At 38.9% G+C, this 287410-nt stretch overlaps 2 protein-coding genes, 1 long non-coding RNA gene and 1 pseudogene across 6 annotated transcripts; 2 read left to right on the top strand and 2 right to left on the bottom strand.

The window, feature by feature from the left end:
* Window positions 1–59930: 59930 nt before the first annotated feature.
* LOC135971331 (uncharacterized) lies at window positions 59931–125929 on the bottom strand. 2 transcript variants are annotated; one of them, XR_010587504.2, is made up of 3 exons: window positions 124135–125929; window positions 90160–90278; window positions 59931–60027 (listed from the first exon to the last, which is right to left on the bottom strand). It is a non-coding gene; the product is annotated as an uncharacterized lncRNA (long non-coding RNA). The 2 variants fall into 2 exon arrangements; XR_010587505.2 differs by lacking the exon at window positions 59931–60027 and adding an exon at window positions 76760–77375.
* On the top strand, window positions 62545–122816 carry ERAP2 (endoplasmic reticulum aminopeptidase 2). 2 transcript variants are annotated; one of them, XM_045394860.3, is made up of 19 exons: window positions 62545–63126; window positions 66174–66858; window positions 70417–70555; window positions 74461–74595; window positions 76945–77065; window positions 79980–80134; window positions 82917–83030; window positions 83983–84114; window positions 84346–84477; window positions 87774–87842; window positions 89128–89303; window positions 92204–92283; window positions 93304–93487; window positions 99203–99359; window positions 99823–100007; window positions 102592–102753; window positions 103273–103413; window positions 105674–105755; window positions 121321–122816. In XM_045394860.3, exons 2-19 carry the CDS (start codon window positions 66326–66328, stop codon window positions 121321–121323), a joined length of 2700 nt encoding a protein of 899 aa, XP_045250795.2. In that variant the 5' UTR covers window positions 62545–63126; window positions 66174–66325; the 3' UTR covers window positions 121324–122816. The 2 variants fall into 2 exon arrangements, with proteins under 2 accessions (XP_045250795.2, XP_005557486.3); XM_005557429.5 differs by lacking the exon at window positions 121321–122816 and adding an exon at window positions 107446–109817.
* Window positions 125930–126163: 234 nt separating the features above from the next.
* Window positions 126164–226442, top strand: LNPEP (leucyl and cystinyl aminopeptidase). 2 transcript variants are annotated; one of them, XM_005557431.5, is made up of 18 exons: window positions 126164–126254; window positions 173334–174174; window positions 179822–179960; window positions 181287–181418; window positions 188739–188859; window positions 189542–189696; window positions 192114–192227; window positions 193702–193833; window positions 199080–199211; window positions 201746–201906; window positions 202110–202198; window positions 208903–209086; window positions 210208–210364; window positions 217527–217711; window positions 219512–219673; window positions 221611–221751; window positions 222422–222503; window positions 223095–226442. In XM_005557431.5, the coding sequence occupies exons 1-18, from the start codon at window positions 126236–126238 to the stop codon at window positions 223224–223226; spliced, it is 3078 nt and encodes a 1025-aa protein (XP_005557488.2). In that variant the 5' UTR covers window positions 126164–126235; the 3' UTR covers window positions 223227–226442. The 2 variants fall into 2 exon arrangements, with proteins under 2 accessions (XP_005557488.2, XP_065402578.1); XM_065546506.2 differs by lacking the exon at window positions 126164–126254 and adding an exon at window positions 146241–146348.
* A 23341-nt stretch (window positions 226443–249783) lies between these two features.
* Window positions 249784–254496, bottom strand: LOC102116038 (protein SET-like; annotated as a pseudogene).
* Window positions 254497–287410: the final 32914 nt, after the last annotated feature.

Consider the following 287410-nt stretch of genomic DNA (forward strand, 5'->3'; position numbering starts at 1 on the left):
TCCTGTTTTTGTAAGCAGTAATTTATTAATAGATGCAATAAGTAAATTGAAGCAAAAAAATACATCAGAACAACTTAGGAAACTTGCTTAACAACAACAACAAAAAAAGATTCCTGAGCCACACACTGAAAAATTCTGATACTGTAAATCTTGAGAGGTAAATAGACACATATATGTATGTGTGGATAGACGGACGGATGGATGGATGGATGGATGGATGGATACATGGAAAGATAGAGATCGAGATATAGCATAAACTTCAGGGCAAGTATAAGCTACTTTTGGGAATTTGGGGGAAGAAAAATTATTTTATCACTGTTGTACTAGGAGCAAAGCAGATTTTCCACACGTTAGCCAGAAATGTGGGAGAATCACTAAACCTCAAAGGGCCAGCATTCAAAACTGGGTAGCATCAGTATCAGTTCTGGATCCTAGAAGAACTATTGGAAATGATGCATATAGAAGAGGGAAGAAAGGTAGACAGAGTCTGGACTCAGCTGCAGTTAGTTGACAACTATCTGAATCATTCCCTTGCATTCTTTCTTAACAAATTATAAATGTGAAAATTGCACACTTGGAAATTAAAATATGTGTAGGTACTGGAGGGAAAACACTGAGAGAGGAGTTAGGGGCTGGATAGGCAGATAGAGAGGGAGGGTCTCGGGAGAAGGGACAGAAAGGAACAATGTTCAGAGGAACAACTGCAGGGCAGCACCTACTCCGCCTCTGCAGCTAACAGGAAGAAATGTGGTTAAGACCTTGCCCTTATGCCAGGATGTTGCTCAGCAGGGACTGTCTCAACTTAGGCACAGGTGCAATAAATCAACCTAAATGTCCTAAATTTGACGGAGCTCACTATGATGCCATTAACATAATATTAGCATTGTGGTTTTAGGCACCCCCCACCATGGGTTTCACTTAGGCATTCAGGGATGATAACCAGTTGGAGTCATTTTGGTCAACCTTAGGCACGCATAGATGTAGTACCCCAGGAGGGAATTTTATCCCTCCCATCTGGGCAAAACCCACAGAAGACTTCCTGGCTTCTGCCACATAAAAGACACAGAACACAGACATCTTACTGGCAACCTGCTTTCAGGACTCCTCTCTTCACTGAGAGCTTTCCTTTTCCTTAATAAATTTTACTCTGCCCTACTCACCCTCCGTGTCTGTGTGCCTAATTTTTTTGTAGTTGTGAGATAAGACCCCAGACCTCACCAAACTCCAGAGTCAAAGGCAGACTGCTACAGCACCAGAGTGGCCATTCTGCTTGTGAGTTTTGGACTATAAATTCTCAGTTGGCAAAAGAAAGGAACTGTATAGTAAGGAATTAATAAGTGTTCATTGTTTAGAGAGTACAGACTCTAAGCGGAAAGGAGGATTACATCAACTAGGACACTTTTGAAAGGTAAAGTGAATGGTAACCTAAAGACTTGGGGTTGGATGAGCGGATAACCAGCATAAATCAAGTCTCCCCATGGGCAAAGCCAGGGGGCACAGAAAACCATTCCTGCTAGGCAATCCCAGGGCACAGAGCAGGATATGGGTGAGAGAAGGGTGAGGAGTGGACCTGTAGGGGCCAGTGGAAGACCTCCAGCCTCAGCTTGTTGAACCACAGCAGGTGTTTCCTATGGGTCTAATTAACCAAGCATCAGTTAGCAACTGTGATCACCTAATTCACCTGCTCATCAAAAGCAACATATAATGCCAACCTCATTTCGTGTTTTGTATCCATGCAATTACAAAGAAGGAAAAGAAAAATAACACAATCAAAAAGGTCAGTGACATTTAAAAACTGATTTCTATGTTGTGTCAGGGTTCAAAGGCAGAGCACAGAATCACTCAAGCTATTTAATCAGAAAAGGATTTACTGCAGGCTATTACATAACTTACATAATCATTGGGAAGCCTTAAAAAATATACTAGACTGAGCTTCCAGAAACATATCCCAAAACTGCAATGCAGACCTTGGCTACCAGTGAAACTGTTTCTCTTGCCATGATCCAGAAGCCATCTGCTAAACTGAGCAGGCTCTGCCACAATTGCTGGCTCCAGAACCATACCATGTGTACCACAATCTGTCCCCACAAAATGAATACCTCAAGCGCTGCCTCTCTCCCTACCGGACTCAATTCCAAATTCAAGTCTCCCACCTAAAGCACATCCAGAATCTAGGAGCAAGGAGTCTGGAAAATAAAGTATTTGCTTTCCAGGCTCTGCAGTGGTGCAAGAAATTCTGAAAAGCGTTTGGAAGAGATGCTGAGTGAGCCAATCCCAGTATCTGCAATAAATGTTAAACTGTACTGAGGCTGAACAAATAAAAAAGAAATAAAGCAATTATGAGGAGGCCTCGAGTAATGTTGATTGTAATTTTGAATAAAAAATAACAATTGGGCTACCAATTGTAGATTTAGATTATGAAAGACACAGGGCACTTGGGAGTGAGATGAATATTTAACATTGTGACATAAGCATATTGCCAAAAATCAAGTTATCATTTGGTATATTTGGAATGTCTCCAGGGGCCTTTTTTCCCCCTTTTGCCTGCTCAACACGCCTCCCTTTCCTCCTGTAAGTGAATAATCACACTGCCTAGGCTCACTGCTCAGGCTCAGTCTGAGATGAACACAGCACCTCCACTCTCTGGCCACCGTGATGAGGCCAAGGGCAAAGCCAGTTCAAGCAGACTCCCAGCCTGGGATTGTTCTGGCTGAAGCTAACAGGGAAGCCTCTTTTTTTTTTTTTCCTTTATGTTTCCAGCACTGTACAAATATGGCCCTAGAGTTAATGGCTAAGTTCCCACTATGCGTGATGGCTGAGAGAATGACCCCAAAGAAGAAGGAAAAGGAGGCCAAGCTTGAGAGGCTTTTTTTGTTGTGCAGGTTTTCTGAGTTCATCCTTAATTAAGGCCCGGGACTACCTCTTTCCTGCAACTTTCTTCAATGCCTGAGGCATCCAGAATCCATCCCATAAATCCTCCCTTTTGGATAAAGATAGTTTTATTGCGGTGAGAATCAGTAGCATTGAGTTTTAAGAGTTGTAACAAATAAACCACAGTCTCAATCTTATAACCTGCTATTCCACTATTCACTTAAAGGAAGGTAGTTTCATTTGTGTTCCGTGAGAAAAGTGATATTTTTTTCTTTGCTTTCCCATACATTGTTTGAGGTCAACTTAAATGCCAATGAAGCCTAAACCTGAACTGCATTTCTGACCAACAGATTTTATTTCAATGATTTTGTAACATCACTCAATTTCAGGTAAGTACTCACTAAGAACAACTTCATTTGTCAGAAGCCTCATTTACAGCTGCTACCACCATATCATCATATTTTCATCCTGTAGACAATCACCAGCTGTGTAGACTGGTGAGTTCCAGCTGTGTCACTGACAATGGGGAAGAGCCAAAGAAAAATTACTGTGAGACCAGGAAGGGAGGAGGGCCTATGGCTCCAGAGGGCTGTGTGTGTAAGAGGGAGAGAGAGAAAATAAAATGTTTTCTACCAACAAAACTCAGGTGTGTTTCCTTTACTTGCCTTGAAACTTCTTCAAAACTTGTAATACTTTAAGTTTGAAACACCAAACACTTTTCCTAGGATTGTTTTTTCACATACTGAAGACCAGATCAGATCAGCAATTAGAAGTATTGCATACAAAATCATCACCCTCAAGGAAGGTTTAAATTAGGGATGAATTTCCAGTATTGATGTGGATCTTTCTGAGCACCCTGCTTATTCAGCACAGTATTCTAGTATTTAGTGAGTTAAGTCATTATCTCTCAGGACATCATCAAAAGATTGAGCGTGTAACAGACTTCAAGCACCTATGGATTTAATATTTACAATTTTGACTATTTGGGGGTGACCTGAAGTTCTAGAGCTTGAGTAGTTTATAATTTTGCCAAGACCTAGGTTAGAGTTACATGAACAGATGCAAGAGAAGGAGCCATTTGACCCATATGTGTGCCAATGACTCAGAATCCACATCCCAACCCAATTCTGTTGTTCTCCATTTGCCATCACAGGCATACTCACTTTCTCAAGTGATAAAATCTCAACAGAAACAACAAAAAAAAACCCTTTATTTCTATAATTTCATGAACATTCTTGATCTCTCAAAGTTCTAAAAATCATTTTACTGCATTTTATGGGAGAAAATATATACTCAAGTGGTATTTGAGATTTGAATCTTAAACAGTCTTGTAAAAGTTTGCTGAAATCTAAACATTACTAGTTTTCCTTAAACTGTTGAGGATCATATAATATGTACAACCATATAATTTTTAAGTGAGTCCTATAAAATTACTACTGATTGTGAAAATGAGATTTTCTTTCATTTGTCTTTTTTTAAGCTCTATTGTTTGCTAAATGGCAAATAAGCAAATGCTGATTAGTTAGCTGCCAGATTAAATATTTTTTTCTCAATCATGTTGGGTTTTGTGCCATATTTGATATTGTCTGTAACCTCTTCCTTCTTGCATTTTCTCAGCTCCCCTTGCATTTTCTCAGCTCCCCTTGAATTTTCTCAGCTCCCTCAGATTCAGAGATACCACTCTCATAATAATAACATCTAATTTGTTTGTTTACTTAGATTTCTCTTTTGAGCTCTAAATCTGTATAAACACTTACTCTAGAGGCTTCTCTTGAATATCTGAATATTTGTATCAGGGTTCTCCAGAGAAATAAAACTTATAGGGGGGAGAGAGAGAGAGAGAGAGAGAGAGAGAGAGAGAGAGAGGAAGGAGGAGGAGGAGGAGGAAGAAGAAGGAGGAGGAGGAGGAAGAGGAGGAGGAAAGGAGAGAAAAGAGAAGAGGGAGATTAATTCTAAGGATTTTTCTCATACAATTGTGAGGACTGACAAGTCCAAAATTTCCAGTGCAGGCTGGCAAGCTGGAGAAACCAAGGAAGAGACAATGTTTTCGCCTTGAGTTCAAAGGCAGTCTGGAGTCAGAACTCCCTCTTCCTCAGGGTACCTCCATCTTTTCTCTTAAGACCTTCAGTGGATTGGATGAGGCCCAGCTACATTATGGAGGATAATCAGATCTACACAAAGTCTCCTGATTTAAGTATTAATCATACTAAAAAATAGCAGCAGCATGTAGATTCACATTTGACTAAACATGTGGGTGCCATAGCTTAGCCAAGATGACACATAAAATTAACCATCTCAATGTTCTATAAACACTTTTAAGTTAAACAGACTCCAGAAGAAACTGCCACATTCCTCACATTGCTCACAAATTCAATCTCCTTTTGTGTTCCCTTTTCGGTTTCCTTCCTGTGGGCATATGTAGGGGAAGGGCAGGCCTGAGCATTCAGGCTGATGGAACCCACGGGGAAGCACAGGATGAAGGCAAGAGCAGGGGCAGAGGTATCCTCTACCAGGTACTGTGGTCATGTCCTAGACCTAGAAGGAGCACCAAGGTCAAAGCAACGAAACCTAAGTGCTCAGTGAAAGCTAATGAGATATGTAGTCAAAGAAAGAGACATCAAGGTAGTAGGAAATCTGAGGCTGGTAAAAGCATGATTGTGCCAGAGGGAACACAGCTCAATAAGAAGAGTTAGTTTATATTGAGCATTTCCTGTGTCCCAAGCAGGACATCCTCAATATCAACTAGCTTTATTTATATGAAATCTTCAATTATTTCTGCTCTGTCAGGTGAATAATTTGTGAGATACAGAGCTAGAAAGCTATAGAGACTAGTTGGTGGAGAGGCTGGGGTTAATTCCAGAAAGAAATCCTGCCTTTCAAATCTTTCCTGGTGTGGGTATACTCATGTGTCATATTTATTTAAAAGGGATCATGGACGAATAAACTATCCCAAGTGTGATTATTGTCTTGCTTTCTACCTGACCACCCAAGCTAGATGTCATTAACACATCAGTGCCATCTCCTGCCATTCATCTCTTCCCTGCTCTATTTCAGCAGGTCCTGTTGATTTTACTGCCAAAGGGTGTCTTGAGCCTTTCCCTTCCTTTTCATTTATCTTGCCTCTAATCAGGCTTCAAATAATTTCACTTATGCTATTACAACACCTCCTAACTAATATTTTAAATCTGTAACTTCTTTCTCTTCTTTACTTTGTTTTTTTGTGTTGTCATCTGTCTGAACTACCTTCCCAGGCTAGCAGGAAGCCCAGAAATCTAAATCAGGAAGCCAGATTTTGGCAAGAGATTTAAGAAGAAGAGCAACTTCTGCCATGGGAAAGAATTTTCAAAGCAGAATCAAAAACATTGCTCAGGAACAAAGGTGGTCCCAGAAACCTAGAAAAAAATCCAGATAAAGTATAATTCCAAATGTTATCAAACAGCAATGCAAGAATTTTGTCTCAGGCAGTGTGATGGTTAATTTTATGTGTCAAATTGGTTGGACTAAGGGATGCCCAGGTAGCCTGTAAAATATTTCTTGGTCAGGCATGGTAGCTCATGCCTGTAATTTCAGCACTTTGGGAGGCTGAGGCAAGAGGATCACTTGAGGCAAGGAGTTTGAGATCAGCCTCAGTAACATAGCAAGACCCCATTTGTATTAGTTCCTTTTCATGCTGCTGATAAAGACATAACCGAGACTGGTCAATTTACTGGGCAGGCATTGCTTTTCCATGTGACAAACTGCCACAAATTCAATAGCTTAACACATGTTTATTATCTCACAGTTTCTGAAGGCCTTGAGTCCAGGCACAGCTTATATGGGGCGTTTGCTTAGGGTCACATGAGGCTAGAATCAAGGTGTCATCCAGGGATACAGTCTCACCTGAGGCAAGACTAGAGAGGGATCCACTTTCATTCTCACTCAGGTTGTTGGCAGAATTCATTTCCACAAGGTTGTATGACAGAGCACTTCAGTTTCTGGCTGGCTGTTGACTGGAGGCTGCCCTCATCTCCTAAAGGCCACCTGCAGTTCTTTACCCTGTGGGATACCCCAATGTGGCTGCCTGCTTCCTCAAGGAAGCAAGGGAGAGAGAGACTCCATGAGCCTTACAATCTTATGAAACACAGTCATATAATCGTACGCATCTGTCACCTTTGTCATATTCTGTTTGGAGGAAATAAGTGGCAGATGCCACCTGTAGTCAAGGGGAGGGGATCACATGAAGACAACACCAGGAGGCATGGGTGATAGAAACACTTTGGGAGTCTCTCTATCACAGGCACCAAAAATATCGGATGGCATTTCCCATCTTTCTACTTTTCACCATTTCCACCGCCATCCTCCTCATTCGAGTCCACAGTATTTCTTGCATAGATACTATAGGAGCCTCCAAATTCGCTTCATTTTTGCACTTGCCTCCTTAAAATCCATTCCACACAGCAGGCAAAGTTGTTTTCTTAAAATGGGCAAAAATCTTCTTCCTTCACTCAAATGTGCAAGAAATACCACATTTTCTTATTTTATTTAAATCAATAAATTCTATCCCAAGTTCCTACCCTACTAGGCTGGTGAGAAATTCCAAGACCCCCAGTGGTTACATAAAACTGCTGATAGTACTGAACCATAAGTACACTATGCAAGAATTTCTTTTTCCTTCTTCACAATTTTATGGATAGAAGATTTGTTTCTACCATAGATCTTAGCAACCTCAACATACAATTTTTTTCTCTCCTTATTAAGTCAAGAACTTTCACATTTTCACTTAAAAGAAGTACTTTGCTGCTTCTCTTTGGCATATTCAGATTGCCAGCATCGCTATTCTTGTGCTTTGGGGCTCAGCACAAGCATGACCATGCCATGACAGCGGATCTGATATCCACAATGGTTACTAAGTGGCTACTGAGCTCGTAGTGTAGACAGTGGGCATATGCTGGGCAACATGATGATTCCTATCCCAGACAAGTCAAAGCAGAGAGACACAAGATTTTATCACACTACTTAGGATTATGCATAATTGAAAACTTGTAAATTGTTTCTGGAATTTTCCGCATAATATTTTTGGACAGAGATTGACTTTGGTTAACTGAAACCAAAGGAAATGTAGATAAGGGTAGACTCCTGTATTCACACCCAATGCCTGATGTTCAAATGTTCATCCCCTTGAGAGTACAAATTACCTCAGAAAACATATTCCTCAGACACTCCACTGGCAGCCTGGGTTGGGAGCTCAGGTTCTTGCCTCTGCTACAGTTCTTGGTCATGTCTAATCCAGCATTCAAATGTCTCTTCTGCTGGCCCAGGAATCTTGTGTCCACCTGAAAATTGGATCCTATCCTCCTGCTTAGGATCCCTCAATGACTTCCCTTGACACTTCCTGAGGTCTATACCTCCCTATGTGTTCTAATCCCTGTCCATCCTTCCAAACCATCTCCTATCTCTTTTCTCTTTGCTAAGTTTCTATCATACTGACCTTCTTTCATTTCCATAAGCATGCTAAGCAGTTTTCTGCCTCACACATGCTATTCTCTCAGCCTGGAAAACTTTTCCATCTGCCAACAACTGAACTTCAACTTAAATGTCACCTTCCCTGACCATTTTATCAAAAAGTAGTCACATCCCCTTACTTCTCTAACACGACTGTAATCATAATTATTTTTATTCCATTTAAAAAATGTTTCTGGCCAGGCACAGTGGCCCACAAGTGTAATCCCAGAACTTTGGGAGGCCAAGGCAGGAGGATCACTTCAGCCTTAGAGTTCGAAACCAGCCTGGGCAACTTGGCAAAACCCCATTTCTACCAAAAATTAGCCGGGCCATGGTGGCATGCGCCTGTAGTCCAGCTACTCAGGAGGCTGAGGTGTGACAATCGATTGAGCCTGCGAAGTGGAGGCTGCAGCGGGCTGCGATTGCACCACTGCACTCCAGCCTGGGTGACAGAACAAGACCCTGTCTCAAAAATAAATAAATAAATTAATTAATTAATTAAAAATGTTTCTATTTACTTGGTCATTGGTCAGTAAGTTCCATGAGGCCAGGACTTTGTCTCTCTCTTTCTAAGCACTGCTTTCTCTGTACCCTACAAATTTTGATAGACAGTATTTTCATTTTCATTTAGTTCAAAATACTTTTTAATTTACTGAAACATTATCTTTGACACAGAAGTTATTTAGAAGTCTGTTGATTAGTCTTCAAATATTTGGGGATTTTTCAGCTATCTTTCTGTTATTGATTTCTAGTTTAATTCCATTGGTCTGAGAGCACACTTTGTATGATATATATTCTTTTAAATTTGTCAAGGTGTGTTTTATGATCCAGAATGTGGTGTATCTTAGCAAATGTTCTATGTGAATCAGAGAAGAATGTGTATTTTGCTGTTGTCAGATGAAGTGTTCTATAAATGAAAATTAGATCCAGTTGATTGATGGTTACATCTCTCTTTTTCACCACTGTATTCCCAGGATCGAACAGAGAATGTGACCTATAGAATGTGCTCCACAAATGCTTACTGAATGAAAGGAAGAAGGCAAGCACAGGAAGGGAAAAATGAATACAGAGATCTTACATATTACTCCCGGGATTAAACACTTTCAATATTTCACTATAATCTATGCGATACATTTTAGCTGTTGTTACTTCTACTCCCTAGCAATATTTTACAATCCATATACTGTATTTCTTCTGTTGCAACACACAATTATTTTATATACCACTGTATAAGAAAAAATAAATGCTGCTAACAAAATCATAAGATGCCATCAAGTTCAAAGGTGTTTAAACATCCAAAAAAAAAAAAAAAACCCAAAAGCTTGACTTAGAGAGTTGATGAAATATTGTGGTTAGCTAAAGTTTATCTGGTCCTCTAGATGAATTTATCCTTATGTATCTTTGTATCCCCAGCACCAAGCATAGTATGTGGTAAAGGTACTCAGTAACATTAGTTCGGTTTAGTTATTTGATTTGTTACTTATTCTGCACCACCAGCCACCTGATTTTCCTTCATTCTGCATCCCTGATATCTTCTATACTCTAATGCTGTTGGCGTTACTGGCTGGCCAGAGATTTTAATTTCTTTTGAAATGCCTTTGCTCCACAAAAATCTGACTCTTTTCCACTTTTCTAATAAACTCGATGTATGCTGTTAGCTGCAGTACAACTAAACATCTGCCAGACTCACGTGTGTGCTCTTGAAGCTACTGTGGTACATTAATGTCCTCCCCCACTGTCCCTGTTCCCTCAATACAGTTACAGTGTGGTTTCAGATGCTGTGGCGAATGAGAGAGGAAGAGTATTTGGGCAGAGAGAATTTCTGAAAGCTTCAAATAAATAGATAATTACACTTGTCTATTCACTAGACTGGCCATTCCTTAAGCTTTATTTTTAATATCTACTTAGGAAAAGCAAGAAAGAAGAAAGTAAAATTCTTAGGGATCTTCTTCCCCAGTTAAATAAGCCCTATCCCTTTGTATCCCTTTAAAGTAGGACTTCTTTGAAAAAAGAGCCACAAGTAGATGTTGTGGTGGATGAATGTAGCCAGCCAGGTTCAGCCAGTATGGTGTTTTTTAGACATGAAAGTCGGCTATGCCTCCTCCAGTCAGCCAGTACATGACTTCCTAACCATGTTACTGTAGCTGATTCATGTACTCCTAAACACCCACTGGCCCCTTAAAACCATCTGAATTTTTTACCCCTGCCTTGAATGTTATGGTTTTTCTTCTCCAGGAAGAACTCCAGCTCACTGTGTCGCCTAATTTTGTTACTCTTATTTTGAAGTACTTGCCATTAGAGATGGATCAGTTTCCCTAACTATAGGGAAAACTATACTGTGAAGTTGAAATAAACTAGTTATAGAAATGTTTATTAGATATATTTTTAGTTCAGGGAATAGCTATAAAAATAATCGCCGACTCTATCCCCACAAAGCTCAAATATCCATGGTATTTATGAGGTGGTATTGGAAAGGGGAGGAGAGTAGATAGAATTTTAAAATTCTTGTGACAATGTTAGCATTCAAAACTGCATCGAGAATTTTTGGATCTGAGACCGAGACTCCCCTCTAATTCTGGCTCTAACTCACATTCCTTCAAACAGATCTCTCTTGTGTTTTTGCTTGGATTTTAAAAAAGCAAAGGCAGAGGAAGTCAGTGTTGGATGAAATTGCAAAGAGTAGTTCTTGTGAGTCTTTTAATTCATAGCCATAAGGGATAGGTGTTCTTTGTTTCCCTTTTTAAAAGTCAGTTAGGGGTAGAAGACAAGTGATTAAGAAGTTAAAAATAAAATTGGAATGCTTCCCTCTGTTTAAGAAATAAAAATATAGGCTGGGAGAGATGGCTCACGCCTGTAATTCCAGCACTTTGGGAGGCTGAAGCAGGTGGATTGCCTAAGCTCAGGAGTTCGCGAACAGCCTGGGCAACAAGGTGAAACCCTATCTCTACTAAGATACAAAAAAAAAAAAAAAAAATTACCCGGGCATGGGGGCGTGTGCCTGTAGTACCAGCTACTTGGGAGGCTGAAGCAGGAGAACTGCTTGAACCCGGGAAGTGGAGGTTGCAGTGAGCCGAGATCATGCCACTGCACTCCAGTCTGGGTGACAGAAGGAGACTCCGTCTCAAAATAAATAAATGAAAACAATTTTTTTGGAAATTTGCTCTTTTAGTTTTTTAAATAGTAGTTTCCATTTCACTTTTCCCCTCGACCTCACTTCGTTCCCTGACTTCTACCCTCTCTATGTTTACCCACCACCCTGAATAAAATTTAAGTCACCAAATGCTAATCTAAAAAGACACTGAGATTCCTGTATTGGTGGAAACCCTGTGAGGATAATAGAAGATAAGTGGGTTCTGAAACACTGGCCATTATTTTTTCTACTAGACCAATTTAAACTCGAATTTATTAGGTTTTATTATTATTTTCCAAATAAGACTTTGTAGTTCACAGACTAACCTATTTAAAGCTATCATGATAAACTAAGCCTGTTAGAAGTGGATACATTAATCTTGCAAATTATTTCAAATTTTAGCCTGAAATTCCCCAGCATTTATACAAATGTAAACATTTTCTAATAAGTAAACAGAACCATTGAAAAGTAGAGACCGTCTCTGTTGCCTTTTATGATGTCTAGCTCCAAGTGCCTTCTGATTTTGTATGTATTACAGGGATAAGCCTCTAATTTATAGGTCTTTTGTGGGTCATTACATTTTAATTATAACTACAAAATAAACATTGATACATTTAGGAAAGTTTTTAATCCAACTACAAACGTAAATGAATTACTAAGAATATAAAAGATTCTAGATTGAGTGTAAATAAACATTAGTAATAATAATAATATTTGTCAGGCACTTTGGTATCAGTCTTTCAAATATTAAATTTTCAATTATAAACATTACTAATTTAAATATTTACTAAGAGAAAAATAAAACAAATACATGAGAACTGATTACATTCAAAGTTCATTTTTCAAAAAGAACTTGTATTAGAGCAGATCCACCAATCAAGCCACACTTTCAATAGGGCAGGGTGGCATTTGGATCATAGTTACAAAATCACCAGGGTAAAAAGAGTGGGAGATTTTCAGGGCCATTCTTCTGTGTGAGCAGAGAGCCATACTGACCCCATCCTGGACATATGAGAATTTGCCCTAGTTTTGAACGTAGTACATTTCAGTTATTCTAGACACTTGGGATGGGGTGAGGAGTCTGGGGAAGGTCAGAAAAAAATATATAGATTTTAAGAAATTACCCATTTACTAGCAATAAAAATTAATTTAATAATATTTTTGTGACTTTTTTTTTTATTTTTTTGAGATGGAGTCTCACTCTGTCGCCAGGCTGGAGTGCAGTGGCGCGATCTCGGCTCATTGCAACCTCTGACTCCCTGGTTCAAGCGATTCTCCTGTCTCAGCCTCCTGAGTAGCTGGGATTACAGGTGTACACCACCACACCCAGCTAATTTTTGTATTTTTAGTAGAGACGGGGGTTTCACCATATTGGCCAGGATGATCTCGATCTCCTGACCTTGTGATCTGCCCGCCTCGGCCTCCCGAAGTGCTGGGATTACAGGCATTAGCCACTGCGCCCAGCCTATGACATTTTAATTCTTATTTTATTTATTTATTTATTTATTTATTTTTTTTTTTTTTGAGACGGAGTCTCGCTCTGTCGCCCAGGCTGGAGTGCAGTGGCCGGATCTCAGCTCACTGCAAGCTCTGCCTCCCGGGTTCACGCCATTCTCCTGCGTCAGCCTCCGGAGTAGCTGGGACTACAGGCGCCTGCCACCTCGCCCGGCTAGTTTTTTTGTATTTTTTTAGTAGAGACGGGGTTTCACCGTATTAGCCAGGATAGTCTCGATCTCCTGACCTCGTGATCCGCCTGTCTCGGCCTCCCAAAGTGCTGGGATTACAGGCTTGAGCCACCGTGCCCGGCCTTTTAATTCTTATTTTAAATAAACTGTGCAGTACCCTAGGGTCCCAGACCGAATAACTTACACATGTATTCAGATAGTATTGATGTAATAGGTTGTTTTTTCATACTTGTTTTTGAAAAAACATACTTATTTTCTCATATACCAAGTAAAATTCTATGGATTTCCAAAATGTAATATGATTACATATAAGATTGCATCTTACAGCCTTAATACTGCTGGCTTACTGACTTGTTTTGATTTTTACTAAGTCAAAGAACACCCTTAGTAGGGAAGGAATTGAAAACATTATTTTCCCCATGGCAACAAATGAACTAGTCATTTCTCTAATATACATTAAGACTTCCAAATTGAATTATTTCCATCCACTGTGATCTTCTGATCCATGCTAATCCAGCAACACTAATCATTTTAGAGTCTGTGAATCCAGACATTGTCATCTATAAGAAAAATTCCTAGGCTAACATAACAATCAGCTCAATATTAAATTAGTGAGGACACAGGGAAGCAGAGTTAAGCAATTACAACAGGCGGTTTAGTTTCCCTGAGAGTAAATTGCCTTCTGAATTAGTGATAGATTATTTTTTATTTTTAATGATTTTTGTATGGATTTTTTGAGTATATAATTTATGCCCAGAGCATAAAAGGCAAAGAGTACAAAAGGATACGCATAGAAAAGTAAATATCTCTCATCAACAGAAATGCTATTCAGTTTTAACAGGTGTATAAACCATTTTGAACAGAAAATTAGTTTTCCTAGTAAGATTGAAAGTGTGGAATTTCTGCTTCTGATAATGATAGACTATGTAAATTGTACCCAGCTTTCCCTCTGACAACAACTAAAAAAGCTTGAAAGATTTTAAAAGAAATCTTATCAAATGCATCAAAGAGTTAACAAGATCTTGAAGAATGATGTTCAGGATCACTTTGAAAGAAATTTCAAGAAGTTAGAGTCCAAGACCACTCAGAGGTAGGGACTATGGTAAATATCTTACTGCGAGATGAGAGCCTATGGGACTGCATCCCAGCTGTAAGGATAAACCTAGAAGGAAAGTAGCCTATGTACAGACTGCAGACCAGCTTGTGGTCCCCAAGCTGGCTCCAGAAATTACATGATGATCCTAGAGGGCTGATGCCTTTGGGCACTTGACAAAAGGTAATTTAAAAATCCTCTTTTGAGGAAAATAACACCTTAAGCCTCGAAGTGTCTCTAGGAAATTTGAAGATGTGCGTATTCAATGATTCCCCCACTCCAGATTTGTAACTTCAAAAAACTGTAGCATGGTGCACCACGGAAGGTGAGCAAGGATGCTCATTGCAGTATAGCAGTGACTGAAAACTGGAAACAACTCAAATGTTCATCAACAAGATGCGATAGTCATATGATTGGACACTATAGAGCAGTAACAAGTGATCTATTGCTACAGTAAAAATAAATGAACTATTGTTACATCGATATGGATAAATCTTACAAATACAATATTCAGCAAACAAGCATGTAGCAGAAGATTATATATACTGTGATACCAATAATATAAAGTGAAAGCAAGCGAGACAAAGAATATTGTTTAGTAATATATACACTTGGAGTCAAGTTTAAAAGCAAGGGAACAATCAAGATAAAGTTGGGGCCCCTGATTGCCCCTGGAGAGGAAGGAAGTGCACACAGGGTGCTTCAGCTATGTTAGTTATGTCTCTGCATAGACAATCATTAATGATCCTCCAAATACAGTCATCCCTCAGAATACACAAGGGATTAGTTCCAGGATCCCTGCAGATACCAAAATCCAAGTATACTCAAATCTTGCAGCAGGCATCTGCAGAACCCGTGTGTATGAAAAGTTGGCCCTCCACATAGGTGGATTTCATATCCTGGTTTTATTAGTTCCTTCTCACATTGCTATGAAGGAATACCTGAGACTGGGTATTTATAAAGAAAAATTGTTTAATTGGCTCATGGTTCTTCAGGCTGTACAGGAAGCATAGCAGCTTCTGCCTCTGGGGAGGCCTCAGGAACTTACGATCATGGTGGAAGGTAAAGGGGAAGCAAGGCACTTAAGTCTGGAGCAGGAGGAAGAGAGAGGAGGGAGGTGCTACACACTTTTAAACGAGATCTCACAATAATTCACTCACTCATTCACTATCACCATAACAGCACTGAGGGGAAGGTGCTAACTCATTCATGAGAACTCTGCCCCCATGATCCAATTACCTCCCACCAGGCCCCATCTCCAACACTGGGGATTACAATTTGACATGAGAGTTGGTGGAGATGCACATCCAAATCATATTACTGGCAAATACTGTATTTTCCATCCACGCACAGGAGGACTTGCGCCCTTCAACCTATGATGTTCAAGGGACAAATGCATAGTATGACTTATTCTGGAAAAGGGAAAGAGTATGTTCCTTTCATTAATCATAAGGCCAATTTGCAGTTTGTGCAAAAGCTACTTTCCTTCCAGATCTATCAATACTTCTGGGATACAATCTTCAAGGGTCTTATCCATAGCATCTCTCAAAATCAATTAGATATAGTCTAATGTGCCCTTTTCTCTACCATCAGTCCTAGGAATAGCATCTCTCTGGCTAGGGAAATGCTGCTACTGCTTCCTCCAGAATCCAGGCTTAGCAGGGGTGGAAGCAAAACATGGTGAAGTAGAGAATCTGCTAGCCCAAATCTTTGCCTCTCCCCATTTCTCTAGCCCTCCGCCTCGCCCACTGCAGACTTTGCTGCTGTGGTGGGCTCGAGCTGGGTTGAGAAGAGCTTTAACTTTGAATACGGCCAGAGATTTTTATTATTACAGTAAACTGGACATATTGACTATCACTGTGACAGTATTTTGAGATAAAAGTAATTAGAACTTTTTATTGTTTGTGAATAATGAGAGAAAATTATGGAAGCTGCTTGTGATTTTACCTAAGAGATGGGGAAAATCTGGCTTCACAGAATGGGTCTGAGTGTACCAGAACCATGCAGGGGGAGTAATCTTGCTGAAAAAAGAGTCCTACCTAACATACCAAATTTACAATAATTAGGTACAGAAACAGACTCACTATATTAACGGAAGCTCTCTATTCACTCTGTAAAACATGTTGACTGGTATCAAAGCAAACTTTGCTCCTGGTGTATGATAGAACTTTTATCCCCGAGATGAATGCTGGCCAGGAGGCAGTTACATTTGTTCCAAACCTGACTTGCCAGTTGTATTCTTTAGGTAGTTACTTAAGTTAATAAAATGTTATTAAATCAATGGGTAGAATAGAATGTTGTTGCACCTATGAACACCACCAAGTTGAATATTTTGGGAAGTCTTGATTAAATTGGGTGGAATTAGGGGTATATATAAAGCTGCAAAAGACTGAGAAAAGTTGTGAAAATATAGAACTACACATTCAGATTTTTCCACAAATGTCTTTAAAGTCTTCCTTTGAAATGAGGAATGCACAAAATTAAAGGATTTGAAAAAATTCCTTCTGGGCCCCTTCCAGCTTGTGTTATTTTATGACTTTTATCCTTGAAAATATTTAATCATCTTTATAAACATGAACAGGATTTGGAAAATGGATTTAAGTCTCTGAAAATGTGCTATAAGTAGCAGATAACATTGTACATACAAAGAGACAGTGATGCTACAAATATCTTCGATTTTAAGTTTATTGATGTTCTTCCACACTGCTTGAATTGCATTCATGATCCCTTTGGGCTGATGCCGTGGACTGAATGTTTGTGTTTCCTGAAAATTTATTTGATAAAATTTAACCCCCAATGTGATGATATTAGAAGATGGGGCCTTTGAGACTAATTAGGTCATGAGGGTGGAGCTGTCATGAATGAATTAGTGCCCATATAAAAGGGATCCCAGGGAGAAATGCTGCTCTCTTTCTGCCACCTGAGGATACAAGAATTCATCAGTCTACAACCTGGAAGAGGTCTCAACCATGCTGACGCCCTAATTTTGAACTTCTAGCCTCCAGAACTGTGAGAAATAAATTTCTATTGTTTATAAGCTACCCAACATATGATACTTTGTTACAGCAGCCTAAACTAAGATAGCTGATAAATTTGGAGACCAATATTTAGACGGAAACTGAAAGTATTAATTACATTATTCAATCTGCCAAAGGTGACAGTTTAGGATTGCTGTTGTCCAACCGCAAATCTCTTTGTGTTCCATTATGCTTCTCCAGTGAATGGGGTCATGGGCTTCATGCATAAAAGATGTTCATTACATTTTTTGTGCTTTTATCATATAAATATTTCTCAACAGGTTATTTTTGGAAATGTATATTTGTTTACTGAGATCAAAAGGGTTTTGTGTATGTGGTTATATTTGCTGGTGATCAAAATGGTGTCAAGATAAAAATGAGCTACTTTGAAGGACATATATATTCCCAATCATAAAGTCAATTCAAAATGTTGGTTCATTGAGGGTCTCCTATATACAGATCACTATTTTAGGGAGTGGGAAGACATGAAAATAAGTAGAATTTAGTCACATGGTTCCTGACCTCACCTTGTGTAAGAAAATAGCAATTAGCTGAGTGTGGTGGTGCATGCCTGTAGTCCCAGCTACTTGGGAGGCTGAGGCAGGGAAATTGCTTGAACCCGGGAGGTGGAGGTTGCAGTGAACTAAGATTGCACCACTGCACTCCAGCCTGGCGACAGAACAAGGCTCGGAAAAAAAAAAAAAAAGAAAAAAAAGAAAAGAAAAGAAAAAGAAAATAACTTGTGAATTCTGACAGCATTTTCTTTTCTTCAGGTTCAGCTCTCCATGTGTCTTCTGTTTTTCCTGTCCACATATCTTTGTAAAAAAATTCCAGGTGCTTTTAAAAAAAATTATTGCTGATTATTTTGTTATATATTAATAGCATCTCTATGTGTATGATCTTAAAGTCTAAGTTTACAGTGTGTTTTTCTTCTGTATAACTATGTTTTACTGTACTATCACAACAAATTTACAGTTATACAAACATGAATAAATCCTTCAAAAAACCAGCAGTACCAAGGCTCACAAGTTGGAAAGGCCCATCCTACTTAGTAGGTACTACGAACTTCATCAGCTGGAGCAGGGTCTTCAAAAGGAGGGGTTGGACCTCTGGGAAACCACAGAGGTTTTCCAAGGGACACCCAGGCCGACGGGTGGTTCTAACAGGGCATCAATTTCCAATGCAGGCATACTCTATCCAAACATGATCTGCGAACACTCTTGAGGTTTTAAGGTTACATGGGACCTCTGTTTCACCTTTGCTTTCACTTGACAACAGAAGGAACAATTTCTGTCCGTGGCTAATACTTCTATGATACAATTTCTGAGATGAGAAACCTGCATGAGTCAGACAGAAATGTGAAATAATGTTTCTGGTACTGAAAAAATGAATGTCTTCAATGACCGGAAAACATTTCACGGAGTTTCCACCTCTTTGGGTTTTTTTGGGGTTTTTTTGTTTTTTTGTTTTGTTTTGTTTTTTTCCTGTTTTTTGTTTGTTTGTTTGTTTTCGAGACAAACTCTCACTCTGTCACCCAGACTGGAGTACAGTGGTGCAATCTGGACTCACTGCAACCTCGACGTCCTGGATTCAAGCAATTCTTCTGCCTCAGTCTCCCAAGTAGCTGGGACTACAGGCCTGAGCCACCACACCCAGCTAATTTTTGTATTTTTAATAGAGACAGGGTTTCTCCATGTTGGCCAGGTTGGTCTCGAACTCCTAACCTCAAGTGCTCTACCCGCTTCAGCCTCCCAAAGTGCTGGGATTACAGGAGCAAGCCACCAAGCCCGGTCCACATCTTTGCTTTTAACAAAATTAAAGGGAAACCTAACTAGTAGATCATTAAAAATACTTTTTGATGATAGGTCACTATGTGATTTTTGGCATATCATTGGCAAGGAGTTCAAATAATTGAGTGACATTGCTAAAACAAAACTCATTTCATCCCCAACCACCAACTAATATGAATAAGATTCCTTAGCACTTACATAAAAATAATTTAAAATAGGAATAAAACTGATGCTGAATTCCAACTCATTCTAGCAATAAAAAGCCATATGCAGATGCATCCATTGAAAAGCAGGACTCATTCTTCTCCTTAAAAGATACGTAATGTTAAATAATATGTCAAAATTTGTAATGTACTTACCTTGTTGTGATTTGGTACCAATAAAAATTATAATGATAATGCACATCAGAAGATTTTTTAAATAGCTAAGCCTTATGTTTACTGAAAATTAAATATTTATTTATATTTCAATTTACATACATATTTCTGTTTCAAAAAATTATGATGTCATAAGGACTTTCAATCAAAATATATTAGGCTAAAATTTGGGAGAGAAAGTGAAATGGCGAGGAAGGAGGAATTTGTAACCATTAAAAAAGAACATGTTCATCTTTTTAGTGTAGATATATAGGCATCAATTCCTCATGATAGTCACATTCCACTGGACACATTTAAAAATGTAGTATGAGTTTTAAATGTCAATATTTATGATACACCAGGAATTAAATCATTTATAACTATTAAAAGTATAAAACTTTTAGATATTTGAAATTTAGATATAGAGATAACATTTTTAAGTGTTGGAAAGGTACATAGTTTTTCAAAGTTATTGTACAGAACACAACAGCTACATTAGGTCAGTAGTTATATGTTAATGAAGCAGGAAATTTCCCTGACCCCTTCGTGGAGAGGAACTGGAGTGCACGGTCGCCGGACCTAGCCAGGAGCTTCAGCCAGGGTCAATTCCACTCACTCAAACCCACTGCGTTCTACCCCAGTGGGACGGGGAGCACAGGTGGGTGGTGCAGGAGCCGGGGCGAGTGCCTTTAGGCGCCAACAGGAGCAAAACTTTGTGTGGGTGCCGTGGCAGCGTCTAGGGAGGTGTCTGCAACCCCTGAGGCCCCAGAAGCAATGTTACAGTCAGTGCTCTTTTAGTTTTGCTGTCCGTGGATGGCTTAAGTGTTAACAGTGGAGAGTCAGTGTGACAGCCTTTCGCACCTGCACCCGAGTTCTTGTCTGGCATCCAGGAGGAATGAGGTCAGAGACAAATTAAAGATGGTAAATGCGGGAGATTTTATTGCCGATGAAAGTGGCTCTCAGTGGGAAGGGGAGCTGAAAGGGGGACAGAGTAGGAAGACAAGCTTTCACCAGAGTCCCGCCGTCCCTCTCTGAAACTACACCATCAAGCCGTCCCTCTGAAGTCAAATATTTTCTCTCCAGTGTGCAACTGTAGTCTCTGACATCCCACTGCTTCTCCTCTTCTCCTTTTCTTCTCTCTCTCCTGGTGGAGCCTGGGGCTTTTATGGGCACGGGCATTGGGGGTGGGGCGGGCCATGGGTGGTTTTGGGAAAGGCAACATTTGAGCAGGAAAACGGGAATGCATGTTCTCACTTTGGGCGGTGGTTCCAGGCTTAAGGGTGGGGACCTCACCAGAAACCTACCCTCTTCTGCCCAGAATTTCCTGCCTCCTGTCCCTATCATTAATAATATCTCCAAATGCCTGGGTTGTTGAACGGGCTGCCAAGGCTGCCAATGTGCAGGTCCCAGTCCAGCCAGAGTTTCAGACTGTGCACCTCTGAGGTGGAACAGATTCCTGAGAAGGACCAGGTAGCCCTCAGGGGGATTCTGGTGCCAGTAGTCCAAAGTCTACATTGGAAAATACACTCTTACCTAGGCTTTCTTTCTCCCCAGTTTTTGATAACATGGTGGTTCAGAGGTGTAGATTTATCTGTTTGTATGCAATAGTACATGCATATAGATAGTGATATAATTATTCTTATCTTGTAACTTGAATTCTTAAACTTGTAGATAAAGTTGCCCAGTTTTATTACTTCCTTCCATATATTTCCTTCCAAAGTCCACTTGAATTCTTAAATTTGTAGATAAAGTTGCCCAGTTTTATTACTTCCTCCATATATTTCCTTCCAAAGTCCACTTGAATTCTTAAATTTGTAGATAAAGTCGCCCAGTTTTATTACTTCCTTCCATATATTTCCTCTCAAAGTCCACACATGACAATAGCTTAACACCATGTAAGAAGCCAGGTAAACTGGAAAGGCCTCACAGAGGAAGTGCCAGAACTAGGTTGGAGCTCCAAACAATAATATGGGAGAACTGTGCAAATCACTCGTCACACACACACACACACACACACACACACACAATTTGCCATGCAATTCTGATGTGAACTACCTGGAATCTGTGCAGATTTCACAGGTTAAGGGCACAATCTCCTACAAAACTGCTCTCACTTCAGATACCAGTTACAAATTTGGGTATTCTCCAGGCCATGCACACTTCTGACCAGCTGGCTACAACTCCAGGAGTTACCACAATCCCTGGTGTTTGATAATTTGCTAGAATGGCTCACAGAATGCAAGAAAACACTATACTTGCAAGCACAGTTTTGTTATAAAGAATACAACTCAGAAACAGCCAAATGAAGAGACTCACAGGGCAAGGTCTGGGAAGTCCCAAACTCGAAGCTTCTGTGTCTTGAGGACATGTCATCCTTGTGGCACATAAAGGTGTGTCACTAACCAGGAATCTCCCTCAAGCTTCAGATATCCAGAGTTTTTATTAAAACTTCATTATGGAAACATGATTGCTTGAAGCCAGTCTCCAGCTCCCCTCCCCACCACTCCCCAGAGATCTGGCTGATATCATGTGGCTCAAGATCCCAGATTTCTAATCACATGTTTGGTCTTTCTGGTGTGACCAGCCCCATTCTGAGTTATCTCATTAGCGTAAACTCAAGTGTAACCCAAGGGGCCCACCATGAGTAAGGAAGACACTCAGAAACTTCTAAGGATTTAGAGGTTACCTCCCAGGAACCAGGGACAAAGAACAGCCAAATTGTTTAATACACAATACTATTCTTAAAACTCTTTCATTGTTTCTCATTACCTTTAGGATATATATCGACATGGTCTACAGGGCCCCACATGATCATTTTTCAGCCTTCTTTACCTGTCTCATTTCCTCCTTCACTCCCTGCTCAGAGGTAAGGAGCAAACAGATATGCTGGACTTCTGTTAGCTTCTCAAATACATTAGGATCCTTCCTGTCAAACAGCCCTTTCCATATATTTTATCTTCCTGAAACAATCTCTACCCTCAATTTTTCTCAATAAATCCCAAAAATACTCAGATCTCAGCTCAAATATTACTTCCCCAAATCTCCTGACCTCATCTGAGTTCCCAGAATATTTCTCAGGTTTCTGTTCTTCCTGTTGTACGTTCTCATAAAATCTGTACTTCTCCTCACTGTTTATACTTGTAAGTAAATGCTTAATTGTGTAATGAGTTGTTTCTTGCTTGTCTCCTCCACTAGAACAGTAACTCAATAATCTCAGGTATTATCCAAGCCTAATACAATTCCTTGAATATAATACTTTTTCCAATAAACAATTATTAGATGAAAGGAAGAATGGAATCAATAACTGAGTAAATGCTGCTTTTAAGCATTCGTAAGGACCTCCATCTTTCCAATAGTGAAAACTCCTTAGATCTGTACTGTCTGTCTCAAAACTTTTAAAGATTTATATGTCGGGACTGTGTGACTTATTAACCCCAACATTATTGGCAAGTTAACTACAGCCTTCTCTTTGCAGTTCATCAGCCCCAGATTATAATCTTTCTCACTCCTCAGGGAGTAAAATCCCCTCATCCTGGAAGACAGATTAATTGCTTTATTTTCACTCTTTTTTTCCTCTTTCCCCTAGTGAATCAGGTTTCACCTTAAAGTCCATAACATAAAATTTAAGCCTGCTAGATACAATAGTCTAGAAGTCTAATGACAATAGACTACCAAAAAAAGATAATTGTTCTAACCTAACAACAAGTGACAGATGTGTAAAGGTTTCACTTCTCTAAATCTCTTAATAATGTTTACTCGTAATCTCAGTTGCTCTCAATCCTGGTTATATATTAGAGTTACCTGAATGCTTAAAAAAAATGCTGATACTCTGTTAAAGTAGATCTCTGTGTGATGGAACTCGGGCATTGGCCGAATTTGTTTTGTTTTTTTTCTTTTTTAGACAGAGTCTCGCTTTGTCACCAGACTGGAGTGCAGTGGCACAATCTCACTCACTGCAACCTCCGCCTCCCGGGTTCAAGTGATTCCGCTGCCTCAGCCTCCCAACTAGCTGGCATTACAGGCGCACACCACCACACCCAGCTAATTTTTGTATTTTTAGTAGAGACAGGGTTTCACCATGTTGGCCAGGATGGTCTCGATCTCCTGACCTCGTGATCTGCCTGCTTCAGCCTCCCAAAGTGCTGGGATTACAGGCGTGAGCCAAAGTGCCCGGCCAGGCATTGGTCTATTTTTAAAGGTACCAAGTGATTAAAAATGTGCCGTCAGTCATGACCACTGGGGTAGCTAAAGCATTAATCACAGTCATGGCTGGGTACATAAATTCATTCCCACCAGGAGCATATGTCATGTCTCCTAATTTTCTACTTGCTTAACCCTGGTTAAAATGCAAATACATTATCTGAAAAGGGATAGTAGCTGTGCAGAAAGCCCTTGGGTGGCTGCCCAGTTTAAAAAAGTCCCTTCCCCAAAGACACCACTGATACTCTGGGTTGACTGCATCTGTATATTATAACCCTGTCCTGCTGGTCTTACATAATTAACACAAGTGTACACAAATGGAGTCATTTCAACAACCTCTGTTTAGAACTTGCTGTTTACAACAAATTTAGAGCCTAGCCATACTGTTCTAGTAATGCTTTTTGTAACATTTACTGATTTCCTTGGCATAAATACACCATGACTAATTTCAAGCTGCTGAGATGGAGCAGAGATCCCTCTCAGGAGGCTGTGCCACCCTGGCACCACCACCCCCCGCAATGCCCACAAGCATGGAAATAAACAAAAATCTTGAGTTCCTCCAAGGGAAATTTCAGGCAATCTCACTAACCCAGAGAAGTAAATGAGCAACTTGATAAGCAAGAAGGTAACAGTAACTTAAAACAATAGCCAAGGAAGTTAGAGTAATAAGATATTCTATTCCCTCCAGAAACTTTAACATCGTTTTTCTTTTTTCTTTTTCTTTTTCTTTTTTTTTTTTTTTTGAGCTTTACTCATTTTACTCTCGTTTTATTTTTAAAATTTTTTTCATTTCAGTAGTTTTGGGGAACAGGTGGTTTTTAGTTACATGGATAAGTTCTTTAGTGGTGATTTCTGAGATTTTGGTGCACCCATCACCCGAACAGTGTACAGTGCACCCAATGTGTAGTCTTTTATCCCTCACCCCTTCCCACCCTTCCTCCAAAGTCCCCAAAGTTTATTATATCATTCTTATGCCTTTGTGTCCTCACAGCTTAGCTCCCACTCACAATTGAGAACATATTGAGAGGTGAAGCCAGGTGGTCTTCTGGGTCTGGTGGGGACTTGAACTTTTCTGCCTAGCTAGAGGATTATAAACACACCAATCAGCACTCTGCATCTAGCTGAAGTTTTGTAAACACACCAATCAGCACTCTGTAAAAAAGGACCAATCAGCACCCTGTAAAATGGACCAATCAGTGCTCTGTAAAAGGGGCCAAACAGCAGGATGTGGGCAGGGCCAAATAAGGGAATAAAAGCTTGCCACCCAAGCCTGCAGCTGCAACCAACTTGGATCCTCTTCCACACAGGGGAAGCTTTGTTCTTTTGCACTTCACAATAAATCTTGCTGCTGCTCACTCTTTGGGTCCACACTGCCTTTATGAGCTATAACACTCACCACGAGGGTCTGCCGCTTCATTCCTGAAGTCAGTGAGACCATGAACCCACCAGCAGGAAGAAACAACTCCAGATGCACCACCTTTAAGAGCTATAATACTGACTGTGGAGATCTGCGGCTTCACTCCTGAAGGCAGTGAGACCACGAATCCACTGGAAGGAAGAAACTCTGGACACACCTGAACATCTGAAGAAACAAACTCCAGACACACCATCTTTAAGAGTTGTAACACTCACCGCAAAGGTCCATGGCTTCATTCTTGAGGTCAGCGAGACCAAAAACCTACCAGAAGGAATAAATTCTGGATACAATATGATGTTTGATTTTTAATTCCTGAGTTACTTCACTTAGAATAATGGCCTCCAGTTCCATCCAGGTTGCTGCAAATGCCATTATTTCATCCCTTTCCGTGGCCTAGTATTTCATGGTATTTGTATATACCACATTTTCTTTATCTACTCATTGGTTGATGGGCATTTAGGCTGGTTTCATATTTTTTCAATTGTGAATTGTGCTGCTATAAACATGTGTGCAAGTGTCTTTTCCATATAATGACTTATTTTCTTCTGGATAGATATCCAGTAGTAGGATTGATGGATCAAATGGTTGATCTACTTTTAGTTCTTGAAGGAATCTCCACACTGTTTTCCATAGTGGTTGTACTAGTTTACATTTGCACCAGCAGTGTAAAAGTGTTCTCTTTTCACCACCTCCATGCCAACATATTTTATCTTTTGATTTTTTTGATACATGGCCATTCTTGAAAGAGTAAGGTGGTATCACATTGTGGTTTTGATTTGCATTTCTCTGATCATTAGTGACATTGAGCATTTTTTAAATGTATTTGTTGGCCATCTGTACATCTTTTGAGAGTTGTCTATTCATGTTCTTTGCCCACTTTTTGATGGGATTATTTATATTTTCTTGCTGATTTGTTTGAGATTCTGGTTACTAGTTGTTTTTCTGATACACAGCATGCAAAAATTTTCTCCCACTCTGTGGGTTGTCTGTTTACTCTGCTGATTATTTCTTTTGCTGTGCAGAAGCTTTTTAGTTTAATTAGGTCCCATCTATCTATTTTTGTTTTTGTCGCATTTGCTTTTGGGCTCTTGGACATTAATTCTTGCCTAAGCCAATGTCTAGAAGGATTTTTTTTTCCATTGTTATCTTCTAGAAATTTTATGGTTTCAGGTCTTAGATTTAAGTCTTTGATCCACCTTGGGTTGAATTTTGTATAAGGCGAGGGATGAGGATCCAGTTTCATTCTACTACATTCCTTAATTGGCTTGCCAGTTAAAGATAACATCTTAATGTTACCAGTGCAGGAGGTCCAGGTTCTTGGCAGCTTTGGACAAATAATTGGACAAAACACACAAACAAAGCAAGGAAACAATGAAGCAACAAGAGCAGAGATTTTTGAAAATGAAAGTACACTCCACAGGGTAGGAGCAGGCTGGCACAAGCAGCTCTAACCCTGGTTACAGAATTTTCTGGGGTTTAAATACCGTCTCGAGGTTTCCCACCGGTTATTTTGTGTACACCCTAAGTAAATGACGTAGTGGCCTGCATGCAATCAGTCTGATTGGTTGCAGAAAGCGACCATTCAGTGGCTTAAGTGAAGTTACAAAGTTACACCCTATTCAAATGTCTTATTGGTTGCAGAAAGTGACTGATCAGAGGTGGAAGTGAAGTTACAAAGTTATACTCCTTTACAAATGAAGACTTGGCCCATGACCAGCCTGACTGGTTACAGGAGGGGACCAATCAGAGGTACTTTCAGTTTTTCATTTGCTATGCAGAAAAGAGGGGAGGTTGCAAAGGGAGTAACCCTTTTGTTAACTTGGGTGTAGAAATTTGGGGTTTTCCTTTTGATTTAATTGTAGGAATTCAGCGTGAATTGGCCTTAGGTTCCCTGCCTCATACCCTATTTTCCTGCCTCATTAACATATATCCCTGAGTTGTTTTTCAGAAACTCAGACACCCACCAAATGGATTCACTGGCACATAGACCTCAGGTAAGGGGGAACTGAGGACTAAACTCTGACGGCCATTCATTGTTCTAAATTTCTTCTTGAGGGGTCTGAAAGGAGTCAAGCCCAAGAGCCAGAGCTAACATTCTTTTCTACTGACCCTAAATTTTTAAACCAAGCTTTTCTTTCTTAACTAATTGCAAGTCAGAAAATCTTTGAATCTACCTATGACCTATGAGCCCTTGCTTCAAGATAACCTACCTTTTTCTGCCAAACCATTGTATTATCTCCATGTACTGATTCATGATTTTGCTTACCCTTGCTTTTAAAAACCTTTACTAGGCCGGGCGCGGTGGCTCAAGCCTGTAATCCCAGCACTTTGGGAGGCCGAGACGGGCGGATCACAAGGTCAGGAGATCGAGACCATCCTGGCTAACATGGTGAAACCCCGTCTCTACTAAAAATACAAAAAAACTAGCCGGGCGAGGTGGCGGCGCCTGTAGTCCCAGCTACTCGGGAGGCTGAGGCAGGAGAATGGCGGGAACCCGAGAGGCGGAGCTTGCAGTGAGCTGAGATCCGGCCAGTGCACTCCAGCCCGGGCGACAGAGCGAGACTCCGTCTCAAAAAAAAAAACAAAAAAAAACCCAAAAAAACAAAACAAAATAAAAAAAAACCTTTACTTGCAAGCTATCTAGGAGGTCAGGTCTTAAGCCTGAACTGCCTAATTCTCCTTGCTTGGCGCCCTACAAATAAACACCCTTCTTTCTCCCACTGCAAACTTTGATGTGGATCTTTGGTCTCTCTGTGCTGGGTGAGGGGACCTCAGTTCAGTTCAATAACACTGCTAATCTAATGTCGTTCAGTGATATGATGACTTCCAACTCTTCAACAGTTGGTTCTCCCCAGTTGTTATGAGCGAGCTCCAGCACACCAGTCGAACTCAGTCACTTTAATGTCAGCTCTTCAGGTAAAATTCAAATATACTTACTGCTCTGTTTCCTGCATTTCCCAGGGCTGAGCAGTGTAACTCTATCTTAAATTTTCTGAGACAACTCCCACCACCACCGCCACCACCCATTTCCTTCCCAATAAGTTATTATTGTTATTTATTTATCTATTTTTGCTTAAGCTAGTCACAACCAATTTTGATATGTGCAATTAAAAGAACCTGAAAATAATATGGTCACTTATTAATGAATTAACATTTTACTTTGAGGAAGTTTATCAGTTACTTGCCCAAGCAAGTAACTTACAAGTCCGGAGAGAAGTAGGAACATATTTTAGAAGGCAAGACTGGTTTCAGTTCCAATGGGTGATCACTGAGCAACCAGATGGTAGCTCCAGGGCACTGTGGTTTGTAGACAGACACTGAAAACAAGTGGAAGAAAAGAGAACGCTAAAAACAAACCTTATCTTCAGAATTCTGCCCAGCATGGCTTCTGGCACTCTCCACTTCCTTTGGCAAGAATTGCTCAAACTTTTAAAAAGGGCTGTTGATCCAAATAATATGGAAGCTAGGGTTATTTTCAAGTGCTCATCATCTTAGATTCTTTAAAGAAAGTTAGGTATTGCTGCTTTGAGGAGCAGAGAAGAGTCAGGGATAACAAATTGGGTGAGAAAAATTATGTCTGATTCCTCTTCCCAGATACGTCAGGGTACTAAAGCATTGTGTTTTTCAACGTTTTACAAAATTGTCTACAGAATGGTCTGTATGTTTAATATGATAAACTGTATATTACTGGGGAGAAAACCAAGTTTTAGTGATGATTATATTAATATATAATAGAGAGTTAAACCAGGAATAGAAAAATTGATTTAAAAAATAAGAATATCAGTATAAAATTACAACCATTTATTCAAACTTGTCATTATTTGGGCTTAATTATATTGCAACTTTCTTTTTTTTTTTTGAGACAGTGTCTCCCTCTGTCACCCAGGCCAGAGTGCAGTGGCACAATCTCGGCCCACTGTAACCTCCACCTTCCAGGTTCAAGTGATTCTCATGCTTCACCTTCCTGAGTAGCTGGGATGGGATTACAGGTGCATGCCATCGTGGCCGGCTAATTTTTGTATTTTTAGTAGAAACAAGGTTTCACCGTATTGGCTAGGCTGGTGTTGAACTCCTGGCCTCAAGTGATCTGCCCACCTTGGCCTTGCAAAGTGCCGTGATTATAGGCGAGAGCCACAGTGCCTGGCTGCAGCTTATTAATTATATGCATATCAGTAAATATTTTACATATAAAATTGGTTCTTTTATTTGACTAATTTATCTTTATATTAATTAGTCTGAATAATTTAAGTTATATTTGTCTATTCGGACTTTTAAAAATTGTCAGAAGTACTGCTCATATTCTGCGACTTCCTGTATGATCTTGAGGTAATCACTCACTCCTTCTGGTCCTCTATTTCCTCAACAGAAAATGACAATTAGATTAGATATCTCTAAGACCTAGTCTAGCTCTAACAGTCTGTGAATCTATACACACTTTCACATGCAAAGTTTTGTATATGTTCTGAGAAAAGGAGAGAAATTATACAAGTACATGATTTTAAACCTTTGGATTTTTTTTGAAGGTCATATATGGAAAAAAATGTTCTTGGTAGTACAAGTCCAGCATACAACCAGGGCATAATTCAATCCCTAGAGGAAACAGTTATTGATAAATATTAGAGGATAAAATAGTAAGGTAATAGAAGGATCACCCACAGATGTGTGTATCAGTGTCCTAATTCAGTCGTAAAAATCAGAACCCAAGGGAGATCTCCAGGAGCCTTGTAGGTCCTTAAAGTTGCCCCATGATTGTAATGTATTTTCCTAGTTTAGTAGTTCTTAAATGTCAGTGTGTTTAGAATCAACTGGGGAACTTGGTATAAACAGAGGCCCAGGATCTATCCTACCCACCAACCTGGTCCTCTGTATTGCTTTAACTGATGGTAATACACATCAAAGTTTGAGAGCCACTGCACTGGTCTATTTAGTTTTTCATTCTTTCTGACCAGTAGGTCTGAAAGTTTTCTGCACGTTAGAATCAACTGGGAAGCTTTAAAAAAAAAAAAAGTAATCCTGCTTCACTGGCCCACATTTCATAACAATTCAATCAGAAACTCTAGAAAAGAAAGCCAGGTATTAGTACTTTTTGTACGTGCTGAGGGGATTTCAATGTTTTGCCAAGTTTGAGAACTAGTGTTTTCTACCAGTGCTTCTTAAATTTGGATATGAATTTCCTGGCAATCTTGTTAATATGTAGATTCCAGTAGGTCTGAGATAGGACATGAGTTCCTGCATTTCTAACAAGCACCCAGGACATGCTGTTGCTGCTGGTTTGGGGATCACATATGAGTATTAAAGTCCTGAAAAACAATTTTATATCTCTTTCCCAACCCCCCTCCCAGCATTTTCTCCCCCATCCATTCAACCAAAACATGCAAAAAAGTATAAACTCAGAAATGGAGAAGCCGTGGTAAAAAAATGAATGATTTCTCTGAAGAGTGCTGCTGATGATGTAAAGAAATTTAAAACTGGAACAAATTGTGAACTGAAGGTTCTGTTTGGATGCTGTAATCAACTCGTCATTGGGATGGCATAAAAGAGTGTCCAGGAAAATGCCATTTAAAAGTTGAGTACAGGGCCAGGTGTGGTGGCTCACGCCTGTAATCCTAACGCTTTGGTAGGCCGAGGTGGATGAATTTCCTGAGCTCAGGAGTTCGAGACCAGCCTTGCCAACATGGTGAAACCCCATCTCTACTAAAATACAAAAAAAAAAATAACCGGGCATGGCTGCATAAACCTGTAATCCCAGCTGCTTGGGAGGCTGAGGCAGAAAAATCGCTTGAACCCAGGAGGTGGAGGTTGCAGTGAGCTCAGATCGTGCCATTGCACTCCAGCAAGACTCCATCTCAAAAAAAAAAAAAAAAAAAAAAAAAAAAGGTTGAGTACAAATGAGACAAATACAGCTTTAAAAAGTTGTTTGCCAAAATATGGAAAGGAAACATTATGAGATCTGAAGGGAGACATGGATGGCAGTACAATACTAGTAGGGGATTTTAATATCCTGCTCCCAACAAAATAGAAAGATCATTCAGATGGAAAATCAATCAGGAAGCATTGGATTTGAATAACACTTTAGATTAAATAGACCTAACATATATATACAGAACACTCCATCCAAACAGCAACAGAATACACATACTTCTCAAGTGCACACAAAACATTTCCCAAGATAGGTCATGTTAAACCACAATATGGCATAATAAATTCAAAACGATTGAACTCACATTGAGTATCTTTTCAGACTGCAGTGGTATGAAACTAGAAATCCACAGCAGGAGGAATCATAGGAAATTCACAATTATGTGGAAATTAAACAGTAGACTCCTGAACAACTATTGGGTCAAAGAAGAAATTAAAAGGGACATGAAAAGATATATTAAGATAAACAAAAATGGAAACAAAACATTTTGAAACTTATGTGACAGCAAAAGCAATTCTAACAGAGAAGCTTATAGCATTACATGCCTACACCAGAAGAGTAAATCTCAAATAAACAATCTGATGTTGTACCTCAACAAACTAGAAAAAGAGCAAATTAAATCAAAAGTTAGTAGAAGGAAGGAAATAACAAAGATTAGAGCAGAAATAAAGGAAATAGAGACTAGAAAAACAAAAGAAAAGATCAGCAAAACCAAAAGTTTGCTTTTTGCTTTGTTTTTTGTTTTTTGAGACAGAGTCTTACTCTTTTGCCGAGGCTGGAGTGCAGTGGTGCTGTCTTGGCTCGCTACAACCTCTGCCTCCCAGGTTCAAGTTATTCTCCTGCCTTAGCCTCCAGAGTAGCTGAGACTACAGGTGTGCACCACCACACCTGTCTATATTGTTTTATTTTTAGTGGAGATGGGATTTCACCATGTTGGCCAGGCTGGTCTCAAACTCCTGACCTCAAATGATCTGCCCTCCTTGGCCTCCCAAATTATTGGGATTACAGGCATGACCACCACGCCTGGCCATGAGTTTGTTTTTTGAAAAGCTAAACAAACTGATAAACTCTTAGCTAGACTTAAAAAAGAGAGAGAAGACTCAAATAAATAAAAAATCAGAAATGAAAGATGAGGCATTACAACAGAGGACACAAATACAAAAAATCATAAGAGACTAATATGAACAATAGTACACCAACAAATTGAATAATCTAGAAGGAATACATTCATAGAAACATGTAACCCACCAAAATTTCATCATGAAGAAATAAAATATCTGAATAGACCAATAATGAGTTACAACATTAAATCAGTAATTTAAAAGTTTCCCATCAAAGAAAGACCTAGGACCAGATGACTTCATGGCTGAATTCTACCAAACATTTAAAGAAGAACTAATACCACTCCTTCTCAAACTCTTCCAAATAATTGAAGAGGAGAAAATACTTACAAACTGTTTTTATGAGGCCAGCATTACCCTGATATTGAAGCTAGACAAGGTTACTGCAAGAAATTTAAAAAAAAAAAAAAAAAAACTACAAATATTTTTAATGAACATAGATGCAAAAATTTTTAATAAAATACTATCAAACTGTATTCAACAGTACATTAAAAGTATTCACCGTAATCAAGTGAGATTTATTCCTGGGATGCGAGGGTGGTTAAACATATGCAAATCATAAATGTAATTGATCATATTAACAGAATGAAGGACAAAATCCATATCACCATCACAATAGATGCAAAAAAAGCATTTGACAAAATTCAACATCTTTTCATGATGAAAACTCTCAATAATATAGGCATCAAAGAAATTCTCCTCAACACAATAAAAGGCATATATGACACACCCAGAGCTAACATGATACTCAAAAGTTGAAGATTTTTCCTCTAAGATAAGGAACAAGACAAGAATGTCCACTCTCACTGCTTTTATTCAACATAAGACTGGAAGTCCTAGCCAGAGCAATTAGACAAGAAAAAGAAATAAAAGGCATCCAAATAGGAAACAATTAAATGAAGTAGTCTGTTTGTTGATGACATGATCTTAAATGTAGAAAACCCTAAAACTCCACTAAAAAACTGTTAGAACTAATAAATTGAGTAAAGTTGCAGGTCACAAAAGCAATATACAAAAACCACTAGCATTTCTATACACTAACAATGAAGTATCTGGAAAAAAATTAAGAAAACAATCCCCTTTAGAATAGCATAAATAATACTTTGGAGTAATTTTAACCAAGGAGGTGAAAGATCTGCATACTGAACACTATAAAACACTGATGAAAGAAATTAAAGAGGACACAAATAAATGGAAAGATATCTTACGTTCACTGATTAGAAGAATTAATATTGTTAAAATGTCCATACTCCCCAAAATGATCTACAGATTCAATGTAATCCCTATCAAAATTGTCATGTCATTCTTCACAGAAATAGAAAAAGCAATCCTAAAATTCTCACAGAACCACAAAGACCATAAGTAGCCCAAACAATCTTGAGCAGAAAGAACTAAGCTGGAGGCATGACACTGTTTAACTTCAAAATATATTACTAAGCTATAGTAATCAAAACAGCATGGTACTGGAAGACACATCAACCAATGGAATAGAGTAGAATAAATGTAAGACCTGATACTGTAAAACTACTGGAAGAAAACATAAAGGAAAAGCTACCCATTGGTCTGGGCAATGATTTCTTGCACATGACTCCAAAATCACAGGTAATAAAAGCAAAATAGGCAAGCAGGATTGCATAAACTAAAAACCTTCTGCACAGCAAAAGAAACAATTAACAGAGTGAAGAGACAACCCACAAACTGAGAGAAAATATTTGAAAATTATACATCAGATAGAGGGCTGATATCCAAGATATATTAAAAAATCAAACTGCTCAATAATAAGAAAACAAATAACCCTACTTAAAAATAGACAAAAAACCTGCATAGACATTTCTCATAGAAAGACAAAGAAAAGGCCAACAGATATATGAAAACATGTTCGACATCACTAATCCTGATCAAAATGCAAATCAAAACCACAATCAAGTACTACATCACACCTGTTAGAACGGCTATAATAAAATAGATGAAAGAGATTAATAAGTATTAGCAAAGATGTGGAGAAAAGGGACCTTTTGTATGCTGTTTGTGGAAATGTGCGTCAGTACAGACATTTTAGAAAACAATACAGAGGTTCCCCTAAAAGTCCAAAATAAAATTACCGTATGATCCAGCAATCCCACTTTTGGTGAATAGCCAAAGAAATTAAAATCATTATATTGAAGAGATATCTGCACTCCGATGTTCATTGCAGCACCATTCACAACTGCCAAGATATGCAAACAACCCAAGTATCCATTAGCAGTTGACTGGATTTTTTAAATGTGGTATCTTTACAAGATGGAATATTATTCAACCTTTAAAAAGAAGGAAATCCTGTCATTTGTGACAACATGGATGAATCTAGAGGACATTATGCTAAGTAAAATAATCCAGACAAAAAAGACAAATGCCACATGATCTCACTTCTATGTGGAATATAAAAATTCAAACTCATAGCAGTAGACAGTAGAATGATGATTACCAGAGGTTAAGAGATATGGGGATGGAGGAAACGAGGAAATGCTGGTCAATGGGTACAAAGTTTCAATTAGGAGGAAGAAGTTATGGTGATCTACTGTACAGCAAAGTGACTATAATAATAATGTATATTTCAAAATAGCTAAAAGAGTAGTACATTTTAAATATTCTCACCACAAAGAAATAGTAAGAAAGTGAGGTGATGGATATGTTAATTAGCCTGATTCACTCATTCCACCATGTATACATGTATCAAAACATCACATTGTACCCCATAAATATGTATAATTATTGTCAATTAAAAATAAAAATAACTTTTTAAAAAAGATTTACTGGTCAAAGATATCTGGAAAGCCAATATTTGTACACAGAATAATTGAGAGAAATAAATGAATACTAACATACTGTTTATGAGAACCTTTTCTTCATAAAACCTTTCTATGCTAATGAGGAACTTCAGCATTGGGAGAAGTGCCCTATGATCTCTTAATTTTAATTTCGTAATGACTATACATTGTATTATTGAAATAGAAGTTCTCTCCATCTGTTTAAATAAAACCTTACTTGCTTGAAAAATAATTTAAAAGTAAACCAGACTGATTTCCATTAAATCGTGCTGATTTTTTAAAAAACTCATTTAATTTTCTGCTAAATATACACTTCAATTTTTTGTGTTTAGTTTAGCAACCTAAAACACTAGTGAGACTGAGAGATATTCAGTCTCAGTCTTGCTGAATTCTGGTGAGGAGTACTAAGCGTAAATGAATTCTGGTGAGGTGTACTAAGTGAAAGTGAATTATGGTGAGGTGTACTAAGTGCAAATGAATTCTGGTGAGGTGTACTAAGTGTAAGTGAATTCTGCTGAGGTGTACTAAATGTAAGTGAATTCTAGTGAGGTGCGCTAAGTGTAAATGATTCTGGCGAGGTGTACTAAGTGAAAGTGAATTCTGGTGAGGTGCGCTAAGTGTAAATGAATTCTGGTGAGGTGTACTAAGCGTAAGTGAATTCTGGTGAGGTGTACTAAGTGTAAGTGAATTCTGGTGAGGTGTACTAAGTGTAAGTGAATTCTGGTGAGGTGTACTAAGTGTAAATGAATTCTGGTGAGGTGTACTAAGTGTAACTGTCGCAATACAGATCTTTATGCTCTTGTGTTGCTCTGTTATCCATTAATAACCCTCCTTTTAATGTAAACATCATATTGAAATATTTCTTTTGATAATTTCTCTTATTAATTATATAGTGTAGCTTCCTCTCTCCCTCCCTCTCCCTCCCTCCCTTAAAAAAATGTTATATAGTGTAGAGCTCCCAGAATGTATTCCATAGAACACTAAGACAGCAAATTCTTCCTCCAGTTTGTTCAAATAACATCGGGAAATGCTGCGTGCATGTCTTTCTCCTCAAGATTTATACTGCACGCTAATAAAGGCTCTGTTACTAAAGTCTCTTGCAAAAACTTAGAAAATAAAACAAAACTTCTCAACCTTATCTAGGCCACTGCTTTCGCAACCTATTAGTCCAAAGAAACCTCCCTTACACGCTAACATCCCAGGGTACACATTTGGTAAAATGTTGCTCTAGAGTCACAGACCTAATAACAGAGGTTGGGAGAGTCAGAAAACATTTTGACATGCTCGATTTCTTTCATTTTTCGTTCTGCTTCCTCAAAAATATCTGTTTGAATACGTAAATAGTATCTGTGAACACTATTTCTAATAAGAAAGGGTTTCAGGTAATTAAAAGCCCAGGATAATTATATTATGGTCTATGTTTAATTAGTGCTTCATAGTAATTAAATTAACTTTTCTTTTACTTGAAGACATGACTTTGAGAGTTGATTATCTAAAAGTAATTTTCTAAGCAATAATTCTGTCCCTGTTGAAATAATAGTTTGAGACGTAGGTGAACTTGGTTTCCTTAATCAGGCTGCACTGTGCCTCACTCACATCCCGTGTCTCTTTTCACAGGTAAAGGATGAGCAGAGACATCACAATTTACAAATTAATTAGATTGTAAAATGAACTCTGGGAGAAATAAAAATCTTGAGCTCTCTGCAAACTTAGGAGACAGATCAGCATTTAGCACAGTCTCCTACTGTGGTTACACTGGACTGCTTGTTAGAGAAGTGATATCAAGCATCGTTCTGATGCTGCTAATCTCTGGTTTCTTTCTTTTCCCAGGCTGGGTTCTATAGGTTTGCACCCAAACAACCTACAGGCACGACACAGCAAACCCTCACACAAACACTGGTTTTGCTTTATGAATTCAATCCCAGACAGTGAATACAGCCTCAGTTTTCTGGCAATCTCCCTCTTGAGCCCTGGAACTGGAGAAATTCTATGACAGGCTATTCCCGTGTTGACGTAACAGATGCACAGTCAAGAAAAGCCAAGAAACTCAAGTATGTGTTGTATGCCAGCACCAGAAGCACAGGACTACTCTGACTGAAAGTGGCAATAAAGGAAAGCTGAGACACGTGGGAAAAGGGACAAGAGCCAGAAGAAATACAAAAGAAAAAAAAAGGAAGAGTAAAGGACAGCACAGAATAGACATGGTGGTGTGGAAAACAAGCAGCAAGTCGTCTGACAGCTGAGAAGAGCACCAAAGAAACTTAGAGCAGTTCTGTCATGTGGAGAGAGGGGCAAATAGGCCCCTGGCCCTCAAAAGCGTAGCAATTAAGGCATTCACTCATTCACTCATTCATTCATTCATTCAACAAAAACTTACTCTGTGGGAAAAGCTTAAACTTGATTCACTTCCAAACACCCACTTCTACTATTTTTAAATTTTATTATGATTTAAATGTTATTATTAAAAAATGTTTTGGTCTTATATACTCAGGATCATGAAATCTGGCAGAAATGACATAGATAAAATATTGTTTTTATGAGAAAGGATGCTAACATGGACAAATGCTGAGTGTGGACAGATCCGTGTCTTCAACCTCTCCCATCTGTGTGTAACATTCAGTGCCCTCCCCACCTCCAGGTAGTACAGAAACACTGATGTCTCCATCAGCAGGTGGCTTTGGGAATCAAAGTAGAAGTCAGTTATAGAAAAGAAAATTTAAATATGATTTTTAGACATCTAGGTTTCTAGCCTAGGAAAGTATGTTCTTAGGTTTGATTTGAAAGAAATGTTTTTAAAACTTCCATTCCCAAAATTTTCTAGTTAAAATTTAAGGACAGGATATAGTCTCCCTATTTAACAAATGGTATAATTTTCCATATATTTAGTACTTTCCTACTTTTGAAAGAACAACATTTTAGATGCAAAGTCCTATATTCAAGGCTGACAATTCAAATAGACTTTTCAAAAAATCATTTTAAAATCCCACAGTTTTAAATTCAACTTTACAATGTTCAGATGGTAATGTGAATAGAAATGGTGATTCAATGACTTTTCAAATGAAGCACCTTGATGAATATATTCATTTTCTCTTGGCAGGGAATTATTATTGCCTTAAATTTAATCTTACTTCTTCTCATGCTACAGGAATTTTCATGGCTAAACTGTTTTAAATTAACTTATGATTAATCCACCATGAAAAATGAGTGTATTCTACCCGCAATGAGGCAGAGTGACAAGTAGTAGACTGTAGATGACTTTAAATTTGATTTTCTCAGATATTTTATTAAAACCCATCTCTTGGGTTGCTAAAAATCATGCTTCTGGATTCATTCCAGGGGCAGGCTTGGGAGACTGGACTGAGCTGGCAATACATGCACTTGTCCATTTATTCAACAAATGCAGGATTAGGGATATATGCAGGATAAATGCATATAAGGGATCAAGACCAGAGACTCTGCTAAAACAGAAAGAATAAATGAGCCTTTAGGTCCAAAAGCCTACTGACAAAGGAATAGCCAACCTTTGTTCTCTAAAGATAATATCGTAGCCACCGATCCCAGGAGAGAGGTTGTTTGCTCTCTGCCCTAGTTTGAAACAACCTGAGGGCAGAAGAAGGAAAGAACAGGATCTAGACTATAGTGGAAAAAGATGAGAAGTCTGCAGGTAAATCTAATTCTATGATTCCAGGACAGAGAGGCCAAACCTGCCTTAGGTACACTACTGAGTTCAAAAGCATTATTCCAAAAGTCAATATCAATGCCTTATATACTTATCTCTAGTTAGACATGTGTACAGATCAACAAATGCCAAGAACTAGGAGAAATAAAAGCACCTCTTAGGTAAGGGGACAGCTACAATCAACTTAATTTAGCTCGATGAACCCATCTTCTCCCAGAAGAGCGTTTTATGATGTGTATTTATTCACATCATAGAATAGGGAACAAACTTAGAAAGGCAAAACTCATTTTGCACACAAGCCAGTGGCAGATGAGAATTTGGAACTCATAGTGAACTGTGGCTTTGGAAAGATCACCTGCTTCATGTAGTATTTTAAATGTGTTTTGTGAGCAGAGTACCTAAGGTAGCAGAAGACACAGTTACAAGTATGATCAATCAACCTTAAGCTATTTAAAAGTTCTAAAAAAAGAAGCATGATGACTTTTCTGCACCTTAGAAAAGTGAACAAAATAATACATGTTCTTAATAGTGATAGCAATTGCATTTGTGCCCACAGAGGAAGAAACGTTCATTTATAAAGGACAGGTAAAAGATGGGTTTTGAAAGACGTCACCTCAATGGAAGAAATCTGTGAACACAGCCATTTCTGACTTTGTTCTGAGTCAAATAACCTTGTTCTAATCATTGCCTTCCTTCCCAAATCTTGAATAAACACACACACACACACACACACACACACACACACACACACACACACACAGAGCTATGTTATCAGAGCTAATTACTTTAGTTTTCTTATCTATAAAATATGGATAATAGTATCAACCTCCTAAATCTAGTATGAGAATCAAACGAGATGATCATGCGAATCACTTAGCCGTGTCTATCTGGCAAATGTCATTATGAGACTGCAGTCAATGTTGCAAATTAGTACTATGTTTATGATTCAATAGATACCTCAAGTATGTAAACATACTTGAACTGGTTTACAGTCCATAATTTAACTTGGGTGTATAGATGAATCACCTTGAGCAGGTCTATGCACTCAAATCATTGAAGGCCAATGTAAAAAATAAAAAATAAAAACCTCTGAGCACTCTTAATTTTCATTTTTGTCTTCTTTGTTCAAATGACAAATATAGGCATCTTATAATAGCACCTTGTGTTTCCCTGGAAAACTTCACATTTTGGAAAAATTGCACACTAAAAATAATAGGGTCTTTGGAAAAAAATGCATTAATAAGATACTTAAATCCAATACAGCTTTGAAATCAAGCCTCTAACACAACCAGTTAGAATCCTAGTAAGAAATTATGCTATTATGGTTCAATTTCCATGGGCATTTGCCATAAAATTTCAGTCATTCCAACCTTTGTGGCCTTTTACCATGGAGTCATGCTTTATTTTTCTTTTAAAATGAATGTCCTTCAAACAGTCACTTTATAGAAAGAAGTTTAACCAAAACTTAAAATACAATCCAAGGGTAGCCTTTTTAATAATTAATTTTCTTTTCAACATGAAAGAAATATCCTCAGACTTCATCTTTTCTTGAAACTCCCCAAAGACCTTAACATACAGAAAATCTAGCAGTTTTTCAAACCACTAAATAAGTCATATTTTACACAAATGAAAGGCGTTTCTGCAGAATATGTAGGTTTTATCTTAAAGTCTTAATATATTGTGAAGCTTTTTCTCTTTTAGTGAGAAAGCTTGACTATAATGGGTTTAAAACATTAGCATGTTGGGGGAAATTGCATAAACCCACATAACTTCCACTGAACTCAGCCTCCTCTTTACCAGTCACAGTAGAGATAATTAGCATTAAAGAAACACAGTGTGGGAGAACAGACTATGATTGCATAATATAATGACAACAAATGTAACCCTTATTGCCTATTGAAAAACACTTTCAATTAATAAGGAATAGATTGTTCTAAAAGAATAGATCGTTGCAGAGTTGAATAAATATCCATGAAATTGAGCTGTAAGAATGTAAACAGCGATTCTGTCAAAACTGCTTTCACAGGATACATTGTCTATCTCTCACACTTGAGACAATTGTGTAGCAGAAAAACTTTGGAGGAAAAAAAACCCAGGTGAGTGGGTAGCAGTGAAACCAAATGAACATTCCCTGTGGAGCTTCACCAGCTATTGCATAGAACTCTGTGATTTTACAGTGAAGGCTGTCTGTTCCTTTCCATGACTTATAGAAACCGGGCACTTTGCTCCAAAGTAAAGGGTGATGGCATTTTGAAAACTTTAGCTAACCATCAGAGGCAATTGCAGCAGAACTTTGGCCACCGTCGGATCATTCCCACTTCTCTCCCACTTACTTGACAGCGTGAGTCATTTTTAGATCTGATTTCACAGTCAAGAGTGAATTTGAGTCCCAAGACATCTCCTCCTTGGTCTTGTAGGTAAAAGGGAATAGAAAGATGTAGGAGAAGGGAATTTTCAGTTCTCAAATAATTTATGCAAATATATACACACATACACATGCACACACATATGTGCATGTGTGAGCCTTGTTAACTGCAATGTTGAGAATGACTGTGTGCGGCCATGACCAAATTGCTGGGACAACAGAAGAAAGACTATTCTCTCTTACTTACATGCAATAGTTGATCTTTCCTATAAATATATTTCGAGCAGGCTGGGCGCAGTGGCTCATGCCTGTAATCCCAGCCCTTAGGGAGGCCAAGGCTGACAGATCATGAGGTCAGGAGTTCGAGACCATCTTGGCTAACATGGTGAAACCCCATCTCTACAAAAAATACAAAAATTAGCTGGATGTGGTGGCGGATGCCTATAATCCCAGCTACTCGGGAGACTGAGGCAAGAGAATTATTTGAACCAGGGAGGTGGAGATTGCAGTGAGCCAAGATCGCGCCGCTGCACTCCAGCCTGAGCAACAGGGTGAGACTCCGTCTCAAAAAAAAAAAATATATATATATATATATATATGGAGAGAGAGAGAGAGAGAGAGATATGGCCAATACTTGAAGACATTAGTTTTAAAGGAACAAATTATTTGCAGTTTTGAGATATAAGTATGTTTCAGTGCAATGATATTTGAGCAATTTGACACCAACCTCTGCTTTCCTTCCAGCAAATTCAAACTCTACCTTGTATCTTGGCAGCCATCCTGTCCTTAAGAACATTTATGGAGCTAGAGCTAGTTCACTGTTCTCAGTAATTACTTATATCAATTCTGCTGCTGTTTCTGGCTGCTTCTGCTCTGGCTTTGGGTTCTCATCCCATTAACTGGCCTTTGGCCATAGATCCCTAACTGGCCCCTGCAATTATGCTTGGTTCATTTTCCTTCTCCCCACTTCTGGCAAAGTTCTCACTGGGTCCCTGTCTTCACTGGTCTCTCCCACTTGATACCATATCAAATTGGCACTGTTGGCTTTCTGATCCAAATATCAACATTTTACCCATTTCACTCTTCTGCTGGTTCTCCATCTGCTACCTCTTATTGGACTTTGTGGGCTCAGACCACCCACTTTTCCCCTTCTTCTCTCCAGATCCCTGGTGCCTGTCTGGTTTTCTGCATCCTGATGCCTTCGGTTGGGCTCCTACCTCAGAGCCTCATCTCTGTAGATCTTTCAAGTTCATGCTCCACCACAATCATTCCACTGAACTACTTCCCTGGCTATTTCCCCAAATGTCTCCTATACTTTCTTCTGCCTCTGCCCTCTGCATCTGCTCTTCTCTTTGCTTAGGATGTGACCTCCACTCTTTGCCAGGCTAACTGCTTCTCGTCTTTCAGGACTCAACATCAATGCCACTTCCTCAAAGAAGCCTTCCCTGATCCCCCAGGGCCGAGTTAGATTAGCATCCCATGTGCTCTCAAAGCTTCTTACCTTGTCTTACTCCTAGCACACACGTCACACTGGGTTATTATTGCCTTTTTGTTTGACTGTTTCCCTGGTTAAGTGAAGTACTTAAGAAGTGATCATCTTGAGGGAAAGAACTTCATCTTGTGATAATTTTAGCCTCAGCATCTAGAACAAGGCCTTGCCCATAGAAAACTCTCAGTATTTTTGTGTAATGAAATACAAAACTAAAAATTAATAAAAATAGGTGATACTACTAATGCAACCACATAAAACGTGGGTATTATCATCATTCCCATTTTAAATATAAGGAAACTGAGCATGGAGAAATTGAGTGACTTTCCCAAGGTTACATAGCCAAGAAATACAGATGTGAGTTTCAAATCTAGGCAGTCTGCCTCCAGAGTCTATATACTTAATTGCCACTCTATAATCTACGCCTCTTGCTTTTGAGTTAGGGATAGAACCATAGCCATTATAAAAGATCACTTCTCATTAACTTTCAAAATAACCTTAAATTTAAAAGCTACAGATTGGGTGAGAACACCTGTTTTGTATTCAGACTTTTCTAATTCTGACTGAGCATACATATTTTGTGTCCAGGCCTTGATGGCAGATCCTAGGGGCAGGGTAGAGGGTAAGAAAGCAAAGAAGTAGGGCCAGAGGGAAAATATCAAGAATCATGTATAAAGGATAAAATGAAGATCAAGTTTTCAAAATATGTTCCAAATGGGTCATATAGCAAGGGCGGTGGCAGGGACCTGAGAAAGCAAGTTCAGTGAACAGCAGCTTGGAAGGGCACAGAGGCTGAACTGTGGATTCTACCAGCATGGTTTTGCTGTCAAGCCACAGTGGGAGATAGTTTTGTATCTGATTAATTTGGTTACAGCAAACATTGAGCCACTGTTGACAATTGTAAATCCTTCTCCTTCTCCTTCTCCTTCTCCTTCTCCTTCTCCTTCTCCTTCTCCTTCTCCTTCTTCTTCTTCTTCTTCTTCTTCTTTTTTTTAATGGAGTTTCACTCTGTTGCCCAGGCTAGAGTGCAGTGACGCTATCTCGGCTCACTCCAACCTCCGTCTCCTGGGTTCAAGTCATTCTCCTGCCTCCGCCTCCCGAATAGCTGGGATTACAGGTGCTCATCACCATGTTCAGCTAATTTTTGTATTTTTAGTAGAGATAGGGTTTCACCATGTTGGCCAGGCTGGTCTCGAACTCCTGACCTCAAGCAATCTGCCTGTGTCTGCCTCCCAAAGTGCTGGAATTACAGGTGTGAGCCACCACGCCTGGCCAATTGTAAATTATTCTTCACTTTAATTGTACCTGAAAGCCTTGAACTAATTACTTGGTGATCAATGACAGCCATTCAACTTGGGGATTTATGCCAAAGAATACTGAGTGTGTCTAAGAGTTCTCCGAACCCTAAACTTGGGTGACAGTATTTGTCGGCAGTACTGAAGTTAGAGTGCATGACAACGCCTTCCACCCCATCAGCATTGCACCTGTTATACCTGCTGCCTTTTTAGAGCCCAGAGAAGTCCCCAGATTAGATTAATCATGGTATGTAAATAGATAGTTACTGTAGCTAAAATGTCACGTCCAGAATAGAAGCCCAGCAAAGGAATAAAAGTGAGAAAAAGGAAGAGGAAGAGTGTGGAACATCAGCAAGGCATTCTCATCGCTTTAAAACTTCCCTGTGTTCTTGGTTCACAGGCAAACACAAATCCAACAACATCACAAAAAGGTTCCAAGAACTCTGGCTCTGAAGATGATTCTTTCAAAAGATGATATTGGTTGCTACAATTCCAAATGAAAAAGATAAAGCTTATGTTAGACCAGCCCCTGCCACATGCATACACACACACACACACACACACACACACACACTCACACTGAACAACAGACATGTCCTATTCCTCTCCATGCCCCTAAGTAATTAGCACAAGGCCTTTGTTAGGCGTCTGTGCTGTTGGTTGAATTGGGTCTCTGGGCCACACAGGAGTGTCCTTCTTGTCCATCCCGGTCTGTAGTTGGAGCTGTCAATAGAAAGCCTCCGTTCCGCACTGCCAAAAAAAAAAACACACACAAAACACAAAAACCAGGAAAACAGGGTTCAAGCACAGCAGGGGGCCAAATTCACCCTCATGTTCCCAACACATCATTGCTCTGAGAGTGCAGGTTGAGTTGAGGGAACAGTTCTGTTGCCCAGAGCATTGCCTCAGGCTTCCAGACCGTTTGTGTTGGTATACGAGATTGGCTGAACCAAAGAAGACCATTCTCCTCTGTGGGTGGATGGTTCCCCGCTTGTGTCTTTCCAGAATTGGGGCAATCTGAGCCTCAGTGTCACACAAGCTGCACAGTGCAGTGTGGGGAATGCCCGGGACCGAGCTGAGAGGCTAGATCCTGCCTTCGCCTTTCATCTAGTCACTGTTAAGACCTCGGCAAACCACTTAATCTCACTGGGCTTCTGTTTTCTCATCTGTAATACCTCCCCTGATTTCTGTAGAGATTGTTCTGAGGATCAAAGACATAATATATATCAAAGTTTTTTGTTCACTGCTAAGTAAGCCTGGTAGTACTTGTGGCATTATTAATTTGGCTGGCAACTATGACTCCGATCTATTGACATCAGCCTAATAACATCAGTAAGGCCAAGCAGGCTATGCTAATGTTTGAGGGAGATCTTTCACACATGAAATTTAAAATCCCCTCTAGCTCGTGTAAAATAATACTTAGCATATTACCCACCCTGAGCTTGGGCTGGGCTACAGTGAATGGCATACCATTTTGTGATTTAACATCATATTGAGATAAAATACTGCCCCAAAATACATGTTGTCTATCAATCTGTTAATACTAATTAATTAATTAATTAATTATTTTTGAGGCAGTCTCACTCTGTTGACCAGGCTGGAGCACAGTGGCATGATCTCGGCTCACTGCAACCCCTGTCTCAAGCAATTCTTCTGCCTCAGCCTCCAGAGTAGCTGGGATTACAGGCATGTGCCACCAGGCCTGGCTAATTTTTGTATTTTTAGTAGAGATGGGATTTCACCATGTTGGCCAGGCTGGTCCCGATCTCCTGACCTCAGGTGATCCACCACCTCAGACTCCCAAAGTGCTGGGATTACAGGTGTGAGCCACCGCACCCAGCCCATTATAAATTATAAATTTATAATGTGGATGTGTTTCACAGGATATGTATTTATAAATATAAGTAATTATAAATTAGGCCTGTGTTGTTGTTTGTGGTGGTGACAGTAAGGCTGAATTTACAGAGGAGAAGAACTAGTCTTACATTCAGTCAACAAAATTATTTAGCAACTACCGTGTGCCAAGCTCACTGTATTAGATACTAAAATATAGCACTGAATGAAAACGACATGAGCCCAAACCTTACGATATTACTGTCTGGGAACCCAATTGAGTGTAAGGGGGTCTAGGAAGGTTTCCTTGAGTAAGAGTCAGTTTCTGGAAGACTTCCACAAGAAGGAGTTGGCTAGAATCCAGGGGAGTGGAATAAAAGGGGGAGCTAATGCACATTTGTCAGTTGGTTACTGTTTTATCATCTTCTAAATGATTGCCTCACTTTTCGGTCCCACTGCCCCAAAGAAATCAGACTCAAATTTCCAGCCTCCTTTACAGCCAAATTGCAGACATGTGACTTACCTCTGCCAATCCAATGCAGTAATGTGCAACTTCAATTTACAAGTAAGCAACACAGGTAAACGGTCTTCATGTAGAGCTCTCTTTTCTTTTCTTTTCTTTTTGTTAAATTGTGTAGGCAGAAGCCTCTATCCATTGAAGTGAGCAGTCATTATAAGGTCAAAACCTTGCCTTTGTGATTCTGGGGCCAAATTATAGGTGTTGTCTCCCTAGAAGTTTGTAAGTCTGTTTCTACAGCCTTCCTGACAATTCTTTGAAATGCCAAAATCTTTTCATCAATTCCCACAAATAAGGCTTCTGATCACTACACAACAAAGAAGGTATGAACAAGGGCCCGTGCCTCTGATCTACAGGTCTTATCACCTGCTGTGGCATCCAGAAGCAGGTGGCATCAGTGCGAGTTTTCCCTGGGGACATCTTCATGTTACGGAGGTAACGAACACATGGATACTTCACTAAGGCAGCCTTTGACTAACTCTCTGGTAACAAAGGACAGAATGGCCTAATTGAAGAGAGTTTCTGATGAGCAGTCTGAGCCCCAGTGGATCTGAATGCAAATTAGGTAAAAATCTAGGTGGCTTTTGACTGGTACATGCTTATTCTCATTTAAAGATTTCACAGGGATAGTCTCAAGGTTCATAAGCAGCTCCAAAGGTACTTGAAGATATTTCTGAAAGCCTTAGTCAGAACTGGCAATGTTTCCTCTGATGCTGTGGATACCATTCGTCCTCCTCAGTAGTAATAGCCACTAATATCTCTGGAGCACTTGGGATATGCCAGGCTTCATCACATGCCATCTCATTTGACCCCAGCGCTTCAAGGCAGGTATTTTAATTATCCCCACTTTACAAATGAGGAAACTGAGGCAACAGAACATAAACATCTAACTGAAGTACATGACCCAGCATTTGAACCCAGGACATTTAACTTCAAAGCCTATGTGCTTAACACTCCACTGTGACTATAGAGCAGACACAGCATCCTTGTGGGAATTCTGTTGCATTTATCCAACAGTAATCTTGCCTATTACTTTTTAATGATCAAAATAAACTTGAAATTTAAAGCATCCCATTCTAAAAAGCTTGTATGACTTGTGAACCAAGGTATATTGTGAGATTCTTTTTTTAAAAAAATCAAGACAAGGTCTTTCTCTGTCACCCAGGCTGGAATGCAATAGTGCAATCATGGCTTACTGTATCCTTGAACTCCTGGGTTCAAGTGATCCTCTTGGCTCAGCCTCCCAAGAAGTTGGAACCACAGGTGCACACAATCATGCCCAGCTAATTTTATTTTTTTCTTTTTATTTTTTGTAGAGATGGGATCTTCCTATGTTGTCCAAGCTGGTCTCAAACTCCTGGCCTCAAACAATCCTGCCTCAGCTTCCCGAAGTGCTGGGATTACAGGCATGAGCCACCCTGCCCAGTCTAAATCAATCTTTACAAAAGGTGATACTATAAGTTCTTTAGTGGACAAGACATTGCTACCCAAGTGCTATCTCAATAAACAGTAAACTTTTACAATAAATAGTCATATAAATTAAATAAATAAACTTGCCTTCTTATTAGTGAAATTGAGGCTGCCAACCAGGTAAAGATGGCCTGAGAATCAGCCTAACCCAAGTAGTCACAGAAAATCAGAAGGCAGCTATTAGCAAATATTTCAGTGTGTCAAAGCCAGATATGAGACCTGGAACTTATAACAGAAACTCCCTGAAATTACAGTGGTTATGAATAAAGGGCATTAAAAGATTCCATCATTGTCTGGTGAATGGTTGACTTTTAGTAGCAAATGAGTTTTAAGGACCTCTGTTGTTTCATTTTAAGCTTATCTTTTCTTGATGGCAACAGGGTAACCTTCCCTGAAGCCACCATGATTGCCTAGAGATTATTCTTTATGTTCTGCCTCATTCCAAGGATATGAGGCAATTGAGAGATTAAGGAGAAAGAGGAGTGCTCCTTACAAGACCATCCCTGCGCCATTCTCTGGGCCCATCCCCAAGAAAAGGTCTCATTTTGACCTTTTGCTGTCCCCCTGCCATTTTGCTGTTACTTCCTACCAAAATGCCTTGGACCTTTCAGAGCTCTCTCTTTTACCCTCACCCATATCTGGGTTGAGCAGGGCATAACTAAAAGTGACACACTTGCCATGTTAACTTGTGCTTCTTGGAACCTTATGATTCACTTAGTTTTTTTTACATAAATATTTCTTCTTTTGTCGGAAGATCCACCTACACTATCCTCTCAAGTCTCTCTTCTCTAAATCCACCACTGTACCCTAAGTTTGCCCCCTGCCCCCACCTTCCCATTCCCTGTGTGCCCTCTTCAGGCTCCTCTCTATTCTAAGTCCCCAATCAGTCTCTTCCTGCACCCTTCCTCACCAATTTGCCCTCTGTCAGCTGCAGAGCCTCTACACCAGAACCTCTACAGATTCTACCAACAGCTCTACTCCCGCGTCCACCCCCTTAGCTCTCTGCAGTGTGGTTTCACCCTTTGCCCACCCCTGAAATTAAGTGGTTTCTCTTAGAGGCACGATCTGTGTCATCCAGTTCAGTGGGTTTTTCTCAATCACCATCCTCACTAACTTTTCATTTGTGTCCCCTGACAACCCCTTTTTCATGAAACTCTCTTCCCCTGGCTTCTGTGTCATGTTCTTATAATCCTCCCCCGGCCCTGATTTCTCTGACTCTCTTTTCTTTTTCTCGTTCCCCAAAACATAAGCTCCTTCAGCCTCTTTCTCTTTTTACTCTGTATTTTCTCTTAGCAGATTCACTCATGGTCATGACTTTGCTGCCTTTTTATGTGAATTCCTACCTGACTTTTTCATACATTTTTGTTCACATTTCTAACTACCCACTGATTTTGATGTGAAAATTCTTACTAGTTCTTCAAGCTAGATGTGTTCGGGATCCATCATGCCTACCACTCCTCTCTGGTACAAACCCCTAATTCCAACCAGGAAATTTAGAAATCTCATCTTTAAAAAAAAAAAAAAAATCTCACCTCAATTACTTTGCTCCTTTAGTATCACTTTTTATGTGCTCTTTCCTCCTTTTCAAATAATCATTTAAAGCCCAACTGATGTTGTGTATTATCTTCAAAGGCTTCCTTGACTCCAGCTACACTGTTAAGTTCTATAGTATAAATTCTTGATTTTTTTTTACCATGTGCATATACTGTTGTGATGTTTTTAAAGATGGGTACATTCATATACACATTCACATTTACATGCACACAAGATGCTTCAAGCAGGGGCAAGAGTTCACTCCCTGGCAATACTTATTGTGGCACTTTGCAGGTAGTGTAAACACACACAAAAAAGCTGCCAAATGAATAATGTTACCATTTTCCTTGTACTTAGATTTAGTGGTGATTTGACACTCACCTCCCAAAGCTATGAAATTGCCTTATCGTTGACACAGTAGCTGAGCCAAAAGTTATTTAACTTGTGCTAAATATGTCAAAGCCATGTGTCTTTGTGTTTTCCCTTAGAGAGGCCAACGGGTGCTTTTTTATTCTTTAAAAGTTACACTTAATGTTTTGAAGATTTTATGGAAAATGAATGTACATTCAAAATGACATGTATCTTAGTACACACAAGATGACAGTGAAAAGTCTCAGATTTACTTTGCTATCTTTTTTACGCATCACATTGGTAAAAAAAAAAATACACAGATCTATTCCAATACATGATAAACAGAAATCATATTTCAGCTGTGGTAGGTTTTAAGGTTATTTTTCAAAAAAATAAATTTGTAATAAAATTAAGCCAATTGATTGTACAAGAAACCTTTATAATCCCTTGGAAGGATACAATGCTTTAAAAGAAATTATCCTTTTTAGTTAGCTCTATCATATTTTACACTTTTGATTTGGGTATCTTGAAAATGCAAGTTCAATAGTAATTTTCTTAGAACACTGGAAAGATTTGATAGGTTGAACAGGGAACAATACGATTCTTTTTCAAAGTGACTTATATATGTGCAAGTTAAAACTATAAAAATATTATCAAAGGTCCAATTTATAAAAAGGTGTGTCTTCAGTAAAAATCTTATTGATACAGAAATGCAAATATGAGCTAATACTTTGAAAGGCATGGAAATTGAACAGAGAGCTAAAAACTTTAAAAACAAGCCCTGGATTAAAGTTAATGTTTTATTTTTGTTCTTTACCTTTTGTATGCACTCTTCCTAGAACTTTTTCTATGGTCTTTTAGCCAATAATTAACTACAATTGAAGTGATGGGATATGGTCCCTGATAGTACGCTGAGGTGTTTCCTTTGAACTTATGACCTGTTCCATCCTCCTTGTCTTCTAAATGAGTGAAATTTGTATCCATATCATGGGAAATGTCTCTGAATGTTTTTATAGACACAGAAAATTAGTCAAGACCTGCAACTTATAGAAAAAATGTGATTAAAGTAACCAACCAGAACAGAATTGAAGGAGGTCCATTTCCTTCATTTCTAACATCTTCACTGAACTAATATAACCTGTTGGCCTTTGCTCCTGTTCCGATTGTAAAAATGTGTATAAAAGCCCTACTCCTTTCCAAAGTACAAACTAGTTCTAAGTAAATTAGGAAATGGAGGTTTGCTTAACATTAGCAAGCTACAGAAATGATGTCAAAATACCCAGACAGAAATACTTGGTAAATAAGTAATTGTTCTCTACAAGTAATAAATCTGAGGTTTTGTTTTCTAAATTGGTAATCAGTAGTGGAAAATAAATACAATTTCCAAATAACCCTCAAATGTTTTTAGTCTGCCAAAAGAAAATGGTAACTATTCTATTTTTTATTTTTTCTTACTTTAGGCTTTAATTATGCCATACCAGTACTGAATTCTAAAATTTATTTATCTTTAACGTTTAATTCCACCGCCACCCACCACACCACATCTAATCTAGTTCCACAGCATACTCAATAAGGGTTTTGGAATAGATGAATGGCCTTCATTTACATATGGGCAAATAAGATAGGTCCACATAAGCGATGCAATACTGTCTTCCAAATGCTGTTGCTTTCATCAGGCCTTGTCAAGAACTTTTCTTTCTCAAAGACATTATACCCAGACTGACAAAAATTAGTTGTGTTTTTACTCTATGCATGTATGTACCATACAAGATCGCTTTTTTCATACTCAATCTACCAAATATACATACTTACAGCAATTGTAACATCTATTTGTAACCTTACTATTCTATGTATTTACAAAAGGATCCATTTAAAAATGAAATATAGCTATTAGTTTAGACAAGTATAAAGCCTAGTAGTATTATCTACATGCTTCATACTTCCAGTGTTATGCCTCATTGTCTCATTTTGCCAAGCCTGTACTTTCTCCTTTGGTCAAGTGATCACATTTTCTGAGTTCTCTTCCCCTTCCTAAGTGTCAACGTAATCTAAACTCTGCAATTAAGGTGTGTACAAGCTGTTTATACTTAATGCATCCCGTATTTTGGTCTGTGACTCTTGCCTTAAAGAGCCAACTTCTAGGCTAATCTCTATGTTTTTCAATACTCACATCAATTTTAGTAACAAAAACACACCTGTGTGGAAAACAAATGGACAAACATCAGTGTTTGTAACATATAGTACTAATAGTGATAATTATAACCAACATTCATTAAGGATGTCTATTTAACATGTATACCCAACCCAGTTGATATGCCATCCCAGCTCTGCCCCAGGGCCTGAGTTGCTTTTCTGGGTGGAGTTGCCTTAGTAATAGCCAATGTCATTCCTGCAGCTATAAAGCCATAGTTCCTGCCATTGCAGCCACAAGAAACTTGGGAGACATCACAAAGCACCTTCTAGGAGAGACCTGATACATGCACACTAGCCAGCCTAGAGGCTGGTCAGCCACTGGGAGGGACCTGCTGACACAAGCTGGAAGTGCTGAGGAGTTGATGTGCTATTGACAGACAGCAGAAGCAGCCAGCAGATAATTTGTCTACCTTTTACCCTATAAATAAACCATTCTGAAGCCAGGAGTTCCATACAGCCTCTTAGGGGATGTCCCACAAGACCAAGCAACCAGCTACGTTTCCTTGATGAGTGACCAGATCATCAGTACCTAGCTTTGTGTTTGTTTCCCTCCTTACCTGCCTGCCTCACTTTCCTTTTTCCCTCCATTACCTCCCCGAGATTTTTTTTTTTTTTTTGACAGAGTCTCCCTGTGTAGCCCAGGCTGGAGTGCAGTGGTATAAGCTTGGCTCACTGCAACCTCCACCTCCCAGGTTCAAGTGATTCTCCTGCTTCAGCCTCCTGAGTAGCTGGGATTATAGGCGCCCAGCACCATGCCCGGCTAATTTTTGGATTTTTGGTAGAGACAAGGTTTCATCATGTTGTCCAGGGCGGTCTCGAACTCCTGAGCTGAGGCAGTCCCCCTGCCTTGGCCTCCCAAAGTGTTAGGGTTACAGGCATGAACCACCGTGTCGGGCTTCTCCCTGAGATTATACTGCATGCTTTAGTTATGGTTGCACAACAAATTAACACAAAACTTAGTGACTTAAAGGCAACAATAATTATTTATTATTTGTCACAGTTTTTATAGGTCAAGAATTCAGACAGGTCATAGCTAGGATGACTCTTCCCTGCTTCAAAATGTTAGAGTCTTAGGTGGAATTCTTGAAGGGTGGCATTGGGATGATTTGAAACTCACTCACTCACTCACTTGCCTGGTATTGGATGTTGGCTGTCACCGGAAAGCACCTAGCTGGAAGCATCTGCCAGAATGCCAATAAGTGATCTTTCCTTATGGGCCTGAGCTTCCTCGTAGCCTCATGGCAGGGCCCAAGGACCAGCAGAGAGAGACAGAATCAAAGGGAAGTAGTAGTTCCAAGAAATATTTAACAACCAGCTCTCATGGTGGGAAAAAGGTCCTGCTTTGTGTAATTTGTTTATTTAGCTGCTTTAATACTCTATGTGGGCTGGGCGCAGTGGCTCACGCCTGTATCCCAGCACTTTGGGAGGCTGAAATGGGCAGATTACCTGAGGTCAGGCGTTCAAGGCTAACATGGCAAAACCCTGTCTCTACTACAAATACAAAAATGAGCCAGGTGTGGTGGCAAGTGCCTGTAATCCTAGCTACTTGGGAGGCTGAGGCAGGGAGAATTGCTTGAGCCCAGGAGGCAGAGGTTGCACTGAGCTGAGACCGCACCACTGCACTCCAGCCTGGGTGACAGAGCAAGATTCCATCTCCAAAACAAAACAAAACAAAACAAAACAAAACAAAAACAAAAAACAAAATTGTTCTCAGGCTACCAACTTGAAGTCACTGAACCCAAGATTGGAAAGAGATGTATACAATCAGTTCTCTCTTAAAAGTCAGCCCAGCACTCCACATCCACAGATGCCACCTCCCTTCTATGACCTGCTGCATATTATTGAAGGCAGTTACAAAAATCTACCTAGATTCAAGGGAAGGAAACAGAGACCTCACTAACAAGAGCAAGTGGGACGGGCTGTCTATCAGTGTGGCCATCCTTGGAAATACAACCTACCACCCCTTCATTAGAGCATTAATACCTAAACTTTGCCTTATGCTGTCTTTTGTGGGGAACTTTGACTAAGGCGACATGGATATATCTCTTTTCATTCTCACAACAGCCCTATGAAGTTTGTGCTATTTTCACAACATTTGATAAATGAGGAACTTAAAACTTAGAGAAAAAGTGTCTTGCCCAAGGCCACCCAGCCATTCAGAAATTGAGCTGGGATATAAAGAGAGAATGTTTTATTTAAGATCCTGAACTTCTAACCCTAGGCTAATGGTTCTCAAATTTTAGTTTGTATCAGAACCATTTGGAGAGTTTGTTAAAATACAGATTTCTAGATGCCACCCTGAGTTTCCAATTAATACCATTTGGGAAACCCTGAGAATTTGCATTTCTAACAAATGTTCAGAGTGCTGCTGATGCTGCTGGAGGGGGCAGGACATCATCTGAGAATCACTGCCCTAGGCTATACTAATGCATAGTTATTCAAGCATTCAAATTAGATTTAGTAATGGTATCATAAAAATTCTGACCCCCAGTCCTCAACGTCATCTATTGGAAATCCAAATCTACCTATAAATCTGATTATCTTCGTTGTGTATTCACAGAACATACGCCATTGCTTTTTGGATTGTGTGATTTGCCACAAGATGTGTATTTGCACCAAGTGTTAGCTCTACAACACAGGATTCTCTGCAGTTACACTTGTTACCACTAGATGAAGCTCCTGCTGCTTTTGCTTTCTTTGCTCAAGAGAACTTGTTGGTTGGCTACTAGATGACACTGATTGTAATTTAAAATGCATAGCTAGGGTCACACAGAGTACTTTGCTCTGAAGACAGAGTGACCAGTCTTATCAATCAATAAAATTCAGAAAGCTAAGTGGTAAAGTGTACATCATGGCCTGAAGGCTGTAATCCATAACTTCTCTAGTTGATAACTGCTTATTTAAAAGTATGTACCCATCACCCTCTACCCTCCACTGACTAGTTTTATACCAAGTGTTGGCTTCAGAGAGGCACAAACACAGGACATTCATGAAAAGAAGAAGACTCTATTTACTCCTGGATGAAAGTTGAGAATTAGCTTACTCAACATATTTCCAAAGTACAACCATGAGCCCACTCACATTTATTTAGTTTACAGATTTATTAGAAAATAACAGGTAGATTCAGGATTTTTATAGAAAAGGATGGTAGAAGGAGCAATCTGTCTGGAACAAAGGGTTTGAAGTTTTTTGCTATATTTGAATGTCAAAAATATTGTCAAATGGCTCTGGAGAGTTAGGAAGACAGCTGAAGAAGGCAAAGAGTATTGAAGTAGGGAAGGCTAAACATAAGTCTAGCGAAAACTCCTCAATAATCTGACCATGAAGACTGTGGAGCTATTGTAAGGTGATCAGACATCTATCCAGATTTAAATGGTTCAGATAAGAGGATGGGTGCCCAGGCAAAAGGTCCAGAAAACCATTTTTGGAGGCTGAGGGAAATCTATAAGTGGGACAGGGATAGGGGAGGGCGCTGCCTCTTGCTGTAATGGCACAGTATGTAATTGGACCAACCCTGCCACTGAAGACAATTGTAAACACTGACAAAATGGAAGAAGATCTTTAAAGCATAAAAGTCTAAAAAGACAGTGAAAAATTACTAAGCTAAGATTCTGGAAAAGATGGAAACCCAAAGAGGTGAACCAGGGATTCCAGAAATGCCCCAGGGGCATTTGCAGATTTGGAAGAGGAAACTGAGGGGCAGACTAAGCTTTTGATAGTAGGAGCAGGGGGTGCAAAATCTGAGAGCTGCTTAGAGTAATGAGAAAGGCAGTCCCTGATAGCCAGTAGCTGACCTGGCACTCACAGCCAGACCTCAGTATTCTCCTGTTGAACACAAACAATTTCATGGAATATGAACATCAGACACAACCACTCTTGTGATTCTGATGGATCAAGACAAACACAAGCCAACTCCATAATCATGTCTCAACATAGGCAAACATGAACCTTATCCAAACCACAAAAACGACCAGACGTCTTCAAATCCTGGCTAATGTGAATGACTGCTGTTTCTTCCCCAGTTTCAGCCTTAGCCTTAGTCTAATCTCTTAATAAGATATGAAATCATAGAATCACTCCCACTTTCTTAGAACATTTAAACCAAACCAAAGCCCTCCACCATGAAACTCTCATGCAAATCACCTATAACATCCCATAATAACTCCTTTCTGACACTGTTTCTGAGATGCCCCAGGGCTCCCCAGGGTGTTTTCCCTTGCTGTAGTGAGTTAATAAACCCAGTTGGTTCAAAAATCCCCACCCATAATTGCATAATGCATAGTTATTCAAGCATTCAAATTAGATTTAGTAATTTAGATTTAGTAATCTAAATTTTTTTTAGGTATTTTTACCTAAATACCTAGTAATCTAGATATTTTTACCTAGTCGGGTGGTGGATTTTTCTTTTATTACTATAAATGCTATTGAGCTTTGTGCTGGAACACAGGTAAGTTACTTGAGAAGTTTCATCCTTTTGGATCCTGCTTTTAAGATTTGTTAGGCAGGACCAAAGCAGAGACTTATCTGCTCCCCACGACTGAGGCAAGACACTTTAGCATACTCTACCCATTGGCCCATTCATCTTGAGGTTTTCCAGTTTGATGGGTAGGCAAAAGCACTATTTCTGTCTCTGTGCAAGCACCAGACTTTGTTTCCACTAACCCTTTTCAGTGGTTCAGTTTCTGGCAACGTTTATTTTCCGCTCATGTGCATATTGATCATTGATCGGCAGAATACTCCAGGAAAACCCTCAGCAGGTTTCCAAAGCCTGAACTCCCACACACCGATCATCTCTTTCCGCAGCTCTCTCCTCTTTGGTATTCATCCTATGAACTCTGGTTTCTTTGTACTCCCAGACTCTCATCTCCATCTCCTCAACTCAAAGAATCTGCTGGGCTCTGCCTTAATTCTGTATCCCTGCAAAGCAGCCTGGAACCTCTCTCAAGGCAGAAAGCTGGGAAAATCACAGAGCTTGCCTATTTGTTTCCTTCTCTCCAGGGATCGCTGTCTTGGGTTGCCTGATACTCATTGTCTTGTAAACGGTCTTTTGTCCATCATTTTTTTTTTTTGGTTGTTTTAAGCAGGAGAATAAATCAGAGCCCCTACTCCATCTTGGCCAGAAGCGAAAGTTTTTATAGATCTTTCAGTCAAATATTTAAGTAGGGGGGAAGCCAAAACATTACTGATTTGGTTTAATCAGTTGGTTTTAATCGGTTGGTTGAAAGCATACAAATTTACTTTCAAAATATTTAACAAGCTCAGAATCACCCTGGTTTATTTTGCCATCATTTTTCCTGTTTGAGAATGCGTCATCAGTTATTTAAATAATCTTTAATTGGAAAGAAAATAACAGAGGCACCAGCATTTTTCATTTGGCCACTAAATAAAAATTTTAAATGTGGTAAAATAGCAGTTGTTCAATGTCAAGTTTGTCTAATATTCGGTTCTACTTTAACAACATCAGATTTTTATGGTTGCATTTTTCTGTTTTTGTTTTCAGTAAGTGCTTTGTAGAAGGCATTGCAAAAGGTAACCATTTTTTAAAAACTGTCTTCCTGTCAGTTACTGATTTAAAATTCTGAGAATACATGTTTTAATTTTCTGTTGCAACTGAATGAGCTTAAAAGAAGCTACAGATTGCATTTACTAGGTGAATTTTCCCTCCTTACCCCCATTTCTCATATCTTGCATAAGGCCTTTATACTAACAGGTCTTTATACTAACATAAACTTTCACTGATTTTCTTTAAATTAAAAATTGTAAGCCCATAGTATAGACTGTCTCTATTTTGTCTGAAAATGAACATAGGCATAACAATAATTCTTAGAAGTATTTTTAATAGATTTATAGAGACCTTTTTGAAAAATAAAATGGAAGTCAGAGAAAAAGAAGCTATTTTTTAAACTATAAGTTGGCTTGAGAGTGACAAGCATCTAACACTGACCAAGGCCAAGCTGTGACTCTATTAAGAGGAAGAAGTTCAACAGCCACATTAGCAAAAAGGGAGAAGGAGATTCAATACGGTTTTGTTTGTCAGGACGCCATTTGTCATTTTATTCATTCTGTATCTCTTCACTGGCAACACAGACAAAATTAGGAAGTAATTTTTTGTTTGTTTGTTTTACACAGAGTCTCGCTCTGTTGCCCAGGCTGGAGTGCAGTGGCATGATCTCTGCTCACTGCAACCTCTGCCTCCCGGGTTCAAGCTTTTCTCCTGCCTCAGCCTCCTGAGTAGCTGGGACTAGAGACGCACGCCATCACACCTGGCTAATTTTTTGTATTTTTAGTAGAGATGGGGTTTTACCGTGTTAGGTAGGATCGTCTCGATCTCCTAACCTCGCGATCTGCCTGCCTCGGCCTCCCAAAGTGCTGGAATTACAGGTATGAGCCACCGCGCCAGGCCAGGAAGTAAATTTTAAGGCATCTGAGTACCTGAAATAATGTTCAACTAGCTTTGTTTGTTGATTTTTCAGTTTGCAGTATACCGAAAGAAACAATTCTGAGAGAGGTTTAGGATGGTGGTTAGGGATAACTGAAGGTGCCAATAGAAGGTAAATACAAATTGGATAATAATGGAGGAGGTGGAATAAACTTTGTACAGTACTCACAAGAATTCAAAAAGACATAGCAACATGGGGTCATTTATTACATCTCGTTTGCCACAAGAACAGCACTGTATTACAATATAACATAAGATGTTATTATAATAAAAGTAGGCTGGGCATGGTAGCTCTCACCTGTAATTCCAGCATTTTGAAAGGCCAAGGCAGGGCCGGGCATGGTGGCTTATTCCTGTAAGCTGGCAGATCACCTGAGGTCAGGAGTTCGAGACCAGCCTGACCAACATGACGAAACCCTGTCTCTACTAAAAATACAAAAATTAGCCAGACATGGTGGTGGGTGCCTGTAGTTCTAGTTACTAGGGAGACTGAGCCAGGAGAATCGCTTGAACCCAGGAGACAGAGGTTGCAGTGAGCCAAGATCATGCCACTGCACTCCAGCCTGGGTGACCGAGCGAGACCCTATCTCAAAAAAAAAAAAAAAAAAAAAAAAAAGGAAGAAAGGCCAAGGTAGGTGAATCACTTGAGCTCAGGAGTTCAAAACCAGCCTGGGGCCGGGCGCGGTGGCTCAAGCCTGTAATCCCAGCACTTTGGGAGGCCGAGACGGGTGGATCACGAGGTCAGGAGATCGAGACCATCCTGGCTAACACAGTGAAACCCCGTCTCTACTAAAAAATACAAAAAAACTAGCCGGGCGAGGTGGCGGGCGCCTGTAGTCCCAGCTACTCGGGAGGCTGAGGCAGGAGAATGGCCTGAACCCGGGAGGCGGAGCTTGCAGTGAGCTGAGATCCGGCCACTGCACTCCAGCAAGGGGGACAGAGTGAGACTCCGTCTCAAAAAAAAAAAAAAAAAAAAAAAAAAACAAAACCAGCCTGGGAAACATAGTGAAAACCCATCTCTACAAAAAAAAAAAAAATTAGCCAGGTGTGGTGGTGCACATCTGTAGACCCAGCTACTTGGATGGCTGAAACAAGAGAATCACTTGAGCCCAGGAGGTTGAGGCTCCAATAAGCTGTAATTGTGCCACTGCATTACAGCCTGGGCAACAGAGCAAGACTCTGTCCCAAAAAATAAGAATAAAAGTAACTGATGGAAGTAAAGAACTTTAAAGTTTACAAAAAATTTATGAATTGTCTTTCATATATTTCCCCTAATTGATTCTCAGATTGACATTAATCCTCTGTAGCAAAGTATCAATGTGTCTAATTTGGAGATGAGGAAGTGAATTATTTTAAGAAGATGATTCAATTCTCTTTATCCTAGGTTCAGTTTATAATTTAAAAAAAATGAAGTCATTAAGATTTAAATCTGTTGAGAACACCCTAAGAGGATAGAAACATATGTAATATATTTAATAAAAATTCTCTACAGGGTGTGATGGCTCACGCCTGTAATCCCAACACTTTGGGAGGCCTAGGTGGGTGGATTACCTGAGGTCAGGAGTTTGAGACCAGCCTGACCAACATGGTGAAACCCCGTCTTTACTAAAAATACAAAAATTAGCTGGTCATGGTGGTGGGAGCCTGTAATCCCAGCTACTCTGGAGGCTGAGGCACAAGAATCACTTGAACCCAAGAGGCGGAGGTTGCAGTGAGCAGAGATCGTGCCACCACGCTCCAGCCTGGGCGACAGAGTGAGACTTTGTCAAAAAAAAAAAAAAAAAAAAAAAAAAACACATGCAAATTAGTGAAATCTTTAAAATATTTTGACAATAAAGTCTCATCTCTTTGGAAAATTCACTTTTAACTCATTCATTCTCACCTGTTTGTTGAGGGCCTATGATGCGTGCAACACTGATAGGTGCTAGAAAGAGGTGGAATCCTGGTGCATGGCCCATAGCCTGAAGTTGATAATCTGAGGAAGAAAATAAAACACAAACATGTTAGCCTCAGATGAGGGCCAGTAGACCTACTAAACAAATACCTGTAGTTAGGGACTGGAAAGGAAGCACGTGTTACTTCCAAAGTGGCTTCTTGGGGCTGGCATTTACCTTGTGATAGGTGGTTTACACAGGGGACACTCTGAGTGTTCCACAGACACTCTAGGTCAATGGAGAGGCAGGTGCAGAAAAGCTGAGGAAACACAGGGCTCATCCAGAAGTGGAAAGTACCCTGATGTGCCTGAAGCATGAAGCAACCTGTTGGGCAATCTAGGAAAAACAAAAAACAAAAACTAAAACTAAAACACTGAAAATGCATTCATCCACTCAGCTAACATTTGTTGAGGGTCTCTTACATGGCAGGCTCTGCTCTAGACTGGGCACTTGGCAGTTAGAGGGCAGACTTGCTACCTGCAAAAAGCTTATGTTCTAGTGAGGAGACAAGAAAACAAACAAACAACTATATAACGAAGTATCAGGAACTGACCAATGCTAAGAAGAAACATAAAGCAGGCTGACGGGATAGGCCTTGGTGGTGGCAGGGTGGATTTAGAGAGGGGTGGTACTGCCTTAGAGCCAACAAGGAGGGTCTCTCTGAGTAAGAGACAATTCAGAGACCAGGATGAAATGGAAAACTGAGACATGAATTCCCTAAGCCACAAACCTCCCAAAGCTTATCCCAAAGAAAAGAAAAGAAGAAACAAGAAAAGAAAGAAAGGAAGAAAGAAAGCAAAGCAAAGCAAAGCAAAGTTAGGAGCCCATTTTGCTGAGAAACTCTTTTAAATAAGCTGCAAAGTACTTGAATCCTGCTCAATTTTCACTTCTAGGATTCTGCAGCTCAATTCCATAGCCTGTTTCTTCATTCTCCACCACCACTTCTGTTCCAGTGGGCAGGAGAGAGCTCTGAAAACACACATGCACTCGCCCACATACCCACAGCTAGGCTGGATCCTGTGACAAGGAATATCACAGAAATACTCCCAGCCTCCTATACCTCTTCTACTTGCCCCCACACCCTGCAGAGTTAGAGTCCGTAGATAAGCCCTTGGGGCCTCCTCTTCTTTGTCCTCTTTGTCCCCTTCTTTTTCCCACTCACTGGTTTCCAGCCATCCCCCTTCCTGTGGTGTCCCTCTCACTACGTGAAATGCAGCTCTGAGGGACCCCATTCAGTCTTATGCCTCGGGCCTTAGGTGTAGGTAACTGCCTTGCTTTCTGCCCCTTCTACGTTATCGACTTGTTCATTCAGGTTGAGATAATAAAATGTAGAAATGGGGAAAAATTAAAGCTTGAGACTTAACTAGGATCTAATCATGGCAACATGTGCTGTTGGGCCAAACATAGGTTGCAAACACAAACCACAGCAGGACAAGGCACATGATACAAGTCTCTGAAGAGCGTCTGCAACACAATAAGGGCTAAGCTTGCTATATTTCACTCAACAATAGAACTCGTATGGATATATTGCCTTTTAATAGACTGTGATTCAAACAAAACAACTATAGGCTGGCATATACGCTGCCAGTAGGCCACCATGGTTCCCACTCTAGGACTTGCCCCTCTGTAAATGGGGAAATCAAGGAAAGATCTTGAGCAGTGGGGGAGGCATGGTCAAGCAGTAGTTGAAAGGATTAATCTGGTAGCATTGTACAAGTAAACTGCAAGAAGCTGAGCTTGCGAAGCCGGGAAGATATGGGTGAAGGCCATTGTGAGGAAGGATGAGGACCTGGACTACTTTAATAAGCAGTGGGAGTTTTTCTTAATTGGATAGAACGAGATTGAAAATGATACAAAAGGGCCAGTTGTGGTGGCTCATGCCTGTAATCCCAACCCTTTGGGAGGCTGAGGCAGAAGGATCACTTGAGCCTAGGAATTTGAGAACAGCCTGAGCAACCTAGGAAGACCTCATCTATAAAAATAATAATAATAATAAATTAGCTGGGTGTAGTGGTGGATGCCTGTAGCCCTAGCTACTTGGGAGGCTGAGGTGGGAGGATCATTTGAGCTGAGGAATTCGAGGCTGCAGTGAGCTGGGATGGCACTACTGCACTCCAGCCTGGGTGACAGTGAGACCCTATCTCAAAAAAAAAAAAAAAAAAAAGGAAAAGGAAAAATCCACAGGCTTTGGTAACAAATTGGAGAGGGACAGAATCAAAATAACTAACTATATGGTTCAATCCCAGATAATGGAAGAAGACTGGAAGCATATAAAGCTCAAGCAAAGGGTGTTAATCTGGGGAAAGAAAACACTGTTTGAGTTGTTAGGGTTCTGGTTCAGGTTAGAGTTAGACATCCACGTAATGTCAGTCCATCGGCCTGTTGGAATTACAGCAGCAGAACCCTTGGAGGAGGGATCACAATGGGAGCAATGTGGGATGAATGGGGATAAATGCTAAATCTGGGTACTGGAAAGGATAAAGAGAGGGCAGAGCAAAGTCCAGAGGTTTCATCTTTGTGGAAGGTCTATATTCAGAGCAAAGAGGAAGTAGAAGCCCAACTCAAACAGGCAGATAAAGAGAGATCAAAGAGATGAGGGTGAGATACAGTCCCCTCGTACCCAAGGAGACGGGGAGGTTACAGACTGGAAAAATTGAGAATAATCACCTCTGATAAAGACCACAGAAGTTGCCTGGGAGGTGTTTGGTACGCTTGGAGTTAGTTACATTTGTCGGGTGCATGGGCAGAAGTCAGATTTCATAGCACTGAGGACGCAGCACAAGGAGAAGTTCAAGATCAATTCCTAAGGCAACTTGGCACTAAAAAACATGAAGTATGTTCTGAAGGCTTTACCCTGGGGATACGGGAACGGAGGCGATAACAGCAGAAGTGGCAGCCACTGGCAATCCTTTCTTTCCATGGTTTGGCTTATACTCCAAAGCCACTTATTAGTGCATTCTGCAAAAAGTTTCTTATCCTTTTTGGAATAAAGCTTGGATCCTAAGCTCCATTCACACCTGCGTGATAATGAACCAGCTAGCACTGTACTCAGGAAGCGTGCAAAGTTCTGAATCTTATAACAGAAAGTGAAAGCAAAAATAAATTCTCCTTCAGTCAAATCTGCAGCAGCATGACTTAAGGTAATGTATCAACATTTCTCTTGGGTTTGTCTTAAAATTAGAATTTTTCAATGAGAATAATGAACTGAAGGTATAGAACTGCTGTGTTGAGAAGGTTTTGTAATCTAAGGCAACATTCTGGAGGACCGGGGTGAATTGGGCATGGCTGTATTAGAAAGTGTATGCAGTCGAGGGTGGGACTTGATCTAAGACTCTGCTGCACTGACTCACTCTCTTTCAGAGATCTTTTTGTCTTTTCTAAACATTTGTGATAATTCTTGCCTCTTCAATCCCAGGATGTTTTGTTCACTGCATTGCTATTTAAGGTACAGTGCAGTATAATAGAAAGCTAGAGGTCAAAGAGCTGTGTTTTAGTCCTGATTCTGCTTCAAACTTCCTGTGTGGATTTTGAGAAGTCACCATCCTGTTTCTTTACCTGCTTATTTAATTTAATTTATGTATTTATTTATTTATTTTGAGACAGAGCCTCGCTCTGTCGCCGAGGCTAGAGTGCAGCAGCACGATTCAGCTTACTGCAACCTCCACCTCCCAGGTTCAAGCGATTCTCGTGCCTCAGCCTCCTGAGTAGCTGAGACTACAGACATGTGCCACCATGTCCGGCTAATTGCTGTATTTTTAGTAGAGACAGGATTTCACCATGTTGGTGAGGTTGGTCTCGAATACCTGACCTCAGGTGATCTGCCCACCTCGGCCTCCCAAAATGCTGGGATTACAGACCTGAGTCACTGTGTCTGGTCCTGTTTCTTTATCTGAATACTAAGGACTTGTACTAGCTGGTCTTTAAAACCCTTACTAGTTCTAAAGTTAAAGACTGTGTGAGTAAAGCTTTTCTCTCTACTTTTATCAATCAAGTACATCTCTGGGAGTGTCTGCTACAAGTGGGGGCAGAGCTACTCCTTCATTTTGGTCACTGAATGCAAGTTATAATCCCAATAATAATTTCCTATCCAACACTCATTACTTGCTTCCTATATGCTCCATGCTCTGCTGTGCCAACTTCTTCACATGAATTATTTCATTTAATCATAGCAGCATGAGGAAGACATAATTATTACACTGTTTTATGGGTGAGATAAATGAAGCTCAAAAAGTCAGAAACTTTGCCCATGATGACACAGGTGAGGTTGGTGGACTTAGTATTGGAATCCGGTCTGATTCCAAAGCCTCAGACCCACCTAATAAGTCATTCCATTTTTTTTAAACCCTCCAAAACTCAAGTTAATAGACCAATTATGAGTGTACTTATCAGAGGTTCTTGGAACATTGAGATTTGTAGCAGTAATTTAATGCTTGTTTTTCAAAAGGAGGGAGAAGTATCTTTATTTAATATTAGTTTATTTGTGTTCCTTTAATAATACCTGTTATCTGCATTAGTATTGCAAATTGAAAAATTGAAGTAATTATCTGGATAATTAATACTGCAAAACTTGTTAAGGATTATAAAAAGAAGCAGCAGCAGAGAAAACCTTCATGGTTTCAGTTGGAGCAGTAAGGAGGTAAGTAGAGGCAGGTGGCAGGGTGAGAGTAAGAATTGATTCTCCTAAATTAACTATGCTGGTCATCCTAATTTTATATGTGTTATAGCTTTACCCTTCGAAGAGTAAGAAACTTAGTTCTATTTACAAAGGTAGTAAATTCAGTTTGATTTAATTGTGCTTTCAAAAGTAGTGTAAAGGAAAAGAACTAAACCTTTAAAAAATTATGTGAGAATATTATAAACTCAAAATTTATTTCAATGGCTTTTGACATATTGAAAATAAACTGAGGATAAACACCTACCTTGACCAGCAACCTTTACACCAGTAGCCATAAAATGAGGCCATTCAGATAATGTTATTGAAAGAGTTGAAGTTCAATGTCATTAGTAGAAGTAATAATAATATCTGGTATCCAAAGAATATAGATTATATACAGAATATTCTTTGTGACTTATGAAGACAAAATAGAGATATCTTGCACAGTTTACTTTCAGGCATACTCTTAAAATTACACATGTGCCTCTGGCTCCAGCTACTTGGGAGGCTGAGGCATCAGGATTGCTTGACCCCAGGAATTTGAGGCCAGCCTCGCCAACATAGTGAGACATTGTCTTTTAAAAAAAATAAAATATGACTGGGCGCAGTGGCTCACACCTATAATCCCAGCACTTTGGGAAGCCGAGGCAAGTGGATCACCTGAGATCAGGAGTTCGAGACCAGCCAGGCCAATATGGTGAAACCCTGTCTCTGCTAAAAATACAAAAATTAGCTGGGCGTGGCAGCACATAACTGTAATCCCAGTTACTCAAGAGGCTGAGGCAGAAGAACCACTTGAACCCAGGAGTCAGAGGTTGCAGTGAGCTGAGATAGCGCCACTGTACTCCAGCCTGGACAACAGAGAGAGACTCCATTGCAAAAACATAAATTAAAAAAAATAAATAAAATAAGTTGGTCACAGTGGCTCACGCCTATAATCCCAACACTTTGGGAGGCTAAGTGGGGAGGATTGCTTGAGTTCAGGAGTTCGAGACCAGCCTGGGTAACACAGGGAGACACCTCTCTCTACAAAAAAAGTAACCAGGTGTGGCAGTGTGTGTCTGTAGTCCCAGCTACTCTGGAGGCTGAGGTGGGAGGATCACTTGAGCCCAGGAAGTTGAGGCCATGGTGAGCTGTGATCATGATTGCACACTCTACTCCCACCTGGGCAACAGAGCAAGACCCTGTCTAAAACATAAATAAATAAACAAAAATTTAAAATATAAACAAATGTTAAAAACATTCAACATGCAATGAATTTACACACCTGCCTTCTGCTCATTGCACAAGAATTCAGAAGAAATTCATTACATTCAATTTTAAGGTAGGATTTTTTGGGGGAATCCTAAAGTGTTTTTATTTGTAATAACCAGTTAACAGCTTAATTTCTGCTTTATTTTATGGATACTTGGCATAATTCAGACAGAAAGCAGATTTTCCCTTACTCACACATACTTTTTTATATGTTTAAGATTTTATTTGTAAATTGAAATCTTTTTCTTCATGTTATAAGTGTGGTTTTTTTTCTTCTAGATTAAATTCATGTATTGAAAATATTGTCCAGACCCCGTGTGACAGAACAGGAGCCAGTGCAGTGCTATGAAGAACTACGAGATTAGCCTGGAACTTGTCTTCTAGAGAATAGATTTCATGTTCCATTCTTCTGCAATTCACACAGAAAACCAATGTTTAATATTCACACAGGATTTTACTGCTTAGCAGCCATCTTGCTCCAAATATGCGTTTGTTCTCAATTCTCAGTGCCATCTAGTCATTACTTCACTGAGGATCCTGGGGCTTTCCCAGTAGCCTCCAATGGGGAACCATTTCCTTGGCAGGAGCTAAGACTCCCCAACGTGGTCATTCCCCTCCATTATGACCTCTTTGTCCACCCCAATCTCACCTCTCTGGACTTTGTTGCATCTGAGAAGATCGAGGTCTTGGTCAGCAATGCTACCCAGTTTATCATCTTGCACAGCAAAGATCTTGAAATCACAAATGCCACTCTTCAGTCAGAGGAAGATTCAAGATACATGAAATCAGGAAAAGAGCTAAAAGTTTTGAGTTATCCTGCTCATCAACAAATTGCACTGCTGGTTCCAGAGAAACTTACGCCTCACCTGAAATACTATGTGGCTATTGACTTCCAAGCCAAGTTAGCTGATGGCTTTAAAGGGTTTTATAAAAGCACATACAGAACTCTTGGTGGTGAAACAAGGTAAGAACTTGCTCAGGTAATTTACATTCTCTTGTGATAATTTCCTCATGAGTTAAATCTCTTTGCCAGGAGCAGACTTCAGCAGCCATTTATGAGAAATCCAGTAAACTATGGGGAACCCAGAAGAAGGAAAAGCTCTACCATTCCTTAAGGAAACCACAGTAGAGATGGAAGACAGGACACAGAGGCATAAACAGCTGGAGGGTGAATAACTAGGAGGAGAGTACAGTATATGACTAATATGATGGATATGCTTATGTGCTAGGGAAAGAGATGGTCAGTGCAGAGAGGGCTGCAATAGGGAATGTTTCTCAAAGGAAGCGAGTCTTCATCTGGGACCAGAAGGAAATATAAGTGAGATTGGGGTTGGGAGAGAGGAAGTGACAGAGTATACATTGCCTAGGTAACACCATGACTCATATAGAATAGGCAGAAATAAGGAACAAGTTTGTTTGGAAAATGGAGAAATATAGTCTATTTGATCAAGTCACATTCATTGAGCACAAACTATGTGCCAGGCACTGCACTAGGCACTGAATGTATCATGGTGGGATCTGATGGAACAGACAACCAGGGCAAGAAAATAAATAAAACTGGCAAGGTAAGGAGCCAGTGTTATGAATGAAATAAAACAAGGTGCAAAAGAGGTAGAAAATGTGACTGAGGATTGAGACTAACTCAGTTGACTGGGCAGGGAAGTGTTTGTTGAGGAAGTGAATTTAAATTGAGAGCTTTTTTTTTTTTTTTTTTAAGAGACAGTTACGAGAACATCTCAGGGCAAGTGCAAAGGCTCTAAAGTGGGATTGATTGAGAGAAGAAGGCCAGTGTGAGCTGAGGAGAGTGAACAAGAGGGAGAAAGGGATCAGATCATGTGGAGCCTTGGGGCATCTTGTAAGGAGTTTTGACTTTAACTCAGATGGAACGGGAAGTCATTGGAAGATTCTGCTCTGATTTATGCTTTAAAAAGATCAAGTCTATGTTGAGGGTATGTTATAGAGAAGCAGAGTAATCATTTGGGAGGTCGCTGCAGTAGTTCAGGTAAGAAGTGATGCTAATTTGGGACAGGCTAGTGACAGTGCTTATGGAGTGAAGCAATTGAACTTGGCAGTTATTTTGGAGGGCAAAATAACAGAGATTGCTGACATGTGAGGTGACATGTCATGTGAGGTGAGGGAAAGAGAAGAATCAAGGATGCTTCATAGAGTGGACGGTTTGGTTTCCCAGGGCCAGGATCCATCTGGGAGGTAAGAGGAGTCTGGCTCAGTGCACTCTGACGTTATATGAATTGTGTTCAATTGCCATTTGGAGAAAACTAAATTCCATGGCTTAACCACACAGAGGTATATTTTTCTCATGCAACAAGAAGTGCAGAAGTGGAGCAGCTCAGAGCTGCTGTAGTGCTGTTCAGCGTCTCCAGGACCCAGGCTCCTTCTGTCTTTCTGCTCAGCCATCCTATGGCTTTCTTCCCAATACTTGCAAGATGATTGCTGCACCTCTAGGCATCAAGTCCACATTCTAGGCAGGAAGAAGGGGGACATGGGGGAGAGATAAGGGCAAAAAGAAACATTCTAGTTGAATCTAACACTCTTTACAAAGATTTCGCACCCAACGACTTCTGCTAGGCCAGAATGAGTTGCAGCCTCATGAAGTCACAAGGGAGCCTGAAGAAGTAACTCCTTTATCTGGACTTGCTGCCTTCCTGAATAAAATCAGGATTCCACTGGAACCAAGGAAGGGGAATGGGCACCAGGAAAGCAACTAACTGTGTCTACTACATACCTGCTCTTCCCTTCCCCACCTTGGGTGCTCACTGCACAGACTCCAGCCATCCACGTAGGACAGCTCTTCCCCAGGCTCATCTCTTTCCACATTCCCTTGGTGACACTTCCCCTCATTGCAGCCACAATCCTCAGGGACTTGTTCTCAGGCTCAGCATAGTATTGGATCGGAAAAGTATCAACCTCTTCTCACTAAGGTACCACGTAAACAATGATGGCTTTTTTCATTTTTTTCAAATGCCGAAGGCCCCATCCAAAGGACATACATCTTAGGGATACTATTCTGGGGGCTGTGGGAGATGAGATGGGGAGATATTTGGAGTAAAGCTGGAGAGATTTCCAGCATGCCTCCCATGATTAAACGCAGGCTATTCCTGATGCTTCTTATGGTTGATTAGTCAGTTCCCCTCATACTCAGTCACCTAGTAGGGCTGACATGTATGATAATGTACTGCACAATGTCAATTGAATCTTGTGAATCTCTCTTTCTCTCTCTCTTTCTTCCTCACTTCATCTAAAATACACAAATAATTCAGTTGATGGTGGTTCTTTTGAGATGCAGAAAGTCACACGTTGCCTGTAGAGCTCAAATTAATCATGTAAGCAACAAAGATTCAATTTTTTTGTTTTTTCAATGTAGACTCATTACAACCAAAATTTCATGTGAGTGAAAATTATTCCAGCCACTTAGAATTCCTTTACATTCGCAGAAACTGCTACCAAATACAAATAAAACCTTGAGGCCACAAGTGAATCATTTACATCCCTAGTCTCAGTTTCCCAGCCTGTGGCATAGAAATAAAGTTAGCTGAAGTAAAATATGCCGACAGCTTCTCTTTTTGCCCTCCTGATCTCTCTCTCCCTCTTATTTGAGCTATTCTATTCTCCCTTCCTTTTCCAGTTAAAATCTGCTCTTCAGATTCACTTCTTAATTGAAGCTTAACCTCCAAGGAGTAAATCTGCAACCGTACAGTTTCAGGCATATCCAGGTGTTGGGGAAGAGAAGTTTGTCAGAGTATATATCTATTATACCTATCATCGTCTGAAGAGTGCCAAGCAGAGAGAACTAGAAGTACCTGGGGGCACAGGTGCAACAGAGGGATCGTTAGCCAACAATGGTACAAGAATATGAAAGCCCAGCTCCTTGCCTCCAGTGGGGGACATGTGAAGGTGTAGTTTGCATCCCAGAGCAACCTGGGAATCAGGTTGATGCTGGAACTTTGCCTGTCCAACCCTTGCCTGGCTTCTCCCTTTTCCCTGTCCTGCTTCCTTCACTCCCTTACCTGTTTCTCCTGGCAGGATGTTCTCAGTAAGTCAGGATCTGCTTCCTGGAAATACAACTTAGGACATCACTCATGTACACAATTACTCAAATGTCTGCTGAGGCCCTTTCAGGTTTAGAGACGGTACTGAACGTTTAAATTCCTAGTCAATTTTGAAGCCATGTAGACAACATGTGTACTATCTCAGTCATTTACTGGCCACGGATCCTGCTAAGGTCGTTCAAGTTGTCTGAGCCTCAATATCCTTGTTTGACCTGAGTATGAACGAAATAGTGTAATTAGGGTTCCCAGAACAGGGCATTGCTCATGACTGGTGGCTGCTAAATAAGATTTTACCTTCATTTTCCTCAAAGAGACAGTTGAGATTCACAAAGATTGCAGTTTGAGAAATCAAGTCTATTACCCCCAGGTTTGATAAGCTGTTTGCTAAATGTACAGATTCATTTCTCTTCTTGATTTCACTTATGCATTTTGGCTGGGGGTGGGTCTTTTCACAGAATACTTGCAGTAACAGATTTTGAGCCAACCCAGGCACGCATGGCTTTCCCTTGCTTTGATGAACCGTTGTTCAAAGCCAACTTTTCAATCAAGATACGAAGAGAGAGCAGGCATACTGCACTATCCAACATGCCAAAGGTATTTCCACTTACAGAAACTTTTAGAAATTGTTCTCAAGTTGAGACTCAGTCTTCGTTTGTTTTTTAAAATTACTTTCAGGATTTCAGCCATTAATTTGTTTTTGTCTATTTATCCATCTATCTGTCTGTCTGTCTATCAATCAATCATCATAATTTCAATCTAGACTTTAACATCATTCGGTTTGGGGCATTGTTACAGAGCTTTTTTTTTTTTCCCCAAGCAAAATGATTTATATTTTGTGTTCATATGGAAACAGTATCTTAAATCAATGTTTCTTGGCCAGGGATGAAATTCCGAATCTCCTAGAGCAGCACTTCTCAAATTTTAGGGTGCAGATTAATGGTGTGAGGATCTTGCTAAAACTCAGATTCTGATTCAGGAGGTCTTGCGGTAAAGCTCAAAGCTCTGCTTTTCTAACAAGCCCCCAGGTGATGCCACTGCTAATGGTCCAGAGACCCCTTTTGCAGTGGCAAGGACCTCAGGGACCCTGCAGGACCCCAATCCAGGAAATTCTGATCTAGAAGTCTGTGATGGAACTTAGAAATCCCCTCTTTTAAGTTTCACAAGTAATTCTTCAATTTATATATGAAAATTATTAATTGTGATTATACAACTTTTTTTTTTTTTTTGAGACAGAGTCTCACTCTATTGCCCAGGTGGGAGTGCAATGGTATGATCTCGGCTCACTGCAACCTCCGCCTCCCGGGTTCAAGTGATTCTCCTGCCTCAGCCACCCAAGTAGCTGGGATTACAGGCTCCCACCACTACACCCGACTAATTTTTTTTGTATTTTCAGTAGAGACGGGGTTTCACCATGTTAGTCAGGCTGGTCTCGAACTGCTGACCTCAGGTGATCCGCCTGCCTCAGCCTCCCAAAGTGCTGGGATTACAGGCGTGAGCCCCAGCGCCGGGCCTATACAACTTTTTTAATTGGAAGAGAACTTTGGGACTCTTATTTGGCTCATATTAGTACTCAAAATGCAGAGACTCTGGAAGACACCGTAGACCCTTTTCCTTGTTTGATACTTCCTCACTAATGATGTGCTTGCCATTTGTGCTGTTGAACAAAATGTAAAATATTTCTGTAACACTGCTTGGAAAGTAGAACAAAAATAGAAGCTTTCCTGACAGGACTTCAGAAAGGTGGAGCACAGGAGGCAGCAGGTCATCCACAGCCAGCAAGTGGCCGCACGCCCGTTTTCCTCTCTGCCTCTACAGATGCAGGAGAGAAATGAGCCCATAATCTAGGTGCTGCATCTCCCCAGATTTCTACTTACTGCTGGAAAAGACGTTTGCTTTGAAATACTGGCAGAGCAGACCAAAGGAAAAAGTGGCAAACCTCCATGGGACCCATAGCTCAGTTTTTCTGTGATTGTACTAGATAGCAGTTTAATTGGCCCTTCATTTTCAGGTAGCAACAATTTGCTACTTTGATACAACTTAGGACATCATTCATGTACACAATTACATCTTTCCAACAGCATGTTCATTTCAAGACAGTGTACCATTGAAGTAGCTTTCCTGGAAGTTTTTTATTGATATAATTTTTTATCTGAATAATCATGGTGGGTAAAGTAAAAACACAGCCCTTTTCATAAAAATAGAATGCAAACATAAATTGCTGTTATCATTATTATGCTAGAATTTAAAATTTATATCTCAGAAATCTCCAGTAATTTCTCATGTTCAAGGAAAAGAAGGAAACACTTTGAAAATATTTTCTAAGGTCCTTGAATCTCTACTTTGCCCAGTTGACTGCAGCAGCTCGCTGGATCATGCCCTTTTCAGCGAATACTGATTTAACATTCTGCTTCTTATAAACATTGACCAACTCAGGCTCGCATGGTTAGTCAAAAAAGGAGAACTGAAGTAATGTCACAATCATACTCTCTAGATAACTGTTGTAGCACCTAAGCTGGGTTATATAGACTGGTGGGAAGAAACAATACACACTCAGTTCTCAATTTCCTTAGTTAAGAATGCAGGATTTAAGAGAAGCGAGGAGGCACCCAAGTGCTAGTAGAGGCAGCATATCTTTTGGACACTTATTTGTCTCTTTCATCCTTTAAGGAAATACATACTCACTGGTGACAATTACTATGCCAGTAAAGTTCTGCTGGTATTGAGAAAATAGCTAAATCCTTGTCTAGCAACCAGTGTTTTGTACTTGGAGCTTACATCACCATCCCGGAAGAACTTACACTAATACTCCATACACGTCCATTTAGGGCAATGTTAATCTACATGGGTCACTCCAGGTTTCTGAGCAAAACTCAGCTTCCATGGACTATATCGTCTTCATCTGGGGGGAATAAACCATAGCAAACACCCATTTGCCTCCTAACCGTCTCTGCCATCAGCCTTCTAGTAGCCCAGACTGATTTCCCCATAGTCTCACAGCCTCACCCCTCCACCAGTAACCCCTCCACACACTTGACTAAATGGTTTTGCTGCTGAGTTTGGTCAGAAGACCACCAATACCCTAGCTCTCAGTCCCCACCATAAGACAGCATCTCCTCTGCTGGGAGTGGATATCCAGAGAACGTTGGTTGAATCAGATTCCTAAAAACAGAGACTGTTGTTGGGGAAAATTAATTTGCTGGATAGAGTTTTAAAAAAGTACAGCCCTGTATATAATTCTACTGGATAGAGTTTTAAAAAAGTACAGCCCTGTATATACTTCTACCTTTCTTAGAGTATTTGGTCAGTACCTTCTTCTTTATTGGAACTTAGAAATAGATTTCAAATAGAATTCAGTAAAATTTAATTCTGTAGAATTTAATAGCAAAAACATTTGCCATCGAAGTAGACTAGATAATTTATGATAATGCTTCAAGCTATTTTCTCTCACCAAAGCAAACTGTAATCTTCTCCAACATGTCAAATATGCTTAATAAGCTGCAGTCGGCATCATCACAAGCCTGACTCCCAGAAAGGGCTCAGGGATAGAGGTGGGGAAGAGCCTGTCTAAGAGTTGTGACTAGCTTGAAGAAAATGTTTTCAGATTTTTGAATCTGTACCCATTCAGTATTTGGGGGTATTGTACTATGGTGAAGACCATCTCTGAGACAAGCTGCCCAGACCAAATGAAGATGGAATTTAGTCATTACCCAGTGATCTTGATGGATGCAGCTGACGAGACTGCAGGCTGAAAAGCTTCTGCTTCCTCAAGAGATGGGCAGAAGCTTAAATTACTAATGACCTCCTTGGCCTGATTGCTTTCATTGCTGAATCAATGAAGCAAAGATAAAATAAGACCATGACTCAAGCTGTCATGCCGCAAGTGAGAGAATGAGCATCATCTTTGAAATCACACGCTGGTCACCATCCACATCTTGGTCCTACCGTGGAACTAGCCATGTGATCTCCAACAATTCTGTGAACGTTTCTGAGTTTCTGTTTCCTCATCTGAGAAATAACACCAACCTCACACCCACATAAGAGGTTTAAAAGACAATGTGAGGCCTCTAGTTCAGTTTCACTTCCTGTTTCCTTTTTCCACAGAGGTGTATTTCTTGTACAACAAAGGGAAAGGCGCCATTATCTAGCATTTTACTTAAAAGCCCAGAAGTTGAATTGATGCAGGGTTGGAGATTATTGCATTTTAAGAAAACAGAAATATCTAATATTTTAGTGCTTTCAATCAACAAAATGAGATTTGGCATTTTTGTGCTTTGGGGATCTCAAAAGCAGGGCTTTGTGTCTTCAACAGAGTGCCAGGGTAAAAGCAATAGAGGTAAGAGAGGCCACAGAATACTAGGAGAGGCCATTGCTCTCCTAGGAGGTCATCGATTGTCCTTTAGAGTATCAGGCTTGCCTCTAACTCACTTGACATAAGTCATAGGCATGGTTGTGAAATACTCCAGTTTTCAAGTACTGATTATTCCTTTTCGTTTCTGTAGGTTAAGACAATTGAACTTGAAGGAGGTCTTTTGGAAGATCACTTTGAAACTACTGTAAAAATGAGTACATACCTTGTAGCCTACATTGTTTGTGATTTCCACTCTGTGAGTGGCATCACCTCATCAGGAGTCAAGGTGAGACTGAGTTCTAATTTTCTACGCAGTGCAGAAAAGTGTCCTGAGAGCAATGAACTTTTATTTTCTCATGTTTTTCCTTATTATCAAAGTATTATGTTTATATTACAAAAAGAGACAGATAAAAAACTAAATTAAAAATTATCCATAGTCTTGTCACCAAGATACAACTACTGATAATATTAATGGAAGCCTTCCAAATATTTTCTATATGTATGTCAGCATATACGGGTGTACATAGTAACAGTATTTACTGACTATATATATGTAAAGGTAGTTTTCAAAGTGTATATATATATACACACACATACACACACATATACCCTTTGCAAAATAGTATATTGACTATTTTAACCCATTTTTCATGAAAATATGCCATAAAAGTTGAATGTCACTAAAATTTTTAAATAATATTATATTAATATTTCATGGACGTTTAATAAGGATTTTAAAATCAGCATCTTATTTTTGGACATGTATATGGTTTCCCACTTTTTTTTTTTTTTTTTTTTTGAGACAGATTCTCACTCTGTTGCCCAGGCTGGAGTACAATGATGCAATCTCAGTTCACTGCAATCTCCACCTCTTGGGTTCAAGCGATTCTCCTGCCTCAGCTTCCTGAGTAGCTGGGATTACAGGCACGGGCCATCATGCCTGGCTAATTTTTATTTGTAGAGATGGGATTGCACCATGTTGATCAGGCTGGTCTTGAACTCCTGACCTTAGGTGATCCTCCTGCCTTGGCCTCCCAAAGTGTTGGGATTACAGGCGTGAGACACCGTGCCCGACCGTTTCCCACTGTTTTTTTTTTTTAACTTTTTTCCCTCAATGAAAAAGGTCTTTATAATTTTTAGAGTCTTCATTGTTTGCAAAAACTTACAATACGTAATGATTATCTTTGTAGTTAAATATTTGCAAACATCAGTGGACACATTAAATAAATAAAAAAGAACTTCTTATCCCAAGGGACCAAATTATAGACATAAAAACATCTTTAAAGAGTTATAAAATAATGCTTTTGAAAAATGGGTATAGGGCGGGCACAGTGGCTGATGCCTGTAATCCCAGCATTTGGGAGGCCGAGGCTGGCAGATTGCCTGAGGTCAGGAGTTTGAGACCAGCCTGGCCAACATGGTGAAACTCTGTCTCTACTAAAAATACAAAAATTAGCCAGACATGGTGGCAGGCACCTGTAATCCCAGCTACTCAGGAGGCTGAGGCAGGAGAATTGCTTGAAGCTAGGAGGCAGATGTTGCAGTAAACTGACATCGCGCCATACACTCCAGCCTGGGTGACAAGAGTGAGACTTGGTCTCAAAAAAAAAAAAAAGAAAAAAAAATCGGTATAAAATATCTATTACAATTTACATACGTATTATGTTTATGAATAGGTAGATATATGAGTTGTGTAGCTACACATACACATCATGGCACCTCTGCACTTATATATATATATGCATAGACATGGATGTGCAGGAGGTGAATGGCACTTCAGAGGACAGGTTCCTGTCAGCCTCTTTGGATTCACATCCCAGCTCTACAACTTTCAGCCTGGGTGATCAGGAGCAAGTTACTAAATCTTTATGTGTTTTTATTGTTTCATCTATAAAATGGCACCTGCTTCATGGAGTGGGTGCAAGTATTAAATTAGATTTTATGTGTAAGCATTCAGCACAGTGCCTGGTAAACTGTCAAAAAAAAATGGTGGCCATTTACATTTTCTCCACATAAAAGTTTTGAAGGACTTCAGTTAATTCAAAGCGTAAAAGTGGGTCATGAAATAAAAGTAGCCCTATACTTGGAAGGCAATAAAATTTGAATCTAATTCTATTTTTTCTACTTGATAGCTAGTTTCTTTGGGGGAGCCATTGAACATATTTGAGCATTTCTTAGTTTAAAGCAAACTTGACAGACGGCGGATCCAATAAATTCTTCATGGCTTGCCTACGTAGGTCTAGAAGAAACCTATGTTTTATTTGAATTGTGTTTGTGGTCATTATTTTGGAAAGCTAGTTGTCAAGTGCTAAAGTATATCATAGAGATGAACTCAAGTGGATTCATCTCTATGATATACTTGGGTTATGATACGACGGGTTAATATGATTTGAAAGTTACAGATGAGCACTGAGGAAATGGATTGTAATAGAAGATCCAGGGTGTTTGTAATTTTCAAGACTGACTTGCTTTAATACGTCACAGAAACTCTTATCCTTATTGACAACATGCTTAATGGTATCTTAATACTTTCTTAAAAAGATGCAGTCTGCTTTTCTATGTGAGAGGGTTATCAGGAATGGAATTTTGCCAGGGAGCTGTCATTCAAAAACCTCTTCTGATCCACATTTCCCAGGTGTCCATCTATGCATCCCCAGACAAACGGAATCAAACACATTATGCTTTGCAGGCGTCACTGAAGCTACTTGATTTTTATGAAAAGTACTTTGATATCAACTATCCACTCCCCAAACTGGGTATGTTCAAATTCCACATTATTGTCTTCATTTTTGCTCATAGAACTCGCTTTGATTTCTTCCCTCTTTCTCTTTCTGTGGGACTTAAATGAGCACTGAGGAATTCAGTTAGCCCAGGAAAAAATAATTTGTTCCTCAGAGATGATTCTTGATCATAGAAAACAAAATATTTACGAGATGCCCCAGAAGTGTGGATCATTTCTGTATTCTTTTATCAGGTTTAATGCTAACATATCTGCATTGCACTCTTTCCCAGGCCAATCAGAAAGGGCACACGCTGGAGGCTGGGACGGAAGCCAGGTAGAGGGCCCTGGAAAGAGATGGGGAGAAAAAGAGAAGGAAAACAGTGACTGTTCTGTTCAAAATAAGGGTCTATATGTCCAAGAGTTCATCACAGGAAAGCTTTTTGAATATTTGTCTACCACAGTGATGCTGTGGCTCCCTGTGGCGGACATCAAGGCTCTCACCCATTATGTTCCTCTTCTATGGGAGGGAAACACACCTCCCATCATGCTGCTCTTCTATGCCCCAGCAGCACTGATTAGAGAATGGATTTTCCATTTAAAAATACACACACCCACGCGCGCGCATGCATTGCATATTAGAATTAGAGGGATTTCGGGAGGAATCGCTATACCCTATTTGTACAAGGTCAGCAATCTTTTATAAAAGTTATCAAAAGTTTATGTAGAGAGAGAACTGAAAACTGTGCCTCCATCTGTTATCTATATTGGGCACTGAGGTTGGATGGTAAGACTATGGAACAGATTAAAAAAAAATTGCAGGAAACAGATCATCTGGGTGTGGTAGTAGGTGTTTACACGAGATGATACTCATAGTCTATCTTGCTTTTAATTTTGTATCTTAAAAAATAAAAACGTTATTTTTAGAATGTTATAGAGAAGCGACCCCCAACCTTTTTGACATTAGGGACCAGATTTGTGGAAACAATTTTTTCACGAAGGTTGGGGGGATGGTTTTTGGGTGAAACTGTTCCACCTCAGAGCATTAGGCATTAGATTCTCATAAGGAACACGCAACTTAGATCCCTCATATGAGCAGTTCACAATAGGATTCATGCTCCTATGAGAATCTAATGCCACCGCTCATCTGGCAGGAGGCAGAGCTCAGGCAGTCATGCTCTGTCACCCACCACTCACCTCCTGCCATGCAGCCTAGTTTCTAATAGGCCATTGACAGGTACTGGTCTGCGGCCCCGGCGTTGGGGACCCCTGTTGTAGAGCATATAAAAACTGTGAAGAAAGTTTCATAACATATAAAGATTAGTGCTTGGGGTTTCTGATAGTGACAAAACAATTTTTTTTCCTTTGGAATTTAGGATATACTTCTTATCCTGTCCTTTCTCACCTCTTGCCCCCAACTCCAATGCATTTTCCTTACATAAATTAAAAGGGACCCTCAATTGGCATACAGTTCTAGGCTTAAAAAAATTAAAAGCTATATCCAGGCGCTTATTTCGATAGTTCCTGAGTCTTACTCTATTATTAACCTGCAGATTCTACATACCCTTTAGGTCAGATATACTAAATCCCACTTATACATAATTCACTGCTGTACTTTAGGTCAAAAGTCAAGGAAAGATTAATAACAACCATCAACCATATTAATGCATGTTCTTGAAAAATGCAGTCTTAAAGAGCATATGAAATACCTTTAAGACTAACAGAGAAGAAACATGCAGCTTAAGAAAAAAATAGAGCAGATGTAAGTCCCACTACTATAAAATCAGCAACGCAATTTAGAAGAAAAGTCATTCCCACATTTGAAGTGCTAATGAATACTAATCTTTATTAGTGCTAATTTGGTTTTTGATTGTGTTATGTATACTTGTTTTTAATCTACTAGAATTAACCAGTATTAACTCCAGACAATGTAATTATAAGCCAAGTGACTTGGTTCATTTTGAACTTTTAAAAAATTATCTTTTTTTTCCAGCTAAACAGAACATTTTAGCTAGCAGAATTCAAAGACTAAATATTAGCCAGAAATTTTTTAGCTTACGTGAAATCATTAGCAAAGGATAGTAAACAATGCACATATACATATACCTGTTTATGTATATATATATGTGCATATGTGTATATATATACAGGTGTGTGTGTATATACACACACACACATACAGGTATATATATATTATATACACACACATATACCGTATATATATACACACACATACACATAATGCAAATTAATGCATTATACCTGAGTTGTTTAAAGATGATTAGGTTGCACTTTTCCCCCCCACGACACTTTCTTAAGAGGTAGAGGAAATATCAGTGTTGAAAAGGAAATTGAAGTCAGAAAGAATCAATGCTGCCCAGAGCTTTTTTCCTCTACTGTCTTAGAAGGACATGTGCTCATAATAGAGGCTGTATGTGCTAGAAATATCAATCAAAATATTGACTATAGAGATGGCCATAAGAGGTATTCTCCTGAAATTAAAATCATGTATCTTTTTGTTTTTTTCTAGAAATGAGTTCATTATATGTTTTGATGAATCTCAAACATATTAGAAATTATTTTATACCTTTTTTTAAAGTTTTCAGCAGTACTAACATAAAATACAATGATTGTTTTTAAATAAATTATTTTCTTGGCGGTAAGGCACCCAAAATATTTTCAGAGTTCAGCACTTTCAGGAAGAAAATGGTTAAATGTCAATATGTTACTTCATCTACAAAACTCTTTGTACAACTTATTCCACTTGATAATGGGCACTGATTATTTTCAGCACAACTATAAGACACTCTGTCAATGTTAAGATATTCTTGATGTTTTCAAAAAGTGTGCTTACATATACTTAAAGGATCATAGTGTATTTGAGCAGGGAGCAAATTCTATTTCTGGTGTGGGAGCCATAAAAATCAACTGTGGTTGTTCTTATTTCTTAGATTTGATTGCTATTCCTGACTTTGCATCTGGAGCCATGGAAAATTGGGGCCTCATTACATATAGGGAGACGTCACTGCTTTTTGACCCCAAGACCTCTTCTGCTTCTGATAAACTGTGGGTCACCAAAGTCATAGCCCATGAACTGGCACACCAGGTACTTGGCACTCAAGACATTATCTCGATATCAGTTCAAAATAACATTATATAGACCACCACCAATCTTTCTGAAACAAAATAAATCAACTCATTTACCTCTAGAGGGGAACTCAGAGATTACCAAACCTAATACAACATGTCAAGTAGCAGAGTACTCAGTCTCTGAACTGTGGTGTGCATGCTGGAATTTTATCACAAGAAGTAGCCATTAAATTTATCCTCTAAAACCTTTCAAAGCAAAGCCTTCAAATGTCATTTGGGAAAAGAAGGCAAGTGACTATACAGACACATGAAGCACAGAATTGGAAACCTTACAAATAAAGATTTCTACTAAAAATATTTCTCCTTATATCCCCTGGTACTCTGACATTCCAATCTAGGGCAAAATCAATCTTCCTTCAGTTGGAACCTGTGCTTATATGGCCATAATGAAATACTTCAAGTGAAACTTGATGGGCTGATGATCCTGGGCACATTACCTAACTCTCTGAAGTTCAATGTCCCCATCTATAAAATGAAATTAATAACAGTTCTGTTTCATAAGGTTGCTGTGAGGATTATGGATAGGGAAAGTGTGCAGATCACATAGTAAGCACTCAACAAGTATTAGTTATTAATGATGATGACAATGGCCACTACATCTACAAGAAATACTACTGTTTCTTACGGAATAAGATATCTTAGGGCCATGTATCAACACTGTATTACCTACAAATGTGGAATTGTAAAGCTAGGTCTATAGAGATTGCAGACTATTCCCTCTTTCATTTCTGAAAACTCTCAGTAAAGCAGTAAATTATTAAAGGCACCAAAATTATCTTTCACCAAGTGGGCAAATACCATTCCATTGTAGAATCTGGTAAAATCTGTTATTTAAAACATTTTAACTTTATCCTTTATCATCACCACAATAATGACTTGTTCTTTAAACCAGTGAACTAAATACTCCATTACACAGAGAGCCATGCTCAGCACTGTGCTTCGAGAACACATGGGCTGTTTCCTCTGGTTCAGAATCTCCCCACTGGCTCATTTTAGGTATTTTGATCATGAGTCACCAGGAGCTCTAAAGCACTTAACTGAGTCTGGGGATTTCTCTCTTTCTGCCCATTGTTTGTAGGGAAGTGCTCTGTGAGCTCTACCTCTGAGGCTCCACGCTCCCTCTGGCCCTCCCTTTAATAGCTTCTCTTCCACGGAGATGCAGTCGAGTGCTGAAGCAGCAAACAGCACTGGAATTTTTGCCCCCATTTTTTTGTCTTCTCATTGATGACCATATTAACATGTCACTCTGTGCATAATCCTGGCAAGGATTCTCCAATGCCAACTGTCTTAGACTGGCATACAAGGTCCCCATGACCCAGCTCCTTTTTACCTCTCCAGCCTCATCTCTTGCCTACACCTAAACTTTAGCCATCCAAGATTATCTGCCATTTTCTGAGCATGACAGGTTGTATCACTCTGCCTTTGCTCCTGGTACCTGATATTCAACATACCTGAGTACTATTTGCAAGGCTCAGGAAATGAACACCGTCCTGGCAAAACTGTTTATTTCCTCCTAGAATCCCCTCTGTCCCTGGCAAAGACATTGATCTTAGCACCTGCTTTACTGTATTTATTTGTCTACTGGTTGACCTCCATCATTTGTATTGAGGCAGTGGCTATATTATATACATCTTTGTATTTCTAACATATGGCATGGTGCCAGGAATGCAGTAGTTTCTCCATAGGTATTTATTGAATGAATAAATAAACTAGTTTTACTAACTGGTGAAGTGACCAGAGTCAGTTTATCCTGTACTTCTTATATTCACCAGTTTTCAAATTGAGGAAACGCCTCTCCCTTTCCATGAATGCCCTTCAGAAAGTTGGTGTCCACTTGTAAAGTAATCTGAAGGCTGTCAGAAAAGGCATAGTGCTTAAACGGTTTCTAGAAGCTACAGACTTATAATTTTCTGTTCTGTAACTATAACCAGGCTCTTCTGAATCTTAGAATCTTATTGTTGAAGCTTTGGTCCTTCTAGAGATTGCAATTTTAGAGACATACACTAGATGTACAGTATTAGGCATACAGACTAAATAAATAAAATATAAAAGCATATAAAAGAATAGAAATATTTAAAATGTATAATACAGATCAAATATAGGTAAAGGGTAAATATGTCGATTATCTTTATGCATCCTTTTTATTTTATTTGTATATATTTTAAATCTTAGACCTTTATTGTTTCTAGTGGCCCATGGAAGTAAGTCAGGGGCAGAGGCTAACAACAGAATTTGCTCTTCAGTAATATTATATAACAATCTGAGAGCCCTAAATGAATTCTTATGATTCTCCTAAGTACCTGCTACTTAATATAAAAATATAACTTCACCCAGGACACTTGGGTTTATATTTTTCCCTTGAACATCATCATATATTAAGGACAAGGTGAGATTGTTCTTATTGTGCAGGAAAAAAAAAATACCTCCACAAAGTGTTCCATTTTATTTCTTAATATTAAATCTAATCGCTAGGAAATGTTGGGCAGATAGAATGAAAGTCGAAGAGTTAAGAGCATTGAGAACATACAAAAAAAAGAAAAAAGAAAATCAAGCAAAAATGTGGTGGTGAGAATAAGAAGGCAAGAAAATCAGTAGAAGAAAACTGTACAAAGAGAAAAGGGTAGCAAAGGGAGAAGAGAGATCCTAAGTAATAAAAAAAGTTAGTAACTTTTTTTTTTGCTAAAGTTAATAACTTTTATTTGTTTAACTTCTAGTAACATAGAGTTTTTATCTCCTAGTGGTTTGGCAACCTGGTCACCATGGAATGGTGGAATGATATTTGGCTTAATGAAGGTTTTGCAAATTACATGGAACTTATTGCTGTTAATGCTACATATCCAGAGCTGCAATTTGTAAGTTCACAATTCTGTGTATCATACTATATGGTGTAAAGAATCATCAATTCACTGTTAAAATTTCAAGTTAATGTCAAAGAGAAAAACTACATAATGTTGTGGTTTTTGAACATACGGCATTTTGTTTGATACATGAAACAGATCACAGAACTGGAGGAAACATTGAAAGTTTTAGAAAACAATCAACATAAATCTGTCACCCCAAAGTTTGTAAACAGAGAAGACAAACTAATACAAATGTAGAGCTGTGTATGTGGGTTGTATACACTGTTTGTATACATCTGCACAGGAATGCCCACGGCTACTAGGTACTATACAGAATTCTTGGCATGTAACCTGAAATCAACATTAAAGGGTCTGCTGGCTTCCCCAAAATGTGTGAAGGGATTTCTTCAGGCATGTCTTTTTTAAAAACAAATATAGTGATCTGAACACTATACAAATTTGCATATCAAGGTGGTTAGTAATGGTTAATGAGGTCTTTAGGATCTATATTTAGTCCAGTACACTATAGACAGACATGGATTCAAACTTAGGCTCTTCTTGTTATGGTGTAAGTACTGAATTTGTGGCTTAATGCCAAAGGTTTATATATTCTTACGTGTAACATGCTTATACTACATCTCCCTTGCAGAGGTGTTGACAGGATTGCAGACGATAGGTCTAGGCACATAACAAGTATTCAGTAAATGGAAACCATTATTTTATTTCTGTATTGAAGGGCTGGTACATGGTAAACATTCAGGCAATGTCTGAAGGAATATTGGATTTGTATCTTTTTAAAGTAGAGAAACGGTGAAAGGGGAATACATAAATGAAAAGAAACATCTTCTAAGAAATATTGATTGAAATCTTACCTCTAAGAACATCTTACTAAACCTACTGTGTTTTCTATTGCTTTTACAGTGTCAAATAGAAACTAAAACTAAACATTTTTCTCCTTGTTTAGGATGACCATTTTTTGAATGTGTGTTTTGAAGTAATTACAAAAGATTCATTGAATTCATCCCGCCCTATCTCCAAACCAGCAGAAACTCCGACTCAAATACAGGAAATGTTTGATGAAGTTTCCTATAACAAGGTAGTAAATATCACGTGCAGGTGGAAGCTCTGCTTTCAGAAGAAATGTAATAATGACTCTAAAATCAACAGTTTAGGTCATTGGTGCCAGTTTTTGCTACTTGTTTCACTTTTTATTTGTTCATTTTTCAGACATCACACATGTTCCATAAAATTTAAGCTTCCTTTAAAAACATACCATACTACCCTTTTCTTTATCTCTTTTTTCAACTCTTTTGTTTTTTTTTTAAAGGGAGCTTGTATTTTGAATATGCTCAAGGATTTTCTGGGTGAGGAGAAATTCCAGAAAGGAATAATTCAGTACTTAAAGAAGTTCAGCTATAGAAATGCTAAGAATGATGATTTGTGGAGCAGTCTGTCAAATGTAAGTCATATGTTGGGTAACGGTAGACTGTTATTTAATCTAGAAAGTAACAGAATAATTGTGAATGTTTATAGTTATATATTGTCAGTCAATCATATTTATTCTGCTTGCTAGGTTGTCATGGTCCATAGAAGGCAGCACTTCCCTTTTTCCTCTAACATCACAGTAGGATGTCATGCTGGAGTGGCCCCAGGGGCTCACTATTTGACCTGACTTTCTTTGGTTTCTCTTCTATGGCTAATCCTACATTTTCATGTTGCCTTGATCCAAAATCTTTAAAATGTTGTCATTTCTACTGTATAGCACCTAATCTCCGGCAAATTTTAAGGTTGTCAACCATATTCCCCAATGCATATTATTTGTTTAGCAAAACTAATCTTCTCCCTCATAAGAAGAAATCTTGCTCAATCCCTGGATCATTGTGCCTATATTTCTAGTGCCTTTACTAGCTGAAATGCCCTTTCTTCTTTCCAACAATTCAAATGCCACCCAACTTTCAAGATCCAGCTGAGATTTCACCTCCTCCTTACAGACTGTTCCAGCTCTCATTCGTTTGCCTGTCTGCTACATTCTTAGAAGTGCACTTATAATCTGTTCCACATAATAGTACCCTCTTTTATTGTTTTTATTAGTTCAATAATGATAATATGCTTAAGAACAAAAATTGTGTGTAGTCTTTTTTTTTTTAATGTGATAGCACCTAGCATGTGCTGATCCTGTAATCGTGATTAACAAGTAGTTAATGATTGATCAAAGAACTCATGGTCTCTTTGTCTTTGGGATTCATGTAGATCATAGGAAAGGCAAAGCAGAAAAATTCAGTTAATTCAGATGATTCTAATAATTATTAAAATATTTTACAATTTCCAACTGCAAAGAAAATAATTTTTTATAGAACCATTAGACCCAGAGAACTCACACCTGTAATTAGAAGAACCCCAAGTCATTGTAGACAGAAGAGATTCTTTTTTATAAGCACTTGTGTCCCAGGGACAGTAATAATATTGCTTAATATTTGTGCAGCAGTTTACAATTTAAAAAGCACTTTCATGGCCGGGTACAGTGGCTCACGCCTGTAATCCCAAGACTTTGGGAGGTTGAGGCGGGTAGATCACTTCAGGTCAGAAGTTTGAGACCAGCCTGGCCAATTTGTGGAACCCCGTCTCTACTAGAAATACAAACATTAGCTTGGCATGGTGGCGCTTGCCTGTAATCCCAGCTATTCGGGAGGCTAAGGCAGGAGAATCACTTGAACCCAGCAGCTGGAGGTTGCAGTGAGCCGAGATTACACCACTGCACTCCAGCCTGGGTGACAGAGCGAGACTCTGTCTCAATAATAATAATAATAATAATAATAATAATAATAATAATAACAACAATAATTAATAATAAATAAGAATCAAAGTTAAAGAATAAAAAGGACTTTCATGTTCATTATCTCATTTGGTGTTTTTGTGCCCTTATAAAGCACCCTTATGGTCCAATTGATGTGTGATTTTGTGGTTAAAGAAACAAAATCCAACAACCAACAATTATTTCACAGCTCTAATTTTTTACTTGCATTTCTTGAAAATCCTGAGGCATATTGAAATACATAGCTCTTACTTATAAAAATACTTATAGGCCAGGTGTGGTGGCTCATGCCTGTAATCCCAGCACTTTGGGAGGCCTAGGCGGGCAGATCATGGGGCCAGGAGATCGAGGCCATACTGGCCAACATGGTGAAATCCCATCTCTACTAAAATACAAAAAAAAAAAAAAAAAAAAATTAGCCAGGCATGGTGGCGCACCTGTAATCACAGCTACTCGGGAGGTTGAGGCAGGAGAATCACTTGAACTCAGGAGGTGGAAGTTGCAGTGGGCTAAGATCACGCTATTGGACTCCAGCCTGGCGACAGAGTGAGACTCTGTCTCAAAACAAAACAAAACAAAACAAACAAACAAAAAACATATAAAGATGCTCTTTACTATCCATTTCCATCACCCACCGTCAGTGATCCAGACACTCTTTCTCCATGCTTCCGCTTAAGCTTCTCAACACCAAGTATTGTGTTGCTTCTCTCTCTCATCTCTCTCCATTTCCCTCTCCCTTGCTATATGTGTGTGCATGTATGCATATTTGTAGACATCAGTTTAGCCCCTCTCCAACACGGAAGAATCTATCATTTGGTGTGCATGTTGGCAGTAGAGGGTGGGAGTTAGAAAGAAAATGTGGCCAGCAGTTACCAGATCATTTTAGTACAGCAGTATAAATTCCCATGTTATTTTTTGTCACATCATGCTTATAATCATCTCAAGAGATAAAGTAATCATCATTACTCCATGCTTATAGATGAGAAAACTGATACTAAGGGAGAGATTTGCCCAAAGTCACCAAGTCAGTGAGAAAATCAGTACTTAAAATTTGTCTTCTGACTCCAAGTCCAATAGTTATTCTTTCAATTGTATCACAGTTACTTCCTAGTTATAAGAAAAGTCCCCCATCAACCTTCCCCTAAAGGTCTTAGATTTTAACCAACTCCCTTCTGATACCAAAGGGCCCTGTAGTATTAAAATAATAAATTACTGAAAATATCTTGCCCATCATTGTGTCACATAAAGTCAATTCTAATACATGCCAATAGCAACTTGAGAATGAGAAGAATTCTTTGCTGTTATTTTTCATAAGATCATTTAAAGGCATTTGAGAGCCTTAGCACATACTTCATTTTTTTTCTCATTTGCAGTTGCCCTTAACTACTGGTTATTCAAGGTTGATTGCCAAATTGGTACTTTTCTTAATTCTTCTTTTATTCCCAGTTAGTTCGAAATATTGTACAGTCATCACATGCTGTTGTGATAGCCACTGTAGGAATACCCAAGTAAACAAAGGTGTTTCCACTACTGTCAAAGAACTTGCAATATGTCAGGGGAGAGTTAATAGTACTAGAGTTGCCTACATGCTAAATAGGGGCATGTGTAACATGCATAATGAAGACCCTTCTCTTTCTTAAGGGAAAGACAAGAATTGGATAGAAAATTCAACAAATTGATTCTTCCTTAGAACAGTTACTGACTTTATTGAACTTTTTAAGGAAACTTTACACATGCATATATATAACACAAATAAATAACTTTTGTGAACTTCTATCCTAGGTCACTGCAAGCATGCCTCTTTTATCATTTTCATGTTCATCATGTCTGGATGAATTATTTCATACAGCTCTTTTAATAAATGTCTGCATCCATGGCTAATGTGCATGTTCAGCCAAGTAATGATGCCTACATGGCAGTGCTCTTTTGTTCTTGTTTTGTAGAGTTGTTTAGAAAGTGATTTTACATCTGGTGGAGTTTGTCATTCGGATCCCAAGATGACAAGTAACATGGTAAGGATAAAGAGAGTCAAAGAGTAGAAGAGATCTGTGGAATAGCCTGACCTGGAGTGAGTAGCCCACCTGTCCCTTTTAAACGCTGGAGAGAAAGATTCCCACAATTTTCTGTAAAACAAAACTGAAGGGGAAATGCTTGGGATATTTAGAGGGATGATGCTGTTGCTACTACATTTTTATTGTTATAGTTCAGCTTTTCCACAACCCCACTGCTAGCTAAAAATCAGCTCAAAATGTTTTTGAGTGGTTACTACTGCATTGGCATCCCTTAAGCTCTGAAAAATGCCAAAATAAGTATGCTGTTAGGTTTGGAAATACAGTATATGTTTTTCTTTTTCCTTCTGGAAAGTTATAGAATCACTACAGGAAAGAGAAAAGAAAGTCAGTCATCACAGGGGAAAAAAGGAAAACTTTTTATTTAAAAAAAGAGTCATGTTAATCCTTCTTTTTTTTTTTTTTTTTTTTTTTTTTTTTTTTTTTGACAAAGCCTTGCTCTGTTGCCCAGGCTGGAGTGTAGTGGCACAATCTTGGCTCACTGAAACCTCCACCTCTCTGGTTCAAGCAATTCCTCTGCCTCAGCCTCCCGAATAGCTGGGGTTACAGGTGCACACCACCACGCCTGGCTAATTTTTTTGTATTTTTAGTAGAGACAGGGTTTCACCATGTTGGCCAGACTGACTTCACGCAATTCGCCCACCTCAGCCTCCCAACATGCTGGGATCACAGGCGTGAGCCACTGCACCCAGCCCTAAATTGTGTTTTCTAAAGGAAGATTCAGCATTATCCAGTGATCAGAAACCCAGACTAGAAGTGCAGCAGCCAGAGGTTTTGTTCTCCATTCACTATACCTCTATTGATATAAAATTGTTCTGTTGAAATATTTAAAGCTTCCCTAAAGACAGATATTTCCCTCTTATACCACTCCTCTTGGATTTTACTGTTATTAGAGGGTTTTTGTTTGTTTGTTTGATTTTGTTTATTTGTTTTTGAAAGGGGGCAGGAAAGAGACTCCAGTCTCAACCCCCTTTTCACTGGCTTTTCCTGCCATATATTAACCCTACGAAATCCTGTATATATCCCTCAATTCAAGTAATTGTCAGAGAGCAGCCCTGGGATAGCCATCCCTCATCCAGTTGCCTGGATTGCCCTTCCCTGAGATAGCAGCCCGAGTCTTCTGTTCCCCAAGCCTTATTTCTGGCATCCAAGGAGATGGAAGTTTCTGTCCCTCTGTCTTTGGGTTGTCTCCTCTCTCTTGAGTTATCATAGTCACCTATCATTTCAGCTCACCTTTCTGGGGGAAAATGCAGAGGTCAAAGAGATGATGACTACGTGGACTCTCCAGAAAGGAATCCCCCTGCTGGTGGTTAAACAAGACGGACATTCACTCCGACTGCAACAGGAGCGCTTCCTCCAGGGGGTTTTCCAGGAGGACCCTGAATGGAGGGCCCTGCAGGAGAGGTGGCTGCTTTTCTTCTTTAGGTCTAGCTTATCTCATCTCAGTTTCCTCATCATTTCCCTAGCTTTCTCTCAGCTCCTCTGGCAACTTTGTAGGAGGCTAGTTCCATATAGGAATCGAAGGCCTAAAGTAGACTTGATAAGATTTAAAGAGCTTCATATGACCCAGACTTCTTTGTTCAGCAGCACCATTCTTAGCGATTCCATCAGCCTTGAGAACCCCAGTTCTAATGCCAATGGTGGTTAGTTAAACTTATGTCATAATGCACTGACTTCTGGGCCCTAATAAGCTTTGTGACTGGCCTATACCTAGGAAGTATGACAACAATGCTTCTTATCATCGGAGAAAAGATATCCCCTATGTGATAAATTAGATGCTAAGATCTCCTGTTGCCTTTCATTTTTCAGTAATAAACTATAATATCTTAAAACATATGATGTTATGAGTAATAGTAAAAGCAAATCCAATTAAACACACTGTCATCTTGTTCACCAGCCCATCCTGAAAAAAACCTAGTAAAGACTACTGAAATCAAGTAACACAATGTAAACATTTCTCTGAACTATTGCTACTAACCATGGGTTCTTGGGCCGTCAATGCAATAGAAATTGACAAGAGGCCAAAAGAGTTTTCCCAGAGAAGGCTTCATTTGAGCTTATGCCCAGACGTAATGGAGGCAGAGAGAGAGAGAGACAGAGAGAGAGAGAGAATTCCTTGACTGGCATTTTAAAAAGAGCTGGTAGAACCTTTTCATTAGGCAAAAGAATAGGTATCAGGGGTAGGGTATGCAGGTTGGACTGGTCAAAGCACATAAAGTATAAGGTAGGCAGATAAGCATTACCTGGTTGCTACAATTACCTTGAGTAACGGGCTACCTGGTAGTCTGGCCAGAAGCAACAAGGCTGTAAATCAGTTGGTCAGCATTCCTTCCCTAAGTAGGACACTCCATGACCTTGGTTATCTCCTAAGGCCAGCTCCTGGAATTAAAAGGAATGGTTCAAACATTAAATTAAGAGGCATGATTCAAACATTATGGCATCAGTGAGGTAGTGGTGTAGGTTTTGTGATCACTGGGGATACAGGAAAGAATGCTCTAGTGGGAGTGAATTGAAACTAAGCCCCCTTCCTACTCTGTCTCACTATTCGCTCTGTTAATAAGATGAATGAGGTTAATTTAAAATGAAATAATCCAGGTGAACCTTTTCTGGTTCTTATGATGATAATTTTGTTTTCTAAGAACTGAGCTGTCAATGCTAGAATTTTTCTGGAAATCAGAAACAATTAGAGATCTTTGACATATAAAATTACTGGGGCTGGTTTGTTTAATCAGTTACACATTTCCAATGCAGTGGAACCAACTCTTAAGCCACTTCTTATGTATGCATCCTTCTATTTTTTCTGTGTGTTGTTCTGAAGTCTGAACTTCAGAGAGCTTACACAAGTTGCAGCTTGGTAAACAGGGCTGAATAATTTAATGTCTGCTTCATTATTGGGAAAGCAGGACTCACAATTTTGTAACTTATCAAAGTGTGATGAGAGAGTTCAAAACTGTGGATGACCCAGAATAACAAAGATCCACTACAATAATCTGTATTTTTCCTCCTTCTGGGGCAGTATTTAGACAATTCTTGTAAAATGATGGCCCGCTAATTCATGGCTATCCAAACTCATGAAGTGCTACTCTCCCTCTCTCTAGCCCCAGATCTGTTTATTTGGAAAAATCCCTTCTCTTCTGGAGCCAAGCTGCACTGATGGATCCCAATCAATTAAGTCTTAGAAATTCATCTATGTGGAGATTTTTTCAATCTTTTTTTTTTTTTTTTTTTTTGAGACAAATTTTCACTCTGTTGCCCAAGCTGGAGTGTGGTACAATTTTGGCTCACTACAACCTTGGCCTCCTGGGTTGAAGCAGTTCTCCTGTCTTAGCTTCCCAAGTAGCTAGTATTACAGAGGCACGTACCAACATGCTTGGCTAATTTTGTTGTTGTTGTTGTTGTTTTGTAGAGACGGGGTTTCACCATGTTGGTCAGGTTGGTTTCGAACTCCTGACCTTAAGTGATCTGCCTGCCTCAGCCTCCCAAAGTGCTGAGATTACAGGCGTGAGCCACTGCGCCTGGCCTTTTTTACCTTTTTGTGTAAAGATCTCAGTTACTCTTCTGTCTGCTTTACACCTGTTGGTGTTATCAAGCACATGATTTTACATGTGCAGGATTATTATAGCTAACATGACTTGATTTAATAGAGGAAATGAATTCTAGAGGCTGCTAGAAAGTTAATCAGAAAAAGATAGCCAATTTCTCTTCTTTACTACAGCAGGGCCATTGAAAAGTAACTGGGAACTTTTCCTCTAATCCATTCTGCTTTTCTGCTCTCTGCACTTAGCTCTCCTACAAATCCTGAGCTGTAGTATTGTTGACTATTTATTTGCAGTCATTCAGCAGTTGAGAGGTTGGATGTGAGTAGTACTGTTGAACAAAAGCATAAGTAGAAAATCATACTGGAGTAAGTTATTTACCTCTTAAGGGCTTTCCCTACAGCTTTGGTTTAGTTATTTGAATCAGCATCAGGCTGGCAGTTTTTGAAACTGTGAAAGGAATATTGGATTTTCTTTCTCATACAAACAGCAGAATTTGTTATGATATGAGATTAGGACAGCAAATGACACAATTATTTGTGGCAGAATTCAACTAGGTAGATATGGCTGCTGCTTTATAATTATCATGGAATAATTTTTTGCATACTTAAGGATATGCTAGTCTTAGCCTATAAAATTTATAGGACCACTGTGGGTATGAAGGATGATGGGTACTTAGGTGCCTTTTACAGTCTGTCCGAGTCTGACAATGTGAAAAATCACAGCAGTATTCTTTTGGTGTGTAATTGTCTTTACTCCCTGTCATAGGTACCTGTGGCATATCCCGTTGACCTACTCCACAAGTTCCTCTAATGTGATCCACAGACACATTCTAAAATCAAAGACAGGTAATGAACTAATTAGCCAAACAGGTCTTTCAATGTTGAAATTAAACATGTGTTGAGCTATTTGAAGGAAAGATACAATAAGTAAATCTAATAATAAAAGATTTATATTTGAGGGAAATTTTCATTTATCCATATGTTACTAAAATAACTCTTTTAGAAAGAAAATCTGGATTTTTCATTCAGTGGGAAGTTCTCTCGTGCTTTTATCATTTAGAGATAGATTATTTACATCAAGAAATAACAGAAATTCATCTTATGTCTTATAATACACACTAATCTATTTTTATAGGTTATGGATGAGGCAAAAAATGTTCAGTGGAGAAAAGCATATACTTTAAAATTGATTGCTTCTGGATTCAAATCCTCACTCTCTCACTTACTAGATGTGTGACCTTAAGAAAATTTACAAACTCATCCTGAGCTTCAATTTTTTCATCTTATGTTGAATAAGGACTAAACCTCACAAAGTTGTTGAGAGAATATTATAATGTAATTTTACTCTCTAGTATAATATATGCCGTATTAAAAATACATAGTATAATTTTAATTTTCCTCTAAACACTTTAATACAATTTGAGAGGTTTTCCATCACAAAGTCATGCTTAACCTGGAGTCCTTCTTTTACTAAAATGAACAAATGGATCACCTATTTACACATACATATTTCAATGACTAGTGACTAAACCTTGAGACAAGGATATCATCAAATTAAGCCAAATTCCCATCATGCTAGTTATCTGGCTCACTGGGCCCTTGCATGCCTCTTAGACCTGCAGAGATAATTTTTTAGAACAAATTCAGCAGTCTTATTCCTATGAATCAACTTATTTATTAATTTAATAAGACCATCTTCCCAAAAGAAATCATCCAGTGAACTATGAAAGTGAATATCATTATGACTCTCCCCAAACTTCATCTTCCCATTGATTTATAAGTAATTGGATTAAAACTAACAGTTGTGGAGATGTTCTGAATGAGTATGTTACTAATAAAATGCCTATGCCAATTTTATCCTCTTAGATACTCTGGATTTACCTGAAAAGACCAGTTGGGTGAAATTTAATGTGGACTCAAATGGTTACTACATTGTTCACTATGAGGGTCATGGATGGGACCAACTCATCACACAGCTGAATCAGAACCACACACTTCTCAGACCTAAGGACAGAATAGGTCTGATTCATGATGTGTTTCAGCTAGTTGGGTAAGGCAACATTTCCTCTGACTTCATGGGAAATAACTGATCCGTAACCAGATATGCTAGACTTCAATACTGAATGTTCAGCATTGGTCATTCATTTGATATGGATTTGAATGGAATTCAAACAGTAACACTAGTCCAAAGGCTACCCACTAATAACATATTTTGACCCACACTGTGTTTATAAATGTAATCCAATATTTTAAAATGTGGAGAACCTTACCTAAAAATCCTGACCCCTGGAATCTTTTAAAAATGATATCTGGCAACTGTGGGTCTTTATCCTGTGGGCCACAGGATAGCTATAAAGTAGAGTGCAGTGGTCCAAACTCCCTTTATGCCAGGCCTACTTTCTCCCAAGCACCAATATCCCAAATGGCCTGTTTCATTCACTTAGTGTGGACTCTCTAAGTATTTGAGCTTTTGACCTCACATTTAAAATGTATTTATGATAGTAGCTGCTACACCAAATACCTGTGTAATCTCTTAAATAAAAAGTACAAATATAGGCTTAATCTTTACAATTTTAAATGGGTTGTTATGAAATCTAATCATTACTTACACTGGAGAAATTAGTATGAAGTTCGTAGGGAAATGAAGTAATAATTGGCTCTTTGCATTTATTCCTCTCTAGACTTTCCTGGAAGGACAAAATGTTTTCTTTCCTTTTCTATGTATCATCAACAGAATAATGTGTAGAATGAATTGGGTCACAAGATCACCAATGGGTGGAGGGAATTGAGGACCAGGAAGTATATTGTGCATTGTAAGCTTTCTCTATTCTGAGAATTACTGTGATGCACTCACTTTACTCAACGTGGCATAAAATTTTCTTTCGGAAGCTTGTTTAGGTCAAATTGAGTGACAGTGACCAGCAAAACATCTCTGAAACAAAGTTTCTTGGTACACTAGAATCCTTCAGTTAGAAAGAAAAGAGAAAGTGAGGCTTAATCCTCAGTCCCATGGGTCTCAGGAACATCTTGGAGGCACAGCTCATTGGAAGCCAAAATTAGGAAAAACACCATCCTACATAGGAGTGAATGCATGAAAGGTGCGCTAAGAAGCAGGCTATTGCTAGCTGAAGGAGGCTTGGCTGCTCAAAGGAGGAAGCTCTGAGCAGACTGAAGAGAAGACAGATTAACAATGCAAGACTAGGAAAAAAATGGAGAATATTGACAACTCAGCAAATTAATCTTTTAGGTAGTTGTGAAGTCCTTTTTGCTGTTTCTAGCCTATACACTTAAGATTGTCTAAATTTAGCAGGAGGAAATGTGCAGTTATTGATGCATTGGTGGAAAACCAATCATCTTTTCTTCACTAAGTAAACAGATTAATGAAGTTAAGAATACAAATTTTATATAAAAACAGAAGATTTCAAGTGCTATGCCTTCACTTACTAATTTTTTGAACTTGGGCAAGTTTTTTTTTTTAACCTTTTTAAGCCTAAATTTTCCAGGCTTTAAAACTTTATTACTAATAATATCCGACATACAGGGTTTGGAGGATTGCGCAGGTAATGAAGATAAAGCAGTAAGTACAGTACTTACTCAATAAATGTCAGCTGTTAACATTATTAGTATTATCTAATACAAATTATTTGAAATGTCATGAGATGAATAGGAAGAGGAGGTGACAACATAGAAAAGTACATTTCAAATAATGTGAAGTTGGGAAAAAGGCAGAATGTAAGTTTGTGTATTATTATGTTTGTTTGCAACTACATATGAAAAAATAAGTGCGAAGGGGAAAAAGAAACCTGAAGGAATTATTTTAAAATGCTATTGGTGAGTGTGTAGGGTATTGAAATTATGAGTCTTCTCTAATATCTGGTTGTTTTGTCATTATGAGTCTAATTTCCAGTTGTTCTGTAATTTGTTTATATTTACTTATATTACTTTTATAACAAAGAGCAATTGTATAAGAAAACAATTTAAAGCTCTCATAATAGATAAAGATAAATAAAATATTTTTACTTGATGTTCTTTCTCAATACTATAAACCACTTTCCTCCATGCTTTATGAAACTTCTATTAAAGAATTGAGGCCTGGCATGGTGGCTCACACCTGTAACCCCAGCATTTTAGGAGGTTGAAGTAGGCAGATCACTTGAAGCCAGGAGTTTGAGACCAGCTTGGGCAACATGGTGAAACCCCGTCTCTACTAAAAATACAAAAATTAGCCCAGTGTGGTGGTGTACGCCTGTAATCCCAGCTACTCAGGTGGCTGAGGCACATGAATCGTATGAACCCAGAAGATCATGCCACTGAACTCCAGCCTGAGTGACCGAATGATACTCTGTCTCAAAAAACAAACAAACAAAAAAAGAATTAAAGGAAACAATAGTGATCATATTTAGTTTGGAGACAGAATTTTTTCTTTTTAATTAAATTTATTTATCTATTTATTTATTTATTTATTTATTTTTGTAGTGACAGGATCTCCCTATATTGTTCAGGCTGATATTGAATTCCTGGCCTCAAGCACTTCTCCTGCTCAGCCTCCGAAATTGCTGAGTTTACAGGCATGAGCCACCACACCCAGTGTAAATCAATCTTTACAAGAGGTGATACTATTTAGTTCTTAATGGACAAGACATCGTTATCCAAGGGCTTGCTCCAGAGCCATTCTCCTAACCACGACACAACACTGTCTCCTTTTTTTTTCCCTTCTCCTTCCTTCCCCTCCTTCTCCTTCCCCTCCTTCTCCTTCTCCTCCTCCTTCTCCTTCCTTTTTTGAGGGTCTTGCTCTATTACTCAGACTGGAGTGCAGTGGTGTGATCATGGCTCACTGCAGCCTCAACATCCTGGGCTCAAGTGATCCTCCCACCTCAGCTTCCTGAGTACCTGGGACTACAGGCACACACCACCACGCCCAACCAATTTTTAAATTTTTTGACAGAGATGGGGTCTGCCTATGTTGCCCAGGCTGGTCTCAAACTTCTGGGCTCAAGCAATCATCCTGCCTCAGCTTCCCCAATTGCTGGGATTACAGGTATGAGCAACTGCACCCAGCATGGAGAGAGAATTTGATGCAAGAGTTGATATTTATTTTAGTTAGGTTTTCATACATTTTAAATGTAATTTAAAGACATGGGTCTTGTATAAGTTGAGTGGAATTGAAATGACAACTTCAATTTGCCTATAGAAAAAGCTATATTTGTTTCTTTTAGTCCCACACCTTAAAAAGAAACCCCCAGATTGGGCTTGGTGGCTGACGCCTGTAATCCCAGCACTTTGTGAGGCCGAGGCAGGCAGATCACCTGAGGTCAGGAATTCAAGACCAGCCTGGCCAACATGTTGAAACTCCATCTCTACTAAAATCATAAAAATAGCCAAGCATGGTGGTGGACGCCTGTAATCCCAGCTACTTGGGAGGCTGAGGCAGGAGAATCGCTTGAACCCAGGAGGCAGAGGTTGCAGCGAGCCAAGATTGTGCCATTGCACTCCAGCCTGGGCAACAGAAGCGAAACTCCGTTTCAAACAAACAAAAAAAAAGCCTAAATTGGTGCTTCAAGACTATGATGTTATTTCTCAAAGGTACAATCTAGCTGAAATTATATACAAGTAAGTAGGTATAGATTTTTACTGTTGGGCTAAAGTTTATGTTTATCTATTTTTATTCTTTAAGCTAAACAAACATTCAGAAAATATTCTATGCATTTTTTGAAGCATAGGGTGAGTAATGAGGACTTAGATTTTTTTTTTAAATTCTTTTTTTTTTTTTTTTGAGACGGAGTCTCGCTCTGTCACCCAGGCTGGAGTGCAGTGGCCGGATCTCAGCTCACTGCAAGCTCCGCCTCCCGGGTTCACGCCATTCTCCTGCCTCAGCCTCCCGAGTAGCTGGGACTACAGGCGCCTGCCACCTCGCCCGGCTAGTTTTTTGTATTTTTTTTTTTTAGTAGAGACGGGGTTTCACCGTGTTAGCCAGGATGGTCTCGATCTCCTGACCTCGCGATCCACCCGTCTCGGCCTCCCAAAGTGCTGAGATTACAGGCTTGAGCCACCGCGCCCGGCCCGGACTTAGATTTTTTTATTAACCAATTTAGTAACTATATAAAAAGAGAAGGAGTCGCTTATGAATAAATATTAAAATTAAAAGAAATAGGCAACTATAAAAGTAAGTATTTTTAATAATAGCATTGATTTTAGTAAGAAATCAATTAGGCTGGGCTGAAAAGAAAAACTGGCTTAATGTAAAGTAGTTTTAATATGTCAAATATTCTTTTTAAACTCATGGCCCTGGAATACATTTCCGCCTATTTCTGATGCTAAGGTATCAACTGTGCCAGGTATTGTGCTACTCACACAGGTGGGAAGGAGTAGTAACATTTTGTGGATTTTTTTTTTTTTTTAAATACTGCAGACTAGCTGGGCGGGGTTGGCTTAGCACTGTAATCCCAGCACTTTGGGAGGCTGAGGCGGGTGGATCACCTGAGGGCAGGAGTTCAAGACCAGCCTGGCCAACATGGTGAAACCCCGTCTCTACTAATAATTACAAATCAGCCAGGCATGGTGGCACATGGCTGTAATCCCAGCTACTCGGGAGGCTGAGGCAGGAAAATCGCTTGAACTCAGGAGGCAGAGGTTGCAGTGAGCTGAGATTATGCCGTTGCACTGCAGCCTGGGTGACAAGAGCAAAACTCTGTCTCCAAAAAAAAAAAAAAAAATACGGCAGACCACAGAATCATGGAGTATATGGTCCAGCCTTCTGTCTTCAGGCGAAATTTTTGAAAAAAATTTCCATAAGTCTATTTTAAAGCAGTAAGTAATCATGACTGAGAAGATTAAAGGGACAACAAAGGTTGGTTCTTTTTCATTTCCTTCTGGTCTCTTTTCCCTCTTTTTAGACAGGAATTTAAAAAATTTATAAGCCCAGCGAAGGTAGAGCATTATGTTAATGATTAGCTCGGAAAGATATCCTTTGTTCTGGAATCAGTTTCCACATTACATGATTGTGTTAGTCTGGGAGTTAGGTGCTCACAAGAATGGCTTATAGACCCTGTGTGTGCACATAGCCTCCCAGAAACACACGTGAGAAGCACTTTCCAACAGTGAGGTTATAATGGTTTGTTACCTCTACAGAAGATGCGCCAGCATTTTGGTACTTAGAATAATAAACATGTTGTTTATTCTTCTCATTAAAAGAAAACATAGAGAAGGCATGTAACTTTAGAATCTAAAAAGTGAAAATACTTCTTTTGCCCTATTCACAATGATTATCACTTCTCTGGTAGGATTAAGGACAAACATCAAAGAAAAACAAGACACGGCACCTGTCCTCAAAGTCTCCAATGTACTTGGAGAAACAAGTCAAACCCACACATGAAGCAATTAGAGAATGATATCATATGTAAAAAGTTTGATATTATTTGGTACTAAAATGTTAATATTGGCTAATATTTATTTCATTTATTAACCTTTTGCTACGTGGTAGACACTATTCTAAATGCATTTTAAAATATTAGCTCATTAATCCTCACAACAAATTTATGACGAAGATAGTATTATTATCCCCATTGTACAAAGGCAATAGGTCCAGAGAGGTTCGGTAATTTGTCCAAGATTACCCAGCTAGTCAGTGGCAGAGCTAAGATTTAAACGGAATGGTCCACCTATAATGACCTACTTCTGTTATGTTCTCTATTTCATATTTGTTTTAATGTTAAAAATATTAAAAACTATAAGATACACACAAACCACCATTTTTTTTATACCTCAGTGCAGGGAGACTGACCCTAGACAAAGCTCTTGACATGACTCACTACCTCCAACATGAAACAAGCAGCCCCGCACTTCTCAAAGGTCTGAGTTACTTGGAATTGTTTTACCACATGATGGACAGAAGGAATATTTCAGATATCTCTGAAAACCTCAAGGTTTGTGTTGCTTTTAGAAAATGTATTAAGTAAATACACGGTGTCTGGAGTATCAGTGAGGCTCAGTTTGTTTTGTCTGAAGTCCTTGAGGTTAAATCTGGAGCAGCTCAGGAGACTGACTGATAGCATTTAATGGTCAATGACCCTCGTTCTTTATCATTGCCAATCCTAAGAGCTAGATAACCAGGATCACGTGCAAAGCATCTCTACTAAAGGTGATTTTATTTTATATCCATTGATATTCCCCTTTCAGATAGGAAATTAAACCATGTTTTAATGCAAAAACTGTTTCCTAAGTGTGGTGGGTAGGAGCCAGAAAAAGATAAGAGAAATACAAAGATACACTGTTTGGGGAAAGATTGGGAAATATGCAGAAAGTTTAGAGTTGAGCCCTTTAGATGGGCAAGAGCTGTGTTAAGGACTAAATTTAGCCTCTCTGTTAACCATCTCATATTTTCTACAGCATTACCTTCTTCAGTATTTTAAGCCAGTGATTGACAGGCAAAGCTGGAGTGACGAGGGCTCAGTCTGGGACAGGATGCTCCGCTCGGCTCTCTTGAAGCTGGCCTGTGACCTGAACCATGCTCCTTGCATCCAGAAAGCTGCTGAACTCTTCTCTCAGTGGATGGAATCCAGTGGAAAATTAAAGTAGATATAGACTTCTGTCCTACCCTTTGTTCTTTTCTCTTTGATGTAAAAGTCTTTGATCAAGCAAGACATTCGATCTAAAACCTTTTAGTGAGGATAGAAAAAAAAAAAACATGCTGGGAATTACAAACCCTGTTTCATGCTCTCACACTGTAAGTGCTATGTATGGAGACTAGTACAATCTCTACCATGAAATGTAATGGTGTCCATTATTCCTGTGCTGGCAGGGTGCAGTGGCCCATGCCTATAATCCCAGCACTTTGAGAGGCCGAGGAGGGTGAATCACTGAGGTCAGGAGTTCAAGACCAACCTGGCCAACATAGTGAAACCCTGTCTGTACTAAAAATGCAAAAATTAGCCAAGTATGGTGGTGCATGCTTGTAATCGCAGCTACCTGGGACGCTGAGGTGGGAGAATTGCTTGAACCTGGGAAGCAGAGGTTGCTGTGAGCCGAGATCACTTCACTGCACTCCAGTCTAGGCAACACAGAAAGGCTCTGTCTCAAAAAAAAAAAAATTTCCTGTGCCAAATTGTTATAACATGCTATCATAACTTCTCTCACTATAACTAAATCTCAGTGAGCTTTTTGAAATCCTTTCTTGAATTCTTCCTTTTAAAAAAGTAATTCAAGTTTTCTTCTTTTTGGACTTTTTTACTTGTTGGGATTCAAGCCTAAAATCTGTTTTACCAAAAAAAAAAAAAAAAAAAAAAACCTTAAAAAAAACATTTTAAATCTATTATTCTCTTCTCTTTGTTTCTGTTTGAATGGGTTGTATGAGTGAAGCTAAAATGTAAACATCCTGCTGCCCTATACAAAATAGAATACTGTTATTTCATCTTTATGCTGGTTATAAGAAGGATAATCTTAACCTGCAGTAACCCACCTACAGTAGATATAAATGTTCAACATGTTGAATATACCTATGAAAATATTCTAGGTAAACTTACTTATGCTCATAAACAAAAATATGTAATTAAATATTGTTGGTTTTTTCTAAACTCCAAGATTGCTAGTATGACTTTTAATGAAGAATTTCTTTACATAGATGAATTGATTACTTCATTCATTTGTGGATTTGAAATGTAACTAGTTGCACATTTCCTTTATGCCAGCCAGGTATTGCTGTAGGAGCTAAGGATAAAGTGGTGAACAAAACAACCATGCGGCCTACCTTCAAGAAGCTTACAGTGTGTTTGTTACCAACTGTTATAAATTTGTTCAGCAAAATACACTAAAGTGAAAACAATATGTATTAAAATTTAATTATTTGATCTTCATTATATTATTCAATGTCACTTGGAGTATTTAAGTACATATAGTATAGCGGAAGTAGCACAAGTATTAGAATCATAGGTTTAAATCCCATCTGCAAAATCGCAAACTATGTCATCTTGTGCAAGTTACTTAACTTTTCTGAGATTTATTTCCACTTTAAAAAAATCAGGATAATAGCTATCTCAGAGGGTAGCTTTTGACAGTTAAATAAGATGTATGGAGGCTAGTACAATCTCTACTACATGGTCACTTCTTGACAAATGCAAGTTTCTGGCTTCACAAATCCAAGTTTCTAGCTCCCTCCTCAATGCTCTGTGTTATGTTTTTTCTGAGACATCGATAACAGTTCTTGTTGATCCATTGACATTTGGGATTAAAAAGTCATATGCCCATTTAGAATAAGACCTGGTTAATGTCCTCAAGATAATAAAAATCAAAATAGTGGTGTCTTTTGTAGAAGGACAGAAAATCATGTCACTGCATCTTATCAGTTTTAAAAAATTACAAAATAACTAGACACTAATGACTTGTACTAAATTAAGATTCTCTAGGCCTAGAGAGTCACATGACTCCTGGACAGGCCTCAGAAAATGCTCTCAACTAGGCCAAGTGCAGTGGCTCATGCCTGTAAGGCCAAGGGGTGAGAAGATCACTTGAGCCCAGGAATTCAAGACCAGACTTGTCAACACAGTGAGAGCCCGTCTCTACAAAAAAATTTAAAAATTAGCCAGGTATGGTACTATGTGCCTATAATCTCAGCTGTTCAGGAGGCTGAGGCAAGAGGATTGTGCAGGAGGCTGAGGCTACAGGGAGCCATGATCACGCCACTGCACTCCAACCTGAACAACAGAGTAAGACCCCGTTTCAAAAAAAAGAAAAAAGAAAAAGAAAAGAAAAAAATGCCCTCAACTTGGTGATGAAAAAGCATCAAGTAATCATCTTTTAAAAAAATTCTTATAGCACGAATAGTGGTTACTACATAATAGAATTTATATGAACCAGTAGTTTTGTATTTCAGAAAGCTTTTATATTTGTTGACTACATCAACTTTCTATTTTCACCACAGAGTGGTGAAAATTTTATGCTTATTTTCTTGCTAACATTTTATCATCAGTAGGAGATAAAACACAGATTTGCAGAGTAAAAGCACATAAAATATTTTTATAGAGTTTGGCAGAGAAAAAGATTGAATACATTGAGTACTGAAAACAATTCAGAGATTATTCTGTTATGGGACTTAAAATTGTCATAAGAAAAAAGTTTTTCTTTCATAAAAGTTTTTCTTCATTTTTGTGCTTGATATTACAGTATACCAACAGATGTTTTAAAGATTGTGTATTCTGTGGGTGCTCAGACGACAACAGGATGGAATTACCTTTTAGAGCTATATGAACTGTCAATGTCAAGTGCTGAAAAAAACAAAATTCTGTATGCTTTGTCAACGAGCAAGCATCAGGAAAAGTTACAGAAGTAAGTTCAATAATTTAACTAAATGGTTATAAGTAAACTGACACAAATTCAATGAAGTCACTAAAACTTCAGCCACCAGTTTTAAAGGCATAAGATAATTGAATCAGAATGTGTATGGCTTTAACTTTGCTTTCAGAAAAGAATATATTGACAAAATGCAAATAGTGAAAATAGGTATTCCCTAGTTATTAATCATATGATTGATACTAGACAAGTGGTTATATTTTATCTTCAGAACCTTGAAGGAAAGTTATTGTTGTAAAAGTACACTCTTGCATATAAGATGTATAAACGATGCTAATCAAAGTTCTTTGAAATAATAAGTAAACGTTTTTGCTAGGAACAAAATAAAAATTATTTCTAAAAAAGGTAAAAGTTTAATTGGAACATTAAAAAATTGGTAATTATACTTTTATCATCCCTCTTTCTGTTCTATTCCTTTAATATATTGGTAACTTAAGTTAATGTCCATGTACAAAATAACTACTATTTAGAAACAAATTATTTTTCTTTCTTCAGGTTACTTGAACTAGGAATGGAGGGAAAGGTTATCAAGACACAGGACTTGGCAGCTCTCCTTCATGCAATTGCCAGACGTCCAAAGGGGCAGCAACTAGCGTGGGATTTTGTAAGAGAAAATTGGACCCATCTTCTGAAAAAGTTGGTATTCGTTTATATCCAATGTGTGTTCTTCCATGCAGATGTCTCAGTTGCCTCAAGCCAAATGGAATCGAATGTTTCTCAAAGTATATAAATGATACCATTTGTATCTAAATAGTTCAGTGGAGTCAACTTTGAAACTCCCTAGCCCAAATTATCCTATCCAGGGGTAAGGGAGAGACGTGAGAATAAGGGAATGGGAAACAGCCTTCTCTCATTCAGTACAGGCAAGAAAGCACTGGGAGCAAGTCTGAGTTAAATTAAATGCAGTCATCAGCCCCCTCCCACCATTCCTTCTTGGCTGTCTCCTCAGCCCAGAAGAATCCCAAGATGCCTTGTATAGTGCATCACACATATGTGGCCTCGTTTGTTAATACAGTTTTGTACTGGGGGAAAACCTCAGGAATTTTGGTAAGAACTACTCCTCACCCCGAGAGCCCCTGTGGAGGTGGCACAGTGGAGACCTTGGTTCAGGTGAAAGAAACCCAGTCAGGAGTGTTTGGGGAGCCCTCCCTCCAAATTGTTTTGGTTCTGAGTCTTTTCTGTGGTTTCAACTTTGGGGAGAACTGGAGCTCATTTCAATATGTTCCTGGGTCTAAAATATCCCTCAGAAATAACCAATAACAATTAGATTTTGTTGGAATGGAATGTATAAGACAGCATTGCTTTCTCTCTCTCTCTCTCTCTCTCTCTCACACACACACACACACACACACACACACACACACACACACACACATCACAAAACCCTGTAAGGCATTCAGCCATCCTCCATCCAAATTTAAAATGTCATTTATGACTTATATGGAAATATGTTGAATCAGAGAGATATGATTTGCTTCGTTTATGTCGGGGTGAGTTAGCATCCCTGATGCCATTAATTCCTAGTTCCTTCTCTTTCATGTCATAGCCATGGAAGGTTTAGAGTCCTCAGACAGCTTTGCATAAGCAAAAAGCACATTTCCACTTCTCTCCCAAATGCTCAAGGAGTTGACAGCCACATGAGACCAAATAGAAATTGTTTTAATATGTATGTGTGTGTATGTTTCCTTTAAAACTCTACTTGAGCCATTGATTTGTCTGTTTGCATGATTGTCATTTTCCTCCTGAAATGATCAGACTTTTTCTACAATGCTGTGGATTTCATTTTAAATAGGAAATGATGTCCCTGCCCAACCATGTGCAGAGCCCAGACTTGGAACCATATTTTTTCTGAGCTGTAACTGTGCTCTGCTTTATCAGCATGAATCACTTTGACCCGTAGTACAAGTTTTCCATATATAAAACATCAGGTTGAAGGATGCATTCTGTGGCCATTAATGAGAGTTCAACCAAGTAACATTGCCCCACTAAACACAATGTTTAAACACAGTGGTATCCAAAATGGGATGAGAAAGTGTGCAAGAAGTTCAATACATTAGAGTGTCTATTATTTCTTACCTAATTTTAAATTGTATAGTGTTATAAATTTATAAACATAAATGATATATAGTGTAAAAAGTTTAATAAATATATTATTTACATTATTTATCTCATGCTTTTAATTTTATCATTCCTTAACGTATGCATATAATTTTTTAAATTAATTAATTATTTTTGAGATGAAGTTTCACTCTTGTTGCCCAGGCTGGAGTGCAATGGCACGATCTTGGCTCACTGCAACCTCTGCCTCCTGGGTTCAAGCGATTCTCCTGCCTCAGCCTCCCAAGTAGCTGGGATTACAGGCATGTGCCACCACGCCCAGCTAATTTTTTTGTATTTTAGTAGAGATGGGGTTTCTCCATGTTGGTCAAGCAGGTCTCGAACTCCTGACATCAGGTGATCCACCCGCCTCAGCCTCCCAAATGCTGGGATTACAGGTGTGAGCCACCACACCCAGCCCATATAATTTATAAATAAAAATATGTATATTGAGAAGTTCTTGCTCAAAAAATCTTTACTGACAGGAGTATGCAGTGAAAAAAAAAAAAAAGTAGGGAACACTGCTTTAAACAGAAACATAAAATTAAACATAAACATTGCTGAATAACCATATTACCCAAAGAAGCAGTATCTACCTTTCATTTTAGAGTAAAATTTGATAAGTTTCACAGCTTTAGAATTGTACTGGATGAATGTTATTATGGTAATTAACAGTATCTATTGTAATACACAAGCTTATCGCATAGTTATTAATATACATTAAAAATATAATACAGGATATAATAAACATAAGGTCAGTATTTCTATGACTTTCTAAGGTGTTTCTTTTTATTTTCAGATTTGACTTGGGCTCATTTGCCATAAGAATCATCATCTCTGGCACAACATCTCACTTTTCTTCCAAGGATAAGTTGCAAGAGGTTTGTGACTTTCTATTGTTAACAATTTCAAAAAACATGTTCAAACTGTAGAACTGAAAGTAAACTTAGATATAATCTGATTTGAAGTTCTCATTTTATTTTTTTAAAAAGTTGTTTGTCCAATGCCATATAGCAAGTAAATGGAAGGGACAGGATTAAAACCTGACACTTGGCCGGGCTCACACCTGTAATCCCAGCACTTTGGGAGGCCAAGGCAGGCAGACCATGAGGTCAGGAGTTCGAGACCAGCCTGACCAATATGGTGAAACCCTGTCTCTACTAAAAATACAAAAATTAGCCAAATGTGGTGGTGCGCACCTGTAGTCCCAGCTACTTGGGAGGCTGAGACAGAAGAATCACTTGGACCCAGGAGGTAGAGGTTCCAGTGAGCTGAGATCACATCACTGCACTCCAGCCTGGGTGACAGAGCCAGGCTGCATCTCAACAAAACAACAAAACAACAACAAAACAACAACAACAACAAAACCCTGACTCTTAAAATACTTAAAATGCATATATTCGTAGCATTCAAAATGAAAATAGACTTGAGAGGTGAACCCTTTTGTATTATTTCTTTCATATTGTATTATGATGCAAGAGTGATTATATTAAAGTTTGGAAGCCTACTTAATGATCTTATTAACAAAACTATTGTTGGTAATTCCAGTTGTCCTTTTTTTTTTTTTTTTTTTCTTGACAGTGTCTCGCTCTGTCGCCCAGGCTGGACTGCAGTGGCATGATCTCGGCTCACTGCAAGCTCTGCCTCCCAGGTTGACGCCATTCTCCTCCTTCAGCCTCCTGAGTAGCTGGGACTACAGGCGCCCGCCACCATGGCCGGCTAATTTTTTTTTTGTATTTTCTTTTAATAGGGACGGGGTTTCACTGTGTTAGCCACGATGGTCTCCATCTCCTGACCTCGTAATCCATCCACCTCGGCCTCCCAAAGTGCTGGGATTACAGGCCTGAGCCACCGCGCCCAGTCTTTTTTTTTTTTTTTTAAAGCATTATAGTCTGCATCTTTTTTTCACAATAAATCTTGAATTTATTTACCCTTTAGGCAAATTCAGAATTCCAGAACTTAAATCCCAGCTCACCATTTACTCTATGACTTGGGTAAATCATTTAACTTCTTTAGTCACATCGTGGTCACTTGTAAGATGAGGATTTATAATTTTTGTCTTACTTTACCTATTGTTTGAAAATAAAGTGAATAATTATGCAGAAAAGTAGAAAATAATCTTTTAGAGGTTGACAGAGAAATGCCTATACCTGTGTGTATATAATTTGCAAGCTCTTTTGAAAATTGTTGGAAGACAAAGTGGTTTTATTGTTTCTTTGTTTTTGAAACTGCCTCACTCTGTCAGCCAGGCTGGAGTGCAATGGCATGCCATCTTGGCTCACAGTAACCTCCACCTGCTGGGTTCAAGCAATCCTCCTGCCTCAGCCTCCCAAGTAGCTGGGACATCATGTCCAGCTAATTTTGTTGTCGTTGTTGTTGTTGTTGTTGTTATTTTTTGTAGAGTCAGAGGTTTTGGCATGTTGCCTAGGCTGGTACTGAACTCCTGAGCTCAATTGATCTGCCTGCCTTGGCCTCCTAAAGTGCTGGGATTACAGGTGTGAACCACCACACACGGCCCAGACAAAGTGTTTTATGAACTGGCAGTAATTTTGTTTCTTCAATATTTTACAGGTGAAACTATTTTTTGAATCTCTTGAGGCTCAAGGATCACATCTGGATATTTTTCAAATTGTTCTGGAAACGATAACCAAAAATATAAAATGGCTGGAGAAGAATCTTCCCACTCTGAGGATGTGGCTACTGGTTAATACTTAAATGGTCAATAGAAAACTAGGCCGGGCGCGGTGGCTCACGCCTGTAATCCCAGCACTTTGGGAGACCCAGGCGGGCGGATCACGCCGTCAGGAGATCGAGACCATCCTGGCTAATATGGTGAAACCCCATCTCTACTAAAAATACAAAAAATTAGCCGGGCGTGGTGGCGGGCGCCTGTAGTCCCAGCTACTTGGGAGGCTGAGGCAGAAGAATGGCGTGAACCCAGGAGGCGGAACTTGCAGTGAGTCGAGATTGCGCCACTGCACTCCAGCCTGGGCGACTGAGCCAGACTCTGTCTCAACAAAAAAAAAAAGAAAAAGAAAAGAAAAGAAAAAGTACATCAGACATGACTACCTGCATGAAGTTACACAGGGTAACACCAGCAAAGCTCAAGTCGAGAGCTCTGGATATTTTGTCTAACCAACAAGAAGTTTCAAGAAATCAGACAGTACAGTTGCCTGCTTTCAGCTATCATATCCAGCCAAAAGATGCATGATGATGGAGTGGTGGTGGAAGGCCCGTTCAGTATCCTATTTAAAAGTAAACTTCCCGAATAATGGATATATGTGGAGATACAGACGTAGATATATAGATATAGCTGTAATTATTTAGCCTCAAGCGACTTTCTTCATTGCTTCACGCTATGCCACTATTTAGCTTCTTCAATTTTTTTTAACCTTGCTTTTTTAACCTGGTATTCTATAGTTTGCCCAACCAGTTTTACGTCCAAGAAAAATTAGCCAATGCATAAAAGATACAAACTATGAAAGGCAAGGATCAGGAAACCAGAGACTTTGTCACCACATCTCCGATTATCAGAAACTAGATGTCAGGGTTTATCAAGAAGGCTAGGAAGGCCTTTTGGGTTAAGTCTTACATTCATGAAGAATCTCAAGGGTAGATTTTTGAGACCATTCCAAATAAATGGTCTCTGGTCAAATGAATGAATCTGCCTTACAGAGATACAAGCGGGAAAGGAATATAATTCATACCATTTGGTTTAAGTCTTACATTCATGAAGAACCTCAAGGGTAGATTTTTGAGACCATTCTAAATGAATGGTCTCTGGTCAAATGAATGAACGGTCAAATGAATGAATCTGCCCTCACAGAGATACAAGAGGAAAAGGAATATAATTCACACCATTTGGTTTAAGCCTTACATTCATGAAGAATCTCAAGGGTAGATTTTTGAGATCATTCCAAATGAAGTTGAATCTGCCCTCACAGAGGTACAAGAGAGAAAGGAATATAATTCATACACCATTGCATTTTTAATAAATCTTTTGAAATTTGCAGAATTTGATTGCATTGTATATTTTGGGTTAAATCATAATTGAATGTAAATATTTAAATGCATCACCATATTTTATAACTCAGCTTAGCATTTCTTCATATTTTAAGGAAACTCCCCACCTCCTTCTTTTAAGGGCACCTCTTGCTCTCTGAAATGCCCTGCTAAATGCTTCCCTTAATTATTTGAATAAGGTAGTTTGGAATAAAGAAAGAAAAGATCACTCTACATACAGATAGTAAACTTAATTTGTGATCCTATATATGAGACAGTATGAAAATACAGATAAGTTTTAGAAAGACTCAAAACAATACGTAAATGACTGATGTTTGCATGATTAAGGAAAACTGGGGATGTTGGGTCAAGAGGGGAAAGTGTTATTCAATCCACTTTGGAGCAATATCATGAAGGTCAATTATAATTCCATATACCTTTCTTTGATGCCACAGTCAGACATAGCATACAGTTTGGGTGGCCATGGACGTGCCCCAATACATTACACATTTTTTTGTTAAATTTGTTTTCAGATCATTTCATGGAAACTGTGACGTATCTTTGACTCTAACTTTGACTTGGTGGTGGACTTACCTTGGTTTTTATAACACCTAAGTGATATCCTTTAGAATTACATGTATTTTAGCTTAAGGAAATTGAAAAAGTAAAACATACTGGTTTTTTCAACAAGACCATATGTAAATTAAATAGTAAAATGTGTATGAGTTTCAGTAGAACTGCACCATCAACAATGTTTCCATAAATATGCAGAGTTCTTTCTTTTGTTTTGTTATTTACAATATTGTTATATTGAATGCATTTGCAATTTCTAGGATTCTAAAGAATTGAGTACTGAAAGTAGCAATTTTATTATTTGATGATAATATGAGAATTACTGTGCCAATACTGTTTTGATGAATAAATAGACTTTTAAAAATAAATGTACTGTACTTATTAGTGTAGTATTTCAAAAACCTTATGGTAGATGCCAGGCCACTGACACCAACTTCAGACTTGGTTAAGTTACTTTTATTTTCTTTCTTTTTTTTTTTTTTTTTTTTTTGAGACGGAGTCTGGCTGTGTGGCCCAGGCTGGAGTGCAGTGGCCGGATCTCGGCTCACTGCAAGCTCCGCCTCCCGGGTTCCCACCATTCTCCTGCCTCAGCCTCCCGAGTAGCTGGGACTACAGGCGCCCGCCACCTCGCCCGGCTAGTTTTTTGTATTTTTTAGTAGAGACGGGGTTTCACCGCGTTAGCCAAGATGGTCTCGATCTCCTGACCTCGTGATCCGCCTGTCTCGGCCTCCCAAAGTGCTGGGATTACAGGCATGAGCCACCGCGCCCGGCCTGATTCTCTGAATGAATCAGATGTGAAAAAGTTATATATAAGATCATGAATATATGATGGGGTGAGCAGATACAATTTCTCTGGGCCTCCCCCATTCTTCACAAGGCCCAGTGAGAATTATGTGGTTCCAGCAACCCACTCATAATGAGAAATCTTTCAGATTACGAAAGCCCAGAACCACTGGCTTTGTGTGGGGGAGAGTGGACACTTTGACGCTCAAGAGTCTAACTAGCCAAGCACAGTGGCTCATGCAGGCACTCCCAACACTTTGGGAAGCCGAGAAGGGTGGATTACTCGAACCCAGGAGTTCAAGACCAGCCTGGGCAACATGGCGAAGTCCTGTTTCCACAAAAAATACAAAAATCAGCCTAGCATTGTGGCACACACCTGTAGTCCAAGGTACAGGGGAGGCTGAGGTGAGAGGATCACTTGATCCTGGGAGGCGAAGGTTGCAGTGAGCCAAGATCATGCCACTGCACTCCAGCCTAGGTGACAGAGCTAGACCCTGTCATAAGAAAAAAAAAAAGAGTCTAACTGCCATGGTAAGGATTTTCTTGTCCTGTATCAGTACATGCTTCTGCACTTCATTCCTTGCTATGACATTGAGCCCATTTGAGGTTCTATTTGTAAATTTTTTTGTTTTGTGTTTTATTCCACCCCCAGCCATAAGGCAAGCCTCCAAATAGTCATGGGAACTAGTTTTCCACCTGAACACTAATGTCTACCAAACATAAGCCTGCTCAAAATGGCCACATTTTTACTCTGCTACTTTTCCTTCACTTATATTCTTTATTGACCTTCTCTCATCCATGTAACCATGTATCACTATTTTTAAAATTTCAACCTATAGTGGTTTACAACTTTTACATTTACAAACTTTAAACCAATCACGCATTTGCTTGTCTGCTTCCTGGTATCTTAATCTCATCAAAGCCAAGTCTCCAAATCATAAGGAAGAAAGTCTAAAAAGGGTCATGAAAGAAGTGGCTTTACTAGGTCAAAGCATATGTGTATTTCATATAATCCTCTATTTTAATAGTCTGTGCTGGGTAGTTTCCTTAAAAGGATGTTAATTCACTTTCTTCTTATTCATACATTCTGTAGTTGTCAGTACCAGATGTTAATCTCTGATCTCTAGTAATATTTTAGGTACCACTTCCCCTGATATCTTTCTGTATCCTTTAGTTTTAGATGAGTCTTTTGCAAGGAGACTGTACCTGAATTTTGTTTTTTATTATGCTCCCCAACTTGGGCAGGCCCTGGGCTTTGTTATCTGTCCCCAGCACTCTCAAAGGCATAAAAATGGAAGCTTCAGATGCTCTCAAGGTGAAAGTTGGCCTCAGCCTTCAGCTTACCCCTTGGGATTCCTGCCTTCACTTAGTTTCTGATCCAAGAGTATTCCTTACTAACTTTCCAGGTCATCAATGCATTAAAATAATTTTATTCTACATTTTTAGTTATTTTTAGCAGGAAGGTCAGTTAAGGTACCTATTCTAGCATATTCCCAAAAACCACAATAATTTATTTTCTAATGTACAAATACCTAAGTCTGCATCAAACTTAGAAAGCTGGCAGTGTAAACAGATCATTTGTTCAGGATTTAAATCAGGAAAATGTTTAGTATTCATAGTGAGAAATCTTTAGAAAGTCTGAGAAATGCACACTTAACTAACAAACAAGGTAGAAAAAACATTTTATTTCATACTTGTTTCTATAATCTTTCCTTCCCAACCATAAATTCAAGATCTTTTACAAATGTACTCTTCCTTCTTCCAGATGTCCTAATCCTCTACTATGCGGACAGAGAAGGTCAGGAAACTGGTTTTCTATTCTCAGTACATGACTCAGTAATTCTTATCTTTAGTTATTTACACACATGATTTCCCACACTTCAAAATTCATGCCTTCTTCTGTTGAATTATGTCATATTTCTTTCTTTCAATACTATATTTCAGGTTCATTCCTCCATAAGGAATTCCCATAGTAATACCACCTGGTATGTCCGTCTAGTCATCCAAAGAATACCACAGTTAAAATTACAAACCTCATTTTAAGTTAGCCAGAATAAATTGTCTATGAAAAGACTGAAAAGATACAAAGGACATTTTTTCTGAGTTTAAAAACTGTATTCTGCTTTAAAAACTGTTTTCTAGTAAATTGAATTTGGAAATTCTAACTCGTCTCTAATATTTTGAGTTGGAGTTGGGAAAAGGATAGAGAGTTTTTTGAGTTTTAAAACTTAGAAATGGAAAAAGGCCAGGATGGGCCTTGGGGCACTTTTTGTAAAAGGGAAACAGTTGTCTCTGTGGCATAAGACTGCTGGCATATAATTTTATTTTCTTTCTATTCATATCTTCAGATGTAGAGCCAAAGACTAAAAGCAGGAGTCTTAGAAGGACAAACAGGGCTTTCTAGCTGGTTGGGGGCAAACAGGTAGAGAGACTTCAGCTAATAGGAATCAAAGGAAAGACCTGGTTTGAAACAATTGTGCACAATCTATGTGAACCAGACAGAGCCCACAGTTGTCAGACCCTCTGTCTGGGTGAGTTAACTTGACTCACACTCAGAGACTAAATTAGAGTTACTCAAGCAACAGTGAATAAGTTGTTAGTTAATGAAAGAGGCTGCATAACATTTAAAGATTTGTATTTGTTTATTCTTGTTCAAAGTTGTGCCTTATCTGTAGATAAAAGTTATGATGCTACCAATCAAAGCACATAACTTCTATCTTACAGAGAAGCCATTATCAGGTAGGACAAGCATATTATTCTTCTGGTTTCAAACAACTGTGCCTCTGGGAAGCCTAAGTATTTGGATTTTTTTTTTTTTTTTTTTTTTTTTTTTTTTGTGAGACAAGTTCTTGCTCTGTTGCCCAGGCTGGAGTGTCATGATCATAGCTCACTGTAACTTTGAATTTCTGGGTTCAGGTGTTCCTCCTGCTTCAGCTTCCCACGTAGTTGTGACTGAAGATGTGCACCACCATGGCTGGCTAATTTTCATTTTTTAATTTTTGTAGAGATGGGGGTTTCACTATGTTTTCCACACTGGTCTCAAGCTCCTGTCCTCAAGTGATCCTGCCGCCTCGGCCTCACAAAGTGCTGGAATTACAGGTGTGAGCTACCACACCAGGTCCTGGCTGCTTGGATTTTAAGACCAAGGGAAACTACTATTTATTGACCCCTTGGTCTCACTGAGGACCTGGAAAGAAATAACAGCAACACTGGGCCTTGCAAATCCAAACCTAAAACGTGCTGTCTAAAAAAAGAAACTTCATATATGTCAAAATATATAAGGCAACTCTTATCTAGTTGCCTTTTCTTTTATAATTTCACCATTATAGATTTATTCCTTTGGACTAATAAAAAGTTAAAATATTACATTGTAACTCACTAGCTATGCTTTAGTGCGACATTTTAAAAAAATTAATATTTCTTTATAGCTAGCTAAGCAAAGGGCCCTGAGGAGACAAAGAGAACACTGAAGTTGGGAGAGGGGTTTGGGGAGTGAATTGTGGAAACTGGCCAATAGCTTAGAAAGTACTGGTTAGGTAGGAGGGTCTTGAGGACAGTATCTGTCACTTACTCAAGGACGTTACACAGATGTCATTCGATAAATATTTGTTGGCTGTAAAGCAGCACCTGGAAGTGAGGAAGAGACATAGAAAATTTGCCTCAGGCTGATCCTGCTAGAACATGATGGCATATGTCTGTGTCATGTTTCATGTATTATGTATACATCCTGTGTGCTTGTCCTGATTGGCCCAATAGATTCTATGTGCCGTAAAAGCCAAGCGTTAGCTCTTGCTTTGTTTTGAGGTCTCTTTGAAGCCCTGCACACCAGGGGCCCTCCATAAATGGTGCTGACTGACTGACAGCCTGTGCTGACAACCGTCAGCCAAAGGGAGGAAAAAAGCACCTGAATCAACTGAGAGTCAGCCAAGAAACACAGTCAAATGTAATTTTCGGTACAAATATTATAGGACCTTCTTATGCTAAAAAACAAACAAAAAGCTCAAGGACACATTTTACGGGAGTGAACCTTGGGCAGGCTCTATTTTAGCATAGCTCTAAGAAACAAAGGAAAAGGAAAACTAAATCAGAATATTCAAGAGTATAAACATCTCTCTAGAAAGAGCAAGTCAATAACAATTCAGGCTAACAGATTTTTCTTTTTTTTTTTGAGATGCAGTCTCGCTCTCGCCCAGGCTGGACGCGATGCAATTGCGTGATCTCGGCTCACTGCAACCTCTGCCTCCTGGGTTCAAGTGATTCTCCAGCCTCAGCCTCCCGAGTAGTTGGGACTACAGGCACCTGCTACCATGCCAGGCTAATTTTTGTATTTTTAGTAGAAATGGGGTTTCACCACGTTGGCCAAGCTGGTCTTGAACTCCTGACCTCAGGTGATCCACCTACTTCGGCCTCTCAAAGTGCTGGGATTACAGGCATGAGCCACTGCGCCTGACCCAGATCATTTCTAAAAACGTTTTTTCTATCTTCTGACTTTTATAGAAGAAAGCCTATGATTGGTTTTTATGGCTATATAGCCAGGCCCATCATCCTAGTCACTTCCTGGCCTAGGTAGGCCCCATCCAGCCTAGGGCTTAGGTGCCAACTCAACACTGAAAACTTGGTTTGCCAGCACGTCATTATTTTAAGCGATCAGATTGGAATATGTTACCGTTATAGAAATTGGTTTGCTATTACAAGTCTAAACTTCTTTGCATGTGATCTACATGGTATTTAAATTTTATAACTCACATTCAATAGTAACAGCAAATACATCTTTAGTGCTTACTTTGTGCCAGTCTCTAAGTATAATTATGTGAATTCGTCTCATCCTCACACTAACTCTATGAGGGGACTTGTCCTCATTTTACAAAGGAGAAAGTAAAGCTCAGGGAACTTGCCCCAGGCATAGGGGTAGAAAGTGGCAGAGGCAGAATTTGAACCCTTAGAGTCTACCTCCAGGGGCCAGGCTCTCACCTCAGTCCTGGGCTATCCTGTAGTAAATGTAGTGCAGTTTCTAGGAAACATACTGCTCCTTATTTACCCTAGAATTCCTTCAGCGCAGGATTATCTGAGGACCACCTGTGTCACAATCACTTGATAAAGATGCAGATTTTAGGCAATATCTCATACCAACTGAATCGAAATTTCAGGGGACAATGCCCAGAAATTTGTTTTGTTAACAAGCTCCCTCGAGAAATTCTAACAGTCACCACAATTTGCACTTCCAGAGTGAAGATTTCTTTCTAAGCATTTCTAGTAGGCTTAGGGTTCCATTTGGAAAAAATTGAAATGATATATCTATACCTGTAGAATTTTCTATAGCGTTTCTGTTTCTAAATAGGTCAGTGTTTAATTGAATTGGTCAGAAATTTAATTAATTGATTTAATGAAATCTGTACCTTTTTTAACAGTAGCAACCAGATGGGGGGAAACAAACTTGCTTGAGCAATGGTGAATGGAGATACACATAGTATAATTTGCATTACTGTTTTTGTTTGTTTGTTTTGTTTTGTTTTGTTTTGTTTTGTGAGACAGAGTCTCGCTCTGTCGCCCAGGCTGGAGTGCAGTGGTGTGATCTCCGCTCACTGCAACCTCCGCCTCCCGGGTTCAAGCGATTCTCCTGCCTCAGCCTCCCAAGTAGCTGGGACTACAGGCGTGTGCCATCACGCCCAGCTAATTTTTTGTATTTTTAGTAGAGACAGGGCTTCACCATGTTAGCCAGGATGGTCTCAACCTCCTGACCTCGTGATCTGTCCACCTTGGCCTCCCAAAGTGCTGGGATTACAGGTTTGAGCCACCATGCCCGGCCATTACTGTTTCATTTTGATCAAGCATTGTTATTATGGTTTCTAAAAATTATAACCTCAAGTCTTTCATATATATCAGTTTTACTGAGATATTATTTACATGGCATAAAATTCACCCATTTAAAGTTTGTAATTCAATGGTTTTTAGTATAGTGACAGGGTTGAGTGCCTAGCAAAATGATCAATTTCAGAATGTTTTCATCACTCTAACAAAAAACCGTATACCTATTAGCAGACACTTCCCGTTCTTGCCTCCCTTCAGTCTAAGGAAATCACTACTCTACTTTCTGATTCTATAGATTTGCCTAGTCTGGACATTTCATATAAATGGAATGATATAATACATTTCAAATAAGTGGAATAACAACAATATATGGTCTTCTGTAACTGGTTTCTTTCAGCTAACATAATTTTTAAAAGGTTCATCTATGTTTTAACATGTATCAGTACTTTGTTTCTTTTTATTGTTGAATAATATTCTATTATATATACAAATATTTCACATTCTATTTATCCATTCATCAGTCGATGGACATTTGTGTTGTTTACACTTTTTGGCTATTGTGAATAATGCAGCTATGAACATTCATGTACCAGTTTTTTTTTTTTTTTTCAAGACAGGGTCTTACTCTGTTGCCCAGGCTGGAGTGTACTGGTGCAATCTCAGCTCACTGCAGCCTCGATTTCCCAGGCTCAAGTGAACCTCCCGCCTCAGCCCCACAAGTGGCTGGGACTACAGGCATGCACCACCATGCCTGGCTAATTTTTTTATTCTTCATAGAGATGGGGTTTCACCAGGTTGCCCAGGCTGGTCTTGAACTCCTGAACTCAAGTGATCCACCCACCTCGTCCTGCCAAAGTGCTGGGATTACAGGTGTGAGCCACCACACCCAGTCCATGTACAAGTTTTTGAATGTGCGTAAGTTTTCTGGTCTTTTGGGTACATATCTAGGAATGGAATTGCTGGATCACATGGTAACTCTTGCTTAAGTTTTTGGGGAGCTGCCAGACTGTTTTTGAAAGCAGCTACACCATTTTACATTCCCATCAGCAGCGTATGTGGCTTATAATTTCTCTACATTTTTGCCAGCATTTACTATTATGTGGCTTTTTTATTCTAGCTATTCTAGTAGATGTGAAGTGGTGGCTCATTTTGGATTTGATTTGCTTTTCCCTGATGACTAATGACACTGAACATCTTTTCATGTCTCATTGGCCATTTGTATATCTCTTTTGGAGAAATGATATTCAGATCCTTTGCCTACTTTTAATTGGATTATTTATCTTTTGTCATTAAATCTAAACATTCTTTATATATTATAGATACAAGTCCCTTGGTTTGTAAATATTTTCTCCCACTCTGAGTTGTCTCCTTCCTTCCTTTGTTACTTCCTTTCTCTCTCTCTCTCTCTCTCTCTCTCTCTCTTTCTCTCTTTCTTTCTTTCGACATAGTCTTGCTCTGTTGCCCAGGCTGGAGTGCAGTGGGATGATCTCTACTTACTGCAACATTTGCTTCCCGGGTTCCAGCGATTCTCATGCCTCAGCCTATTAGAGACACACACCACCACGTCCAGCTAATTTCTTGTATTTTGTATTTTGAATTTTTAGCTAAGCTGGTCTCAAACTTCTGGCCTCAAGTGATCCGCCCACCTCTGCCTCTCAAAGTGCTGCGATTACAGACATGAACCACTGCACCTGGCTATCTTTTCTTGATGCTATCCTTTGAAGCATACTTTCTTGATACTTATCTTCTTCAACCTTATTTCTGTTACAATGAAGTTGTTATGAGTTGAATACTGTCCTCCAAAATTTATCTGTTAAATTTATAATCCCCATTATTTCAGAATGTGACCTTATTTGAAATAGGGTTGTTGCAGGTGTAATTAGTTAAGATAAGGTCCTACTGGAGTAGGATGGGCTTCCAATCCAATATGACTAGTGTCCTTGTCAAAAGAGGAAGTTTGGACCCAGGTATGCACACAGGAAGAATGTCATGTAAACACTGGAGTTACCTGCCACAAGCCTAGGGATTATTAGAACCTAGGAGAGAGGCCTAGAACAGATCTTTCCCTAGTGCCTTTAGCGGGGAGTATGGTCCTACCAACACCTCCATATTGGACTTCTATCTTCCAGAACTATGAGATAATAAATTTCTGTTGTTTAAGTCATTCAGAATGCACTAGGTTTTAGCCCTAGTGTTAGGATAGGTAGCCAGGCAGACATGAGCAAGGCAGCAGAGTTCCCCACCCATGTCTGCTATTTTAGAGAGGCAATTGTTAAACTGTCTCTCTAAAATAGTAATTGGTTGCAGCCAGCATCAGGGAAAGGCAATCTGCCAGAAGACAGAAAACACCTGAAGCTGGTGATCGGTGGCTTCTCAATAAGATCTCAGGAGTTGGATAAGAGGGCTCAAGCATACGCGCTAAGAGGCAAAATGGCATACAACAAGTATATGGCCTTCCTTTAGGATTGCTCAACTGGTAAGGGGAAAACACCTCAAGTGAACATGTGGACAACTTCAGTAAGGTGGTCCCTCCCTAGTGCTGGCAGGTCACTGCACATGCAGACAGCCCACAGCAAGGGAAAAATCAAGGGAGGAGACACAGAAATCCTGGCACCATGCTACTGTGTAAAACCCCAAGTCAAGGGCCGAACAGTGCACTTGGATCTCTCAGGTCACTCACTTGACCCTCTTGGAAGTGTACTTTACTTCCTTTAATTCCTGCTCTAAAACTTTTTGATAAACTTTCACTCCTGCTCTAAAAGTTGCCTCAGTTTCTCTGCCTTATGCCCCTCAGCAGAATTCTTTCCTCCAAGAAGGCAAAAATAGAATTTCTACAGACTCGACAGATATGCCATTGCTAACACTAGTAAACTAATATAAATGCCCAAAATAACAGTTAGATCTACTATTCTTTCTCCTTTCTTCCTTCCTTCCTTCCTTCCTTCCTTCCTTCCTTCCTTCCTTCCTTCCTTCCTTCCTTCCCTCCCTCCCTCCTTCCCTCCCTCCCTCTTTCTTTCTCTCTTTTCTTTTTTCTCTTTTCTTTCCCCTTTTCTTTCCTTCCTTCCTTCCTTCCTTCCTTCCTTCCTTCCTTCCTTCCTTCCTTCCTTCCTTCCTTCCCCTTCCTTCCTTTCTTTCCTTTCTTTTCTTTTTTCTTGAGATGGGGCTTCACTGTCACCCAGGCTGGAGTGCAGTGGTGTGATCTTGGCTCATTGCAACCTCTGCCTCCTCAGTTAAATGATTCTCTTGCGTCAGCCTCCTGAGTAACTGGGACTATAGGCATGCTTAGCATATGTTCCAGGATCTCCTGGGCCTCTGTAATGGGTGATGGCCACTTATATTTAGCTCAGAATAAATCTCTTCAAATATTTTACAGAGTTTGACTCTTTTCATTGACAATAATATACCATTTCTTGGTTTGCAATCCTAATTATATTAATCAATTATATAAAAATTACATTGTATTTAATGGCTCTATCTTTACTTTTCCTATATAAGTGCCTTAGGGTTTTAAAACATTAATATCAAAGTATTATTAAAATATGTCAGTGTTTATAACCTTTAGTGGACATTTAGGTTGCCTGCCTAACATTTTGGTTGCTTAACTCCTGTAAACTAAAAATAAAATTTTAAGCCTCCCAAGTGACTGAACAGACCATGCCTTGGCCAAGGGGACTCCAGGGTAACCTTGAAAGCTAAATTCTCATTCATGACAGGATGCCGGGGTCAAACAAGCTTTATTATACTCCTTCCTCAATATTCAGGATGAGCCTTTCTTCCCTAAGGGCTAAACAGAAACCAGCCCTTTTGAAAGATTCCACCACTTATATCAACCGACCACCTGATATTGCCTCTAGTTTTTTGCCTGATAAGAGATTACCACACGGAGTGGTTCTGGCCCATCTCCAGAAAATGCACAGTAAGAGTTTTCATGTCCTCTGCTTCGCCTTTTGATGTCAGAGAACTGAAAACTTCACTCTCGGATCATGCTAACACTGCTATTTTTTGTACATGGAACCCATGAAGGGGCATGAAGCTCCATTGCACATGCACACATTTATCCTTTCATAAATATTCATGACTCCTATAGCTTATTGAATATGTATATTTGGCCACCCTGCTCAGCATAAATTCCTGTTCTCTTTGCCCCTCCCTCAGAGTGTCTGTTTCTGGCTTCTGGCTGTGGGGTCAGCCTGTCAGCATGGTTACCCTACAGGCTGCAACCCTTTTCGAGAAATAACTTTCCAAATTTGTGAACTTCATCTATTCCTCAGCTGACACTCTCCTTTTCCTTTCTGAATGGAAAATGGTTTCGTTCAAATACCCTCTCCTCCCACATGAAACAAGGAAGGCGATCCTAAACTCAGCACATTTAGGCTGTACTTTGTCTAAGAAACCAATCATAGTGTTAACTGACCACTGGTTCTTGGTCTCTCAATGCAATACAGATTGACAAGAGGCCAAAACAGTTTCCCCAGACAAGACTTCATTGGAGTTTATGCTGGGACATAAGGGAGGTAGCACAAAAGAGAGAATTCCCCAACTGACTCCTCAAAAAGAGCTAGTAGAGCTTTTTTTTAGGCAAAGTGCAAGAATTGACATCAGGGGTAGGGTATGCAGGCTGGACTGGGCAAAGCATATGATGGGTAGGCTATGCGGGTCAGCATTACCTGGTTGCTATGTTATCTTGAGTAATAGGCACCTTATGGGCTGGACAGAGGCAACAAGTCTGTAAATCAATTATTCAGCATTCCTTCCCTAGCTAGGACACTCCACAACCTTGGTCATCTAAGGCAGTTCTGGGAATTCTTTTTTTTTTTTTTTTTTGGACAGGATCTCGCTCTGTTGCCCAGGCTGGAGTGCAGTGGTGTGATCTTGGCTTACTGCAGCCTCCACCTTTCAGGCTTAAGCAATCCTCCCACCTCAACCTCCTGAGTAGCTGGGACCACAGGCACAGACCACCATGCTTGGCTAATTTTTCAATCTTTTGTAGAAATGAGGTCTTGCTGTGGGGTACACGCTGATCTTGAACTTCTGGGCCCAAACAATCCTCCCGCCTTGGCCTCCCAAAGTGCTGGAATTGCAGGTGTGAGCTATTGTGCCCAGCCTAGTTCCTGGAATTCTTTAAGTAAAAGGCATGGTCTAAACATTAAGGCATCAGTGAGGTAGTGGTGTAGGTTTTGTGCTTGGTGGGAGTGCATTAAAGAATGCTCTAGTAGGAGTGAGGTGAAGCTGAGCCCCATTCATACTCTGTCTCAATTGTAACCTCATTTTCATTTCCAGTGATTGATCTACAAACGTACAAATATAGTTTTGGTAAATGAGACCTAAAGGGAATTTTAATGGGGAATTTCTGAGACGTGTCTCCCCTGCTCCCAAGAAAGAGATGCGGAAGAGTAAGTTCCTGCTTCCTCCCCTGCTGCAGCCAACTTTTGACCATATGGTAGTCTGGGCTTTGGGAAATTCCTCATATAGAGGACTGAAGAGTGGAGAGAGAGAAGGTGGGCTCTCGATGAGGTTGGTGAGCTATAACTGAAGATTGTCTTATCTCTGGACTTGTTATATGAACTGATAAATGTCTGTATCATTTAAACTAGTTATACTCAGAGTTTTGTTTTTTCGTAGCCCAAGGAATCTGAACTAGTATATCACTGTTCTTTCCAAATAATAACCTTTCACTTTATTTGGCTGTGTTTTTTTGCTAATGCCTAAGATCTACTTGAACTTTATTAGATAATTATTCTGCTTTCTTCTGTGTTCTAAACATTTCTTGATTTGGTATAACTTCAAACATTACTAATTAATGAAGTGTATGTGTGCTGCAAATGGGTTACAAAGGTAATGAGATATCGACTCCTTCAGCCCTTAGGGTGGCCGGAAACCTCACGATGGTCAGCCTTGCCCTGGCAGGAAGCAGATTCCTCTATAAGAGTGCTGAACAAATAACATTTTCAAATGTGTTCACTGAATTAATGTATTGTTGTTGCTTCTTTCAAAATAATTAGAAAAATAATTTAGTAGGGCTGAATCCAAATTCCCTATGGAATACCAACTAATTAAGTTGGAATCTTAATTAAATGATTAATGGAATAGACTTCTAATAGCTGAAATTAGCTATATTTCTCTCTATTCCATATCCCTTTTGTGGATTTTTGTCATTGACCCCAATTTGCTTGTGGAAATTGCAAGGCAACAGAAAACTCTGAAGCACTGGTTTAGAACACAGATGGTCTGAGTTCCAGTCCATGTCTGCTCCTGGATTGTAAGTAAATATTCTACCCTCTCTAGATAGTAGTTCCTTCCTTATCTGTTTCAATGTGAGGCTGGGATTTGCTGATCTATGGTATACCAAGTGTTTTATTTTGATAAAAATATTCCTGTATTCATTGATTATCAAGTTTGTCAGTTCTTTAAACAAATGCAATTTGTTTTTCAGGGTGCTTATATTTTTCCTGTCATGCTATTTATTATGTATTATAATTAACTCTCCAAATTAATGGTTTTCAAATGTTAAATGGTAGACAGCAATGATTCTGAAGACAGTAAGTAGATGGGTATAGTAGATAATGTCACATTCTCTCCTTTGATAATGAATAGTAACTTCATAATAACTTAAAGTGTCATATTTTTAAACTAAAGAGCAAGTTCTGTGTGGGAGGATAGGCGGTTGTTAAAGATAAAAACATAATGGGTTTTGGCTGTGAAACTGTGATACCATGTTCCCTCAAAAAGGCTCTATAAAGTCAAACATAAAACAGTATCCAATGAAACAAAACAAACTTCATTATTATTCTTTTGCTCCTAGGTAGGATTCTGAAACATTTTGGTTTGTTTACTATTTTTACTTCCTATACGAAACCATATTTATTTATTTATTTATTTATTTTTTGAGACGGAGTCTCGCTCTGTCGCCCAGGCTGGAGTGCAGTGGCGCGGTCTCGGCTCACTGCAAGCTCCGCCTCTCGGGTTCACGCTATTCTCCTGCCTCAGCCTTCGGTAGCTGGGACTACAGGCGCCCGCCACCACGCCCGGCTAATTTTTTTTTTTTTAATTTTTATTTTTAGTAGAGACGGAGTTTCACCGTATTAGCCAGGATGGTCTCGATCCCCTGACCTCGTGATCCACCCGCCTTGGCCTCCCAAAGTGCTGGGATTACAGGTGTGGGCCACCGCACCAGGCCTTTTTTTTTTTTTTTTTTTTTTTTTTTTTTTTGAGATGGAGTCTTGCTCTGTCGCCCAGGCTGGAGTGCAGTGGTGCGATCTCAGTTCATTGCAACCTCCACCTCCCGGGTTCAGGCAATTCTCATGCCTCAGCTTCTCAAGTCTCACCCTTCGGAATAGCTGGGATTACAGGTGTGCGCCACCATGCCTGGCTAATTTTATTTTTTGTATTTTTACATGTCTTGAAATGGTCCTTCTTGTCTTCGTGTGTGTGAAGGAATGGGAGGGGTGGGAGGCAAGAGGTTGGCAAAAAAATCATTTGTCTCTTTGTCAAAGAAATCTCAAAAAGACATAATGATCTACCTATATTCGCTAGCGCATTTTTTACCACATATCTCTGCAGAGTTGGGATATTTAAAACAAAACACAAGGTAACATGTTTCACACTTAAAAGCATGGTAGACTGTAGGTTACAGGTGATGTGAGGTGAGGCGATTTAACAAGCTGCGGTGTTTTAAATATCTCCTATACTAAGTGGTTTGGTTGCAAAAATAACTCCAAGGGAATATGACATGACCTAAAATATAGAGAAGAGCATCTTATTTAAGCAATACAATGTGTGAAGTATGTTAACAAAATCTAGCTCTGCATATACTGTATAATATCTGAACTGGGATACATCAGCCCCTGTGGTTCACTATTTTTGGTTCTGAAATGCCAGCACAAGGGGCCAGCCTAAGGGCTCTGATTACCTTTCACACATTAGGAAGACAGCAACTCTGACATATCATATGATACAGAAACCTTCTCTGTACTGATCAAACACATCATTCAGTATGGAGTCATTAACTGGAAGGGCTTGCAGCAGTGGAAGTGAACTCTAAACACCACTACGTCCTTCACTTATTCACGCAAAAATTATTTATTGTATACTTACCCACGCATTGGGGATACAGCTTTAAAAAGGATTACGACCCTGCCCTCACAAAGCTTGCATTCTTGAGAGGGAGACTGATAATAAACAACAAATCCACAACGTTGTTTCAGACAGTGATGAGGGCTGAGAAGGAAATAAAGCAAGGCCAAGTCTTTATAGAGTGTGGCTATTTTAGATGTATGGTCAGACAAGGGTTCTTTGCAGAGGTGACATCTGAGCTGAGACTTAAATGACAAGATGGAATCAGTAGGCAAAGTACTAAGCAGAAGAAACGGCTCTTGTGCGAAGAGCGAGCAAAAGGAATGATTAACAATGATGGATGGAACTTGGCGACTTCCAGGAACAGCATGAAGGCCTCTGTGACCAAAACATGGTGAGAATGTGCTGATGAGGTCCCAGAGTTAGGCAAGGAGTTTCATTTTTTTTTTCTAAGTGCAGTTGGTATGCACTGGAAGTTTCAAGTAGAGCGTGGATTGTGAGGGATGTAATAACAACAGACAGTTTAAAATACAATATTGTACTTCGATTTGACTTCTTCGAAACCTAGTTTCCAATTCCAGTGCTGGTCAAACAACACCCTGGCCGTCCCTGTTTGCGCAGGCTGTTTGCGCTCGCCGCGGCTTGTTTGTCCCTGGCGCCCCGCTGTTGACAGCCTCGGAGCGTGTGACAGTTGGCAGGCGCAGTGAGGCGCAGCCCGAGCCAAGTCAATGCAGGGGCCGGGGCTGAGGGAGGGGAAGAGGCAGAGGAAGCGGTGGTGGCGCGCTGGGAGGGCGGCGGCCTCTGCAGCGAGGGTGGTGGCGATGCGCAGACCGAGAGGGGGAAAAGGAAGCCTTCCCCGAAGAGCCTCCTGGGGGCTCACGGGGCCCCTGGCGGTTCGGCCCCGGAGGCTAGCGGGGCTGCCCGATTTGGCACTGGAAACAATGGTGGCTCGGGGCTGGAGGCAATTGCGCGAGAGCTGGGGGGCAGGGGCGACTAGGGGAGTTTCGGTTTCTCGGGCCTAGCGCCGCGGAGCCTTGCTGCGAGCCCCAGCGGTGGCACCCCCGGGAACCGCAGGTGTTGATTTAAGGCTTGGAACAGGCAGGCCTTCTGCCCACATCCTGCGGCGCCTGTGATCCGGCCCGGGCGATCCGGCGCCGGGTTTTGTTATCCGCCCGCACCTAGAGGCCGCGCCCGCAGCCGCCAGCCCCGGCCCTGGACCCCGGGGCGCCCTCGGCCCTGGACCCCGGGGCGCCCTCGGCCCTGGACCCCGGGGAGCCCTCGGCCCTGCGGGGTCCCTGCCCTCTCTTCCGTCTCCTCCTCACCGCCCTCCCGGGGCACTATGATGCGGGAGGGCATCCCTGCCGAAAAGACCTACAGCGCCCGTTCCCTCGGTCCTTCGAAAAGTGATCCCTCGGCGGCCAACCTCCCCAGGGAAACCGGCGATTCGCAGTTCGGATAGCGACCTTCGCCCGCAGGTTCCTGCTCTGCCTTCAGACCTCGGCTTCAGTGGCACCTGCTCAGCGAGGCCGTGTCCCACCAAGCCATCCGAATTAGCTACCCACTCACTCGCCATCACGTCACCCCGATTTAATGCGCAGCGGGGCACTGACTTTACACTCGTGTGTCTTCTGTGTTTATTTATGGTCTGTTTCTGGAATGTCCGCACCTGGGACTGGGACCATGTTTTCTGGCGCAGTGCGGGTGTCTCGGCGTCCAGAATCGGGCGGGTCGCAGTAGGGCTCCACAATTGTTGAGTGACTGAACACGGTTCCCGGCCAGGGAGAGCGCCGCAGCCAGGTCCACTTCAGGCAGTGACGGGGCGGGGCTTTCCCGGCCCCTCACAGGCCCCGCCCCAGCGCGCACCCGCTCCCACCTCGCCTCTCCGCTGAGCCGCCGGGGGTTAGACTGTGCATTTCCCTCTTGCTTCCCTCGCTCTTTCTGCAGCCGCCACGAAAACCCGGAACGGCGGAGCCACCGAGCGGCGGAGCGGCGCCGCCCCTCGCGGCACCTCCCTGGCAGCCCCTGGAGGCCGCGCTGGGCATGCTCAGTCGGCTGGGCCGCCTCAGCTTTCGGAGTAGGAAGCTCGGGCGCTCGGGCTGTGAGGAGCCGCGGCGGGGGGAAAATGGAGCCCTTCACCAATGGTGAGTGGGCAGCCGAGGCGCCGGGACCCAGGCTCTCCGGAGCCCCGAGGGTCGTGGGCAGTCGTGATACGCGGGATCGGGCTGCTGCCGTCACCCCCCACACCGCGGGCTTCCCACGAGGGTTGGGGGAGGCAGGCAGAGGGATCTAGGGGAGGCAGGGAGGTTCGGGGGGCGGGCGGCGGCCAGTGCGGTACCCGGAGCTGGCGTGAAGGTCAGCGCCGCCGCCGCTCGCCCGGGGTGCGGCCGGTGGGCGAACCGCAAAGTTTGGGCTGCTGTGCGCAGAGGAGTGGGCAGTGGGAAAGTTGGCAGCTCAGGTTTGCCCCCGGAGGAGGCGGTGTCGGCCCGACTGTCCTGCAGGAGCTTTAAGCTGTGGCAGCCGCCGAGCCCAACTTTTGTGGGGCGCCAGGAGCTGTCCCCCTGCCCTTCAGTGAGCTGCCGGCGTGACTTTTCCTAATAGGGCGGGGTGGGGGTGGGAGGCTTGGCAGGTTAATGTTGTGGAAGGAAGGAAAACTTCAGGAAAGGCTTGCTCACCTCGCTCGGGGCCGCAGAGGTGCCTTCCCGCAGTGTCACCCTGCTGACCCTGCCGAGGTACTCCGCCGGGCCACCACGCTTCCCCTCACTGGCTGCAGATCATATCAGTTTTTCAGTCAAAGACTTGTTCATGTCAAGGGTCCGTCACGGTGATACCACTGTGTGACAGGAAGCGAGAGTCAACGTAGGGAGCCTGCACCCTGCAAACAGCCACAGACAGCCCTTCACTGAATGGGGGGCATAAATCCCACACTAGTTAGAACGATGGCTTTTGTGCGACCCAGAAGTGCCAGACCCACGATACAGGGGTGAGATGAGATGTCTTACCATTTTGCGGTGTTGAGTGTGTGGATTCCCTTTTAAGATAGAAAGTAGGAAAACTGCCAGTAAGGGAGACGACCCACTAAAATTAGAGGATTCACTCTCTGGTTGACATGTTTTCCTGAGTATGGTTGGTTACTTCAAGTAGAGTATCCCATTAATAGGGGCCTCAGTCTGTCCCTGTTTAGGTACGTTAGTTACCCAAATCCCAGCCAGACTTTGTTGTATGCTGTGCTTCATTCATGAGGCTGCGAACTACTGATTATATTCTCCCTTCTCTTAATATAGAATGCTTTATTCTACTGCCATCTTTCTGTCTGTACTGTTTAATTAGGCTTACTGATAACAACTTTAATTCTGAATTTTTTTTCTCATTCAGGTTCTGTTTGTAATTACTAAAACTTAAAGAATAGTCTGGTGAAGTTACTCGAAGAATTAAGGAAGGTTTGAGCTAAAAGGAACTAGAGAGACCATCTAGTACTTTAGTGTAAAATATGTTTAATATAAGTCGTTAAGTCCTTGTAAGTGACTATTTCAATGCTTATTCTTTGTTCTTGGTAGAATGCTTGGAGTTACCATGTTTTTAAATGTGAAATTTCATCTAAATTAAAAAAAAAAAATTCTCAGTGACAAGGCTGACTCACCCATTTGGTCAAGATTAGTGCTAGCTGATTTGATGAACCTTTGCCTACAGAATTAAAGTACTTTCTCAAGTTTTAAAATTGGCGTCTTTTCTCTCATAGAATATGCTTCTAGATGTGGGTATTTGCAAACTGTCACATTTGGGAGGACAATGGAAAAATCCCACAGAAGAGAACAAAAAAAGAAGCAATGCTTCAACTTTCATGTAGGAAATTGGATTTCTGATCCTTTCCTATCTTTCGGAGTTGATGCTGGAGACAGCTTGGCAGTGCATAATTTTGGTTAATGTAGCAGTCACTTCTTGCAGCCTTATTTAGCATCCTTTTATAAGGAAAACAGAAATGACAATATCTACAGTCAACAAGAAATTAAATGTTAGCAATTTGAAGTGCTTTTCAGGTTTAAGATGGACAGGGTATTTATTTGAAAACTTTTGAAGGATTGCTGTAGAATTTTCTAGTGTTTTCAAATAACATGGTACAGTAGACAGTTATATACTTCATCTTTCTGAGTACAAAAAGTAACGCATGTATAATGCTCCCATTGGTCTGGGTGTGATGATGCAGAGTATTTCATTATCCATAGAATTTATGATTGCAAGATTTATCGAGCCTGGTATTGGATTTTGTTACACATTCATCCTATTTTAGTGGACTCTTTCTCACTTACACTTTCTCATGTATCCCTATATATCTAGAGAAGTGTGTGAGCTTAACAAAAAACAGTTTCAGTAATTTTGGACCACATATCTTTTAGTTAAAAATCTTGTCACTGGTTCCACCTACTGACCTATGTATTTGTAAAGGAAGTGAATTTAGTTTATATCTTGTCACTCTAGCCTTCAATACTCATCTATTCCAGTACGGTTTTTTTGTAGTTTCTCTGTTTTCTGTCCAAAGTTGCCATGGTATGACCTATTTTTGTTGGGCCCTGCTCTCTACCTGTTGATAATTTGTTCATTTGATGAATATGCCATGTTAACCTGTTCAGGTAACATACTTCTGCAAACCATTTAAAATGCCTATCCCCGGAAAGGGCTTATAAGGATGGATCTTAGTGCTAGGAATTCCCATTTAGCTCAGGATCTATTTTTGGCTTTGTCCTTGGGAGGGATTGCTATTATGCTGAAGTCTAGACATCCGGTCTGGGTTTGGATCTTTGGTGGCTTTTTTATGATGAGAGATGTGCTAGACCAGTACTTAAGATTGTTTTGGCAATAATGATTATGTCTTGTTAGGCAGGTGGAGGTAAACTGTTAGTTCATAGTGATTTGTATATTTAAAAAAAAATCGAAGGCAACTATCTACTTTTTTTTGATAGGGATATTAGATTAAATAATTCTTTGATGTTTATCCAGATTTTTGTCCTCATTTGCATGCAGGGTTGGTATATTTTGGAAAAACTTAAATTCATCTTAGGAAATGCAGATGCTAAGGTTCACCCTCAGAATCTGATTGAGGAGGTCTGATTATGTATGTAGTATATACTAGAAAGTATGTATACTTTCTTTCTTTCTTTTTTTTTTTTTGGAGACACAGTCTCACTCTGTTGCCCAGGCTGGAGTGCAGTGGCACAATCTCAGCTCATTTTAACCTCTGCCTCCCGGATTCAAGTGATCCTCCTGCCTCAGCCTCCTGAATAGCTGGGATTACAGGCACCCGCCACCATGCCCAGCTAATTTTTGTATTTCTGGTAGAAATGGGGTTTCACCATGTTGGCCAGGCTGGTCTTAAACTCCTGACCTCAAGTGATCAGCTCATCTTAGCCTCCCAAAGTACTGGGATTACAGGCATGAGCCACCGCGCCCAGCCGAAAGTATATATACTTTCTAGTTTGTGATATATTCTAAAGTACATCTAAAGGTTGGTATTTTGGTATTTTGAGGTCCCAGAATGAAAACATAATTTAAACATAATTTAGTTTGGTTTTTTTCATATGAATATAGGTCCTATGAATCACTTTTGTTACCACAGTGTGGCGCATAACCAAACAAGGAGGACTTAACAGACTTAAAAAATTATTTTTGTTTTCATTTTCAGATTGGTATCCAATTGAAAGTATTTTTCAACTTCAGAAATGGGAAATCTGGGCAACAAATGAGATATTTGTGGGTTGTAACACAGTGTAAAATTGTGATTCCATCTTTTAATTTTACACATAACAGTTGTTCTATAGATATGCGTGTGTTTTTAAAAAAAACTTTTTAGCATCACTTCTCAAAAATGTGAGCACACCACATTTTGTTTTTATTTTTCTTTTGCTCTATGAAAAATTTCCACATTGAAAGAAAACCCTTAAGAAATAGGAGCTCCTGGTTTCTCTGTGTGATGGAATATAAGTTAAATCCTGTTTTTATCTTTCTGTCTTAAGTTTTTTATTTTATTTGGGGGAAATAAGACTATTAGGAATCAAGTGTTAGCATCTCTGACAATCTATGGTTAAAGCTATAGCTAGAAACAGCCCAGGTTTTTTTTGAAACTGAGTGTCGTTCTGTCACCAGGCTGGAGTGTAGTAGCACAGTCTCGGCTCACTGCAACCTCTGCCTCCCCGTTTCAAGCAATTCTCATGCCTCAGCCTCCCGAGTAGCTGGGACTACAGGCATCCGCCACCACACCCAGCTAATTTTTGTATTTTTAGTAGAGATGGGGTTTCACCATGTTGGCCAGGATGGTCTCGATCTCTTGACCTCATGATCCGCCCACCTCGGCCTCCCAAAGTGCTGGGATTACAGGCGTGAGCCACCACGCCCAGCCGAAACAGCCCAGTTTTTAACTGGGAACCAGTGGTAGAAAAGTTCTTTGCTATTATTTACCAGTTTCCAAAAAGTGTCTTGATATATGCATAAAAACAGCATATTTTAGAAACTCTTATAACCAGTGATTATAATTTATCTGTAGGTTATCCTTGATAACTCAGCCTGAAAGATATATAACCAGAGAGATTGGTTATAAGGAAATTATATAGAAAATAAGTAAGGGATAATTTTCTGCTCAGTAATTTAGTCATACAGTCATCTTTTGAATGCCCACTTACAAGTAGATTTTCTGCTAGGCACAGTTACATTAAAAAAAAAAAAAACCCACAACCTTGTCATCAGATGATGCTTACCTAAAGAGAAATAGAAGAACCTAGTTTTGTTGTCATGCTAATATGAAAATATGGAAACACAGAAGAAATAAAAAAGCAATAAAGTTTTGTCTAAGACAGTATTCTAATTATGAAATAAATGTACAGAAACCTGTTCATAACTGTTTCCATAAGTTTGCATGTCTACTAATTTAGTGTAATACTCCTATTAGGAAACAGCAGTGTTAATCCTCTCTATGAAAACATTAGAAAATTGAGATTTGGAAGAGTTTAGCCAAGATTACCCCAGACGTTGGGATGGACCTAGATGAGGCCTGTGGTTCTTGGCAGTTGAGGTGAGGTCAGTGCAGCTATGTTTTGTCAGTTAGTCACCTCATGTCTTGAAAACTGTAGGGCAGTAGTTCCCAAACTTTTCGGGACCAGGGACTAGTTTCATGGAAGACAGTTTTTCCATGGACCAGGGTCCAGGGGATATATACTTTCTAGTTTGTGATATATTCTAAAGGGGAGAAGGTTTTGCGATGACTATTGTGCACTTTATTTCTATTATTATTGCATTGTAATATACAATGAAATAATTATAGAACTCACCATAATGTAGAATCAGTGGGAGCCCTGAGCTTGTTTTCCTGCAACTAGACAGTCCCATCTGGGGGTGGTGGGAGACAGTGACAGATCATCAGGCATTAGATTCTCATAAGGAGCGCACAACCTAGATCCCTCACATGCACAGTTCACAACAGGGTTCATGCTCCTATGAGAATCTAATGCCACTACTGATCTGACAGGAGGTGAAGCTCAGGTGGTAATGCTAATGATGGGGAGTGCCTGTAAATAGAGATGAAGCTTCACTTTTTTGCCTGCTGCTCACTACTGCTGTGACCCGGTTCCTAACAGGCCACAGACTGGTACTGGTCTGTGGCCTTGGAGTTGGTCCCCCCTACTGTAGGGGGCTGGAGTTGAGCTGATACTACTAGGCCTTTCCATAATATAATTGGAGCAACCAGAAAGACGTAGTCTTGTCTTTCTTTCTTTCTTGTCTTTCTTTCTTTCTTTTTTAGTTTGAATCCCTAGAGAAATTTCAGCAACTTTTCTGAAAGTTTGCAAGAAACCAGGATTGAGAATGGAGGGACATTTTGGAGCCCTTGTGGTGGTACAGTTCTTTTTATATCTAGATCTTGACGTAGATCTACATCTGGCCATTGTAGAGAGGGTTGCTCATTGCCTTGGTGTTTCTGGACAGTAAATGGAACATCAGAAGTTCTCTGTGTCCATGGAAGGGTGGACAGGATTCCCTTGTAACCTCATCCATTGTTGTAATCCATTTGTGATTGTCCTAGCAGCACCTGAAGGACTTTGCATTTTACAAAGATGTTTAGGGAAAATTGGAAGAGGAGAATCAATGATGAAGATGAAAGAAATGTGGAGATTGGGGGTAAAGGAAGAAGCTGATAGGCAGAGATTTTAAAAATGGTCATGCCTTGATCCTTGCAAGTCTTTGGTTCAGAAATGAGCTTCAGTTGGAGATCTGGACACGGTTGTATGAGGTTGAAGACAGAGTCTAGGTTCGAAGGGGACAGGTAGGTGGGTCTGGTTGGATTAATGGAATTGAGGGCTCAGGGGACGAATGAGTTAAGATTGGCATTTGGGAGCCTTGGCAGGAGATAGAAAACATTTGCCAGAAATTTAAGCATACTCTCTTTTCTCTTTTATAGTCAGAAAATTCAGTCACTTGTAAGTTGGGACTGTTCACTTTCCTGAATGTTTTAGATTTAAAGAAAAAATATAGCTCTTTGATAAACCACATGGTGTGGAGCTGTGGTAAGCCTGCTCTTGTTCCTGGCTCACCACCGCTCACTCTCACCAAAAAACAGGTTGGTCAGGAGATACAGAAAAACGCCCATGAAGCCAGAGGTGGCAATTCACCAAATTAGAATCACTCTAATTAGAATCACCGAGCTTGGCGTGATGGCTCGCACCTGTACTCCCAGCACTTTGGGAGGCTGAGGCAGGCGGATCACCTGAGGTCAAGAGTTTGAGGCCAGCCTGGCCAACACGGTAAAATCCCATCTCTTTTAAAAATACAAAAATTAGCTGGGTATGTTGGCACATGCTTGTAATCCTAGCTACTCAGGAGGCTGACGCACAAGAATCACTTGGACCCAGGAAGCGGAGGTTGCAGTGAGCCGAGATCATGCCACTGCACTCTAGCCTGGTGACAGAGCGAGACTCCATCTCAAACAAACAAACAAAAAAAGAATTACTCTACAAACAAGAAAAGAATCACTCTAACGAGCAGCAACATAAAATCCTTGGAGAAGGTGTGTGCTGACTTGATCAGTGGAGCCAAGGAAAAGAATCTCAAAGTGATAGGACCAGTTTGAATGCCTACCAAGACTTTGAGAATCATTACAAGAAAAACTTCTTATGAAGGTTCTGAGACATGGTATTATTTCCAGATGAGAATCCACGAGTGACTCATTGACTTGCACAGTCTTTCTGAGATTGTTAAGCAGATTACTTCCATCATTATTGAGCCAGGAGTTGAGGTTGATGTCACCATTGCAGATGCTTAAGTCAACTATTTTAATAAATGATTACCAGTTGTTTAAAGAAAAAGAAAGAAAAACTATAGAGAGCTATCTACCTTTTGGGACTACCATCGTAGCAGTCATTTATTCTATTTTTTGGGAAGGATGGGGACAGGGTCTTGCTTGGCTGCCCCTTGGCACAGTCACAGCACTGCAGTCTTGACTTCTCAGGCTCAAGCGATTCTCCTGCCTCAGCCTCCCGAGTAACTGGGACCACAGGTGCACACCACCATGCCTGGCTAATTTTTGTATTTTTTGTAGAGATGGAATTTCGCCATGTTGGCCAGGCTGGTCTTGAACTCCTGGGCTCCAGCGATCCGCCTGTCTTGACCTCCCCAAGTACTGGGACTATAGGTGTGAGCCAGTGCGGCCCTGTGGCCAGTCTACTATTCTTTATAGCCTGGCTTTGCTTCACTCTTCTACTGGTGCTTATGATATAACAATGAACCAATTAATTTTTTAAAAATTCCATCCATAACATGTAAATGAGGAGGAAACCAGGTCATTTGCCAAATAAAGAAAATTCAAGCTTCCAAGGGAGTTTCAAAAAACAATGCAGGATCAAGTTCAATTACAGGAGATTTTTTGAAATTCTTTTTCTTCTAGTACATATTGCCTAATGAAGGTACTCCTGGGCATTCCACATATTTCAAAAATGTAGTCAGTGAAACAGAACTTCAATCAGTTGTCTGAATTTCTCTAGATTGTGGGTCTCAGAGGCTTCTCCAGCCAATTATCTGGGGTGAAGGAAGTTAAAGAAGGCTTCCTGGTGTTTCTGCTGGGGAAGGCTTCTTCAACTGAGGGAACAGAAGAATGAGGAGTGCAGTGAGAAAAGGATGCCTCTATGGGTTGGATGTGCTCCTTTCCTCTTGCAGCAGGTGATGACCAGCGCTATGTGGGAGCGTTTCCCAGACAACTGCCTCAGGTGTCATTCAGTGCCATAGAGGAAATTTCTGGTAGCGAAAGAGGCTTAAGCCATAGTATTTCTCACAGCTGAAACTTATTTTGTCAAATTTAAAACAGTTGTTAGTATATTCATCAATGAAACATCATTACATTGTTAATGCAAAGAGTCAAACTGTAAAATCTTTAAAGAGGCTTATTCTGAGACAAATAATGTGTGACCAAGGCCCTAAGCACAGTCTCAAGAAGTCCTGACAATATGTGCCCAACATGGTTGGGTTACAACTTGATTTTATACATTTTAGGGAGACAGAAGTTATAGGCAGACAGCAGTCAATACATGTAAAGTGTACATTGGTTCAGTCTGGAAAGGTAGGACAACTCAAAGCGGGGACTTCTATTCCAGTTCATAGGTGGATTCAAAGATTTTCTTTTTTCTTTTTCTTATTTTTGCCTTTTTTTTTTTTTTTTTTTTTTTTTTTTGAGACAGAGGCTCATTCTGTTACCCAGGCTGGAGTGCAATGGTGCAATCTCAGCTCACTGCAAACTCCGCCTCCCAGGTTCAAGCAATTCTTGTGCCTCAGCCTCCTGAGTAGCTGGGATTATAGGCATGTTGCCACTACACCCAGCTAATTTTTGTGTTTTTTCAGTAGAGGTGAGATTTCGCCATATTGCCCAGGCTGGTCTCGAACTCCTGGCCTCAAGTCATCACCCACCTCAGCCTCCCAAAGTGCTAGGACTACAGGCATGAGTCACCACATCTGGCTACATTCAAAGATTTTCTGATTGGCAATTGGTTGAAACAATTAAGTTATTATCTAAATACCTGGAATCCATAGAAAGGAGTGTCTGGGTTAAAATAAGGTAAGGAGTTGTGGAGACCAGGGTTCTTATTATGAGATGAACCCACCAGGTAGCAGGATTTAAGAGAACAGATGGTTATTATCTCTTACCAGAACCTAAAAGGTGCCAGACTGTTAGTTAAATCTCTCCTGGATCGGAAAAAGACCTGGGGTGGTGCAGTGGCTCACACCTGTAATCCTAGCACTTTGGGAGGCCAAGGCGGGAAGATTACTTGAGGCCAGGAGTTCAAGACCAGCCTGGGCAACATAGTGAAAGCCCGTCTCTACAAAAAAATTAAAAATTAAAAAAAAAAAATTAGCCAGGTGTGAAAAATTAGCCACCTGTGGTCCCAGCTGCTTGAGAGGCTGAGGTGGAAGGATCACTTGAGCCTGGGGAAAGAGGAAGTGAGCTATGATCATGCCACTGCACTGCAGCCTGGGCAAGAGAGTGAGACCCTATCTCAAAAAAAGAGATCAGAAAGGTCTTTTTCTATAGAATGTTCCATACAAGAGACAGCTTTGCAGGGCCGTTTCAAAATAGGTCTAAAAATAGGTCTGTATTTTGGGGTAAAATACTTTTATTTCTTTCAGAGAAATATTTATTTTATTTATTTATAAATAAATAAATAAATTTTATTTATTTCTTTCAGAGCCTGCTATATGTTGTGTGATGTTATACTAGAGTCAGTTTAGAATTTGGTATTTTATTGCTACAAAGAGTCTGTTTTGTCAGATCTCTGTTTTAATATTAATGCTGGTCAGTTGTGCCAGAATTCCAAAGGGAGGAGAGTATAATGAGGTGTGTCTGACCCCTCCTTCCCACATAGCCTGAGCTAGTTTTTCATGTTTACTTTGGAATGCCCTTGGCCATTCGGAGGGGTAAATTCAGTCAGTTTAGGGGCCTATAATTTTATTTTTGGTTTACAAAATCATTCCAAGATCCTCTTTAGAGGAAAAATGTATAGAATTTAGTGGGAATGATTGAGGAGAACTCAATCTTGAGGAGAGCTCAATCAAAAGAAGATGTTTAAAATATCTTTTTAAGTTGGTATTGGTAATGTGATTTGAAGATAGAAAGAATGTAATACATGTCTGGCATCTGCTTGTCCTATAATTGTTGGAAGGGCCTCAATGATTAAGTAAGGGAGGCTGCCATGACATTTGAGTCTTGGTGAGAGGAACTAGTGTGTCCACATTTATCAAGATTACCTGCAGGAGTTTGGGCTGGCCCCCTCTTATTAGTGGTTTCTCTGTTTTTTAAACTGGAGGCTCAGTGCCTTAGGGTCTAGATTGGGTAGCTACATTATGAAGATAACTCAAACTGAGCAATAGAGTATTGGGTATTAGTGGGAATAAGAAATGCATTGCTTTTTAAAGCAACAGCCTCACTTCCATCTGCGTCAGTACAGTATACTGAGAGGCTTGGTAACTTTCCAGTTGTAGGAAGTGCACAGAAAAATAATTGAATATAGAAAAGAGGGTCTAGTCTGACTTGGGGATTAGATAATAGAGCATGTTGAATTAGATGGAAATAAGCACATGTTCACTAAAGTGTGGCTAGCTTTGTTCAAGTCCAGTTGTTCATTGCAGTTGGGTACATAGTTCTGTTTTAATTAATTACCAATTCAAGAAATAAAATTGAGATTAAGACTTGAATTTATGCATAGAATCTTTTCTTGGTACATTATCGAATGACAATGACTATTGGTAGAAAAAATGTAGTTACAATCCCAGCCTTTTGACTAATCTATAACTAATTTTTTTAAGTTGGTTAATGACAAGCAAACTGGCCCTCAGTCAGTTGTAAATTGATGACAAAGTTGTTACTATAAAGACTGAAGACTGTCATATACCTGGTGTTTTATCAATCCAATAAGTCACATGGAAAAATGTTACAAAAAATTATCTGCAAAGTAATTTTTTGTTCAGATTCTTCTGAGATCTGGCAAATAAATGTATTCACCAACGGAGTTTTTTTTTTTTTTTTTAACTCACAAGTTTTCTGTATACATTGAAGAATTCTTATAAATTTCCCTTGCAGATCCCATTCAGTGATACGCATTCTCTGTTAAATAACTCACAGATACTCATTATATCTAATGTAATTTTTCATTTTAAATAAGGAATTATAGATTAAGATGTTCTTTTAAGACTATAGTATATCCAATTGATGGAATTTAAAAGTAAAGTTTTTATCTTTAGATCTTATAAAGGTATTTGCAGCTATACAGATTTGCTTGAGAGAGTAATGAACATACATATTTAGGCATCACTGACAATGTAAATTACTTTAGATTGCTAAATCTAACAGGGGCCCTAAGCATTATTAAAGACGGACACCTATATTGTGAGGAAAGATTTAAGAAATACTTCGGAAGGTAAAGATTTTTTGTTAAATTGATTAGGGGGACAAGTTTGTATAAATATAAATGTAAATAATTTTACGTAGGAAAAGAAAAAGAAAATTGAAAATTGGAGCTAAAATAATTTGATTTTTCCCTCAACAGAGTTATTGGCTTTTAAGTGACTAAAAGAGCGTATCTTTATATGAATTTTAAGCATGGTCATATGATTAATGTAAGGATAAAGCAACCAAATGCTCTCAGTATTTATTCCCGTGCTATTTGTCTGTTTTTTAGTTCATGGAATATCGTGTTGTACTTGGTATTTTGATGCTTTTGAGATGTCCTTTAGACAGATTTTTAACAACAGGACTTCCTCTGTAGAATTGACAATGTGTTTGTCTCTCTGTGGCACTGACAACGTTTTTGAATGCCTAATTGTTCAGTAGAACTCCATGATTATTATTAGAACTTTGTACATTATTGTAAATATTTTATCTTAGTTGTATATTCCACTGCAGATAGCAACCAGAAAACTAAATACAGAAGTATTACATATAGAGAGAATATAACGTACAAAAAAAATCGTGGGAGATGGGTGATTTGGGTTTAATTCTATTTTATTGAAACCAGAGAATAATGCGATTCAAATCTACTTAATTTTTCTTATTTTCCCATTTTTCTCTTTTTGAATTTTTTCCTTTTTACATTATGTTAGTAATTTGTTCTTCATCTCTTATTTTTATCACCTAGGCAGAAAACATAGCAAAGCATAAATCATTTTTCAGGTCACCATGCTTCATTCTTCTTTTATTGGGGAAGGGGTCGTGGGGATCCGGGAAGAGCACAATGTAAACATTTTAATATAGATTCCTCTTTTTTTTTTTTTGAGACGGGGTCTTGCTCTGTCTCCCAGGCTGGAGTGCAGTGGCGCGATCTCGGCTCACTGCAACCTCTGCCTCCCAGGTTCCAGTGATTCGCCTGCCTCAGCCTCCCGAGTAGCTTGGATTACAGGTGTGCACCACTGTGCCTGGCTTATTTTTGTATTTTTAGTGGAGATGGGGTTTCACCCTGTTGGCCTGTCTGGTCTTGAACTCCTGACCTCAGGTGATCCGCCCTTCTCAGCCTCCCAAAGTGTTGGGATTACAGGCGTGAGCCACCACGCCCAGCCCAGCTTCTTCTTGCATACTGTTTTAAACTGCTTCAGTTAATAAGTATTTTTATTTGTTTTGCTTTTGACTTATGCCCATGTATCTTTTTAAAAATCTATTCTATTTTCAAAAAGATGCCCTCCCAAATAAATACATTAAATCCATTAAAATATTCCTTTATTGTATGCTACCTTGTTCTAAGCTTTGTTCTTAAACTTACAAACGTTAATTTAGCATGGTCCCTGATTTTGAGGAGCTTACATTCTTGTGGAATTATTTCTTGAAAAGATTATTGAGATGAACATACAAACTAGCATACTCTCCAGAAACCATCAGACTTTGAGAATTATAGGTCCAGTCCCACACCTTTTACTGCAGATACATTTGGTTTTGTACTCTTTTTTTCCCCCATTTTGGAGATCTATCTATAAATCTATCTTATTTTGTTGACTACTGTATAATATAGTGCAATAGTGAAGTGAAAAGTTCAGACAGCCACATTCAAATCCTGGCTCTTTATTCACTAGCTCTCTGATTCTTAAGGATATTACCAGAATGTCTTAATATCTTTAGTTAAAAACCTAAAATTTACATTCAAAAGTTAAAACTTTTTGAAATTAGCATTGGTCTAAGATACATGGTGGTTTGGGCATATTCCAGCCATAGTGAGATTTTGAAAAGCTGGGAACTAATGGTATTTCTTGGATCCTAATTCTTTACTAAGGGCTTGACGCGATTATAGGAGGATTCATTCCATTTCATATTTATTAACAATTATGAATTTGCATCACTTTCATGGAAGTGTTGCCTAAAGCAGGGGTCCCCAACTTCCATGTCAAGGACCAGTGCTAGGAACTGGGCTACACAGCAGGAGGTGAGCAGTGGGCAAGTGAGCATTACTGCCTGAGCACCTCTCCTGTCAGATCAGGGTGTCATTAGATTCCCATAGGAGCACGAACCCTATTGTGAACTGCACTTGGGAGGGATCTAGGTTGCATGCTCCTTATGAGAATCTAATGCCTGATGATCTGAGGTGTTACAGTTTCATCCCAAAACCATCATCCCTTCATGCTCTTGCCTCCGTCGCTCTCCCCCATGCCCCGTCTGTGGAAAAATTGTCTTCCACAAAACCAGTCCCTGGTGCCAAAAAGGTTGGGAGCCACTAGCCTAAAGAATAGAGGAACTGTACATTCCTACATCCAATTTAATTCTGGCCCAGGTCTGCTTTCATGGTGCTTCAAGAAAATGCAATATGCAGCACCTCATTGTTAATACAAATAGTTTCTATTTGTTCATCTGAAAAACATTAATTACATATAGCAGACAAAAACACAGTTCTTTTATATTTGCTATGATGGTTGGCATCTAACATAGTGTTTTGTTGCACACATATTAGATGCTTAATAAATATTATCTGAAAGTAATACTACTTCAAACAACTCCAAAGCAAAGACTTAACAGTTTTGTTTGGACTCTTAAATTAGAGGTCAGTCTGTCTGTCCTTCTGTCCTCCTTCCCTCCCCCCTCCTTTCCTTCTCCATCCTCCCCTTCACCTTTCCTTTTTCTATAAACTTTTCCATAGCAAACAGAGTAATTCCAAATCATTTTTTAGAACATTCTCATTAGTTTTCATTCAGCTTCCCTTTCCACTGAAATGAATTTATTGAGTACTTGCAGTATTTCAAATCCTATGCTTTGTACAGAGAAGACAGTGCTAAATAGGAAACTCTCTCAGTGTTAGAGGGAAAGGAAGATGATGTGGAGGGAGAGAGTCTCTTACTCTGAGCATTTTCAAAATCAACATTAAAGAGTGACCCAACATTTACCTCCTTGCTCCTTTCATCTTCTTATTTCATAGCCAGAGAGCTGCTGTGCCTTTGAGACCTAAGTGAGACCTAAGTGGTGCAATTAAATCAATTTCTCTTGCTACAGTGCTGCAAGGACTTCTGGCTGACCTATATTGGGGCACTTTGCCCTTCATTAGAGAGCCACGAAAACAATTCCCTAGCCAATTAAATTCAACTTTTAAAAAGGAATTTCCTAATATACCATAGAGTTGGTGAGAAGGCAATGAATGGGTCACACATAAGCTTTCATGTAGCCTTATGGGAAGAGTAAAGGTTAAGCTATGTCATGGTTGTCAGATGGGCAAAGCCACTGAAAGGCACAACTCTCTATTAGTTGACATAACAAAATATTAATAACTAGTCTTATGAATTATTTGCAGTATGAGTTGAGGTATGAAAGCATGAATTTTAGACCTGACACTATCCAGGAGGGAAAAAAGTAGATGTTTCTGTACTGATGTTAATCACAAAGGTTAAAAATCAAATGACATTTTGAGGAAAACAAACCTAAATAACTCATTAATGACCATACAACTTAAATTATGGTGTGTGGTACTGTGAATACGTTGATTCAGTACTTCCTTCCCCCTTAAGAAAATCTCCATTTCTCCCTACTCCTTAGTATATTTATAGAGTAATTATATGGGAACAGAGTATAGGCAGTGTAATAGTCTGCTCTGGCTGTTAGAATGAAGTAATACAGACTGGGTGGCTTCAACAACAGATATTTATTTACTTACAGTTCTGGAGGCTACTAGCCCAAGATCAAGGGACCACCGTGGTTAGTTTCTGGTGAGGGCTCTTTCTCACTTGCAGAATGCTACCTTCTTGCTGTGTCCTCACATGGTCTTTGTTCTGTGCAGATGTGGAGAGAGCAAGCTTTGCTGTTTCTTTCTCTTTTTCCAAGGACACCAATACTATTGGATTAGGGCCCTACCCTTATGACCGAATTTAACCTTAATTACCTTCTTAAAAGCCCTCTCTTCAAATGTAATCACATTGGGGGTCAGTGCTTTTTTTGTTGTTGTTTGTTTGTTTGTTTGACAGTGTCTCGCTCTGTCGCCCAGCCTGGAGTGCAGTGGTGCGATCTCGGCTCACTGCAAGCTCCGCCCCGCCCCCGGGTTCACGCCATTCTCCTGCCTCAGCCTCTCAAGTAACTGGGACCACGGGCGCCCACCACCACGCCTGGCTAATTTTTTCTGTATTTTTAGTAGAGACGGGGGTTTCACCGTGTTAGCGAGTATGATGATCTCTATCTCTTGACCTCGTGATCCGCCCACCTTGGCCTCCCAAAGTGCTGAGATTACAAGTGTGAGTCACGGCACCTGGCACCCGGCACCCAGCTGGGGGTTAGTGCTTTAATACATGAATTTGCAGGGTGTTGGGGGTGGGGTGGGGGATATAACTGTATCATAGGAGTCTTAACTTCAGACAGTTTCTTTCTGTAAACCTCAGGGTAAAGAAAATTATTTTTCCACAGGAATAAGTTACTGGAGTTTACATTCCTGCCTCAGGATGTTAAAAGAAGCATATATAGTTAAGTTCAATTTTTTTTTTTTTTCTGGACACAGTAATTCAGGATGATACAAAACCCCTTGTCCCATTTTTGTCCTGCACTGAAGCAATCCAGACCTTCTGTATTTATTTACTTTGTGTATTTACTCTATATGCTTTTTCAGACAGTATACTAAACTTTCATGTTTGGATCAAGATGTCTGGAGAGTTTGGGAGTAGTTTATCTTTGAAGGCAGAGTTATGCTTCTGAAACATTTTGGTTTTAGAATCTCTTTTACACTCTTAAACATTTTTTTATCGGGGACCCCTAAGAGCTTTTGTTTGTGTGAGTATTTCTCTAGATATTTAAAAATTAACATTTTAAAAAATTAATTTATTTAATAACAATAAAAACCTTTTACATATTAAGTAAAATTTTTAATAAAATAGAACTATTATTTTTCAAAACAAAAGGATTAGTGAGATGCATTATTTTTCATTTTTGCAAATCTTTTTGATGTTTGGCTTAATAGGAATACAACTGGATTTTCAGATTTGCTTCTGCATTCAGTCAGTTGTAATAGCACAAGTCATGTAGCCTGTGGAAAACTCTACTATACACTCATGAGAGAAGTGGAGTGAAAATGGCAAATAACATATTATTATGAAAATCGTTTTGACTCTGAAGGCCTCCTGCAAGGGTATCAGGGATTTCTAGGTGTACCTATATTACATCTTGAGAACATTAATCTTGCCTTTTTCAGGAACTGGAGAGGAATAGTTTAGGAGTCCACAGAAGGTAGAAAGTGGAGCTGTTGGAATTGGGCAGCAAGTTTCTTAAGATAGATCTAGGTCACAGGAGGGGAATGTTCTGGCCAGGCAAATGTGCCTGGCCACATTATCAGATGCCTTGGTTGTGTGCGGATTCTACCGTCATTTATTTCAGCCCTAGATGATTCTAAAGTAGAGAGAGACAGATTTTTCTTAAACTATTGCCTTTAAAAACCATTGATTTTTATCCCTATATTTTTGGTTTATATCCAAAGTGTTTTCAACAAGCTGCCCCTTTCTCAACACCTCAGCCCCTCAACAAAAACATAATGGAGATACATCATTTAATTTCTCAGCCCTTTCATGATTTATTAGACTAATCTTAGTTTTTTGTGTTTTTTTTTTTTTTTCCGAGATGGAGTCTTGCTCTGCTGCCCAGGGTGGAGTGCAGTGGTGCAATCTCGGCTCACTGCAAGCTCCACCTCCTGGGTTCACACCATTCTCCTGCCTCAGCCTCCCAAGTTGCTGGGACTACAGGCGCCTGCTACCATGCCCAGCTAATTGTTTGCATTTTTTTTTTTTTTTTTTTTTTTTTTTTAGTAGAGACAGGGTTTCACCGTGTTAGCCAGGATGGTCTCGGTCTCCTGACGTCGTGACCCGCCCGCCTCGGCCTCCCAAAGTGCTGGGATTACAGGTGTGAGCCACCACGCCCGGCCGACTAATCTTAGTTTTAATGAATTAAAGGCCTACTTGGCTAAGTTCAATTACTTTTTTTTTTCTCCTGCTTTTCTTGATCTATGGACCCAGGAATCCCAGATGATACGGAACTCTTTGTTTCATACCTGCCCTGCCATAGAATGATCTAGACCTTTAAGAGGACTAGAATCAGTCTTCTTTTTCTGGGCTTTCTGGGGCCATGAATGACTAGGGTTGATCTGCTTTCTCAAGCTTTGCCCCGGGCCTAACCAGGTCAGCCTGGGACTAGCCTGTGGGGTTTGACTATACCTGGAACAGATGGTTAATCTGTAATTAGCTTGCTATAATGTAATTTCCATTTGGCTGGCAGTGGGGAAAGGAAGGTACTTCCGGTAAGCTACACACTGATTTTCATCTAGGTGTTCACACATACCAGGTTTTAGGAAAGAGAGCTTGGTTTTAGGAAAGAGAGCTTGACCCTCACATTCCTGATTAGCATATTGTTAGTGTGAAAGTAAGATGTAGACAGATAGATCTAATCACAAAATGGTTGGAGATCTTTTATCATGTCCTTTTCTTAGAGCAAATTTAATAGAGGAGTTTGATTAGCACCTAAGACTTGCTTAAAACTGAGTTACTAATTCTTTTTCCACTATTAATTGCTACCTCCACCCTTCTTCTCCCCACATTTCTCACAAACCCGAGACATCCCTGAGGCCGTTTAAAGTCCTGTTTATCCCATAGAATACAATGACATACAAAAGGACATGCACTTCTTGCAGGTTGGCTTCCCTTATGTGAAACATAATATGTGGCCAAATAATATGTTGCTGTATATAAAAATGTGTAGTTCTCTCATTTCTAGGATTTTCATGTGTTATGTTGGCTTTTCATCTGAAAGTTTTCTCTTGTCCATTTGTATCTTGGTATTTTCTTTTTCAATTAAAATATTAATTTCTAAGAAGCAAACCAATCTATGTCTTAGTTTATGTAAACTAATTCAAGGTTTGTTTTTTACTCCAGATGTGTTGATAGAGGTTAATATAAGAAATGTTTGTGTGGCATAACACAAAGGTTATTTTGGATTCTGAACCCATAGCAGGTTCTAACCGGTGTTCGTCAGTTTATGCTTGCTTTTATCCTTGAGGTTAAGGAATGTTCACCAAGCCTTTGATTACTAGGTATATTGCAGAATAAATAAAATTGTCGCTAGTGTATATTCTGTATTAATCTGTCCACAGCAGCGTTGTCAGTGGTCTCAAGGTTCTCTGTAGACATTAGTATTGGGTTATGGCATGCTAAAATAGAGATAATTGAGACGATAAAGTTCCAAGTTTAAGTTATCAATAACAACCCTAAAACTGTCTTCCTTTTCTTTCCTTCTAAAATAAGACATATGGTAATCTGTGATCAGATGTAAACATGTACATCCTGAAATGTAATTATAAGGTCAGCTGGCCTGAGCTAGAATTCTATTAATATGAAAGTAGATGATATACCTACCCATTCTAACCCATTCATTCAAAATACCTTGAAATAGTTATTGACGTTATAGAAATTTAGCCCTTCACTCTGCTGGTGTTTATAGTTAAGTGTCAGAAATGCTTTTATACAGAAGACCTTGTATGGTTCCTTTGTGTGAGTGTACAGAATTTGTGGAGCAAAGATCTGGAATCTGGCATATGAGAATGTGCAATAATTGTTCAAATGAATAAGCTGCTCAAATTGACCTTTGTATAATTAAAATCAGAGTGCTGAAGTGTTGCATATTCCTCATTCTTGCAATTATATTTTTGAAACTTAAAGCAAAACAAAAAATAACCCTTCTATCCCTCTTTTCATGCCCATATTTTGGCAACCACTGATATGCTTTCTGGTATTATAGGTAAGTTTACATTTTCTAGAATTGTGTATAAATTGAATTATATAGATTTTATATAATTTTATGTAAATGGAATCATACAGTGCTCTTTTTTGGCCTGACTTCTTTGACTCAGCATACTAGTTTCTTTTTTAAAAATTGGTAAATAGGGCCGGACACGGCGGCTCACGCCTGTAACTCCAGCACTTTGGGAAGCCAAGGTGGGCAGATCACTTGAGGCCAGTTGTTCGAGACCAGCCTGGCCAACATGACGATAGCCCTGGCTAACATGGCGATAGCCTATCTCTACTAAAAGAACAAAAATTAGCTGGGTGTGGTGATGTGCACCTGTAGTCCCAGCTATTTGGGAGGCTAAGGCAGGAGAATCACTTGAACCCAGGAGGCAGAGGTTGCAGTGAGCTGAGATTGTGCCACTGCACTCCAGCCTGGCTAGGCAACATTGTGAGACTTTGTCTCAAAAAAGAAAAAGAAAAAATATTGGTGAATAATATTCCACTCTACAGATATGCCATAATTTGTTTATTCACTAATTCACCATTTGATGGACATTTGTTTTCAGCTTGGGACTATTACAAATAAAGCTGCTATGAACACTCTAGTATAAGTTCTTTGTATGCACATTCAGTTTCGTTTCTCTGGGGTAAATTCCTGTAAGTCGATTGTCTGGGTCATCTGGTACTATAAGTTTTAACTTTTTAAGAAACTGCTAAACTATCTTTCAAACTGGTTGTGCCATTTCACATTTCCATCAGTGGTATATGACAGTGCTGATTAATTTAGTATAATAATCTTTTTAATTTTAGCTAATCCAGTAGATGTGGTTACCTTGGGTTTATTTTCATTTGCATTTCCCTAATGACTACTGATGTTTGTTATCTTTGTGTAGGGGGAAGGAGAAATGGATTTTTTGGACATTAGTTCACCTTTTATGAAATGGCTGTTCAAATCTTTTGCCCATTCCTTTACATTGGATTATTTGTCGTCTTAGTGAGTGGTAAGAATACTTCAAATATTCTGGATACATGCTTACGCAAAGATATACACATATATATATTACACAAACATATCTAATAGTTCCCTCTATATAAAAACACTAAAGATGTTGCTCTATCATTTTCTAGTTTCCAGAGTTTTTTTCATTAAGAAATCCATGGTACCAGCCTGGTCAACATGGTGAAACCCTGTCTCTACCAAAAATACAAAATATTAGCCAGGCATGGTGGCAACCATATTAGCCAGGTATGGTGGCACCCGTGTGTAGTCATACCAACTCCAGAGAATGAGGCAGGAGAATCGCTTGAGCCCTGGAGGCGGAGGTTGCAGTGAGCAGAAAGTATGCCACTTCACTCCAGCCTGGGAGACAGCGTGAGACTCCATCTCAAAGTAATCCATGGTAATGCGAACTGGTACCCTGTATGTAATATGTTGAGTTTTTTTCCTAGCTGATTTTGAGTATTTCTTTACTTTTGGTTTGCAACATCTTGTGTTTTGGTTTGGTTTTCTTTGAGTTTATTCCTTCTTGAATTGGTACACTGATGTCTTTTACCATATTTGTGAAGTTTAGGGGTGATTGTTTCTTCGGATAATTTTTCTGCCTCAATGTTTTTCTCCAGTCATTCTGGGACTCCAACTGCATATGTTTTAGTCCTTTTTATATTGCCCTACACGTCCCTGAGGCACTGTTTATTTTTTCCTCAATCTTTCTTTTCTCTGTGTTCTTCAAACTGAATCATTTCTGTTAATCTTTAAGTTCATTGACTTTTTTTTCTTTGTCATCACCGTTCTGCTCTTCAGGCCATTCAGTAAATTTTTCTTTTAATAATTTTTGTTGTCTGTTTTAAAATTTTATTTTGATACTTTTTATAGTTTCTATTTCTCTGCTGAGAATTTTTACCTTCTTGTTTATTTCACTATGTTCTTCTTTACCTCGTGGAGCATAATTATAATAACAGCTTTAAAGTATTCGATATTTCCATCATCTGGTGATTGCCTTTTCCATTGAGAATTGTTCACATTTTCTTGGTCCTTTGTATTTCAAGTACTTGTGGCTTGCATCCTGGACATTATGGGTGGTATATTGTGTAGACTCTTTTATCCTCTGAAGAATGTTAATATTTTTGTTTTAGCTGGCAGTCACCCTGCTCGGATTCAGACCTTAGTTCTGTTTCACCATCTGTGGACAGTGGCTCCAGTATCAGTTTAGTTCTCCTAGCCTTTGTATGGTAGACAGAATAATGGTCTCCAAATATGTTCATTTCCTAATCCCTGGAGCCTTGGTAATATTTTAGGTTACGTAATGAAGAGCAGTTAGGTTGCAGTTAGAGTTGTGGTTGTTAATCAGCTGACCTTAAAATAAATCCTGGGTTATGTAGTTGGGCCCAGTGTAGTCATAAGGTTTTTAAAAGTGAGAAAGTGAGGCAGAAGAGTCAATATCAGAGAGGCAAAGTGTGAGAAAGACTCAACCTGCAGTTGTGGCTTTGATGATGGGAGGGGGGCCCAAGCTAAGGAATGTAAGCAGTTTGTAGAAGCTGAAAAAGAGAAAGAAATGGATTCTCTCCAGAGCTTCCAGAAGGAATACAGCACTGTTGCTATCTTGATTTTAGCCCAGTGAGACCCATTTTAGACTTCTGACCTCCAGAATCTTAAGAGACTTGTGTTATAAGCCACCAAGTTTGAGGTTAATTTGTTATAGCAGCAATAGAAACTAATAGACTTTGCTATATTGGTTTGAGTCTTTTCTGCACATATATAGCTCAGTGATTATTCTGTAATTTTTGCAGGTTCATGCACAGATTTAAGGGATCCTCTTTTCTGATTCTCTCCCCTACAGGAAGAGACCCTGTAGACCCTACAGGTTTACTTCTGTGTAGCCTACAAGGTCTACTTCTGGTTTCTCTGGATAGGAATATGGGACTCATTGGAATTTTACCTGTTGGCATTGCCACACCACTCTGTGACCAAAGCCTGCCCTCAGGGCAAAGTAGAGAAAGGAAATGGAACAATATTAAAACAGAAACTCACCCCCATGTGTTTTGCTTCAGCAAGTTTTTGACTCTATAACTTTATGTGAAATTTTCATTTCACATAAAGTGAAATGAAAATATGGACACCTGTGAAGCGATCCGAGTGCAAAATTTGTCTAGTTTGGGGGTGATTGTTTCTTTGTCTAGACTTTCAGTTTTTTTCCCAGTCTTTTAGAGTTGTCTCCTACCTAATTCAACAACAATTTTAGTGGCTTGCCTTTTTGAGTTTTTCTGGTGAATTCAGCTGATCTTCTCAGAATTGCTTTCTTCATCTATTTTGCAAGTTAACTGAATTACCTAATAGCTATACCAAGCATAACTCGAAATGCCGCAGCTGACCTTGGGCAAGCTCCTAACTCCACTTAGTACAGAAGTGGAGCCGTACAGCCCTGAATGTCAGGCATGTTGTGGGGACTAGTTGTATTGGTTTTCTATTGCCACCATAACAAATTACCACAAACTTCAGCAATACAGTACAAATTTATCTTAAAGTTATGTAGGTCAGAAGCCTGACATGGGTCTCACTGGGCTAAAATGAAGGAGTTGGCAGGGCTCTGTGTTCCTTTCTGTGGGCTCTGGGCAGGATCCATTTCCTTCACTTTTTTGGCTTTTGGAGGTCGTCCACATTCTTTAGCTCCTGGCCCTGTTCCTTCATCTTCAAAGCTACCAAAGGCAAGACATGTCCTTTTTCATTATTTCACCCTGATAGCCTCTTTTGCCTTTTTTTTTTTTGAGACAGAGTCTCACTATGTCACCAGGCTGGAGTTCACTGGCACGATCTCGGCTCACTGCAATCTCTGCCTCCCAGGTTCAAGTGATTCTCCTGCCTCAGCCTCCTGAGTAGCTGGGATTACAGGCACCGGCCCCCATGCCCAACTAATTTTTGTATTTTTAGTAGAGACGAGGTTTCACCATGTTGGCCAGTATAGTCTTGATCTCTTGACTTGGTGATCCATTCACCTTGGCCTCCCAACCTTTTCTGCCTTTTAAGGACCCCTGTGATTGTATTCGGCCATCCTGGATAATCTTTCCATCTCAAGGTCTGTAACCATGTCCCTAAGGATTAGGACATGGACATTTTGGGAGTTGGGGAGGATTAGTCTGTTGACCATACCAGTTAATCTTATTTACAGAGGATGTAATGATGAATATGTTGAGCTGATGAAGTAGACAAGTGACTACTATATGTAGAGGTAATGTTGGAACAAATAATACGTCTCAGAATAGTTTCTGTAAGGCTGATTTTATTCTGAAATTTTAGTTAATTTATAGTTAATATAACTACCTCTGTATTCTGTTGTGGTCTTTTGTGGGTAGAATTGAGGAAGAGATAGGAATGGGTTTATTTTGCCATGGCTCGTGATACACCAAAATGTGATCCTTGGTCAGTTTACCTAAATATCCATGTAATTATTTTATCTAATTTAATAATTTGCTGAAATCTTCCTTATTTTTACTTTTTATGAAGTTTTTAGCCATTTATATTAGAGGGTGATTTTTAAAACAACTTTTGAAGACTTAAGGTGACATTTTAGTAGATATGATTGATTTCATATTATTTTAGTTTTAGATTTTTAAATTTGATTTAGCCAAATCCATACTCTGTAGCTAATTCTCCATATCTGACCAAACTTGAGTATCTGAGGATTTTCTAAACTTGGGAAGATCTAAAATTTTTGATTATGAAAATTTCTTGTGCATTTCAAGTTATAAGTCTTATGCATGGCTCTACTGTGAGTAATAGTACTAAATAATATTCACATGTACATTTCAACACATTTTAAATTCAGCCAACTACTTTTATCTTTTTTTTTTTTTTTTGAAACTGAGTCTCACTCTGTCGCCCAGGCTGGAGTGCAATGGTGTGATCTTGGCTCACCACAACCTCTGCCTCCTGGGTTCAAGTGATTCTCTTGCCTCAGCCTCCAGAGTAACTGGGATTACAGGCATGTACCACCACACCTGGCTAATTTTTGTTTTTTAGTAGAGACGGGGTTTCACCATGTTGGGCAGGCTGGTCTTGAACTCCTGACCTCAGGTGATCCACCTGCCTTGGCCTCCCAAAGTGCTGAGATTACAGGCGTGAGCCACTGCGCCAAACCAAAATTTATCTTAATTCACAGATTTTACAATTGACTTTATCAAATAAATATTTTTAAGTAGAAGAAATGTTTACTGACTAATATATGAATCATAATCAAAATTAAACTTCAGTTATGCTAACAAGTCCACTGAAACGTAGCTGGGGTAACTAACTGCAGCAAAACTTGGTTCAATGTAGAAATCTAAAACTTAAAGCAACACATGCAATGTGAATTGCTTTAAATCTTTAGTTGTTAATTGAAATGCATTTTAGGCAAATTGGTCACATTCTAGGGTGTGGGTTGGGGGGTTTCATTCTCTACCTTTTCAGCCGAGATACAGTTCTGTGTCCCAACAAGTATAGTGTAGTCAGTGACTTTTCCTTTTATGATGACCATAAAACTCTTCAGACTAGTGTTTGTAAGAAGACAGGAAAATAGTAAAATATGTTAGAATTATTTGCACCAAAAATCAAATTTTAAAAATTAGTAAAAGTTTTATCACCTAGGCAGAAAACTTTTCTATTAGAAATTATACAGTCTCTCATCTCAAATATCGTGTTTTACTGTTCTTAGAATCACCTAGTGCTACAGTGAAAAAACGAGACAGTAGGTAGTTTTTTCCTGAAAAAAATCAACTACAATATAACATGAGAAATTTCTCTAAAAATATATTTTTTTTCCACAATCATGTCTTGTCTCTATTTTTTTTGAGACCAAGATGGAACCATGTTGCTTGGTCTTGAACCATCAGCTTGTCTGTTCTCTGCAATGATTTTTGTTCTTCTGGTTTGATCTTAAAGTTCTGAGAATTCATTTTATTATAAATGTGAAAGTTCATTTAAATATTATGTTCTTTTTGTTCCTGTAAAAAAAGAATATCTGGAATAAAGTAATAACTTGTACTGTGTTGTAGAGTTGCTTCGGTTGATGAATGGTTGTCCTATTATTTGAAAAGGATTTACCTTTCAAAAAAAAAAAAAACTGTCTACCATGCAAAAACAAAGGACTTCTTTGAGGTTGCTTAACCATTTCCTGTAAGCATGGGAAAGTGGTTATTTTCAAAATCACCAGACAGAATTTGGGTAGAACTAAACTTAGCTGAGCAGTTCTGTGGGTTAAACTCACTTATTGTTTCACTTCTGTCTTCCTCTAGAGAAGTTAAAATTTAAAAATTACAAAAAGAAATCTGCTTGGTTCCTGTCATTTTTACTAACTAGCTGAGTATCTTTGGACAGACGCTAATTGTTTTATTTATAAATGTAATAGGATTGGAGATTCTCTTTACAAAGCTTACAGTTTTCTAAAATAGCAATAGCTGTTTTAAAAAAAAAAGCTTCTGGTTTTTAAAAATAGCAAAACAAAGTGTCAGTAGCATGGGTACTGTGCTGTACATTCATCCCTCAGTATTCTCTGGGGATTGGTTCCAGTATCCCCTCCCCCCTACCAAAATCCACCAGTGTTCAATCCCTGTGTATTTGCATATAACCAGTTTACATGCATCATCCCATTTACTTTAAATTATCTTTAGATTACTAATAAAACATAATACAATGTAAATGCTATGTAAATTATACTATATTGTATTATTATTTTTTATTTTTTCTTATTTTTAAAATCTGCAGTTAGTTTAATCTGTAGATCTGGAAACTATAGATACAGACTGACTGTATTTGAATAATTTCATAATTTTAATGAGAGAAAGGGAATGGGGGGAAAGTCCGGTTTACTGCCTATGATGAAGCAGTAATACAGTGAATTTAGTTGAGACATCAGCCAACCTTTTTTGAATACCTGCTAAGTACCTGGCCGAGAGAGTTGTAGAAACCACAGTGTCAGTGTGTTTCTACACATTTCTATAATTGTTGGAGTTGTGTTTATCTCTAGAATTTGTGGCACTATCCTAAACCTCCATGCAGCTCTTTAGTTCTAATGTAGAGGTGGCTCTGTGACCCCCCCAGTCTTCTCCAGAGGCTATGTAGACATGAAATGTTTAGTTGGAACTAGGGACTTGATTTGACATTTCTGGACTCTTTTACCCAAAGTCTAAAAGGGTATTAAAGGGTATAGGTACTGCAGTCAAAAAAGTGATGGGTTTGGAACTTGGCCGTACCACTTAATAGCAAGTTCTTGAACCCCTTTTTTTCTCACTTTGGCTGTAAAATGTGAGGATTAAATATTAATCAATGTGTGTAAAATGCTAATTAATATAGACAGTTGATAATTTTTTGAGTACACATTGTGTGCTAGACTGTGTTCTAAATACTTTTACATATCATTTAATTCTTATAACTCAATGAGATGGATACTATTATTATCCCTATCTTATAAATGAGCAAACTGAGCTTGGAAAGATGAAGTAACTTGCTTAAGGCTACACAGAAAGTGGCAGAGCAGTCTGGTTCCAGAGATACCCTTTTTTCTTTTTCTTTTCTTTCTTTTTTTTTTTTCCAGGCTAGTCAAGTGAAGCAATGAGAGTGGAGAAGGAAGAAATAAGCCTGTAACTGGTTGTGATCCATTAGTTGTAAATACCACTGCACTGGGACCAACCTCCAGAGATATTCTTAATTACTCTGCTGTGCTGTCTCTTTATAGCTTAGCTGGGTATTAGCATATGATTTGCCCTCAGTGAATGTTGGCTTTTATCAACATTATCAGTGGTGGTAGTGACGATGATGAACTTGGTTTTACTTTTTCAGTGTCTAACCTGGTCCTGTGCTAGGACCCCAGGCAGAGCTTCCTATGAAGTCACATACAACAAGGCCTTTGGGCTTAAGAGAAAAAGCCCACAGCTGCACAGAGGAGTTTTTATATAAAGAATACAAAATGTTCTGAATACCAAGTGTTTCATTTTTCCCTTATGTTTCTGAGTTGAAATTTGAAGTAATCATGAGACACTGCATGTGTTCCCATTTCAAAAATGCCACAGAATCATAAAACTAGTATGTAGCATATAATATCAATTTTGTCTTAGGGGATCAATTAGTCTAAGAATAGTATACCAAAACATTAATTGTGATAATAGTGTAGTGATCAATTTATGAATGAAATGATCCTCTGTTACTGCATATCATATCATAAAACTTAATGGCTTAAGGCAACAACCATTTTCTTTGCTCATGATTTTTTAGCTCAACAGTTTGGATTAGATTCTCCTGGGTGTGTCCTCTGCTGATCTTGCCTGAGGTCACTCTTGTAGCAGCCATCATCTGGCAGCTTGACTTGGAGCCGGATGGTCTAAGATAGTTTCAGTCGTATCCGCCCATTAATGGTGGCTTTTGACTGGGTTTGGCTTTCCATGTGGTTCCTCGTCCCCAAGGAGCCTAGCTTAGTTTTCTTCTCATGGAGCTCTCAGGTAGTAAAAGATAAATGGTGAAAGCTACAAGGCCTCTTAAAGCCTAGGATTGGACATTCCACAGTGTTATTTCTGCTGCATTCCATTGATTAAAGCAAGTTACAAGGCTGGAATCAGTGGCGATAGAAACTTCACCTAATAATTGGAGATTAATAGCAAATTCCTTTTTAAAAAAGAATGTTTTGTTCCATTAATTTTAAAAATTGACATATTATAATTATACATATTTATGGAGTATAATTCCATGTTTTGATACATATCTGTGCTATATAATGATCTAGTAAGGTAGTATATTGATCACTCATGCATTTATCATTTGCTTGCAGTGAGAACATTGGAAAGTTTCTATTTGTAGCCATTTTGTAATATGCAGTATTTTACTGTTAACCACAGTCACCCTGCTGTGCAGTAGAACACCAGAATCTCTTCTACTTATCTAATTGTAACTTTTTATCCTTTGACCAGCCTCTCCCCATCTTCTCCCTTGTCCCCTCCCCAGTCTCCGGTAACTACGTTCTACTCTCTGCTCTTCTATGATTGATATCAACTTTTTTTTTTTTTTTTTTTAAAGATTCTACATTTGAGTGAGATCATGTGGTATTTGTCTTTCTGTCTAATAGCAGATTCTATCCTGGTATCCTTGTTTCCTGATTTCACTGTCGTGGATCATTTCTAAAACATCCTAACAGCATTGATAGTTTTTTGTTAATTTATTAAGATCTTGGCAGATGAAAACATGATCTGTACATGTTTGAGAGGTTTATTTCTATTTTTTAATAGAAAAAGAAAATATAGATAATATAAATGCCCAACATATCTACAACTCCACCTCTCAGAAATAACCAGTTAACCTTTTTATTTTCAGTGTATCCAACTGGATATTTATTTAAATGTCTATAACCTGCTTTTCTTTCTTTATATTTTGAATACTTTTCTGTGTTTAAAATAGGTGTAAATAATTTTTTGTCTACATATCTTATTCAGTATGAATATATACCTATCCCTTGTTGTTTTAGGTTTTTCTCTTTTTTTTTGCTATGTAAACTACACTGCTGTAAACATTCTTATATGTATATCTCTGGCAGTTACTCCAAGGAAAAATTCCTGCTGTGAAGTTACTTGGTCAAATAAGTGTTTTGGACTTTTGATATGTATTGATGAGGCATGATTTTAAGGATTCTCTGGTTTAAACTTATTAGTGAGTATAATGTTGCAGAGCTGGATTCATTATGTTTGAGATCATGTGAAAGGGAAATTCCTAAAAGCTAATTTGAAATAGAAACCATTAAGAAAAATACATTTCTTTAGCATTTCATTTACAAATCAAAATGTATAAACTTAGTTGCTAATATTTTCTTGTTTTTCTGGTGTTGTAGTTTTTTTTTGTTGATACATAATAGTTATACATGTTTTTAGAATTGATGTGACATTTTGATACATGCATACAGTGTGTAATGATCAAATCAGGGCAGTTGGAATATCCATCACCTCAAACATTTATCTTTTCTTTATGTTGGGAATATTCCAGTTCTTCTGTTTTGCACTATACTTTAAATTATTGTTAATGGGTACAAAAATAAAGGTAGAAGGAGTAAGAGCTAGTATTCAATAGTACAGTAGTAGGTTGACTATAGCTAACATTGTCTTAGTAACCAAAGCTTTCATTTTGCATTTGGGTCCACTAATTAGAGTTCTTTATCTTTCTTTTTACATGTGGATATGTTTTGCCTTTCATTCATCTGTAATTTCCAGATCCTTTAAAAAAAAAAAAAAAAAAAAAAAGTAGATTGAGAATGCAGGCATTTTGAAGACTAGGTGCAAAAATCCTAGAATTCTGCCTCCCAACCCCAACCCCCAACCCCAAGGTATTAGGTTTTTCTTGCCCATACCTAATTTGGCAGCAGGGTTATTTTGAGGACTCACTTTTGAAGGATCTTTCTGATGCATAACTCAGTTTTAATTTAAAATTTTCTTTTTATATTTTTCATTTAATGGCACAATATTATTATAAAACCATAATTAAAATTTTAACATAAATCAGCTTGAGAACAAACAACTGATTCTTAGAGTAGAGTGCCTCTGGTGAGGGCATATGTGCTTGGACATTCTGGAGAGTAGCCCTTTAGTTGTTGGCATTCATTGAGCACTTAGCATCTGAAAATGTCTTACAGAGAGAATGGAAGACATCGGTTAATTTAGAGGTTTGTTAAGTCGACATGGGTTAAAAGAATTTCTACCTTTTCTTCTTTTAGTGAAGGCAATGACTTCTTCCTCATTGTTTAAATTTTTTTAGGCTTAAGATTTTATGATTAAGATTTGTATTATATTATAGTTATTTATTTGGTCCTGTCCTTGATCTTTTTCACAGCAGGATTCTTTATGTGCTATAGTTTTTGTTTCTGTTTGCAGTTGTCCTTGGTCATTGGCATTCTCTAGTGAAATTTCTCCTTTTCAACTAAAATGTTCTCCTTGATAGATATTTAAAACAATGTGCAAAATTAAACCAGAAGTGGCTCATCTTTTCTGCTTCTTTTCTTTAGCACTTTAATGTTGATTTTTGCTTATAGGACTATAGAACTGCACAGAAAATAGCAACTGTGATTAGACTTCATAAATATAACGCAGTAGAGAATTTGAAAGTGATGGAGGCGAACTGTGGTGGCTCACACCTGTAATTCAAGCACTTTGGGAGGCAGAAGTGGGAGGATTGCATGAGACCATGAGTTTAATACCAGCCTGGGCAATATAGTAAGACCCTATCTCTACAAAATTTTTTTTTAAAAATTAGCTTGGTATGGTGGCACATGCCTGTAGTCCCACCTAGTCAGGAGGACAGGGTAGGAGGATTGCTTGAGCCTGGGAGTTTGAAGTTGCAGTGAGCTATAATTGTGCCATTGCACTCTAACCTGGGTGACAGAGTGAGACTCTGTCTTATATATATGTGTGTGTGTGTGTGTGTAGTGAAGAGAAACCTGGCCCTACCAGTGATGGAGTCCTGGCTTTACCACTTAGTATATGTTGGAACCTCAGTTTTCTCAAAGGTAAAATGGGGATAATAACTGCCCTGTCTACTTATATTATCATAGGAGTCAAATAAGATATGTGGGTCACAACACTTTGCAAACTATGAAGTGATTTATTAATAAAGAGCTCATTGCTATTAAATAATTAGGGTAGAAGCTTCAAAATCATAAGACAATAAACATGTCTTTAACTTTTCAGCAAAGCACACTAGTCTTTCTCTTTAAGATTCATTAGCATAATTTCCCCCCTCATGCCTTAAAAATGATGTTTCATTATCATTCACAGAACATATTAATAGGTAAATTCTTAAAATATGAAGAGTCCAGAAACCTCATTTTGCCTTTAATACCAAAAATACCAAATTACTTGGGTAAGCAACAATACTGGCCTCTTGATGTCTTTTAGGGTCAGCTGGAGCAATGTCCCTGGAGAACCCTCAGGTATAGTGGAACTTTAGATATTATCTGTTTCACAGAGATTTTGACACACAGATTTTACGTTTTAAGTCATCTAATTTCTAAGCCATTTGTCAAATGACTGCCTTATATAAAAACACTATAACTGCTCCCAAAACATCCCTAAGAATTAAGTGTCATTAAAGGCCATGTTCATGTCCTATACTGCATTTACACAATAAAACTCAACATACTGGATGACAGCTAGCCTGGCTATTATTGTTATTATTATTATTGTTATTATTATTATTATTTGGTAGAAACTGGATCTCATTGTGTTATCCAGGGTGGTCTTAAAACTCTTGGCCTCAAGTGATCCTCCTGCCTCAGCCTCCCAAAGTGCTGAGATTACAGGTGTGAACCACTGTGCCTGGCCTCTTCACTATATTTTATGTCTTCTAAACCATAATTGACTTGAATTATCAACCAGCTTTGAGGAAAGAAGGGGAAATGTAGTAAGTGTTCTCAAGAATCAGTGTCTGGTAGAACTGAAAGGCAGTGACTCAGATCCCATAATCACTGAAGTACTCCTAAGTCCTCCTGATTTAAGATCCAGCCCCACAGCAGGTATTAGAAGGACTTTGTTAACCTTATAGACAATGTATGAATTTTATCTAATTCCAAGCCTCCAGTAAACCTGGGTTCAGCCCTTGAAGAGTTTATGCATGGACATGGAGGTAATTTTCATTAATACTTCATTTTAATGTATTAGATTATTGCTACTTTCATTTCAACATTTATGGCAGGTTTCTTCCCTGCTAGGCACCAAGAATAAAAAGATGAATGAGGTTACAAACCTCTCCTTGGAGGAATTATTCGTATTTGAAGCAAAATTTGTAATTGCAGTTTACTTACACAGAAATTCTTTTTTTCTACAGGATAGACTGGGCCTTGAGAGTTTTCTAAACCGTCTTTCGTCAACTTCTAATTCTTTAGCAGCACAAAGTTACCAGGATTGAAATGTATCCATTATTCTAGACAAGTAAATGTAGAGCAGGTTTTGGAACTCAATATTTCATCCTAAATGTGAAAGACTGTATAGGCAAATAGTGTGCATAATTTCCTTTTTCCAGGGTTGAGAGGCTGCCAGTGGTGTGTAGTGTGGAGAGAGTGAAGTGACTCATAATTCTGGAATGATTATTTTGATCTCCTCTTGTAGCCTCTGTAGAATACTGGCAGGGCAACCAGCATAATTAACACTACACAGTCTAATTATAAACAAAACTCTATGTACAGTGGCTACCAAGAAGCAAGCCTGTACTGGATAATCCCCCAAGTTGGCAGGATTACTTTTAGAATGATGATTAGATAGTGTCATTTACTATAAATCAAGTTGCTTTTCTTTGATTGTCCAGGGACTTACCATGGGGGGAAAAGTGAATACAATAATATTTGTGGAAGTCTTCTGGCTTATTTTTTTCAGGGCCCATTTAAGCATTTCTTTATTGCAGTTCTTATAACCTTTTTGTCTTAAGAGAACATTTGTACATCTTACTATGTATGGCGTACTATTTTAGGGAGAATAGGAAAATTGGTCAGAGTAAGACATTTGTTCCAATAATAGTTGGATTGGTTTTTTTAAAGGTAAAAGAAACTAGGAATTTGAAAACATTACATTGGACTGGTATAATAAATAAAGAGGGAGAAAAAAAAAGCCTATGGGCTGCAGAGAAGAGGATGGGATAAGGGGATAAAGTGACTATAGCTGCTGTATGTGCTTGAGAGAAACCAAGATGTTTGTAACATGTGTATGGTCTCACATACTGGTCAGAAGCAGAGCAGGCACTGTTTATGATTGTATGTGCTTTAGGTATTTGTGGAAGCATGGCTAAGAGCTGAGGACCAATTTAGTTTGTTTATATATAGGGCTACTCGGTCTCTTAGATTTAGAAAAAAGATGCTAGCTGTGGAGATTTGTTTCACATAGCTGTGACCTGAACTACTGCAGAATGGTTATATTTATGCAAAATGAGCCTCAGAATTGTGATTACCTCAAATGAAGTTAAGAATTTTAAATCAGATGCTTCAAAATGAGGGCTTTTTTTCCTATCCAGAAAAACTCAGTTAACATTTTAAGTGGACACTTAAAAGGAGTTTCCCTTTTTAAGAAAGAAGTACAGAAATCCAAATACAAAAATGGATGTTAAGTCGTTTTTTGCTTAAGAATGCTTTTTTTTTTTTCCTTTTTTAACTTTTGATGAGCTCATAAGAAGTTTCTTTTAAAAGTTCTTTAGTTCATTTTAAATATTTGGATTTACAAAGAAAATTTCCCTAGCTTTTTACTTGAAAGGAGGGGGAGAACATATTGTATTTTCTAAATTTGGGCATAACTAGTATTATTACTGGCTAAATGATTTTGTGTTTGCCAGATATTCTTGAAAGAGAGACAGATGTAAGACAGCTGGGCTTGTTAAAAAGATCTCTATCTTTAGCCTGTGACCAAGTTCTGATTTGTCCCTTTAAATTACCTAACTGGACTCTTGCGAAGTGAAAAATTGGTTTTGGAGATGCACCAGGACATGATACATGTGGACTTTTGGGCCAGTTTCTAGGAGAATATGAGTTAGAGCCGCCCACACTACTTTCCTGCCCTCTAGCAGCATTTTTTGCATTATTTTTCAGTTGTTTATCTGGTTTCTGTTTTGTTGATTTTTTTTCCTGTTTTTTTTTTAATTATTTTTTCTACTTAGGTTTAATTTGGTATTATTTTCTAGGTTCTTGGGTGGAAATATCATTAATTTTTTTTTTTCTTCTTGTTCTTCTTCTTATTATTATTATTATACTTTAAGTTCTAGGGTACATGTGCACAACATGCAGGTTTGCTACATACGTATACATGGGCCATGTTGGTGTGCTGCACCCATTAACTCGTCATTTACATTAGGTATATCTCCTAATGCTATCCCTCCCCCCTACCCCCTCCCCACAATAGGACCCGGTGTGTGATGTTCCCCTTCCTGTGTCCAAGTGATCTCATTGTTCAATTCCTACCCATGAGTGAGAACATGCGGTATTTGGTTTTCTGTTCTTGTGATAGTTTGCTGAGAATGATGGTTTCCAGCTGCATCCATGTCCCTACAAAGGACATGAACTCATCCTTTTTGATGGCTGCATAGTATTCCATGGTGTACATGTGCCACATTTTCTTAATCCAGTCTGTCACTGATGGACATTTGGGTTGATTCCAAGTCTTTGCTATTGTAAATAGTGCCGCAATAAACATACGTGTGCATGTGTCTTTATAGCAGCATGACTTATAATCCTTAGGGTATATACCCAGTAATGGGATGGCTGGGTCAAATGGTATTTCTAGTTCTAGATCCTTGAGGAATCGCCACACTGTTTTCCACAGTGGCTGAACTAGTTTACAGTCCCACCAACAATGTAAAAGTGTTCTGTTTCTCCACATCCTCTCCAGCACCTGTTGTTTCCTGATTTTTTAATGATTGCCATTCTAACTGGTGTGAGATGGTATCTCATTGTGGTTTGGATTTGCATATCTCTGATGGCGAGTGATGATGAGCATTTTTTCATGTGTCTGTTGGCTGTATGAATGTCTTCTTTTGAGAAGTGTCTGTTCATATCCTTTGCCCACTTTTTGATGGGGTTGTTTGTTTTTTTCTTATAAATTTGATTGAGTTCTTTATAGGTTCTGGATATTAGCCCTTTGTCAGATGAGTAGATTGCAAAAATTTTCTCCCATTCGGTAAGTTGCCTGTTCACTCTGATGGTAGCTTCTTTTGCTGTGCAGAAACTCTTTAGTTTAATTAGATCCCATTTGTCAATTTTGGCTTTTGTTGACAAGGACTTACTTTATGAATCTGGGTGCTCCTGTACTGGGTGCATATGTGTTTAGGACAGTTAGTTCTTCCTGATGAATTGATCCCTTTACCATTATGTAATGGCCTTCTTTGTCTCTTTTGATCTTTGATGGTTTAAACTCTGTTTTGTCAGAGACTAGGATTGCAACCCCTGCTTTTTTTGTTTGTTTTCCATTTGCTTGGTAGATTTTCCTCCATTCCTTTGTTTTGAGCCTATGTGTGTCTCTGCATGTGAGATGGGTCTCCTGAATACAGCAAACTGATGGGTCTTGACTCTTTATCCGGTTTGTCACTCTGTGTCTTTTAATTGGACCATTTAGTCCATTTACATTTAAGGTTAATATTGTTATGTGTGAACTTGGTCCTGTCATTATGATATTAGCTGGTTATTTTGCTCGTTAGTTGATGCAGTTTCTTCCTAGCATCGATGGACTTTACATTTTGGCATATTTTTGCAATGGCTGGTACCTGTTGTTCCTTTCCATGTTTAGTGCTTCCTTCAGGATGTCGTATAGGGCAGGCCTGGTGGTGACAAAATCTCTCAGCATTTGCTTGTCTGTAAAGGATTTTATTTCTCCTTCACTTATGAAACTTAGTTTGGCTGGATATGAAATTCTGAGTTGAAAATTCTTTTCTTTAAGAATATTGAATATTGGCCCCCACTCTCTTCTGGCTTGGAGAGTTTCTGCCGAGAGATCTGCTGTTAGTCTGATGGGCTTCCCTTTGTGTGTAACCTGACCTTTCTCTCTGACTGCCCTTAACATTTTTTCCTTCATTTCACCTTTGGTGAATCTGACAATTATGTGTCTTGGAGTTGCTCTTCTCGAGGAGTATCTTTGTGGCGTTCTCTGTATTTCCTGAATTTGAATGTTGGCCTGCCTTACTAGGTTGAGGAAGTTCTCCTGGCTGATATCCTGAAGAGTGTTTTCCAACTTGGTTCCATTTTCCCCGTCACTTTCAGGCACACCAATCAGACGTAGATTTGGTCTTTTTCACATAATCCCATATTTCTTGGAGGCTTTGTTCATTTCTTTGTACTCTTTTTTCTCTACACTTCTTGCTTCATTTCATTCATTTGATCTTCAATTGCTGATATTTCTTCTTCCAGTTGATCGAGTCGGTTACTGAAGCTTGTGCATTTGTCACGTAGTTCTTGTGTTATGGTTTTTATCTCTATCAGTTCTTTTAAGGACTTCTCTACATTGGTTATTCTAGTTAGCCATTCGTCAAATCTTTTTTCAAGGTTTTTAGTTTCTTTGTGCTGGTTACATAGTTCCTCCTTTAGCTCTGAGAAGTTTGATCGACTGAAGCCTTCTTCTCTCAACTGGTCAAAGTCATTCTCCATCCAGCTTTGTTCTGTTGCTGGCGATAAGCTACGTTCCTTTGGAAGGGGAGATGCGCTTTCATTTTTTGAATTTCCAGCTTTTCTGCACTGGTTTTTCCCCATATTTGTGGTTTTATCTGCCTTTGGTCTTTGATGATGGTGATGTACTGATGGGGTTTTGGTATGGGTGTCCTTTCTGTTTGTTAGTTTTCCTTCTAACAGTCAGGACCCTCAGCTGCAGGTCTGTTGGAGTTTGCTTGAGGTCCACTCCAGACCCTGTTTGCCTGGGTATCAGCAGCGGAGGCTGCAGAAGATAGAATATTGCTGAACAACAAGTGTTGCTGTCTGATTCTTGCTCTGGAAGCTTCATCTCAGGGGTGTACCCAGCCTTGTGAGGTGTGAGGTGTCGGTCTGCACCTAGTGGGGGGATGTCTCCCAGTTGGTCTACTCAGGGGTCAGGGAACCACTTGAGCAGGCAGTCTGTCCATTCTCAGATCTCAATCTCCATGCTGGGAGATCCACTGCTCTCTTCAAAGCTGTCAGACAGGGACATTTGCCTCTGCTGAGGTTTCTGCTGCTTTTTGTTTAGCTATGCCCTGTCCCCAGAGTGGAGTCCACAGAGGCAGACAGGCAGGCCTCCTTGAGCTGTGGTGAGCTCCACCTAATCCGAGCTTCCCAGTGGCTTTGTTTACCTACTTAAGCCTCAGCAATGGCGGGCGCCCCTCCCCCAACCTCACTGCTGCTTTGCAATTAGATCTCAGACTGCTGTACTAGCAATGAGGGAGGCTGCATGGGCGTGGGACCCTCTGGGCCATGTGGGATATAATCTGGTGTGCTGTTTGCTAAGACCCTTGGTAAAGCTAAGTATTAGGGTAGGAGTTACCCAATTTTCCAGGTGTTGTGTGTCTCAATTTCCTTTGGCTAGGAAAAGGAATTCCCTTCCCCCTTGCGCTTCCCAGGTGAGGTGATGCCTTGCCCTGCTTCAGCTCTCGCTGGTCAGGCTGCACCTGCAGACCAGCACCAACTGTCCGACACACCCCAGTGAGACGAACCCAGTACCTCAATTGAAAATGCAGAAATCACCTATCTTCTGTGTCGCTCATGCTGGGAGCTGGAGGCTGGAGCTGTTCCTATTAGGCCATCTTGGGTGCACCCCCCCCAAATATCATTAATTTTAAACTTTTTCCCACTAGAGGCATTTAAAGCAATAAATTTTCTTGAATTTTGATATATTATGTTTTTATTATTATTTATTTCAAATATTTAATAAATTCCTTGTGGTTTCTTCTTTGACTCATGAATGATTTAAAGTCTTTTTTTTTTATTTTCCAAATATCTAGGGATTGTCTACCTAATTTACTAATTGATTTTTTAATTGTTTGCATTGTGTTTAGAGAACAAAGTCTCTAAAAAGCATATTTCAGTCTTTTGAAGTTGAGTGTGATTTATTTTATTTTATTTTGCTTTATTGCATCTTGGTGAACGTTTCATATGTATTTCTGCAGTTGTTAGATTTAATGTTCCGTGAATGTCAGGTCAAATTAATTAATAGTATTGTTCCGAACTTCCGTGACCTTACTTATTTGTTGTCTGTTTGTTCCATCAATTATGAAGAGAAAGGATATGGTTGTGGATGTTTTTGTTTGTTCTGTTCTTCATAAAAAACTTCTGTTTGAAACACTGTTATTAGGTATACATATTTAAGATTGATATCCTGCTGAACTTCTCCTTTTATCATAATAAAATATTCTTCTACTTTGTTAATCTATTTGTGTCTAAATTTAAAATACATCTCTTACAGAGAGTGTATATAGTGGTTTCTTGCTGTTTTTTCCCCATTGTGACAGTCTCTGTTATAATGTTTAATCCATTTACAGATAATGCATAGGTCGGGTTTAAGTCTACCATGTTGCCACTGTTTTCATTTGTTCGTTTTGTTTTTGTTTCTCTGTTTCTCCTTTATTCCTTTTTTTGGATTAAGTGGTCAATTTTAGTATTTCATTTTATTTTCTCTATTGGATTTGTAACTAGGCATCTTTTTAAAATCACTTTTTCAGTGTTTCTTCTAGGGTTAATAATATGCATCATTAACTTATTTAAGTCTGTGTATAGTCAGTATTGTACCATTTCACATTCTATACCTGACCCTTCTTCCTTTCTGCCTGATTACTCTTACTCAACTTCTGTATTCTTTGTGCTTTTGTTGTATCTTTTTTTTTTTTTTTTTTTTTTTTTTTTTAAGCATACAGTTTTTAAAGATAGTCTTTTACGGAAATTATAAGAAGAATAAAGAATGTATACTTTTATTTTAACATGTATTATTTCTGGTATTCTCTCCTTCCTGAAGATCTGAGTTTCCGTCTGGTAGTATTTCCCTTCATCCTGAAGAAACTCCTTTAAAATTTCTTGTAGTGTACATCTGCTTGAGGAAAATGTGTTCTAAATGAATTCTGTAAGCTATCATTTATCCGAAAATGTCTTTTATTCTTGATTTTGAAGCATATTTTCACTGCATGTGCAAAGTTGAGTTGAGAATTTTCTTTGTCTTCCAACTCTTTAAAAATGCACTGTCATCTTCAGGCCTCCACCATTGACATAAGAAGTTAGTGTTTGTACTGTTGTTCATCTGTATGTAACATTGTTTCCAGGCTCTCTTAAAGGTTTTCTTTTTATCTTTAGTTTTAAGCAGTTTTGACCATGATGTGCTTAAGACATTATTATTTATTTGTGTGTGTGTGTGTGAGTGTGTGTATTTATCTTTTTGGGGGTTTGCTGAACGTTTTGGATCTGGTAAGTGGTGTTTTTCATCAAACTTAATAAAATTTTAACTATTATTTCTTCAGATATTTTCTTCTGCCGCATTCTCATACTCTTCTTCTGTGGCTCCTGTTAGACACGTTAGACTGACTGATACTGTCCCCCAGATCCCTGATGCTGTGTTTACTTTTCTTCAATCCTTTGTCTCGTTGTTCTTCAAATTGGTAATTTCTAATGATCTGTCAAGTTTATGGACTCTTTCTTCTGCTGTCTCCAATCTGCCATTAAGTCCATTTAGTAACTTTTTCATTTTATTTATTGAACCTTTGTGTCCTAGAATTTTCTTTTTTCCCTGCCATTTAGTTCTTTTTTAGTCTTGATTTCCCTGCTGAGAGTCTCATCTATTCACATATTCTCAATTTTTCCTTTTTAAAATACATCTTCCTGCTTAACGATGGGGATACAATTGAAAAATAATAAAACACATCTTCTTCAGGGATTCTTTTTTATTTATAATAGCTACTCTAAAGACTCGCTAAATGCAATCAAATATCTGGACCACCTTAAGATTGCTTTCTAATAATTCTATTTACTTAGGGTTCACATTTTCTTGTTTCATTAAATGTCTAGTAATTTTTTATTACATATTGAATAGTGTCAATGACACATTGTAGAGATGCTGAATTAAAAAAAAAACAACTGTAAAATGTTGATTTTTCTCGCTCTGTCTCTGTAGACAGCTTAGTTACTGACTGATCACCTTGTGTAGGCTTGTTTTTGAAGTTTTTAGGGCAGATCTGTGGAAAGCCTAAGGTGTTTCTCAGGCTCCTCTAACTTAGTAGGACTCATCCTTAAATACTTTTTCCCCTGTGAATTTTATTAGGGCTTGGTTTTAGGCTTTGTTAGTATGGATCTAGAGTAGGCCTTATTCTAGGGTAGCACTTTTACTTCTACGCTGAGGCCTTTCTAGTGCTTCAAGCTGACGCCTAGGGTGTTATGAGTTCTCTTTGCTCTGACTGGGTTGACCTGCCACTGCTTTCCTGCACTGCTTGACCTCTAGTATTTCTGTTCTGTCTTAACCTTATTGCAGCCACTTTCTTCTATGCCCCAAGTTCTGAATTGGCTAAGGACTCTCAGAAAACCTCGTACAAACCTCCATGACTCCCCTCTGCACATGCCCCCCTTCACCAGCACTGCTCTACTTAGACCCTAGCTTGGCAGACTACAGTTGGGAAATTGTCCCCAGACAGAGAACCAGAGTTATTGTGGGCCCACCTGTTCCTTCACTCAGAGGTCACACTCTGTTAGCGAGTATGTGCAAACAGGTGTATCATTTTATCTAGTTTAATAGTTGTTTATGAGAGGAATGATAATCTGGTACCAATTACTCTGTCATATGGAAAGTTGAAATCTCTCCCAGTATGCTTATGGACTGAATCATTGCTCTCTGATCTTCTTGCCTCCCACCCTCAGTCATCCATTTACTTTTCTCTTCACAAGGGAGACAAAGTCAGGGTGAGGGACAGCAGAAGACAGACCTTACTTGGATCTTGCTCCTATGTCATGACCTTGGGCTTCTGAACTGGAAAATTAAAGGTGGTGTGAAAAAGCACAGTATACTAGGGGTAAAATAGTAATGCATGCAGGACTTTCCATGTTCGTATTTTATGCCATGCTTATACATTGAGGTGTTATACAAACAGGTGTCAGGGAAAGGGACGACTTAGATACATCTTCAAAACTTGTTTGCTGTTAATGACTGCCCTTCAGATTCTGGTGAGATAAGATACACCTAAACTTGTAACTTCTCATGAGCACTGTCATTAACAGGAAGAGATTTTCTTTGAGTATGGGTTTAGTGGGGGTTGGGTAATGTTTTGTCCATCTGGACCTACCCAGAAAAAAAAATCATGTTATTTTTGTTCTAAATTCTAGTGTTTTTCTTTTTAAGCCTGAACTTAAAAAAAAAATGGTATTTTTTTTTGATAGAAGAGGATTCTCATTAGGGAAATAGTTTATGTGATACTTAGTCATCACTTTGGAAATTTATCTAGAAAGTATTGTAAGTGCTGTAACATACTTGGAGCTTATAGTTCTATATAAATATGTCATAGGGGCCTCAAAAGAACATTAGACTTTTTTTTTCCTTGTTACTATTCCCTAAAAAAATACAGTATAACAACTGTTTATGTAGCATTTACAATGGATTAGATATTATAAGTAGTCTAGAGATGATTTAAAGTATGTGGGAGGATATGCAAAGATTAGATGCAAATATTACAGCATTCTATAGAAGGGACTTGAGCATTTCTGGATTTTGGTTTCACAGGGAGCTCTGGAATGAATCCCCCACAGATACCTAGGGACAGCTGTTAAATTTTCTCTGAAAATGTGATGGCAGCTTAAAGCTTTAATCCTTTTAAAGTCTGTGAGAAGTTTGCTTCTTTTAGTTCAAGTTGCTGTTAATGTTGTTTGTCATGGCTTCACTTTTTGTCCTGTTTTCTAAATTGTACCCCTCAGTTGATGACTTGTTGTCTTGCCGGTAGCCTCTATGCACTGTACAGTTGGCTTCTTACCACATCCTCCCTATATGTTTAACCCTGCCTAACAATCTGCTTTCTCTACCTTTTATAAACATTTTATTTAACTTGTATTGTGGTAAAATACACATAACACTTCTTTTAGACCTGGGCTGGTAAGAACTGCTAAAGATGTTTTTTAGAGATTTGTGGTATGACAGATTCCACTGGGATATCTGACCTTCTCAGTCATGCTTGTCTTGGGGTCACCACTCCTTGGCCCTCTCCCATGGCACCTGTCCCTCATTCTGCTCAAGCCCCTATGCCTTCCCAACAACTTGCCTTTAGCTCTGGGCAGATGTCCTTGCTTGCACTCATCACAGAGAACAGGAAGGCTCGCTGCTGTTTTGTGCTCATGCACATGCCTCTTCTCTGTCGTCACCTGCTGTCCTCCAGGCTTGGAGGAAGAGGACCTAGCTCCCATTATAATGGGTTTCTTGTACGCTCTCCCTATCCCTCTGGATGCTATGCTAGCATTTTCCCTCCCCTACTCCTCCACCTCCACATTTCATCTTTCTTTTCCTTTCCTGCAGAAATACGTGCCCAAGTTGTTCCCATCTTAAACACAGGTACATGAAAAACAAGGATTTAAGTTTTCTCTATACCACATTTTCCTTTAGTTTATCCCTATGTTTTTTCCTTGATAAACAACTACATACCTTGAAAGAATAGTATGCAGCCCTTGTTTTCTTTCGTTAACTTTACATTTCTTCTTTGGGCCCCTGGAATCAGGTTTCTACTCTCACTATTAAAGTCACTGGTTCCCTGGTTGCCAAATGTAAGGGCCTCTCTAGGCCTCATTTTACTTGACCTTTCTAAAATATTTAATGCTGGCCACTTTCATCTTTATGAAATCCTGCTTTTGGTTTCTGGGATGTCACTCTCTGATATTCCTACCTTTGGTCCATTCCTTCTTCTTTGCTGTCCTTCTTCCTCTGGCCACCCAGCTCTTAAATGCTGATCCTCCCTGACTCATCTCCCTTTTGATAGTCTCATTTATCTGCATGGATTTAATGACCATATCTACACAGGTGATTTGGAAACCTGAATCCTCCACCCAGATCACTCCTTTGAGCTCTAAACCCACATAACACAATCCTTTTAACAATTCTACAAAATAGTACTGTTTCCCACATTTATAGATGAGGAAATTGAGGATAAGACAGGTAACGTGTTTGAGATCAGTCAGTGGAAAAGCCAGGATTTTAACCTCTACCTAAAATCAGGCCTTTAACTCTGTTAATCAAACATCTCCACCCGGTTATCTGACAGATCCATCGAATATATCATATCCTACACTGAATGCCATCTCATAATCCTGTTCTCCTTCCTTGCCTCAAAAATAATTAGAAAATGTGAAAGCCTATATTTCAATCTCAGTGAATGACATTCCTTCTTTTCAGTTATACAAGTTGGAATGTAAAGGGAATTGACATAGACTTTTCTCTGTCTCCTACCCTGCAGGTCCATCTAGCCCAAGGGAATATCAGTTCTTGTGCATCTACTTTTTTAATGTGGCTTGTAATCATACCCTCCTCCTTATTCCCACTGCTACTGACATAGTTAAGAACTTTATCTTGACTGTTATTGCCATTATAGTGACAGTCTAACTCACTCAGTGCAACTGGTTACAGGCAGAGCCCAGTGTCACAGTGACAGCCTAAGTCTCACATTATCTGAGCTGAAGAACCAGGGTTTATTGTTTTTGTTTTTTTAATTTTTAATCTGTTGCAGAAATTTTGTAGCATATAAAAATTAATTAGAAAAATGAAATGAAAAAAGACATACAAAATAGCTCAGTTTTAAACATTATTAAATTCAACACGCATAAAAATTACTCTGTCAAATTGTCATAAAAGTTTTTGGGTACTAATAGTCTATGTATATCCTGTCCCAGATGGGTCACACTTTTGCACATTGGCACTGGTCCACAAACAACATTGAGGAGTGCTAGTTCACAGTATCTGATGAAAAGAAATGTCTTCAGTTCTCTTAGATTATAACCACATGGGCCTATGTTATTTAAAACTGAAACATTTCAGCTAGAAGGTTCTTTGCTTTGGCTTATAGATAGCTTATGTATATGGATTTAAGAGGTTTTAGAAAATTCCCTGTTTCTTTAGGATCCCTTCTTTCAGTGGGAATAAATCCCATTGATCAAGGGGTAATCATGTGTTACATTACAATTTAATGCCAAAATCAAAGTGTACTGACTTAAGAATCAAATCAACATTTTCTTTTTTTTTTTTTTTTTTTTTTTTGAGACGGAGTCGCGCTGTGTCGCCCAGGCTGGAGTGCAGTGGCGCGATCTCGGCTCACTGCAAGCTCCACCTCCCGGGTTCACGCCATTCTCCCGCCTCAGCCTCCCGAGTAGCTGGGACTACAGGCACCCGCCACCACGCCTGGCTAGTTTTTTTGTATTTTTAGTAGAGACGGGGTTTCACCATGTTAGCCAGGATGGTCTCGAACTCCTGACCTCGTGATCCACCTGCCTCGGCCTCCCAAAGTGCTGGGATTACAGGCTTGAGCCACCGCGCCCGGCCTAATCAACATTTTCTTAAATAGGCTTGAAGTACCTTCATGGATCTTCATGGGATACCTGTAATAAAAGTGATTTTCCCTGATTTGATATATTTAACTTGATATGATTGTGCATACCAGAAACAAAAAAAAACCTGTGCTTCCATTGCGCAGTAAAATACAGCAAATGGGTTGATGTGATCTCCATTTCTGAAAGATTAAAATTCTACGTAGGTATTATTCTGACTGGGAGTGAAATAATAAAAGTAAGTTATTTGGATTTAGGCAGGCATCTGACTAAGCCCTTGTCAGAAGATTTGAAATTAATGACATGCAGACAGGAGATGCCAAATGGTCAAACTGTGGAATATCTCTTGGCTTTAAATGTCTTGGCTGAAGAATAAAAAAAAAAAACCCAGCAACAAAGTTATAAGGGGATGGAATTGAGAGATGGGAATAAATATTAAGCTGAGATTGTACCTGGAGTTAGTTTAGAAATATCGTAAATAAAACCATACTGTGCAGAACCCATTGTTGTCTGTATTAGGCCTGACACAGAACAAAACACATGGGGTGAATGCCTGAGAGCATAATCTTCCCATGTGTGGTAAAGAAAAGTCAAAAAAGGCCTTTTTAGACATTTTTAAATTTAAAAAAAAAAATTAAGCTAGTCTACAGCACTGTGCCAGGCACTGAAAAACTACTACAGAAACTTTCTAATCATTAAACGTTTTAAAAGCAATTTTAAAAATTGAATACAGCAATATTTGCTCTGTTAATGTGTATGACCCCAAACACTATTAACTATCAAAACAAAACATACCTTTTTTTTTTTTTTTTTTTTACAAGAAATTGGGGCACTATAGGAAGTTTGGGAGATTATATTCCCAAAAGCAGGATGTTAGAACCCTTCTTCTTTCATAGTAGATGGGTAGATGGCAGATTGCTAAACTCGTACCTAGAAAATGATTAAAAGTTTTATTCGAATAAAAATTTTAAAGTAGCATAACTTGTACAAAGTTCAGGTTGGAGAGGAGTCAGGAAAAGGCAACCTCATTGTGATCCATATGCTCCCCAAAGCAGAAATGGGTGAGGTGAAATGAAAAGAAAGTTTATTTTTTAAAGGTAATAAAAACAAAAGAAAAACAAAAAGGATAACTTCTCTTAATTTATGTTGTAGCAAGTTAAGCTGAGGTATGGAATACCAGGTATTCACCAGGTGGTTGGGCATGGGAAAGGGAGATGATGACACTGCAGGCAGAGGAAACAAAAGAAAAAAGACATGTGGAGGATGGTGTGGAATAGCTGCCTGACCTGTGCTCAAAATAGTAAGCAGTTTGGGGTGGCCAGAGCATACCCAGGAATGGTATGGTTAGTGCTGGCTGGGATCTGACCATGGAAGATGCTTATACCAGTGCCTCTCAAACTTAAGTGCACCTGAGGATTTGTTAAAATTCGTACTCTAGGAGGAGACTTCAGAGGCTGCGTTTCTAACAAGCTGCAATGTGATGCAAATGCCGCAGGGTCACGGGCCACACTGAGCAGCAAAACTGCAAATGTTACCCTAATACTTATCAGTGATTCGTTTTATGGATGAAGAGTTGTCACCATTACAGTGTTTGTTGAATAGCACAAAATACATAGCATTTATCTTAAGCTAGATATTCAGTAGTTTTTTGTAAGCTTTGCTCTCCTGATGGTGAAATAATACTCTTAGCAACTTCATTGCCAGGTATTAAATAAATAATTCAGGGCTCTCATCTTTTATTGAATTAGTTTGGGTAGAGGGATGCAATATAATAATGAAAAGAACGTAAACTTTTGAATCAGATTTTTAGACCTGGGCTTTAACATTAGTTTTATGACTAAAATAGCTGTGTGTATGACTTTATGAAAGTGAATTAATCTCTTTTTCTATTTTCTCATGTCTAAAATAGAATACTTGCCATTTTATAGGATTGTTGTAAGGGTTAGAAATGAGATGTATAAAGTGCCTTATAGGGAAGATTAGTGGAAGTTTCAATTTGATAATTTTTGAGATCCCTTAAAAACTAAAATTGTATGAATTTTAAATAAAGAAAATTCAATGATCTAATCCTAGGAAGTACTGATATATGGGGGATTATCTACCCTTCTACTTCTAGAGTCTTTTTTCTCAGTGATTTTGGCAAATCGGATGGTGTGGTTTGTTGTAGTTTGTAAAAGCTCCCACTGAGATCCACTAACACTCATGGTGTGCAGTATGGTTGTTTCCCATGGAAATATGTTTTACTACTGAAAGCCATGGAAGCATGAAAAACAGATTGAATTATAATTTTATCTGACTTTTATTGTCTTTTGGTCTTTTTAAAAATTATTTCTTGCTTATGGAAATTTCCTATGTAATTTGTTGCTTCCCATTTGCTGTGGGACAGAAACATTCCTCTTTCAGGGGAAAACAATAACCCATCCTGTTGCTTAGCCACACTCAGTCTTAGAGATGGGCATACCAGCTTGTGGTACTCCCTAGGGAGAATGAGACTCAGGGACGAGACCCACAAGTACTTTAGAAGCAGGTCTGAGGCCTGCTGGACAGAAATTCTGGGATCCCAGTGCCCAGACACTAGAAGGGGAAGCATGGACTCTAGGTGGGCACATCCCTTTAATCCTACTAACTTCTGGCCTGGTGGGGACAGATGTAGTCAGAGGAACGCCAAAACAGGGCCCTCTCAAGGCCAGGGCAGGGTCCCAGGTTGTGGGGCAGGAGTATATTAAGGAAATTACTATATTATCTCAGATATCTTTTTAAAAATATAATAGCCTGTTTATTTAACTTTCTTGTTTCATAACTGATATACTTTTATTTATGTTTTGGTTTTTAATGAATGACTCAATAATAGCATAAACATCTTATTTAATTCAGTAGCTCTAAGATGGAAATAAGTCTTAGTGACTGAAAAAAAATTCTTACTTTAAATGTGGTCTAGCTAGAAGACATGTTACTAATATTATGAGCTTTTTTTTTCTGACTCTGCTTTGTTTTTATGGTTTGGTTTTTTAGATCGGCTTCAGCTCCCCAGGAATATGATTGAAAACAGCATGTTTGAGGAAGAACCAGATGTGGTGGATTTAGCCAAAGAGCCTTGTTTACATCCTCTAGAGCCTGATGAGGTGGAATATGAGCCCCGGGGTTCCCGACTGCTGGTGCGGGGTCTTGGTGAGCATGAGATGGACGAGGATGAAGAGGATTATGAGTCATCAGCAAAGTTGCTGGGCATGTCCTTCATGAATAGAAGCTCAGGCCTTCGGAACAGTGCAGCTGGTTACAGGCAGAGCCCAGACGGGGCTTGTTCAGTACCCTCTGCAAGGACCATGGTGGTCTGTGCTTTTGTTGTTGTGGTTGCTGCTTCTGTAATCATGGTGATTTACTTACTACCCAGATGTACCTTTACCAAAGAAGGCTGCCATAAAAAAAACCAATCAATTGGACTAATTCAGCCAATTGCAACAAATGGGAAATTGTTTCCATGGGCACAAATCAGGCTTCCCACTGCCATTGTGCCACTACGCTATGAACTCAACCTACACCCGAACCTAACCTCGATGACATTCAGGGGTTCTGTGACAATTTCGGTTCAGGCTCTTCAGGTCACATGGAATATCATTCTTCATAGCACAGGTCATAATATTTCAAGAGTGACCTTTATGTCAGCCGTTTCAAGCCAAGAAAAACAAGTTGAGATCCTGGAATATCCATATCATGAACAGATCGCCATTGTTGCCCCTGAAGCCCTTCTAGCAGGGCACAATTATACTTTGAAGATAGAGTTCTCAGCAAATATATCTAGTTCTTACTATGGGTTTTATGGCTTCTCCTACACAGATGAAAGTAATGAGAAAAAGTATGTAGCCCTCTTAAATGATTCTGGTTTTACGTTCTGATAACTTCTGCAATATAGATCCCTTTGCCCACACCAGAGACACGAATTGTGATTTTTTTTTTTAATTTAGAAAGTTATATACAAAATAGTAGAATGGTGATTTAGAAGAATATATTATCTCTCTTAGTCAAAGCCTTGAGCATATATCATGGTGGGGTGGAGATAGGGGTGTGCTGGTAGAAAAGGATGGATAAAGATTATATCCCAAAAAACTTGTTATCTTGAGGTTTTCACTTTTTTTTTTTTTTTTTTTTGAGACGGAGTCTCGCTGTGTCGCCCAGGCTGGAGTGCAGTGGCCGGATCTCAGCTCACTGCAAGCTCCGCCTCCCGGGTTTACGCCATTCTCCTGCCTCAGCCTCCCGAGTAGCTGGGACTACAGGCGCCCGCCACCTCGCCCGGCTAGTTTTTTGTATTTTTTTAGTAGAGAGGGGGTTTCACCGTGTTAGCCAGGATGGTCTTGATCTCCTGACCTCGTGATCCACCCGTCTCGTTCTCCCAAAGTGCTGGGATTACAGGCTTGAGCCACCGTGCCATTTTTAAGATGAATCTAGTTTTCTGTCACCTCATGAAGTCTGTTGGGAAGCAGAGTAAAGAGTATGAGTTATTCTTTAAGACCTATTTTCCTAATGTGCAGAACTTTTAGGAGGTACTTAGTGAAATACAGAAAGAGGACATGAAGTGTGAAGTGTGATGTGCTTACATATATCATTTTTAATAACCTTAATCTTTACTGGGTTATTATTTTTTAAATGTCAGTCTATTTTGGATTTCTGGTGGAAATTTTTTTTAAGGTCTAGGAGAGACTTAATTTGGTTCAGAAAAAAAGGTGAGACAAAATATAAAATTATTCAGCTCCCTATTTGGACTATATGTTTAGTATTTTAATCTTAGCATTCATAGCATGTAGTTTAAAATTCTGGGAAGATGGAGTTCACACAGTATGGAGGTTATTCTTAAGTAGCAGTGATACCAGTTGTCTTGTGCACAAAGTCCTCACTACATCTGCTTTATGCAATTGGATCATTCTCTCAATATTACTCTGTAAAACAGTATGTGAATTACTGATGCTGACCATTTGGCTAATGTATGTTGACATGTTAAGAGAAATAGTTAGAAATGAGTATTCTACATCTAAAGGAAACTTTTTGATCCTTCTTAAATGGAGAAAGAGACAAAGCAAGATCCATAATTCTATTCAGATAAATAATTTTTATTTTATTTTCCCTCTATGTAATACTTTTAAAATAAGTGGCATACTGGCCCTGCATTTCAATTCTTGCATAAGATCTAGCATTAAACACAAATGTATAATTGCAATGGGAACTTGAAAGTTCTTGCCTTTAGTTCTCCTTCTATAATGCCTATTATCCCCAGGAAATGTAAGATATACATAAAAACAATGTTCTTAGTATGCAAACAGACTTTTAGGACATTGATCCTGGAATCCTTGTACCCGTTAACTATTTAATGGGAGGAATAAATGTAGCAGAGTAAGGTGATTTTTGGTATGGCCACTTGTTGACTCTTGCCATGGGCTGGATTGAGTTGTGGAAAATGTCGGAAAAATGGAATATGTTTCTTTAAAATTAAGAGTATTATAAAACAGTATTTTATAACCTATTAAAATAAATGAGTTAGTGAAACTCTGCTATTCAAAACAAAATAAAAGTTTCAGTAAAATGAATCCCCTACATGATAGTACATCCTGATTCCAGGTAAATATTTAGATTATTTATACCTTTCAAGATGTCTGAAAACTGTAATTCAAAGCTTTTTTTTTGGTCTTTCTCTCTTTTAATTTTGCTTAGTTCTGTTAGAGAAGCTTTTATACATTTTTCTTCTCTGAGGTATGATTAGAATACATGTTTATACTGGTAGATAAGTAAGGTATATATTTCTTGTTGATTGGAAAACTATTGTATGTAAATGTCAGACACCTTGCATAGACACTGCTTGTTGTAAGGGAACTTTACCTTTTTTACCCATGTGATCTAAGAGATAGAGACAATCAGTAACCTTGGAGTTAAATCTAGAAGTTGTTTATGATAGGCTTAAAGTCCTAGATAACAAACTGATGCTAAGAACTAGTAAACAAATTCAGGATAGGGATGTGTTTCAGCAGTTCCTCATTTCTAACAGGATTTAATTCAAGACTGTTTTTGATCTGGCCCTTGTTTTTTCTTTCTCGCAGTTCTCACCTGCCATGGTGAACTTTCTGATGATAATAATGGCCAGTATTCACCTGGAACTGAAGGGCTGGAAACTGTTCCAGGCATCTCACATGTTGAGTCTTTTATTCTGTCAAACTCACTAAGAGATAGATGTTAACATTATATTCATTTTACAGCTAAGGGAGCAGAGGCACATAAAGTAACTTATCCAGCATCTCATGGCAAGCAGGTAGTAGAGGGAGAACTCAAACCCAAGGTCATTTTAACTACAGAAGCCACATTCTTCCCCACCATGGTGCACTGCCTCTCTAGTTCATACTTGCTTTCCTTTGTACATTGTTATCCCCAGTGCTTAAAATTCTCTTATCCCCAGTTAATTTGTAATTGTCTTGAACACTACTTGATAAAGTGTTGAACTTTAGTATTTCAGAAAGGAAATATACTCTCCAGTGAAAGAATAAGCTTCAAGTTATTCAGCATAGATAAAACAGATAGATTATAAGTATTATCAAGCAACAGCCTTCTCAAAGGGATTTTTATGTGAGATAGTTATGATTGGATCTCTTAACAGTTTAAGGTTTTATTTGCCTTAGTGTGTTATGATCTAATTTTTATCCAAAAGTGGTGGGTCTCTCTTGTATGAATAGTAGGGATAACATCAAACTTTATTCCCTGGTCCCTTATGCTTCTCTTTCAAAATCTTCTGTTAACTAGATAAGAATGTTGGGGGTGGGTTGAAGAAATGAAATGTTAGAAACATAATATGTGTAAATTGTTTCATATATGTTGATTGCTACCTTTCTTGCAGTTTACCCAATCCAATAGCAACAGTTATTTGGGGACACATCCTTAACAGAAAAAAAGCAAAAACAAAACAAAAAAAAACCAAAAAAGTACACTAATTTTAAGTGTGGAAGAAGTTAGGACTATTTTGCATTTGTAATAAATATCTATTAGGGACCATATGATATGCAAGTATTTTTTATTATAAATAGTTTCAGTTGATTCTAACAAAAATCCTAGTATTTAGGACCATATGGTATACAAGTAGTTTTTATTATAAATGGTTTTATTTGATTCTAACAAAAACCCTGGTATTCGGCAGTGGATTCTATCTCAGTCCTAATTTAACTAATAAGGACATTGAAATGTACGAGATGGGCCGGGCGCGGTGGCTCACGCCTGTAATCCCAGCACTTTGGGAGGCCGAGGCGGGCGGATCACAAGCTCAGGAGATGGAGACCACGGTGAAACCCCGTCTCTACTAAAAATACAAAAAAAAATTAGCCGGGCGCGGCTGTGGGCGCCTGTAGTCCCAGCTACTCGGGAGGCTGAGGCAGGAGAATGGCGTGAACCCAGGAGGCGGAGCTTGCAGTGAGCCGAGATCGCGCCACTGCACTCCAGCCTGGGCAACAGCGTGAGACTCCGTCTCAAAAAAAAAAAAAAAAAAAAAAAAAGAAATGTACGAGATGTAGGATACTGATCTGCCCAAAGTCATGTGGTTAGTAAATTATAGAGTCTGGGTCATCTGACTCCAAATCTCATACTCTTTCTTTTCTCCTTATCTTCTAGTAGTGGAAACTAAGCCTGAAATAAGAGAAGCTACCACCTCCAAAGTGGTGGTTGTATATGTGCTATGTTGATTGGTACCTGAAACATGCACACCAGGGCCATATTTGCCAGGATTATAGCCATATTGGGATGCTCTCCCAAGTTCAGATCTGTGTTATTCTTTTACTTAACCGAAAATCTACATTTCTCCTTGTTTCTTTTTATGCTTTTCCACCAACCTGTAATCAAGGACTTTTTTTCTTTTTCCTTGAGACAGCATCTTGCTCTGTCGCCCAGGTTGGAGTGCAGTAGTACAATATCGGCTCACTGCAGTCTCTGCCTCCCAAGTTCAAGCGATTCTCTTGCCTCTGCCTCCTGAGTAGCTGGGATTACAGGCATGTGTCACCATGCCTGGCTAATTTTTATATTTTTAGTAGAGATGAGGTTTCACCATGTTGGCCAGGCTGGTCTCAAACTCCTGACCTCAAGTGATCCGCCCACCTTGGCCTGCCAAAGTGCTGGGATTACAGGCATGAGCCACTTGGCCCGGACTGTAATTGAGGATTTTTCTGTGTGTCATATTCTCAACTGTTGCTGGTGTGCTATAGAAAAAGGAGGAAATTTCTTTTAATCTCTGAGGAGAATAAAGGAAACAAAAATACTACAGGACACCTAATGTTTTCAGTCTTCGTGAAAATGCAAGCTGTGAATTTGAGGTTTAGTGTTGTGAAGCCAGAGTCTGTACAGATAATTCGCAGCAATTAATGACCACCCTTCTTAATAATCTTCCATCAGAAACCTTTTTAAGACCTCAGTGCCCAGTTGCAGCCTACCGTTGTGGCTTCATCTCCAGCCACACTGGGCAGCCACCCCCAGTTTCTGCACGTGCACTGCTCTCTTGTGTTCCCAGACCAAACGGAGGGTCAGGCTGCTCTTTTTTGCTGCCCAATAACGAGATGCAGATGAATTGGGAAGAGACCTTTTATTTCTATAACCAATTATACAGGGAGAAGGCCTGGAAATTATTGCCAGGCCAACTCAAAATTACAAAGTTTTCCAGAGTTTATATACCTTCTAAACTATATGTTTACATGTAAGTGTGCATTTATCTAAAGACATAAGTGATTAATTTCTTTTAATCCATAACTAAGGTCTGAGTCTTGAAGACCTTCCTCTGGAGACTCAGTAAATTTACTTAATCTAAATGGGTCCAGGTGCTGGGGTGATTACCCTTATCTTGTCTCCTGCTAACCACGGAGTTTTGGGGAGTTCCTTCAGACCTCCAGTAATTGTCTGTGGAGGCCTGGGGAGTTTTCTTCAGACCCTCCAATAAGACGTATTTAATCCTAAATGGGTCATGTTAAGAATTCCTTCATTATTTTGTCATGCTTTAAGACCCAGGCAAAACTCTTGGTGGGCTTTTGTTAAATTCCAGCCTTTGTATAAGGGCACTGGCTTTTAATATTTAACTTAACCCACTCAGCCAGTACTGAAACAGTTGTTATGGAGGCCTGCGTTAGTGAGACCTGGCTTGCCACACTTGTGTTAATCACTCTTTCCAGAGTATACTTTTTTCCCTTCTTCACCTTTTCAAATACTCATCTTTTTAGGCCCTCTTCGGGTTTTGTACAAGTTTCCTTATATAATATCTTCCACCTCTAGTCAGAATTTGTTTCCTTCCCTTTGTTCCCACTGCTTTATTTTCATTGTTAGGACATGATTTACAGCCTGATGTAAGTTTCTGTTCATTGTATATACATCTGCCTTTCCCAGTTTATTGCAGATCCTTTAATGACTAGGATTGTAACATATTTTAGTATACTTGGCAGGGTGCCTTGTACAGTAGGTGCTCAGTAGCTACTAGATTGAATTTGTGTTTGTTTTAGGTACTTTGCAGCAACTCAGTTTGAACCCCTGGCAACAAGATCTGCTTTTCCTTGTTTTGACGAACCAGCATTTAAAGCCACTTTTATCATCAGGATCATAAGGGATGAGCAATACACTGCTTTATCAAATATGCCTAAGGTACTGTTCTATTCCTTGAATATAAAATCTTTGAATGGGTCTCTTTCTTTAAGAACACGTAAATTCCTCTTTGCCAGACTACGGTTGAGAATGATTAAAATCATATACATTAATATTCTTCCTTAAAATACTTAAATAAACATTAAAATATATTGGCATCAGTTGGGAAGTCACTTTGAGGAGGACTTGAGGAAAGAGAAAGACCTGCTGAACTTGGAATGTGTGGGTAGGAAATGTGAGTGTGCATTGTGTATTAAGTTGTGCAAATATTAATACAATGAACTCACAAGATTAGAGTAATATTTTCTGAGACAGGATGAATTTGCTATTCTAAACAGTGTTATTTGAGAGTGTTGAATAATAACTGGTTTTGGTATTTTCTTGGTAAATGAAAAACCAATATTGCTATAATTTGGAGACTGACAAAAAGAACAGGAGCCTCTTTCTTAGATGTTAACTCTGTGTGGGATGCAGTGAGGGTGAAACCAGTAATTGTTTTTATGCCAAACAAAACCTGGAACCTAGGGGGTTCTTTTTTTTTCTTTTTCTTTTCTTTGGTCTTGGACACCTGAGGGGCTGTGCAGCTTGATAAGAGCCTCCTGGACCCATGTGGCTAAGGGAGAGGAGCAGCAGCCGTACCCAGCAGGCTATGGAGCCAATCTTATAGGCAACAGAGAGCATAATCTATAACAAGACAGCACTGTACCAGCTCACTCTCCACTCTCAGCCATACTCTTCACCTTCATCTTTCTCTAAAGAGGCAGATGCCTACTTTAATTTGTGGTTGGAAAATTCTGTAAGCTTGCCTGCATTCCCTCATTTTGTGTCTGCTGCTGACTTCTCTAATGACTTGCTACTGATTTTGTTCCCACTAAGCTTTCTTGGGGATCCTCAACATGGCACTCCATGAAACCACTTCAGATCATTTGAAGGGATGTCACAGCTAGAGCTCCTTCTTCTGTGGATGTATTTGTAGTAGTAGAGTGGAGCAATCCCAGGTCATAAGGAAGGATTTTGGTTTTGAAGGTGTTTCAATGGGAGAAGCAGAACCACCATGACTACCTCTAACTTAACATTTATTTAGTCATCTTTGGGACTGAAAAATCCTTCAGGATTTTCACTGTGTTCCATATGTCCTCAGGATGAAGGATGGTACAACAGACTGACACTAAGAGCCATGTTCTTTGCAGAAATTCATACTGAGAGGTTATAATATGCTAGCATGTTTACCACTTATTTCCTATTTGGATTTTCGGTTTCTCTGTTTGTTTGTTATTGCCATTTATTCCTATAGTTACAGAACTGTCTTTTCCCCTCTGCTTGTAGAAGTCATCAGTCGTTCTAGAAGATGGACTTGTTCAGGATGAGTTTTCTGAGAGTGTGAAGATGAGCACTTACCTGGTTGCTTTCATTGTGGGAGAGATAAAGAACCTGAGTCAGGACATAAATGGAACCCTGGTATGTTGATGTGGTAATTGTCCGAAAGCCTGTGTCATAAGAGGTTCAGAGGAACTCTTGCTTTAATGATTCCTGGTGTTTGCTGTATGAAATAAATAAGCTTTTAGATCACACTCTGACATTTTATATCAGAAATACTACTTTTTTGCTTAGCTGTTATTTACTGTTACTAATACCTGAAAGTCAATAATTTTCAAGTTTTAAAAAATTTTACTTTTAAAGAGAATTTTAGTAAGATACTGTATGTATACTAAGGCTTTTCGAACTGAGTGATGGCCACTAGCCTTAGGGGAATATTCAGATTTAAATTAATTAAAATTAAATACAATTTAAAATTCACTTCCTCAGTCTCACTAACTATATTTCAAGTGTTCAGCAGTGTTCATGTGACTAGTGGCTACATATTCCATAGCTCTAGGTTGTAAAAATTAGATGAATCCTCCTTTTTTTCAAAGCAAATCCTGATGAGATTCCTCATCCTAATGAATAAGTTTGTTTATTTAGTTAAGGGTGTGGTTTATCTGTATTTTGCCAAAATTGATGATTTGTTCTAATTAGACTCTTTTGTTTTTCTTTGTCATTAGTACCTGTTTGTAAATGATTGTTTGATTGAATTTTATACTTTGATTTCACAGTAGACACCTAATAAAGTTAATTTTTTCAAATACAACATAGAAGGAGAAAAGACATTCTATCATATTTATTAAACTAAAAATAATTATTCTTTATGACAGAAATATGATAGAATGTCTTAGTTTCTGTTTTCATATTTTTGAGCTCTACCAGGGAATATCCTGCTAGTTTTGGGTTTCCTTTCTAGACTAAAGAGCTTTATATTAATCATAGGATCCTTGGATCTTATCATTTTGCTACTTCAAAAGGGTGTATCTTTCCTTTTAGAAAAGACTATCATGTCATGTCTATCCCATACCTCTCAGAGATAAGGGCAGAGATAAGGATTCTCTGGCGATTTATCAGCAATAATACTGTATGCCTTTAATGACACTACTCAAAAAGTAAACTAAGTGTTTAATGGTAAGTGTAGACTATAATATTAAGTGCTAAATAATGGTTCACTCACCTTTGGATTGAAAGACTTTATGTCAAGGATTTTTCAGAATCCTTTCAAAAGGATATTATGACTGGTTTAAATCTGAAATCATTCAGTTAATTCCACTTCTGGTGTTGCACCACATATTTAGCCTTTGTTTTAGAGTTTGCAGCTTCGATAAAGCCTAAGAAGCCCAATCTAAAAGAGCCAGGTTTGCTGCTGCTTCAAGAGTCAGCTGAACACTACCTTCTCCTTGAAGCATTTCTTTCTTACCCCAGCTGGAATTAATCATTCCCTCTCTGATCTTTCGTAGCACTTTAATTATCTCTTTTTTGTAGTTCTTATACACATTGGTATAAAACCCCCAGCACTTTTTATGTAGCCCAAAATGTATGCAGTCTTGGCATTTTCCCACTTTCTTTTCTTCCTTCCTCTTCACTCTCTCTCTTCCTTTTTCCCTCTTTCTCTCGTCTGTTGTGTTTGCTTCACAATACCTGTAGGATTACATTCAGATTCATCATTTGATACTCAAGGCCTTCCTTATAAATTCAGCTATATTTCTTTTCTTGTTTAAAATTTATTTTTCCCTTTAAAAAATTTTTTCCACCCATCTGCACACTGATCTTTCTTTTTTCTTTTTCTTTCTTTCTTTTTTTTTTTTTTTTTTTTTTGAGACAGAGCCTCACACTGTTGCCTGGGCTGGAGTACAGATGACACAATTTCAGTTCACTGCAACCTCCACCTCCCAGGTTCAAGCAATTCTCCTGCCTCAGCCTCCCGAGCAGCTGGGATTACAGGCACCCTCCACCATGCCCGGGTAATTTTTTTGTATTTTTAATAGAGACGAGGTTTCACTATTTGGCCTACATGGTCTCGAACTCCTGACCTCGTGATCTGCCTGCCTGTGCCTCCCAAAGTGCTGGGATCTTTTTTTAAAATTTTTTAGTGACAGGGTCTCACTCTGCCACCCAGGCTGGAGTACGTGGTGCAGTCATAGCTCACCATAACATTAAAGTTCTGGGCTCAAGTGATTCTCTCCCAAGTCGCTGGGACTACAGACAGGAACCTGCTACCATACCTAGCTAGGTGTTTTGTTTTGTTTTTTAATTTTTTATAGAGACATCTTGCTATGTTGCCCAGGCCAGCTTGGAACTCCTGGGCTCAAGCAGTCCTCCTGCCTCAACCTCCCAAAGTTCTGGGATTACAGGTTTAAACCACACTTCTGGCAAATTCAGCTATATTTCTAATTGCCTCATTGTGAATTCTTTCATCTAGGCAAGCTGAATTATTCATTGCCCACATACATACTGCATTCTCATAAATGTGTGTGCATGTGCATGCTTGTGTGTATGTGTGTGGAAAGAGAGAGAAGTTTCAGGTGACTATTTTTTGTTTTTTGCTTTTTATTTACCTGTATTAGGAAACAACATGGTTAAACATAGACTCTGGAGTCTAATTGGGTTGACATCCCTCCTAGACAGCTTACTAGCTATGGACCCTTAAGTAGACTGCTCTCATCCTTTCTCAGTATGTATATATATGCACACATATATACACACATATATACAGACATATATACACACATATACATATGCATATATGCATGGATAGAGTGCATACTTCGTTTTTACCATATGAAAATATAAAATCGTTGCATGTGAGTAAATATCTACATTATTTTTAATACCCAGAAGTAAATGTTTTGAAACTATTAACATTACACAAATAAATGATAGTTTTATTAATTTATTGCCTTTTTATCAGGAAATGGGGAGGAATGTGACATGCATGGAGTCATACTCTGTGTTCTAGGCACTCATTTATAAACATTTTTTCATTTTATAAGCCAAATAAGGGGAAGATACATATTAGACCCACATTGCTGGTGAGGAAACAGTGTCTCAAAGGAGTTAAGTAGTTGACCTAAGATTACATAATCAGTAAGTGATAGTCAAAATTGTTTTGTTCACCACAATATGCTGCTGCCTACACCAAATGACATAAGTAACTTCTGCTGTTTATGTTGGGTATGGTGACCAGAAATTTAAAACTTGGAGTCTAACAAAGGACTAGACTTTTAGATATGTTGATAGATTTTGTTATGCTAAAATCTCTAGGATGGCTTCTATTTTGTAATATTTGATGGGTAGGTTCAGAAATAAGGCAATATTCAGAAACAAGTCAATAGAGCTTTACTTACTAAAGTCAATATTGCTCACCAACTAAAAGTTTCAAAGTTGACTATAGATTATTACATGTGTACTCTTCAGTTTTAAATACTGCATTGTTGTCAAAGACCTAAAAAAAGAGGAACATGTATTTCATCATTTCTGTTCATTCTTCATTCTGTAAACTTCCCCCTGCCTTCAGAAATACCAGAATTACCTAGACAATTCTAGGCCAGTTGTGAAATACAATGCCTACTTTTGTTTGCCACTACCTGCTTTTGTTTTTACTGTAGACAGGCATAACATGTAGAATCAGAATCTAGTCATGGTTAGTCAGGTGTGGACACCACATCTGACATTGAGCATTCAAATAGAAACTTCACCAGTATCATCCATGTGAAGTTATAATTTTAACTTATTCACGTTTAGTCAGAAACATGACTACATGACTTTGTTCCAAATTTCCTCTAAAAACATTTCTACCTCAGCTATCTTCCACCAGCCTGGAACATTGTACACAATTTATGTCATTCTCCTAAAGCCATCTAACCAGTTATTCTGAATAGACTTAACTGTTTTTGTGGGGGAGAGGGGTGGAATTTCTGCTTTTATATGTGTCCAGTTATCTGTTGAGGAAGACTGTTGTTTTTCAGAAAATTTAGTATTGAAGCTTCTAATATTTTCTGCCTTTATAAATCTTGCAGACCATATTATTGTCCCTTTTGAAAGTATGAGGTTTTGTTCTATTTTTGCTTTTGTTAATTAGTTTTTGTTTTTATTAAATTAAGAAACAAATAAGTTAAACTTAAATCTGTTATTGCTTAATGTTAACCTTCTTCTTTGAGAGCTGATCAGGGATCTTTCTAGTTGTGCTTTTAGAAATCTCCTATAAGATCTTTGAAAGAGATCTAGCAAGAAAGAGATCTGGCAAGTTGTAAGTTTTAAGGCCTGAGTGCTGACTGACTTTTATTTAACAATGTTTAGAGTTCTCTTACCAAGTCCAGAATGCTGTTCAAGACTTTCTTTGTTGAGCTAGGTTGCTCTCTCTATTTCTTACTGCATCTGTTGCTCTTAGAGAAGCTTGGTAATAATTATAATGACCAGATTATTTATCTCTAGTAAGAACTCATTGCAGATGTTCTTTTAAGGAAAAGAAAAAGAGGTAGAAAGGAAGAGAAAGTATTTAAAACTACATTTTTTCCTAATCATTGTATTCCAGAGATGGGAAAAAGTGGACCCTTTGGTCAAAGTTCAGTTTCGTGTGAACATTTTCTCCTGACTTGCCCTCTAAGGAAAGGTGCACAGTGATGGGAGTTGCCAAATGGTGTGTGTGATAGAAGAATGTTTTAGAGTAATCTGGAGGTATGGGTGATGTTTCTGTTGGGATACCATCTTCTAGATGATTTAGGCAACTATAACACAAGATATGTTTGTCTGCAAAGAATAGGTACAGCTAATAAAGACTTGTCTTAAATTCCAGTGATCTTGATACAGTTATTTATAATGATAGCTGGAGATTTAAAAATTGTATGTCAGGCGCGCATGTGTGCGTGTGTGGGCGTGTGTGTATACTAAAACTGACTTCTGTTGGAGAAAGATGCAGGAAATGCAGTAAGTAGGATCAGCTTGTAGGCGGTGACTGAATTCAGTAAGTTGTGGTCACAGTCCTGTATCGGGGGCTTCAGGTGGTAGAAGGCTGGGCTAATGAAGTACGGATGGCCCCATAATATGGGAGAATAAATTTCTTCCCTCATTACTTTAGAAAGCAACATATTTTTAATTGGTTAACTCCAGTTCTATAGATACAATTCTTCCAGTAACTGTAACCACAGATACTCTGTTCACACATATTTTGCCGCAATTCTGATGGGAGCCTATTTGTAATAACAGTAATAACTACCATTTATTGAACACTTAGACATTGTGTCATGTACTAATCTAAGTTCTATACATGTATTAGCTTAGTTAATCCTCACAGCAGTTCTGTGAGAGTAGGAGCCACTTTTATCACCATTTTATGGATAAGGAAAGTAAGGTTTAACTAGCCTGCTCAAGGTCATACAGATAGCAGAGATCTGAACCCCAGCACTGTAAATACAGAGCCTATATATTTCATTTTTTTGTTCATTTACTTAAACGTTCTATATTGTTTAACTTTTAAGCCACCTCCATATTTCTGTGATGAATGCATATGTTCTATAGACTGAAGCCTCACATAAAGACAATATGGTTGAAACCTATTTGACCTCTTAGAAATTGTTGATGGTTTTTTGCTTTATTTTAATAGGTTTTTGGGGAACAGGTAGTGTTTGGCTACATGAATAAGTTCTTTAGTGGTGATTTCTGAGATTTTGGTGCACCCATCACCCAAGCGGTGTACACTGTACCCAGTATGTAATCTTTTATCCCTCACCCCGCCCCCCACCCTTTCCTCCATGTTCCCAAAGTCCATTGTATCATTCTTATGCCTTTGCATCCTCATAGCTTAGCTCCCACTTATGAGTGAGAACATACATACAATGTCTGGTTTTCCATTCCTGAGTTACTTTACTTAGAATAATGGTCTCCAATTCCAACCAGATTGCTGCGATTGCCATTATTTCATTCCTTTCTATGGCTAAGTAGTATTCTATGGTATGTATATATATCACAATTTCTTTATCCATTCATTGATCAATCCCAGTAGTGAGATTGATGAATCAAATGATTCCTCTACTTTTAGTTCTTGAAGGAATCTCCACACTGTTTTCCGTAGTGGTTGTTCTAGTTTACATTCCCACCAGCAGTGTAAAGGTGTTCCTTTTTCACCACATCTACGCTAACATCTATTATTTTCTGATTTTTTTGCTTATGGCCATTCTTGCCAGGAGTAAGGTGGTATCACATTGTGGTTTTGATTTGCATCTCCCTGATCATTAGTGATGTTGAGCATTTTTCCATATGTTTAATGAGAAACCAAAATTGGAGTTAGAGTTCACCAATGTGCTTTTTCCAAATTATGAATTGTTCAAAAAGTTTACATTTTCCACCTGTTGAGATCTTCATTTTGAGGTTTTTATTTTTCTGCTGTGTCTAATCTACATCCCACTTTTCCAGGTGAATATAGAGGGCTTTTTAAAATCAATTGGAAAAGAATAAGTATTGTTTTGTAAAACCCATTGCTTTGAACATGGCTGTTTAGCACTTGCCTTTTAATACTTACTGAATAAGATGTTCATAGTTTGTCACATCATATGTGTTTAATTTATTCATTTAGCCAAAAAGAAAAAAAGAGAGTGAGCAAGAATTGCAATTTAAATAATAAAGATGATTCCATCTGCTTTCTCTCTTAGTATGCACCCTGGAATGAATGGGCAGTGGGAGACATGAAACTGTTGTTCCCTTAGTTGGTTTTAGTTCTGTGTACAACTCATAACACAAGTGTTTCTCTGCATAATATATATATTTTTATAACATGATCCTTAAAAAAAAGCCAACAACTGAAAAAAAAAGTTAAACTGTCCCAAGCACTAGAAGATAAACTGACTGTGCCATACTTACTGAAAGAGAATATGTTGGTCTCTAATTGGTTTTTCCAGGATAATTTCAAATGTGCAATTTATGCCTTACATGTTAACTTTAGAACTAACTCCATCATAAGATGTGACTCCTCAGTGTTGAGTACCTGCTAGATGCCAGGCACGGTGATAGGTCCTGAAAGGATGAAAATTTAGTTTTGTCTTTCAGATAACTCTCAATCTTTTTACTTCATAAGTAAGGAAGGGCAGCTACAAGTAAGGGGAGAGGAAGAGAAGAGTATCATAGAATTAAATAGGCAAATACTTATAAATTGCTATAAGATGACCTAAAGTAGTTACTTTGGATGTTGCTAGCTTAAAAAAAGTGGGGAGGGGGGTGATCAGTAAATTTTTTCAACAATGTTGTATGTGTGGAAGGGACTTGCTGTGGGGGCTAAAGTAACCATAAGCGAGTGTTTCTATCCAGAAAGATCTCATACAATTCTGTAGAATTTTCAGATATGCTAGTCTTGACAGTGCTACTTGAGTATCATGCCATTTTAATTGTACCTGTCCTTACATCATACATAATGTTTCCCTTTAGGTTTCTATATATGCTGTGCCAGAAAAGATTGGTCAAGTTCACTATGCCTTGGAAACAACTGTGAAGCTTCTTGAGTTTTATCAAAACTACTTTGAAATTCAGTACCCACTTAAGAAATTGGGTAAGAATCAAATAGTGTCTCTGATTTTTGTTATAATTAGAACCTAGATTTATTTTGTGAATGTTTTTTAGAAAGAGGTTCTGCCCAAGTTGTTTGCAGAGAAAACCAAAAACCATTATTAATGCTTTAAAAATTGTTTGTATTTGTTAATATTATTTAGATTTCATGAATATATCTGAAGTTGGAGCTTAAAACACTTAAGTTTATAGGGCTGCTAAAAAGGTGCTTTATAAATGGGAATTTGCTTAGGGCTTAGTCTGCAATTTGACTAATTCTAACTTCGAAGAAATACCCAATTTAAATAATAAAAACTGAGTAATGGGAGCTCAGTAAAGCAAGAACATTTCAGTACTGTTCAACATGGAGCTAGTCCTGGAGAGCAGAGTATTGGCCGTGAACTTTGTCCTTCTTGCTCTGGGAAGCTGATTGATTGTAAAGGAATTAGGCATCTCTTTCTTCACTAAGGGAGAGTGGAACAGTGACTCTAAAAGGGTTTGAACAGGTCTTCCTCAGCTGACATGTGGGTAGGGAGCATACAGAGTTAGAATAAGGAAGATTCCGTTTATTAGAAGTATAAAAAGAATTCATTGCTTTCACAGTGATAAACCATTGAATAACATACTTTGAGTAGAAAATGCCTAAGATGAGGGAAAGTTGATCACTTATTTCCTGTTATGTCCAGATTTGGTGGCTATTCCTGACTTTGAAGCAGGAGCAATGGAAAATTGGGGTTTGCTCACCTTCCGAGAGGAGACGCTTTTGTATGACAATAACACTTCTTCAATGGCGGATAGAAAACTGGTGACTAAAATCATTGCTCATGAACTGGCTCACCAGGTATTAGCAACCAAGGCTGTTATATATCACACCTGTGGTCTACTTCATGTCCTGGAGTTATTGTTAGCATTTAGATGCTAATAATTCTTTTTTTTTAAGTATTGCCTTCTTTTATAATAGAAAGATGCTTTTTAAACACAAACTTCATTTTCAAATGAAAATTCTATCAGATGTTTGTATAGGACTTTACAAGTTAAAGCATTTTTACATCTGTCTTACTTCACAACTTCTCTAAGTATTAATCACATTTTACAGATGTGAAAACTGAGACTCAGTTCAAATAAATGGCTTGCCATAAGTCATACAGCTATTAAGTGGCAGCACTGGGCCATGAAGAGCCACTATCTCTTCAAGATCTCTTCTCCCCCTCAGTAATACACAGCTGCATCACCTGTGACAAATGCCCATTGCCCAGTATAACATTTTGGGGAAGAATCTCTTTCCCTAAGTTGCACCCTTCTGACAACTCAAACTGTAGCTGTCAGGGCTGGATTTTTTTTTTTTTTTTGTCGTCTCCTGCCAGAACGGGGTTCTCTGTTAATTTTGGAGAGGGGGTTTCTGAGAAAATGGCAAAGGGACTGTTTGTCCCATGAAGAGAAAGAAAATTATATGGGTACATAACACCCCCATTCTTCCCTAACACTTTGTCTCTATTGTGCCCTGGAAGAGGTGCTTAACTAGCATTGGGTATGGTTTGGGTGATGTCATCACAGTTTCAGTATATGAATAGGATGTATTCTGGTCAGCTTATATCCTACATCAAACACCTTATATGAATCTAGCCCTTGTGAAGACTTCATGACAAGCTGGCATATGAGCACATTCTTATTTGCTTTAAAAATAGGTCATGGGCCAGATGCAGTGGCTCACGCCTGTAATCCCAGCACTTTGGGAGGCAGCAGCAGGCGGATCACAAGGTCAGGAGATCAAGACCATCCTGGCTAACATGGTGAAACCCCATCTCTACTAAAAATACAAAAATTAGCTGGGCATGGTGGTACATACCTGTAATCCCACTTACCTGGGAGGCAGAGGCAAAAGAATCACTTGAACCCAGGAGGTGGATGTTGCAGTGAGCCGAGGTTGCACCAGTGCACTCCTGCCTGGCAACAGAGAGAGACTCCGTCTCAAAAAAAAAAAATAGATCATATAGATAAGATGTCTTTTGGGGGATCTCCTCTAGGTCTGTTATTTCTAAAGCCACTCATCACCATTTGGGAGTATTTCTCTGTTACTTCCTCTTTAGGACTTAGAAATCATCTTCCTCTGAAACAGGTTTTAAGATAATATCTTAGAAAAATATGTTATTGTAATTCTGAAAGGTGTTTTGTTTTATGCAGTAACCTTGTCCTTTTGCTGCTGATTTGAGATAAGCCCAAGACCACACTGACCAAATTACATACCTTATAACTACTTTTCATTTTAAGGACTTTTTTTAGATACACTTTTTAAGGAGAATCTCTTATTATTTTTTTTCTTCTTTTCTTCTTACTACCTCATAGAAGAAAATATTTAAAGATCTGTCTGACTTCATTTGTTTATATATATGCCATCTTTTTTTTTTTTTTTTTTTTTTTTTATGAAACAAGGTCTCACTCTGTCACCCAGGCTGGAATGCAGTGGCATGATCATAGCTCACTGCAATTTTGCACTCTTGGGCTCAACTGATCTTCCCACCTCATCCTTCCAAGTAGCTAGGACCACAGGCATGCATCACCATGCCTGGCTTAATTTTTTTGTAGAGACAGAGTCTCGCTATGTTGTCCATGCTGGCTTGAACTCCTGGCCTTAAGCAATCCTCCTGCCTTGCCCCCGCAAAGCACTGGGATTACAGGTGTGAGCCACCATGCCCAGCCTGTATATGTCAGTTTTCTTAAGGAATGTTGTTTGAATTCTGTTTTGAATCATGCAAATACTGTCTTCAATTTGGGCAACTGAGGAGAAACAAAATATAGGCTTTCTGACTACAGGAAAATCTCTCATATAGAGACTTTTTAGTTGTCATGGATGGTTGTAGACACAATGGAAAATAATCTTACTAACTTGATATTAGAAGGTAGAAAAATGTCATTATCTAGGAAATCTCACTTCATGAGGTGGCCAAAAAAGGTTTTTATTTCCCTATATTCATGCTATATTGCAAGTTAAATTGATAAATATGCTAATAACCTTGCTTGCTTGTTTCCCATTCAGTTAAGGTAAAAGATTAAAATTTTTATTTTAGTTTTAATGTAAATTTATATAATTTTTGTAAATTTTAAATTAATTTGAATATAGTTTGTTTTAACTATAATACCAGTATATTTTTAAGATATTGTGATCAAGTTATAAGTGATTACTATGACACTTCAGCCAATTATTTAAAAAATTCCTGAGACTGTAAATATCCTATGGGTTAATTGTTTTCTCTCCCCCAGTGGTTTGGCAATCTGGTAACAATGAAGTGGTGGAATGATCTATGGCTAAATGAAGGTTTTGCCACTTTCATGGAGTATTTCTCTTTGGAAAAAATATTCAAAGAGCTTTCTAGTGTAAGTACAGGGTTTCTTTGGCCTACTATGAATGCTAGGAGGAAAAATAGTCAAATCACATTTTCAGTGCATCTGGAGTAATGAAAATTGTTTCTAGGAAGGTATACCAAACTTGACCTTGGTTATTGATATCTATACCTTTTGAGATTTGACAGTGAAAGTGATGCTATTATTTATTGAGGTGTTTCATTGAAAACTGAAATTATATAAGATTACTTTACATTTTTGTCATTAAGATGAACATTTTAAATTGTTTTGCAACATTTTCTTTTAAACAGCTGTAGTTCTTCTGTTCGCAGGAATTTAAAGTTGCAAAGTCCTTTTTGCAAAATTAAACTTTTTTATCCTGTGTAAAAATTAGATAAAAAATTAAAACATTTTGTAGTAATACTGTTTCTCTGTTATCACTGTGTACATTCTTGTAATAGTTATATATAGCTTGGTACAAATAAAATTTGCCCTTTTTAAGGTACAAACCACATTTTATGCCTTTTTCCAAAGATTAGGAATACCATTTCAGTACAGAGAAGTATAATAGTGGTTTCACTATGGTATTAGACTCTTGGGAAATATTTTCAGGACTTAGGGATATTCAGACACACTAGGCCATGATATGACAGATATTGTCAAGGTAATTCAAACAATAGGTGGGAAAGTGTAAAGATACCTTCCAACCCCCAAATTGTTTGACTTTCTATTAAACTTCCTGATGTTATGATCCAAGATGGCTTTTAAAACAGAAGTGCTTTTAGAGCTTTTGATTTGAAATTTTAGATAGGGCTTATTGAAAAATTTCAAGTGGTAGGGGAAATTAATTGATATTAATATCAAGTGGTAGCTAGAATACTAAGAAAGATATTCTAAATCCGTGTATGCTACGTAAGCAATGAGATACACAGTTTGACCACTTGGTGGTGCCCAGAATGTGTAAAAACGTCTAATACATGTTCTAGGGGAACTCGTCTGCTGAGCTCTTAAAGAATTATTTCTGTTTAAGAGTTATATTTTATTTAAAACGGTCCTCAGTTAAGGGAAATGTATATTTTCTTTGTAGAAATTCTAGACCATATATGAGAAATCAGCATAAGGACCAGTTTTTGTTTTTTCTCTTTTTAAATTTCAGGTTTCATTTAAAAAAAAAAATATGCTAACATTTTTAGAATATTCATCTTGGATTCCCAGAGTTGGCATTTGTTTACTTTGGTAATAGATTCTCAATTTTCCCATACGCTGTTGTTTAGGAAATGCTAATTTTAATGTGGCCAGGTTATAATTGTATCTTTAAATTTAAGGAATACTCATGAAGGTTACAATCTTCCTACATTTTTGAAAGCTTATATCCTGAAGTTTAGTGACACTGGTCATTTTTTTCCTAATGATCTTACATACTAATTAGTCTAATTCATACAAATAATTACTATACTTTTGCATTTGATACTACTTGTGATATTCTAATCTTTTCATTTTTTGACAGTATGAAGATTTCTTAGATGCTCGATTTAAAACCATGAAGAAAGATTCCTTAAATTCATCTCATCCAATATCATCATCTGTTCAGTCTTCAGAACAAATTGAAGAAATGTTTGATTCTCTTTCTTATTTTAAGGTATTGCTGTGAACAAAAAGGTAGCTGGAGTGGGTTTAAAATTTCATATGTGAGCAAGCTGCGTGACTTAGATTATTTTAAAATTAAATTTTTTTCAGGTATTAATGGTAAACTATAAAATGTTTGCTTCTATATAAATCTTGGCCTTAACTTTTTTGTGAGTTTTTTTTCTTTCTCTAACGCTCATTTAAGTTGTATGACTAGTATTCCAGACAATTAACCAGATCTTATAGCACTGCATCTTTTAAAGTCAGTTTACTCTCCAGATCTATAGGTAGAATGTGTTCGGGGAAGGTCCTAAGCAAGCTCTTGGCTGTGTTACTCAGAATTGAGGTATGCTGTCAAGTCAGGATTGCCAAAACAAGTAAGCAAAAAGAGATTTTTAAGAATTGAAGATAGATTTCAGAATCTGAAACACACACCCTGGGTTTTGAGGTAAAGAAAAAGCAGAATGTTAACCCCATTTGGATCACCATAGGTCAGAGAATGGAAGAATAGGGATAACAGTGTCATTCACATTTATGTTGTGGGGAGGAATGAATGTTATGGCTGTCAGATAAGATAGAGAAGAAAATACACAAAATGTGTGAGATACAGTCTATGTCAAGTAGCTGAAAGTTCAGGTAATTTGGTACTTGTGGAGCAATAAGAGAGGTAATATGTGCTAGTGGGACAGAATTTTTGCCTAGGATAACGAAGAGAAACTTTTGGGAGGAAAATGGGAATTGAGTTGACCTAAATAATTAAAATATAGGTAAAGAAGAAAGAAGAATGCGAAGTATAGGGTAGGGCAGGAATGGAGCAATGAGCTCTACAAAGAAAATGAAGTACTTAGTGATGTTTTTTTCAGAGAGTCAGTGTTTGACCGCAGTGGAAGCCACACGTGAAGAGGGAAAAGAAGAGAAAGTTGAGTAGGGCCCAGTTGTAGAAGGCTCTGGATACCATAAGGAATTATTTTTTCCTATGCAAATAGGAAGCTTGAAAAGACTTTTGAACAGAGGAATGACTTGATTAAAGTTACTATTTAGGAAAAGTAAATTGGTTTCAGTTGATAAAGTAGATTTAAGTGGGAAGAAACGTAAAGTCAGGAAATTGCTGCTAAAGTCCAGGCATGAAATGGTAAAAGTTTGAAATGAGGAGTGCTAGTAAGGGTGGAAAGAAAACAATGGGTATAAAAAATACTGGGCAGGGAAAGTACTTAAAGTATTAGTGACAGGGTAAGGCCAGTAAAGAAAGAGGTAGCAATGTTTTTCAGGTTCAAACCTGACTGACAAGAATTATTGTACAGGTACTATTAACAAACAAGAAAATCAGGAGTTCAGTTACCTATATTAAATCTATTCTAATTAGAGCTACTGGTGTGATTTTTGAAGCCCATAGTGGACCTGTCAATAAAGAAAATTTAAAACTTGAGGTTCTATTATACCAAAGTTAGAGCAATTATTTCAGGATTTGAAAACCTGCTTAAAATGCTATAAGTTCAGTATATAATAACAGAACAGAGTCATAACAGAGCTCTGTCTGCCTCTGACCCTAACCCTGTAAACCCAGAATTCAGTGTCTTCTGAACATGTAGTTTCCATATCATAGTCAACCCCTGTCAATATGGTAACTACTTGTTTCAGAGTCGGGAAGGAGTTGTCATTGGCAAATATTCTGTGTAATTAAGAGAAGTGGGATACTGGATAACTTATCAGTATTATGTACAAGAAGGTAAGCACCAGTAGGGAAATACGTTTACCAGACATATTCTGTTTGGCCTTTATAATCATCAAGCCTAATTCTGATGCAGGTTGCCTTGCAAGATTTCATTCATTTAGCAAATCTTACAAGTACTAACCATGTACCAGCCATTGTTCTAGGTACTGGAGTTATATCAGGGAAGAAGGTGGACTTTGTCTCTTTTGTGAAGTTTCCATTTCAGGGGTCAAAGATAGAGACTGACAGTATACAAATGAATGAATAAGTAGGTATCGTGTTAAGTAATAGGTGCTAATATGAAAATAAAGCATGATAAGGGAAATGAGAATGACAAAGGAAATGATGTTTATAATATAATATGGTTGAGAAGACCTTCTGTATGGTGACATTTGAACACCACCTAAGGCATGAGAAATGTGGTTTTCTTGGGGAAGAATATTCCAGGCAGAGGAAATAACCAATGTGTAGTGCTTGTGTGCAGAAAAGAGTTAATGTAGGAGGCCTGAGACTGCTATCCTTTGAAAGATCTGCTTGCAAGGTTGACTCTTGGGTGGCATGTGGGAACTTGGGTTTTGGGAAAGTTCCCACTATTGCATGATAAGAGTGGCTCACTGTGCCTAAACAATGTAGTTTATGCTGAAAATCTGCTTTCCTTCTGGGTATCTAGAGTTTTGGTATGTACTAGGCAGAAGGTACCTCTGTGACTAGCCCACAGTAAACAACCCGGGTGCTGAATCTCTAATGATCATCCCTGTTAGATGGTATTTCACACATGTTGTCACAACTTTCTGGAGGAATTAAGTGCATCCTGCGTGACTTCACTGGGAGAGGACTTGGAAGTTTGTGCCTGTTTTCCTCTGTACTTTGCCCCATGCACCTTTTTTCTTAGCTGATTTTACTTCGTATCTTTTCACAGTAATAAATCATAGCAGTGAGTATGACTATATGCTGAGTTCTGTGAATCCTTCTAGTGCATCATCAAACCTGGAACTGGTCTTGGGGACTCTCACATGAGATATGAGATTGAGAGAGATATATGAGATTGAGATAAAAGATTGCTTGCATGTTCAAGCACCAGCAAGGATCCAATGTTATCTGGAGTAGAGGAAGCAGAGGAGAAAGTAGCAGTTGAAGTTAGAGGGATTGTAAGAGGCCAGATTATTATAGGGTCTGCTAAGCCATGGTAAGGACTTTGATTTTATTCTAAGTGAAATGAAAAGTGATTTGATCAGGGAAGTACCATGATATGGCTTATTTTGTAAAAGATCACTCTAGTCTTCAATAGTACATGGAGTTAAGAGGACTAGTTAGGAAATTATTGTAATAGATGGATGGCGAGACAATGGTGACCTGGACAAGGGTGGAAGTTGTGAAGGTGATGGAGTTACAACTGGACTTAGAATGTATTTTAAAGATTGATCCAGTAGAATTTGCTCACGGATTAGATATGAAATACAAGAAGGAGGGGTCAGGGTAACTTTAAGATTTTTACCTGAATAACTGGAAAAATGGAGTTGTCATTTGCTGAAATGGAGAAGACTGCTTTAGAAGTAGGTTTAGGGAAAGAAGGGGGAAGAAACTTCAATTTCTGAGTGAGTATGAGATATGGATTAGACATCCAAATGGAGATACCATGCAGGCAGTTGGATATGGGTCTGAAATTCAAGGGGGAGGAAGTCTGGTTAGAGGTATACATTAGGGGATCATATGGAAACCTTGGAGTTGGGAGATCAACTAGGAAGGAAATTTAGACAGAGAAAAGGGGTCCAAAGATCAGATGCCAGAACACACTTCCCTCATTGGAAGATGAGGAGGATTCAGTAGAAGAGACTGAGAAGGATGGCCAGTGGATAGGGAGAGAATCAAGAGTAGTGTCCTGCAGCTCTCAAGGAGGAGCGGGTGATCACTTATATCAAATGCTATCAATAGATGGATAAGATGAACCTGAGAATTCACATTTGTATGGCACCAGGAAGTTTACCAGTGACCTTGATAAAAATACTTCCGGCTGGGCATGGTAGCTCATGCCTGTAATCCCAGCACTTTGGGAGGTCGAGGTGAGTGGATCACCTGAGGTCAGGAGTTCAAGAACAGCCTGGCCAACATGGTGAAACCCCGTCTCTACTAAAAATACAAAAATTAGGTGTGCTTGGTGGTGGTGCCTGTAATCCCAGCTACTCAGGAGGCTGAAGCAGGAGAATCGCTTGAACCCAGGAGGCGGAGGTTGTAGTGAGCGGAGATCGCGCCATTGCACTCCAGCCTGGGTGACAAGAGTGAGACTTCATCTCAAAAAATAAAAATAAAAAATACTTCCAGTAGAGTGATGATTAGAAGATGGCTCAAGAGAACATGGAAAGAGAGCAAATGGGGATGGCAAATTGAGGACAACCCCTTTGGGGAGTTTTACTACAAAAAAATAGCACCATAACCGGAGGAAGGTGAAGTTAGGGAAAGGTAGAGAGCCTTTCATTTGTTTAAAATTAGGAATGTTACGTCGTTTTTGTTTTGTTAATGGGCATGTTACAGTATGGAGGGGAAAGTTGGTGATGCAGAAGAGAAAGGACTGTTGGGGACAACAACGAGTACTTACATTTATAGAACAAGTAATAGCTATGAAGCGTGATATAGAAATGAGTAATAGGTAATAATTTAGTATTTGTACAATAATCTTGACATTACTACATTTTAATCAAAAGTGAAATTCATTCAAAAACTACTAGAGTGCCTACCATGTAGTGGGCATTGTTTTAGTCATTGGAGTTGAGTTTTCACTTTTTCCTCTCAGTTAGCTTACAGTGTAGATGAGGAAATAAATGTGTAACAGATACAGGATGCCAAATAAACTGTATTGAAGATGGAGAAATGTGATTTCTATTTCAAACCAGGAAGGGCTTCACAGAGGAGGTGGTGCTTATTTCAGGATTGGGAAGGATGACATGTATATCAATGGATGTAGTGTGACCTTAATAGTATGCTTGCTGCCCTATACATTTGTTAGTTCCAAGCATTTGAAGTGACTCTGCAGGAAGAAAAGAGATTCTGGTTACTTCGCAACACAATATACTAAAATAAGAAATTAATGACATACCTAAAAGGGAGTCTTTTGAGAGCCTTGCCAATTTATTGTGTCTCCAGTAGTGTGTGCTCATGAATTCAATGGGTAATTTAAGCACTGGGGATGGAAGTGTGGATGCCACAGAAAATTTGCCATGTTTTTCTATTAAAATGTATTTATAAATACTTAGCTTTTCAACACTAACACCGAAACAGTGAGTATACCAATAGACCACACGGACTGGCTCCTGGTTAGAATAGTGCACATGGGAATCTACTCATTAATTCTTTTTCAAATCCTTTAAAACAATGTTAAGATAGTTGAACACAGTCCACATCTAGTTATAGCAGACTAAGTAGCAGTGTATTATAACTAAGTTCTACATATGGAAGTAAATTTTTAGAATGACTATAGTTTGAATTTTAGATTCCCAATTTGATAATCTATAGTATTCTATTATTTTCTTTTTCCTCACCTTTTTTTGGAGTAGGGAGCTTCTCTCTTGTTGATGCTGAAAACTTACCTTAGTGAAGATGTGTTTCAACATGCTGTTGTCCTTTACCTGCATAATCACAGCTATGCATCCATTCAGAGTGATGATCTGTGGGATAGTTTTAATGAGGTAAGTGACCTGGGTAATTTATTTAGCTCAGTAAAAAGAGACGAGTTCGTCTATTTATACTCTTTAGTATGTGTGTTAAGTTAATCTGTGGTACAAAGCATAGTTATTTAAGAAAGAGGGGGATGGAGCTTGCTATATAAATATTTATGAATGGAGCACTGAATTTTATGTCAAGAAATGAGAATGCTGTTCTTAGTTGTTGGAAAAAATGTGTGTGGACTTGGGTAGCCAGTTTTTTGTTTGTTTGTTTGTTTTTTCTGTACCTTAATTTCTATTCCTATTTTGTAGGAAAGTTGTCTTCTCCATATTAATGAATATTACTATATTTTTATTATTTGACTTTTTTTTTCAAAAATTTCTTTTCCTATCCTTACCCTTTTTTAGTTTTTCTGCCTCCTTTGAATGATTCTGTACTCTGCTCTGTGAATCTCTTGCCTTTGTGACTGTTCCTCCAGAGTAGATGATACTTCACAAGCTGACTGCATATTACACTTGGATGGTTTTGCTGTTGGAATTTTGTCATTCCTGGAAATATTCTAGCAAAAAATGTAATTATGTAGAAGTTACACTTCAAAGCAGCACATGAACCCGGGCTGCTTCATGCATGTATGCTGACTGCAAAACCCTTATAAGCATTTGCGTTTGTTACCCTGATTTAGATTGATGGGTCGTAATGCTTTAAAAGATTACAGACTTGACTGGGCGTGGTGGCTCACGCCTGTAATCCCAGCACTTTAGGAGGCCAAGACAGGCAGATCATGAGATCAGGAGTTTCGAGACCAGCCTGGCCAATATGGTGAAACCCCGCCTTCACTAAAAACAGAAAAATTAGCCAACGTGGTGGCACGCACCTGTATTATCAGCTACTTGGGAGGCTGAGGCAGGAGAATCATTTGAATCTGGGAAGCAGAGGTTGCAGTGAGCCAAGACTGCACCATTGCACTCCAGCCTGGGTGAGAGAGCAAGACTGTCTCAAAAAAAAAAAAAAAAAAAAGGAAAGATCAGATCGCAGACTTATTTGGAAATTTGATGAAAGTTCTGGCCATATTACTCAGAAAAACCACATATGTGCAGAACATCACACAGAGTTTCAAAGTTTTATTGACTCTAGGTTAGGAACCCCTACTCTGGATCTTTCTCATACATTCTTTCTGCTTCTTTGCCTCATCTGAATCCTGATATTTTCTAACTGTTAATCTTTTGCCCAGAAGATATATCTTCCCTACTCTCTGAATTCTCTTTGAGAACTTATTACCTAACAGTTGTTCCCAAATCATGGTTTTATTCCTCTGATATAGTAGCATTTCATTTGAAAGCCACATTGTTTACTTTATACTTACCCTCTTATCTGTTGGCATTTAGAACATATTTCTGCCTTTCTCATTGACTGCAACTTTTGCATCATGGTGTTTTTCTTTCCCAAACTAGTTCCTAACAGTATCCTCAGGTTTTTCAGCATCCACATCAAATTATGCATTGGCTTCTTCACTTCAATACTGCTTCGACACCCAAAAGCATCTTGATTTTAGGCAAGCTTATTTTCTTCTAATTCTCTGGTTCAGAAATAAATAGGTTAGGGCCATGATAAATATAAGATTAATTAAAATGGGAAGATTTGCTCCATCCTTTTGTGCTATAAATAAATGGGCATATGGTGATTGAGGTAAGGCCTGCTGTAGTAGAGTGATTTTATCAATTTAGGTACATCATGACTTTGTTGCTTACAATTCAAATTCATATATAAACTAGAAAAATAATTTGAATCCTAAGTTTAACCACCTGCTTTAAAGAGGCTGTTGTTCAAAAATTGCTTCTTATTTATTGATACTAGATGTCTTAGGGGCTTTGGGCCTTAGAGGGTCTGCAAAGCTCTGACACTAGGTTCTAGATTTTATAGATAACTTCATATATTTTCTGGGAAAGAAGGTCTGTGACCACCAAAGTAGTTTACCTCTGTTTTTGAGAAAGACTTAAGGCAACTGACCTGTTCATATGTCATTCTTCTGCTGCTGCCGCTGTTCCCTGGCACTCCCACAGTATTAGGTCCTAAGAGACTATCATTATGGAGGTGGAGGGTAGGAGCATAAAGAGAAACCCAGACTCAGGTGATTCACAGCATTGAGTAGCAATGATTCTGATTGTAGACTTATATCATTATTCGTATCTTCTAGATGATAGTATTGTGATTTGAAAGAATACTTATACCTTCTTAGGGATTTTAATATTGATGAATTTAGGGATTTTAATGAACTCTTAGTTGGTTGATACATGTGCGACTTCTCAACCTAGTGCCTCCCTCACTCCCTTAGCTATCACTTAGCTCTGTTCCAGGTTACATTCCTTTTAGCAGTTGCTCATTTACCTAGATTAGAGGTGTAAATTCAACATTCCTGTTTCTTTTTTATGTTAACATTAAATGTATTCTTTATAGGTGGTAGGAAAAGAGGGAAGCGTACAGATAAATTAAAATTAAATTTTTTTAAACCAATTTTTATTTTTAAGGAAAAAGAGTTTTATGTATATACATTTTATAGGTCACAAACCAAACACTAGATGTAAAGAGAATGATGAAAACCTGGACCCTGCAGAAAGGATTTCCTTTAGTGACTGTTCAAAAGAAAGGAAAGCAACTTTTTATACAACAAGAGAGATTCTTTTTAAATATGAAGCCTGAAATTCAGCCTTCAGATACAAGGTACATGCCCTCTTTCTTTTCATGCCATCTCTTTTGCACCCTCAGTGATCATAAGTTCTTATGAAACCTAACAAGATTATCCCTTCCTAGGAATAGCTTAACAAAGTTAACCTTCCTACCAATTTTTTTTTTAAAAAGAAAACCAACAAATCATATGTAACTAACTGAAATAATAGTAATTTTCCAATATTTTCTCTTTACAGCTACCTGTGGCATATTCCACTATCCTATGTCACTGAAGGAAGAAATTATTCAAAATATCAGTCGGTATCACTACTGGATAAGAAATCAGGTTTGACTATAATGACAGTTCTGATTGGAAATGGCATAATTTTAAAAATTGGATCAGAGTGCATATATAAGATTACACTTGCCCGTGTGGACACTCTCTGAATTGATTTTATGAGTTGCATATACCAGATGTGACTAACGTGAGATTGATTCTGTATATCATGCACAAAACTGGCTTTAGCCATGTGAAATAAGGTACAAAAATTTGCAGAGAATGTACTGGCATTCCTGAAAGAAAATAGTGAATGCCATGTTTTTATATTCAAGATTAATATTTTGTTACAAAATAAGAGGGGTTTCTTAAAGTATACTCTGCTGTCTGCTGTCTTGGGTTGGGCTGGGGCAACTGCATTTTAACAAGATACACCCTAAATGATTTGTGTGCATAATTGAGGTTGATTCATGATCGGATTTAGAGTAAATAGTTATTTCAATATGCCCTGAAGACATAGCATATGTTTTGGGGAACAAGAAAATGGGGGAAGAAACTGCGATAGCAAGGTGGAGGGAAATAGTAAAATATAAACATGGTGTATGCTGACCTACAATATGAAAAGCAATTGAAACGTAGTGGTATTTGTTAAATACCACTATGAATGTCACACCACATATCTTCCTCTTAATTAACATCCTAAAGAAACACAAGGCTCTTGGGTTCTGTAGTATGCGTTAGTGATGCTTTGGATTGATGAAAAGGGAAAATTTCTCGTTTGAATTTGGATCTGGTGTCAAAGCCTATATTTTTGAGGGGTGAGTGTAGCTTAGGGGTAAGAGAATGGGACTTTGGAGACTGCCTGGTTCAATTCTTAGCACTACCATTGATCACTTATATGATTTTAGGCGAGTTATGTGAGCCTCATTCCCTCAGCTGTACAAAAGATATAGTAATTATACTTACTTTATGTAGTTGTGGTGAGGATTAAAAGAGCTCATTTATATGAAGCACCTAGAACAATGCTATAATGTATCTATATTACATAAAACCTGGAAAATGGAGAAAAAATAATATTACCATCAAAACTATTCTTATGATTATTTGTTTACAGTCATTTTTAATAAATATTTGTAGTCAAAATTTTTATATATATATATGATTTCTGTATCTTACCTTTTTTTAACCTACTTGATTCACCATTTGTTGTTATAAAATATTGCCTTAATTAAATATTTCAAATCTTAAAGGTTTTTCCATTATATGAAATTTTTTAAGGAATGGTTTTCAAAAATGAAAACTGCACTACCTTTTGTGATTTGGTACATATAACTAAATCACCCTTTTATTGTCTAGTTACAGTTGATAATGCCACCTGAAATACATGTGCCAGTTTCATTGCAGTTTGACCATAGTGGAATGTTAAAGCAGCAACAATCTAATTATTTAAAATCCTAGTGGTAGTAGGTAACATCATCATATCTTTGACAGCATAGCTGGGAGTGCAAGGAATTGCTACTGTCTTTGAGTAAACAGAACTCTAACTTTGAATGAGCCCTAAAAGAATAGTCTCTGACCCAAAAGAGAACAAATAACCCCATCTCCCTATATCCTGCAGCACAGCCAAAACATGGCTGGAATATTTGCAAGAAACTAATATGGAAATTTTGCAAACTTTCTGACAGTATATTAATTTTTAGTGCTATTAGAAATAATTGGGCAATAAGAAATATTTTATTATCTGGTTTTTTGTTTGTTTGGTTTTTGTTTGTTTGTTTGTTTTGAGTTGGAGTCTTGCTCTGTTGCTCAGGCTGAAGTGCAGTGACAATATCATAGCCCACTGCAGCCTCAAACCCGTGGATTCATGCAATCCTCCTGCCTCAGCCTGCCAAGAAGCTAGGACCACAGGCACATATCACCATGCCTGGCTTAATTTTTGTATTTTTTGTAGAGACAGGGCCTCACTATGTTGCCCAGGCTGATCTCAAACCCCTGGCCTCAAGTGATCCTCCTGCTTTGGCTTCCCAGAGTGTTGGGATTACAGGCATGAGCCACCGCACCTGGCTCCTCTTTACTCTTTACCTCAGTTTTCTTCTGAGCTTGTTAAGCTCTTTTTGAGAGTTTAGCCCCATAGACTAGCTCATATTTTACTTCTTTAGCCTTCTAGGCCCTTGCCTGGCATTCTCTGCTTTTGCCGCACAAAAATTCTATCAGCAATGCAAACACACCGTACTGCCTCTTTAGGTCTTTGCATATGCTGTTTTCTCTCCTTGAAGAACACTCTTGCCTCCTCACTCCCTCGGCCTACTCCTGTTTATTCTTCAGATCTTAGCTCAGCCATTGCTTGCTCGAGGAAACCTTTCCTCCCCTGAAGTCAGGTTAGATGCCCTACTTAGGTTTTTTAATAACATTCTGTACTTCTCCACTCATAATATACCGTAAGTACTGTTCACTCGTATCTATCCTCATATTAGGTATTTCCCCCATTGACGGTAGTGATCATGGCTATATGAATCACTGTAAATCACTTTTAGTACTCAGTAGGCACACAAAAACTTAATGAATTAGTAAATTTTAGTCCATAATGAAGTAACTCCAGTCTCACTATAAAAATTTCTAGGAAAAGAACATGCAAAGCCTGATAAAATGATGTTTTCTTTTTCCCTTCCTCTTCTTAGTAAAGAGGAATATACAGAATTCACTAGAATATAATTGATTTAATCTAGAACTGGAACTGGGCCAACATATGATGAAAGTAGTGTCTGTTACTTCCTCTTCTCAGCTGTGTTATTTCCCTTGCTGCTGCTGTTGCTGCTGCTGCTGCTGCTGCTGCTGCTGCTGCTATTTTAATTCCTGCCATTTCAGGTTTAGAGAGTCCACATGAAAACTTTTGTCCTTATGTTTGACCCTGAGGACAGTTGAGCCTTCTTGGTTCCTAATGCTCCGATGAGAATTACTCTTAATTTAACTGCATTTTTAATTTTTCCATTCTCAAAAGAAAGGTAGCAGAGAGGGTGACTTCAGGCTTCTTTTATGCTGTAATACTTTAGTATAGTGTATTATTTTGATGCTTGATGGTTGGTTAAATCTTTAATATATTTTCTTTCTTTTTTAAATACATTTTCATGTGTTCTAATTCAAGGGTTGTTGGGTTAGCTCATTAGTTCAGTTGTATACAGGAGTTATGTTTGGTTAATATATTTGTCTCCTTTTCTCACATACATGAATTTTGAACAATTAGTATTTATTGTGCACAAGAAATGCTGATGGGGCCATTTTTCCAGTCTACATATTGAGGAAATTATATTTTTAAAAGTTTCCCTCTTCCCTTTCTTCCTCCCTCTCTCTCTCTTATCCACATTTTACTCAGACCTAAGATCTTTAACTATAGGAGATTTTCATATTAAATCTAATGCAAAACATTCATGTTTCCAAATGGATATCACTATCAGAAATACTGCTGTGAAAGTAAAAGATATGTCATTGGAAGAAAAGGTAATTAGGATGAAAGAAGGAAGGGCATATAGTAATTAAAATATTTATCATGTGCCATTCTCTGCTCTTGCCTTTTTTTCCCCTGGTAAAGTAAAGGAGAAAGAAAGGGGTATTAGAGAAGGGAATGCTTTTGAACAGGAGTGATACAGTTCAATAGCATGTATGATGCTACTCTGGAGCAAACTGTACAGGAAATTTTGTAACTTTGTAGTAAAAACATGATTTTTAGTTTCAGAACTTAAATTTTTTTGTAAAACAATAGTTGATTTTCATAGCTCTTTGACAAATGGTTTTTTAAAATCACTGTTAGATTACTTCATCTGGGCTTCTGCCATTTAACATTGCAGTCACTCACTCTTTTTTGCTACTCAATAGACTGAAAATTGAAGTGTTAATCTGTTAATGATTATAGTAAATTAAAAACATATGAGGGTAGCCTCATCCACATTTGAGCTGCAGGGTGTAGTTACTTCCCTTGTGTGCAAAGCTATTATTTTTCGATACCTGTGGTTTTAAGGTCCACCATTCTGGATCATTCAGAAGAACTGAAAGAGACTAATAATGTTGATTCTTTAAATGATAACTCTGTGTCTTTGTGCTGTTGGCTGTACTGCGTTGTGTCATCTCGATGACAGTAATAATTTCAAGTATATTCCCAGCTGTGTCCCTCCTCTTTACCATCTGGACTTGGCTAGGTTTACAACATGGCAAGTTGCTTATCAACCAAGATACTCTGTATGTATTTCAATGTTTTCTGCATCCATCTAGTGGAACAATTGTCATAGCTATCATTCCTTGTCTCCTTTTATGGGCAAGGGAGATTTGGGTCTCCGTAGCCCTTCTTCCTGGGGTTCTTTGTTTCTTTTCTTTACCTTTGTTTTTATTAGAGGCAGAGTCCTGCTCTGTCACCCAGGCTAAGGTACAGTGGCACAATCATAGCTCACTGCAGCCTTGACCTAGTGATACTTGACCTCAAGTGATACTCCTCCCTCAGCCTCCTGAGTAGCTGGGACTACAGACATGTGTCACCATGCCTGGCTAATTTTTATTTTTTGTAAAAATGATGTCTCACTATGTTGTCCAGGCTGGTCTCAAACTCCTGGGCTCAAGTGATCCTCCTGCCTTGGTCTCTCAGAGTGCTGGGATTATTGGTGTGAGCTACCATACCCAGCCCCAAGGTTCTTTCTTGATAAAAGCTCCATAGGATATAGTGTTGGTGACCTGGAGAGTATTGATATTTTTGGATTAGCTAATGATAAAGTTAATTTCCTTAGTCATAGGTTTGCTAAAAATGGCTCCAACTTGGAGCAGCCACTGCTGCCATCACAAGTATCCCTTAAAACTGCATTCTGCCCTCGAAAAAAGGAATAAACCATATTTAATTGATCTTTCCCATCTGTTGCTATATCAGCAATATAATAGAAATAAGTATGGAACTTTTTTAGTAAGAAAGACTGCTTAGCTTATATGTCCTGTTAAGACATGATCAGAATGTCTTTTTTATCTTAAACATCTTTTTCAGTATCGATATAATTGGAGTAACAAAGATATTAAGGGCATCTGACACATTTAAATAATTCAGGTTTTTGAAGTTGATAAACCCTAAGGCATCAGGTACTAATATATAACCCTTAGTACCTAAGCTAAGGCTTCAGGTACTAATATATAATCTTTAGGTTGAAAACATATTTATAAAGCATTTTATATAAAAAAGTTTCACTACAGAATTATAATGATAGTGACCATTTTAAAACAGCCCAAATTGTTCAAAATAGATTGGATAAACTTGAAATGGAATATTATGAAGATATTTGAACACTGCTTATGAAGACAATGGAAAAATGTGGAGGGGTCTGATAGGTGAAAAAGGATAAAATAAATGAATATAGATCTGCCATATAAAATATTAAAAACAAGAAAAAAACTTGGCAAGAAGTACATTCCAGAATGCTATCATTGTCTGAGTTTAGATTATTCTTATCTCTACTTTTCTTTTTCTTACAATTAAAATTTTTTTAAGTATTTGTTATTTTAAAAGGGTGTAAAAATTATATGATAAACATCTACAAACCTTTATCTAGACTTGATTTAAAACTATTTATTGTGACATAGTCATTATTTATTCATTCACTCACTAATTCAATGGTATTTGTGGAGTACCTGCTAGGTCATAGTTATAGGGGCTGAGGCGTTAGCAGTAAACAAAATAGTAAGCTTATATAGCTTATATTCTAAAAGTAGTAAACCTCAAGATACTTAGAAGCATACCCCCATTATAATTAAGTCTACATCCTTGTTGCCAACTTTAAAAGACATCTCTTCATTAGCAGTTTTAAGGATTTTAAAAATTCATACATATATTTTGTGATCAGTTAACTCTTAGCGCTTCATTATTGGTACATTAGTTGACATAATTCCATATAAATTTCTAACAATTCTCTCAGCATTTATAGTAGAGACCCAAAAAGTGCCTAACCTTTCCTATTATTTTAACCCAATTATTTCTTATTTGTCTCTTATGTAATCTTAAGCCTTCCCTAACGTTTATTTTGCTAGCTTTAAATAATGTGACTTTTCTAAATGACTTTGTTTGTTCTTCCTTCGCTAACATGACAAAGGACAGAGGCTGAAATGGGACAAATTTTACACAGTTCTCTCACTGTCTTCCACTGCTGTCTCATCCTGCACCTTTACTTTCTCCCTCCCTCTCTCCTCTAGCCACAATGAACTTGGGAGCCAGTTCAGTGCATGGATACCATGTGTACTTTCTCTCTGGGCCTTGAGCACTTAGGTTTCCTACTATATCTTCTTCACTTGGCCAACACCTAAATATTTTGAGGTCTCTTAGAAGAATGACAACTTAGATGTCATTTCTTCCAAGAAATTGCTCCTAACTTTCCCTAGGAGAGTGAAGCATTTTTTCTATGTGCATTCGTTGAATGCTGTCTTTTCTTTTTCTGTCAATAGCGCTTGTATGATATTGTACTTGCCTGGTTACTTTAGACTGTGAGATCTCTAAAAGCAGAGATATATCTACCTTGTTCACCATTTGATTTCTAGCGCCTAGCTTACAGCCAATAATGCACAGTAAATAAATAATTGTTAAATGAATGTCTTGACCTTCACTAACATGAAAATAACTGTACTTGGAGACAGGCATTTTTTTCTTACTAGAATGGTTAAAAGTAAACTAACTTAGAAACAAAGCACTCATGTAATTTTTTTTTTCTTGTCCAATTGTCTTCTCTCTCAATCTCTCATTTTTTGGTTTCCATTAGGTGTCATCAATCTTACAGAAGAAGGGCTGTGGGTCAAAGTGAATATAAACATGAATGGTTATTATATTGTACACTATGCAGATGATGATTGGGAAGCTCTAATCAATCAGTTGAAAATAAATCCTTATGTTCTGAGTGACAAAGACCGAGCCAACCTTATCAACAACATCTTTGAACTTGCAGGGTAGAGTATACTTAGTTTGAGTTTTTTTCTTTTTTTAACAAGTGTCATTGATGTAAAGAACATATATGAAAAACAGTTTGAAAGAACTAGCATGTATTGGTTGGTACAATTCATTTTGGAGGATTGGGAAAATACAAGATGTGTTCATTGCCTCCAGGGACTTTATAAAACATTAGCTGCAAACATACTGAACAGTTAAATGAAACAGGATTTGACAGTAATTCAAGACTAGTATCAAAAACAGGATACATATTTTGTTGACTAAACTGATACGGGAGTTCAGGCTTTATTTTATTTCATAAGATAATTATTTTCAAGCAGCAGTTGGTTTAAGCATGAAAATTAGTGCGTATGCATTGGTTTTAAGGGACATCTCTGATGGCTGGCGCCACTTATCTGTACTGCTTGCCTCTCCAACCACCTCATGCGTTATAGAATCCCAAAACCAAGGATGACAGTGACTTCATGTAAAGATATTATCTGAATAGCATATTACCAATTTAGATTGATGATAGGCTTAGAAACACAGGAACGCTTCAGGTCAGAAGAGTACTCCTTCTGACCTCCCTGGACATTTCCATTTTGTCTCGTTTTTTATGAAGTACCCTTCTTATGTCATCTTAGCCATTGCTGCTATGATTTCTATAAAATGGTTAATTTTAAAAATTTACTCACCGTAAATTCACAATAGACCTTGTCATAACAAGTTTGAAAAACAAATTCCCATTAAACCAACAAATACAATTTTAAAAAAAATTCAGATGCTGTCTATGCTATACTCTCTTTCCTGGCAAATATAACTAATTAATAAAATTAGTACTATTCATCTTTTCTAACCCAAGATATTATATTTTTGCTGAGTTAGTAGTAATTTACAGGAGACTTAGGAATAAAGAAAATGAGCTATTGTTTATCTTTCTCTTGAAATGCTTCCTTAATCTTGGGCCACTTTAACTTAATCAGAGATAATCATATTTAGCTTAACTTTACCGAATGCCACTGTAAGCTTAAATTTTTGGTCTTCAAGACTCACCATCTAACCCTAAGTTTCTCTCTTAGCATGCATAGAGTTCTTCTGTGTGTCTCTGCGTATTTACTTTTCCTGTTCTTTTATCCTTTAGCCTAGGCAAGGTACCTCTCCAGAGGGCCTTTGACTTGATTAATTATCTTGGAAATGAGAACCATACTGCACCCATCACTGAAGCCCTGTTTCAGACAGGCCTCATCTATAACCTCCTTGAAAAACTGGGATACATGGATCTGGCCTCAAGACTGGTGGTAAGTCTGCCTTTTTACCAGTTTATTGCTGTTTATCTTTAATATTATTATTCATCGTTCCATTTTCAGTCAGTAATAGGCTGAAAAAGCAACCAGTTAAATTCCATTTTCTTCACTTTTCTGCTTGTGAAATCTTTACTTAAAATCAAGATGTTGCTTATGATAAAGAGCTGATAAAGGCTTAGTATGATATGGTCTTGTTTGAATATCAAAATACAGACATTTGACACCACTGTCAAAATGAGGTCACATGAGAATAACATTTCTCTATTCAAATCCTGTTTTATTTTTACATGATGAATGTTTGAAATAGGCCCTTTTACAAAGTAGATCTCCCCATTAATTTTCTAATGGTCATTATAAAATGACAGTTATGTTTGTATTGAGAATATTCTGTTTAAGAGTTCTTGCTGATAACTATCTAATGGATAATGATGCTGGTGGATATGTTTCTTTGCAAAGCACTAAAGGAGTCTTAGTATTAGAGAGCATTTTACCTTTCTTAATATCAACTGCCTGATCGTAATAGTTGTTATTTTGGATACTTTCAATATTAAACTGTTGAGTGAGACTTTAAAAGCTTGGAAGAGAGTGAAAAATTATTTGTTTTTATCTAATTCTCTGAATCAGCGCATTTTGACAACACAGTTTGCTTTATAAACTAGGGCTATTTCCCAGGGACCCGGGCAAAAGGCAGCTTTCAGGGAAAGGGAGATAGTATTAGACCAAGAATTAGAATAAGTCTTTGGGGGTTTTGGTATTCTCACTGGTAAAAGGAAAGGGTTGGATTAAATCATTTCTTAAAACAACCCTCTTTCTGCCTCTATTATTGCCTTACCGTGCATCTCCTGTAAACAGTTCTCTCATCACCTGCATGATTCTCAGTGAGTGGAGGGAATGCAGGGCAGAGTGGCTGTGTGGAGCTTGAAAAGCTCTCCTCCCCTAAAAGTTTCTGATCTGACCCCAAAGAAATTACCCCATCCCTACCCATGAGCAAGATGCTTAAGTTAGATGATTCTCTGAGGTCTCTTCTAATGGTTAAGATTTTTATCATTTTCTGTTTTGTAAGGCTTTCAGCTAGCAGCCTTAATGAAAACCAGTGCCTGGAACATGACCTGGCCTGTAGTGACCCTCAGTAAATGTTGAGTGAATAAATGATTGAAACACACCAGAAACACATGCATTTGAGTGCTTTTACACACTACCGTGCTTAGTGCTTAGTGTAGATTACCTCATTTAATTCTCACACAATGCCAAGGTAGATATTTCTACCCTCATTAAATGAACGAGGAGATGGAATAGCTTCTTTAAAGTCACTTAGCTAGTAAATGATAAAGCTGAGATTCAAACCCAGATTAATTTCACTCCAAAGACTTCTCTTTGTGTTATATTGCTATTTGTAAAATTAGTTTGTGTCCTAGCAACGTCGTCTTTCCAGGGTACCTTTTGTTAGAAAAATTAAAGCTTTCTTCTTGTCATATTCTTTTGAAAAGCTTGCAGACCATACATTTAAGGTTTCAAGTGACTGACCCACATCTAATTGTTCTCCTAAAAATGAAATTGTCAACTTAAGAGACTTTTTTATATCTAAAATGTTAATAATGACTTTTTAAAACAATATTTATGTACCTTTCCAAGAAGTATGCAGATAGCTTACTCATCTCTTTAGGGCAAACTTAGAATCCAATAGCAACTTTCTAGTGTTAGTATAGTAAAGAGATTGGCCATTAGTTAACCAATTCGCCTATTGTTGATAGACATTTGCGTTATTTGTAGTTTGGAGCTATCATGAATAGCACTGCTATGATGTCTTCAATGAATGTCTTTATGCATTTCTATGGGGTATATGTCTGGAAATGGGATTATTGAGTCATAACACATGCATAGTTAATACTGTACTATCAAATAGTTCTTCAAAGTTGTACCAATTTACACTTAGCCGTGTATGAGATTTCTAGGTGCTCTATATCTTTGCTGATAATTATCATTCATATTAAATCTTTTTTAGCCATGTGGATAGGTGCATAGTGGTACTGCAATTTTGACTTTAATTTACATTTTTCTACTGATGTGAAGATGATTTTCTTTTTGATACATGTATTGACCATTACATGTTCTTTTGTGAAATGCCCATCTTTTGCTTATTTTTCTGTTAAATTGTCTGCCTTTTTCTTGTTGATTTGTAAGAGTTCTGTATATATCCTAGATATGAATCTTTTGTTGGTCGTATATGTTTGCAAATATCTTCTCCTACTCCATCTTGCTTTTTTACTCTCTTAATGATTTTTTATTAATATGAGATTTAAATTTTAATGTAATCTAGCTTATGAAATATTTTCCTACCCCTAGATATTCTGTGTTCTCTTCTGAAACTTTATTATTTTATCCTTTACATTTAGATCTATGATCCATCCGAAATTGATTTTTGTGGATGGTGTGAGGTAGACACCAATATTCATTCTTTTCAGTCTGGATATCCAGTTATCCCCAGGACCAGTATATTTTATTGCATAGAATTATGTTTGAGGTAATTAGTGTAATATCAACAGCCTTTGGGGTAATATATTAATTTCCTAGGGCTATCAAAACAAGTCATTGCAAACTTGATGTCTTAAAATAACAGAAATTTATTCTCTCATAGTTCTGGAAGCTAGAAGGCCAAAATCAAGGTATTGGCAGAGTAAGGTTTGTTTCTTCTGACGAAGAACCTATTCCGTTCCCGTCTCCTAACTTCAAGTGATTGCCAGCAATCCTTGGTATTCCTGGGCATGTTGGTGCCTCACCGCGGCCTTTGTCTCTGTCAACACAGTGTTCTCCCTGTGTTTCTGTGTCCAGATTTCCCCATTCTTAGATTAAGATCCACCATAATCCAGGATGACCTCATCTTAACTTGATTGTACCTGCAAAGACCCTATTCCTAAATAAGGTCATATTCATAGGTCCTAGGCAGACACAAAATTTGAGGGGATACTATTCAACCTACTACAGGTGGCAATAAATAAGATTAGTGCATATCACTCACTTTTTTTCACTATTAAAGGGCAGTGTTGGTTCTGAATATACCCTGTGAGGAGGCAGAATATCTCCCGACTCTGAAGCTGCCCAGTTAAACTTCATAATGGCAGAAGTCAATCTTCTCCTTGCCTCTCTGTTAACTTTGTTTAGAGCTTAGTGCTCAGGAAGCACTTGATACTTACGTTTTCTTTCAACTGCATCTTCATCCGAGATGATTTCCAGCTTTCTGGGCAGATATGTGTTTATTAGGAACATACTTCAAGGAGGGATCCAGGGACTGATGGATAGAGGGCAAGGGCAGAAGGCTTAGTATGTGTTTCCAAGATCGGACGCCCTTTTACTGCTGTATGTCTTCCTATGGTTAGCTAAAAGCCCAGTTAACTTTACTTCACCAAGAGGGAGAACGTGTCTTTTTAACATTCTTATTCTAATATTAGGGCATTCTGGTAGCATCAGTACTCCCAAACTAGGAAATCTGACATTCTACAGTTAGGAATTGGGATGGCAGACATTTATGAATCCTTGGATATGATGTTCAAATGTATTAGTGTCTAAGACTGATTTCTAATTAACTTCTATATCATTGGAACCAAAGTATTATGTGCATTTATTGGTCATTTTGTTATAAAGGCTGCACATGACATATGCTGCATTTTGTGATGCTGTGGTGTTGTGATGGGTAGGGTCTGGAGGCACATTTCAGTTGTGTTAAATTGTTCACATCTGATGTTAACATCTGATCCTAGCCATATTCCTGTTTTATCACTTACAAATCTGTCATTCTTTTACATATGAGGCATTGGTGGGATAAACCTTTGGCAATAAAAACTGACATTTCACTTTTAAGAAACTCAATTGACCCAGGAAAGAACTCCCTGGGCATATCAGTGTAAAATTAAAGCAGTAAATCAAAATGTAATATACAACATAAGTGCTAGCATCTTTCCCTGCTTGTTTTATTTTAAAAATAATTTTATATTGTTGTTGTTGTTGCATTTTATTACAAATCCAGTGTTTGTAGTTTTTATAACCCATCAACTTATTTCCTCTCTCCACTTGCCGTTTCACTTTGTAAAATCATAGAGTTGCATTCTATTGTTGAATGAGTTTAAATTTCAGAAAAATTAATTTGGAGCCATAGAAAAACATTTCATTTTGTTTCTAAAAGAGAAAGGTAATTTGAAGCACATACTATGCTTCATTAATATTACTTAATATTAAAAATAAACCTGGATTACTTATAAAAATGGTATTTTATAACAGGATTTTTCTAATAATATAATTATTCATTCTTAAAATGTTTTACTCTCTTATGTTATAATTTGAAATACATTTAAGCAACTATTTTGAGAACTTGTCTTAATGATTTCGTATGGAGGCTAACTAGTAAAATTGCTCCCTGTAATTCGGTGGTGTGACTGCTCAGGAATTAGCCACAGCCATCTTCAAGTGTCAGATTTCCTTTGCTTCCAGGACTTTAAGTGCCATTCTTTCCATTGCTGCCTTTGTGTTTTAGTAAACACTCAGTGAGTATTGCCATTGTTCTTCACTGATTTTTTTTTTTAAAATAGGATTTCAAGCATGTGATTTTTTTTTCTCACATTTTTCATTTGTTCCTATTTGACAGTTATGAGTAGGATTTAAATTTCTTTTCTCCAGTCATTTGGGATGGTTTTCTATCATAATGCTGTTGAGAAAGTAAAGCCAGTGAAGATACCATGTAGAATGAAGTCAGGTGTGTCAAGTGGGATCTCCTGCATTGCTTGTCCATTCCTTGCATTGTCAGTCAGCATAGCAACTACTTTTCTACTTCGTGTCCTCCCGATGACTCAAAAGCTTTACCACTCACACATTCCACAAGGTGTCTGTTCTGTGTTTCATTGCTTTTGAAATAAACACAAGCAAGTTGACATGTTATCACAAACCTTGAGTTCTTTTCCTTGCAGATTCTTTTTTTCCATTCTCATATTCAGCTCCACAAGATGCTTATTCAGAGTAAAGTCATTGCTAGGGGTAATGGCCTCAATAGTTTAAAAATTTCCAAATAGGATTCATTTTAGGTATTGACAGTGGTAGTCAGTGGTACTCACTGTCAATACCTAAAAGAAAGGAAGAAAGCAATGCTCTGTGAAGAACTTGAGCTAAACTTCTGAAGTTAAGGGTTTTTGTATGTGGTCGTCTGTGGTACATGATTACTTGAGATGAGATGCCACGATGGTGGTGGAGGTAAAGAAGTACCAGTGGGAAGAAATCCTCCCATGCTGATTACTGCAGAAGGGGTATCTGTTGAATTTTTTTCATTTTGGTCCTCCTTACGTAGCCATGAAGGTTTTCTAAAGAATACCTAAAAATGGCCGGGCGTGGTGGCTCACGCCTGTAATCCCAGCACTTTAGGAGGCCGAGGCGGGTGGATCACGAGGTCAGGAGATCAAGACCATCCTGGCTAACATTGTGAAACCCCGTCTCTACTAAAAATACAAAAAAGAAATTAGCCGGGCATGGTGGCGGGCTCCTGTAGTCCCAGCTACTCGGGAGGCTGAGGCAGGAGAATGGCGTGAACCCAGGAAGCAGAGCTTGCAGTGAGCCGAGATCACGCCACTGCACTCCAGCCTGGTCGACAGAACAAGGCTCCATCTCAAAAAAAATAAATAAATAAAGAATACCTAAAAACATTTTTTATATCAGAATGTTTGTTCCTTCTAGTGGTATTCATAAAAGCATATTTCATATGATGCTTTTTAAAATCTCATGTGTCCTCACCCCCCACCCACCGTGCACAACTTGCAGAATGGAAATACATCGACATGCTATTAACAGCTTTGGTGTTTTTATTTTGGAGAGAGATGAAAAAAGTGTTTGTTAGTACCTTAATACCACAAGTATACGTTTAGCAATGACATCCCATACCAATGGACTAGATAGTAGATGATATTAATGAATAACTATTAGTTTTCTTAAGTGTGATAAGGTATTATGGTTCTGTAAGAGAATGTTCTGATATCTGTGAGTTGCATGCCAAAGTATTTATAAATGAAATATCATATCTGTATCTTACTTTCATATTGTTCAGCTAAAACAAGAAAAAACGTGTGTGTGTGTGTGTGTGTGTGTGTGTGAGATACACACTTGAAAATGAAGCAAATGTCAATGCTAAAAACTGGTGAATCTAGATGAACAGTGTATGGGTGTTTATTGTACTATCTTTTTTTGTAGGTTTGAAAGTTGTTTAAATAAAAACTTGGGAGAAAAAATAAACTATAAACAACTATTCTTCCCTGCAGGCCTCATTTTCTTGCTAATTTGGTTAATTTGTTATAACATCAAACTAGTTGATAATGTTAGATATACCTTTAATATTGGATTCAGAAACATTTAAACATTAACTATCAGTAAAGAAGTTTATTTTTCTCTCATTGCTTTATAGGTTTATAGATTGTAAAGTCACAAGGTCAGGAAGTTCTGACTTCCTTCCAGCAGTGGTTATAAGTGACACTTTTTGGCAGGAAAATAACTTCTAGCTGAGTACAGATAGAACTGCAGCATAAAGTTTCCCTACTGCACAGAAGTCATTAATTTTTTTCTGAGTTAACATCACTAAAAGTTCCCCTTAGCTATAGCAGTCTTATGCATAGCCTTTACATCAAATGGTTTCATCCCAGCTGTATGTGGACTTCATATGTCAGTTGATATTTAATGAGTAATATCTATGCCTTTTTTTTTCCTCATTGGATAAATTTTGGGGAAAAGAGATCTGATTGTCCTAATTTTTTGTGTTTTTTTGTTTTATTTTTGTCTTTTGAGGCGGAATCTTGCTCTGTTGCCCAGGCTGCAGTGCAATGATGCTATCCCGGCTCACTGCAACCTCCACCTCCTGGGTTCAGGTGATTCTCCTACTTCAGCCTTCTGATTAGCTGGGATTACAGGCACCACCACCATGCCTGGCTAATTTTTGTATTTTCTAGAGATGTTATTTCACCATGTTGGCCAGGCTGGTCTCAAACTCCTGACCTCAGGTGATCTGCCTGCCTCGGCCTCCCAACGTGCTGGGATTACAGGCATGAGACACTGTGCCTGGCTGTAATTGTCCTGTTTTTTTCTGATTGTCCTAATTATTATTAAGCCATTATAATCTATTTTGTCTCTCTAGACCAGGGTATTTAAATTACTTCAGAACCAAATTCAACAACAAACTTGGACTGATGAGGGCACTCCATCTATGCGAGAGCTTCGGTCAGCCCTGCTGGAGTTTGCCTGCACCCACAACCTGGGGAACTGCTCCGCTACTGCCATGAAACTGTTTGATGACTGGATGGCATCCAATGGAACTCAAAGGTGAAGTATATCTCTACTTAGATGAATTATCTTCTTTTTCTTTATCTCACATCTTACACAGAAACCAGGGTATTCTCATCCTGGGTCATAAATGTTATAAAACTGAGTGTTAGTGTAGGTGAACTCTATGTATCTGCATTCTCAAAAAAGACTTTTAAAAAAATTATGGTAAAATACACATAACATAAAATTTACCATCTTAACCATTTTTTACTGTACAGTTCAGTAGTGTTAAGTATATTCACATTATTGGGTACTTATTTTCAGAACTTTTACATCTTGCAAAACAGAAACTCTGTACCCATTGAATAATTCCTTACTTCCTCTCTCCACCAGTCCCTGGTAACCACTATTCTACTTCCTGTTTTTGTGAGTTTGACTACACTGTGTATCTCATATAAGTAGAGTCATAGAGAATTTGCTTTTTTGTGACTGGCTTATTTCATTTACCATAATGTCTTCAAGGTTCTTCCATGTTGTAGCATGCATTAAAATTTCTTTCTTTCTTTCTTTTCTTTTTTTTGGAGACGGAGTCTTGCTCTGTCACCCAGGCTGGAGTGCAGTAGTACGATCTCAGCTCACTGCAACCTCCACCTCCTGGGTTCCAGTGATTCTCCTGCCCCAGCCTCTAGAGTAGCTGGGATTATAGGCATCTGCCACCACACCTGGCTAATTTTTGTATATTTAGTAGAAATGAGGTTTCACTGTGTTAGCCAGGCTGGTCTCGAACTCCTGACCTCAGAAAATCTGCCCGCCTAGGCTTCCCAAAGTGCTGGGATTATAGGCATGAGCCACCACACCTGGCTAAAATTTCTTTCTTTTTAAAGGCTGAATAATTTTCCATTGTATGTATATACCACATTTTGTTTATCCATTCATTCATGGACAGACCTTTGTGTTGCTTGTACCTTTTAGCTATTGTGAGTAATAATGCCATGCACATGGGTATGCAAATATCTCCTAGAGACCCTGCTTTCAGTTCTTTTGGGTATATACCCAGAAGTAGTATTGGTGGATCATATGGCAATTCTAGTTTTAATTTTTTGAGGAACTGCCATATTGTTTTCTACAGCAGCTGTACCATTTTATATTCCCAACAACAGTGCACAAGCATTCCAATTTCTCTACATCCTTGCCAGCACTTGCCATTTTCTGGGTTTTTTGATAGCAGCCATCCTAATGGGTGTGAGGTGATAAACAGTGTCTTAATTTAGAAATAAAACATGGCAGGTAGAGTTAGCAGTTAATAGAAAAGCTGTTGGTGGTAATTGATTCTCTCCAGCTCCTTACCATACATTTTGGAGAGAAGATTCAAGCATCAGATGAAGAGTTGGGGTGGAGGATTTGGATAACCTTTTGAGGTCTTTCCAAGCTCTGAGATCTTAATAAAGGCAGTAGTCTATGTTTTCTCCCTGTACCCCATTTACTGCTATATTTCTACCCTGAAACTTATCACACTGAATTGTAATGCATGTGTTTATTGCTCTATACTTTGGAATAGCCTGTGAGTTCTCAGAAGACAGAGGCTCTCATTCCTCTTCCGCTCCCTAGTGTCCAGCCTGTTGCCTGCCTAGTTCTTTGTGAGTTCTCAGTGAATATTAAATTGAACTGATGTATCCATAGTTGCACTACTAGGGAAATAGCAGTCACTGAATTAAACTTTTTCTCGACCCTAAATTGTGTACTCAAACTTGTTATTATTACCGACCCTTACACCAGAAACTCCACCACAGCCAACTCTTCACCTTTGTATTCAGAATATTTTCTTGTTATTCTCATGTTTGACCACCTCTCTTACAGCCTGCCTACTGACGTCATGACAACTGTGTTCAAAGTTGGAGCAAAAACTGACAAAGGCTGGTCTTTCCTTTTGGGCAAATACATTTCTATAGGCTCTGAAGCAGAGAAGAACAAAATACTAGAAGCACTTGCCAGCTCAGAGGATGTGCGGAAGCTTTACTGGTATGAAACCACCCAAGGAATATGATATACAGAAACCAAAAGAATACAAACACCGTGCTCCTGGGTAGGAGCTCATTGTTGAGGGGATCTCCTTTCCTCCCTCTGTTACAGGCCAGGCCTAAGTTGGACAGTGTGCTGAGGAGATCACAGGTGCTGGGCTTTATCTTTATGGACAAGCAGAAAATCCTTTGCCCAAAAGGGATTGCAAGATGTCAGGAGTCACAGCCCCCCTCCTACTCCTTGCTCAAAAAGTCTTCCTCCCCTTGGAGTGTTGTCTTGTACCCCACAATTGGTACTCCATATTTTGGGACCAAAGCATTGCTTTGTGCAAGCTGTCATTTTAAAAATGCAGACATTTCAGAAAAAGATAACATATTAAACCTTCTGGGTTCTATGTTCATATGAATTTATTTGTCAGACTTTTCCTTTTTAATAGGTAGTGATGAAGGCCCAGAAGTAGGAGTGTCATATGGATGAAGGTAGGGCAGCAAGTCAGGCCTCCTGACAGAAAGAACAGGCAGTGGTGGGGTCGAGGAGCTCTACGTAGCCAAGAGGAATATGGAGCTATCTGGTGTAGCGAAAGAGCACAGATGTTAAAAGTCACACTGAGGATAGAAGGAGGCTTCTGGGTCTCATTACTTCTGTTGTATGATTTTGCTCAGACAAATCTTGATAGTGTCCCAGAGATGTCCTCAGTACCTGTCCAGACGCACTTACCAAAAGATACACTGTAAATAGTCATTTTCTTTAAAGTACTAGCCAACCTCTGACTTAACAAATAGAGAAAAATCATTGTTTTTAAACTGTACTAGTAATACACTAATAATGCCCATGATAAAGTATTCAAACAGTACCTAAGAATATAGAGTAAAATATGAAAGCATTTCTCATGATCCTTCACTTCCATTCTCGTTTTCTCTGTTAACAACAGTGTCAGTCCTGGTCTTTGTATTCATCTGTGGGAATAGATATATGTACAGATGTATGTATGTACATACATATATACCTACATATTTAACCTCATTTTAAAAACCACATTAGTTTTATACCATACTCAGTGTTTTGTGACAGTCTTTTTAGTGAATGATCAGTCTATGAGATTTTCCATGTCACTTCATGAAGCCTGCTTTATAAAAAAAGAAAAAAAAAAAAAACTAAAGTGTTTTTATGGCTTCATAATATTCTGTAGTATGGCTCTATCATAATTTATTTAACCCATCACGTTCTGTTGTGCTTTTGTTTTTTTCCCTCCTAAAAATACTGCCACAGTCTTGGAGTAGGGGGTGGTTTCTCACTGTAAACAGATAGTATAGCATAGTAGATGAGAACTGCTTTCATTCAGATATCAGGCTTTGGTATTTATTACTGTGTAACTGTGGGTCAATTAGATAACCTCAGTTTCTTCAACTATAAAATTGAGTTAGGTAGTATTAATAAATACCTACTTTATAGCATTGTTGTGTCAAGGACTTAGAACATTATTTAGTACATAGTGTCAGTAAATGTTTACTATGAACATTAATAAGAGTATATTCTGAAATGTATCCTAATTTTCAAATAATTCAAATGGCCTAGTTTTTTTAAGAATAGTAGTATAACATACCTGCCCATTCAAATCAAATAAGGTTTTTACCAGAAAAAAATACCCACCTCCCGAATTGTAATAAATTCTACCAGAATTTATTTCCAAAATGTTTTTACTATTTAAAACCTGTTTATTGTCATGTGACAATATAGTAAATGTCTGTTTCATTGGTGAGTTCTTGGTTAAAAAAATGACATTTTCAATCTATAGATCAATCATAGACTAACGCAACAGTTATTTCTTGAGTTGCTACAGAGCTTTAATTAGGAAACCATACTAATTTTAATTTAAGTTCAGTCATCACTTCTTCATGAATAATAATTTTGGAGGCTAAATCTGCTTTGCTCTTCAGGTTAATGAAAAGTAGCCTGAATGGAGATAACATCCGAACACAGAAGCTGTCTTTTATCATTAGAACAGTGGGTCGACATTTTCCTGGACACTTACTGGCATGGGATTTTGTCAAAGAGAACTGGAATAAGCTTGTACAGAAGTAAGTTTCTCAGAGAACTATTAACTTTTAGTATTCTCAAGTTGTGCATTTGAAAAAAGCTCCCAGTGTTGTGTTGGCTCACAGAAGTTAGGATTTTCTGTGAGAGGAAAAATACTTCCATGACAGTTTAATTGAAACATCCGGAAATTTTCACATTTGTTAACATAATTCCATAGCGTGAATCATTTAACAGTAGCATTCCATCTAAGTTCTAATTAAGGCTAGCCTTGCTTGGCACCAGGTTACTTAGCTCAGCATGGCTACAGACTATTTCACAGCAACCATTTAGCTATGCATATTGAAAAATACCTCTTGAAAAAACGAGATGCATTGCCAAGGCATCAGTTAAGAACTCACATTCAGCTAGATGCAGATGTAGGTTTTTTGCTTCTTTTAAATCCATAACGGCATTTCTGGGTGTACAGTGTGATCTTTGACGATATTAAGCGGACTAATAATTTGTCTACATGTTCTGAACTCTTCCCTTTTTCTGCCCACCTTTCTTTCCCGCTGGCAATAAGTATGCATAGGGCAACCCCGGTTTCCTCAGCTGTGGTTCCGGAAGGAGGATTCCACTCTGTCTTTGGCATTAAAGACTCCTTTGCACTCAGGAACAATGTTTTACCAGCAGCTGCCAAATTTTTTTGCTCTTGTTTTTGTGTTTCTTCAGGTTCCATCTGGGGTCCTATACCATACAAAGTATTGTTGCTGGATCAACTTACCTGTTTTCAACAAAGGCACATTTATCTGAGGTTGGTTTTATAAAATGCTAATACAGAGACTGGGCAACCCTCCACACACCCCGGGCAGGCTGCTCAGTTTAAGGGAGATGGTGGATTTTTGTGCTAATTCCTGTCTCTTGTCTCTGTCTTCCTTAATCAGTACTAATGATTCAGCATTGTGATTACTTCTATTACTTCTAGAGGGTGGCATATATGATAATGAGGAAAAATTCTGATTCCATTCTCTTCCCTTGTCTCCCTAATATAAATAATTTAAGGGGTCATAAAATTGTTCGGAAGAATTGCATTCTTAGGGTGAATTCGTAGCACCAAGCCTTTGGACTCTACCTTATTTATTGTTACTTAAACATCTCCTCAGTTCCATTTTAAGTTAGAAAAATGTATCCGTGTGGGAGTAAAAAGATTTCCTTTTTAAAATTATTTCAGATATCACCATATTGGTTGGGAACTCCATGTAGATACCTTGAATATTAAAGTACTTCTTTCTACTGCTTTCAAGATAGCAGCATAGCCATCACTAAGTTAAAGCTTATTTTAAAAGCTGGAGTTACCTAAGGTTTATTGTCCTTCTTTTGAAATTCTTCTGTGTGGAACTTACAGGTTCAGGCATTCTTTGAAAATCAGTCAGAGGCAACTTTCCGGCTTCGTTGTGTCCAGGAGGCTTTGGAAGTCATTCAGTTGAATATCCAGTGGATGGAGAAGAACCTCAAAAGTCTCACATGGTGGCTTTAGCATGCACAACCGCACCTCATTTTGTCGCCCATTCAGAGAGCTTGTAAGCTTGGGCTCTGCTGCTTTTTCAAAAGCCAAGGTAAAGCCAGGATCGCTGCCAAGTTGTTTGCACTCTTAGGAGTTCTAGTTAGCTCAGGGCCTGACTGTATTTTTCATCCGTCTTTTCTGAAATGTCTTTGGGCAGTATGTAGTTATTTATTATAAAATTATATTCACCTAAATGCCAACCATCTACAAAAACAATGAGTAATTTTTCTACTTTGAAGATACACAAATGGGGAAAAAAAACCCTGTTTTGGAATTCTGTTCTATTCCTCAGTATACAGAAAGTTACTGACACAGTAAAACAAGGAAAGTTCTACCCTAAGAGCCACCATCACTGCAGGCCGCTGATTTGTCAGCCATCTGTTACTTCTTATTGATAGATGGTATTGGAATGTGGTACAAAGTTAGCTCTGAAGAATATGATAATGAAGACAATAAAGCATGCACTGTAAGAACTGACCTCAGGTGTGCAAATCTACTTTGATTTGGGGTTTTGATTAATTCTTAATTTTTCTGAAAAAAAGTTTAAATAATGTCTGTAACTATTGTGTTTTTCTTCTGCAGAATAGCCAGGTGCTACAGATTTTTTAAATTTTTGTTGTATTGAAAAGCTAAACAAGGCCAAAAGGTTAAATGTTTTGAATATTTAAGACTTTCTTTTTCATCTTTTATAGCGTTACCATAGAAAACTGTTCCAAACTGAGTTAACTTTAATTATAATTATCTCATTCATAAATGGTGATAGTCCCCAAATCTGTACACCTTTATCACTCCCTGCCATAGATATACTTTAGGTTAGTATTTCTACATTCGTGGCAAGCATTTTGCTAACACCAGTGTTTTTCATTGTGACTTTTATCACTATTACTAAGAATGCAATTTAAGTTGCCTTTTGGCATCATAGATCATAGAAACTTTCTCTCTGAATCATACCCATGTGTGAATTTTCATTTTATATGATAGTGTAGCATATTATAAGCATATTTTAAAACAGGGCCTTTGAGAAATTGAAAAAAAATTTATTTGAAGTTCACCATAGTACCTTAAAGGAACAAAGAGAATGTGGGATAGGAGTAACTTGAATTCGTGTTTAGTATGGTGGGCTTTGAATTTTTTTCACTATCAGAAATCGTGCTTTTGTTTAGTTAAAAATTATAGTTTTTCTTTTTTGTGTGTCCAAACTAGCATAAAAGGAGTGGTCAAAGAAGGAAAGAAAGAAAAATGGGGGAGGATGTCCAAAGCTGTATGGCATTTTACTCTTTCTGAAAGAGAAATACTGTACTTGAATTTTTGAGCTATGCAGACTTATACCTAGATTGTTGTGTTTTTTTGATTCTTAGGAGAAAAGTGTCTTCCTAATAACTCTTGAGAACTTTATATGTTTGAAAACAGTTGCTATGTACATAAAAAGGGTAGTTACCCATTTGTGAGCACTTAAAACACTCCACAGAGTCAGTGGGAAAGGTCACCTTTTTTTATTCAGCAGGTATAAAGTTAGAATGTATGGAATTGTGAATAAAATTATATTTTATTTTATGAAAATATTTTTATATAATAAAATTTAAAAGGCTGGTAAGCTAAAAAAATAGTCGTCTTTAATCCTAGTGTGTTTTCCCCAATTTAGTCTTTTCTAAACCTTATCTGTTTTAGAGTAGAAAATATTATATTCTGAGAATCACAGAATCATCTAAGTATGTCTTATTCAACTGAGGTGATTGTAAGTCTTTATTCTTGTGCTTTGGTTAAATAAATGATAATTTAGTTGATAGTGAAAGTTAATGTGTTTTTATATTTTTGGAGTGAGGGAAAAATACTAAACTTTTGAGAGTTTTGTTGTTGTTGCTGGTTTTTTACCATGTTGTACTAAATTCCACTTTGATACAAAATTTAAATTTTGTAACTTCTCAAAATCAGTTAAGATTCTTCAGTTTTACCTGTGCTTCTTGACATCGCTCCTGTAATGTATGTTAGTTAACTCTGCATATGGCAAATCTTGTCTTGAATTATGTCATTTCTCTCCCTCTCTCTGTCTCTCTCTCTTTCTCTCTCTCTCTGTCTCTGTGTGTGTGTGTGTGTGTGTGTGTGTGTGTGTGTGTGTGTGTGTGTGTGGTGTGGGGGGTATTGTTATGAGTAAAACCTTTTCAAAACTTGGCCTAAAAAAGAGATAACTCATGATCCATTGCTATCTTTATTACTCAAAGGCTGTTCATTCCCATGATACCAGATTCATAGTAGTTGTAGGTTTTTGTTGTTGTTGCCCTTACCTTAATTACTTATAGTTTTAGTAGGCCTTGCCTCAGTTTTTCCCACAGAATTCCATAATTTTAATGTTGAACTAACCCATCTATCTAGGACTTCTAAAAACTACATCAGGAAGGTGAGGTTAAATGAGAGGTAGAACTTGTGGTGTGATAGGTATAATGGTAGCTTTCAAAGTTTTATCTTCTCAAAACATTGTCTTAGCCACTGTATTTCTGAGAACTCAGACTGCAGCACAGAAGTCACAGTATGCTTCTTTTATTTAAGCACACACATTCATGACACAAGTACTTGTTGAACAAGTGTTCTCATTGCAGAGAGGTCTACTTGAATATAGAAGGGACATCATACTAGATTATTTTAAAAGAGAAAATTGGAAATCTAGAATTGTGGAAGAAATATTTATGCTTTGGAGATCTAAAAAGTTATGAATGTAGGAATTGGATGAGTCCAGTTTGTTCTGTTAATATAAAATGGTTAGATATACTAAACTGCAAGTAGTATCAGCTTCACCATAAGCTTGGGCCTTCCTCCATCCTGTTTTATTTAAGTCTCTTTAAATGAAATTTTGTTGTCATTGTTTCAGCGTTCATGAACTTTCTTAGTATCACAGGTTCTACTTAATTTTCTTTGCCATATGTGTTTCCATTTTATGGGACATTAGCCACCATAGGAACAGAAGAGTTGTCAGAAGACTCCTGGGTATAGTGAGCAAATCAAGCTGCATCAGTATTATAGGGTACCAAACAGAATCCTTTCTATCAGGAAATAAGAAATCAATTCAGTGTTGGCTGGGCGCGGTGGCTCACGCCTGTAATCCCAGCATTTTGGGATGCCAAGGTGGGAGGACCATTTGAAGCCAGGAGTTCTAGACCAGCCTGGCCAACATGGCAAAACCCCATCTCTACTAAATTATAAAAATTAGCTGGGCGTGGTGGTGCACACCTGTAATCCCAGCTACTTGGTAGGCACGAGAATCGCTTGAACCCAGGAGGTAGAGGGTGCAGTGAGCCAAGGTTATGCCGCTGCACTCCAGCCTGGTTGACAGAGTGAGACTGTCTCAAAAAAAAAAAAAAAGAGTTAAGTGTTGATTTTGTTGGATTACTGACAGCTTGTTGAGGTGGATTTTAAAAAGAGTCTGTTCAAACCAAAGTACCTGGAACCATAATCTGCCATCAGATTGCTAAACATTCACATAATCCCCATGTTTCACAGGGCTACAGAGAAGGCAAATACATCTCAGGTGAGCCACTTCCAAGGAGAGCAGTTCCTGGGCTGCAAAACTAGATCTGGATTTTGTTACTTGGGCCTCTCTAAAAACCGAGGTCATGGATATGACGTAGCTTTTCTTCTCACATTTGCCATTGTTACTTTTGTATTTATGGGAATTAAATCTCTTTTTAAAGAGCTTCCTTCCCCCTTTACCCCATTTGTGTTTTTTAAAACTAAGGTATATATATTTGCTTGTTTTTGCATTCTTTTATTTTGTGCTCCATTCCCTGCTTTGCCAAGTAAGTACCACATAAAAGTGGAGGTGCAAAAGTATGGTAAATCTCCTCCCTTAACCTTATTGCCTGCGTGGGTGATAGCTAAGAGGAAAGTTGATCGATTTTTTTCAGTGTTTTTTTTGGGAGTATATACTTTTAAAATGTACATATATGTTTTTGATAGTTTTTGTATTATTTCATTTTGTATATTTTTTTCCTGATGAAGAGTGATATATCATCCTATGAAAATTTCATCTACCCTTCCCGTGTTACCTATATGGGCAATAGCTACAGACTAGTTATTTGGTTTCCTTCTTTGGAAGAAGGTGGTAATGTTGAGAGGAGAGCAGGGTATGTTCTTTTAAAAGTGTGTACAGATGTTTTTGCTATTTTGTGTTATTTCATTTTGTATTTCATTCATCCATTTTGTGGACGTGTAGCTAAAACGTGGTGGTCCAAAAGCATGACAGATGTTCCCTTTGCCTTTATCCTTATTGTTCGCATGGACAGTAACAAACAGAGCAGTCCTAGTTGCTGTTGTTTTGATCTAGTCTTGGGGGCTGGGGTTGTATATTCTTTCAAGTGTGTATAAATATTATGCCACCTTTTTATACTTCATTTTATACTTGTTTCCTTGTATGGATGCATATATAATGAAAACTGAGGTTCAGAGTATGACAAATCTCTTCTTTTCCCTTTTCCTTATTGCCTATTTAGGCAGTAGCTAATAGAGTAGTTTGTTTTGTTTTGGGGTGTGGGAGAGAGTGGAGTATGCACTTAATGTATATAAATATACTTGCTACTACATTGTATTACTAATTTAGTTCACACTGTGTCCTCATGGACATGAAAGTACCAATGAAATGTGGAGATCTCGATGTGTAACAGTCTCCCATTCTCCTCATCACTTATTGACTACTGGGAAGTAGCTAACAGAGTAGTTGTCAATGGAGTATTTGAGGTGAAGGGGAGCGATGGGGAAGGTAGGAAAATGCACTTAATGTATATACTTGTTTTTACTACTACATTGTATTAATTCATCGGGTGCCCAGACTGAATGGTACCTAATGAACCATGGAGTTCCAGATGTATAACAGTCTCCTCTTTTCCCTTTCCCTTATTGCCTATGTGGGCAATACTTAGAGTAGTTTGGGTTTATTGAAGATTTTTTGCTAGGAGAGAGAAAATGGTTTCAGGGTAAAAGTATATACTTTAAACGTGTATATAAATGTTTTTGCTACTTTTCTGTCACTACCTTTCTTACCTTGTCCTTTACATGGATATATGAAGAAAATTGAGGTTCAGACTGTAACAACTGTCCTCTTGTCCCCTTCCCTTAGATTGCCTGTGTGGGCAGGTGTCTAAGAGAGTAGTTGATTAGCTTCAGGGATTCTTCTGTGGGTATTGGGGTATATACTTTTGTATATGTATGTACATATTTTTACTTCTTTATTATAGTGTTTCATTGGGTACCCGGTCCTTCACTTGGACGTGTAGGTTCCTAATGAGCTGTGGAGTTATGGATGTATAACAGTCTCTTCTCCCTTAACCCTTTTTATGTATATGGGCAATAATTTTAAAGTAGCTTGGATTTTTTGAGGTTTTGAGGGGCGGGAGGGATCTAAGGGCAGATTATATACTTTTTAAAAATGTATATATACTTTTCATTACTATATTGTATTATTTCATGCTGTACCCAGTCCATTGCTTGGACTTACAGGTACCTAATGAAACGTGGAGGTCCGGATGTATGAAAATCTCCTCTTTTCCCCTTTCCTTATTGCCTCTGTGGGCAATAATTATAAAGTAGTATAGATGGTTTTTCTTTTTTACTCTATCTCCCTATCTCCAGGAGGGTGGGGTGTGCACTTTTAGAAATGTATATAAATGTTCTTGCTTCTTTTTCCTGTTACTTCATTGTGTGCCAAGGCCTTTCCATGGATACTTAGGTACGTAATGAAAATTGAGGTTCATTCTATGAAAAAATCTCCCCTTCTCCCCTTCCCTTATTGCCTGTTTTGGCAATGACTAGTAGAGTAGTTTAACGGATTTATTTTTTTGGTGGGGGGAGGTGGGGGAATTTCTGGGTGTGTCTTTTTTTTTAATGTATATAAAAGTTTGCTAGTTGTTGTTGTTGTTGTTGTTCTTTCACTCTCAACACAGTTTTTTGTTTAGAGTTGTAGGAATCAAATGTAATGAGGGACCCAGACCCAGGAGTGTGGTAAATATTCTTTCCCTTCCTCAGAGCCTGTGTATGCAAGCAAATAGTATATGAGCACTACAGGGCTTGGGTTTTGGTTTTTTGCTTGAGGGTGTTAATGAGGAGTGAGATTGTGAGAGGAAAAGGCAAGATATATAATTTTTTAATGTATATAAATGTTTTGCCCCTTTTTGGTGTTAACTTCATTTTGAATCTGGTCCTTTGTATGACCACTTAGGTACTTAATAGTAATAAAGTTGAGATTAACTCTATGAAAAATATCCCATACTCCCCATCCCTCATTGCCTAGGGGGCAATGGTAGAATAGATGTTTGGTTTCTTTTGGGGGGTGTCGGGGGGTGTGTGTGTGTGTGTGTGTATACACACACAAGAACACACGTATTTATATACTATACACACACATTTTAATGTATATAAATATTTTCTACATTCTGTGTTATATAATGTGGTACCCAGTCCTCTGCTGGGACATGTATGTATATAATGAAACATGGAGGTCCAGACGTATGATAACTCTCCTCTGTTTCCCTTCCCTCATTGCCTGCAGGGGCAATAGTTTCATATCTTGGGTTTTTTATTGTTTAATTTTTTTTGTGGGGAGGGGTTCTTTGGGTGGGTAATAGGGGAAAGGACAGTGTCTATACTTTTTAAAGATGTATATAAATGTTTTCATGTTATTGGTTTTGTACCTAGTCCTTTGCATGGATATATAGGTACCTAATGAAAATCGAGGATCAGTGTATGACAAATCTCCCATCCTCCCCTTTCCTTATTGCCTGTGTCGGCAATAGCAAGTAGAATAGTTGTGTGTTGTTTACTTACTTGTCTGTTTTGGAGAGATTTCTATTTTTGGTAGGGGAATATTCTTAATAAGTATAAATATGTTTTCATATCTTTATTTCATTTCGTAGTCTTTTGCATGGCTATGTAGGGACCTAATGAAAGTTAAGTTTCATAATATGACACCTCACTTCTTCTTTTCCTACATATGTGGTTATTTTATTTCATTCTCTAGGATCTATTCCATTAAGGATACAAGTATATAGATGCACATACATCGTTTGCTTCTTTTTTCCCCCATTATTTTCCTTTAGCACTAAGTCCCTTGCAAGGGATCTGACTGTACCTAACAAAAATAAAGACCTACTAAATCCCTGCCATCTGGCTGGAAGGTGTAGCGGTGTAGTGATGTAACTAATGGCAACAAGTGTGCAGCAGATAAAACAGGCTCGGCTATGGTTGAGTTCTGAAAGCTAATTAGATCCAGCATTTCTTATGTTGATTCAAATTGAATGAGATAGTGAAAAGGGACCTGTGCTTTTGTAAATTCTAGAAAGGCAAGAGGACAGTATTGAATAAAGGTGTGTTTAAACTTCATTGCTCGTATATCTTTTAGTAACTGGTAAACCAGCGAAGCTGATAAGCCAATAAGAGTGCTGTCTAGAACTCATTTGCAAACCCTTAAGAGTAGCTTCTTTTTGAGGCCTGGACTTCTAGTTCATCTATAGAAGTCTATTATGATTCCATCATTGCATAGCTTGTGTACCTGGTAGAAATTGTTTGTTGGAGTGACCCTTTTGAGTTATTGACATGGCTCCGATGAATAGAACATGAGCCCCAAAACTAAATCCAAAAGGAATTTTCTATCTTTCATCCCCCACATGTGGCAAGACAAGTTAGCCCTTTCCTACCCAGAGTTCTTTTGTGTGACTGCATCTTTCTCCTCTGTTCTCCATTGTGTGCTTTCCTTTTTGTCTTTAGTGCCTACACTGTTAGGTGTTTTCTTCACTGGCATTCACAAATTTAAGCCATTGCTGCCTCATTAGCCTTGTATTTTGTGTGCATATCATGTATCCAGAACTGTATGTTCACTTTAAGCATTCTTACATCACACTGTCTCTTCATCTACCATATGGCAAATGTTAAAACTCCACATTTGTCTGCATCAGAGAAAATGCATGTGCACACATCCTCCCTCCCTCCCTCTCTGCTCTCTTCCCTTCTTTCAAGTCTCTTAGCATTGTTTGTTTTCCCATTTCTGATACTACTACTCCATGCTGAAGATTTGCCATATTACTATTTTGGAAATATTGAATGATAGAACTCCTAGAAAATTTTCAAAGAAATGTTATATACTGTATATCAAACTCTCAGGTTCTAGTGTTGAAAAAGCCTATACTTTACTATTACTTATACCTGCTGCCATAGAAAAAACTAAGTTTATTCATGACACATTTAAATTTGATCATAAATAAAAGAAAAAAGGGCACCTTTTTCGGAGTTAGTCATGGTAATCATTAGTGATATTTCTGAACAGTTCTTAACTTAAAATACTTCAAAGGAAGTAAAGGTCATGGCTTAGCTGAAGGAAATGCTCCAGAAATTGGACTTTATAAACCATCAGTACAATAATATGCTGTGTATGTCTGTGTATATAAAATGAGAATTATGGCATAATTGGAGCATTTGCATTATCAACAAACTCAGATTGAGACAAAACTTCGTCTTACAGCTGTCTTGATTAAAGCCAAGTGTTCCATGTTGCTGTGAAGAATAGCCTCTTTCAAATACTTTGGAAAGTAGTCACTTGGAAACGTGTAAAGGTATTACATTTTTATATTTAAACACCTATAGAGATCTTCAATTCCTTGAGTCTGAGCTTGTGGTTGGAATTCTAAATTTGTATCATAATCTGTCTTTTGTGAAAGATTTTGAAAATATGTATATATAATATTGTATATGCAAATTGTGTTGTTTCACTTGTAAAGGGAAAAGGCTTATTTTTCTTTATATTTCTGATAACTTGTTTTGCATATGACCAGCACTGACTGAAAGGCATGTGTAACTGCAAACACTGTTGCTTTTTTTGTGAAATGAAAATAAAAGTATTTAAATACAAATATTGTGTGGACTCTTTGGATTAACGTATATATAAAGTGGTATTTCTTCTTAGGTTATGACCTCTACCAGGGCAGCTCCTGTACTCATTGTCTTTTGTGGTTAGTTTTTTTATTTCACCAGTATCCAGTATCTTTATTGCATATACTTCAGTTGACATTTGACATTTGGAGGTGGCTAATTCTTTGTTGTGGGGGCTATTCTGTGAATCATAGGACATTTAGCAGCATCCCTCCCATGCCAATTGCAACTAGTTGCCAATAGCAACTCTTGTCCCCAGTTGTGACAACTAAAACCTCTCCTCCAGACATTGCCAAATGTCCCCTGAGGTGAGGGTTAAAACTTTGAGTGGATGCATAGGGCGGAGAACTAAGTAACAGTCCCGGGAGCTCCATCAGGACCATTATTTACTGTTTGGACTAAAGCAGTTCTTGCAAACACTCAGGTCACCTAAGTAGCCAGCTGATGCAGTAGTCATACAGTACCTAAATCAGTGTGAGAAATGTCATACATGTCCTATGCCAGTGAAACCAAGGAACACTGTCTTACTTTGAAGGTGAGACACTGGATGTTATCAGGGAAATATCCCTTGTGTTGATTCACATATAAGTAGGAGTATGAGTGCACCTTTTTAGAGGCACACTGCCACGGTTACATTCCTGGTCAGGTCTACAAAAGGAGCTTCTTGGTTCTGTCTGCATGAGTATCCTTGAGGGAGAATTGAGAATTTCTTAGGCTTCCAGATATATGAACTAGAATAAGAGATCTTTGAGAAAAATAAAATGAAGACATAAACAGCCACTAAACCCATAGGGCAGCCCATGTTCAATCCTGCATGTAGGACCCAAAGATCTCTGTAATTTTTAACTTGAGCAAAATCATTGGAATATTACTATTATCACGTAACAAAAGGTAACAATTTCAAGAAATTTAAATACTTGAAAGGCTATGAAATAATTAGGCTGGTATCAATCAGAACTAGAATTGATTTCTGGTTCAATCATTTTCCACTTAGAGAGTTGTTACTAATTCCCGTTTGCCTCAGTTTCCTCCATTTATAAAACCGAGATACTGCCTACCTACCTACCTTGCAGGGTTGTTAGCATTAAATAAAATAACCTATAAATTGTTTAGTATATTGTCTGGCCCACGCAGAGTAAGTATTAACTGTCATTGTTGAAACTCCCAGCTGCTTAATGAGGTGTATGGATATTAATATCTTCAGCTACAGATGGAAATGAGTTTTTAAAATTGAATAAGGTTATATAACTTGCCAGTCAGGAAATTACAGAAATGATTTTAGTCTAATATGCTTTTTATTTAAGCCTTAAATATGCAAAGATTTTGAGAGGCATTATATTAGAAAAAACGTGGAGTTATATAGGTTTCACAACTGAAGTTAATTCTGGCTGTCGCTGAATTTGGTTAATTAAAAGTAGATACAAAACAAAATCCTGACTCTTGACTAATCTGCAAATCATTAACAATGACAGTTAATACTTACTCTGCCTGGGCCAGGCAATATACTAAACAATTTATAGGTTATTTTATTTAATGCTAACAACCCTGCAAGGTAGGTAGGTAGGCAGTAATAACATGCAGTATTAATGCAGTAATAACATGAAGAACAGGTATATAGGAAAATACACCTGGTGCTTCCTAGGTACTCCACAATACTCCACAAATACTCATTTCCTTCCCTCAGTTTATTTGCCTAAGTATGCAAATGAATCAAGCATACCTAAGTCTCCATTCTAGCTAGAAAAAAATTGTTTGCAACTTATGCATTAGAGGGCATGATGGAGAAAAGTTGGCCAAATATTTTAGGACCTCGGATTACTAGTGCTAGAAGGAAAACTTCCTTCCACATGACCTAGTCTAAATTTCCTCCTTTTTCAGATTAAGGGCATTAGAAGTTATGCTTGAGCTAAAATCCCACATGATATAACATTGTATGTTAAATTTGTATATGTTTTTAGATTAGAAACAGTTTATATGCATCATTTTTGAGACAAATGATGTGCAATTGCCTGTGGGATACTTCTTCTTTGGAGAAGAGAGTATTAGAATTTGCTGTTGAAAGAGGTGTTTCATTAATGTTGAGTGCAGAGCTAAATTAAACTATCCTAATGTTTTCACTTTTACATTTTATGATGCCGTGAATGATTCAAACAACATGATCTCAAAAGAGTAGCGGGTTTTTTTTTAATGTTTAAATGAAGTGAATTACATTGACGTAATCTCTCAGGTAGAAGATACTAATGTCAGAAGGTTCAGACACTCCTTCACCACCAAAGGGAATCTCAGGAAGGAGGGAGGGTGGTTAGCATTGGTAAAGTAACAACTGCCACAATGGCAGAACATAAATATTAAGCTTCACCAACTACAGGTAGAAAGTGAAAATGAACCATTTTCCTAAAGTACAGTCATGTGCCACAATGATGGTCCCATTATAATGGAGCTGAAAAATTCCCATTGCCTTGTGACATCTTGATGATCCTAACCCCGTCTAGGCCAAGGCTAATGTGTTTGGTTTTGTCTTAGTTTTTTAACAAAAAGAGTTAAAAAATAAGTTAAAAATTTTTAATATAAAACTTATAGAATAAGATATAAAGAAAATTATTTTGTACAACTGTACGATGTGTTTGTGTTTAAACTGTTATTACAAATGAATCAAAAGTTAAAACATTTTAAACAATTAAAAAGTTTACATCAAGCTAAGGTTAATTTATTATTGAAGAAAGAAAAATTATTTTATAAACTTAGTGTAGCCTAAGTGTACAATGTTTATAAAGCCTACAGTAGGGTACAGTAATGTCCTAGGCCTTCACATTCACTCACTCACTCACGCAGAGCAACTTCCATTCCTGCAAGCTCCATGCATGGTAAGTTTTCTACACAGCTGCCCCATTTAAAAAATCTTCTTAACACTGTTTTTACCGTACCTTTTCTATGTTTACATGTATTTAGATGCACAAATACCATTGTGTTATAATTGCCTATGGTATTCAGTACAGTCACAGGCTATACAGGTTTGTAGCCTAGGAGCGAAGCAATAGGCTATACCATATCGCCTAGATGTGCAGTAGTCTAAACCACCAAGATTTGTGTTGTTTGCACCATGATGAAATCAGCAAACAACGCATGAGTGTAGTTTGAAATCAGCCCGAGATGGGCCTTCTGTCCTCAGTCACAGAATCCTAGACTTTGAGAGTAGACTGACATCCTTTCTTTTTTTTTTTTTTTTTTTTTTGAGACAGGGTCTCACTCTGCCACCCAGGCTGGGGTGCAATGGCACGATAATGGCTCACTGCAGTGTCAACCTCCTGGGCTCAGACTATTCTCCCATCTCAGCCTCCCGAGTAGCTGGGACCACAGCTGTGTGCCACCATGCCTGGCTAACTTTTTAAAATTTTGTATAAAGACAGCGGTCTCTCTATGCTGCCAAGGCTGGTCTTGAACTCCTGAACTCAAGTGATCCTCCCACCTCAGCCTCCCAAGGTGCTGGGATTACAGGCCTGAGCCACCACACCCAGCCTCTTTCCTATTTTTCCACAGACCTCCTGTTGCCACAAGGACAGGAACTTCAAGAAGTCTACAGGCATGGGAAAAGAGGCAATATTAAACAATTTAAAAACCATTGATTTCACTTGCTTTATGGAGGAGACATAACCTGAATGCAGTTGGCCCTCTTCTGCCCCGCATGCATGTCTGTAGTTTCTTTTCAGCCTTGAGCAAACCTAGACTTGGAACTTAGCACCTCTTCAAGATTCCTTTCCACAAAATGCACTAAAGCCAAAGCATTGCTGAGCAATATAGGTTTTCTCCAAGATAGTACCCAGAGGAGAGTCGAGGAGGGAAGTTACTCTCACATGCCGTAACAGTGTCATTCTCACTTATATTTCTGTTCTCCAGAGCCTCTCCTTTACCTTGCCATTTCTGGGGGGATCTTTTTGTGTGCTCCTCACCCAAATTACACACACACAACACACCCAGGCCTTGCTGACGCCTCACTCCAAGCACATCAAAAGCTCCACAAAACTAACGGCCTGTAGTGAGCAGCTGGCCCCAAGGTTTGGAGGCCTTTTGCTATTTGGACATGCTCCCTGGAGTCTCACCCCTTCCCACAAGCAAGCAGCTTATCAACTGTTTATTTCAAACAAATGTTCTTAGAAATCTTTATCTGCCTCTGTAGATTGGCAACAGATTTTTCTTCCTATGTTTTTCCAGACTAATAGATAATTGGCTTCTATCTGACCCCATCCGGACTTGGTACAAGAGAAAGCAGCCATAAATTGAACTGGTGGAAGAGGAAAGCCAAGGCATACTTTTAAAATATTTTTATGGATCATTTATTCAACAAATATTGTGATCTGTCCACTATGCATCAGGCCCTGTACTCGGTGGGTACCCGAGACTTGACTCTAATGTGCGTAGCTGGCTCAGGCCGGGGAATTGCCACCTGGGTTTTATAACACGGCCTGCGTGGTGGGTGGTAGACAGTCGAGGGCATTAGGGTTCATGTGGAACAGAAGTGAAGGGTGTTGCCAGGGGAGGTTTCAAGCTGTGAAACTGGTGGTAGTGTAGCCTGTTTCAATGGCAGCACACCATCTTGAGTGGGGCAGGTCTGGGGGACTCGCATTCCTCAGCCAGAAGTCTCCCTCTGTTCATTGGAGTGTGCAGAGGAATGTGAGAAGTGGAGACCTCTCACCGCTGCTTAAGTACCACGTTGAATGCCCTGTGTTCCTTATTGGGAACCAGAGGTGCTTTTGATCCACACTGAGTAACCACACAGGTATACATTCCTGCGGGTGTTCCAAGTGAATGACAGGAGGTGGGAAATTAATTGCCTGTTTCAGTTTCACTCCAGGTTTCTCCTAAATTCTAATTAGCAATAAATGAGCTTGGCTCTCCTCAACCTGAGTTGTAAGAGTGCTTTCTTGTCTGAGTTCCTCTGTGTGGCTAAGAATAAAGAGAGTGTTTCAAGATAGACTTGTAATGCAGGGAGTCTTGACTTAACACCTAAACTTCAATAAAAGGAGGGTCTGTGGCTGCCTGGAGTGGAAAGCCCCTAGGTGAAGTTCCAGAGCATAATCAATTAAGTGTGCCACACAGGAAATGACACTGTTTGCCTGATTGACTTCTTCATGACAGGCACCCGCCTCAGTTATTTCAATGACTGCCCTCTAGCCTCAGTAATCAGAGCAGGAATTCTGATCTTTGACCTCTCCAGGGTCCTTGCCTTAAGAGCAGTCTGCTCAAGTCTTTTAGAATGTGCCTGGGCTGCAGTTTCAGCTGGACAGGTGTGGGCTGGTTGGGGGGAACTCTAGTGGCTTCTGTCCTTGCCCAGTGCTCACCAGGAGTGACCAGGAACAGACGGGAAGGCTTGTCTGTCCTCAAACAGCTTAGAGTCCACACAGCACTCGTGGAAACTTCCAGACTCACATGGAAAAGAGGAGAAATTCAGATGAAATTGAAGAAATCCTGGGAAATGTGCTTCTTGTGAAAGGGTGCTTTTAAAAAAGCATAGTTTCCAGTGAAGTGGTCTAGAATGAAAGTTTTCCCCTTTGTAGTTTGAAATAAACGGTTAACTCTAAACGGTATCCTGCACCTTCCTGTAAAGTGGCTGAGCTGATCTGTGGTCTGATTTAGATAGCCTAGAAATTTCCACTGGCCAGGATGACCAGGAAGGAAGTTGAGCTGTTTTGAGTAAGACTGGCTCCAACAGGAGATGTGGAAGGTGGTGCTTTCCCAGGGCAGCTGAATGCCTTCCAGGGTGAAAACACTATCCCCGGTCTCTGTAGGCAAAGAATCTTCCCTAGGGTCTGTGAGACAAGGGTACTAGTGGGGAAGGCTGAGGAGTGCTGGCCCTCAAAGGTGTTTCTTGTTTGACTTAAAAATGGTTGTCCTGAGTTAGCACAGGAGCCTGGTCAACCCATAATGAGGCTGATGTACTGACTGTTGGTTTGCTATGAAAAGTAGTTCTGAGTGGCATTACCCTAGTGTACGAAAGAGAACTGCAGCTCAGCCTCAGCCTTATAACTGCTCCAGGGACATTTCCTATTTCACTCCTTTCTAGACCAGTTCTGCAAGTAATTGGCAGAAAAACATAGAATGTGCATTTCAGACCAGTCTCACCTAATAAGAGGGATGAGTATTTGAGAGTATTAGGCACTGGACTTTGTGGAGAAGGCAGTTTGGCAAACATTCCCTGTGGGATTTTCTGCAGCTCTTGTCTCCACAAGTGTTTGTTCATGGTGATGACATTTAAAACAGGTGCTTCATATCTTAGGATTCCAAGCTTGGTGATGCTCCATACATACTAATGGCCCACCTGTGCAGACCATTTTGAGGGAGAGGAAGCATCCCTGGGGGTAAGAAGAGATACATTATGCAGGTCAGCCAGTGGCTGGGATGGGTTAGAGGAAAGCAGGTTAATTAAGGGAATGGAATGGATAGATAGATAGATAGATAGATAGATAGATAGATAGATAGATAGATAGATAGATAGATAGATAGATGGTTTGTGTGTGTGTATGTGGATGTGGGAAGAGAGGGAAGAATACGGACAGATATTTCAGGACCTGCTGGATGGAGGGAGGAGGAAAGGAATATTTAAAAGACATGTTTAAGAAATTTAGCCAAATAATATATGTGGCACCCCTTTTTCAATCAACACAGACAATAAGGAAAGATCTACTTTGCTCTTCAGTAGTCAGGACTGCTCAGGCAGTCAGAGTACATTCTAAGCACAACACAAAATGCAGACAAGAATGACAAACTCACCCCTGCTTTGGGAATTGTGACCCTGCTTCTGCCACTGCACTTAGTAGTGAAACTCTTCTTACTAGAAAGAGACTCCTGTTTGGTGTATTTATCTCACTTATGAAGGCCCTGAATTTGAACATCTTCTCTGGCCATTGGGCCTTATGAGAATTCCTCTCATAAATGCAGAAGCTGTAATCTGGTTCATCCATCGACCAGGGAAGCTTTCTCAGGTCGGCAAATAGTAACAGAACTCAGTTTTACATAAACAAGGTACTAAGTCAATGACTTGCCCACTTCAAGCTACATGTAGTAGGTGCTCCATAATTTGTTAGATGTAGTAAGATGAAGGAAGCATTAAGGCAGAGGGTAAAGAAGGTACACAAAACAAGGGAGTTAACACTTTAAACATTTTGTATTATTTGAACTGTTTATAGCTAGTATGTGCTGCTTTCATAATTTAAGGAAAAGGAGGGCCGGGCATGGTGGCCCACGCCTGTAATCCCAGCACTTTGGGAGGCCGAGGCGGGCGGATGACCTGAGGTCAGGAGTTCAAGAACAGCCTGGCCAACATGGTGAAAACCTGTCTCTACTAAAAATACAAAAAATTAACCAAGCGTGGTGGCAGATGCCTGTAATCCCAGCTACTCGGAAAGCTGAGGTGGGAGAATAGGTTGAACCTGGGAGGCAGAGATTATAGTGAGCCAAGATCGTGCCATTGCACTCCAGCCTGGGTAACAAGAGTGAAACACCATCTCAAAAAAAAGAAAAAGGAAAGTTCGTGATCTATAAACAAACATTTATTATCTTTCAAATTTCACTATAGAAAATATTCAAAATGTAATTACAGAGTGATGTCAGTGAAAATGGCAGAGTAAGAATCTCTGAAAGTTCACTCTTCCATAAAAAAGCAAGGAAAAATCTGGCAAAAATTGTGAGAACCATTTTTTCCAGAAAACTAGAAATTAACCAAAGGCTTGCAGCAAACCAGGGAGTGTTAAGAGAAACAGTGAAATCTCAGAACAATGAGTTTTGTGACATTTTACCTTACCCTAGGCCCACTCCCTGCGACCCAACTCAGTAGCAGTCTTGAAAGATAATAGCTTGCATTCCTGGTACTGGAGAAAACAGAATTGTCATGATTGGACCCATCTGGTGGTTCTTTTCAAGACCCCATTCTATAGCGCTGTCCTTATTTGACCTTACTTGAGCTTACTCAGTTGTAAAGCTTCAGGGAGGAGAAGAAAGGGTGTTTGTTGAGCGTTACCGCCACCACATGTTGATGGAGAGTGAAATGACTGCTAGTATGGTTTACTGCCACTGTCTTAATTCATTCTTAGACACTAACAGTTTCACCCATCATTACTTTTTCACCATCAGTACAAATGTCAATACAGTCATTAAAAAGACAAAGAGTGTCTTAATATTGCTAGGAAAATAGTTTTGAGCCCAGCTTCTCTCTGAAAGAGTCTTGGCTACCAGAGGTCCATGAACCACTGCTGCACTAGAATAGAAATACCTGTTGCATGTTGTCATCAAATACAGTAGAAACGTGAATCAGTAATGAAGGGAGACAAACAAAGGAGGAAGAAGGAAAGGAAGGAGAGAAATCTCACTGAGAAAATCTAACAATCTCAACATTCTCCTCATTCCTTTGCCCTGCCGTCCTGATCATGGACAGGAAGCTTTTGCTGGAAACCTCTGAATGATGTACTAGGTCTACACATGCCCAACATTGCCTCAACACCCCTTTGGTACATAGAGAACTTGGTACATAGAATTGTGGATGGGTCATGTGACTGAACCAGGGATGAAAACCTGATGCACGGGTTACATATCACAGTTTGGGCTGAGCCAATAAATTTTGCAAATGTCATGACACTGGCTTATAGAGGGACTTGATGCATTAACTCAAAGGTGCTGGATTTATGAAGCTGACTTGTTAGGTGCCCTCTGAGGCTGTGCTAGGGTAAGGCAATGCTGGATTGTCTGAGACGTTCCTGGCTTTACCACTGAAAGTCCTGCATTCCAGGAACTCCTCTCAGCTCCAGGCAAACTGGATGGTTGGTCATCCTACAAAGGCACCATTGTGAGTAGCTTCACACATCCATGCGGAAATAGACAAGTGAAGCAGACACATATAAGCAGAGATGTAAGATTATGAGCCAAATCTAGAGTTAGTGAGAGAATCTACCTTGATTCTTGATTATTTTCTCTTCCTTCATTTGCCCACCCATTGCTTCATTTATTGGACCAAAGCTTATTGAGTATTCACTTGTGCCAGGCAATTTGGTAGGAACAGGAATGGCCTTGAGGTCTAGGTATGCTTCCTATTCTTGGATTTTTCAGGATTCCTGAAGCTCTTCCAATAAAACCCATTTTTCCATTCAATGGGCTCCTATTCCTTACAAACAAAAATGCTTGTCCCTAAATACTTATCTGTGAAAATGATGAAGTGGATAGGAAAGCAGGCCGGAGGAGGATGTTTCAGCTTAAAAATCCCACAACTCTTTGAATCAGTGCATAAAGAACTCTTGTTTGTGGCATGTGTCAACCTGTGTCCTCCTATGGGATCCAGTTTGGGAACAGTGATATACATGATCTTAGTGGCTGGGAACAGGAGGAGCAAGCAGACACTTTTAGGCATGGTCACAAACCACTAGCTTGATTTCACATCTTTCTGATGTGACAGGGCCCGTAGTTGGAAAACTGTACCACACCTCAGTGAAGAGTGCATGTCCTTAATAAGATCATCTAGCAGCTCTAATTTGTTTGACAAAGACTCCAAAACCAATTACACACAGAAGCATTTGCAGAGAGTAGAAACAGTTTGCCTTTCTTCTATTTTACTCAGACACATTTTGGATTCATTTCTATTTCTGATTGTTTAGAATTACAAGGTGATAGGCAAAATAATCCCTTCTCCCTCAAAGATGTCCATGTCCTAATCCCTGGAACCTATGAATTTGCTACCTGACATGGCAAAAGAGAATTAAGTTTGCAGATAAAACAGGGAGATTATCATAGATTATTCAGTTGGGTCCTATGGGTCACAAGGGTCCTTGAAAGTGGAAAATAGAGGTAGAAAAGATCAGAGTGATGCAACCTGAGCCGGACTTCAAGAGCTTTTGCTGGCTTGGAAGATGGAGGAAGGGGACCACTAGCCAAGGAATGCAGCAGCCTCTAGAAGTGGGAAAAAGCAGGGAAGGGGTCCTACCCAGCACCTACAGAAAGATATACAGCACAAGGCCTTGATTTTAACTCAGTAAGATCCATGGCAGACTTCCGACCTACAGATCTATAAGATAATGATTTCGTGTGTTTAAGTCACTAAATTTATGGTAATTTGTTACAGTGGCAAATGCAAAATTAATACACACTTTTTGGGGCAGTTAGAAAAGTTGGATCTAATCAGTTGCTACAAAACTGCTAAATACAAATCCCATAATCCTTAACTGAGGAAGGAGCTCTAAGCTTCAGATAAGTTATTACAAATGCAAGCAGAGCTGCCTGACAACAACAACAAAAATAAATATACAGTTTCAGAAGCAGTCAGCTAGAAGATTAGAACCACACCAACATCCTCTTCTAGACCATGTCTCTTGGTATAAACTTCTGGTTCTTACTTTCTTTCTCTTTTACATTTTAAAAAATCCAGAGAATGATTCAAAATACAGAAATCATCATTCATGATAATTTTCTCAAATATGAGAATTCACTGGATGGTAAAAATTGGAGGAATCCATGGCTCTCAGAGAGTCCCATGAATAGAGGAAATACCTAAATCAGTAGTTTTTAGCATCTCTTGGATCACAGATCTATTTGAAACTCTTTTTAGAAAAATGCATATATATACTTAGACAATTTTGCACTTATTTTTAGGGGTTTTCAGCCTCTCTAATGCTTATAGACCCAAGTTACAAGCAGCTGATCTACATGGATACTTTCACGATGTTGTATATGATTTTACTGAGGGATACGTTTCTTAGAAAACACTAATGTGAGGGAGAACAAATGAACACACTAGAAAGAATATCTTTATTTTAGCTAACTATGAGGAACTAGAGCTTCCTCAAAGAACTCATGCTTTCCGTTTTTGGCATCAACAGGATCTAAATCCAATACTTCACTGAGCAAGAACGTGGGCTCTTCAATCCTGTAACTGGGAGCACTGTGAGAGTGATTTTGTCAGCTGTGTGGCTCTGACGTATCACTTTCAACTGAAGCATTTGGAAAAGTTCACTGTGAAAAATGTGGCCAAGAAGTCCTGAGGGAGAAGCTCCAAGATCACAGTAAGGTACAAATGGGTGAAACCTTTGAGTTTTCTCCACTTTTTCTACAATACTCATGCCTTTTGTTGGCTGGTTTTGGTTTTTGATTCTTTTAACTGAGCTCTATTAACAGAAAACTAAACATTAAAACAAAAACTTGGGGCCATAGGACAGATGGTGGGGTGTAGTGATTAAAGTTCCTCTGCTATAAAGTACCCATCTCATGGGGCCACAGCAAAGGACATGTAGCAGAATGCCCTGGACCTGGAGTGATAAATCCAGGGAGGCTGCTATTATTGTCATTGCTATTTAAAAGTGCTTTGTACAGTGACATGATTCTCATAATCCTAGAATTTCTCTCTCTGTCTCTGTCTCTCTGTCTCTCTCTCTCTCTCTTTTTTTTAAGAGATAGGGTCTCTCACTATGTCACCCAGGCTGGAGTGCAGTGGCTATTCACAGGTGCAATCATAGTGCACTACAGCCTCTAACTCCTGGGTTCAAGTGATCCTCCTGCCTCAGCCTCCCGAGTAACTGGGACTATAGACATGCACTACTGTGCTTGGCTTTCAGCACTGTGCTTCTTATGGTTCGTTCCTTTATTATCTACAGTAGTTTTCCATCTATATTAGAAGAGGTAATTGACTTTGTTTTGCTCTTTTTGAGAATTTCAGAGTGAACATTTACTATGCCCATGAATGAGAGCATTTAGTGAGAAACCAAATGAAGACCAGCAGATCTTTCAAATAGCTCTTATAATTCCTTGTTAAATATCTCCCTTTTCTCGGTCTATGTGCATGACAGGTCAACCATGGAGACACACAGCCCAAACTGGGAAAATCCAGGAGAAAAGAATATAAAGCATATGGCTTAAAAAATGTCAAAAACTTGTAGGTTGTGTCCTAGGCACTTTGGAACAGTCCTTAGTCAGGAACCATGAAATACAGAGCATCATTTCACAGTCAGTAAAAGAGGCAAAACAGATATCTGGCATTTTCCTTCTGTGGAAATTCATACAGCATTTAAACCATATTTTGGTTTTCTTTCAATGCAAGGCATTGTGGGTTGTTTCCAAGAACAGGAAAAAGAGAAGAAAGAGAATGGAACCAGGATGTGGCTTGGGACTTCAGGTGGAGGAGGTGGAGGATAATCCTGCAGAGCCACATTTAAGGAGGAAGCTGGGAAACCAAGACTAAGTTCAAAGACAACATAGTCAGAAACACAATTCTGGAGGCCTCCATTCAGAAGTGGGACCGTGTCAAGGGTCCAGGTGGGTGTCAAGTGTGTGGGCTACTCATATTCAGGAGATCCAGTCATTTGTATCATAACCTCAGGTGTTGGAGGAGGTAGTAGGCAGAACTCCAAGGCCAAGGAAAAGGACTGAGCAAGACAAAATAACAGGCAGGTTTGGTCATGGGTGGAGAAGGGATTGGGTGAAACTTAGGGGCAGATCCCATGACACAAACCAACTTGCTATGGCGGAAACCAAACTGTGACCTGGCCAAGTTGGGCAGATGAGGTAGGGAGAGCATGTATTCAGGGATGGCTGTGGGGAGCTTCAGGTCTTAATGCACTGGCAAAGAAGGAGACTTTGGGTTTGGATTTTCACAAACCTCTCAAATTATGCAAAAAGCACCCGAATTTGCAAGAAAATTCTAACTATCACCAGAGGTCTGAGGTGAATTGCCTTAGGACTTGGAGTGGGCCAAGGTAGCCAGTAGGGCTTGTAGGAGGAGCAGGAGTTGGGGTCCATGTCTGAGAATTTTGAAGGCAGAGATAGGGAGAGTAAATAAATAAGATTAAAACTGACTCTGGGGTCTGGGACTGAAATCTGGGAAAAGGATTGTGAAGCAGTAGATTTGGACTAAGTAAGTAGTAAAAAACTTACTATTTCTCAGGTTGATTGGGGATTTTGCAGATAATGTGCATATATATTAATAATTAAGCCATTCTTCAAAATGTTGACATAAGTGACTTTAGTAAAGAGTCAGCTGGATAGGCTGACAAAAGAGATGATGCTGGAGTTTCTGGGGTGGGGAAACTCTGCAGGTAACCACTGGCTTATAACTGTCCCCAAATAATTTTGCCAAATGCATGAGTTTCCTGCTCTTACAGACACTTCTTTAGATGAAAGCATTGACTTCTGAAGGTAATATTTGCAAACACATGTAAGTACATTTAACCAGGAAGAGCACTTCTGTGAATTAGTACACATTATTTTATCAAATTAGCTCATTACTATTTTAAAAGCAGATTCTCTAAGGGAAAAAAATATTTTTTAATTACCAACAAGAAATAAGAGTCTAGAACAGTGACTCCAAGATTTCTCTGTCAGAGACCCCTTTACTCTTTTATACATTTCATCCCTTGCAAACATCTATATTAAAAGATTTAGTTACGAAATGTTGGAGTGCAATTTACTCATTTAGTAAGAATTCTAGTCTTAATCCCATCCACATATCCGTAACTTCTGTGTGCCAGACTTCTTTGTCCTGACTTGTTTATATTAATTTGATCTGGTAAGATAGGTAATCCGAGTCAGGAGCAATAAACATATAGTACAATAGAGTGTAGGTCTACAGAAGATAGAGAAGAAGTAAGTGAGATTTTTAAAGGCCTGCCCATGTCAAAAATAACCAGAAAACTGATATTACCCCTTTTGCTTATGTATTTATTTTCTGCCCTCTGCTCTCATATTTAGTCTTGCCTCTAAACTAACTGATGGTTGCTACTCTCTGAAAGTCTGTTGACAAATTAAAATTTTTTCAAGGAAACATAATTGATTCCTATACAAAGGACATCACTGAAAGTGATTAATTCACTTTTGATAAACCTTCCCTAAAAAGAGCTAAAAGGAGTAGTGTATCTATTAGCTATCATGTTTCAAGTAAAAGAATCAAAGTGTGAACAAACAAACAAATAAACTAATCTGTTAATTTGGCATAATTGATGAAACTTAAACAAGCGACTTTTTATCCCTTGAGTCTTGGTATAGTTTCTTGTTACTGTTCTGTCTAAGTATGTTCTGATTTCCATTATGATTTCCTCTATGAGCTCTGAATTATTTAAAAGAAAAATTGCTACAAGTATGAGATATTTACATTTTTTTTCGTGTACCCACCTTAACTCAGTATGATCTCAATATGCCTCTAAAGTAAGAATTGTACCCACTTTCCCACTGGGAAAACTGAGGCAAGAGCAGCTAAGCTGCTCACCTAAGGGCAAGAAACTAGTTTGTCGTTGCTCTCTGGGGTATTTTGTCTCCTATCACAGGGACTCTCCTGAGCTAAGACAGGAAAGTTTTCCAAGATGTCCTGGTTATGTGTGGGCTTTCATGCTGTCCTTATCTACCCCCAGGCGATGAAGCAGGGACAACAGACATAAGGTATGTAGTTGGCCTGTCCTAGTTTCTGGCAATCTGTCCTCTATGTCTCTCATGGGCACATTTTGTCTTTCTGATCTTCTTCCTCAGAGTTCATTGTTCTTCCTAGTTTATCTTTCCTTCTCTATTTCTCTCTCCTTGTTCACTAAGAGTCCTATTTATATGCCCCCATCTGTCATTATTTTATTTTATTTCAATAGTGTTTGGGGAACAGGTGGTTTTTTGTTCCATGGATAAGTTCTTTAGTGGTGATTTCTGAGATTTTGATGCACCCATCATTCGAGCAGTGTACACTGTACCCAGCATGTAGTCTTTTATCCCTCCCACCCCTCCCACCCTTCTCCCCAAGTCCCCAAAGTCCATTATATCATTCTTACGCCTTTGTGTCTTAATAGCTTAGCTCCCATTTATAAATGAGAACATATGATGCTTGGCTTTCCATTCCTGAGTTGTGTCACTTAGAATTCCAATTCCATCCAGGTTGCTGTGAATGCCATTATTTCATTCCTTTTTATGACTGAGTAGAATTCCATGGTGGAAATATACCACATTTTCTTTATCCACTCATTGGTTGAGGGGCATTTAGGCTGGTTCCTTATTTTTTGCAATTGTGAACTATGCTGCTATAAACATGCATGTGCAAGGGTCTTTTTCATAAAATGACTTATTTTCCTCTGGGTACATTACCAATAGTGGGATTGCTGGATCAAATGGTAGTTCTACTTTTAGTTCTTTAAGGAATCTCCACACTGTTTTCCATAGTGATTGTACTAGTTTACATTCCCACCAGAAGTGTAAAGGTGTTCCCTTTTCACCACATCCATGCCAATATCTTTTTTTTTTTATTTTAAAATTATGGCCATTCTTGCAGGAGTTAAGGTGGTATCTTATTGTGGTTCTAATTTACATTTCCCTGATAATTAGTGATGCTGAGCATTTTTTTTTTATGTTTGTTGGCGATTTGTATATCTTCTTTGAGAATTGTCTATTCATGTCCTTAGCCCACTTTTTGATGGAATTATTTGGGTTTTTTTTTTTTGGTGTTTTTTTTTCTTGCTGATTGTTTGAGTTCCTTCTAGATTCTGGATATTAGTCCTTTGTTAGATAAGTAGTTTAAGAATATTTTTCTCCCACTCTGTGGGTTGTCTGTTCATTATGCTGATTTTTTCTTTTGCTGTGTGGAAGCTTTTTAGTTTAATTAGGTCCCATCTACTTATTTTTGTTTTTTGTTGCATTTGCTTTTGGGTTCTTGGTCATGAACTCTTTGCTTAAGCCAACATCTAGAAGTGTTTTTCTGATGTTATCTTCTAGAATTTTTATGGTTTCAGGTCTTAGATTTAAGTCTTTCGTCCAGCTTGAGTTGATTTTTGTAAGATGAGAAATGAGGATCCAGTTTCATTCTTCTACATGTGGCTTGCCAATTACCGCAGCACCATTTGTTGAATAGGGTGTCCTTTTCCCACTTTATGTTTTTGTTTGCTTTGTCAAAGAGCAGTTGGCTGGAAGTATCTGGCTTTATTTCTGGGTTCTCTATTCAGTTCCATTAGTCTATGTGCTTATTTTCATGCCAGTACCATGCTGTTTTGGTAACTATAACTTTGTAGTGTAGTTTGAAGTTGAGTAATGTGATGCCTTCAGATTTGTTCTTTTGGCTTAGTCTTGCTTTGTCTATACAGGCTATTTTTTTGTTCCATATAAATTTTAGAGTTTTTTTTTTTTTTCTAGTTCTGTGAAGAATGGGGATGATATTTTGATGGGAATTGCATTGAATCCGTAGATTGCCTTTGGCAGCATGGTCATTTTCACAATATTGATTCTACCCATCCATGAGTATGGTATGTGTTTCCATTTGTTTGTGTCATTTATGATATCTTTCAGCAGTGTTCTGTAGTTTTCCTTGTAGAGATCTTTCACCTCCTTGGTTAAGTATATTCCTAAGTGTTTCATTTTTTTTGCAGCTGTTGTAAAAGGGATTTAGCTATTGATTCAATTATCAGCTGGGTCATTGTTGGTGTATAGCAGTGCTACTGATTTGTGTGTAATGCATTGATTTTGTATCCTGAAACTTTACTGAATTCATTTATCAAATGTAGGGGCTTTGTGGATGAGTCTTTAGGGTTTTCTAGGTATACAATCATATCATTGGTGAACAGCAAGAGTTTGATTTCCTCTTTACTGATTTATGTCTTTCTCTTATATGATTGCTCGGCCTAGGACTTCCAGCACTATGTTGAATAGAAGTGGTGAAAGTGAGCATCCTTGTCTCGTTCCAGTTCTCAGATGGAATGCTTTTAACTTCTCCCCAATTCAGTATAATGTTGGCTGTGGGTTTGTCGTAGATGGCTTTCATTACCTTGAGGTATTTCCCTTCTATACCAATTTTGCTGAGGGATTTAATCATAAAGGGATGCTGGGTTTTGTCAAATTACTTTTCTGCATCTATTGAGATGATCATATGATCATTGTTTTTAATTCTGTTTATGTGATGTATCACATTTACTGACTTGCATATGTTAAACCATCCCTGCATCCCTGGCATGAATTGATGTATCATCAATTTATCATGATGTATTTTCTTGATCATGATGTATTATCTTTTTGAAATGCTGTTGGATTCAGTTAGCTAGTATTTTATTGAGGATTTTTGCATCTATATTCATCATGGATATTGGTCTGTAGTTTTCTGTTTTTTATGTTCATTCCTGGTTTTGGTATTAGAGTGATACTGATTGCATGGAATGATTTAGGGAGGGTTCCCTCCTTATCTTTTGGAATAGTTTAAGTAGGATTGGTACCAGTTCTTCTTTGAATGTCTGATATAATTCAGCTGTGAATCCATCTGGCTGTGGACTTTTTTTATCTTGGCAATTTTTAAATTACTGTTTCAATCTCACTGCTTGTTATTAGTTTGTTCAATGTTTCTATTTCTTCCTGGTTTAATCTAGGAGGGTTGTATATTTCCAGAAATTTGTCCATCTCCTCTAGATTTTCTACTTTGTGCACATAAAGGTTTTCATAGTAGCTTTCAATGATCTTTTGTGTTTCTGTGGTATTGGTTGTAATATCTCATGTTTCATTTCTAATTGAGCTTATTTGGATCTTCTCTCTTCTTGGTTAATCTTGCTAATGGTCTATCAATTTTGTTTATCTTTTCAAAGAACCAGCCTGTTGTTTCATTTATCTTTTGTATTTTTTGTTTCAATTTCATTCAGTTCTGCTCTAATCTTGATTATTTCTTTTCTTCTGCTAGGTTCGGGCTTGGTTTGTTCTTGCTTCTCTAGTTCCTTGAGATGCAATCTTAGATTGTCTGTTTTTGCTCTTTCAGACATTTTCATGTAGGGATTTAATGCTATGAAATTTCCTTTTAGCACCACTTTTGCCGTAACCCATAGGTTTCGATAAGTCGTGTTACATTGTTCAGTTCAAATAATTTTTAAATTTCCATCTTGATTTCATTGTTGACTCAAATATCATTCAAGAGCAGATTATTTCATTTCCATGTATTTATATAGTGTTCTGGGTTCCTTCTGGAGTTAATCTCCAGTTTTATTTTACTGTGGTCTGGGAGGATACTTGATATAATTTTGATTTTCTTAAATTTATTGAGACTTGTCTGTGATCTATCATGTGGTCTATCTTGGAGAATGTTCCATGTGCTGATGAAAAGAATGTGTATTCTTTAGTTATTGGATAAAATGTTCTGCAAATATCTGTGAAGTACATTTTTTTAATCTTTGTGTTCTTTTATATACCGATCAGGAGGAAGATTCCTGATTGGTATACAGTGATGTATTTATTAAACATAGGCCTGTGCAGAAATTACATACTATCCATCTAGATAGGTTGTTACACTTTTGCCTATGGATGGAATGTTCCATTTATCAAGTTTTATACATCAAAAAGCTTCTGAATTTCATCAGACTGACCATTAATTTACCTCTGAAAAAGTGGCGCTTAATTTCAGCTACTATATTTTACAGCATTAAAAAGCTTATGCATTAGGGTGCCTCTCTGCACAATGGCACTGAGCAAACAGAGCTGGGTCCATTATCTTACCCAGATTCACATAGTCACACTTCAGAGCTTTATACCAGAGAGCAGGGACAGTTGCTGCTAGCCATCACAGACTTCTTACTCTGAGAGCCTATCTTCTTGGCCACATTTTCTATAGCCAATGAAGACATGCCAGCAGCTGTCTCATGTATAACTTGGCATTAGAGCACCAGGTCTGTTGGATAGTGGTGGTGTGCCCAGAATTGGTGGGTTCTTGGTCTTGCTGACTTCAAGAATGAAGCCGCAGACCCTCGCGGTGAGTGTTACAGTTCTTAAAGATGGTGTGTCCAGAGTTTGTTCCTTCGGATGTTCAGATGTGTCTGGAACTTCTTCCTTCTGATTAGTTCATGGTCTTGCCGACAGGAGTGAAGCTGCAGACCTTCACGGTGAGTGTTACAGCTCTTAAAGGCAGCACGTCTGGAGTTGTTCCTTCTTCCCGGTGGGTTCATGGTCTTGCTGGCTTCAGGAGTGAAGCTGCAGACCTTCACAGTGAGTGTTATAGCTCATAAAGGCAGCATGGACCCAAAGAGTGAGCAGCATCAGGATTTATTGTAAAGAGCAAAAGAATAAAGCTTCCACAGTGTGGAAGGGGAGCCAAGGGTTTGCTGCTGGCAGGCTCAGGCAGCCTGCTTTTATTCCCTTATCTGGCCCCACCCATATCCTGCTGATTGGTCCATTTTACAGAGACAGCTGATTGGTCCGTTTTGACAGAGTGCTGATTGGTTCGTTTACAATCCCTGAGCTAGACACAGAGTGCTGATTGGTGCGTTTACAATCCCTGAGCTAGACACAGAGTGCTGATTGGTGTGTTTACAATCCTTTAGCTAGACACAGGGTGCTAGACACAAAAGTTCTCCAACTCCCCACTAGATTAGCTAGATACAGAGTACTGATTGGTGTATTTACAAACCTTGAGCTAGACACAGGTTGCTAATTGGTGTTTTTTCAATCCCTTAGCTAGACATAAAGGTTCTCAAGTCCCCACTAGACCCAGGAGCCCTGCTGGCTTCAGCCAGTGGATCCTGCACCAGGGCTGCAGGTGGAGCTGCCCACCAGGGCTGCAGGTGGAGCTGCCCACCAGTCCCACACCAGGTGCCTGCACTCCTCAGCCCTTGGGCAGTCAATGGGACCGAAGTGCAGGGGCTGGGCGGGGCTCACAGGGGAGGCGCTGGTGGGGGAGGCGCTCCTGGGGGAGGCGCTCATGGGGAAGGTGCTCTTTGGGGAGGCGCTCGTAGGGATTCTAGCGGGGAGGTTCAGGCCACACAGGACCCATTACTTGGGAGCGAGGGAAGGCTTCCGCATAGCAGGCTACAGGTCCCGAGCCCTGCCCCACGGGGAGGCAGCTGAGGCCCTGCGAGAATTCAAGTGCAGCCCCGGTAGGCCAGCACTGCTGGGGGACCCGGCACACCCTCTGCAGCTGCTGGTCCTGGTGCTAAGCCCTCACTGCTCTGGGCAGCAGGCGCCAGCCAGCCACTCCGAGTGCAGGGCCCACCGAACCCACACCCACCCAGAACTTGTGCTGGCCCATGAGCGCTGCATGCGCAGCCCCGGTTGCCGCCGGTGCCTCTCCCTCCACACCTCCCCACAAGCAGAAGGAGCCAGCTCCAGCCTCAGCCAGCCCACAGAGGGGCTCCCACAGTGTCGTGGCAGGCTGAAGGGCTCCTCAAGTGCCACCAGAGTGGACGCCAAGGCCGAGGAGGCACCGAGAGCGAGGGCTGCTAGCACGTTGTCACCTCTCAGTGGCAGGCACTATTATTTTATATTCTGGTAAAAGGCCAATTTTAAAAACTGCCACTTGGAGATAAAAATCAAGGGCACAATATACTTAGAAAGTATTGAGCAATCTGGTATTCCCAATGATGTGAATGCTTTCAAAAACCAATGGCAAATTGTACCCACGTTTTCCAGCTATGGAAATATTAATACATTGATTCAAATCCCGTTACTCAATCCACATAGCCATGAGGTCATCCTGCAAAGGGCATACCAACAAAATACGAAGTTAGGGTGACAAAGCTTGACAGTGATGTTATACAAGTCAAACTTGGAAGGTCATAGTAGGTATACCTAGGCTGAGAGGAAAGCATCAAATCCTTTGTGTACACATTTAGTTTTTTTGTAACAAAGCAATTTGTATACTTTTAACATTTAAAACTGAGTATCATTTTTCGTTTCCAGTGAAATAAAAAGAAAATTTCAAAATGAACAGGAACAAAATTACAATAGAGAATGTCAATTCCAAATAAGATCCTACAGGTTCTGCTGATTCTCCCATTGAGTGGGAGGGCTCAAGTCATCATTAGGAGAGAATTTCTTTTAAAAGTGCCATCTTAAACTGCAAGGATGTCTGTCAAGTATCACTATTAAACATGCCAAAGGAGAAGCCATGTTGTCAAAATGCCCACTTAACCACCCAAACATCTCAAACCTATCCTTTGCTGACCTTCTATAATGCCATTTTTTTTTAAGTTTTTTATCCTTTTTTTTTAAACAAGAGAAAGTAGATACATGTTGGTAAATGCCTACTGTCCATATTCACATAGAGACACAGTGTACTCTCTTGAGCCCAACATACAGAGAAAGGAGGAAAAAAAGCTAGAATTCTATGCACTAATACACAGGGCCTAGCACTCTGCAGCTTCCAGTAGCACGAAGGGAGCAGGTTTTTCTTTTTTTCCCACAGAGCTTGGTGGTGTCGATTCCATACAGTTTTGGTCAGACAGGAAGGGATAACAAAGCATTTCGAACAGAAAGGGGTAGAGACTCTTTTCCCATTGTATTATGCTCGAGTTGTTTCTCCCAAAATAAGTTGAAAGCCGTGGTTTAGAGAACAGAGACCTCAAGAACAGGGTGAATGAGCACGAGGGGAAAAAAAAAAAAAAAAAAAAAAAAAGGACAGCAACTTGCTCCCAGGGACTGGAGAGAATTTTTTTAAAAGGAAGGTTGGAATCCATCAGTGCTCTATTAGTCATTTTCTCCTTCATCCTCCTCTCCTTCCTCCCTTTCATCTTCATCTTCTTCACCTTCATCCTTATCCCCTTCTTCATCAATATCTTCTAATCCTTCCTCCTCCTCCTCCTCATCATCATCATCATCTTCTCTTTCTTCATTATCCATATCAGGAACCAAGTAGTCTGTAATGGGTTTGGCCAAATATCATCTTTGATGACCTCTCCTAACTCATCAGTACCTGCAACAGAATGGTCAGTAAACCAGGTAAAGAAGCTCTCTGGTTCCTCACGCTGCCTCTTTCTGCCGGCTTTATTCTGTGTTTGACTTGAACATTTCATCAAATCCTTTCCATATTTCCATTTGATTTCAGTGGACTTTGAAGATGGATCACCATTCTCATTCAGATGAAATACTTTGGAGAGAAGTTTATTTTCAAAGTAAGGATTTTCATCAAAATAAAAATCTATTCTGTTACCTGATTTAATATCTTCAAAATCTGTCACTTCAACTCTGGTCAAATAATGCAGTACCTCTTTGTCCTCCTCCCCAAGTAGTGCAGACACTTCTGAATGGTTGACAAATATTGTTACCCCAAAATGTGGGATTTGACGATCAATTCTGACCTCTTCCAAAAAAAATGGTTGGCAGAGTTTGTTATATTTCTGTTCTACTTTCAAAATCTCCTCAACGGCTTGTTCATTAAGTCTGTCCATTTCATTTTGTACTTCATCAATGTGTCCAATTGCTTCTTGCTATTCTTTTTCTCCCTTCTTCGGCAAGCCTGCAGAGGCCGTTGTCTCTGAGCAGGAGGTGGTCTTGGTTTCTTCTTTTGAGGCAGGAGTGGAGACTGGCGTTTGGGGGCCGTCCTGCAAGGGAAGTCCAAGAACCAGATCACGAATCTCCTCCCTTGTCCGGAAACAGGCAGAACTGTTAAGTCCATTTATTGTAGAGTATAGATTAAGTCCACTGTTTCTTTGTTGATCTTCTGTCTTGATGACCTGACTAGTGCTGTCAGTGGAGTATTGAAGTCCCCCACTATTATTATGTTGTTGCTTTAAAGTCTGTTTTGTCTGATATAAAATGTGCCACTCCTGCTCGTTTATGGTTTCCATTTGCATGGAATATCTTTTTCCACCCCTTTACCTTTATGTAAATCCTTATGTGTTAGGTGAGTCTCTTAAAGGCAGCAGATACTTGGTTGGTGGATTTTTATTCATTCTGCCATTCAGTATCTTTTAAGTGGAGCATTTAGGCCATTTACATTCAACATTACTTTTGAGATGTGAGGTACTGTTCTATTCATCATGCTAGTTGTTGCCCAAATGCTTTTTTTTCACACTGTGTTATTCTTTTATGAGCCCTGTGAGATTTATGCTTTAAGGAGGTCCTATTTTGTTGTATTTCCAGGTTTTGTTTCAAGAACTCCTTTTAGCATTTCTTATAATGCTGGCTTGGTGGTAGTGAATTATCTCAGCATTTGTTTGTCTGAAAAATACTTTATCTTTCCTTCACATATGAAGCGTAGTTTTGCTGGATACAAAATTCTTGACTGACAATTATTTTGTTTCTATAGGCTAAAGATATGACCTTGATCCTTTCCGGCTTGTAAGGCTTCAGCTGAGAAATCTGCTGGTAATCTGATTGATAGGTTTTCCTTTATAGATTGCCCAGTGCTTTTGTCTCATAGCCCTTAAGATTCTTTCCTTTGTCTTGACTTTAGATAACCTGATGACTATGTGCCTAGGTGATCATTTTTTTCTGATGAATTTCCCAGAGTGTTCTTTGAGTTTCCTGTATTTAGATGTCTAGATCTCTAGCTCCCAAGACCAGGGAAGTTTTCCTTGATTATTTCCTCAACTAAGTCTTCCAAACTTTTAGATTTCTCTTCTTCTTCAGAAACACCAATTATTATAAGTTTGGCCATTTAACACAATTCCAAATTTCTTGGAGACATTATTCATTGTTTTTTAATTCTTTTTTCTCTGTCTTTGTCTGATTGGGTTAATTTGAAAACCTTGTCTTTGAACTCTGAATTTCTTTCTTCTACTTATTGTAATCTATTGAAACTTTCCAGCGCATTTTGTATTTCTCTAAGTGTTTCATTTCCAGAAGGTTTATTTTCTATTTATGATATCTATTTCTCTGGAGAATTTTTCATCCATATCCTATGTTGTTTTTAAAGTTTCTTTAAGTTGGTTTTCAACTTTCTGTGCTGCCTCCTTGAGTAACTTGATAATCAACCTTCTGGATTCCTTATCTGGCAATTCAGAGATTTCTTTTGCGTTTAGATCCATTGCCAGGGAGCTAGTGTGATCTTTTGTGGGTGTTAGAAAACCCTGTTTTGTCATATTACCAGAATTACTTTTCTGGTTCTTCCTCATTTGGATAGACTATTTCATTGGAAAGGTGTGGAATCCAAGGCCTGCTGTTCAGATTCTTTTGTGCTATGGGGTGATTCCTTGATGTGGTGCTCTCCCCCTTCCATTAGGGAAGGGACTTCCTAACAGCCAGACTGCAGTAATTGTCATTATTCTTCTGAGTCTAGCCAGCCAGCGGTGCTACCACACTCCGGGCTGGTGCTGGGGGATGTCTGCAAAGAGTCCTGTGATGTGGTCCATCTTCATATCTCCCAGCCATGGACACCAGCACCAGCTCTGGTGGATGTGTCAAGGGAGTGAATTAGACTCTGTGAGAGTCCTTGGTTGTAGATATGTTTAGTGTGCTGGCTTTCTTAAATGCTGGTTATGCTAGTAGTGACATTGTCACATGGACAGACTCAGGACCTCTAGTTAGCCAGAATGTTGCAGGTGGTGGACTTAGCTGTTGTTTTCTCCTTCCTGTGAGCAGGGTTATTATGTCAAGTGTTGCTATAATGGCCTGAGCTGGTTTGCCTCCAGCCAGGCAGTGGCACTTTCAAGACAGCACCAGCTGTGGTAGTAGTAGGGAGATGTAAGCTTGCCCTGAGTTGGCCAGGGTAAGTATTCTGGTTTCTCAGGTGATGGATGGTGCCATAAAGTTCCCAAGGGTTTCTATATTTTGTGTTCAGCTACCAGGGTGGGTAGAGAAAAAATATCAAGTGGGGGCAGGATTACATGGGTCTGGGCTTAGACTGTCCTTGGGTGGGGATTGCCTTGGCTGCTGTGTGGGATTGGGGGTGGTTCTCAGGTCAACCGCGTTGTGTTGCTGAGGGATTATGGCTGCCTCTTCTGTGTCATATACTTTGCCAAGGAAGTAGGGGATAGCCAGTAGTGAAAGGTCTCACCCAGCTGTCATGCAGTCGGTGAGTCTGGTCTTATTCCTCTAATGCCCTGCTGAGAACTTGCCCCAGGCTGTAAGCTTTCCCACTGAGAAAGCAAGCACAGCTTTCCCTGTCTGTCCACAATGTTGTTGTTGGCGCCTGCGCTCATATCTGCAGCAGTTTTGCTCCCCAGTTTGCCCCCCAGATTCTGCTCAAGAAAATTTGTGCCCAGTTGAAATTATTACAAATTTCCATTGGAAGCTACTTGCACCCTGTGACCCCTCCCTAGTTCTGCCGGCTGCCTTCCCCAAGGTCCACTGTGAGATATAGTCAGAGATGACTTCCCTGGGTTTGAGCTGGAGACTGCAAGTGCCTTTAGGCTTTTCCCACTGCTGCTTCTACTTTTATATTTTGTGTGGCTCCCTAAATCCATTTCAGCTCTAGGTAAGGTTAAATCCTTCTCCAAGGATCTAGATTTTCAGATTCACCAGTGGGGATATGTATTTGGAGGCAGGTTTTTTCCCTTTCACACTTTGGGAACTCACAGTATTTTGCTTGTCTTACAGAATTTGCAGTGGTGTACTGCTTCTTTCAAAGGATTTATGAATTCTTTCAGTTTTCCTGGTACATTCCTGCCATGGTTCTTGGAGCAAAAGTTTCCAGTGTGAGTCTCCGCACACTGTTCTGTCCATCTAAGTGAGAGGTACATGTTAGCCCTGTCTCCTATTCACCATCTTTCTCCTGATCTCCAGGATATTTTAATTCTGTTATTAATTTCTCATTTAATTGCTTGGTAGTCAGAGAATATAATTTGTGTAATGCCAGCTCTCTGATACTTGTTGACTTTCATCTATAGCTGAGAATACATTAATTTGTGTAAATATTCCATGCGTATTTGAGAAGGAAGGTCCAGGTGAAAGTTCATTCCCAGAGAGGATTAGTGATTTTTTCTGCAAGGTGTTTGGGTCCTCCATTAGCCTGAGTTTATTCTAAAATTAATTCTCAATGAAAATATGAATTTGTTCCGTAAACCCGAAGGAAGGCCACTTTGTGGTTTCAGAGTCTCAGGGATATTTTTTCAATTCACTCAGTGCAAAGGTTTCGGAAATTTCTTTGCTGTCTTCTCTCTATGGCCTCCTTCATTTATCCTTTCACTGAGCTTTTAGCCATTGAACTCTTGGCTTTAGGTGGGCATCTTCTGTCAGACCCTTGGTTTGGTTGGCTGGAGGCCTGAGTGGCTAACAAAAGAGTCAGGAGACCTGCGATTGCAGACACAGAGACAGCTTGTCCTTATCATCCCTTCACCTCCCTGGATTCCTGTTTTTACCTGCTGTTTAGCATCTGGAGATATTCCTTACTTTCTTGCAACTAATAATGAATTTTTTAAAGAAATTTAAATGTATCCTCCTCATTTTATGACTTTTTGTGGGCATTTTGATGGCATATCTAGTCATAAAACCCAATAAGATACTTAGAAATCCTGAAGGATATTCTCAAATTCATGACATTTACAGATGCCAAGGTGTCATGGGCTTATGGAAGATCTGGAACCATTGCTCTATAGCAGGATTATTCAAGCTTTTTCCATGACTTCCAGGAGCGTTCTTTAATACAGCTACCCAGTACACATGTGTGTATGTAAAACAAGAAATTCACAATACCTTAACAGCCTTACTAAGCCTGATGAATTTTGATATTTTTCTGTTCATTAAAAAAAAAAAAAGCTGATCAAGATCCATTCAATTGATTTCATGACTCTTTGTGGTCCATGAAAAATGCTGGTCTAGAACCTGAACCATCACCTCTCTACACATGGCCAAGATCCTCCAGGTGGAGGCAGAAGCACCAGCAGAAGCACAGGTGGGGACAGGTGGCAGGCCTTACAGTGATACACAGTCACCTCCTTACAGTGGTGCTCACACCTGGCCCTGGGTATGAACAGGTCCTTGCAGATTTTCCATTATCTATGACAGAGACATGGGGAAAAGTGGAAAAGATCATATTCCCTTTTTTATATCAGACGTGCTTCACTCATTTAAGTAGCAGACTGGCCTTGTTTGGAGTTTGTCACCCAGACAAACTGAAAATAGTTATTTTAATGGAAAATCATAAAAATCTACAGCTCCAGTGCCATGGTAAATGCCTAAGCTGCTCGGCCTCAGGATGAGCGTCACAGGGCATGCTGGGCCTTGGTTCCTGGAGACTTTTCCTCCCCTTCCCCCTGCCATCCCCTAAACATACAGGCAGTAGCAATTCTGGAGTTCAGTTCATTCCTGGGAAGTCTTCTGAGATCTTCTGGTTTAAAACAAACAAACATTTCTCATATCCCCATTTTCAAAAAGGTATTATCTCTTGATTTCTAGATGTTGGCTCATTTTTTTCTTTTTTAAAGCACTGTGCAGGCCAAATCTAACCTCCTGCAGGCAGAACATGGCCTGTGGGCTAACAGTTTGAGACCCCTAGACTAGATGGCTTAACATACATGTTATCATATGGCTATGTTATATATATTATATAATATATGAACGTGTTATATGTCTATGATATAACCTATGTATGTTATATAATAACAAACATATTCATATAGAAACTTAGAGTAATTTAGTAAATTGGGGCAAAGATTTTTTGTGTGGGGCATAAAAATATCTGAATATCTGGTTTCTAATAAATGCTGCCATTTCTCTAGAGATCTAGGGTTAAAAAGTCAGCTTAGTACAAAGGGAGGAAAGTCTGCCGGTTCAACTGATGCTCCCCCAGCAGGGAGAGCCAGGCTCCCTGTTATCACAACAAGGCAATCCTGGTGATAAACTAGACATAATGTGCACACTGGATTAGATTCTTTCCTTCCCTCGTATGCCCCCACTCCACACACAAATCTGTACTGTGAATACCAAATACTGATCATTTCTCTGAACAACCTAAATGTCCACAGGATTTTCACCTTATAATATGTTGGAGTGTAAAAGTCCCCAAGAGCTACAGAGATTTGCAGAGGAAAACATTCGCTCTGCCTTGGGTCCTCTGAGTGATGCTTGTGTTGCTGAAACCCGCGCCTTAGTGATGCTGATTCGTGCTGCATTTTGGTGCCGGCCTCTCTCTCTCGAGTGATCCAGGTAATCTGAGCTCCAGAGGCCTCTGGCCAGGCCATGCAGCCGGAAGGAAGCCATTTCCTTTCCCTTGGAGGTAATGCACATCCACGGGGCAAGGCCACATGGTTCAAAGGCCAGCTTCACCTTTTGCGTGGGGGCGACACAGGCCTGGCAGGAGCCCTTTGAAATGCCAGGGCAGGCTGTAGGCTGACTGAGAGAGCACTCAGCCATGCAACAGCTGGAACCCATTAAGGTTGGCAATTTTTGCCCAAGGGACGAAATTGCCTTTACATTGGCAAGGCCAAGGACTTGGCTCACACTTGACTGATGTTTGAAAAGAGATGCTTCAGGGAATTTGAGGCAAAGGAGGTGAGACTGTCCCCTGGGGTCCTGTTTCACACTGGGGCAACGTGCCTGTAGAAGTAATTAGGTGTTGCGCTGATGGGCTCCCCATCAACTTAACGACTCTTTGCTGTGTCCAGGAATGGTTGTCCATGGGGTGCAGAGCCATTCTGTGAATATTTCCTTGAGGGTAAATGGCCTACACACAGAAAAGGGATTCAAACAAGAATGATGATGTGGTTTCCCTCCTGTTATTATTATTTTAAATGCTAATACCATCAGTCCATACTATTTAATCTGTGTTTAGAAAAAAAAATACAGTACGTATTTCTGAGGGTGTTTTATTCTGATAATTTTTCTATTCCTTCATTCACAAATGCACACATAATTCTTATAAAGTCATTTTTAAACCATAAATGTATTTAAAAGTCAAAATTATCTTTTAATATAACTCCATATCAAATATCATTTATGAGCATGATTACATTCTAGTAAGATAGCTATGGCAAAAGCCTGAATATGAAACAACGTATTTTCTTCTACAAAGGTAAGCTGTAGGGTACAGAGCTGGGAACTGGGAGCCACAGTTCTGGTTCCAGTACTGCAAGATGCTTGCTAAAGGCAGAGGCTGATGATCAGTTAAGTTCAGGAATTGCTGTGCCCCATATTTCATTTTTGGAGATTGATGTCACACATTAGCATATTAAGATATATCAAATTAAGGAAGCTAAAAACTTTTTCCATATTCCTTTGCGACTGTGATTTCAAATGGATTTAGATTTCATCAATTAGTTGCACTAGTGCAAGATTTGAGTCCAGAAGTAGTCGGAGGAGAAGTAGTGGGGTATGAGGCACCAGTTTAGCTATCCAGATATAGCAGATACAGAATGACTACGGACCCAAGAGTTCTGGCAATGACTTCTAGTCCCTGGATTCACAGTATTGTGGAGTAGTTCTGGGACAGTTGAAGAGGCATGCTTGCAGAGGCGGCTTCTTGATTATCGGATTTAAGGCAGTTCAGTCCAGCAGTTGCCACGGCAGCTTTGAGATTCCCAGCTCACTGACTATAGCTAGGGCAACAGTTCCCTTAGCCTGCCAGTTGGGCAATGTTATGCTGAAAGTCATTCCTAAAATCCCATCCTAAATCCTATTATTCTAGGTATTCAACAATTTCCTGAATTAAGTTTCTTTCTGCCTAAGGTAATTATTAATAGAATGGTGTCTCTTACCTGCAACGAATCCTTTCCTGATACACTGTGGTTCTCACTCTTGGAAATACTGCTCTAAAGTATCTTTCATGATCCTGTGACTTGGGAGAAACACACATACCCTTTCCTCTTGACCTACAACAGCTCTTGTTGGTAGGAAGTATTTGTTCCCCTATTTTCTCTAGTAGTACACTCTTATAACCCGTGGATTCTTCCTTTTACCTGTTAGTCCTCTGGCCGTGGTGCTGTGTCTCTTTGGAGGGCTCAGCCTTCTCCTGGGGCAGGTTAGGGAGATGCCAAGATTTAAAAAATGGTGCATTCTTGTTTACTTAAGCGCTCAACACAGTGCCTGACTGAATGGGCATTTGGAAATCTTTTTTTTTTTTTTTTTTTTGAGACGGAATCTGGCTCTGTCGCCCAGGCTGGAGTGCAGTGGCCGGATCTCAGCTCACTGCAAGCTCCGCCTCCCGGGTTTACGCCATTCTCCTGCCTCAGCCTCCGGAGTAGCTGGGACTACAGGCGCCCGCCACCTCGCCCGGCTAGTTTTTCGTATTTTTTAGTAGAGACGGGGTTTCACCGTGTTAGCCAGGATGGTCTCGATTTCCTGACCTCGCGATCCGCCCGTCTTGGCCTCCCAAAGTGCTAGGATTACAGGCTTGAGCCACCGCACCCGGCCTGGAAATCTTTAAGCGATTAACTTTCAATAAATGGCAACAAGTTCAGAGATTCAGAATGTTTTTTAACATCATGTGAAATTGCATTGTCACTTTATGTGTCACATTCTACCTTTGACAGATTGCATTTGCCTTACAAGTGTGGTGGTTCTCGGCCGGGCGCGGTGGTTCACTCCTGTAATCCCAGCACTTTGGGAGGCCGAGGCAGGTGGATCACCTGAGGTCAGAAGTTCAAGACCAGCCTGGTCAACATGATGAAACCCCATCTCTACTAAATATACAAAAAATTAGCCGGGTGTGGTGGCAGACGCCTGTAATCCCACCTACTTGGGAGTCCGAGGCAGGAGAATCACTTGAACGTGGGAGGCGGATGTTTCAGTGAGCCGAGATTGTGACATTGCACTCCAGCCTGGGCAACAAGAGGGAAACTTTGTCTCAAAAAAAAAAAAAAAAAAAAAAAAAAAAAAAAATTGTGGTGGTTCTCAAATCATAGGTAACAGTTCCTTGTATTTCTAAAAATGTTCCTTTGGAAATTTGCAACCTAGAGTTTTCCTTGAGTGATAAAGAAGGCAAAGATGAACCATTAATTACTTAAAGTTGTAACTTTTGTAGAATTATATTTAGCAAGAGCTTTGATGTAAATTTTCATTAATTCTAGTTACACAATACTTTATTAAATAATTTGTGATGAATTTAGAAACATAACTAACATCCACCAGAAACATCAGAGCTTATAGTTTGGACTTTCCTAGGGGCAATTTTTGTCAAGGTACCCGTGTTTGGGGTGGAGTTCTCAGTTTGCTGAGGATGACTCCGAATGAGTCTTGGGGTACGTTCTGGTGCATACTGGTGAATGTAATTCCTGTCCCTGTGGGTTCCTCACAACCTTTCAAGCGGAAAGAGTCTGAGAACTTCTAGTTGTGACTGCCCATAAGGATTTTCAGGCCTTTTTCACAAATACTTTTTTCTTTCCACAGAACCAAATTCTCAGTACAGCATTATTGATTACTTTCTCCTGTCTTGTGTGTGTGTGTGTGTGTGTGTGTGTGTGTGTGTGTGTGGCAGGGGAGTTAGTGGTAAGCTAGCACATATTTAAGCTATGCCACAATGTTAATTTACCCTAAAAATACTACTGCTTGAAGTCTGCACTTCCCTTAAGGTGAGTTTTTTTCCAAGTGGTATTTTTCATCTTCATAGGCTGGTTCTTACCCAAAGGGGACAGATACCTGAGGATGCTCAGAGATTGGCACAGTGTTTGCCAACGTATGTGTTTGTCAGTGTCAACAGTTGCAAGGGAAGAGTTGGATGCTCTGACAAAAAACTTGAAGCAGACTTCACATGGGAACAGGTCTGGGTGAATGTGTTTCTGTGAAATATTTTATTCCACAGGTGGAAAAGACTGTTAAAGAAAACCCTTAGCTTGGCACAAAAGAGCATTATCGAGTAATAATTACTTGTGTATGCTAACGCTAAATTCTTGGGAGAAAACTTGGAGAGACTGCCGTAGGGGCATTTTTTTAAGACTTCTACTAAACTTTTGATGAAATTTCATGAATTTGAGATCCTATGATTTAAGGACTAATTATGTGTTCCCCAATGCACCTTTATTTAATTTCCATCCCTTTAGCTGAAATCTGACTCTGAGGAATGCAAACAGGAAGGGGTGGGAAAGGTGCCTCCAAGTACTGAAGAGTCTTTGAGACACAGTTGTCTGACAAACATTTCCTTTAGCAATGTCCTCAGGTCTCTTGCCGATGTGGCTTTGCTGACATTACACACAATATCTGTTTGCTCCAAATGTTGAACTAATCAGGACTGGTTTTTGGTGAATTCAAAAAAAAAAAAAAAGAAAGAAAAGAGAAAGAGAAGGCCATAATATGTTATTTATTTTTCTGTTTCATTTTTACATCTCTATTTCTTTTTCAGTTTAGGGAATTGAGGATGCAGAAAAATGCAAATAACTATGTTGTAAAACAAATAACACATTTTTTTCTTGAGAAAAACAAGCCAGGCTCTATGCCACTTGGATTCTAAAATAAGATCCATATTTTAAACAATATCCCAGAACTGTTTATTAATTTAAATAATAGATTCATTACCAAACCCTGGCTTTAACTGAATATAGAGAACTAGTGTGAATGTGTCTTTTAATGAAAAACACTACCTTCAGGAATATCAGACACCTACTAAATTATAGTACTTAGCAGAAGACGACAGATGAATGGCATGACGGTGACCATAACGAAGTATGTTGGGGTTGGTAAGGCAGAAAGGGAAATGGAGTTTTACCTACGATCACACTTTGGACAAGGAAAGGCCACCTTTAAGAAAGAAGTTATTTTTTAAAAAGGAAGAAATGGGAAAAGGTGGTGTTTTTCATTTTTATTCATTTCTTCTTCCAAGTTTTCCCCATTAAATTTGTAAACCATAAGGTACATTATACCATTGTTATTATTAGTTATCAAAACAAGACAGTTAATGTACTCTAAAGGCACATTAAAAATAAGAGTTAAAGGTGTACCCTTTCCATGGTGACCTTATTTGAAACCAAAATTTTTGTTCTTTCTTGTTATGTCCTTTTCCTACACTGTGAGGCCACAGAATTTCACAGAACCTTAGAGATGCAGTCTCATTAACTCTCTTTCGCCTCCTATGTATCTCAGGAACCTGTCTCCCAAAAAGCACTTGAAGTTTTTATTTTGTTAGATTTTCAGAATGAATTTTGAAGTGGAACCCACAAAAAAACAAAAACAAAAAACAGCCTTGAAAAACTTGGTTCGTTTGCTCTAATTGTTATTGACTGAAAACAAACTAATTTTCTAACCTGTGTTCTTTCTATTCTTGCAACTCATTAAATACTCTAATTTGAAAAGCCTTTAAAGTTGAACAACATCCTTTCCTTTGGGCTTATTAAATGTCTGTTTCTTTTCCCTTCCTTGGAGTGATGTTTCAAGAGGCTAATGGTTTTCATTTGGCCCAAGCTATATTTTATCTCATATTTTATTTTGCAGAACAATTCCTGTGGCAAAAAAAAAAAAAAAAAAAAAAAAGTATCATTAGAGAGGAATGGGACCTCGAGAGAGACTGAGTGAGGATTGTGAAGTCCAGGAAAGACGTGGATTGTCTAAAGGGGTTTCCTTGGACTGATATCTGTATGCAGCAGTTGCTTTTTCTGACTTTCTTCTCTGCTACTCAGAGTTACCAAGACCATACCAACATTCATTTGAAAGGAAAATCTAATGAAAAAAATGGAAAAGAAGCAGATATACAAGTCTGACAGTTGGTTTTGACTCCCACCCACTGAGAGAGTAAAGAAGTTTATTGTTTCAGTTGATACCTGGTTTTTGGTGATATATTGTTTGTTGCTGTTATTTTTAAAGCTATTCAGTTACTTTATTTTGAAAGATGGGTGTGAGAAAAGCCTTTTCTTTTCCTTTGGAACTAGTCCACATCTTAGCTGACAAGTAACAGCAACTGTTCTTTGTCAGTCATTTTCAGGGCCCTGTTTGTGAATGAAATCTCAGGAGACTTGCCCAATAACCCCTAGGTTCTGAAAATCATTTACACGCCAGGGGTACTGTGTTTCTCTTTTTACATACCAGTGTGTTTATTATTGAAAAACCACAATGGGGCAACGTATTCTGAGCTTTTAAGGAGACAGTGCTGTAAAATCTGTGTCATGTCTGTAACAGTTATGGTTGTTATTGGACTTCTGTCCATTATCTCTTGTTTCTTATCACTTTGATTTAGAGTTCTTGAAACAAGAATATTTCTGCTTCTTTAGCTTCTCAGTTCAGGTCATCTTCAAGCTCTTCTCTGACAAATAGTCCTATTCAAGCCATTTTGTAGGATATGGAGTTGTTTTTAATAGGGTTGAGAAAAAATGAGAGGTGGCAAATGATACTACGTGAAGACTAATGACCAAACTGTGCTAGGACCTATGTCCTATTTCCACGTAAAATAATAGCAAAAACATCTTGGGATACTCATTAAACAATGAGGTTCTTGCAAGTTAGCCTAGGCTAGTACTGACATTCTCATTAACCTTGACCCATTCTAGACCCTACATGGATTCCCCCAATCGATCCAATACCTCATTCAGGCCCTCTGGTTATTCACAAGACTGGACTTCACCTAGCTAGGGCCATATCTCCTTAACATACAGTTACCATGTTAGGCATAGTATTCTAAATGGTGGCAGAAATGGTGGGCTGCTGGCTTTTTTAAACTCCTTCTCACTCTCCTTAATTTATCCTATCCCCAGCTGAGAGACAAGGATATACTCATGAGAAAAGTAAGGTGAGGGAATTTAATAATCATTTGAGGTATTCCCTTTTATGGTATGTAGAGGAAGCCAATTAAAATTTCAAAGTCTCGACATTTAAAAAATATGTTTAGGAATATAAATTTTCAGAAACCTCTATTCAATTTAAAGGAAAGATTGGACATTGATATAGTTCAGATATTTGTCCCTCCCAAATCACATGTTGAATTATAATCTGTAATGCTGGAGATGGGGCCTAGTGGGAGATGTTTGGATCATGGAAGCAGATGACTCATGGCTTGGTGATATCTTAGTGATAGTGTGTTCTCACAAGATCTGGTCATTTAAAAGTGTGTGGCACCTTCTCCCCACTCTCTCTCTCTTGCTCCTGCTTTTGCCATGTAACATGCCTACTCCTCCTTTGCCTTCTGCCATGACTGGAAGCCTCCTGGGGACTCCTTAGGAGTAGATGCTACTATGCCTTCTGTACAGCCTGCAGAACCATGAGCCAGTTAAACCTCTTTTCTTATAAATTACCCAGCCTTAGGCATTTCTTTATAGCAATGAAAGAACAGACATAAAATATATTTTATTTTATTTTGGCTATTGAACTGTCTTACAGTTCACTAATTCTCTCTTCTGCTATATCTAATCTTTTACAAATTTATCTATAGTGGCTCACACCTGTAATCCTAGCACTTTGGGATGCTAAGGGAGGATCACTTGAACCCAGGAGTTCAGGATCAGTATGGGCAACATAAGAAAACCCCCATCTCTACAAATAATTTAAAAACTCACCCAGCATGGTGGCACATGCCTGTGGTCCCAACTACTTGGGAGGTTGAGGTGGGAGGATCACTTGAGTCCAGGAGGTCGAGGCTGCAGTGACCCATGATTGTACTACTGTATTCCATCCAGCCTGGGTGATAGAGCGAGACTCTATTAAAAAAAAAAAAAAAAAACTATAAAGTTTTTAGTTCAACTATTGTATTTTTCAGTCCTAGAATTTCTATTCAACTATTTTTTATATACATGAAACCAACTCTGGTGTAATTTTTTATCTTTTTGTTTACCTTGACCATTTTCCCCTCTGTGTTATTGAACATATTCATTAATTAGTTAAAATCCTTATCTGAGTATGCCAATATTTGGGTCACTGATAGAGTCTGTTACCATAATTTGTTTTTTCTTTTAATTTTAAATCTTCTAGCCTTGTCTCTTGGAATTCCTAGTGAATTTTAAAAATTAAAACCAAGACACTGTGCATAAAAAAATCATAAATGCTACACCCAAGACTATGTTTTTTCAGAGAAGGCATGCTGTTTCCTCACTAAGTGGATAGGATGATAATTAATCACATGTCATACTCCACATAAATTAAATTAAAATGTCTGGGGGTGGGTGCTAGGTAACAATACTTTGAAGGAATTCCCAGGTGATACCAATATGCAGCAAAGTTCCAGAACCACTGTTACAGCCTTGTTCATTGTCTAAGGACTCTCTCCTAATCCTTACCTCCTTAGCATCTAAGACTGAACACGAATCCATGTTGCCTTAGTCTGATAGGACTTCCAAAAAGTCCACTCAATTTTTCAAGACATTCTACTTCATTTCTTTTCTTTTCTTTTTAACTTTTATTTTTTGAGACAAGGTCTCTCTGTGTCTCCCAGGCTGGAGTGCAGTGGCATGATCATAGCTCACTGCAGCCTCGACCTCCTGGGCTCAAGTGATCCTCCCACCTCAGCTTCCTGAGTAGCTGGGACTACAGGTGTGCTCCACCACATCTAGCTACCTTATTTTTATATTTTGTAGAGATAGAGTCTCCCTGTGTTGCCCAGGCTGGTCTCAAACTCCTGGGCTCAAGTGACCCCCCTGCCTTGGCCTCCCAAAGTTCTGGGATGACAGGCGGGAGGCACTACTTCTGGCCTTCATTTCTTACATAACTATCTCAAGCGTATTTCAGATACAATTCTCTACCCTTCCTTACCCTTCTTTCTCCAGGATCGAGTCTGAGTCTCTAACATTGCCTCTTCAGCCTCATTAACTTGACAAAGTTCTGTTGGTTTTGTTAATTCTAGAAGCTTCCCTCTCTCTAAGCAAAGACCATGTTTTCAGCCTCTTACCTGTTCTGCAAATTGGCATATATCTCCAGGGAAAAACAGCCCAACAACAGTGTACCTCTCCATGAGCTACTGTCTCTTCCGCACCAACCCCCTCCCCAGTCTTGGACTCTCTAGCTTCAGCAACTCTCCCAAGCCTCTAAAACACACATACACATAATTTTTTAAACTCAGTTTTCTAGTTGTTCTCAGTGCTGGTCTGTGGGAAACAACTCTATTATACCCAGAAGTAGAAGTCTGACAATAGCTTTGTTAAATCAAGCTTAGCCTAAAGCCACCTCCTTACATATTTTAAGTTTGGCTTAAAGGTTTCTTTTAACATCATGAACTATAACCTGATAAGAGAAAAACTTCAGCTGAATTAAATTTGAAAGAGTTTAATTGAAAAATGAACAATTTGAGAATCGGGCAGCCTCCCAAGCCAAAGTAGGCTCAGACACTCCAGCACAGCCACGTGCTGAAAGAAGATTTAGGGACAAGTAAGGTACAGAAAACGGAAGCGAGCTACAGAAACAGCTGGATTGGTAACAGCTCAGCACTTGCTTTATTTGAACGTGGTTCGAACAGTTGGCTACATTTGATTCGTCAAAACGTAGTAATTGGCACAAGTATAGACTATGGCCTGTTTACACCTCCACTTGTCATAGTTCATGATGTACAGAGAAACCTTTAGGCTGAACTCAAAATACGTAAGGAGGTGGCTTTAGGCTAAACTTGATTTAGCAGACCTAAATGGAATTGTAAACAGACTGTAACCTACTCTTGTGCCAATCACCAACTTTTGGCCAATCAAGCGTGGCCAACTGTTTGAACCGTGTTCAAATAAGACAAACGCCAAGTTGTGACTAATCCAGCTGTTTCTGTACCTCGCTTCCATTTCTGTACGTCACTTTCCCTTTTCTATCCATAAATCTTCTGCCACCACGTGGCTGTGCTGGAGTCTCTGAGTCTACTCTGGCTCAGGAGGCTGCCTGATTCACGAATCATTCTTTGCTCAATTAAACTCTTTCCAATTTAACTGGCTAAAGTTTTCTTTAGCAGCTTTTAAAATATTTTACTGGATCGTATTTATGGTTAACAGTATCTTGCACTACAATTTATATTTTGATCATCATTCATTTTAAAATTATTTATTGAGCACCTACTGTGTGTCAGGTATTAGGTACAGAGCAATGAAGACAGCAAGCACAGTTCCTCACCTCATGCACCTGACACTGTTGTGTGAGAGATAATAAGCAAATGATATAATGCTACGCGGTAGTTAAATGCTATGAAGAAACATAAAATCCGGTACAGGGACAGAGTAGGGAGGCAGCTCTTGTTATAAAGGGTGGCCAGGAAAGACCAAGTTGTATAGCAGAGACCTGAAGGAAGCCAGGGACCAAGCCATATGAATTTTCTCTGATAGGTATATTCTAGGTATAGAGAACAGCAACTGGAAAGGTCCCGAGAAGGGAACATTCCTGGAACATTCAAGAACTAGCCAAGAGATCAGCAAGTCTATAGTAAAAAGAAACATAGTAGATAGTCATCTAGTGTTTTTTCCTCTTCCTTCCTATTATCTCTCATACCATGTCGTGTTACTTTTTTAAAGGATCTCAGTGGGGAACAGAAAATCATTGTCTTTAAGATTCAAATTTTTGTGTATTGAAAGTCTTCACGGTCATTCTTTGAAATCATGACCTACTACCACGTTGTCAGGCCTGCATCCTCCACAGGTGAGGTTTCTTGGCTTGGCTTCAGCAGCCTTTCAGACAGCTGCTCATGCATTATGTATTTATAGAGGACTGACCACGTCCAGACGCGATGTGCTGAGCTAGGTTTACAGAGCCAGGCCACTTGTATTGGAACTGAAATGCTTAGCATTTTTAGGAGTCACTTTTTTCCCCCTGTAGTGCAAAAATATGGTGTATCTTTATACTACCAGTTTCCCATTTTAAAAGTATTATTATTGTTATTAAGTATTAACCATTTGTCTAGCATAATGGAGTAGAAAAAAGGCACAAAAGAAGTTTGTATTGTGCCTGCGGGAGTCTCTTCTCAAAGCAGGAATCCCAACTTGAGCCTAAGTTAAGTTTGTGCCAACATTCAGTCACCATCTGGGGGATTCGGGAGGGAAAATGAGTCTTCTTTAGTGGAAAAGGCATGTTAGTGTGGAGCTTTGGTCCAAAGTCAACAGATTAGTGTTAAAGAGGGAGAAGTTTAATACTCAGCCCTTGTGTACTCATGTCTTTGGGAGAAAGACTTCAAAAAACATTCAGTAAAAACCAGAGGAGCTGTTTCCTGGATATCTACTAAGGCAGCTAGAGCTTAAGTCAGCACAGCTTTGCAGCCTGAGTGTCAGAGAGCAGTTCTGGGGCTACTGCCTGAACAGGAAAGTGGGCAACCCTCATCCTGAATTGAGAAGACGTGGGAGTAGACCTCATCCCTTGATGGTCTTAGTTTCCTGGCAATGGCAGGAGAGCTGCGACTTTGGCAGGCTTGGCCACCAATGGTGGCATATATACAGTAAGGAGGCAGGGAAATACCGGGTAGAAGAGGGAGGTTCCCTGGCAAAGGCCCCAACCTCAAGCCTGGAAACCCACGACTTTAAATGGGAATAAGCATTCTTGTTTTTGCACCCAAATGTTGTCTTTTGGCCCACCATGCCCCCACCGCATCTTGTACCAATATAAACCCCAAATTGCAAGCTCCATGAGCAGAAAAGCAGACGAACAGAAGAACAGAGGAACAGAAGAATGGCATTGTGGCAGAGCAGCGTGGTAGAGAAAGAGGGAAGAGAAGCAGCATCTGAATGTTGAGAGGAGTTTGGCTGGGGATGGTTGGAGAAGAGATTGGCTGCAGGATGACCCAACTCCAGGGGAAGATCATCTTCCTACTCCATCCGCTTTCCCACTCCCCAGCCACCCCGCTGACAGCCACCTCCATCTGGCAATAAAATCCCTGCATTCACTATCCTTCAATTTGTCTGTGTGACCTGCTTCTTCCTGAATGCTGGACAAGAACCTGGGTACCAGGAGGGCGCTGAGCTGGATAACACTTAAGCTGTTTGTGGACGGCAGAACTGAAAGAGCACTGTAACACACCCACTGGGGCTTTGGGAGTTGCAGGCACCCACCCCTGGATGCTACCATGGGGCTGGAGCCCAGAAGTGTTTGCCCCTCCTCCTGCACCTGCCCGTCTTCATGCTCCCCCTCTAGTAAGGGGTTTGAGTGCACAGAAGCTGAACAGATGAGCCACACCCCTGTTACACATCCTGTGAAGGGGGTTAGGAAACTCTCCCATTTCAGCATGACCATCACTGAGGGATTATTGATGCTTTTGGTATCAGCAGCCACAGAATTCATCAGACACAGCACAAAAGAGCAGGAGAACAGATAATGGCAGATGCCAGATGGTAAGAAGAAATTTGCCTGTGAGCAAGTGTGAGATATGCCCTGGGGGTATCTTAAGTAAGGGAGAAATTTGAGGGAGTTGGAACTTATAGAAGTGGGAAGTGAAGGACAGAGCCAGAGAATGATATTGTTGTGGTCATTGTGATATTATTTTTATCCCCAAGATGTAGTATCTGGAGTGAGGTACAGAATATAAAGCCTAATCCACACATAAGAAGAAGGAGATAGTGTATCTTGAATTTAGACAAGGAGATTAAGTCTCTGTCATGGACTGAATGTTTGTGTCCCCTCAAAATCCATATGTTGAAGCCCTATACTCAATGTTATGCTATAGGGAGGTAGGGCTTTTGAGGGGTAAATTAGGTTGAGCTGAGGGCATGAGCATGGAGCTTCCATGGTGGGATGACTGCCCTTATAAGAAGAGCAAGAGATACCAAAGCTTCCTCTCTCCACCTAGAAGGTGACCATTTGCAAGCCGGGAGGAGAGACCTCACCAAAACCCAAATCTACTGGCACCTTCATCTTAGACTTCTCCACCTCTTGAACTTTGAGAAAATAAATTTCTGTTGTTTAAGCCACTCAGCCTAATTAGTACATGACCAATGATCTTCCTCTAGTTTAGCTGCAAATATTAACTATTTTCATTCACCTACTCGTTTATTTCATTCAACCATTATTTCTAAAACACCTATTCTGTGCTATGAAGTACTGACAATGGATTAGGTACTGAGCTAGGAGATGGAGATGTTTGTTTTCATGGGCTCACATTTTGTAGAGCAGAAATTCATGAGCCAGCACCCCTGAAATATTTGTTATTTCCTGAAGCTCCATGCTGTCTTCCATGTCTTTGCACAGTTGTTCCCATTGGTACACTTTTCTTAACCTGCCCCACCCAACAGCCTATCTTGAAAGTTCCTGTTTATCTTTGAAGACTCAGCTCAGATATTACTTCCTTCTCTCATCCTTCCTAGACATGTCTTTTCTGCATTTGTATTGAAAAACTAAGTCTTAGAAAATTTAAACAACTTGCCCAAGGTTGTATAACCATTAAGTTTAAGAGCAGGAATGCAATCCCAGGTAAGTATGGCTTTACCTTGGCTCCTGTGTAGACTAACATCAGAGTTATATAACGGAGAGAACACACTGGGCTGGGAGCCAAATCCCAGATCTATTTCATGTCATCTATGTGATATTGGGTAAGTCATGTAAAATTCTCAAGCCTCAGTTTTTTTAATCTATAAAACAGGGATGAGAAAGTTATCTCACAGGATAGTTGTGAGAATTAAAATACAACATTTAATTTGAAATCATGTAGCAAAGTGCTTAGATCAATGAGTATTTATTAGGAAAAGATATTTTAGTCTTCTTAGGCCTGATCATATAGGCCCATGAAGCTCTTGTGTTTGTGTAAAGTGCTTTCTTTCTCTTGTGTGCATGCTTCAAATGCTCACTTGTTATCCAACAGCAGCTCCTGGGTAATTGTCTTGAGGATCTGAAGTTAGATCAGTAGCTTTCTAGCTAAAAATGTTTCCCAGAGGAGCAGAAGCGCATTTCCATATCGTTTTCTAGGTCTCCTACGTTTTTGAGTACAGCTGTGTGAAATGAATGGAAAAAGACTGAAATGATTAAGTAACTCTGCTGCTCTCCATTGGTGATGGGGAGTGAATTTGACAGGAGACGAGCGACGAAGTCCTAGGATTCCAAAGAATTTTAATGGGCAACTAAATGTTAATAATTGTCAGAGCAAGACTCAGATGATCACATCAAATCCTCACAGGCATCTTGTGTTATTTCCTCTACATCTTACACATGTGTGAGACAACTAATAACATGGCCCGTGTGCCACGATGCAGCCCAGAGCTATGAATTTGACGAGGACATGGTTGACGATATTCCTTCTCTAAATATGATCCTCAGACCGGAAGCATCAGTGTCACTTGGGAAGTTGTTAGAAATACATTTTCGGGGCCCTACTCCAGACCTATTGCATCACAGGATGTGTTTTTAAAAGATCCCCAGGTGATTCTCAGCTTCATTAAAGTCCAAAAACTACTGAATTAACCATTAGCATTTAACAAAAAGCAATTAACAAAAAGCATTTGTGCTCAGATCTGCACAGTGGCAATAGATGGTTTTAACTTCCTTGCCGTGTGTCTTTGGGCAAGCTACTTAACCTCTCTGACTCTATTTTCTCATTTATAAACTAGAGATAATAATAGTTCCTACCTCACAGGGTTTTTCAAAGAAAGTGTGTCATAAATAAATGTAAAGTCCTTAGAATAGTACTTGCTGCATAGGAAGGCAGCAAAATATTCTTGTTTTACAAGTGATAATAATAATAATAATAGATCTTAATACACTCATCCAAGTCACACAGTTAAAGTAGAGACAGAAAATTATAAGCCTCAAAATAATTGAAGACAGAGGCCACCGACTTTGGTTCCTGTCAATGAAGAACTTTGAAGGAGAGGAAATATTGACACAGTGGCTTTGAGTAGATCATCTCTGGGGCAGCCATGACTGACATGTTATCGTGTAGATCAGAAAAGGTCAACAGATATCTGACATACCTATTGCATACCAAAATTTAAGTTAAATTATTATTCCTTCTATCTCTTATCATCATAAACCTGAGTTTTTGTCCAAGTCTGTTCACTAGGAAAGGCTGACAGACTCCCAGTAAAATGGAAAGGCATGTATTAATAATTCTAGTGACTCTTACCTTATAAGTTTGGGATTAGAATAAGTTTGTAATAACAACGTTTACAAGAATATTTTCCATAGAGAACTCCATTTGTTCAACTATGTTTATTATTGGAATTTGATTTTATTCTCAAAACCTGTTGATGACAATCTACTACTACATCTCTGATTTGGCTGTATAAAACTGGACAAATGTAAAATGACTCTGCAGATATCTTTAAAATTAGGAATCCAGTTAAAAGCATATGTGGGTGAGATTTTTTGGTAAAATGTATTTTGCAAGTAAAATAAATTAGACAATTTAAAATGTACATTGTGGAAAATAAATTTGTCACAATTAACAAGTGATAGGGTGATTATGTCACAATTTAGTTGGGCAGAAGGACAGGGACATACCAAGGTTTTGTAAAATGATTCACATTAGAACTTCTAATTGTGTGGAATTAAGAAAATTTGGCTAGGTGGAGTGGCTCATGCCTGTAATCCCAGCATTTTAGAAGGCCAAGGAATTTGAGAACAGCCTGGGCAACATGGTGAAACCTCATCTCTACAAAAAGTTAGCCGGGTGTTGTGGCGCACGCCTGTAGTCCCAGCTACTCAGGAGGCTGAGGTGGCAGGATTAACTAAGCCCAGGAGGCAGAGGTTGTAGTAAGCCGAAATTGCATCACTGTACTCCATCCTGGTCTACAGAGTAAGACCCTGTCTCACAAAAAAAAATAAAATAAAATAAAAATAAATAAAAATTAGAAAAGATAAAATAATGAAGTAAAACAAAAAGAAAAAATGGCCGGGCGTGGTGGCTCATGCCTGTAATCCCAGCACTTTGGGAGGCCGAGGCAGGTGGATCACGAGGTCAGGAGATCGAGACCATCCTGGCTAACACGGTGAAACGCTGTCTCTACTAAAAATACAAAAAATTAGCCAGGCATGGTGACAGGCGCCTGTAGTCCCAGCTACTCGGGAGGCTGAGGCAGGAGAATGGCATGAACCCGGGAGGTGGAGCTTGCAGTGAGCCCAGATTGCGCCACTGCACTTATCTGTGAGACACAGTGAGACTGCGTCTCAAAAAAAAAGAAAAAGAAAAAATTTAAGTAGACTATGATGAACGATAACAAGCATTTATATTATATCATTCAGTTAGCTCACTGTCTGAGTTAATGTTTTATGAGATTGCAGTTTTCAACTGTAGAGGATTACTTGATCATATTTGCTGCTTAACTTTCCTCCCTCATTAATCTATGGTTCACTGAAGTAGATTGTTTTCAATTTGATCTAAATATGTCTTTTATAATCATCTCCATCTTTATAAACCTAATTAATTCCTTCAAGTGTCTGGGTGGTAAATTCTCTCCTACATCTACTTCTATGTATAGAGAGAGAGGGAGAGAGTTGTCGAGGAAAGAAAAGAGATAGTAATGCATTGCTTAATGAAGGGGAGAATTCTGAGATTTTGTCATTTTGCAAACATCATAGAGTGGACTTACACAAACCTAGATGGTATAGCCTATTGTCCCTAGGCTACAAACCTGTATAGCATGCTGTACTGAATACTATAGGCAATTGTAACACAATAGTTGGTATTTGTGTATGTAAATGTAGAAACGGTACAGTAAAAATATGCTGTAAAAGATAAAAACTGGTGCACCTGTATAGGGCACATAACATGAATGGGGGACTAGAAGATGCTCTGGGTGAGTTGGTGATTGAGCGGTGAGTGAATGTGAAGGCCTAGGACATTACCCTACTGTATACTTTATGAACACTGTCCACTTAGGTTACACTATAAACACACATTTTTCTTTCTTCAATGATAAATTAACTTTAGCTTACTGTAACTTTTTTTACTTTATACAGTTTATAAGGTAGGTTCGTTTATACCAGCATCACCACAAACATGGGAGTAATGCATTGTGCTACGATGTTATTAGGGCTGTGACTTCCATAGGTGATGGAAGTTTCTCAACTCCATTATATTCTTATGACGCCACTGGCATATATGTGGTTTGACATTGACTGGAAGGTCATTGTGCAGTCCATGACTGTATATACACATACACATACTAACAATTTGGATATTAAACAGGGGAGATGATATAGATTATTGGGCAGAGAGCATAGTGGCATTGGATCCTTTGCTGATGATATTTGCATAGAGTAATTAAATCTGCCCCAGAGAAATACACTTCCTTTGCCAATAGGAAGAAAATCTTTCTCATTAGAAGACAGGTTTTCCTGTATCAGGGTTTACTCAGTTTGAACTGCTCAGGTATTATAATGCTGAAGCTTTCTCTTTTAATTACTTGGGCAAACTAGAATAACTTTCCTGCATACAGAAATGTATTTTGTTTTAAATGCTTAAAGTCTAATTAATCAGAATGTCAGGCTCATTTGTATCAGGGGAAACCAGGGGAGAAGACGGGGAAGGAAACTCTCACAGTTGTCTTTGTTCCTTGGTGCTAACAGATTTAAAATTTCACCTTTGCTACAAACTGTACTTCTGTAATGACAGAGAGGAGGCACAGCTGTGTGCCCTGGGTCTCTTGTGGGATCAAGTGAATTTCATCAAGGCATCTGTAGCATCTATTGTGAGGGTGAAGGATCTGATTCATTTAATGACATATTGGTTCGAGACATCATTTGCCAACCCCACTGAGAAAAATAAGAACTTAACCAGCACATGGGCACCATGTGAGCTTTGCTCTTTTTATGTCCCTTTTCTTTATTGTTCAGTGCCTACCCCTTTCTTGGTAGGCAGAGGGGATATATATAGAGAGAAGGGGTGTGGGACACAAGGGCTGGTATAGAATATGGAACATCTGTAGCACATTATTTCAAAGAACAGCATAATGGTTTGGTAGGAATCAAAGAATAGAAATGAAAATGTTCAGTGGCATAACCAAATAGAATGGTGCAAGGGAAGAAGGCACATAAAAAGAAAAGAGAAACTCTCAGCACTATTTGAATGGTCCATTTAATGTTTGTGCTTAAGTTCTCCTTCTGCTGTAGCTGTTCTACTAGAGGCAGGGTGGCCTTCCAGAGGATGACAGGCATGTGCCTACTGTTAAAGCGAATGAAATGTGGCCTGAGAAAGACTCTGTACTTCTATATTTGAGTCCTTGTGGACCAATGGCAACTTAATAGCTAGATAATTGAAAATATAACTTAGAAGTATGTGTCTGTAACAATTGCTAAGTCCTGTCCAATTCCAGCAGCCATACTTCAACCACTCATACACTGCTGGAGTGTTCAAACTGTGTTTAAATGAGGCAAACGCCAACCTGTAACGAATCCAGCTGTTTCTGTGCCTCACTTCTGATTTCTGTATGTCACTTGCCTTTTTTTCTATAAATTTCTTCTGACCACAAGGCACCCCTGGAGTCGCCCTGAATCTGCTATGATTCTGGAGGCTGTCTGATTTGCAAATCGTTCATTGCTCAGTTAAACACCTTTAAACTCAATTCGGCTAAAGTTTTTCTTGTAACACTATTCTAGTGTCTTTCCTCCCCTTTGGCTACAACATAATCTAGCAATGGTGAAGGGATATGAGGGAGACAATGGTGAAGGGATATGAGGGCGAAGGGATATGAGGGCTCACAGCAAGCTCCACCTCCCGGGATAGTTTGAATATTTTGAGATAAACTTGATAAACGAAAATTCAAATATATTTGCATGAATTCTTCATTTGGCAGAAATAGAGATGGGGATTTATTATAACACATTTATATAGAGCCATTCTCTACAAGGACTATGTCTTCTCTGTCTTTGTATAAAGTTGCTAATAATCTTTATTTGTTAATCTGAATGACACACTCTGTTGACTTTTTGTATATTTTTGTGCTTAACATTGATGTTAACGTTAGTCACTTTGTAAAAACACACATTACTTCTATATAATTGGCTCCTATCTCTAAGCATCTCTAAATATTCTGTGTATCTTCCTCATTTGTTTGAGTAAAAATTTACTACTGAAAATAGAAAAACAGAAGGACGAAGAAATAAAGCTTCTTGCCTACGTAGATCTTTGATCAGATGACAGGTGTGGTTTTGAAACACTTCTTAAAATGTTTTTTGTGGTGGAGAACATTTACAGATCTTCAAAAAGAAACTTACCTGTTAAAATAAAAATAACAATAATTCTAAGATTTAAGAAAGGTGACATTGTAGGGAAACTGGGCCACATATGTTACAGTCCTCTAATTGGTTTTCTATTTTTGAAGAATTATCTGGTAATATGTATTAAGTTTTATTGTGTGTTAAGAATTTTTAAATATTCAAACAATTTGTCAAGTTAATTTCACTCCAGAAAATGTTTGCTTATTTGGTGTCAAACAAGAAATTGAGGTCATTTATATTAAAAGTATGTCATAGAGCAAGGTGCAGTGATGCCCACCTGTAGTCCCAGCTATTTGGGCAGCTGAGATGGGAGGATTGCTTGAGGTCAGGAGTTCAAGGCTGTCACACCTGTGCCACTTCACTCTAGTCTGGGCAACATTTTATTTCATGACATATAAATATATCATAAACAAAAGAACTCAAAGATTTAAAAAGAGAGTTTGGAACTACCCAGAAGAGCTATCATTGGAGAAAACAAATCAGATTAAAAAAATAATTTTCTAAAATGTAGGTTCAGCCTTGAGATCATGGATGCCCCATTTACCCTGATGTGATTATTATACATTGTATGCTTGTATCAAAATATCCCATATACCCCATATATATACACCTACTGTGTATCCATGAAAATTAAAAATAATTTTTTTGAAAAAAGTAGGTTCAGAAAAGTTCATAAAAATAATGGCCAAAACTGCAATTACTTTTGCACCAACCTAATATTAAAGATAATGAAAACTGGGAAAAACAAAAATTTCCCTGAAGAGCAAATAAACTCACTGATGAAATACTATGCAAGACATGGTAACACGTAGAAAGATGTGTGCAAGACATAATGTTAAATGATTAAAATAGAATACGAAGTAATATGGACTTAAGTCAGAGCTAAGTCGATATATATGTGAACATGCTATTAAATGTGAGGTAAAATAGTTTAATATTTATTAAGCCTACTATGAAAAACACTCAAGTTCAACTTTTTCTTTGGATCTTCATTTCCATATGAAGGATCTTGTGTCAAATTACTCTTTATTCACATTTCAGAATTAGAGCTTTGGAGAAGTAATCAAAGAAAATTGACTTTGTGGTAATTAAGGTAAATAAATAAATAATTTATTTATATTAAATACATTTGTGTGTTTTTCTCCTGTTGATCTATCTTTGTTAGTTTGACTTTGTTTTTTTCAGAACCAGCTAGGGATGCTAAGGGGGTTGAGAAAAACCTTTTCTACCCTTACAATATCATCAAAAGTGATTTCTGTGGCCAGTGAATGCCAAGTCAGTAAAATGTATATTCGGAAATTAACCAACAGGAAATCCTGAAACTGTACATTGACTTTCACTTTTTTTTTCTCCCTCGAGTTTGTTTTTAATCGTCAGCTTTAATTTAATTTTTTTTCCTGTGTACAAAAACTACAAAAATGTTTGGTATCAATCCAATTTTTATGTGAAAACTGCAAACCCATTCAGGGTACCCTCATCTCAAAAGAGAAGCACAAGACTGCTTTTGACTGATACAACCTTTCTGTAGATCCTCTGGTGGGAAATCTCTCTCATTTTCACACTTTCCTATTGCCTAGGTTGACCAGCTGGTTACTACCTCTCCTCTTCACCTGATTATACCTAATTACCGCTGACTCGATGGGCAGGGAGAGTCGCTGACTCCTGATAGAATGACTCTGTCACCCCTTATAAGTTACTGGGGATCCTTCTCTGAAGGCTGCCTGCTTGTTCTCTGGGGACTAGTCCTTATTTCCCTTCTGGGATACAGAGGGGAAGGTTATTTGTACTAAGCAAACATCTCTGAGAAACAACCCGCTCTGCAACATAGAGACCTCAAGGAAAAGTGCAACATTGAAAGAATAGGGATTATGAATTGTTATGAGTAGAGAGAAATTTCTGCAAATGTATCTCTATCTTTCCCTCTTAAAAAAATATTCTACTTAGTGTAGAAAAAGCTTCCTTCTTGACTTCCCAATCCCCATCTTCTCAATAATGTTTGGAGCATATTCCTACAAATTTATTTTTTATATGCCTAATTTTAAAAAATAAAACAAAAAAACCTGGATTTGTACTTCATGTATTTCTTTTAAAATTGTTTTTCAATTAATCTATAGTGGGTATTTTTGTATCTATATATAGAGATCTAGTTTCTTTAGTGACTGCATAGTACAGATCAGTGCTGTCTAAGAGAAATACAGTGCAAGGTTCAGATGCAAGTCACATATGCAATTTTATATATTCTAACAGCTACATTAAAAAGGTTTAAAAGGTGAAATTAATTTTAGTAATATATTTAGGCCAGTATACCTAGAATGTTATTACTGCTACATTCAATCAATATAAAAATTAACGAAATATTTTTACCTTTTGTTTCATATCTTCAAAATTCAATGTGTACTCAATTCAGGCTAGCCACATTTCACATGGTTAGCAACTACTGTATTGGACAGCACAGGAAAAGATGCATCCTGAAACTAGTTTCCTTATGAGGAACATTCCAATGCTTATTAATATGAACAATTAAATAAAAACATTCTTTTGACATATTTTGAGCACTTACAGCAATGGTTTTCCAGGATGAATTCATAGAGGTGAAAAATGCTGGGCCAAAAGGACAGAACACATCCAATTTTAGTAGAGTTGACTCCAAAAAAGACTCAAAAAAGACACTCTCAACAACAGTGTTGGAGGATTCATTTCCTCACAGACTCACCAATGATGGATATTCTTTTTTCTTTCTTTCTTTCTTTTTTTTTTTCCTGAGAATATGGAGTCTCTCCCTGTCGCCCAGGCTGGAGTGCAGTGGCACGATCTCAGCTCACTGCAAGCTCCGCCTCCTGGGTTCATACCATTCTCCTGCCTCAGCCTCCAGAGTAGCTGGGACTACAGGCGACCACCACCATACCCGTCTAATTTTTTGTATTTTTAGTAGAGTCGGGGTTTCACCGTGTTAGCCAGGATGGTCTCGATCTCCTGACTTCGTGATCTGCCCTAGTTGGCCTCCCAGAGTGCTCGGATTACAGGCGTGCAATGATGGATATTCTAATTATAGTTTTCCAATCTGATTGGCAAAAATCTTACCATGGTTCGGCAAGTACTGGGATTGAAAACTGGAATTTCTTCTGTAGAATGCCTGTTGAGCTTGAATTTTTCCCTGTGTTAATTGAACCAGGTACTAACCCTTCATTCTGTGCCTGTGTTCTGGAGAATCCCCTCCTGTTACATGAGGGAGCTCCTCACTATTATACCTGGGGACTGGAATCACAGCCACTGTTCTTCAGCCCAGGGCAGAGAATGAGAGCAGTCCTCAAACTTTCGGTTCGAAATGCAGAAATCAACACTGGCACAGACACTATCATTCCAAATTCCTCATTTTTGTAAAGGTTAGCCAGAAACACAAGGTAACCATCTATCTTTTTTGTGTTCTTTGGATATAAGATACATCTCTGCTACCAAGAAAGAGACTGCAACAAAGCACAGCTTTATTGGGAGTACATGTAAATGAGGAGACCTTAATTACCACAAAGTCAATTTCCTTTGATTACTTCCCCAAAGCTTTAATTCTCAAATGTGAATTAAGAGTAATTTGAATAGAATGAATAGAATGTATACATAGACAACAACATGAGAAGGAAATTGAAGGTTGAATCTAGGGAAGAAATGGCTCAGGTTAAAAGGAAAAATGAGGAGAGTTAGAGGGGCAGAATCAGGAGCTTCTGTTTCATGACAGGTATGATTAGCCCTCCATGGACTTCCTCTCTTCTTCCCAGAGACTCCTTTCCTTAACTAAGTTCCTTCTTCGAACCCTGGTGTGCTCTTCTAACGGTGTAACTACATACATACATACACATACATACATATATATTGTATTAGTCCATTCTCACTGCTATAAAGAACTACCCAAGACTGGTAATTTATAAAGGAAAGAGGTTTAATTACCTCACAGTTCCGCAGGGCTGAGGAGGCCTCAGGAAACTTGCAATCATGGAGGAAGGGGAAGCAAACATGTCCTTCACATGGGGGCAGGAAGGAGAAGCGAGAGCTGAGCAAAGCGGGAAGCACCTTATAAAACCATCAGGTCTCATGAGAACTCACTCACTATCAGGAGAATGGTATGGGGGAAGGTGCACCCATGACTCAATTATCTCCCCCTGGTCCCACCCTTGATATGTGGGGATTATTACAATTCATGATGAGATTTTGGGTGGGGATGCAGCCAAAACTATAATATATAATATATAATATATATTTTATATATACACACACACATATATAGACAGAGAGAGAGAAAGAAATAGATTTTAGAAAGTGACAGTTTTGGTTTTTAATTTTCTTGCTTTTTAGGCCATTTATTTTAGATCCTGTGAAACGTACTGTCAGTGTGTGTGACACCTGCAATGCCTGGGACGAAGCTGCCCATGTGGTGAGATGCAGCCTGTCGAAGCCTCTTTTCAGTGAAGTGAGAGCAAAGCCGCCTTGGCTTTTCATAGACAATTGGTGAACAGGACTAGGAGACACTCTCCTTGGATGTCTGTGAAAAAATAGAAAAAGGTTGGAAAACATGTTGCCAATACGAATGCTCTAGATGCAAGGCAGGATGAAGGAAAGTTGTCTTAATTTAAATTCTCTATTTTACTAAACCTACTCTTTAACAAATATATTTTTGTGAGGCATCAGAAGCTTTTTTGTTTTGGCTTTTAAGAAAATTAAAATTCCTTCCCCTATTTTTTCATTTGTTTGCTTTGGTGGCTTTGTGACCAAAAAAAAAAAAATAATTGTTTTAATCCAAATAGCCACAATAAATAAATGAGCAAACGAATAAAATTCTCAGGCCATCTGAGAGAAAAGATTAACTGAAAAGGCAAAGCATCTCCTCCTTTTTAGTTTCAGTTAATTATAATGTCAGGACTACTTTTTAACTTACCTGGCAATCTGGAACCTCATAGGGTCACTTGTGTTTTCAAAATTTCCGTGTGAAAACATGATTGTGCCAAGTACTTCCTATTAACTCTTAGACATCATCTATAAAATAACTACAGGAAAATATGGAAATATCTGAGAGATACACAGTGGATTGCCTCAGAATTAATTGTTGCCCAAATCATTTTATGACCACCTGAGTCGGGTCTCATGGGTCAGAGTAGAGTCATAGTTAAGGTTTGCAACTTGCTTAGTAGCAAGAGGAGATAAACAAACCAACCAGGCTGTTGAACTGTCCAGTTTCCCTAAAACTGTATTTACTTGTTGGGATCAACTGTTTTCTTTCCTATTAAGGTATTAGCAGCCACTGATAATGAAAGCCAAGGCCCACTAGAAATAGACCAGAGGAAATTTCCTGACTCACTTGCATAACAACAGTCCATCAGCACTGAAGATATATGAAGTGTGACTGCAGAGTAAGGCAAGTGATTAGGTTTCTCTGCACAACAGAACGCTTACAAACAAATGAGCGCTGTCCCCTTCAGGAGAGTCCTCAGGGAACCCGTATGCTTATTCCAGTGTGTGATTTGTCCGGAAGCATTTTTGGATGCCCTTTGGACAGAAAGTGCTTTTGAACACTGTTAGTGGTGACAAAGTGTGTCCTTTGAGGATGGATTAGATTGTTGGAAATGGTACAATGTATTCATAGTATACATCTGTTGTTTTTATCTACCCAGAAGCCTCTGTCCCAACTTGTGGTTGGAGAGGCTGTGTTTCTTCTGTCGTTCATTCTGTCTTTGAAGGCTCTCTAGGAGAAAACAGCTTTTAATATCTCTTGGGAAATGGCCACATTTTCCCCTGGCAATTGAACTCATATCTTTCTTGAGTGACTACTCCTCAACCAGGTCTGTTGTTCAGGTAGGCTGACTTGACCACTAGTCCCAGGACACAGACATGTGACGAGCCTGGCCATAGTCATTGATCCAGGGATGGACACATGACTGAAACGGGGCATGATGGCATTCAGTTCTGGTACTTGGATTTTAACTGTTGGGAGGAGAATTTCTCATTCTGCTATGATATAAGCATGAAGCTACTGGCTTCCACTTGCTACTACAAAGACAGAGCCTGCTTAAAAATGGAGCCAGCATAAAAGGAAACAGATTTAAGACATGAGCGATGAGACCCATGGATGTGCACATGTGTGTATATCCACATAATGAGACTAAGTCTTGATTTCCGTGCCTTGATCCGGATATACTTGGAGCAGAAACTCTCCTGGGACTATTTTGTATCATGAGCCAGTAACCTTCCTATTCGCCTCGCAGGTTAATTTGGGCTTCAATCTTGCAACCAAGTGAGTCCTGACTAAACCAGCAGAATAGAGCCAGGTAAGGTTCTTCCTCAAGAAGAGAAGAAGGAAGGCATCAAGATATTTATGACAGATTTATATTCAACACTGATCACCTGCTAAGTGCTGGGCCTAATAGTCGAGATGCTGAGATTAACTAGTCCATTCAGGATGCTGAGGTCTTTCAGCCTAGAAGAGACTGCTTTTCTTCCTTTGCTCACGCAGACTCAGAGGGACATTCTCAAGGAGGAGTTAGTGACAGGAATGTCTTTGGCAAAGACAGCACTCTTGAGTGTGGTCAGAACATGTTATTTATTTCCCAAGGTGATTAATTTTTGAAGAAGACAACAAATAGTTAGGCTATGAATTCTATCTCTGTAAAAATAGAGTTATATTTTCCCCCTGTAGTCAGACCTCCTGTGGAAAGTGAGAAAACAGGAATTTGTACGTATGGAGCAAGGACTGTATGGTTAGCATATAATACATGTGTTTATTTCAGAGTTGGGGAGAACTCCTGACCAGCGTGAGACATAACACTGGAGTGAGGGGGCAGTGGGTGAGGAGAAAGTTAACCCTGCACCAGTCCTAAATCTAGTTTTCTCCACAGCATTTCTATCGCTTGAAGAAGGTCCTCCTCGTGTCATTGTTTTTGGTCTTTTCTTAGGTTGAAAAGAGTGGAATAATAAAATGTGACTTTGCTCTGAAATGAGTAAGGTGGGTGATATGGTTTGGCTTTGTGTCCCCACCTAATTCTCATCTTGTAGCTCCCATAATTCTCACATGTTGTGGGAGGGACCCTGTGGGAGATAATTGAATCATGGGGGCAGGTCTTTCCCCTGCTGTTGTTGTGATAGTGAGTAAGTCTCACAAGAGCTGATAGTTTTAAAAATGGAAGTTTCTCGGCACAAGCTCTCTCTATTTTCTTGCCGCCATCTATGTAAGATGTGACTTGCTCCTCCTTGCCTTCCACCATGATTGTGAGGCCTCCCCAGCCATGAGGAACTGTAAGTTCATTAAACCTCTTTCTTTTGTAAATTGCCCACTTTCAGGTATGTCTTTATCAGCAGCATGAAAATGGGCTAACACAGTGAGATTTCTTTGGTTGCGAGGTATGTGATCCTTGCAACCAAGGAAAGGTTATTGCAGGGCACATGGGCCAGCAATTCCTCATCATTATCATGCCCTCCTGGGCCTCATCGTCTCCTGTCTCTGCCTCTCTCTGCATCTGCTCTCAACACCAAGCAGCTTCTTCCCCTTGTACTGATCAGCTTCCTTTGCTGACTTATGGTTCCTGCTTCTTCATCCCTTCCACCTGCAGAGACCACACCTTTCATGGACAGACTCTTCCCACTTTAGCTCTGAACTCTAACTGGCCAGTTCCTTCTGTGCTTTTAAGTTCACATCCTGAGAGGACAGACTGATTGATCCAGTTTGTGGTTTTGAGCCAAAATACCCAGAATCACTGGCTGGCCTATGGAGTAGCTAGCTGTGATCAGGACAGGGCAACATCACGTGAAGCCAACAACAGCCAAGCAAGAACCTCAGAGGTCTGGGTGACTGGGTCAGGCTCCATGGCTGGCCTGTCCCACACAGTTTTGCCTTGTGTGCTCATGTCTTTCCCCGCAGGCCCTAGTGAAAATAGGCTCTGAGAAGAGGCTTAGTGGCTGCCTTTTTCAGGTCACCTGAATGTTCCTGTTTCTAGTGGTACTAACTCAGACACTTCCAAAGTTTTGTAGGAAACACAGGAAAAAAAAAAATCATCTCTCCTTAGCAAGTCAAAAGTAGAAGCAGCCATGATCAGAAAAGGCAATAGGTCATGGGAGTAGGTGGGGCACTGGCAAGCTAATCTGTGAGGGGACAAAGCGAAAATAAAGGGAGTGTCTGGAGAACCAGTCTGAAACTGAGAAACACTCTCCAGGGAGGTGTTTCCAAATGATGCCCTAAACTCACAGCTGCTCCTTGTGCTGCCTTCCTCTGCCCACTCACAACCCAGAACTGCATTATGTCCCACTGTCAATGTTTTAGGCACTCTATGGCCTGTATAGGCTGGTCTGGGAAACTTACCACCATTTATGACCTTGATCCTACAGAAAAATGTATTATCCTCACAGTTGAACTGACTTACAAATGGACATGTGAAGCCCAGTTGGGGCTAGAATTGGGAAGTGCCTATAAATAGGTGGCAATCTGGGACTTTTGCTTGGGAAGCAACAACACTAGAGAATCAATAGCTCTCAAAAGAAGCTTCTGCTTGCCTTTTTGACCACCTACTTTGCTCCAAGGAGGAAAGTGTTACCGGGACTTAGTTAGATATTAAAATGTGACTTTAACCACGAGCTGATAGATATTTTTATGGTTTCTAGGAAAGGGATTAAAAGTAATACCAAATGTTGGGGCCAAAGTGATCAAAGAGCGGGTGCTGCTCATTTGAGAGGTA

This window comes from Macaca fascicularis, chromosome 6, assembly GCF_037993035.2.
Source record: "Macaca fascicularis isolate 582-1 chromosome 6, T2T-MFA8v1.1".
NCBI lineage: Eukaryota > Metazoa > Chordata > Mammalia > Primates > Cercopithecidae > Macaca > Macaca fascicularis.

Bases quoted from the DNA above. Each gene is read 5' to 3' on its own strand.
- LNPEP (XM_065546506.2), top strand. From the start codon at position 146,288: ATGGCTGTTCAAATCTTTTGCCCATTCCTTTACATTGGATTATTTGTC. The intron at 219,674-221,610 runs GTATGAAACCAC...TTTGCTCTTCAG, and splicing joins GATGTGCGGAAGCTTTACTG to GTTAATGAAAAGTAGCCTGA. The intron at 221,752-222,421 runs GTAAGTTTCTCA...GTGTTTCTTCAG, and splicing joins TGGAATAAGCTTGTACAGAA to GTTCCATCTGGGGTCCTATA.
- ERAP2 (XM_005557429.5), top strand. From the start codon at position 66,326: ATGTTTAATATTCACACAGGATTTTACTGCTTAGCAGCCATCTTGCTC. The intron at 70,556-74,460 runs GTATTTCCACTT...TCGTTTCTGTAG, and splicing joins CACTATCCAACATGCCAAAG to GTTAAGACAATTGAACTTGA. The intron at 92,284-93,303 runs GTAATGAACTAA...TTATCCTCTTAG, and splicing joins CATTCTAAAATCAAAGACAG to ATACTCTGGATTTACCTGAA.